This window comes from Colletes gigas, unplaced genomic scaffold (genome assembly GCF_013123115.1).
Source record: "Colletes gigas isolate AHSC1104 unplaced genomic scaffold, ASM1312311v1 Colletes_gigas_Sc00018, whole genome shotgun sequence".
Lineage (NCBI taxonomy): Eukaryota > Metazoa > Arthropoda > Insecta > Hymenoptera > Colletidae > Colletes > Colletes gigas.
In genome coordinates, this window is record NW_025106647.1 from 2,839,721 (window position 1) to 3,042,388 (window position 202,668).

Here is a 202,668-nt window from a genome sequence, read left to right on the forward strand (position 1 = left end):
CGAAGATATACATATAATGTTTCTATATTTGATCCACAACTGAAATTTTACCCAATAGTATGTCCTCGAAAAAAGTTTAATTTTCCACAAACCTTATTCGCGTTAGTACTTTCTCTCATGCAATAAAAAACGAAAATGGAGTTTACATCGATCCCTTTTGTCCCACAGTAACGACCGACCCTCTGCATTGCATCAATTTCTCTCGTGGAATTGCGTCGCGCACACAAACGCGTAGAAACATCGACATAAAGCCCGCATAAAGCAAGAAAGCCCCGTACGGCGTACGCTGTCGACGGTAACAAATATTAAATCGTCAACGTACAAGAAGACTAATTTGGGACGGCGAGGAATCGACGCCGCCGCAAACGGCCACGCGGTTCCCGCCGTACTTCTTGTCCGTAGAAAAGTTTCGGCATAACGAGAGGCGGAATGCGTGTAACTGCTGCCCTTTAACATCCCGTAGGGCCGTGGAGCTTTAACGAACCGGCAGTGTAAAGTTCGCCAGGGGCCCGTGGACACGCTGACAACGCGAAGCCGTACCATGTGGTCAATGCGCTGCCGAACGCACAGAGGTCCCGGACATTTAACGTTCCCCGTGGATATACGGACATTCCACGGTTATTTCGAATACGTCCCGCAGCCCGTTTTTACGTTAGCGTAACTCACGCCGCGGCGACGATTCCGTGGCAACGCGATCATATTTTCCCCCGCGGCGGCAAAACGCAAATGTCGTCGCCCGCCGCGCGTCACCTCGTTTGCTCTTCGCATTTTCTTTAAAATACCCTCTCGTGAGACCTGAAGCCGTTTTTTCAACCCTCACTATTCGTGGAACGTTTAAAACTCTCTTTCTCTGTCTACTGGGGGAGCTTTCGAAATTGATGCCGTTTCTTATTGGTTATTTTATTTGTCGGAGAAACCACTTCATCAGCCATTGCTCTTGGGCTACTTCTATCGGGTCCTCTCGGACGACCAAGCCTTTGTCTCGATATTCTTTTCATATTGATTAAAAGTTTGAACTAATTAAACAACTAACTGATTACTGAAACGCACACTTTATTGACAAGAAAGAATATTCAACGAAAACTTTAACTTTTATATCACAATAAGTTTTTTATAGAAACTTTGTTTTTTTGTGATTAGTCGAAGCGTAACTTCTTACCCCGTCGTGGGGCAAGTTGTTACTAAGAAATATGTGTTATTTTCTAATGAGACATTTCATTCTTTGATGAAATAAAACACAATTTTATTAATAAGGTTTGTTTACTAACTTTGGATTAACACAAATAAATATGTCGGAAAAATAACATCATTGGAAATTATTCGTGAGCGATTTCTTTTAAATCCTTTGTCTTGTAATTCGTTTCATATTATTTAAAATGTTCAATCAATTAACGATTAACTATTAACTCTAATAACCTTTATGAAAAAGAAAGAATAATCAACGAAAACTGATGAGACCTTTGTAGGAATTCTTTTAACTTTTCTCACACACGTTCTTTCCGTCCGGAAACCTTTTTTGTAGTCCTTTTTTCTTTCCGTACATTTCTTTTTTTTAAACATTCCGATAACCAGATAACCAACTCGACTACCTTCAAAGGCCACATCCAAACGTCAACGCCAACCAGTCTCACGTTTGCGTTTTCGATGACATTCTTCACATCGATTAAAATTAGGTATCGATTAGGGCCAATATATTAATTTTATTTATTCAACGTGAAGTAACATGAATTAAGATAATAAAACTTTGTATTGGTTTACGACATATTTATCTATTCATTTAATCCTTGCCTGGTAGGCTTAGAGGATGACTTCCGGTTTGCATGTTTACTTTTTATATCTAGTGACCTATAGTTGTCCTTTCTTAAAATTGTTAAGGTTTGTTAAATGCGTTAAAGAAAGATAGTATTGTTCAGATTTCTGATATATTTTATTTGGGCACCGTAGGTCCTGTAAACACCAACATTTCCAATTTACAATGTTTGCTCTTTTACCATTTACATTTTTCCTTATATTTGGTTTTAAATCACAATACTTTTATACCTACTGCACAGCTGTGTTCTTTTCTCTTATTTTTAAACTTGTGTATAATTTATTTTTAATTTTCCTAATACGTATTAACAAGTTAGTACTGTAAAAGTAGTAATTTTATGGCGGCTTGGTGTTGTATTGTATGAAAAAGTGAGCTAGATAGTCGAGGAATATATGTATATGTCAAAGATCAGTTGAGGAGTGTACATATACGAATAGTCGATCGAGCACTTGTGAGAAAGTGAGTTAAGCGTAGCCTTCTAGTGATGAGTGCAGGAGATGTCGCCACAATTTTAACACTGATTAAAATTGAGCAGAGAATGAAAACTGAAAATGCTAGATCGTTGTTGAGAAATCCCATCATACATAAAGCGTATTAACATTAACTTTTAAGCAAAATATATTTGTAAAATTTAATCCTTAACACAAATAATAAGCTCTGCTTATAAAATTATTTTAACACAAAACTCGAAAAGAAGTTGAAACACATTTGCACAAACTTTGTTTCGTTTCCAAACGCAGAATTCGTTGCCAAAGCGGTTCCCACGTGCCACGGGGAACACCCTGTATATAAAATTTATACTTCATCGACGGTAATCGACGTATTTTAGAAAGTTTATGGAATTCATTATGACGTTAAGTGGAATGCAACGTAATAATTACACGAGATTAACATCTTTTTTCTTCCCTCGAGTTTTAATTTTTATTAAATTGTGTAATAATAAATCGGCAATGCGCAAAACTCGCAATCCATATTGATATCGCCGTTGTGGCGAGTCACGGATCAACGCGAGCGTAAATTCTTATCTGTACGCGAAGAATTCGCGACATCCGTCTTCAATTAAAAATATTCGCAGCGTTATCAAAAAAGGATAAGCACGCACCTCCAAACATCGGCATGCTTCTGATCAGCGCCGCGAAAGAACCTTCGGAGATTGCGATCGAAGTGAAATAAATAACGGGCCGCTTCTCGGCGCATTTGTACTTCTAACGAGCGTGACAATGTCGAGACACCTTGCACGCTTTGATTCGGTGGCAGTCAGCTGCCGGAGGGCCCCGTTGCACCACTTATCAATCCTTCTCGGGGAAATGACAGACCAGCGACCGTAATCTATGCAAGACCGCGTTTCGCCGTTGCCCAAAACACACCTGTGCGAAAAGTTGACACTTTTAACGCGCGAACATTAAACCTCGTTAAGGAAATAATTTCCTAGCGACCCGGTTCGGTTGCAACGCAATACCAGCGTTTTGAGAAAGGTTGGGGAACATTAGTACAGTTACATTGACAGTAGAACCGGTTGCAACTGGAGCGCAAGACGAAGAAGGTGTTAAAGGGAAATTCAGGTTGTCGTCTGAAAAAATCAATTCTTCTTTTTGGCATATTCTTGAAAATATATCTCTAAAATTGTCTCTAAAAATGTCTAGTAACGAGGGTGCAGACTTTATGGAAGTGGTTTGCAGTAGTTTCACGAAAATAGTACTACAGGGTGTCTCACCCAATTTTGACATCTTGATTTTCTCGCTATTGTTACTCGTAATAAAAAATGTTTCAGAAGAGGCTTGAATGGTATCGAGTGGAGCATATTCTAATGTTATTAGTTTTTTCGTGAGTGGACGCGTAAAGGTCATATAAAGGTCAACTTTGTTTTTTTAAATGGAATGAGGTATTTTTTAATACATCAATCGATTTAGCTGGACAATCGTTATAAAAAAGTACTAACTATGTAACGTCGAAAAATTAGTAGTTCAGGAGATATTCCAATTTAAATTATTTAAATTCTTAAGGCATCATTACTACCGCACTAAGACGTTAGCTCTGTTTACCAACGTTAGACTAGCAAAAACAGTACAACAGTAATGGTGTTTATACAATAGCGAGAAAATCAAGATGTCAAAATCAGGTGAGACAACCTGTATAATACAGTGTGTATAGTATGACAAAGTAGGAAAAATTTCATTTTCAAATGAGTACGAATAAATACGAAATCAATAACGAATATAAATTCCTATGTTCATAGGACATAGGACATGAACATAGTCCTATATTCAAAGGAAAATTATTCGTAAATAGGAGATGGAAATGTTCAATTTACGAATCAGGTCTGAGATTCATTTTAAGAATCAACAACGAATTTATATTTTTTACTGATTCTTGAAATGAATCTCAGACGTGATTCGTAAATTGAACATTTCCATCTCCTATTTACGAATAATTTTCCATCGAACATAGGACTATGCGTTTAACAAAATATAATAAAATAAAGTTTGGCAATGTTAGCGATTTTGTTATCTGCAGTAATGATTCTTAAAATGAACCCTGGACGTGATTCGTAAGCTGGAACAGTTACTTCTGTAAGGAACGAAGGATCGAACCTATAATTTCTATCGGTCAGAAAGTTTTCTTTCCGTTCGAACGCACGGAGTAAAGTGTGAAAGGATGAAATTCCGGGCGTCGGGGCTTTCGAACGCCCGCAAGAAAGGAGACGACTCGCGCCAATTCAACGTACGAACGCGACCGAGCTAATAAGACACCAAGTAAGTAGATCCCTCGTACGATAGTCTCGTACGGTGTCGATAAAGTTTTTGCGTCGCGCGAGTCGCGACTTTCGATGGTGACTTATGAGACACTAAATCTTTCCCGGGATACGCGGAATCGGTATCCCAGCGAGCACGAGTGAGAAATACTTCGGATTACTGGTCCGATCGGTTCGATAGCAGGCGTCTTCGGCATCCGATGGCAAAAGCAAGAATTATTGCTCACTCCGGGGCCGGGATCGCGGGGCCTCGCGTACACCCGTACCCGCGGATCTACTAGGAAAACGCCGCACAACCATTGATTGCTTGTGAAATCAATATGGCGGTGACCATCAATCGAGGTAATTGACAAGGTAATTGGCGCGGTTTCATACCTCGGCGTACCGGCGCGCGCAATACGCAGAAAAACCGGCGACCACGAAATAACGCATATAGGGAAAGTTGTCGCGCGACTTCGGGACGCGCAGAAGTGTCCAACGAGAACCTTCCTCCACTTTTTTTTCCTCGTTCCGTCTTTATACACTCCGATATTTCCTTTTTTATATTCACTTGTAATCGGTGCATGAAACCTTTTTATGCTATAAAATTGATAAACCTTATTGCTATTGGTGGAGGAAGCTAGTAGGAGCAAAGTAAAGGTGGAGAGTTTTGTCTTGGGCCTGCGAGTGGGACTTATTGGTATAGGTAAACCTATATTACGCAATAAAATTGGTAAACCTTGTTGCTGTTGGTGAAGGAAGCTAGCAGGAGCAAAGAAAAGGGGAAGCGTTTCATTTTGGGTCTGCTAGTGGGACTCATCGGTATAGGTAATCCTATATTACACAATAAGATTAATAAACTTTATTGCTATTGGTGAAAGAAGCTAGCAGGAGCAAAGAAAAGGTGGGGAGTTTTGTCTTGGGACTGCTAGTGGGACTCTAGCAGTCCCTGCCTTAGACACAATTAAATATTCCTTTTTTGTGTTGTTGCTCACTATGTGGGTGCAGTTTCCTGAGTGACATCCCATAATTTGCATTTAAAATGGACGAATTAGCATTGAGTAATATTGTTTGAGTTGGTTTCTCTTGAGTTAGGCTGGCTATTAGAGAATTTCGATGACTGAGGTTGTTTGTGGCTAGTTTTTGATATGCTTGAGGATAGGTTCGAAGTTGGCTTCCTTATCTAGTGATGCTGTAGTATGGTCTCGTGATTTGTTTAGTATTATTCTAAGATGTTTGTTTGACGAAGAGGTATGTGAGTTTTTGCGGAGGTTTGCACCAGATTTGGATGTAATATAGGATTTGTACAGTTAGATTTTAAAGTTTAAAGACACGTTTAAAATATGTTTTATCATTTTCGTGAACTAAACAAGTATGAGAGAAACAAGAAGTTTGGCCACAGAATGTTCCTATGTAACTATGTTTTCAAGAAAATGTAAAAAATCGATTTCTTGAAAGGCTTACAGTAGATTACCCCCTAAAAAAAATAATATCATTCTATCATCAAAAGAATTCATACATCACGGATAACAAATGTTCCATTCTACCGAACCGACCAAAAATTCGCCAGTAAAAGGTACCAAAGGGAGGCGCAAGATATAGATACCAAAAAAGAAAACATCGTCGACCCTCCCGGTAATTGACAAAGTGCTACCGAAGGGAGCAATTTCATTTACACTCTCCGTTCGTTCGCATTGATGGATCTAGCCAGTCGTCGAAAGGAAGCGAGGATTTTTCCGCCAGGGTTTTTACGAGCCCTGTGCAGCCCTGACTCCGGAAGCACCGGTTTAATATCCGCTTATGACGGCTATGTTTCACGGTCTGAGACACCCACTCGGCCCCATTTCGCCCCATCAACCCCCATAGTGCGTTTAATTTACGTGTTTTCGCGAGTTATTCGTCCCCACCTTGGCCAACCCTCGTCGAAGGGGGTTGGTCTCCATGGCGACGTCGAGCGCTCCGACGCCCAATCGTGGGGCGCCTACGACGTCGGCGTCAGCCCTACGAAGCCGTGGAAGACGATAATAATTGACGATGAGGAGGGACAGGGAAAGACAGAGAGGGTTTTGGAGGACGAAGGGAATCGGTGGTTTTCGTTCTTTCTTCCGTTTCCGTGCGATGGGGTAAGCTAAATCGGCACCCTCGAGATTTCTGTTATTAAGCGGACTGCCCTCGAAGTTGGATTTCATTTAGTCAGGTAATTCCGTAGTTTGGGAAGGCTGGGTCGGCTGCTTTTTGATTATTTGTTTACCCGAGTAAATAACTTAATCGTTCCCCTTTTTTCTCACGTCTGGCGATCGAACACTGGCTCCCGAATTGTATAGAACTCGACTGAAAATAGTTAGCAAGGTATCAAATTGTATTTGGTTTCATTTTATTTGCAATATTTAGGTTATTATTCATCGAAGATAATTCAATGATTAATACTTTAATTACACCAATTCAAAAATAAAATATGTGGAAAGAATGATGTATAATGTCAGGATCAATTTTGTTGCTATTAAACCAATCTTGCTTGGTCAATCAAAGATGATTTCGAGCAATTTCGTTTAAATTTTACTACTAACGAAAGTCACAATGATTTTATATATACTACTAATCATAAAAAATAATATGAAGATAGCAATAATCACAGTTGCCTTTATACCCCATCTAAACTAATGAAAAATTAGTTTCACTGCTAGGAAGTCATTTGGAAGTTCATATTATACCAATATCCATTACATTACTGCAATTTTTTATTGTATGATCTGATGAGGACTCGGAGATTAAATGGAAAAGGGTAATTGCATATTTCACTTCAATGGTCTGTGAGTCATCGAATTACGCGGATTTTTTGCCAATTTTTCGCAATTCCAAAGCTTCTCGAATAGCGCTCAAAATAGATGAGAGACGACTGATGAAATTCTTGAAAAACTTGTAAAGCAACGAGTAATTTAAACTTTTACAAGTATTTCGCACAATTTGCGTCGCATTGTTTTACTCCCGTCGCTATGTGCACTTAAAGTGCACCGTGTGCCGTGCGTGCAAATACGTTCGACGTTCCTTGACTCGTTGCCAATTCGAAGCGTGCGCGAAATGCGCGAATGTGAGTCACTTGTTCGTCGAAATTACAGCCAGGAACTATTAAGCTACCATTGATTAACCATCGTAAATTGATGATTAAACGACGACAAAGTATTTCCATTCCAACGTAGGTGAACAATAATTTATTATTGTAGGAAACTTTTAACCAGAAATATATTCTATCAGTAAATAAAAATAAATTCGACTATTTTAAATTTTCATTCTGATGTAAGCCCTGATGCAACTCCTCAAGAGGGTGGAATTGCTCCCTGAAAGAAACGGTGGTGACATTAGTCGGAAATAACAGTAGAAAATCTGAAAGAAAAACAACAAACTGTAAACTATCAAGTTACCAAATAAAAAAAATTCGATTTTCTTTCATTTTCATCCTGATGTGACCCCTCAAGAAGATGGAATTGCTCCCTAAAACAAGTGTTAGTGACAATAGTTGAAGATAATAGTAGATAGTCTTGAAGAAATTTTACATCAAACTATAAACTACAAAATCAAAAAGTCAGAATAAATACGATTATTTTAAATTTTCAACCTGATGTAATCCCTGAAGAGGTTGGAATTGCTCCCTCAAAAAGAAACGTTAGAGACCATAGTTGGAAAGAATAGTAGGAAATATTGAAGAAATTTAACAATAAATTATGACAAATCAACTATCAAATCAGGTAATAAAATGAAATTCGAGTTTCTTTCATTTTCATCCTGATGTGACCCCTCAAGAAGATGGAATTGCCCCCTAAAACAAGTGTTAGTGACAATAGTTAAAGATAATAGTAGAAAGTCTTGAAGAAATTTTACAATCAAACTGTAAGCCCTCAAGAGGATGGGATTGCTCCCTAAACAGAGTATCAGTGACAATAGTCGGAAATAGTAGTAGAAAATGTAAAAGAAAAACATGAAACTATAAACTATCAAATTTGAAAATAAAAATAATTTCGACTATTTTAAATTTTGACCTTGATGTAAGCCCTCATGTAACTTCTCAAGACGGTGGAATTGCCCCCTAAAACAAGTGTCCGTGACAATAGTCAGAGATAATAATGGAAAATCTTAAAGAAAAATAGCAAACTATAAACTATCAACACATCAAATAAAAAATATTTGATTTTCTTTCATTTTCATCCTGATATAACTCCTGGAAAGGCGATAGTGAGGGGACAATAATGGAAAATCTTGATCGACCACGTGCAAGTTGCGATCGTACGCGCTGCCGTCCGACAATCGTGGCACGAATCTCACTGAGAATTCGAGGCGCAGATGCAAGTTGCCCGCGCTCATACGCCGAGTCAGAGAAGACGGAAAGCGACCCTCCCGCGGATCGCATACCGCGCGGCCGAAGTAGTGCAAACAGAAGCTGAAGTATCAGCACGCCCGGCACGCTACTTGCGCCGCGAATGCAGCCGAGGGAACTGGAACATCGCGCTGGCTCCCGATCCGTGCACGGAGCGACGCGACGCTCGGCGACGCACACGCACACACGAAACGAATCCGATCGCGACGTGCAACAACCGTCTACTACCCGGGGGGACCCCGGGAGAAAGAGACGCGGGGCCCCGGATCGCGAGCTACCCGGGCTATGCAACGCTGAAATTCCGGCGACTTGTGGTGTCATTCGCTTGGATTCCGTTCAGCCTACGAAGACGATCGGCCGATTTCCGTGCCTCCCCTGTCCGCGCCTTCCTTTTTCGATCGCGGATACCTTTAACGAGGACCGCTGATCGATGCGTCGGTACCTCGATCCCGGTGATGCTCGTTGACCGTCGATCGAGATGCAGATACGCTCGAGCGTCGCTAATGTATTCCTTCCTTTTGATCTAGCCCCGAGGAACGCGACGGTTTTTCTATTCTCGGGGGCACCAATCGACGCGGCAATTTGTTTCGATCGCGCTTCGATCGAGGGAAATCCATGTTTCGCAAACGAGATCTCGGTAGTTATCGTTCTTTGCCCGATCGATACATTGATCATATAGCCATCTTTAACACTTTGACACCTAACCTATATTTCGGTGACAGGATTTACCACTTTGGAACTAGAAATATTAATTCTACAGTTGAGATGTCGAGGGAAATAATTTGAATAGGATTTGTGAATTTTAGGTTAGAAAAAGAAGTATGTACTGAAACAAATTGTAGGTTATGTAATTTATAAAAGTCTAAAATGGAATAGGATTTACTACTTTGGAACTAGAAAAATTAATTCTCAAGTTAAGATGTGAAGGAAAATACATTTGAATAGAATTTCAACAATGTTACAAAAATAAAGACTGAAACAAATTTTAGGTTATGTAATTTACAATTGTCTAAAATGGAATAGGATTTACCACTATGAAACTAGAAAAATTAGTTCTCAAGTTGAGATATTCAGGGAAATACATTTGAATAGAATTTTAACAAAGTTACAAAAATAAGTACCGAAATAAATTTTAGATTATTTATAACAAATATTTAAAGAAACATTTTGAAATTTCAAAAATTTTTTAGGATGTACACTTTGTGAAAAACTGCACTTAAACTGCTTTTCGATATTTAATTTGGTTATTTGACACCACCGGATTAAAAAAGCAACAATAAGGTAGTAGATTTCGAACTAAATGGCATAAAAATGCCACTGTCAACGAACTAAACGGGAAACTATGTCCACGCGATTGCCTGGTAGGGGAAGAAGTTGGACCGGTCTCCCACAGCAAGAAGTTTTTCTAAGTTGTCGAGCTATACATGTTCCATGAACGTCACTGTGACGTGATCGACACTCGGGCATCGTGTCCCTTGAGCGCTAAAGAGAATCAACCTTGACACGTTCACTATCACGCTTCGCGTATATGCGTGACAGCGATAATTTTATATTTTGTTTCCGTTTGAACCAACCGAGTACATATGTACTACAAACCAGTGCCGTATTGTATCTGTCGTATCAAGTATTAAAAATATTCGGTTTATTTTTTATATTTTACATATAGAATAAGCTAAATATCTGCCATTTTAATTGTGCTCAGAGAATATATTCCAAATGTTCAATAAAAACAAATAACAAAATCAAAGGCTATTGTAAATAATTTTATACGTGTTTTGTTCGACATAAAATCAAAACAGCAGCTTAATTTCAACTATTTAATTATGTAGTGTCGTTTGGACCTCAATATTCTACATAAAACATGAAAATGATAAAAAAAACATTGGAAATTATGAGATAGTAAAAATTCGTGGTAGAAAATAGCAAAATAAATGAACGATGGCTACTTTCGTATACGTCGTCTATCTCGAAAGGATTCGAATTCTCTCGTAGTTCATGTTTTCGATTCTGAAAGCTTCTGTACGGTTCGCCATTCGGTGTTAGGACAACCAGCAGCCATCGATTCGGTGCGAAGTAGCAGCCGATTCTATCTGGCTTAATCGGTAACTGATCGCATGCAAATCCACAGCGTTTCTCGCACGAGAGCCGGCCGACGAGCTGTAGAGGATTAAAAATAAAAAAGCAAAAAGGGGAAAAGAAACGTTCCCTTGACTCTCGACCAAAGCGAGAGTGGTGATCAGCTGCGCGAGATAAAATCTTTACTTCTTTCCTGCTGTCCCTTGCGCCGGCCCACGATCTCAATACACGTTCGCTCGTTCTTTCAGCCAGGCCGACAGGCCGCTCGGTCACGATCACAGACGAAACGGAGCTTGTAATTGTCTCGTAAATTCCGGGTATCTGTTTAATATAATTTAATAAAAACGGCCAACGAGCCGATGAATTCGAGAAATTTGTTTCTTTTCTCCTGATACGTGGACAAGCACATTTAAAATGAATCTTTCTGGCGAAAATGAGGCCACTTGATGAATAAAGCGATAGAATCAATCTTTAACGCTGCGTGACATCGATGGATATCATGAATTATGATTCTTAAAATGTAATTTGGCAATCTTAGCGATTGGTCACTTCAGATTTTGCTATTTCCAGTTATGATTCTTAAAATGAACTCTAGCCACGAACATATGACTATCTAATAAAAGATAATAAAATGGAATTTGGCAATCTTAGCGATCGGTTACTTCAAATTTTGCTATTCCCAGTTATGATTCTTAAAATGAACCCCAGACGCGAAAATAGTACTATGTAACGAAATATAATAAAAAGGAGTTTGGCAATCTTAACGATCGGTTACCTCAGATTTTGCTATTTCCAGTTATGATTCTTAAAATGAACTCTGGCCACGAACATATGACTATCTAATAAAAGATAATAAAATGGAATTTGGCAATCTTAGCGATCGGTTACTTCAAATTTTGGTATTCCCAGTTATGATTCTTAAAATGAACCCCAGACGCGAAAATAGTACTATGTAACGAAATATAATAAAAAGGAGTTTGACAATCTTAGCGATCGGTTACTTCAAATTTTGCTATTTCCAGATATAATTCGTAAATTGAACGTTTCTATCCCTTCCAACTGGGGGGATCCCCCTTGGAGACAGTGAAGCGCGAAAGACAATTTCACGAGTACAGATCGAATGCAAAATTTCCAAGTTATGTCATTCGTTTGCCCACAGTCGAATGATCCCTGTTGTTTTCTTAATGTTATCTTTGCAAATCATACCTAATATCGAGGACGCTTATCAATGTGCCTTTAATTAGTCACGTCGATTTGCTCAGATGTTTAAGCGATGTTAATCTTGCGTATAAATATTCGCGACTGACAGTGGAACAGGACATTGTAAAATTCGAATTTCGAGAAGTACAATCGTCGGTGAGCATAATGATCATGAACAAAGTAAGTACTAGACTCGTTATAGTGTTCTTTAATACTGCAAACATATTTTATCGAAATCCAAATTGTTAGTTTTAATTATCATATTATGGGGAAGTTTGCATTTTCATTATTATTATGGTTTTATTTTTGAAGTTAGATCCACCGAAATGGATTGTTAGTTACAGTGGTAATTTTTAAAAAGTTTTTATAAGCCTAATCAGTTCATTTTTTTTATGAGTTTAACATTGCATCACCTATTAGGTTATTAATTAAATTTGATTGTTTTTTAGATTGATTACTGACTTCAACTTTGCACATTAATGTAAGAAACAAAAATTTCAATAGTAACTAAAGCAAACTAATATGCAGTTATTGCAAATCAAATAAATTACAAAATACAAAATATTTAAAAACAATTTTATTTATTTGCATCAATGTTTGAAATTTGCAGTCATACTTGTTTATCATTTTAGTTAATTTAATCGATTCTTGTATCACTTGACGTTTTATTACATTGTGTTTATCACTTTCAATTTCTGTAATATTTACATATTACTATTTCAGATGATTCATACAATAAAAATCACTAGTGTCATTGTAATGATACTATTGTATCTTGCACAAGACAAGGATGATTTCGAGTACGAGCCTATCAAAGTTTAAACCATTTCCACCTGCACGAAAACGATTTTCGATAAAATTTTAAACAACATATGGCACTCGAAAAATGGACTCTTGACATATCTGTTGATCATTATCATTATCTACATAGGGCTGTATACACAAATTACATATTTTCAAAAAAACGAAAGTTATAAAAATGTTCTCGAGCCAACGATGATCACGGAACGGAAAATTAAATTAAATCTAATGAGAATAGATCAATTTTATGTGAATGTAATAACCCATTTCGCTAAATGTTAAATAAATTAAACAAAATTATAAAATAATTTTCATTTGGACAATGACAATACTTATATCTGTTTCAGTGTTGCTTTACCCAGAAACCTCGAACAATGTAAATCGTACAGAATCTCACGAAATTTTAAACTTTATTAATCTTATCATTCACTAATTTTTTACAGACCCTATCTTATAATGTCAAACTTCTCTGCTCAAATAGAACATATGTATCTTTAATTATACAACTTTTATTATTCGTTTACAATGATATCAGTATTTCTTACATGAATTTTAGCTACTTGTGTTAATATTTTTTATTCTCTCAAACCCGGTTTATTCCTTCAGATTATCTACGCCTGTTTGGTTAAGCGTGCAAAAGCGTTAAAATGATTCAACCTCGTCGGAGTCTATATTGCACAATGCTGTTACATAGGAACATTTCAACTATTCCATTCTGCTTTCAATTTCTCCAACTATTCTGATATAAGAATGCTTCAGCTCTCATCTGCGTTCCCTTTTATGTGCAACTGCACCAACTATTCTAATTTAGTCAAGCGCATCGACAGGACGACACGAACAAAAATTGCACCAATATATACATAGGTAACATTATAAATAAAAAATTAACGCGTGTCGCGTTAAAAAATACGAATCTGGTAGACTGAGTGAAATTTGTATACATATACTCTTATTAACCTAGAATATAATATAAAAACAATATAGTACAAAAAAGTAACTAGAAGCTTGAGAATTCGCTTTTTTTACTTTATAAAATAATACAACGTTGAAAACAATGTTTTATTAAAAAGTCAGGTTTTATCACTTGGGAACGTATAACACTAAAACGACACTTGTTAGAATTTAATTAAAAGTTCTTATTTACTTTTCAATGTTCCCAAAGCTGTTCCTATTAAATTTTCATACATGACGAATACATATAATGTTTTTCATTATATGGTTATCATTTCCACGCGACCAGTAACTAACAAATCGTTATGAAAGAGGATCTTATAAAATATTCGTTCCTGGAAATGGATGTTAATGTTAATGTCGTCGATAAGAGTAGAGAGATAAGGGTACGTCTCGCGAAGTCACATTTGCTCCCGTTTATTTGCGAAACCGTATATCAACGTCGCAAGGACGAAGGGCGCTGAAATAGCACGACATTGAAGCTTTGCACGCGGATGGACATACGGTATTCGTAACATTGTATGCATATTAGACAGCTGGGCAATGGGCGAAGAAACATACCCTTCATAGTGGCCGACATTGCACTTGTACCACGCAAAGTCTTGTGAGTTTCAGGCTCGCGAGACATCTGGATCCTGCAACCGTTTTCCTACATTCGGTGCACCTTGGGGTTTTAATGGGCTGAGGACTAGAAATGACAGACATTCGTACTATGAATATTTCTTTCGATTTCTGTATTTATCAAACTACTAACCTCCATTTTGGTTCTCTCTGATAACAACGATAACTCCCATACCAGCGGAGGCCCATACGATTTAAAAAAAATATTATTTTCAAAATGGCTATTGAGAAAGAAACCATTAGACTTTTAATTTATTTACCTTGAAAGAATAGTCACAAACTGATAAAAATTGTAGAAATTATGCAATAAAATGTATAAGTACAAACAGATTTATCTTAACTGAGAATTAAGTAATTAACTTAATAGACTACGCGCATTAATTTACATATTTTTCCAGTTTTGGATTTTGTCTAACAATGAGAAGCGCCAAGTTACTTTCACATCTATTCCACCCGTAACTTTGGAGATGAAAAACGCCCCCCAAACAGGGTTATCTATAGCTGAAAAAAATACATGTTCAATATTTTTCAATGCTTCGTCGAAACAAAGAACTTAAATCCTCCCCTCTGCGACAATCAACCCTTTAAACATTCGTTTCGCAACTACGGATGGAAAAATGAAAACTTGTGATTGAAATTGCTCCCCGCCAGTTCCGTCCGTGGAGTCTGAAAATCCATAATCACGAGTCTGCAGCATCGTCATGGATCGCGACACGACGGAATGCTCAAATCATGCTCCCTAATTCACCGATGATTCCGACTTTGTCCCGCGACACACGAGGCATCCCGCGGAGCAGGTAGCTACGGGGAGACTTTCTGTCAGCGTAGCGCATTATCTAGTCGTTTATCTACGCCTATGATGCTCCCCCGGTTGCCGCATATACGGCTGTCGCGCCTATATACACGACGTTTCCTTATGTAACGACACAACAGGTACATAACCACCCTGGGATTCCGCCCACGGCGGGGACGGTTGTCTCTCTATTTCCCTGTTCATAAATTCATCTCGTGGGAGAGCGCTGGCCAACTTGCGTGGGGTCTGCGACAAGATGAAGGTCAACGGATTCTTTGCCCAAACAAGGAACACCGGCGAACTTTATTTATTTATCGTAACGAAATCCTCTGCGGGATTATTGGCACAAAAATTACACGAGTGCTAATACACTTGATGTTTGCAAGAGTTTCCATTTCGTCTATTTGTTTATGGAGCTCTCGGAAGGCAATTTTTCTTTCTTTCAAAGGCTTGATGTCTCATAAAAATGAGCCTGTTTCAAAGCTTCCATCAATTAGACAATTTATTAAAGCTGATCGTGAATGCCTAATGCTCGAATACCGCGACGTAATTTAAATTTTGCTAACGAGCGCTGCTTTCTTTAGAATTCGATATTGACATTCCTACATTTCCGATTCGTAGAGATCATTGATATACAGCCGAGTCCAGGTCATTATTTTTCAGCTTAATTTGTACAACGAGGCACGTGAATAACTTTCGATTGCGTGTTTCTGTTTGTCAATGCCACTAATCGTAAATCTCCTAACGTTATACATACTTGCGATTTTTGCCACGCTTTCACCATTTTATAATCCCTGAAATGTTTCCTGTTACGTTTCGAATAGTTTTTAAGATATAAATTAGGCGGGTTTATTGCATAATATATGTATTCAAAAACTTACAAACAAGACTTATAATTGCCTCATCTTAACTATTTATATCTCAAAAAGTGTCGAGTATCTACAGCTAATATTTTATACATATGCAGCAAAAGGAATTACTCCACTATCATCTTGCAAAAGTACATTAAAACTGAAATCGTTGTAACAGTGATAGATTGCAACCTGCACAATTTCTACTAAAACAGTGATTTATATGTGTATATGTATTGATATATGTTAAACAGAGTTTAAAACTCGCGGTCTTGATGCTGTGCTTCTATTGGTCACGTACAAACCAATCACGCATTCCTTCTTGCGTGACTCGACGCGTCCTTTTAGACTACAAACTAATCTATATTTCCATCTATAAATAAAACGCTCTTAACTATTCGTGAAATCGTGAGGAATGTTTATTTAAAATCGATCTATCTCCCTAACAATATATTTAAATAATCATTATACTGTCACATTCGGTTATTGATGATTGTAATATAAATAACATTTCTAAAAGGTACTTGAAGGTACAACTTTTAAATTCTATTAAAAATGTGTACCAGGTACAAAGTCTTGTAAATACACATAACTTACGCTTTAAATTTATTTAAAATCAACGTAAAGATAACAATTTGGCACATTACATTCAGTCTGTTCGATTCCTTGAAAGACACAACTTGGAAATCGTGCTAATCGAAACAGCGGTGTTATTTGTAAAAAATGTAACGCATCTATACTTAAGATTTATAATATTGATTCCACGCACAAGACATCGGAATTCGGTCCTCATGATTGATGCTGCGATGACAACCGCGACAAGCTTACAAGATGTCATACGTTTAACTTTCTACTTAATTACGAATGCGAAAACGAGTCACGAGGACCCAACGATGGCTTTCGAGCCTCATAAACGTTACGCTTATTTTGTCAGAACTTGATAACAAGAAAACACAACCACCTCTTAATGGGACTTTTTAAAATAATAAACGATTCAGGAATTGGTGAAGCGCTACTGATACTATTCGCGTGATTTAAAGTATCTTCATCTAAACGATTTAATCAAATCGAAGAAACATGACGTATAGTATGACGGGGCAGAATTGATTTCCACACGTTTTGCTTAATCTATTCTTGCATAGAAACAAAATTAGGTACTTAGTTAAAATATTTCTCGAACGTTAATTTATCTTCCAGATTTCCGAAACGAAATTTCTTTAATAAATGGAACTTAGAATGAAAAAAGTTCATTCCTAAAGTTCTGCATTCGATTTCTAAAACGTGAGAAAAAGTCTATTTGTAGTGGGATATTAGAAAGTTCATCCTTGAATAGTGAATTCTTTCGTTACTTAAGTTTAAAATTTAAAAAGAAAAAGAAAACCAGAATACACTCAATGCAGGAATGCAAGCACCTACAAGAAAGGTCTGTGCAACAAATTCTTCGAACGTATTAAACAATCTGCAATACATTTTAAACATTCTAGAAAGTGAAGAATTTTATGAGAAATTCATTTCGAATATTTGTAGCCAGTATTTCTCGGATAAAGAATTAAAATTGTCACGATGTCAATACATGTGATGGGGACCATGGCACTAATCAGAACCGCATTCCTTTCACTAGCCAACTTCTCGCGTAAACACAATACATCAAAATAATTTAGTAAACTTTAAAGCGTCATAACTCTTGAACAGCCAAGTTTAGGGCATAAGTATTTTAACACTATTTCGTAGAGATTAAAACACTGCATCGAATAGCGTGATAAAAATTTTAGAGTTCCATGAGTTAGATGTACCAATGCATAAAAATAAATAAAATTTCGTTTATACGTTGTTTGATACCGTTCAATTTTGCCTTATTATGACATTTTGTGTTTCCCTAATACAATTAATACAAACATAATCCATTTCCTAATTTTCATGTGTCTTCCTTATCGATATGTTCGAAACAATAATAAAAAAATAGAGTAAAGCAAAAGGCACGGACAGTTTTCTATGAGATTAGAAATTAGGAAGATGAGATGGCTCTACTATACAGGGTGTGCGAAATGTACGTATAATAGAAATATAAAACGTTCTGTCATTTCGCGTAGCATCGTGGACGGTTACGCGGCGCGAATTTTCGCGCCTAAGGCAGACGTTCCTGGAACGCCGGTGAATCGCGTATCGTCTTGTTGGGGAACAATGCGGAAATTAAAAACTAAACGCCAGTTCGAGCTAGAGCTAGGCTAGCTAACGCGGATCCCGACGGGGACGGCGATCTCGTTCGAAGCTCGCCTCGTTGTGTTTTCGCTCTGCATAAATGATGAGCTCGGGTATTTTAATGAAGACATTCCACGGACGCTTGCCGGCTTCTTGGCGCACGGCGAGAGAAAGAGGAAAGGCCAACCTCTGCTTGAATAGACACGTTCCTGGCCGCGTTTGCTCCGCCTTATTCTATTGGCGTATTGTCAGGTTTACCTGGGTACCGCCGTCGATCGCGCGATACACAAAATATTCGGACACTGGAGTATACGTAAATTTATTTCTTTATACAGAGAGTGTAAAAAGTATTCGTACACTAGTCAATTTGAACAAAAACTTTACAGAACTTTGTTTATTACAAAAGTATGTTAACAAAAACATACATACATATTCTTAGAAATCTCTGGAACAAATGTCATTAACAACAAATTATTTATTTATATTTATATTCGTACAGTCTTTGATTCGTAACATTCCACATAGAACGATTACAAGATAATCCATCATATGTAAACATACTTAGCATCAGTATGTCTAGAGACGCTGTCGGTATAGGTAGTATCCTGAATTCAAACATTATCGAATTAAGAAAGGAAAATTGTTATAAATTTACATAATAAGTGTAAAACACTGAGTGAACTTTCTAAAATTTTAAATAGACCGTGGTCCACAGTTCAAGGAATCATTGACAGATATGGCGATCGAAAAACTGTAAAAAATAAACCAAGAAACGGACGTAAACGAATAATAAATGAGTATACCGGCCGATGGATAAATAAAGCAAAATCCAAAGATAAGTGCGGTGAAAATTACAGCTGAACTTAAAAATGATCTGGACATTAATGTATGCAGTAGCACAGTGCGTAATTTTTTACGAGATAGAGGATATCACGGCAGAGTAGCTCGTAAGAAATATTTCGTAAATGAAATTAATAAAAAGAAACGATTGCAATTCGCGAAAGAGTACGTTAATGTTCCTATGGAGCACTGGAACCGTATTATATTTACTGATGAGAGTAAATTTAACATATTTGGGTCAGATGGACGATGTACAGTATGGTGGAAAAAAAATACCGAGTACGAAAAAAGAAATTAGAAGCCGACCGTAAAGCATGGAGGAGGATCAGTCACAGTTTGGCAATTAGGCTCTATGAGTGCGAGCGGGGTTGGATCCCTCCATTTTATCGATGGTATCATGGATCACAAAATGTACATCGATATTCTAAAAGAGCATCTTCAAGTTAGTGCAAATAAAATGCAGTTACAGGGCAATTATATATTTTTGCAAGATAATGATCCAAAGCATAATGCTTATAATACACGTGAGTGGATCCTATATAATGTTCCGCAGCAATTAAAAATCACTCCACAGTCTCCAGACGTAAATGTGATAGAGCACTTATGGAGTCATCTTGAGGAAAAAATTCGAGACCATCACATTTCTTCGAAACAAGATTTAAAAAATGCACTTTTAGAGGAATGGAACAAAATTTCTAGTACTATAACCAAAAATTTAGTAAATTCAATGCCGCAAAGGCTTAAAGCGATTATACAATCTAAAGGAAATCCCACTAGATACTAAAATAGCAAATAGATTGATTTTTTTTACGTTTATGTACTAAAATTTCCAGTTTTTGTTGTAAAATTAGAAGTGTACGAATACTTATTACACGTATATTTCACGTCAATTTCTGGAAATTTGTTAATATTTTCATAATAAATATAAATAAATAATTTGTTGTTAATGACATTTGTTCCAGAGATTTCTAAGAATATGTATGTATGTTTTTGTTAACACACTTTTGTAATAAACAAAGTTCTGCAAAGTTTTTGTTCAAATTGACTAGTGTACGAATACTTATTACACTCACTGTAAATTGTTCATGCATCAAATCAATTTACTTTTTTCTGATGAGTCATTAAAGTTATAAAATATATCAATTTTTTAAACATTACATTCTAATTGATAGCAGCTGAAATGATACGTCATTGTTGCGTGACAAAAATATTTCGATTGTACATTTCTGTACAAAAACAAATCTTAAATAAATTAGATGTATTAATATCACTTATATCTATTCCAATTTTACTGTTTTATATATTCTAATAGCTGTATTTGATAATTTTAAAACTGAAACTAGAACATTTTATCATATAGGCGAAATTATATTTTCATCATACAGTGAGTAATGAACATATTCTTACACTAGAGTATACATAGATTTATTTCCTTACAAATTGTTTATGCTCAAAATCAATTTACTCTTTTTCGAGTTATGAAAAATATAAATTTTTTTTAACAATTTTATAGACATTGTATAATATTATTTTTATAAAAAATTAGTTTATGAGCTTGAATAAGCATGTATTTTAAAAATATAAGACAGTAAAATATTCTATAAACTATAAATAATAATACATTTTTAAAATTCTTTAAATCTATTATTCATTCTAAGTATTCAAGACTAATAATAATAATTCGAGAATAAGTAGGAACAAAATTAATATAATCTAAAAAATGTATTTTTATATCAAAATGACTTTAGAATTAGGAAAAATGAAATGAGAATTATTTTTCCTTTTTCCAACACATCTGTCTGTGTAGAATAAACATTAGCTACGATCATGTAAATGATGCTTTACATAATTTGAACGTTTCCTGAATAAACTTCCACAGAGGAAATGTAAGTATTACAATCAAGTAATGAGGAACACCTTGATCTTGAACATCTCTACTCAATTACTAACAGGAAGACTGGTATAATTCCAGTTTAATTTTAATGTCATCCAATTACCAACGGCTGTCATAATTACATTATTTAAAACAAACGAGACGTATCCCTAAAAATACTGAATTAATTTTAATACATTTGCCCTTTTACCCATACTTCCATACTATAATTCTTCTTTATCATTTTTATTTGCTCACAATTTGACATAATTGCAGTACTTTTTTCGTGGTCAATTACACCCATCATATTTGAATAATTATTTATATTTATTGTTATTCGTAACTTGTAAAGATGGGACTCGTGTTTAAAGATAGTCGGAACATCGTGTTTCTTTTAAAGAAAAATTCTGTACGCTATCACGAGGCATCAATACGTTATTGCTTTCACATATCATGTAAAAAAAGGTATTACCATTTTTGGATAATGTTAATTTTATTTTTATTTGAGTTTAATGCAATAAGTATATCAAATGTGTTTTGATCATTATCGTTCCTTTAGTTCGAAGGAATCTGTCCTACTTTCAGGAAGAAATATTAAACGAGCATGAAATTACTGATAGATGCAAATTAAATATGGGGAAAATACTGTCTTCTGTATCCTTTCATGTAATTCAGCTGAATTTAATATTTGTTACATTTAAAAACAAGGGTAGGGGTAATATGCTATTCTAGTCATGCTACGTATTATATTGGCTTACATCCATCATAATTGTCTCTACCAAATGCCTTTCCTTTCAACTATGGGGACAAAATTTTTTATCATATGTTGTCGTGTGTGTTACACGTCGTGTTTTTGAATGAAAATGTTGAACAGAATTTTTCAACAACATTTTTATTCTGGTCCGCTGCAGAAACAAAGTATGTTATTCTATTAATGTGAAATTCTACAGTAAAGAGGAATGTATAAAAATGGAAACACATTTATAGTATAAATGTATGTAATAAAAAAATTTAGCTATGCACATTCTATTTTCTCTGACTCTCGTTGTATGCAATAATTTTGTTGAATTCCCGATTTTATTATGTATATGAATTTTTTATCTGTCACACACACCTACATGAACATATTTACTTGTATATTTCTCTTTACGTCGCATAACATTGTTTTGTTACATTATTTTATTATATCTATTCTTGGAGAGGCGAAAAATAAAATATTAAAAAATTATAAATTAAAAATAACGTTACTATGCACGATATAGAAGTTAATCCACCAGTGGAGTCGTTATTCCAGGCTCTAAATCACCAATCGAAACGATAAACGTCGCGTTCGGATCGTTATCAATTAGGCTGCATCAATGTCTTTAACATTCTTCCGAAAGGGCTCTAAAACGGGCCAGAAAATTAAGATACAACCAAGATTCTGCACGCCGTCGTAAAAACGGCTTCTTTAGAGTCATTTCGAAGCGTGCACCGTGACCGTGATTTTTACGAATCACGATGCACCTGCCCTTATTCGGGTGGCGGATTTTAATGTCTCGGCGCACCCTCGACGATACACATTGAACGACGTAAATGAGACGTGACTTGAAAACTGAGTAGCAGGGGTCCAAGCAGATCGAACACGTGCGCCCGGTGCACCCACTTAATCGTTATTCCGATGCGTTCCGCCTATTCGCAAATAAACAAATTACGGTTGTCGTTCCCTGAAACCCGAACCCATTACTTCTGGGTAACTTGATGACGTTATTTTCAACGGGGAAAAAAATATTTTACTGAAACTAAAACGCGAGTTTAACGCATTTACGCGTCATCGATAAATGGGTAATACGATTTTTCAACGAGAAGTTGACAAAATTAATTTGTTGAGTAATGATTCTTAAAATGAACCCCAGACGCGAACACATAATTATTTAAAGAAATATAATAAGATGGAATTTGGCTAGCTTAGCGATTGGTTACTTCAGATTTTGCTATTTACGGTATCGATTCTTAAAATGAACTCCAGACGTGATTCGTAAATTGAACGTTTCTATCCCCCACAAATTCCTCTAAATACTACAATATTACAACGTCAATAAACTCATACTTGGTGTATATTTTCTTCTAGAAAGAACTAACTTATAATTGTTGTAGTTTAATTATTTATATCTTAAAAAATATCGAGTATCTGCGCCCAATATTTTGCATACACCAAAAGGTACCACTCTACACTAAACGCGAAGCTGAACAGTTCCTCTCTGGTCAGAAATGAAACGTTACTAATTTGTACATAAATTAGTATCAAATGGAAAGCATAAGATACAATATCTCAAGTGGATTTAAACGCTACATCTACTTAGTAGATATTGTCCGTCAATTCCTTTCCATTTAAAAACCGTCTGGTCCCCGGTTCCCCGAAAACGCTCGAGGATCCGGAAGTCGCGGTTGTTTCAAAAGCTTCCCGCCGGCTACCGGTTTTCTGCGACTGCACGCGAACAAAAAGAGGACAGAGGGCCGCGATGAAGATAAAAAAAAGGAAGCAAAGACACGAAGGGGCGGACTACGATATCGGGAAGGTGGACGTCTTGTACCGCGTACCCGGGACATCGTACGTCAAAGGTTCGAGCCCGTGGGAACACAAGGGCAGAGATACCTTCGATGCCGAGGCCACTTCGACCTAAAAGTGTTACTGCAGGTAGACAACGACGGGGAACGTCTACGATGGCTGGTGAAGGAGGAGAACGAATGAAACTGTCCTTCGGGACCAAGCGAAATCGGTGATCGCTGTTACAAACGGAATTACGAAAGTTTTAAACTATTTTGGAAAACACTGAACATTTTAACTGGGACAAAATTTATTCTGGAATTAGAGTTGCTCGTCCGATGGTATAGTGTAATAATTTACTGAATTAATTTTAATTTTTAAAATTGTGATTTTATTAATTTTAGTTTTTAAAATTGTGATTTTATTCATTTTAATTTTTAAAATTGTAATTTTATTCATTTTAATTTTTAAAATTGTAATTTTATTCATTTTGATTTTTAAAATTGTAATTTCATTAATTTTGGTTTTTAAAATTGTAATTTTATTCATTTTAGTTTTAAAATTGTAATTTTATTCATTTTAGTTTTAAAATTGTAATTTTATTCATTTTAGTTTTAAAATTGTAATTTTATTCATTTTAGTTTTAAAATTGTAATTTTATTCACTTCGATTTTAAACATCGCAAGTTTATTAATTTTAATTTAAAAACTTTTGAGATTTCAATTCGTCGAATAGCAAAGAAATATTAATTCAACGAGGAGTGTAATTTACTTACAAGTTATAAAATATGGAAAATTCTGTGTAGATACTGATAAAAATCCTAGATCCTTATGAAGTTTAATAACAAAATCCCAACAAAAAATGAAGCGAAAGGAATTATTCGAACAGGATTTAATTATTGTTTGGGATTTAAACTGATCAAAGATTTAAACTGACCGTAAGAAGTACTCGCGAGAAGAAGAGAAGAAGTGAGATAGGAAGAGTAGGCATCTCTGTCAGGTGACACAGTCGAAATATGCCTCGTCGACATTCCTAGACGTTTTTTCGGTCTTTGTCGAGCACGGCGTCACTATGTCATCGAGACCGCGGCGATACGATTCGATCGAGGTCCACACGAGACTTTCGGATCTCTTCGATCGCTACGATCTTCCTGGAGCCCTATTCATCTGATGATATTCACTGCACGATGGCGTTTGGATGCCGAAGTTATGCGGTTCAGATAAGAGGAGATGTTCTGGCATAAGTTTGTTATTTGTTCGGTCGTGCTTGGAATTGAAACGTTGAAATATTTCGATTACCAGTCGCTTAATTGATGTTTCTAGCGTTCATTATAGGCGTTAAAATTTTACGTTAATCGTAGGAATCTTGCGAGTCGTTTGAGGATCGCTAATCTCTTTAATTATTCATGAAGACTTCCAGAACGATAATAAAAAATCATACACCTTCGCACGATGATTTATGTTCGTACAGTCAATTTTAATTACTAGAAAAGATATTTTGTTTTATTTAAATTTTTAAGTTTTTATTCGACTTTCCTAATACAAAATTTTTTCTTCCAAATTAATTTTAATTTCGTCAATTATTTCTTCGTTACTTTTCTTGATAATTTAATGAACAATCATTTTCACAGACTCGACTTGCCTAGTCGACTGAATTGTTTATAGATCATCTTTAAATTAATTCACTTGTCCGCCATATTTGTTAATTCTTAATTTAATATTATTCTGCACGTCTAAGAATTAAAATTAGAGAAGTTTGTATTACAATTAATTCCACATTGAATAACTAGTCAACTTTACAATAATTTGTTCATAAGTTTCGATCGTAAAAAATATCTTGAAATGACAAGATGAACTTAATTTGTTTCGATATTTATAGAACGCCATACTCGTTTCGAAAGAAATCTTTAAGCAAGAATTCACTATCGTCTGCGAGAACATTAAACAATTTATAACGAAACCGCTTTACACTTGTACGCGGATCACCCCTCGATTCGCGGTAATTAAATACCGAGTACGTCCCCTTTTCACAAGTGGCACCCCTGCAAGGGGGATACTAGTAGGGTCAGGTTATTGATATTGCACCAGGGGAACAAATGATCCGACCGTGAATATGAATATTAATTTTACTTTACTAACCTTGCGTCGTTCCCTTATTTGTCACCATTATAGATGATCCCACCCTCGAAACAATTATATCGAATTAAGTTTTCGTAGACCATAATGATAAATATAATTGATTGCCAAACGACGCAATATATGAGAATATACATAATTTTGTTCCAGTCATAATGAATTTTATAATAATAACAATTTTTTATTCATTTCTTTCTGTTAAGCTACAGTCCCTAAATAAGTAGTTTGCAACTTTTTAAATGCTTTGATATTATTGTCAGGTTTAGAAGAATTCAGTTTGTTGATGCATGATACGTGTTTGTTAGATAAAATAATATATTCACTTACGCAAATACATCCATTTAAAAGTTACTTATGTAAATCAATCTAGTAATTCTAGATACGTTTGTAATTTTCTTTTTCCTTCGAGTGTTCAATATTTTTAAGTTTCTTTCACAATACCAAAGCTTAGAGATGAATTTTCAGAATTGTTGTACCTATTTACCCGAATATTTCTTTCGATAGTAATTAGATACATGTATAAACTTTTTCCCCATTTAGAAATAAGGTTGTTTTATTTCTTTTTTTTAGTAAAAACGGTACATAATGGCGTCTGTTAGGAAACACTGTAATAATGTTAAAAATAAACCTTTAATTAAAGAGCAATCTCAGAAAAAATTGATTGTACACGAGGGTAAACTGCTAATTTAAATTCCTGTACAGACTACATTTTATCTATTTTAGTTTGTATATTTTTCAACCAGAATTCTGTATCAATCACTGGAAATTGTACTCTAATTTTGTTTGATTTCTAATTCTGTTTAATAAATCATCGGCTGGATAACCTGACAAAATTACTTGATGAACCAGTCTCGGAAAATATTCGTTAAAAACGATCCACGACTTCGCACAGACACGTGTACTCCGAGTAATTCTCACTTAACTTGCAAAATTCGATTCGACGAAGAAGAAGGGAGACCACGGTGTTGATGTTCAGCATGAGTTATTTCAGAAGCTATCGAATTGACCCTCGTAGAAACTATTCTTAAAAAAGCGAGTTAGGAAGTCTGTCACCGCGTACCGTTTCACCAAGGCTGCCTCACGTGTCCCTCACGTGGTTTCCTGCTCGTGGTTTTTCCATGTCTAGCCAGCATATGCACGATTGCGTAACAAAACACACAAATCATACTCGCGACAGAAGAAACAGAACAGACTGATTTATGTTCACGGAGCGATGGCCTATCTGCATTCGCCTGACGATATGCAGTTCGGCTAGCAGCAACGAAATATCGCTGCGGACGTGGAATGTCGTCGGTTCAGGCATTCGACGCGATGAACTTCCTACGGGACGTCGTCGTTTCGACAAACGACAACAAGAAAAATACCATATTGTGATGCACAACCATGAGAAAATACAAAAAAGTGCCAAGTGCGCGGGCTGACACGTGTCAAAGGCTCCCAGAATCAGACTTTAAAAGAGTCTTTATTTATCTTTATATCAAAAATTGCTTGTGAAGTTATTTAGTTCCTAATTATTGCAGATTATATAGTATTAAAATGTTTGAGACAAAAATAAAATTTTAAGGAGTACAAGAAATTAAATTTTAAATCTGATGTAGGTTTTTTCCTTTCACAAGTAAATACGTAGGGGATGTACGATGGTTATTTATATTTCTTTTTTAATGGAATCATATACTTGTAATACATCATTCGATGGTACTAGTCATTGTCAATAGTCTTTCTGAGGAATGAGGAATTTGAATTGATTAATGAATTAAAGAACATTATTTTACAATAATAATAATTTAATGATACAGTATAAATATTTATATTTAAATATCTTTTAAACTAATGAGGTTTCGACATAAGCGAATAAATACTTTTCTATAGGAATCTATTAAAAAAAATATTATTGACCTCTACATGAACTCCATTCGACCGTCTATAAACAAATTAAGTGCATCAAATTGTGCTTCCCTCGAAGTCATTTAATTCTTGAAATATGAGAAAATGAGAAAAAGGTGGTCATTTAAATTATATTTCCTATCTAATATCGTCAACAATTTTGAAGATATTTTTTTGATCAGAGTTCGTGAAACACTGTAATTACTAAAGTTATCTAGTGGTAAATATTTTAAGAATTCTGCAGACCAAATAAAATAAGAAAAAGTTGGTCATTTAAATCATATTGTATTTCATATCTAATGTCCTCGACAATTTTATAGATATTTTTGCGGACAGAGTTCGTGAGACATACTGTATTACCAAAGCTAACTATTGGTGAATATTTTAGGAGTTCTGCAGACCAAATAAAATAAGAAAAAGGTGGTCATTTAAGCGATATTGTATTTCATACATCAAATGTAAACAAACATCTTTCGTAATTATCATTTCATTTCGAGTTAAAGTTCCACTGTTCTCGTTGGGGAACCCGTTAGTTGCGAGCATGTGTGCGCTGCTGTCCCCGAGGAGATCGAAGAATTATCGCCCGATGGACGCGCAATCCCGCAGCCTATTAAAGAACAAACCGATCGTATACGAGTATCAGTCGAAATCACTGTTCGCCAGGGAACAAGGCCCCGTCAAACGAGGAACCGCGTTCGAGTTTAACCACGCAGCATTTAATCTCTCCCGTAGCAGGGAGAACGAAGAGGATGAGAGGGGGAGGGGGGGAAAAAAAAAGGGAAAGGAACGAACAACGACAAAACGAACGGGCACAAAGGCCGCGGCGAGCAACGCGACCTCGGTAATTAAAACAAGATGGAACACCTCGGTCAACGCAATAAATCTCACCATTTCCCATCCCCCCCCTCCTCCTATGGGTTTCTATCTCCCTCTCTGCTCCCCTGTTTCGGCCACTCCCCCGATATATCTTCGACTTTCCCCTTATCCCGAGGATCGGTACTAGCCCCTTCTCAACAGTCGACGATTTATTTTATTATTTGGTAGATTTACCGACGGCTACCGTTTATTGGAATCCAACGTCGATCGGAGATTATGAGGCGAAACGACGTATCCCAGACGCACGCTGTCCCTGAGCGTTACGAAACGGGTAATTACCGTCCGCGGAATAAATTATCGCGTCCCGTGGCGTTCCGCGGATCCTGCGACTCCCGTGACAGGATAAGTGGATTTTGTTGTTTCGCTTTATCGACGCATACCGTGCAACTGGATCGACGTATCGAGATCGCGACGACCGGTCCCCGCATTTCGATCGGTCCTGTTCGGAGAGCATCGCTTTCGTGGAAACGATTCATCAGGTTTTAATTGATCGCTCGATAAATCTAGTACCGGGAGACTGGTCAAGCGATTTTTTGACGGTTCTTAAACAATTATACGAAAAAAATATGAGTAGCGATATCTTGTACGATACGTACAGCGAACGATCGGTATATGCACGGATTTATCTACCGCGTGAATGCACGGCGTTCATCCCCACCACTGAGGCGAGATTCCCCTTTGCGCTCTAGACTGCTCGACTTTCTCTTTTAGTCGCTGTCCTTTTCTATGTTCGACGGTCGACTCGTTATAAGTACGGCGACTATACTTTATTTCAAGTGACTGTGGATGTATTTATATCTCCAAAATTTTGTCCCCCTTTTAAAATAATTATCCTACACTCGGGTCAGTGTAAAGTTACTGAGTTTCGATATCAAATGTCATGGTAACATACCTTATATCTTAGTTTAGAAAATTTTAAAAAGAATAAAGCTATGTACAATTATAAAATCTTACTTATAGTATTAAAATCGTTCAAATTAGTTACCATTACTTATTATTTAAAATTTGTCAAAAATTCCAACCTAGTACATTACATGTTTAAATACGATTGCTTGCAAATAATAAATTGTAGAAGTTTGACAATAATTTAACGTAATGTTATCAGTATAAAAAATATCAACCTATACTGACTTCACTCTAAATTATTAACACGTTTCATTAATCTCTGTTTCTTTTAATTCCGTCAAAGTCATTGTACCGAATCGCCATTATTCTTTCACGAAAAGTGGCGGGATCTCGTTAAAATTTCTCCGCCACCTTGGCCTTCGGTCCATTTACATTCGTGGCACGGCCAATCAGTCTACACGTGTCTTACACGTGATAACAACGATCGTACGAATCCTAGGAACGACGTTTTCCCCCTAGGTGACGAAGTTAATTGCTCATTTTCTCATCTCGTTAACGTTGCCCTGACAGGAACAAGTCGGTGACGTAGGAAACAGGAGCACATGTAAAGGAAATCGTTCACCGATCGAGACACATGTCTTCGGACCGTATTTCGAATATTAGATCTATCTTTACACGTGTTTTTCTTGGAAAATACTATCCGAGAGTCCCACAAATTATTGCACACTTCAAAACTTCGATTTGTTAAGCAATCACTGCAGCAAAATACAATTCGGAGCACGATGACCACAATAGTCTTCTGACAAATTTGGATAAATCAGAGTTTTAATTATAGAAAGCACAAAAATTTTGGTTTCACTTAATTCATTAATATGGAAACGCAAAATGTGTAACGTAAACGTTGAAATTTACATAATATAAAACGTAAGTAAGTTAATCTTGAATCTTAAATAAAAGTATGTACGAGAGATAAAAGATTATGATTTTTGTTTTACTATTAAAATTTTTTCCGTTAACAAAGTTATGTACGATAAAAGTATTTTCTCGATTGGAATGAAATCCTGTATCTGAGAATTTCATTTCTTGAAAATGAAACATATTACTGGGCGTATACTCGAAATATTAGTTTGGTATTTAAAAATTGAAATCTCACTTACAAGTCTTACGTTTAATTTTATGCTACTATCATATGTGCATGTTTAGTGGTAAAATTGTATGTTTATTTGAAGCTTCAAACAAGTACATTTTGTAATTATAATTCTTGCAATTAACAAAAAAACAACTTCGATATTGTTAATGTAAAAGGCGCAAACTTTTTCAACTAGAATTATTTTAAGCCAGAAATTTTTTAGACACTGACCAATTAGGACCACAATTTCACAAGCATACACGTATCTCACAAGCATTCAAAATTCCACTTAAAATTAAATTCCGCCAGTCGTATTATGAATGTTCCTTTCGAATGAACAAAATTACACGACACAAAGGAAATATTTAAAACACTGATTCCATTAACTAAATTATTATTACAATTTCGCTATTTCTCGAAAATTGAAAAAAAAAATTACTGCTACCCACTTTACCAATTATAAATGATAAATCGTTCGATATATCACGGCTGACTAGTTTCTATTTTAATACGCTACTAATCCGCTAGTGAATCATACTGATTTCTAGTTTCAAATAATAACAAAGTCGCCCAGGAAAAGTTCCTCGTTCGAACAGGAATTGGTTAAACGGGTTAAGCGCAGTAAATGCGTCTGCGGGTCGAACGAAACCGAAAGTTCCACGTAGAATTCCAGAAGATTAAATTCCCCATTATTTCCTCTTATTACGTGCTCGATTAACTTTCCGGGGCCTCAGTGGGGCCACTAAATTCAACCGTGTGTAATTAACCAGCAGCGGTGTAACGAACCGCAAAAGCATAAAATTCTATTTTCTCAGCCAGATATGCTCCAGTTCTGTTTTCAACTTATCTCTCGAATCTCCATATTATTAATATAATCGCAGATACAGTGGACCGTGATCGCGGGATATTGCGTGTTTCTCATGTTTTTGCTGTAGAAAATGATCGCGGGAAAACAAGTTGCTCGAAAAGACTTGGAAACGTGGCGATGAACACAAATGTAATTACTAGACTGCGGATGTTTATGCATTTATGGGAAATTTTAATCCTCAAAAAACTACAGAATGCATTTAATATGCAAAAATATAAGAAATACTTAAAGTAAGATACGAATTATTATATTTAGGGGTTGAGACAGCCCTCTGCGAAGCTTCCGTTTCATTAATTTTATTAATAAAAATGTGAATTTGCATAAAGATCCGCAGTCTAGTAATTACATTCAATACTTTATTCAAATTCTATTATACAGGATGTTCGGCCAACCCTGGGAAAAATTTTAATGGGAGATTCTAGAGGCCAAAATAAGATGAAGATCAAGAATATCAATTTCTTGACTGAGGCTTCATTAAAAAGTTATTAACAATTAAATTAAAAAATTTCAAATCGTTCTGGAAAAATTATTTTTGGTTGAGGGGGTCAATTACAATCATTTTTGGTGAATAGACATACCCCCGAAATCCTACCCACTTTCTAGAAAAAAATTCGAGAAGGTGGGAAGTTTTACGATGAAAAAAAAAATGTTCGAACACCTTGTATATAAGAGATTTTAACATCATTTTATTCCGAAAATTTCTTATCATAAACCGGGGTTGTCTCTAGCAAAATATTTAGTATTTTTATTAACAAGAGTAGCAATTGAAACTTTTTTTACGATTATTAACCTAGTAAACAAATAGAATGCAATCAATTTCATTTAATATCTAATCTTTATAACATTACTATAAAAAATAATATTTAGCCATATTTATGATGCATGAAATGTGTATAGGTAATAGATAATAATTAATACAAATACGACCAGTGAGCTATAATTTCAAATATGTTGTTTAGCTATTTTAAACTAAATGTATAGAAATTATAAACAACTACTTTTAACACTCGAAACATACGTATATTAATTAGGAAAACTTAGAAATTAAATGGATAAGAACAGGAAGAGAGAAAGATAGGTATCACTGGAATAAATTAAATTTTAAAATACTCTGTTTGTAATATATAAACTCGACTCAACTTTTACAATGCACATTACCTGATATAATTATTTATAGAATTATATATTTTCAGGGAGAAGATCAACATCGAAACAAAAATGTCGAAAGTTAAATATAATTTATTTTCTATATCATTTATTAGAATATAAGAAAATATTACGCATTTTGAAACTTTAATTTATTAACTTATCAGTGAAGCAGAACATATGTTCGATGATCTATGGTCATCTGTCATCGTTCTGAAAGCAATTGCATTCCCCTGCTGCACCATGCTGTGTCTTTGGAAGCAAAACACTACGCACATCCATATTTGATGTCGTCATAATTGTTGAATCATCCTTCGCTGGAAGTGTCTGTTCGAAGAAATATAATTTGAAACTGTAGATTTGTACTTTCGAAAGCACAGAAACTTCGATTTTTTTGTTGGAAGTAATTTTAAAAATAAATAAAGAAATGCAAAATATACAGACAAATAAGTACATTTCGATGTACGGTTTAAAAATAATCAGAAATCAAAATAACCAAAATCTGAACACCTGCGTATTGTTGCTCTTAATACCACAGCTGTGTAAATTCCTTATCTGGATAAAAATTTTGAATAACAAATGACAGATGAACTAGTGATCCGTTATTTGTACATTGAAAGTTGTAATGTAAATTATAACATGAAATTAAATTTTAAATTGAATAAGTAAAAACTTATTTTTCAAAAAATTGCTCAATGGCATATGAATTAAAATTAAATCGCTATACAATGTCTTTTATTTATTATCTGTTAAAGAACAACAAAATTTCTTTTTGATCCACTTGCAAAAGAATTTACAAAATTTGTTATTCAGGTTAAGTTATGTCTGAAGAAGTAAAATTTAAATTTCAAATTGATTATTACTCAATATTTTGTTAACATCGGTTCGAGTAAAACTGTTTTGAAGAAAATGGCGTAAAAATGTTCTTAAATTTTCTAAATGCAATTAAAAAGCGAAACCTCATTAAGGATAAAATAAAAATAAAAACAACGCTTACCTTTTCGCTGGAACTATCGCGTAGGTAGGACAACAAGATCGACGGGTGAAAGTTGTGATCAGAAAACGCAAGGGTGTAATATTAATGCATCATTTATTTAACACCTATGATGACGATAACATGAGATGGATACGATGCGCTTAAGGTAGAGTAATCCGCTAGGCAAAATGACGGGTGTGCGTGCGTGTTAACGACAGATATTTAATTCTATTTAGGGAGGGATGTAAAGAATAATTGTGACGTTTCGAGTAATAACTATTTTAATTTGCTGACTCGGAGAGATTTCAGAATTTCTGCAGCGCCCGGTGTTATGATACAATAATAATAATAATATTAATAATAATAATAATAATAATAATAATAGAATAATAATAGAATAATAGAATAATAATAATAATAGAATAATAATAATAATAATAATAATAATAGTAATACATATATATATATCTTTATTTATTTATAATATATATATATATATATATATATGTATACATGGCAAGATCATTGGTCAATAAATATTTCACTTAAGTCTGCAACTAAATTCGCCAAATAATCAAGTCCCTCGATCGGTTCCTCCGTCCTTCAATAAGTTAGCTATATCACGGTACGTTTAATTAATAAATCCTTGCGATAAAAGAAAATACACTCTGCACGGTCGGTAATATCATTCAAGGAACATGGACCGCCATCTTTGTTTCTATATACCCGGGCTCTGTTGTTACGCGGTCGCCGGAGTGGACGTATCGTTCTGGCACGCGAGGACCGGATCGATCGACTCTACGTCCGCGTTCTCGTAATTATTTGGAAAATTTAGGCGCACCTTCGAGTGGCCTAACACCCCCTAACACTCTATACGAACTAGAGGCTCTCTCTCGTTTCTCTTTCAGCGGCCGGTCGGACGTCAGTCACCATGAAGGTAATAGTGCGCGCAAAGTATACCTCTAATACTATCTGAGTTGTACGCTAATAGTAGATCCTTAAAGTAATTAGGTAACACTATGTACACTTGCTCGACTCGGCGAGAACGATCGCGATGGGGCGACGCGTTCAGTCCGGCCGTTATATAACAAAGTTCCTCCTCGCCGTGTGCTCCGACCCCGTAGCAAACCGATCCCCTAGCACGCTAATATCACGTTACGTCGTCTAAGTACTCTTGTCCCTCTCCTCTCGGTGCCCCTTCGAGCATCGCGTACGCCATTTTGTCGCTTCGTACCACGGTGCTCATCGTACCTCTTCCACGTTCGTCACTCGCGACCTGGCGAGAAGAGCAACGACTTGTCGCGTGTACGGTTTCTCGAGCTCGTGTTCACCGCGGATGCTGCGAATCAGTTCGGCCAACGAGGCTCCGAAACTCGCTTCTAGAACCAGTAGAGGTCCTTCGAATCCTGGACTTGAGACTCGAGACCTGAAACAGCCGGAAATCGGGGCAAATTTTTATTCTGTCGCGCGAGCAAGGCTCTGTTGTAGAAAGAAGTCCTGGAACCAGATAATAACGCAACAACTTTTACTCGTTCAGTTAAATAATTTTGTTATATTTACACAATTTTATTAAACAAGAATTTAAACAGGCGTTTAAGGCAGAGGATTCAAATCGAAAATACAGTGATATGTTTACTTCTAATCGAGGTATTTACGTAATTTATTAAACAGAAATGTGCTCTCCCACTCGATGTTAATGATTTGTAGTAATAAACTCATCGGTAAATAAACCATAAGAATAGATACTTGGTCGAGCACTTGTGAGAGAGCGGCAGGTTAAGCGTAGTCCTCTGGTGGCGAATGCAGAAGTTGTCGTCACGTCGATAGAAATTCTTATACGATCTAATCTGTCGTTAACTCTACTTAGTAGTATTTACAATTAATAAATGTTAGTTGAGAGCCACTTTTGTTATTTAGAATTCGAATTGCTTCCACGTGACACAAATTTGGTAAAAATAAATGGAGAAATGATTGAGAAGAGAAACAACGTTCTTTGCATTTGTACGGGAACACGAGTGGGAATAATTGTGCGGTGGTTGTTTCGCGGTGGTAATCGTTGGACGAAAAAGCAATCATCGATCGGGCACGAACGATTTCACTGACGATACCCGGGACAGGAATCTCACGCACACGACAAGTAATTGGTTATACCAAAAGGGTAGGAATGACTATTTCTTTCCAACGGCCGGGCTCATCGTTCATCGAAATTTATAACGCGGTCTGCCGTGTAATAAAAGAAGAGTCAACGTTTTGACGGATGCGAGGGTGCAGAACTGGTGATGGCACCCGCTGGGCGACACGGACGGACAAACCGAGGACGAACCAAGAAAACGAACGGTCGAACGGACGGACAGACGGACGGGGGACCAACGGAATATGTCACGAGATCGACCAGTTAAGATCTCATGTTCTTTACAACGGTTGCACGCATGCGTCCGAGGCTATCTTCGATCTTGATATCTACGAAGGGTGACCCTGCGGATCATCCTCGCTCAAAGACGTACTCTTCGACGATCCAGCGTCCCTCCAAAATGATTCGTAATTAAGGGACAGTTTATGGGAATACGTCGGATCTCGGATAAAACTGTATTTACGAGCGTCATCTCACACTGCATGAAACGTTAGTTTGAAATTCTGTTCTACGAGGCTCACAAGTTAACCTCATTAAAGACTAATGCTATTCATTAATGCATCATTTCATTTGCAATTCTTTTTCATTGTTAGTTTACATTATCAAAGATTAAATGCAATTCGTAGAATGCATCATTTTATTTGCAATTCTTTTCAGTCGAATCCTATTATTTAACACTTTTAATAATTCTTGTGTTTCACTTTTTACGTAGGTCTAAACAATTTTATGATATTTGAAAAATTTAAAGAATCTCTAGCACTGTAATAAACTATTCTAGTTCTTAATTTGAAAATTGTATTTCCTTCTTGGATGCTTAAAGTTGTGAAAATTCTGTCACTCCAGAATTTTATATGATCAATTTTCTGTTATCGTTTATGTAATTTTGTAAAATATAAATAAATGTGTAAAAATTACACTATTTTTCCGCTTGATTTATGAAGAGTAAATACGATAGCAGCAACGTTAGAAATGAGCGGAAGTGACTAAATATTAAAATAAAATTAATGTCACTTTAGCATCTTGATTTAACTAGAAAAGATTCTTAAAGGGTAATCTAGGAATTAATTTCTTCTCCGAAAAAGTATTAGTAATTCAAAAACTGTTTTTAAAATCTGTTTTCATTCAAAACGATGAATTACGATTTTATTTTCTCATTTTTCTATAACAACTTAATTCCAATAGCTTCTTCGATTGAAAATATATATAATAAAAAATTTTCATCAACTACTTTCCATCCAAAATAAATTCCAAACGTGTTGAATACACACAGGCAAGGCCAATAATAAAACCATAGACTGATATAAACTACGACTATAAATCAGTCTCAGAACTCTGTATGGTTTTCCAATCAATCTTCATTACGAAATAAAATTTTCACACCGACAGACACGCTGCTTCATAAATCCTTTCGTTTTGCACGCTGTTGGGGAATCGTAAAAACCGAGTAATAAATATTCTTTGCCAAATGTCTTGCTTAACTTGGATCGGTCGTGACTCGAACGGTCACGACGACCATTTTACTCCTCTCGAGGAGAGTAACAACGTCGGATATTACACGTCCCGTGTATATTAAACGACCCTCGGCGGCGGTGTAATTTCAAGCAGCAGTCGAGGAAGATCGACGTTTTCAAATACTTAAATTTCACGGCACGTGGTGCACGGCACGGGCAATTGAGTTCGTATCTGTCGGCGTACACGTGTCAGCACGTGGATCTACCTGTTTCAAAGTCAGCAACGTGTGTGCCCCGTACGTTGCCATATTGGTGCATCCACACTGAAAGAAATACAAGTGGATGCACAAAAGATTCGATCTTCATGGCGGAGACGGGAACGCCAAGCATTATTTGATGAAAAGTCATTGAGCTGGAAAATGATGCTAGAACGTAGCGTGAGAAGAAAAGAGGAACGAGTTTCGATATTTTTTGCCAAAAAATTAACTTTTTTATAGTGACATTCCACTAAATTTCCAATATCCTTGAAATTGTCGAAACGAATAAAATTTAATGAAAATTGAAATTGGAATAAACTGTGTAATTGGGATACAAAGACCTTTTGAACGTTTTAAAGGGGACATTTTTAATGAGAAATGCTGCTTCTTTTTTTCGAAATTTTTTATACTGATATTCACTAAATTTCCAACGACCTTAAAATTGTAGAAACGAATAAAATTTAATAAAAATCGTAATTGGAACAAACACATTTTGAACATTTTACATAAGAAAAGTTCTATCGTGTTTAACTTTAATTAAATCTAATCGTGGAACGTGACGTTTTTATGATGTAGACAAAGACGAGTAGAATAATTTCTATTTATTGGCTTGTCACTATTCCAAGTAAGATATTAAAAGTATGCAATCATCCGAGTCTTCCTATTGGATCTTCCGACCAGTCAGATTCTTATGCGACGACGCTGATGTGTCGATACGTTTCAAGCGTGTTCCCTCGTGACAGTAATGACGTTGAAATTGAAAGACTTAACAAGTTACTTACGTAATGGATGGCATCCATTCTTAATGTCATTTCTTCCTAAGTGCAAGCGGATGTCAAATAGGAACTCAATGTTCGACAATGTTTCTTGAGTTAGAGTACCAAGGGGAAACTATTATTACTCCTCGTATCTAAAATTTTGGTTTTCATAAATGTTGTAACACATATAACGTTAATATTCCTATTGATTAACGTTTCTTTACGAAAACTAATTAATACGAACTATATACACATACTTTGAATCTCAAACTTGAATGTTTATGAAGTTATCGAGAAAAAAAGTCTTAATATTACTTTGGCTAATATTTTGAATACTGGAATTATGTTGCAACTTTAAAAGTTACAAATATTAAACTTTGATGTGCATTCGTGTGGTTTTCCTACTATGTATACAGAAAAAATCATGGTAATTATTTACTTTAAAAAAACTAAATTGACTTTCCCAAACTCGGAAAGGTCACAAATAAAACAAAATAATTTACAGAAACCTTGTAGCCGACTTAAATTCGTGTAAATTTCTCCCATTAAAGTTTGTATTTGCTTGGACAATTATGGACGAACGCCCTGTGTAACGAGTAATTCTCGCGGTGACGTCTCCGAGAAATCCTGTGTAATACGTCTGGCTCGAAACGAAAGCGGAGGAGCCCCTTGCCATAATCGACGTCAGGTCCTTCCGCTTAAATACGAGAGGGTGACTCTAGGACCCAGCGAGAACACTGAGCAATATTGTCCGCGCTATCTGACACACCATTTACCAGCAACACGCCCGTCCATTTTGTTCCAGCATATAACGGAAACGTCATATCCCGCGTGTACGCGGCTCGCATAAATCGTCCTGACACTTATGGTGCATTATTCGATGGTGCGGTCCTCCGTATTGAATTAGGACGCTCTCTCACGGAGATTATGATCGGACATTGCAACCATGCGACCACGAAAGTAGATGGACGATTATTAGAATGGCCCGCTTTCTTTTATTGTTGAAAAATTGATAATAACGATAGAAATATTTAATCGATAAAGTATTTTATCGGACTTAATATTTTAATAATTTTGATAAATGGTTATTTTTATATTACGATTCATTTGGTTGAATGACAAAATATACTTTTGCGTTTAAATTCGTTTATAATAGAAAGTTTATTCAACTGTACATAGTCTTTTTTAGGAAAACATATTAATAGTGTTCAACTGTAGTAGCGATTTTGTAAAGTTTAAAGTTTTAATTTCGAAAAAGTACCTTTTTGTATGAGAACCAAGGTCATCGTAGCTTTTTAAATAGCACTACTTATTTTTTACTTCATTGGGTTGTAATTGGTGCTTGAAATGAGTTCAATGCCATTGAGATGACCTTGAATTAAAAAATGTGATATCGACGAACGGAAAAATTATATTATTCGCGTAAAACCAAAATAATATGTATTTACCAATATGTAATTCGAATAATAAAAGTTGCATAAGAAACATAACATTCATTTATACTTCGAGAACTTCTTTTTAATACGAGGCAATTTTGTAGTTCTAAAAGCTAAAAGTGTATTTTCACAGAATAATTCACATTTCAATTGTTTATTTCTTTAATTCTGTTTGTGTTATCATAAAAATCTCAGGCATAGCAAATTTTTTCGAATCAATTTATCAATCTAGCGAAACTTGCTATAAAATGTTTCTTTGTTCTGTGTGTTTACTGGGAATATTAGCTAATTTTCATGCGCGTTGCAAAGATGATTAAGTCCACAATGGATCACAAAGAACAGAATTGTAAAATTCTCGGGCTGAAAACACGTTTGCCTCCGAATTTCCTTCGACTTTGTACGGTGTTTCTTTGTCAGAAGCGCCGAAGGGAATTCCGCGTACCGTCTTCCTGTGCTCTTTGATATCGCGATATTGAATACTGAAACATTCATAACAGGTGCGTTCGTCCGTAACTTTGAATTCACCGACCTGTGCGCGTCTGAGGTTTCAAACGGAAACACGCCGTCGTCTATTCTTCTTACGTAAATGATTATTGTTTGTTAATAATGCATCTATGAATCGCAGTGTTTCCCCATTGTGTTTCAATTTTCCACTCGGTGTATTTCTTGGAATGCTTTAGGTACTAAATAAAAATATTACGCCATGATTTTGTTGCTGGTTGTTTATTCATTTGCTAAACGTTTCAGATTAAAAGTTACGCAAATTTTTAAGTGTGATTAACATTATGTTACTAAAAAAAATTTAGAGAGGTTAATGGTTATGAGATAAACAATTTTAACAGTAAAACTTCAAAAGAATACAATTTTCGTGAGAGCTGAATGAAGTAAAGAAGTGAAGTGAAGAAATGATTAAAATATTAAAATGAACATTGCTTCCAAGAAAAGATACAAAAATTTAAAGAAGTATTTGATCGAATATGTTTTCTTAGTAATTCACAAATTATCAAGTGTGACTTTTTCTAAAAATTAAAAAATAGAAGCAACGAAAGTGGCGTAGTCTTTAGGTTAGGGTTTACAATCTTTTTTGAATCCTCCACCTCAAAAATTTGACAATAGAAAAAATGTCTCCTAGCATAAAAGACAGTGGTGATATTTTAACTACATTTGAAACGAAGTTGAGGAATGCAGAGTAATTTCCAACCGCCCCATAAATACTAAAAGTTGCTCTGCAAATGAACATTTTCTCAACAAAATAGTATCAACGGTAACTAAACACCATTGAATGAAAATATTGAACGGACGATTTTCTTCGAAATGAGTGATGGTTCGATTTTAAAATTCCAACGCCATAATTTTAATTCGAAGAGGAAACTTCTCGCCGTTACCATTTGGGTGGCAAATTTAACGTCAAAAGACGAGAGTCGGGCATCGGGATTAAATTAAATCGAACACCCCCTGCCTTGAAAGACCCCAGCGACCCGTCGACCCTTCCTAGGGATACGAATCGAAAGCATTGAGATGACCCTTATCAATAGGGGTCAAACCCCTCGCTGGCTGAAATCCAATATACTCGTGGTAAAGGAGAGTCCCCACTTTGATTCGACCCCGTCTAGAAACTCGTATGCACCGATGAACGAGTATTAATTGGAAATTAAGCTACCAAATCCATGCGTCTTCGAAGCACTACGATATTACTGCGATCCTTTATATGGTTGCAATGGTTCAAAAATGAAGAAACTGAGGTTGTGTTAACCCTTTCGGTGCTATAGGTTTTTTAAACATGGTTTTTTTCAATATTTTCCTCCTAATAGTAGGCGTTTTTTTTCTGCATCATAGAGAAGCTAAAACATTAGACTGTCCTGCAATTCATTCTACACTACATCTTGAATTTGTAGCTGTCCGTAGAATAGACCTTTTATGTCTGAGTGGCAGAGACTCCTTGGTTCTAACTTTGTACAATTTATCCTAACGTTTCTTAATTTTTACAAATTCCTATTTATCCTTCTGGCTATCTTCCTATTTGAATATCCCACTCCTTTTAGAGGAAGCTCCACTAAATTCTGGCTTAAATGTATGTTAATTTGAGGTTAAGTTCAGGGTAATATGGAACAAATACTATTGCATTTAATCAAGTGCAATCCTCATAATAGTACATCCATTCCTAATAAATCGAAGCCCCATTAGGTCCTGGTTTAAATGCATATCAATTTGAGGTTAAGTTAAGGGTAATATTGGAAACACACTACTGCATTTAATCAAGTGCAATCTTCATAAAAGTACATCCAATCCCAATAAATTGAAACTCCATGAAATCCCGGTTCAAATGTATCAATTTTAATTTAAGGTAAGTTGAGGAGAATGTGGAATAAATACTCTTAATAGATCGAAGCTCCATTAGATCCTGGTTTCAATGTACTGTATTAATTTGAGGTTAAGTTCAGAGTACATAATATGAAACAAACACTATTTCATTTAATCAAGTATAATCTTCATAGCAGTACATCGATTCCTAATAAATCGAAGCCTCATTAGATCCTGGTTTAAATGTATATCAATTTGCGGTTACGTTCAGTATACAACAATACTACTGCGCAGAAACTGCATGTCGTTACTGAAATTGAACGTAAATGACTACCAAATAATGTCTAGGAGTCCTGTAATAGTAAATATGGAATGAGGTGGCCGTCGAATCGACGAGTTCCAGTAATTGCATCGTTAAAGGACGAAGAGGACACCACGCGTTCGCCACGGAGTGTCCCCGGCCGCGAACGAGCCGACTTCGAGAGATCGATATAACCGGCGGCTTTCGACCACTCCCTCCATCCAGTCGGCTGACCAATCGAGGCTCGCTAGCCGTCCCCGGCTACCCTGGTGTCCCTCTTTTCCATTCTCTTCCCTTTTGCTCGCGCCGGTGGAAGCGGTGCACGAGCGTGGATTATGTGACGTCAGCGTGCGACGCCATTTTCGAGGCGCGTGCCAGAAAGCCCCGGCTGCACCGACGCGCGGATCGAGAATATTCTCCGGAGAATGTCCCACGCGGACGAGAATTTATGGCGAAGATTCTCTGAATTAATCCTCCTGGAAATATTAAGAGCGTCGTCCGACCCCTTCCTTTGTTTCGTTCGCGTAAACATGGACGCCGGTAATTGCTTGACCGACGCTCGATGAGGACTATTACGAACGAAACTAGCTCGCAATCGATAACATTATTGACAAATGTTAACAACATTAGCGATCAAAGTCCGCCTACACACGGTCCTCAATTTATTTTTTTAATTAGATGGATCTATAGAATCACTTTTGATTTCTAGTTGACTTCCATTTTTGTAATTCGTAAGATTACATTGTATCTCTTTTTCGAGTTTGATTTCTAAACTGGTAGATACTCGTTTCTCGACTTCTGATTTGTATGATTATTTTTTAAAAACAATCATAACGTGTTCTTAAAACAATTCTCTTCGAGACACTCTCCATCGAATGTTTTAACGAGGTTATAATATTTGTGTTAATTTTTAGGTTATAAACAAGGTTGTAAAAAAGATTTTTAAACAGAGAAAAAGGATACGAATTTAATTGAAACGAAGCAAACACATTATCTGGAGATGAATCTTAACAAATATTAACAAAAAAAGTTTTGAAATTATCGTAAATAAGGCTGTTGCAAAGGAGGAACTAATTGTGGGTCATGGTCGACGTTTTCTATTGAGCTCTCTGGATCATGAAGGATGTTAAAGATCGATGAATTTCTAGAATTTGAAAATCTGAATGTCAGTAACTAGTAAATGATGGAGACTGACAATAATATTGACTGTTCATGGTGATTCAGTGCACTGAATGAGGGATGCACATTATACGGGCCATCGAGCGATTTAATGCGGTCCGTGGTCTAAATTGAATAAAACAGACTCTATAAAATCTGGTGCGAGGTTATCCATCAGAAAGTGGGGCAAAAGTACGTTCGAACAATAAACAACGTGTAACAATTTATTCCGATGATTTTTACTCGATCGAACAATAAAATTTTTCGTATCCAATAATGTAATTCTTGATTCGTTGTGCCAAATTTTTATCTGGATAACAATTTTGCCAGTTTCTAATACAGTCATACCAAAGAAACTATTTACGTACGTTATTATTTTAAAAATTGTTTCTACCATTGTTACAAGCTCTTGAAGTGTGATGCAATTCAATCTTAAGTAATTAAAATGATCGATTTTAGCATTCGAAGCAGTCTTTCAATACATTCGTCCTTTCTTTAACTTTTTGCTCTGTAGTATCGAATCAGACTCATGATCCAATCACGATACACACGAGTTCTCATTCGTGAATCAAATTATGGTCCCAACGCTAGAGAAACTAATTAAATTCTGTATTTAGTGAGTTTTGTATTACTAAATGCAGTTTTGAGTCATTCCTGTTTATAGAAATAAAAACGTCTTTTGAAATTTTGAACAATGAATATTATATAAACAATTTTTCATCGATTACCTACACGTAGAATATGAATCAGAATTTGAATCATTGAATGAAATTAAATTTTACATGTTGTTCGTGCCTCTGTTGCGTTTGAGGAAAAGTTACCATTCTTATCGATGGCGTCGCGTTCCCTTTTATACGGGGTTGATCTTCCTTTCTTCCTACAACACACGATTTGCCATCACCATGAAATTACGCAGCCCATCTACGCAGGCAATCTTTTCTCGACAATGACAGAACGTCCAATTTACTGTCAGAACGTGTAGAATGTGGACTACTGACAATGAAATCAACTTCTCAACTCTGCTGAGTACGTGCAATTATCACTTATGTATTTAAAATGCTGGTGCTGAAATATTTAACCGATCAATTGGTAAGCTATGTGTACACTGACATAACAATCATTACTAAACAATTGCAAAAAGGAACATTTGCAAAGAGGAAGATGAGTATTCTCTATCGAAGAGACACCATTACCATGATCGTAAGGTCAAAGTTCCACTCAATAAACTTTTTCTCTGCTTTTGAATATCGTTTTATGACTCTCTTTTCTTTATTATTTGTACAAATTTTGTTTTGCTCCTCATGGTTGGATTTTTAGACGAATACTTTGTTTATCTTCGTTGCACTTATAATTAAGAAATATACATGAATATTTTATCGTTTTATTAAAAAAATTCCAGTGGAATATAAATGATACTAATTTTAGAAATTCGAGAATTTTAATGTAAAAGAATCAAGAACTAAACTACAAATTAACTCTCGATTTTTTAAACAAATACAAATTGACGAAATAATTATAACGAAATTGAGCGAAAGTCAGTGATTAAAATAATAAATAATCTGGAAATGAATGGGGCCACTCGAGACCCCAGAAATATTCCCAAAATCAATACGTGTCCAACTTTACATTTATAAAAGTAAATATTATTAAATATAGTATACGTGTCCCGTAAAATGTTATTAAATCGAATGATCGAACGCAAACAAGCATTGGGGTTTCTGCGGTACACGGAATAAACGTTAAATTTAGTAAAGCGATTGTGAGTTAGCGGCCGAGTATTTCATTCGTAATCAACGCGATCGTTCGACAAAATACCGTGGACGGAATTCAATTTTGCATTCGCGATGGGTAAGGGGGGGAGGAGGAAATTCGCATTTGATTTAAGCTATCTAGGGTCTGTGCGACGTCATGGCGGCTGCGTGCTCGGAAGCAATAGATTTCGCGATCCCAGTTCGTCGGTCTTTCCGCTACGGATAACGAATCTCGCTCGTAAATTCGTCTCTGTTCCGCGGTCGCTGGGAATTAATGCTCACCGGGGAAAGATAAAAGTGCGCGAACGGCATTAAATTAACATCTCGGATCCAGTTTTACAGCTCTGAATGTTGCTACGCGATTTCTTGGCGTTTCCGCGGCGCGTTCTTTCGCCGACTGTTCAACTTCCTGTACGATGTAGGGTAAAATTATATTTTAGGTCGTCCTTCGTCGCCACAAAAAAACCCAGCAAAGTTTAATTAATGCTTATTCTAATATCATTTGTTTGATTATTCGCAGAAAAATCTCCATTGGAGGTTGGAACTTTGTTAAAATAAAGAAAAAAACATTCATTGATTCTATCCAAACTATTTTATTCGGATGAAATTCTTTGGATATTGCGTTGTATTTTATTAAATTATTAATTGTTCTTTAGTAATGCCAATTATATGTGGACCAGAACGAAACATTGAGTATTTATGTTTGTCGAAGAATGACTTTTTTAAAAATTTGTGAAAATTCTATAATGGGATGTATATTTTTGTGTTATCTTAGAAATACATAAAAGACTTTTTTTTAAAGTTGTAAATACATATATGGCAATTCTATTATGGGGTAATCTAGCCAATTTTTGTGTTATTTTAGAAATGCACAAAAGATTTATTTAAAAATTGTAAATATGTAAAAATCCTATAATAGATAATCTAGTCAATTTTTGTGTTATTTTAGAAATACATAAAAGACGTTTTTAAATATGATAAATAAATGAAAATCCTATAATAGACAGTTTAGTGAATTTAGAAAAATGCTATTAATTAAAAATTTGAATGCTTCATATAAATTCATTTAGAAAAGAATGAGATTGATAGATTGTATTAGACATTGAAAATAACAATTTCACGATAACCCATAATTGTTACTTTTGAAAATACTGCGGGAGAAAATTGTTCGTTCGTTGCAAATAATTAAATCCGTACAAATTGATCGGTTATTTAAAAATGAATTGCTTCGAGCTCCCATCGAGTACTCTTTAATTTTCAATTTTTGAAACGAATACAATTTTCCACATTTGCGGTCTTAAATTTTTGTATACGTTTGGTGAATAAATCAAATAAAAAAATAATTGTCTAAAATGACTGGACGATACCGACAGATTTATAAAATAACTCGATTAATATAGAAATTTCCCATTTCTAGTCAAAGTGATCGGTCAATTCGAAAATTCCTATCGATCATCACCAAAATTAACTGTTCGCTCGATCCTCGTTTCTACCGACAAGTTGCATCCAGGAAATTGCAAGTATTTCTCACAAATTTCTGCATATTCCTCCAGTCACAATCGATTCTCTGAATCCTCTTCCATCGTGGGAATAGAAAAGCCGCGAATTAGTATTGTATTCCCGAGTAACAACGAAGTCAACGTTTATTCGCTGTTAGTCAGAAAAGAATGTGTGTCGGAGGAATGTTAGTTCATCGCTGTCGGAAAAGAATCTTCCACCGACGTACAGAATGTATCCGGTTTTAACAAACGGACTCGAAGAACCTATAAAACTAAAGAAACACTCAAAGTATGAAATAACTTTCGTACTAACAGAATATTCGTAATTTAATATGATTTAATATACGAGAAAGATTAAAATCACATTTACTTTTATTTTTAATAACTTTCACCTTTGGGTCTTTGTGGGTCTGCCTTCTCCCAAATCTTCTAACAAAAGAGTTATCAACAGCATCGTTAACGTTTTCGAATAATATTATTACCTGATTCTTTAGTAAATGAATAATATTGCGTGATATTCTGTTTCATTCAAACATCTATTCTATAATTTCATCTTCTGAAGAGGATCTAGCTGATTCCAATTTGGTAGTCCTATTGTTTAAATCGGTTAAAGTATCATTTAATAATTCAAGATTCGACTTGAGGACCCTTAATATATTCTCAAGTTTGAAAAATTTCAAATTAAATACTATCATTGAAGAACATCATCCATGTTTACCTTGTCAGTCTCTTGCAGTCTATCGATCGAGCAGTATGTAAGGTGTATTGGAGGCCATGAATCGCCAGGATGAGAAATAGTCTCACGAGTAATGCAAGTAACAGGTTTAGCAACATGACAACAGCATCCTTTGCAAATTGATTTCTTTGTATTAGGCAATTTAAGTGATATTTTATTGGAACGTTCGATCAGACTATTATACTCGGGTATTATCGAGGATCACATACACACTAATATGATCACAAAATAAGTGTCACACAAAAATACGAAGAAAAACCGTCCAAAGAAACAGCAAAACTCGTTCAACTTGACAAAAACTGGAAAACCTTATTGAAAATAATCAGATGCAAGAAACGCAAATAAGAAATACGTAGAGTGATAAATTACAAAATTTACGTATGGTTTCGAGTGTTTAATAAAAAGAGAATAATAATAATATATCAAAGGGAGGATTTCTCCAGAAGCTTCCGCCATCGCATAAATTAATCGCGATCGCGTTGAATTCATCGATACGAGCCGAGTGACGGGCAATTAAATTAATGATTTCTCAGAAGTAATAGACAGTCTTGAAAGGTGACGAGGGGAGAGGTTAGGGGAAAGGAGGAGGAGGGGATAAAACCGCCGACAGAAACGTCACGCGTTGCGCCGTGACCATCTACAGTGCACGGCGTCGTCGGACGTCGCACGGTAATTGCGATTTATTTCTCTTAATCGCGCTTAAACGGCAGCCAATTTATGCCAGTCGAGTTAATTTTACGCAATTATATAATTATAGCGGCGCGGCCTAATCGGGGTGCCAAAGCGGCGTTCTAATGGCGGCACTTCAGATTCGAAGACGTCGCGGGGACGCTCCTCACTCTGAAATTACCTTTCCCACCCTGCATCACCGACTGTGTCCTTTCAGGGACTACTTAACCCGTAAATGGAAATTTACTGTGAATTTTCACCTACATCCTGGGTATTATAATATTATCGCAATATTGGAAACAAAGTAGAAAATTGTATTCCATTTAAAACACAAGTTAAGTAAAGTTTAACTAATAAAACGATATACAGTATTGTCTCTATAGAAGCGACGCTCTCGGGGCTCAACGCTCGGCTATATCGTGGACGAGAAACGATTCTTGATACTTTGTTGACGCCTACTGGAGGCGGCGAGTATAGAAAAGAACAGCGAGCATATGACAAAGAGGGACTGAGCGGCCGAGCATCGCCGAATTTGCTATCGCTTCCTTCGCTTCGGGTCGGCTGTAACGAAACACAGGCGATGTTTATGCGAGCCTATACGAAATCGGTGTTCTAATTCTGACTTCTACCTCTCTTGGTCGAGGTCGCAGAATGAAATACTGATTCTGTATAGGCTCGCGTAAACATCGCCTGTGTTTCGATACAGCCGACGTGGAGTCACTTGAGCGATGCATGCCTTTGATTTCTTATTGCGTTAGTAAATAGGACCTAAATTGTATATCGTATTTGGTGTCATTTTAATCAGAAAAGTGTCACGAATATGTTGATGAAGTTTGAAAAAAGGAAGAACAAAAATAAAGATGAATTTCGTTGTTGATTTAATATTGTATATGTACTAGTTAAATCGTGTCATAACTTCAGTACATATATGTATGTATCGATCGTTTACTGCAATAGTGATATAACCCGAAAAGATATACATAACTTGCGAATTTAAACTGTTTAACCAACTTATTTTACTCTGAGTTGTCTCACGATTTCGGCAAATAAATGATAGGTCAATTAAATTACAATTCCTTTTTTCAGATGAGGATACACTTTAAAGAAAGGTCAAATGTATATTATAATTTATGAAAAACAATAATAAAAATTATGTTGTACTTGATCTTATTTAAATCAGAAAACTGTCACAGACATGTTAAAAGTTTCAAAACAAGAAAACGAAAAATAAAAAATTTGTATTATTGCACTAGTGTTGCCTTAGTAATTTGAGCCCGTATCGTATGACAATGTTCGACGACCGACTGTCAAACGCGCCGCTATCTTGGGGAACCGCCCATAGGAAGGCATACTCGCCGATACAGCGAGTGCTTAGTTCTAACGGTACGCAGTGGGGATAAGTAGAGGGGATATGATATTTGCCTATATCGTGGACGAGTTCCGAGCTTATATAGAGAAAATACTGTATCAACATTTTTATAGAGTGAATTCTTCACTCATGGTAGCCATTAAAAGGATTAAATAAAAATTATAGTTTAAATTAAATTTATAGGAAATAAAAATAAAAAATCTTGTGTATTCATTCCTTTTACGTCGATACATTTTGAAATTCTTAACCTGTCGATCCTTTACAGTTTCATTTATTAGGTGCCAGGAAAAAAACAAAATATCTTAGATCAACGAAATTGTTATTTTAATTGGCAAAACAAACGGAGTATCCATGATATTAAGAAGTATGTACCTACTTAAACGCTATATTTATAGCTTCAACAAGTTATTCCAAAATTCCATAAAAAAGGAATAAAATTAACATGGGTGAAGTCCGCTTAGTTTAGTTTCATATTATTTATTATAAAATTGATTTTGGAAACACAGTTGCTCCTCTTCTCTGAAACTTGAATATTGTTAGGCTTAGAAAACTGTTATTTTGTAAAATCGAATTACTATAAAAGACAAAAATGGAATTTACACCAATAAATCAAAATAACATATCTAAAAGTACAAATGAAATTACAAAATGCTGACTAAAGTGAATATTATTGATGTTCAAGAAATAAAGAAGACATAGTTTGCCATTTTAGAAAATCCTGTATTTCTTTTTCCAAAATTAACTACATCTTTAACTTGTAAAATCATTATTATTTTATCGTACAAAGTCAAATTACTAACCAGATCAAGTACCAAAATTCCTATTGGTAGATCGAATGTATCAAATGAAATTTTTTCTATAACTCGATTTGTAAAAAAAAATTGCAATTTAACGGTTTGCAAGGTTTGAAAAGTGAATCGACCGAAAGGCATCGTGTGTCCTGCGAACCGTGGTCGCTAAATCGCTCATTTCCTTTCTCCCGTTTCGCACATAAATTTTCAAGGAACAACCAGCTGCTTTCTGGCCGTCATTATCTGAAAGAAAAACAGTCCCCCAGTGGATCCCAGCGTCAAACCAGCCCCGAAACGCACAAAATTCGCGTACCATCGCGTGCACCCGGAATAAAATTTACAGAAATCTGGATCGCGAAACAACCGGTGGCGTTGTTTTTCAACGAGCCGGCGGCTCCTGTAGTCGCGAAATCGGTATTCGCTCGAACCGAGAAAGCGGCCCCCGAAGTCCGTCCTTTATTTATTCATTAATTTCCAGAATCGATGTTTGACGACGAGGTCGTGGCTACTTGGAACCAGCGAGCGTGCAAGGGGCCCTTACGGTAGCACACGCCAGTTAGAATAGTGAGCGTTGCCAGCATTCCGGCAAGTAAATTCTTGAAAACTCGTTTGGTCGGTCCGATCCGCGAACCAACTCTCAATCTGCGCCATAAAGCGAGGCGCGCGCGTGCGAACGAAAGCGTTTCCTAAATTGGCCCTAAATCTCTGGTCATTCGTTTCTGGGGACCGTTTCCCAACCTCGCTACGCCCCCAAAATTTCCTCCAAAATGCGTCAAACTCAGTTTTTTTCCGGGAATTATTTTTACAATTTGCTACTACCACGTGTTTTTAGTTAAACGATGAAACGTACCGATTTTTGGGAAGATTTATCCTTATTTTTTAAGATTTGCCACTATTTTTTTAGAATGGCGGGATTTGTCAATATTTTTTAGGGAGATTACTACTATTTTAGGATTTGTCACTATTTTTTTAGATGTACCTCTATTTTTCGAGATATGTTTTTATTTTTTTAGATTTACCCCTACTTTTTAGAATTTGTTTCTACTTTTTGAGATTTGTCATTATTTAGTTGCATTTATTCCTCTTTTTTAAAGATTTGTCACTATTTTGGGGGGGTATTTATCCCAATTTTTTTAGGATTTGTCACTATTTTTTGGGACATCCCTATTTTTTAAGATTTGTGACTATTTGGGGGGGGGGGGGGAGGTGGGATTTATCCATATTTTCTTGGGATTTATTTTTCAGCCACTATTTTTGGGGATTTATCTCTATTTTTTGGAATTTGTTTCCCTTTTTGAGATTTGTCACTATTTTTTGGATTCAACCCTATTTTTATAGGATTTGTCACTATTTTGGGGAAGTATTTACCCCTACTTTTTTAACAATTGTCACTAATTTTTTTGATTTGTCACTATTTCTTGGTATTTATACCTAGTTTTGGGGATTTATCACTAGATTTTGTAATTTGTACCCACATTTTTAAATTTATCCCTCTTCTAGAGAGAATTTACCCCTATTTACTTAGGTTTGTCACTACCTTTTTTGGCATTTTTTCCTATTTTTTGGAATCTGTATTCCTGATGAATATTACGCAAAAACCGTGCAAGCTGAAATATTAATTTCACGTGCCACGATCTTTTGCTCGCGTAATACGTCATGACAAATTCTTTCACGCACTTCTTGCGGGAGATTAACGATGTCGTTTGATTCCACGAACCTTGTAATTATACAATAACGATAAACAAATTATTCAGATATTTCTAATGCTTCCAGCAAGTTATAAATCTTACAAGCACTCTTTCCACTTTATATGTATAACGTTATTAGTGCGGCACGATTCTTATGAACGTTCCGCTCAATTGCTTTGCAAATACTAATACATACTTTGCAACTGGACATTATTTTTCTTCGGTATGTGTATAATGTTATGAACCAACGGCTTCGTACGAATTATATGTTACCAATTCTGCAGGGTAAAATACGTTATTTTGGACTTTATTGCAAAATCTATGGCTAGATGCATAATCATTTTATGATAGTTATTCAAAAACAATTTTTCAGTCAATTCATGACTCCAATTGCTTCCATGGAAGTAAGAGGAAGTATGCATTTATACAAAGGCATGTTTTCCATTTATGTATACGTGCATACATATTTATAAAAAAGACGTATACATATTACCAAAATTTATTTCCTTAAATAAAATTACATAATTTTGTAAACATACTAGTCAACTTTTCAGACACTAAAATATCAAATTTTGATACACAATCATGAGCAGACGTTATTTTCAAAATTGAGGAAAAATGTTATATTCATTATCAAAGAAAGCTAAGATATCGACATTTTTTTAAGTTTAAAAACAATTATATGGTTCAGTGGAGCTGAAAAATATTTTTTTACATCTCGATCGTAAAAAGTAAAGAGGTAAACAAAGAATAATGAGAACAAGAAACGAAAGCAGCGCGTAAAAGTCAAGTTTGTTCGATAATTGTAAGATTGAAATGGCCAAAATGGCTACTGGAAGAGGGTCGAAGCTATGGCGTATCGAATCAACGGTAGCGAAAGGGATGAGAATGTTGGAGCGAGGCTCTGGGTATCGATTTTCAACCCTTGAAATTCACCATACATGGAACCACTCCTGGGCATACCAATTTCTCCCTCTGTTTATTTATATTCCCTCGTCGATCCACGTATTTTACACTTTGGAATATGTATGTCCTTAAACGTTCTTTCTATCATTTAAAAAAAGTTTGAAATCTAATAAAGTATAGAAAAATTTGTATACTACAATACGAATAGAATAATCAATCTTTTGATCAATTTTCAGCCATAGCTATAAACTGTTCCAAAGTAACAACTTGAGTATTTACATTGTAGATAGATTTACTATCCCTTTCTCTGACAACACTTTCGAGATGGCCAACAAAGTGGTTACACTTCATCATAAGCAGAATGTATACAATTTACCTGCGTGCAGTGGAGTATTACTATAGGGTAGAAGACACGTAATGAACTCGTAAAAGCAGGAACGCGTGAAGACAGTAGTGCACTTGAGCGTCGAGAGTTGCTCAAGAGCTTAGAAATGAACTCTATACTTTCTGGACACTACGTTTATAGAACACTGAAGGTTTGAAGAATGACGAGAAATACATTTTATGTAACATTTAATTGTATCTTGGGGAAATCTTGGAACCTCTTCTACACCACTGCATAGAGATTCATTTAGCTGAAGAAAATGGCTCTTAAGAGGAATAGCTTATTTGTTTGATTTCTTCTTATTTCGTGCAATGAAAACTTCTCTTAGCAAATAGTCACTTGAAAACATCGAAGAAATAAATATACAGCTGGATTTTTTAATACACAAAGCAATAAATGTTTCTATTTAAGTTACCCAAAAGATGGCAGAAGATCGTGTATTAAAATGGCGCATTGATCAAATAAGTTCTATATAAAATTATATTTGATATTCTCAACCTAATATATAACCTAACTCCTTCGTATTTAGAGGTCATGCGTCGACCATATTGCATTATTTTTCGTTCAGAAGAACAAATTAATATTAATTGATAGAAGACTCTTTATTTTACTCCTAATCGCGGGAACGAAAGTGATTTGTTACAATGTTTGACATTCTTACAAAGAAAGGACTTATTACATAACCTAAAATATTTAGTAGGAAATAAGAGTACATATATGTTATAGTAACCTATAATAAAGTTTGTATTCAAACTATTTAACAGCAGTACGCAGTATTTAACTTTAGAATATTAGTTTATTCAGTGCATAAAGATACATAAATGAAACCCCGTATTATTAACATCGCGACAATTGTATCTTTCGGTATCGTCGTTTAGACCTAACCTATGTATAATGTAACTAAACTGTGCGCATTGACTCATAGATCGTTCTTATATCAATCATCTGTAACTATTATTTAACGATAGATTTGCTAATTTAGTATTAGTCTTTTATTTTATAGACCAAAGGTATTCGATTTTTAAGGATTTTTATTATTACAATCGCATTAATGGCTTTTACTGTTCTGTAGTCCTTCATAACGCGAATATATTATATATATATATATATACATATATATAAATGAATACGTTATGAAGGACTACAGACCAGTAAACCCCATTAATGTGATTGTAATATAATATGAGGAAAGTAATTTAATATTGAGACAATAGATGTCATGCGTATATATTATACATGGATCCTACCTTATCGACATTACATATGTATATACACGACTTACGAATTAACGACTAACGATTAACGATTAACGAGACAACGATAGAAAATCGTTGATAGATGACGTCGCGACGCGGTCGAGCTTCGATGGGAATAGAAATTCTTGGGCTGGGAAATCCAGAGATAAAAATAAATCCGAAGGAAGGACGCGGAAGTTGTTGAACACGGCGGAACGTTGCGTCAAAAGTCACGGACGTGACGCGTGGAAACGCGCGGGACCGTCCCAAGGTAAAACGGAAGGCGTGTTGGTTGCAGCGACGTGCAGACAGATGGGAGTGGTCTCCGCAATCACGATGGGCGTGGTGTTTTCACGGCACGCTGCAGCTGCACCCTACGTTGCAAGTCGCGCGCGTTGCATTTGCGTTCGGACGTGCAGGTGAATCGCCCGACGCGATATTTATTCCACCGCGCGAATCGTCATCCCAATTTTTTTTAAGTTCCAAGAATTTTGTACGCAAATACCGATTATTATCATAAATTCGGATTTCGCCTTGTTGCGTAACATTCTGGCGAAAGGGTGAGTTTTATCGCCGAGAATGCAATCTGATTTTTGGAAAGAATTTTATATGCATCTTTTGCGGGAAATATTTTTTGAAAAGAAAGTCATTTTTCTGAGATGCGTATAAACGAATACATAACATTTTTTTTGTCGATTTATAGTTTAGTCGAGAGTATTTAGTATGTTGTCAATTTTAATATTTATAATATTATTTGTGAACCTTTGAGCAGTGTGGAAAATTTATTTTAACTATTATTAGGCTGGAATGTTGAGAAATTAAAATATGTTTTGTGTATTGTTCTGCGATCAACTACGATTATTTTTCATTTGCAGTGTTAAACTTTGCCACCATTTTGTAGTACTTTAAGAACGTTCTTAACCATTTGCAATCCAAGAATTCATTTTAATAGAAATGTTCACTCAAGTGCAATTTTGTGATATCATTTTAAAGAATATTAAAATTCTCCTTTTTTTATTAAATTTTTCCTATCAGGCTTTCATTTATTCCATTCTATACAACAAAAGCTTTCTGCTACAAGATTTTGAAAATAAGGACTTTCATCTTTTACCAGAGGGTTGGGAAAAGGGAATGCAAAGTGAAAAATAGCTACTTTAGTTAAAACTTTCACGTTCACGTTTATGATTTACATATAAAATTTTATAATTTTGTTTTACAACCACGAGGATCTTTCCATTCAAACGAAACGATATAAATAAAAGGTATCGTACAATTTCTAACATACAAAAAAAGAAACTCAGCGTACACCAAATATTATACTCCCTTCGGAGTTACATATTATCTTTTGGCTAACAGATTCGCCTATCTTCTCGAAAGCCGCGCCTCCGTGCGTTCGAACGACGATCGATGAATCGATAGACGCGCAACCAGCGTATCCCGGGTTTGTAGCGCGGGGTGCGCGTGGTTTTTATCCGTGATTTACATGATAAATCTCGTCAGGAGGATCGACTCGACATCAAAGTTGGAAGGCCGAGGAGGAGCGTTCGGGCGGCGTTTGTATCGGGCGGCGGAACGAGTGGAGGCAGAATGGCGCGCAGGTAGCGCAAGAAAGGTCGGTCGGCCCCTCAGATGCTCGCAATTAATAAGAGCTTAATGGGGGCCGCGGGCCGATATAGCGCTGCCACGTTCGGGACCCCGTTTCTTCGTTGTTCTCCCACCGAAATCATCGATGCCGACGACAAAAAGCCGCGGCTCGGCCGTAAAACATTTCGCTCCGCTCGACGGAGGTGCTCGGGACACGTCTTTGCAAAAAGGGCCGCGCTGCCTCTTTAACCCCCGCAACCTCCACCGCTGAATTATACAGGGTGCTTCAAAAATAAATGAAAGGGAGGAACACCAACTGTTCGATTCCAATTCTAATGTGCTCTTGGGGAATTATATTAAATGATCACTTTTGACGTACATAAAATGTTAGGCGTAGGTACTTAATATTGCTCAATATGTATATAAATGAATAAAGTGGGACAATTCGACGTGGCATCAAAACTCAAGACCTCCATTTTTCTATGAAGCAAACTGTTTTCTAAATTTTGATAATTGCTATCTGTTATACATCGTTTTAACTAATTGGTTAATTCAGCCCTGTTAAATTTTGCTCCAATGTTTCAAAAGACGCACTAGCAAGGTGGGGACACCAACTGATCGACTCCAATTTTAATGTTCTTTTGAAGAATTATATTTGAGCGATCCCTTTTGGTGTATGTAAAATATTAGGCGTAGATACTCACTACTTTTCAAGATATAATGTAATTAAAATGGAACAATTCATAATGGTGTCGAAAATCAAAGGAACTTTCATTTTCCTATGAAGCAAACTGTCTTCTAAATTTTTATTATTGCCATCTATTTTACACTGTTTTAATGTATTGGTTAATTCAGCTCTGCTAAGCCTTGCTCCAACGTTTCGAAAGACACTCTGACAAGGAAGGGACACTAACTGTTCGATTTCAATTTTAACATACTTTTGTAGAATAATAGTAGAGTGACTCCTTTTGGGATATGTAAAATACTAGGCGTAGATGCTTAATACTTCTCAGGGTATAAATATTTAATCATTTAAATATTATATCATAATTTCAATAACATGTCATGCCAACATTTTCACAAGATTAATGGATGTCGTGGGTGATATTAGTTTGCATTTTCATTTATTAGGAACATCTAATATCTTCAGAAGCAAATTATTTTGTTCCCAATAAACGAAAATGCAAACTGATATTCACCGACCATTAATTTTGTGACAATGTTGTCATAACATGTCATTGAAATTATGATATAATATTTAAAATAATTTAAACACTAAGCGTACACATATGTGTCAGTATACTTGAAGAGATTGTGGCAGAATTCGTCGTGGCGTCCTTTATAATATAGTGTGAAGAAGAAGACCTTCATTTCTCTAGGAAGCTATTTTCTAAATTTTTATTATTGTCATTTGTTTTACGTTGTTTTAACTTATTGGTTAATTCAGCCCTGTTAAGCCTTGCTCCAATGTTTCAAAAAACACACTCAAAAGGGACACCAATTGTTCGATTCCAATTTTAACATACTTTCGAAGAATAATAGTAGAGATTCCTTTTGGTATATGTAAAATATTAGGTGTAGATACTCAACAATTTTTAAAATATAAATAATTGAAGCTACATACTATCTTACAGATGGATATGTACTGAATATATTTTTTGTATACGATTGCAAATTATATACTTTTATAATATTTTCTTTTTACGTGATAAGCCACACTAGAAACCTTAAGCAGACAAATATAGGATACTGCAAAATTAGCTATTATAATATATCTTAATACAAGATATTTTTCTTTTTATGAAAAGACTAAATGCATCACATGTAACTTTAATTAGTTATATTTTAAAAACTATTCAATATCTACTCCTAATAATCGACATGTGTCAAAAGAAATGATTCTACGACCATTCTGCAAAAGCTCATTAAAATCGAAGTCGAACAGTTTGTATCTCTTCTTAATTTTGTAATATTGCACATTTGTCTTTTTAACGTTTCTAGTAGCACGTATGATACTTGTCATTTGTCGTTATGTATAAAAAAATATATACTGAAGACTCAAAGTTCACTGATTAAACGTTTATTTTATATATGTAATTTTATGTGTGTAACCTTAATTATTTATACCTTAAAAACTATCGAATATCTACACCTGACATTTCGCATACGTCAAAGAAAGCCTCTGTACCACCATTCTGCAAAAGCACATTTAAATCCAAGTCGAACGCTCTGTGCCCCCCCCCACCTGATAGATGAAATACCAAAAAACGAGTTCAAGAAACGTGATCGATGGATCCGTCGCGTGTATAGATACGAGGGCATTACTTGGAAGGCTTTACACCTGTTTAATTCTCCAGATAAAATTTCGTAGTGAATTATTCCGGAAACTTTATGGTCGCGGTCGCGTGTACAAGGTTTCGGAACGAGATCTACAACGTTTCATTGAAAAAAATGCCGTCCCACGAAAGGTTAAACGTAACCCTCGTTATTCTACTCACCAGAGAGGGGCGCGTATGGGCCGTGCGGGTAAGGGGGTGCGGAGGAAGCGTCGACGAGCGACTGCGACGGCGTCGCTGACGTCCAGTCCTTGTAGGAGGCCGCGGCGTGCGCGTGGTGCGCCGCATGGTGGGACGTATGGTGACCGAGTCCTCGTGCACCACCCAACAACAGACCGCCGTAACTCGTCACGGCCGCCATATTATGGTGGTGATACTCGTGCACAGCCCTGGAACAAACCGTGGAAACCGTTTGCCTCTTAACTTCGATGCTCGATCGCGAGAACCAGGAACAACGAGAAACAAACCAAAACGACCAAGGGGGCTAAGGTGAGGGGGTTACGGGGGGAAAAGAAAAGAAGGAAACAAACAAACGGGGACCGCGTGAAGGAAAAGAAAGGACCGAAAAAGGGTTACGGGGTGGGGGAAATGAGAAGAGAAAAAGGGTGGCGCGTGCGAAAGAGAGAGAGAGAGAGAGAGAGAGAGAGAGAGAGAGAGAGAGAAGGAGGGAAAGAATTCTCGATATCGTGCCTCTTCTCAAGAACGGTGACAGACTGGTAATTTATACGGCGACCGACGCAAGATCAGCGCTAAAGATCTCTCCGGAGCACAGGGGTACCTGCTCCCGACGGTTTTCTGTATTTTTCACGTCTCGTTTTCTCTTCGTCGTTCCCTCTTCTTCCCACCTTTCGTACCACGGTCCTTTAATCCGTCTTTCTCGTTCTAGTGCTCGTGTGGATTCTCTATTTTTCTCCGTTTCACGTGATTTTTCTCTCATTCTTTCCTTCCTTTTTCACAGACGTCTCTTCACCCTCTCTCTCTCTCGTTCCCTCTGTTGCTCGTTTCTCGTCTCGTACGCGCCCCGACATTCATTTCTGACGGTTTATCCCGGCAGGCTATCGCGTAATGACCGTGTCGCGCCTGCCGGAGGTGGATTTTTGGAATGCGTGAAACATTGGCCGCATTATCGTCCGTTAATTGAACGAACGACGCTCGCGACGATTCCGACGATTAATCAAGCCCTGGTCTCGCGCGTCACGCGCGAACCACGGACTACGGAGTCGCGACACTCATTGAATTTTAAATCAGAGCATGACACACGATTTTTCCGAAAGATTCTCCTCGTCGCGAAGTCTAGACATTATGCCAGCGTCCATAAGTCACCGGACATTTCGCTCTTCCGTCTTAAAAAATGCAAATTAACCCCTTGAATTTGACTGGTTGCAAATTTTTGATACCAAGTTTAGCAATGATGAGGCTACACTCGTCGTCAACTCTTATAGATCAACTTAAGATGATCATCTTATGTCTCAAAATAATCATGATTCTTAAGATAAGCATCTTATATCTCAATACAGTCATGATTCTTAAAATGAACATCTCGTATCTCAATACAATCGTGATTCCTAAGAAGAACATCTCATATCTCAATACAGTCGTGCTTCCTAAGACGAGCATCTTATATCCCAAGTCTTAATAATCACGACTGTGATCATTTTAAGAACTATAATTGTATTAAGACGTAAGATGATCATCTTGAGAAACATGGCTATATGAAGATATAAGATGTAATAAGATGTAATATTTCACGACTGTGATTATTATGACTTGAGATATTACATCTTATTACATCTTATGCGTTAATATAGTCATGTTTCTAAAGATGATCATCTTACGTTTTAATATAGTTATGATTCTTAAAATAATCACCTTAAGCCTCAAAACTGATTCAGAACTGTACCTTGAATCGTTCTTCCAGTTAGTATTCTATAGTTAAATTTTGAGAAAGGGTAAGCAGGACATTGTTTGCATTGTGATAGAAAACACATAAACAGAAATTAATTAATAAATAAATTCTACTAGTTTACTTATGAATTTCTTGTGATGCTCTGACAGGTAGAATTGTGACCAATAACAATGTCATGATTCTCAAGATGAGCGTCTTATATCTCAATACAATTGTGATTCTTAAAATGAACATTTTATATCTTAATATAGTCATGTTTCTCAAGATGATCATCTGATGTCTTAATACAGTCAAGATTCTTAAAATGAACATCTCATGTTTTAATACTGCTTAATAGACTTAGAATTTGTGGACTATTACAGAATATATAGAAAGATTGGAATGGTATTAATGAAAAAAATACTAAGAAGTAATGAAAAATAATTGTTGATAGAATTCTACCATTAATTTGAAGTCATGAAAATTTTGAATTGTTTGCTAACATTTTGTTAAAATCCATAACATACCATATGAGTTATCCTTTGTAACGAATAAATAAGTGGTAGTTCCATTTTACAATTTACATCGCTTCACAGTATTAATTCGTTTTTGGTCTACGTTCGTTAAATGACTTATGGACGGGAGTTGAAATTAGAGTTGAGCAAATTTTAAATCTTAAGTTTAAAATTTAAACTTCCATTTATGTTTCATTTGTAAATACATCCATGAATTAGAATCTATAAATGAATGTTTTAAACTGACATTCAGGCGAGTTAGAATCTAGTATTAGAACAACTCTAACAATTTTATTCGTTAATCGTGAATTTACTCAACTCTAGAAAATGACACAGCTCAAAAATTGCAATTTTTTCGTTATTATTCAGAGAATTGTTTGAAGAAAACGGTTAATTTTTCATGAATAGAATCTAACGTTGACTTTGGGACTGAGGATCGTCACGTTTTTAAATAGAATAATTACAAACTGTTAGGTATTGATTTTTCTTAACGTAGAAACATATCTTAAGGACAAGATAAGGAATCTTAGGTGGGCTCACCTGTGGTGATACTGTGGATAATGTGGATGCCATGGATCCGTTGGATACTCGTAGACCTCGCCAGGATGCTGGCTGTTCCAGAAGGATGCGGGGAAGTTCCTCATGGACATGGGAGAGATATTTTCTAGAAAAAAGAAATCGTAATATCCAATTATTTAATACAGTAAAACTGAATTGTGATAAATACTTTTTGCAATCATTTTCAACGAGAGTATAACGAAAAGGATATTATTTACGACTTCGTCTAATTTTGCGTCACGTTCTACTACGTTTTCAAGCTACAAATATATTTACTAAACAGTTATGGGCATTTCTGTGTTTTTAATCGTGTCTTCGCGTACTCAACGTTTGACCCAATTGTTGACTTGAAAACAGAAGCATCTCCAAATATTCAGGATTGTATTTTTGTATTGGAAAAAATATGTAGCAAGTAGGAGTTTATTGATGTTACAATACTGCCATTGCCAGAGTCCAATGACAATAATGAATCTTCTGTTAGTGTCTCGACACTTGCAAGCAATTTGTGTCAAAAACTTCTGAACTGAAATAATATTAAATTTCACGAGACATCCTGTGAACAGATGGGATTATACACAAGTTATAACTGTCCCACATTAATTATTTATATTTCAAAAGCTATTGAATATTTACACCTAATATTTTGTATACGTCAAAAGGGATTACTCTAACATTATATTGCAAAAGCACACTAAAATCAAAGTCGAACAGTTCGCGTCCTTCCCTTTTCGTAATAAAATTTTTCAATCTAGTCTCAGAGCATTGTTTTCATTTCTAGTTCGATTAAACACTGATTTAATTATATAACATTGCTGTACTGCAAGTGTCGTCCCGTTTACGAACGAACAAGCGTAAAGTAACAGTAGATTAAAAGGTTTCAACGAAGAGTACCTACGATCGATTGCCCCAGACCTTTCGTAGATCGACAGACCGATCGATGCAAGTAATTTCCATCGAGAGCTAGACGTTTCGGCGAACGAGGAATGTTTATTAAAATATTTGTATCGTTTCCCACGGGCCAGCACACGATTCTTTCGAGGGCTCACGATAAACGAGTAGCCGGATCCCACGGGATCGAACCGCGCGACAGAAAGGCACCGCTCTGTTGTTTTACAAGCGACCACTCCAAAGCCAGAAGCTTGTCGTGTATCCTCCCGCGAGTCTCCGGAGTCCTTGGTCCAGGGATTCCTTTTTCTCCCTCGAATCTCCTTTGGCCAATCCAAACACATATTCGAAGGTTGAACCAACGAGGTCGAACCAGCCGACGATTTATACTTCTAATTCCTACTCTCGCTCTTCCTCGATTTCATCTCCGACTGGGCTGTTCTTAACTATCCCATGGAAAACGTGTCGTCTACTAATTTATCCCGACTCTGCGGTCTGCTATTATTCAACGTTGCCGGTGTCGTTTCGTTTCATGACGTTTGACGATAATTTTTCTTTCTCCAGTGATCTTGTACCTGCCGCATCGAGGAGGCCTAAGTTATAGCTACTTGATCGCTTTAATGCAAAAATTAAGTAAAAAATTGTAAAAAGTCACCTTTTATCTGTAGAAAGAAAGGAGAATTCTAAAATTCTAAATTTGAAAAAGTTGGATCGTATAACACCTATTTGAGAGAGTCTTTCTTGGTTAGAATGAAATGTTTAGCATTTCAAACGGGTGTCGTGTCGTTTGATGATATTTGATGATAATTTTTCTTTTCCCAGTGTTCTTATATCTGCTGTATCGGGGAGGCTTAAGTTATACCGAGTTAATTTAGGGGTTGTTCAGTCCAAATTAACCACTTTTAATCTATAGTCACTTTTTATCCATAGAAGAAGGGGGAATGTCAATGTTAAGATTTTAAATTTGAAAAAAATTAAGTTTTTAAATCCTTAAGATTTGGTAGGTTAAAAACTGTCCCACCTTTTGCTCAGCTTTTCATGCATGGTGTTATATTATTTAACCCACCACGAAAAGTTTATATATATTTTATATTAAATAACTAAAATGAACGTTTTCCCCCACTTTTTTATATTAAAAAACATTCTGTGCAACTTGGGGGTTTTTTCCTTTAAAATCGCAATACCTGAGAATTATGTTACATAATATGCAAATATTTTATTGATGATACGTGTTAAGTCTTTTTGCACATTACTCGCTACAAGTGACACTTGTGCATACATTTTCCAGATTAAAGATTGAGACCAAAATAGCTGGAATCTAGGTCATCTTTCACGAGCGATTTAACATCTTTTAGAAGTCATCAGACGATACTGGAAATTTTGTCAATATACTGTGTCTTTATTTAAGACATATGTATGTTTTATTAATCATTTCTTTGAATCGACAGCAAGATTTATATTTTTTAACCGTTCACAAGTTATATATTCCACTTTTCTTCGATGCAAATGTCTAATAATACTCTCATTATCTGTTTTGTATTAAAAGAAAAAAAATATAAACAAAATTATATATATTTGGGTACAAAGACAAGGTGTTATCATTATTATTAAAGTAACTTCAAATCAAAACCTCTGTAACTTAAAATATTCTTAATTTCCCTTCAACATCCACTAATCAAGATTTAATTGTATCTCTTCAATTACACTGTATTATTATTGATATACAAAAATTTCTATTCGAAAAATAAGAATTTCTTACATCCATCAATTTTGTCAAAACCGTTCAAAAATATTTCAACGTGAAAACATTGCACGAAGAAATTCCTTATAAAAACGATGGAATTTTTCTAAACAATTAACAGTAACAAACGTTATAATCCGTTACCGTGCGTCCCCGTGTCCCGAACCACCGCCATTATCTCAGATAACGCCTTAATACTCGAACAAGAAACTCTCTCGTCTTATTTCCGCGCGCGCGCGGGAGATCGAAAAATTCGAATCGAGCCGCAATCTTCGAGTCCCCAACGAGCCCCGGGGACGATACTGTAATCCGATTGGGTATCGGGTCGTCCCGGTAACAACTGACCCGCGACACTTTGAGCATAAAGAAGCCATGGGGCTGCATTGTTTCCCACGCGAGGAATGCCGAATGGAAGGAGGAAGGGGTCCTCGTTCCTGACAAACGTGTAAAATATACTTTCCCGTTGATGTTGGGCCGAGCAACTGGCCGTAGATTGGCCGAGCGGCGCGGCATCATCCTCCTACACACGTATCAAGAAAGATTGACTAACTATCGCGTTAAATATTGCGATTTGCTTACGTTGGGTGGGGTTGGTGAGGGATGGAGAGGGAGGGAGATGCGAGATAGCGGCCGGAATCAACCTCCACACACTTTCCTCCATCGTTTCGCGTCCTTCGCCCTTCCTCCAACCCCTGGGCTCGTCTTCCTCTTTCTTGGCTGCCGCCTCCCTTTCCTCTTTCTTCTCTCTATCCCCCTTCTGTCTCCCTGGCCCTGGCTCACTGGCCTCGGCCGACTGTCCTTTATTTATTAACGCAATTAAAGAAACAGAGTGTCGAGCGTCCACGGTCGGCTTTCTACTGTGCCGATGCCGCGGCCCCGCTGGTGGGGCGACCAGGGGGAGAACCGAGGAAAGGTAGGATTCAATTCTACGCGAACGCGGACCTGGACCGCTGATGGAACTCGAAAGGGTTGTTCAGACCGCCAAATTCACGAGAAACGGCACCAACTTTGAATTTTGATCGGCCTTTTATAGCTCAAATATAGTCTTTGATGAGCTATTTAACTGTTTCGTTTATATCGTTACAATATACAGCATTTAGAAAATAACAGTAATTATTCGGAGTGGAGGACTCCTCATCGATTTTGATCATATTTAATCTAAACAAGTTTTAATTATACAGGGTGTTTGGCCACCCCTGGGATAAATTTTAATGGGAGATTCTAGAGGCCAAAATAAGACGAAAATCAAGAATGCCAATTTGTTGATTGAGGCTTGTTTAAAAAATTATTAAAAATTTACAATAAAAAATTTGAAATCATTCTGAAAAAATTATTTTTGGTTGCGGAGGTTAATTACAATCATTTTTGGTGAGTAGACATACCATCGAAATCCTATCCACTTTTTAGAAAAAAATTCAGTAAGTGGACAAACTTTTCGTCGAAATTAAAAAATTTCAAATCGTTCTGAAAAAATTATGTTTAACTGTGAGGGCAAATTACAATCATTTTTTGTGAATAGACATACCATCGAAATCCTACGCATTTTCGAGAAAAAAATTCTTTACCGAAAATATACTGTGTGGCCAGAAATGTTTCCCCGAAATTTTTTATGTCATGAAAGTATGTGTCAATGAAAGACGAGTTTATTCACGTACTATATAATGATCTTCAAGATTTTTTTACGATGTGCCTCCCATAGATACAAATGATTTAAGAATTAAAATATAACATACAACAAGAGCGGCAGCAACTATAAACGTAATCCTTAGAAATGAAATGTGTATTCGAAGACAAGGAAACCATATTGAACGACTTTTTCTCTGTATTAATTTCTTCATATTAATATAGAGTTCTAATAAACACAATATTATGAGGTATTGAAACTTCTTTTATTCTCGATTTTCCAATACCTCGAAGGTGATCATATAGTACATGAATGAATTAGTCTTGACACGTACTTTCATATGGCTTAAAAAACTATAGGGCATTTTATTTAAAAAATTGAAGGTCACCTTCATTTCTCGCGAAATAATATAATTATGAAAAATTGATATACACTGTCCCATTGATCATAAAAAATTATAAAACTTTCTCCTCTCCCATTTTTTTCTAATCATAATAGTTTTCGAAAATATCGCTGGCTAGTAACAGCGTGAACCCTGTATATTTATTTTTTTTTTATTTATTTACGGGTTTGTACACCCTTTGATATAATACAGTTGCATTTTTTTTTATATAATCTAGTGGCATGCTTTTTAAAGGAATACAGAGAACCGCTGAAGAAGACGCTGGCTAAATTGGTTAGCTTGGTCAAAAGTACGATTAATACAATTATTGTATGTATAATGTCGTTTAAATGTTGGAATATGGAATAATTCCATATTTCGAGTAATTCTCGCCGGAGCATTAAATTTAACTAATGGTAAAATTTCTGGACAATTTACATAGTTATTGATGATTTTATTCAGATATAGATCTACGTTGTTCAAGGATAAGAAACCCTAATCCCGACAAAATTCTGCCATAGTGATGACAAGTAACTGGAATGGGACTGCCCAGCTTATAGGAGACGATGCGTAGGAATTTGTGGTGAATGCTTTCAATGCAATCTATATGGGTGTGGTAGTAGGGGTTCCAGATAGGGGAACAATATTCAAGGTTTGGAAGAACTAGAGCGTTAAAGAGAATATTTAATATATTAGGGTTCTTGAAATGTGTTGACATTCTTTTAATGAAGCCAAGAGACCTGGAAGCTAATAATGTAATGTGTTTGATATGATTAGCGAACGAAAAGTCTGAAGTGAATATAACTCAAAGATCTCTTCTGCTAGTGGGATCTTCCAAAAAAATACCATTAATTGAGTAAGGGAATATAACGGGGGTTTTCTTACGATGAAAACGCAGAATTCTACATTTCGGTATATTCAAATGATTGATGAGATTTGTAACATCTTGCTGCAGTCTGATCGCATCATCAGAGGACTTAATATTAAGAAACAGTTGAACATCATTCGCAAAAAGTAGGAAACGACATTATACATGTGTAAAGATGTTCTTAGATCGGTAGTTTTCACCAAGTCACAACGGAAATAAATGTATATGGTAAAGTTGTCTTCAGCAACGTGTGAGCTTATTCATTTTTCCAGTCCAGTCCGCAGAATGATTCATCCCCGTTCCGATCTAGGGACATCGATCGCTCGACCTAGCGCGCGATAGCCTGATACAAATGTAGTCGGTAAATCTTCCGTTGGGACACGGTCGCAGTGTTTCATTTCTAAAGCCGGCGGAAAATAATCGGCTGACACGGGCTGAATGAGTTTCTCGCGACTGTCGTGCTGCTCGGCGTCGACGCGTGGCGTTGGCGCGCCGCCAGAAGGTGCCTCTATAAAGACGTCGCGCGTCGCGGTGCCGCGATTCGTCAAAACGTAACCCAGAGCAGATTGATGTGGCGGTGCGACCGGATGGCTCGTTATTCTGATTGCGAGTCGCACAGAGGCGGTCGTCGCAAAAGAAAACGACGCCCCTAGACAAGGATTGAGATCGTTGCGGGAACTAATGGCGCGTTCCGGTCTATTTTCGATTTGTAAATTCTGACACGTCGATGGTCGCCTATGATTCACAACCGACGAATAGTAAACGGTGTCTTCCTATTGTCAGAAAAATGAGATTTCGCTCAGGATACCGGTTGGGCGTTTGTATAAAATTGACACGTGGTGGACGTTCTAAAACTCTGTATTTCGCGACTAATCACAGCAAGAGTCAATACAATTCTGTACCCTGACCGAAGCCAGGGTTGTGAGGTTACCCTTGGCAGTACGGCCCTTCTTCCACCAAGTGCCCTGACCAATCCACCTTTAAGAAGAGGAAACGCGCCAAGAAGAAACACATGGGCTGCTTCAGGCATTTATATATTTCTAATTTTCTGACACTATCAAAACAGAGGCGTATACGAAAAGTCTCAACAGATTGGTAGTCTCAAAGTGGCTGTTTCGAGTCGAGAATTTCACTGAGAACTAATATTGAGATAGATAGCAATAGGCAATGAACAATAGTCTTGAGACTCTTGATCTTTTGGACACCTCAAGGAAGTACAGTAATACTTGGTACTTTGTTCAATAGTTCAACTATAATGACCACAATTGTTGGTAGCAGACTTAAGGAGACCTGGATCGATTAATATAGCAACGTTAGTATCGTTTCTCACGAGTTCAGTATCGTATTGTGACTCCAAGGTCTCACACATTGCCTGTATCGGTTCCCAGTCTGGGGTCCTCCGAACCATGTGTCACAAGTACGAGTACACGGTCTCACGCAGAGATTACAGTCCCGGCTTGAGATGCCAAGATTACTAAGCATTCCAAAGGGACGCTTAAAGTGATGTAATCTTACAGGGAGTTGATGCACAAACGTACTTGCATCGGTTACTATGTGTCACAAGGAGTCTTTTGTCAAAAGTCAGAGAATATTCTCCACTGGAATCTAAATTTAATTTTTAGAAAACTGTTATGAAATCCATTCGTTATTGCAGATGGTGTTCCACGCTATCAAATTTCTCGTTTTAAACAATTATGTTATCTAGTTTTTCACATTTATATTACTCGATATAAAAAACTAAGACATTTTTCTTTATCACCTATTATAGAATTTTCTTCAATGTATTTAACTTTTTTCTGACAAAACATCAAAGTTGGGGTAATCGTACAATCTGATCAAACGATGTTGTCGAATGTATCGATCACCGAATCGTGGCATTTTGCATTAGGGTGCATTAAGTCGCGTCATGTTCATAGATAAGACGGCCATTTTTATCCGTGCGATTCGTATTTCGCGGTATCGCGTTGAAAAAGCATGATCGCGGGCCGAAGACACGGTATCGCGACTAATCTTGCGGCAGAGCCTTTGAAGGCGCCACGACGTCGTGTAAGGGCCATGTCAAGTAATTGCGTCCCTGTTGCGCCGCGGTGCCTGGCGAACGGGGCGTTAATTTGACGCCACCGACTGGAACGACGCGCTCAATTTCCCGAACTCAACGTTACCGCCGTTCTGACGTCGTATTCTCACCAGAGCGACACGCGAGTACCCCGCCATGATAAGCTCTGTTCCTCGCCATTCAAGATCCGGACGTTCCAAATTAACCCTTTGAACGGAAGTATGCGCGTTGATAAACGCGAGCAATTTTTTAGATCGGGATGGTCGCCACAGTGACTGATCGCGAGTGTTGGCGCGCGTCGCGACAACTTTTTTCTAGATTAGGAAATAACTAAAAAAGGACTTTCATTCTTGGGGAGGGGGAGGGTGGAACATACGAAACACAATCTATTTTTTGGGATTGCTTGAAACTCAAGATTTACTTAAGCGGACTTCTTATTGAGGAATGAAGGTTATCAAACAATCGATATTTTTTTGGATTACTGAAATTGATTTACTGAAATTGAAGATTTACTTAAGAGGATTCCTTATTAGGAGACAATATAATAATAATATATATATAAACCAAATAATCGTTACATACGTTACCAAATAATCCATCTTTTTGGATTTCCTAAATTCAAGATTTACTTTAATGCTTCGTTCGATTCAAATAAATTCTCCATGTAATTTTGTTTGCTGTTATGGAAGTAAATAAAATAGCAGAAGAAAAGAGACGAAGTAGGTATCGTTTGTCTTGCTTCAGACGCTGCGACATTTAATGCCAGTCAAGGAATGTGTACAATATAGGAATAGGTGGCCGGTGAAGTCCTTGCGAGAGAGCTTTAAGCTTAGCCCTCTAATGGTGAGCACAGTAAGTTTCGTCACAATTTGACGATGCCTGTCTTTATCATAGCTTTCAGTTACCGTATTTTAATTTTCTTTAATAATAATAAGAACATATAAATTGTATGAAAAAATAGCATTTGTTTATGTCTAATTGCAAAAAAGTACAGTGTGACCCATTTATATCCCTTTGAATGTTTTCGAAATTGTTAATAATATTGAAAAGTGTTCCAGACAAAATGATTTCATACGAATATCAACCATGTTTTTCTAAAGCTTAATACAGTGCATATTTTTTATCAATATTATAGCATTTATATCAAGCTGTATGTTAGGAATTGTTTTATGAAAAGTACCATACCATGTTCTAATACAATAACTCGAAGTAACTTGTCATTGCCTTCACAAAACTACAGAAGTACCTATGGCTAAACATCATTAGTTAAAAATTAAGTACTACTACTCAGTTCACTTAAGTTTCCAGGAATCCACCGTAATCTTCACATTGAAAACTTAACGAATACAATCATTTCCAAAAATTCGACTTTTTAAAAATGAAAATAAACAAAAATGAAACGAAATACTATTTTAGAAACTTATCGAAAAATATTTTATTTTCGTAGTTACAGACTGTTTCCTATTGTAAATGGATACCGATGCAATTTTTCGCGTGGCGAACCTGGACGAACGCGCGACTCAAATGCAACGGAATTAAAGTCAGGTCTCGCTTAGATCCCGATCATCCGCTGGCGACGTTCGCAAGAAATCAGGATGATCGTGTTGCGCTGCTCGTGCGTTCGTATCGGCGAGCATTCGCTGGCATAACGTTTTATCGTTCGCCCGTATCGTACGGCCGGATCCCGTCCTTTTAACTCACGGCAGCCGCTCCTGGTACCGGTTGGTAGCAAACGACGAGATGCAATTTCTCCCGTTGCAAGAAGTCGTTCCCTAGGGGAAGCAACGCGCCACCAATTTCCACGCGAAATTACATTTTCGTGCGTTACGAAACCCAGACGCAGGACCGTTTAACCCTTCTCGGTTCCATGTCCAGGCTGTCTGGACATCGTACATTATTCCAACTGGTTTCTACGTTTGGACAAACAAGGAAGAAGATAGGGATTCTCAAAAACTTCAATTTTTAATATTACCAGAAATATTTATCTAAATTGTCATAAACTTCTTTCGTAGAGATTGTCTTAATTAATCTCGGGTTCAATTTTAAAAAGGTTACGATTATTGTGGTACTTCAAACACTGGAGTGACAAACGGTTTGTTTATATTTGTTGACTCCTATTGAAGTAATCTGAAATTTTATTTGCATATGTATTATCAATAGATATCAAAGTCCAAGTTAATCCATCAATAAACACTTATTTGAATTCGAGTAACGCGATAAAAAATATTCACCCAATCCACGAGCTTGCAAAGAAAGTTTTTCAAATGTGATGCGAAGGTAGCTGGATTAATCTCTCAGGTTCTCCCCGTCCGCAGAGGGACAGATATTTGTGTCCATCGCCACTTTGTCCTAACACGCGAACCACCGTGGCTTCTTTTAACTCATTAGTCGGTGAAATATATTATCGGCAGCGAGCAGACGAGGCTAATAACGTCTTTAACCAGTTTACACGAGGCTCGGGTAATTGATAACTCCGGAGGAGAGTACCTCGTGATTAAGGGGTTCGCGTATCGTCGATCTAGGTGCTCGGGGAGTTCTTTGATCTACCGTTGAAATTATGTTTAGCGTCCAGTTTCTGTTTGATAAGCGTTCCATTTCGATGATCGTGCAGGGATTCTTTACAGTGCAGTCATACGTCTACTAAGTCCTTTCGGTTGCTCTTGCTGCTCGATTAGATAGCAACTAATTGTTTAAAGCGAATGCTTGGTCGGTAGGGTAAAGTGTTCTCGTTGTTCTTCGTGGCTGGAGACATGCTGTGCACCTGCGTTACAAGGTTATCTTGGAGTTATGGTTATCTGTTCGAAGGTAATTTACTGAGAAAATGGAATCGGTAGAAAATCCAGGTATTTGGTATTTATACGAAGGTAGCAAATAATAATATTCAAGTGTAATATAATAGAGCATTAGTTATAAATAAACTAAATGTCGCTGGGTTGTCAAAATGAATAGTTAAGGATGGTAATTTTTAGCTAAACAATAAGCGATCTTTGAACGACTAACAGAGTTTATGGCGACACTTCTCACACTCGTCATCAGAGGGCTACGCTCAACTTGCCTCCCTCACAAGCACTCGACTTACCATTCAATATCCCAGCAAATCTCTTCCGACAACAGCAAGCTACCACAAGTTTGAACGCTCTATGAAGACACTGTGTAAACAACTTTTATAAGCTTGCAAAATACCCAGAGAGTTAATCAACCAGCGATTTCTTTGAAAGCTATGGAAGAAAGATCCAAGGAAGAGAAAAATGGCTCCCCAACATGAACTTTCTAAGCGACTGGCAACCAGCTCTGTATCTGTTCTTTAATTGCTCGAAGAAGTTTCTTGCAGCGAGAATTGTCACGGGTGATGATAAGTGGATATATTACGATAATTCGAAGTGTGAAAGTAACGAGTGGAAACCGGTCAACCAGGAGTGACACTACCAAAGCGTAACGCGTACATAAGCAACAAGATTCCTTTCGTGTACACTGTGGGACCAAGAACAACTACTTCAGTATGAGCTCTTCTCACGCTGGTCGGTCAGACAGTTGTAGCAGACCTCCACAATGGGAAACAATTAAAAAAAATTAAAAAGAATATTGATGACAAATCCTCTTTTCCATTTAGTGTGTCTTTCAGACATTTAAAATTCAGTTTTCTTTGGGAATAAATGACTGGAAGAAAAAGAAAGAGAGTACCCTATGTCGATTATTGTAAATTTCATTAAGTTTTAGTCTGGCACTTGTTGTCCCTTTCTATACCCTGTTCAACGAGAATTGGCAGGAAGGAAGCTAATTTTTTGAACAAAAAGTACTCATCCTTAATATTAATATGATATTATTAATATTATTACATAATAATGTAAATAAGAATAGAAATGAAAATACACATTAAGATATGGAAAACTATATTCCAACATTTAATTTATCTATTTATTACCATCAACAATTTATGTTGATTCTGTGTTTGACCTGACAGATTTTAAATTAATTATAAATGATTCAATCAATGACAATATAATGGTCCAATTGCCAAGATTTGTGTTCAATACTTTTAACAACATGTTCAATGCAATTTTTATATTTGTTGTAATATAATTTGTAACTTGCCATTAACTGCTAAAAAGCATCTCTGAGGAGCGACTTCAGCAGCCAATCATCTGACGCAGCGTCGATCACGCGACCCTCTCCATTTATATTTCCTGCCAGTTCACGTTGAACCGGGTATAGACAACATTCTGCGCCCTTGTTCGACAAAGTGGACGATTCAATTCCATTAAAAAATTAGAAGAAATGCAGCACTGAGTAATAAATAGTAAAAGAAGATGCCAATAAATAAAAAGTGGTTAAAAATTTGATTCGTCCTCAACGGTTAGCCCACCCCCAATAAAGCGTTTTGGAGCGGTAAAGACGCGACGCGGCTGAGGTTGAAACAATTCCCAACCCCTCTTATCGCTCGTTCTTCGATCCCCGCGGAGGGTGTCTTTGTTCTAGCGGTGAACATGTTCACCCGCAGAGACGTTCACTCCTTGTACGTATGTTAGCCGGCATACCGTGGCTAAAACTGTCTCCGGGCAGTGTCTCTTCGTTTCGTCCCCAGCTCCCCTTTCCTCCACGCCCTCCCTGTCGTTCGTGTTTCTTCTGGTCTCCCTGAGTCAGCGTGCATCTCGTAGCATCCCGAGAGCAGCAGAAGCTCTTAATTTACCTTACCTACGCCCGAGAAAGCTTGGTCCCGCGCGATGAAACGCCCGGCGGGGGGATGAAGAGGACGCCCAGGAGGGCTGGCGGTGGTACGCGAGGGGGGAGGGGAGACGCGCACAGCACATAACAATTAGGTCGTGTTGTCTTGAATTCTAAGCAGGCTAGTGAACTGATCCTGAGCACCGCCGCGAGATAAATGCGGCCTTAAACGATACCGATATAGACGGGCTGCTACGCCGATCGCTTGCCAAACTCGCTCGTGCCTCGACAACCCCCTACCCTCTTCTGCCCTTTCTCGTTAGCGGGCTCTTTCTCTCGGGAACGATTCTCCGAGCGGGCCATCTGCGGGATGATTCCTCCCGACGCCGCCTATCGCCTCCATTCAACTCCTTATCTGGCGGTTATGAATGTTTCTTCTTGTTCAACTCTCGATATCATTGCTTCGTGGTATTCTTTTCGATTCTAATACAGGCATTCGGACGACAGTTTCCTTTTTTGGTACCACTTTCGTCGATAATCCCGGCCCAAACAATGGTCCGCCTCGTTATTTATTCATAGAGGGGTTTCCAATAAAAGTGAGGGAACTTTGAATCGAAATTAAATCTGCCCCTTGTTTTATTTTGAAATAGAATGTATACTTCATCAATATCATGGGAAACGATTGCCTTCATATCAACAATTTGGGTTTGTTGAAATAAAGAGATTTAACATGGCCTCACAAGAAAAGTCTAATGGTGTCGAGTTGCAAAATTTTGATAGTGTTTGTTGTTTTACTTCCATGACGTTATACGTGAAATACAGTATATGTATACTTCATCAATATCATGGAAAACGATTGCTTTCATATCAACAGTTTGGGTTTGTTGAAATAACAAGATTTAACATAACCTCACAAGAAAAGTCTAATGGTTTCGAGTTACAAAATTTTGATAGTGTTTGTTGTTTTACTTCCATGATGTTACACGTGAAATACAGTATATACTTCACCAATGTCATGAAAGACGATTGTTCTGATATCAACAGTTTGTAGCTTGTTGGAATAAATAAGAAATCTAACATGACCTCACACGAACAGTCTAATGGTATCAAGTAGCATGATCTTAGTAGCTAATAAAACTGAGAATTACATTTTCCCAAATAATTTTGTATAACTTTTCACTAAAATTATATAACCTTTGTTTTACATCTCCACACAATACTATAATTTTCATTTTTGCATTGAACAATTTTAAGTGAAAGACACTTGTCCATTAAGTGGTTATTTTTTTGGCGCAGGTGAAAACTGCCTTCAGATCCCTCTTCTTGTTGCTTTTGTTTTTTTTTATTCTGTCAGGATTCGATTTCTTATACTTGAGTTAAAAAAATTAATTCTTGTGTCAGTATTGTATTCGATCAAGACTGTTGTAATTAATACGTAAATTTGACTGGTGCCACGAAGGAACTGAACACATAAGAATTGCAAACACCATGAGCACCTAATGAATAGCCATATTTATTCAACTTCATGCTTCGTCACGTGGGAATGCCGTCTGACGAAACTTTTACGTTTGTTTCACGAATAGGTTTCCGTTGCATTTATGGACTATATTTTCTACAATTTATATCCACAACACGTACTGTGCAATATTTATAGCTTGCATTACATTGTAAAAAAGGCAATGTACGTTATTACGTCAAATATTTTCCAAGTTGTATTAATATCAATGACGGCGCTAATTGAACAGAATGCTGACGAAACTATTAACTCCATAACTTAATCGTGAGAAATCGAATGCTGATATAATTAAGAACAAAATTACACTGGGGAAAAAGTCTCAAACAAGATTATTGCATTTTAAATTATAAATAGGAGATATAGTTGAAATTACTTGTAGTTTAAAGTTCAATATTAAGTATCTCGAGAATTAATCAATGTAATAATTTATCATTCACTTCAATATTTCAAAGTTCATTTGTTTGAAAAAACCATCTACTGCAAAATGAACCTTGAAATTCAAAGATTTTAAATTTCAAAGGACCACATATTTTTGTACACCCTGTAACTATTATAACAGAGAAAAATATATAATTGAGACAGTTGCATAAGTATTATTTCATTCAATGTATCAATCAAGAAACCCATTTTACAGTTATTTTTCTATCACAACTTTGCTCACCCTAAATTGTATGTTTTCTGTAGAGGATTTAAAAAAGAGATCGAGAAGATTACATTTAACGCATTGCTAAAATATACCTGTGGGTCTACAATTAATTTAATTTTTGCTAGTAACAATTTTCCAAGCGATTAATTGTATACTCCAAATTGTATAACCTCTTCCTATACTTTCTGCGCTTAAAATGACGGGGTTTCTTCGTGACTAATTATACGATTGAAAACATTAGAAATAATAATATTAACGATTATTAAGTTGCGTGTCTTCCTCCATACTTTCATCAAGATTTCGCATATCTTTCATGATTTCTATCAACCCAGGTAGTTTGCATCTACGTTTTGCACCCTATGTCGTCCATCTTTGTTCGTTCCTTCAACCCTCGAAGCATTTTGTAGCTGGTTTCCTTAGTTCAAGTTCTTCTTGCTCCTCTTTCGCCTCTCCTTTACCCCATTCAATTTATCCTATATACCCTCGGTCCCATCTCTTATTTTTTTCCACCCAATTCCACTCCCGCCTCTCGTATTCTCGCCCGACTTCCACTCCTTCTTCTTCGTCTCCTTCCACCGGCCGACAGCGAGGGTTTTAGGTCTCCCAAGTACGACGACGGTACAATTGTTACGAGGCTTGTTAGCGTTGTCGCGAGCTAATGGCGCACTTTATTATCGGTCTCCGGCTTGCTCCGCGTTGCATCCACGGTGGATGCGTTTAAATCGCCGCCCTTTGATGCATTAGTCCCTGTACCCGGCTCTGGCTGTCCAATCTTCGACGCGCGTGCTTCGATGACGTCGAAACCATCGAACCAAGATCGTAATTGGAACGACCTCGGAACCGGAATTTTATTTTCGATGATCGAAACGCCCCCGCGCGTACGATTTCATCGTCGAGTGATTATTTGTTTACTGTCGGTGGTTTTTAAAAATTTTTCAAAGAGAAATCCCCCCCCCCAATAAAAAAACCAAAGAATGATACTTGGTTTAAGAAGTTGATAGTTTTTTTTATTTGTTCAAACGTGGTTCGTCAAGGTTTTATGAAGAAGAATAGTTAAGTTTTGCTATTTTTGATTTTTGTTTGAGTTCCTTTAGAATAATTTTTTAAGGTGACTGGTATTTATATTATTTAATTGCACAGTTCAATCTATCCACTTGTTACATGAATATTGTGTCCATATCATCAACTTGTACACTTTTTAAATTTAAATTCCTTCAATGAGATGACAGAAATGTCTTTTCAACAGAGTCGATTGAATTACTATTGTGATCAAATGAAAATTATTTTAAACCATCAATCACGTGTTATATCTAATTATTGTATAATCTAATTAATAGATGGGTTTAAAAAGTGGTAATAATCAAGTTAGTCATTACTACATGTTTTGAAATTTTTAGTTTACTTTCTGGCTCTTCCTGGTTTATTGAGAAAACAACTTATATTCAACATTTTTTACGAATCTAATAACTTTTTAGGGTAATACAAATCCACCATATTGGAGTCACCATTTTAAATTTTATAATTCTTATATCAGATTCCTAAATAACAATTTAACTTTTAGTTTACTTTTTGGCTCTTCTTGGTTCATTAAGAAAACATCTTATATTCAACAGTTTTTACAAATCTAATAAGTTTTTAATAAAATACAAATCCACCATATTGGAGTTGCCAGTTTAAATTTCAGAATTCTCATATCAAATTCCCAATTAACAGTCCTAGAAATTGTTTTTTAACTAATTTTCATGTAATTTTATTAACTCTCCAGCATTGAAATTAACTATATTGGACTCGCCATTTGTAGTTTTTAAATTTTATCTTGAGACACGTAATCAGTGAGCCCCCAAAGATACATATGTACTATTTTCAATGAAAATCTGAAGACTCTTTCTTTTTTTGCTATATTTTTTAGATTTTGCAGTCTTAAAGACAGTCTTAATGTCTTTTTTTCAAAATGTCGTGTATTTCGATTGAATCTAGTAAACTCACCTTTCAGTTTGTCGTGAGCTAACGCCCTCTGAAAGTGTTCCTCCACTTCGGACGCGGCGTCCCCTCGATAATGAGTGAAGACCACACAATTTGCGTTCACGTACTGCGCTCTGCTTTCGCCATCGTCCGAGTCCTCCGCGGCGGTGCCAGTGCCTACGGCTGCGAGAAAATTAGCGAGGAAAAATTTGTCGGGTCCCAGTAATTTTTAAGAAAATAAATAGTTTCTAAACACACACCCTTGTAAATGAAAAAATATTCCACGCTTAAATCGTGAATATTATAAATATTATAAATAATAGATTAAATGTATTATAGCATCTACTATATAATTATAAAAAATAAAATTTCCAAAGTACCGTTGAAAAAGTTTCTTGAAAATAAATCTACCGAACATTGAATCGAAGTAATTAGAAAAGTAAAAGGTCTACGACTTGTAAAAATTGAAATTCTGAAAATTAGACTATAGCCTCGAGGACAAAAGTATTCGTACAGTAATAACATTCCTAATAAATACAATAGACAATATTTAGAGTATCAGTAATAGCTAATCTTTAACAACTTGTCTGCCACATGAAACCATATATAGGTGACGTATGAAATAAATCATAGAATTTTAACATGGTTAGAGAAATAAGTACTGAAACAAATGTTAGGTTATGTAATTTATAATGGTCTAAAATGGAATAGTATTAGGTGTACAAATGAATAATCCAAATTATCTTTGCAGTTATAAAATCAAGTTTAAAGTCAATAGATTTTCTCGCTCTTTTGCGGTCATATAGTGTTGACATATAGCTAGTTAAAACAAAAGATAGTTTAGCGAAAGGCCCAACATAACCTTCAAAAGTATTCAATTCAGTAGAGTCGAAAATGGCAACAGATAAGGTGCATATCCGACACTGCATTCTTTACGAATTCCAACAAGGGAAAAATGCTGCGAGAGCATGCGAATCGATTTGTTCCTTTCTCGGTGAAGGTGTTGTATCGTACGATGTGTGCGCATTTTGATTTAAGCGGTTTAAAAGCGGTGATTTGAGTCTAATCGGCAAACAAAGCCCTGGAGGCCCTCGGAAGTGCGACAACGATGATTTGGAACAACTGCTCGCTGAGAATGCGGCACAAACGCAAAAAGAACCTGCAGAACAGTTAGGAGTAACCCAGCAAACGATTTCCAAACGCCTACGTGAGATGGGAAAGATCCAGAAAGAAGTAAAATGGGTTCCGCATGAACTCATTGCAACTAACAAAAATCAACGAGTGACAGCGCCTCTTTCTCTTCTCAATAAGCAGCGTCGAAAGTCTTTCTTGTGGAAAATCGTTATGGGCGATGAGAAGTGGATACTCTATGTTAATCCGTAACGCAAAAAGTCATGGGTAAATCCCGGCGAAGCATCAACATCGGTAACAAAACCCAATCGTTTCGGAAAGAAGTTTCTTTTCTGCATTTGGTAGGATATCAACGGCGTGGTTTATTACGAGTTGTTGGAACCGGGTGAAACAGTTACTGCGGACTGCTACCAATGTCAATTAATCTGCTTGAGTCAAGCATTGGAACGAAAATGTCCGTATACTGGCAAAGGAGAACGTCCAGTGAAATTGTTGCATGACAACGCCAGACCACATATTACTTCCCATACAAAGGACACCATAATGAGTCTTGGCTGGGACGTCTTGCAGCACCCGGCGTATTCGCCAGACATTGTTCCATCTGATTATCACCTGTTCCGGTCGATGCAACACACCTTATCCGATATGCCCGTCCAATCAGTGGATGAGATCCGAAAATGGCTTGACGACTTTATCGGGTCCAAAAACGTAAAATTTTTCCAAGATGGAATTCATCAGTTGCCTGAAAGATGGCTTAAAGTTAGTAGAAAGTAACGGCGAATACTTTGATGGAACAATTCAATTTACTTTCATTTAAAATAAACAGTAAATGTGGCTGAAAAAATTGGATTATTCATTTGTACACCTAATATTTACCACTATGGAGCCTGAAAAATTAATTCTCAAGTTGAGATGTTTAGAGAAATAAAGTATAGAATTTTAGTACTGAAATAAAACTTACTTGCAGAATATTATACGAATTTGATCTGGCAGTGAATTTGTTAAAGTAATTTATTTGAAAGTAATACTCATATTTACACGTTAAGATTAAATAATTGTATGTTTTTACCAATAAGCTAACATCATAGTTCAAAAGAGCTTGACATTAGAGAAAAGAAATTGGTCTCATTATACAATTAATACTGTACAAAATTCCTTTGTCACTTAACTACCGTTGCAAATTTATTTCTATAAAATATCAGTTCATTTATACAGAATATCAGCATAATATTGAAAATTGTAGACTTTAGGAAATTCTTGTCTCGACTCACCGTCCGTCGATCTGTCGTCGTCCAACGTCCTCGAGGGTTGAGAAGTGGTTGTTGCAAGGGGTGGCCGCGGTTGAGGGGTTGGTCTCGGTGATGCTGGACTCGGCGCTGAACCGACGGAACCCGCACTACTGGGCTGCCCTTGCGGAACACTTCCGCTGGCACCGCAAATTTCAAGACCAGCCGCCTCTAACGATCTTTGGTGAACGTTCAACTGTAAAAAAAGTATTTCTTCCTTCAGTTTTTCATCGAAGAATTAAAATTAATAAACGACTATAAATATAGACGAACGACGTGTACTTTTTCGATAAAGTTTAACAAAACTTTGCGAACATAATGTTGTACGTGCATTCTTTTACTTTATTTGTGTTCATTTTTTTATTTATTTCACGAGTCTGTTTAGTATTTTAAATTCAAAATAAACGTTTATTGTATATTAATTATGTATTTCTGTATGTGTATCTCATGTATAACTGTATTTCTGTAATTATTTTCTTCTATAAATATTTAAAAAAATTTTTAAATTGCGTAGGTTTGATAGTAGTATCATTATGAGAAATATTCAGGTTTTTATATACGCAAATAACAATAAAACAGGGAATTAATTTTTTTTTAATATAATGAATATTATATTAAAATTGTCTTAGCTGTAAAAATATTTAAAAATATGAAAAGGAGGAAAACTCAGTGGCTGTATGGATCGAAACAACGCACTGTTAGTATTTGACACGATAGTGTATCTTATTTCGCAACTAAATTGTCAACAGCAGTATGCAAATTGTACGTTTCAAATGTTTTTCGAACGATTGCCAGATTGCCAGATGTCTCTTAATAAATGGACGGGAGATAAACTTTAGTAATGATTCAGTGTTTACACGCACGGTGATTAAGATAGTCACGGTTTGAGTAGAATGTGAACCATTGCTTTCGCGTATCTTGATAAATTACGCAATGTCCTTTCACTTAGCAATTTTCACACGCTTCTGCGATGGTTTATACATTATGCACAATTATTATCGATCCTTGTAATATTTCCAATTATCAGAGTTCAAACAAGCCATATTTTCAACAGCTTGAGTAAAAACTGTATATGTATTCTATTTAATTGTGAGTGAATAATACTATAATCACACGTTAATTTTTATTAATACATACGAAACAAATAGATATTGTGCCCACACTGACATATCCTGGCTAAAAAAAAAATGGATCTATACCTCCTTCAAAAACTCAATTAATAGGAAACGAACTTGTTTCTATTTATAGTGAATCACCATTATAGTCTACAAATACGAGTGGAAATACGATAAATCGAAATTACAAAATAAATGATAGAAAACAGTTTGTTCGAACGTTGATTAACTACACGTGTCAAGTAACCGGAATAAATTCAAAAGAATTCATACGGAGAACAAGTTTCTTTCAATTTACATACAGGGTGTCCCAGCTAAAGTGTGACAGTCGCGATACTGCAATAACTATTGATGATACGGAAAAATTGTTTATATGAAAATTGCAGGATAAAATAGGATCTTTATTCTGGCGTAAACGGAAATTTTATTTATGTTATTAATTTCAAAGATACGATGATGAAGTTTCGTTTTTTAAATGGAACTATATATTTTTTTTTGGATCATGCGATAGTGTTTTTCAATACGAATTCATTAACCTGCAATTTATTTACCAGTTTTTCATTAGTTTTTAAGATATAACGCTTGGAAATTTACTGATTTTCGGCGAAGACGTCTCGGCTTGAGTGGCAAGTCATAAAAGCGGCCCTATTGTTGCGCTGTTTGACTCCGCCTGTTGAAACCGATAGCAAGGGTCTACGCTCGGAACGGCAGGCCCGAAGAGTCAGAAACATGAAAAGTATTGTCCATCACGATTTAAGTTTGTCGCATCGAGGATGGTGATGTCGATAATAATTTGGATGATTGGAACATTCATTTAAATGTTTTAGCTGAAGGTAGGTATAAAGACATAACTTAATTTTAATATATGAAAATATTTTATTATACAAAAAATTCATTCCACATGTCTCCCGCTGTTTGAAATACATATTTCTATGCGTTTCATAAATTCTTTCTCCACGTTTATTAATACATCCCTTGGAATACTTTCACATGCAGTTTTAATTCTTTCTTTTAAATCTGCGGTGCTTCGTACTGGTGTTTTGTAAATTTGTTGTTTAATATAACTCCACAGAAAAAAATTCCAATGGACATTCTAATAAACGTGGAAAAGAAACTTGTAAAACGAATTGAAACATGTATTTCGAATAGCAGGAGACACGTAGAATAAATTTTTTGTATAATAAAATTCAGCTAAAACATTTAAATAAATGTTCCAATCATCCAAATTATTAACGACATCCCCATCCTCGATGCGACAAACTTAAATCGTGATGGGCAATACTTTTCATGTTTCTGACTCTTCGGGTCTGCCGTTCCGAGCGTAGACCCTTGCTATCGGTTTCAACAGGCGGAGTCAAACAGCGCAACAATAGGGCCGCTTTTATGACTTGCCACTCAAGCCGAGACGTCTTCGCCGAAAATCAGTAAATTTCCAAGCGCTATATCTTGAAAACTAATGAAAATCGGGTAAATAAATTGCAGGTTAATGAATTCGTATTGAAAAACACTATCGCATGATCCAAAAAAAATATATAGTTCCATTTAAAAAACGAAATTTCATCATCGTATCTTTGAAATTAATAACATAAATAAAATTTCCGTTTACGCCAGAATAAAGATCCTATTTTATCCTGCAATTTTCATATAAACAATTTTTCCGTATCATCAATAGTTATTGCAGTATCGCGACTGTCACACTTTAGCTGGGACACCCTGTATAGTGATTCACCATACAGCGTGTTCGGCCACCTTTAGGAAAAATTTTAATGGGAGATTCTAGGCGCCAAAATAAGACGAAACTCAAGAATACCAATTTGTTGATTGAGGCTTCGTTAAAAAGTTATTAACGTTTAAAATTCCGCCTGTAGAACGGCAATCTGCGAACAGCTACGTGAGCGCGACAGGTTGAGGCAGGTCAGTCCTAGTGGTTCTCTATCATGTGCACGCAGCTGTTTGCAGACTGCCGTTCTACAGGCAGAACTTTAAACGTTAATAACTTTTTAACGAAGCCTCAATCAAGAAATTGTTATTCTTGATTTTCGTCTTATTTTGTTGTAAAATCTCCCATTAAAATTTTTCCCAGAGGTGGCCGAACACCCTGTATAGTGTAGAAATACGAGTAACTGTACGTTTCCTTAATTTTTACGCTAATCGAACATCCCTGGATCGAACTCCAAAATATGATAGACCCAATAAGACCGTCGACAATGAAATGCCTATGGACGAAACGCCTGGACGTTCGAATGTGAACGGCGCGGATAATCCGAGGGATTTTACCACCCTCCGGCTCCCACCAACGTCTGCTCGTCCCGTGAATCCGCCGAGCGAACGCCGCTCGTCCGGGTTGACGTTTAGTAGGTAAATCGTACGAGAGACGTCCTTAGAAGAGGGATAAGCCTCCATTGAGCACATACCGACGCCAGGCGTCGGCGTCCATTGTGCACCCTACCCCCGGGGCCGGGCAGACTGCAAATAGCGCGAGAGCTATGCTATGCGCATTGGCATCGTCACGGCTGGTCGCAACGAGACCAAATAGGACGTAATGCTCGCTATTCATTAGATCCTAGGGATGCAAATGCCGCGCTGGGTCATGGCATTCTGCTCGAATTTTTTCGCCCGCTCCGCATCATGCTCGCGAGCAAGCCAACTATTCGGCCACGCCGAATCGAAAGATGGCACCGGGCCTCGGTACGCCGCGCCGTCCCGCCGTCGACTCTCGATCGAGACATTCCTACCGCCAAGTCCGTTTGTTTGCCGTTCCTGTTGGCCAACGTCATTTTTACACTGTAATTTACTCCCCAGAGACTGGACCAACGACTCAAACGTGCGATTATCAGAGATACCACACGGAGGATCACGCGTACGTGAGCTCGTAGAGTTTCGGAGAGCCGACAAAGGCAAACTGACAAATGCCCACTTTTTCGATTCTCCGAAGCTGCTCCAAGTAATTTTGGACCATCTTGTGGGAGTTGAGAGAGAAAGGCTCACATTTGCCTTCTTGTAACGTACATAACAATCATATAAGAAAGTTAAATAAAACTAACAATTTTTCGATCTATTATATTTGGCACGCCATCTACTGTTGTACGGAACGAACTACTTCTCGACAAGCTTGGGCATTCTGGTCGTTGATAGTGGTATAGTCCATCATAAAGTAGCATGTACTTTTGAATTTTTCTACAGGTCTCTGCTGACCACTGGTGACAACTCCTGATACTTCTAACAACGTAAAAAGACTACTACTTGCTATTGCTTGCCTCTGCTTGCCTCTGTATGGCTCTGATGGCCTCTGCTGACTACTGCTGACCACTTCTAATATATCTGGCAACGTATAACGATTACTACTGGCTACTGTTTGTCTCTACTGGCCTCTGCTGACCTCTGCAAGCATGTACAGGTCTCTGCCTGCCTCTGCTGGTCTCTGCTGGCCTCTATTGACTACCGATGACCACTCCTGATACTTCTGACAACGTATAACGATTACTACTTGCTACTGCTTGCCCCTGCTGGTCTCTGCTAGCCTTAGTTTCCCTCCACTGGCCTTTGCTGCCCCTTAGGGGCTCCTGCTGGCTTCTGCTGACCACCGTTGAGGACTATTTCTGACAACATATAACTATTGCTACTGACTACTGCTAACCTCTGTTTGCCTCTACTAGTCTCTGCGTGCTTCAGTTGACCACTGCAGATCACTCCTGATACCTCTGACAACGTATAACGATTGCTATTTGCTACAGCTAGCATCTGCTTGCCTCCCGCTGTTCTGTGCTCGCCTCTGATGGTCTTTGTGTGCATCTGCTGACCACTTCTGATACTTCTGACATGATATACAGGGTGTTCGGCCACTTCCGGGAAAAATTTTAATAGCGGATTCTAGAGGCCAAAATAAGACGAAAATCAAGAATACCAACTTGCTGATGGAGGCTTCGTTAAGAAGTTATTAACGTTTAAAGTTTCGCCCGCTCTGAATTTTTGTCTCGAAAATGCGCAGGATTTTGGGAGTGTGCCTATTCACGAAAAATGATTGTAATTGAGCCCCGCAACCGAAAATAATTTTTCCAGAATGATTTGAAATTTTATAACTTAATTTTTTAATAACTTTTTAATGAAACTTCAATCAAGAAATTAATATTCTTGGTTTTCGTCTTATTTTGGCTTCTAGAATCTCCCATTAAAATTTTTCCCAGGGGTGGCCGAACACCCTGTACATGGGGTTATGAAAGGTAAATGTTATTTTACTGCCAAAGTTTAAATTTAGAAGATTCCTTCTTAGTGTCTCTTTTGTTTCAAATATTATAAATTAAATATTATTTAATATTTGGCTAGCGTTCATCTTTAAAAACGATATAATAGCTGAGTCCAGGCGATCAGAGGTAGTGCCACCTTTCTGCTAACTTCGTCGTCCATATTAAGCTATATAATTTTCGTCATAACCATTGATCCCATCTCCAGAAGTTCGAGGACGCATCTGGTCTCAGTGACGCAGCGGGAAATCTCGACGATCGTCGTTAAAACCCACTGGCATTTACTTGGCAGTATTCCTCCCCATCATCGCGATCACTTGGACCGTGTGAGTAATTTTTTTCATTAGTCTGTGTGTACCCACCGCCGTTCACTTTCGATCGCTCGTCAATTTGTTGACCTTCGACTCCCGCCGCGATGCGACCAGGCCACGATAGCCACCGACCAACAGAAGACGCTAGATAAAATTACGTAGCCGAAAGCATGCCGAGTTCCTCCAATAATAATAAGAATAATTTTTTATTTGATGGATTTATGTTTAAAAAGATAACTTTAAAGACTGGTTAATACAGGGTCAATCTGTTTTGGAAAGGTGACACACGACGAAAATAAATTCAATTGTTCGCAAAATTGTTTTACATGAATTATAGTAGGCAGAATAAGAATAACAATATTGCGATTTCTAAAAGTTGATCTACGTACCACCAGAGATAGAAGAGAAGAAATTTATTCTTATTTGCATCTCTGTATACTGTACATTTCTTGGAATATTTATGTTTAGGTATGTTTGAGTATGTTTATGTTTAGGTAATGCAACACTAGGTAGATCTACATAACCATTACTTGGTTTGTCGAAATCATCTACTTGGAACTGAACATCCCGATCTGTCACACGTCGAGTTTGATGAAAGTTTGCACCAACTACTATCAGTCGAATCCAAACACTATGTCGTATTTCGTGACATTTAAGAACCCATTCCTCACGTTAGAGACACCCATCGAAGAATGTTTCCTGGATGCCCATACATCAGTAGGAAAGAAGTAAACATGGAGGGGGTAAAAATTACATATAAAAATTTGTATGAAAAATACCATCAATAATTTTTAAAAAATTGGTATCCCTGTCTTCATACTGTTTTCAAGAAATTATGTACTCGTGTTCTTCCTGGTTCGACAGGCTACAAGTATAAGGATTTGTAAAATGAGTCGCCAGATAAAATCTCAGTCTCACGGCAGTCTACGAAAGAAATTCCCCGTCGCGGTGCTATTTGAACCTGGCACCTTTCCGAAAATTTCATTTTGTAGCAATCCTTCGAGCAATTTATAACCGAAATATGCGGCCCACTGAAAGATTAAAATACTTGCGGCGCGTTATTGTCGCTTCCTGCATCACTTCGCCGGTTGATTGCCACGACTCCATCTTCGAAATAAGCGAAACCTGTACGAATTAATTCCGTGTTCCTGGCTGTGCGTATATTAGCAACAAGATAAATCGGGGGAGACGAATACGGGACCCGGCCGATATTCATTATACCTAGAATTCTATCTAACGCCACGGGTCGACTACCGCCTGGTACATCGATCCTCGAGATCGCACCGAACACGATCGTAATGATCCAAGAAACGCTGGTGCGCGCGAGGTGCATGCCTGCCCGACGCGATGATAAAGGACAAGCGATTGCAGCCGCGTATACGTTGCCCGGTACCCATTATTGTTGCGCGAACTATCGTAAATAAATCTGCCAGACAGACGGCTGTGCATGAATTACAAGTTGAACCTTGGCAAATCGAGGAACCACCGTGATTGGCCTTCCACAAGGTAACATTCGAACTCTGCCATGATAGTAAACGCTCAGATATAATGCAAGACTTTGTTCATACAGCTCTACAAAAATTTTTTTATTTTCAATTTTGGCAAATTGTTTGGCTCTAAGATTCTTAGTCTGTAACTTCGACGGAATTTATATTAGGCAGAAAAGGTTTGTGTTATGACAATTAAGGTTAAGGAGGTTTTCTCCTTTTTCCCCATAGAATATTAAGTGGTATTATTCTCATCTTGTATAATTCCTTGATTGTCAAACCGAATGAAAGTTTGTGGAGTTAAGTGGCCCCTTTGTGTTGTTGTGCTTTGATTGACTCGCTTCTACCATAATTATCAACTATAATAAGTTAGTTTATCGAACTCTAGTAGGCTCTGCCTCAGAAGCCATGAAACTCAATGGTCCGTCAAGCTGTGTATATGCACAAATAGACGGCCGGTCGAGCACTTGTGAGAGAGATAAGTTGAGCGCAGCCCTCTGGCGGCGGCTGTGGTAGTCACCAGTCATTATTTGTCACATTTCATCATTTTATTAACTTCTTCTCATACGATATCGAATCAGACTACATTAAAAACTGAATAAGAAAGATTTCGACTAGTAGTAAAACCGAGAAACGAATTTCTGAAACCTTGATCTCATCAATGAGCAACTGAAAGATAAATTCAGTGACTGATTACGGTTTCAATTGTAATTCTAAGGGTTAACATTTAACTTTAGCAAAGGTACGCATTGAATGGGTGAGAGCCACAGTCTGCAAAGTGGCGGGGTAAACGTCTGGACACGTCGAGAGCTGTCCCTTGCGTAAACTAGACGGTTTATAGAATGAATTAGAGCTTCAGACTGGCTAATGAACGATCGCAATCGCTCGAGAAGATGTATGCGTGTCCGTGCGACGCGAACGCATACCCAAAGCTCATCATTCGACGGCACGATACACGCAATTGCAGTTGCGTACGTTGTCGTGGTAGCCATTACTGTTGCGCGAGCCCCTGCGAATGAGACCGGTCGGACAGATGGGCGTGCATGAAGTTAAGTATAAGTTTAACCCTGGCAAATCGTCCGAGGGACGTGCATGGTCCATTTATCGGGCACGACACAGTTTGCCAGGAGCCTGATCCTCTTTCATAATCGTAGGAATTGTTGGCCACACGCGCCAACGAGGTATCGCAATTGCAAAATTAATTCGTGACAATGGCTTGTGATTTCTTCATTGTTGCACATTGGTATTTGTTCTTTCTCTCGATGTTTTTGATTGGGTATGAGTTTAGGTATTGTAAAACTAATTTGTGAGAATGGCTGTGTGACATCTTCATTATTGATACTGTTATTTCAAGACTAAAACTTGCTATTAATTACCTTTCGATTCTTGAGTGGTTCCTTTTATTTACCAGATCTGCATTACGAAGTACATTAATTCCACAGTATAAAATTTGATTGAAAATGCCAGTTTCTAGTTTGTAAAAGAAGTTTTCACTTGGGTTTTCTTTCTCCTTGGGCCATTCCAATATTCCACTTCACTTTAATAGATCCTTCTAGAGACATAACACTTGTGTTCCCCTTAACAATAGAAGCAATTTCTGGATAGTTATTGTCTAACTATGTTTGTTTATTGCTGAACAATATGTTGGGAAGACATAAAAATTCTAACCAACAAGATGTCTACCTATAAAGTCTCATTTCCTGCTAATGAAGGATGTCAGAAGTCTATATTGATAGTTTGGAGGGCAAAATGGCAAAAGAATCAATTTTGATTTAGTTAACAACAAGAACATGATATATTTAGACCAGAATATATGTCAATGGAAGACTTGTTCTGTGGGGTACTGTGAAGCAAGGAAAAGAAGAACTCTGTGAAACATGTTTCCATGAGGAATAAAGCATACCTAAGACGCTCTTTAATGTTTATTGAGGACAAAATTTAGAAATTAGCTATTGGAGGCCTGACCTGAAAGAATAAAGGCTGTTCACTATTAGAAACCACTTACACAATTTTTATTTTTACGTTCCAGTCTAGTGTGTGGGCCTGGAAGTCTATGTTGAAAGATAGGGAACGTTCCTAAAAAATTATGTAGATAACATTCAAATTGAGTTTGAAGTTAAGACTAGAGTTATCCCGAATTCTCAACAGTAGCCAAATCAATTGGCAAATCCTAGTAGAGCTATTAGGAAATACTTTCACAATTTTGATTTTTACGTTCTAACCTAGTGTGTAGGCCTGGAAAGAGACTATGTTGAATGATAGTGCACGTTTGAGATCAGAACTAGAGTTATCCCGAATCGTCAACAGTAGCCAAAGCAGTTGGCTAGTCCTGGTAGAGCAGCGTCTGTCGAAACAAATAATATTCGTGCATCCAACAAAGTCAGTATGACGTTCGCGTTTCTCATCCCTCCAATCAGTTTGTCGTCTCGGCGGATCCTCCCCCGTTCGTCGTTGACAAGCAGCCTTTTGGCGTGTATATTGAGCCGACCGCGTACCCCGCCTAACCAATTACGTCCATACATCAGCAGCGTAACGTGCAACGCACGAAAATAAGCTGACGGTGATGTATGCAGTGACTGATGGCGACCGACGGTGGTACGCGTGGGACGAAAGGGAAGCCACTCTCTCGCGAATATACGCGAATGGCTACGCCTTCGAGATGTTATCATTATCTACTATAATAAACCCGGGGCCCGGCATTCCGTGGGGTAGTAGATCACTGGCGTGATCCACAAAGAGCGAGAACCGGGCGTCCGCGGAGCAAACGACGCCGAATGATGACCGCCGGCATTCGGGGAACGTGCAATTGATCATGAACTTGGGTATCGCCGTCAGCAAGAAACTCGCTCCCGGCTCGCCTCGTTTTCAGCGCTACTTCGCCGACAACCGATCGTCGGGACCCTTTTTTGACGCGAACTTCAGGAAACCGATTTCGACGGGAACCCTTAGCCGGAGAGTAGGAGGAGCTTCCACGGAGGCGAGAGCGGATATTTCTGGGGCTCAACGGGGCTCCTCAGGTAAGTAGAATGAGTTGGCGAAGTAGCCGAAGTTCCGAGCGTCTGGAATCTTCGTTAAACATCGACCGAGAATCGGCAAGTATTTTGTTCTGGACGAGGTTACATCGCATTAGCGTCTCGACTCCCATCAGTTCTGGTATATTTATTTGTACCGGAGAAATTGTAACGATGGATAGTTGGAGAAACGTGTAATACAATGGAGACGAATGTGTATTCGTTCTTTTATCGAAAACCGCGGTTTTCCAAAAATTCAAATTTTTTAGAGCTACGATGATCCAGATTAGGCGTTGAAGAAAATGGATCTAGAAATTGTAGCTAGTTTCCAGCTGTCTGAAAACAAAGTATCGTTTTCGTGGACAATTCGAGAGGTTTGATCTGGCAGTCAACGTGTTAAGAGGATCGTTTCTCTGTGATACATATATTTAAGAATACACTGTTAAATTTAGGAAAAAAAATTTCGAATATTGTGCGTGTAATGCTTTCAAGTATACCACTTTAACGGTTTTTCTCGAAACGAAAATGTCTCACTTGGCGTAGATAGAATCTCAAAAACCACGTGGTCAATTGCTCTGTGTGTACAGGTTATTCCACACATTACTAGCTCTCATCAATACCAGAATTATATTTTTACGTCGAACGTATCATACTTTTTTTTATTAAAAAATTTTATTAAAATAGATACAAAATTCACGGAACTTTCAGTTTCAACATTCGTCGTTTCGTGAATTTCCAATATAAATTATTTATTTTGACACCTAACGATAACGATAAACATACTAAATAAGAATTTTTCTAAATGTTTGGTTTTAGTCCACCCGAATTGATATGATTTTTCTAATATCTGTTTATTGCGATCGATATAACAGAAAAAAATAATTACTTAAAATTGTATAAAAAACGTAAATGTATGACTAAAATGTAGTTGAATAAACTACAAAAAAGAATCACAACGTTGGACGTAGCATTCGCTTTAAAAAAATTAATCACTTCGAGTTTGTTCTCTATTCTAGATACGATCGTAACAATTATATATTTTTGTTTCAGTCCCATATTTATGCGATGTGAACGATACAATGCATTGAACGTCGTATCTTGCGAATATGGTTGGCCCCTACTTTCCGCAGGAGGTCGTGTGAAAGATAAATGACATAAGAAAGACATCGCAATAGGAGAAAACTTGAAATTGTGCAAACACTCGCTCGTACCACTAATGAGAATGAAATACGTAAATCAATAGTGTAAATTTCAGATACTATGTAGAAATCAGTGTGGAATAGTATACAAATGTAACTGACACCAGAAAAGAATGCACTACTGGTTTATTAACATCGTATACTCAATTAGCAAATGAATTTAGACTAATTTTATGGAATTGAATTCGAGTTTAACCTCAACTATATGAATTTGGAATTCATGTTCAATTTATTGGTTATCTATTATTCGAATAAAATTTTGTATATTTCTGACCGGCAGTAACATAGTTATCATATTGTCCAAAGGATAATAAAAGAGAAACCTGGGTTAAGTTAGCTTTCATTTAGTACCATTATGTATGTATGTAGTTCTTTCTGGATGTCGCTGTTTCTAGGGAATATCACTAGAAATACGACGAAATTTCGCTTCATACAGTTTCATAGATTACAGACTAATTTGATAGCTTTATTACAGACGAGGTATACGAGTAGACCTTTCATCTTACAAACTTTCGTGGCCCAATCTGACTGCCATACCGATCTGAAAATTCGGAGGTGATTTTAGCGGCCTCTTCTCATAGATGGCGGTCAGTTGACAAACTATTCACTGAATTAGTATTGATGTTTATGGATGTGCGTTCACATATTTATACTATTAGTACGATTGAGTCTAAACAACCGAATGAATTTCAATGTAATTTGAAATTTCTAAAATCTGAAAAAATTTTTAAATACTGTCCCATTTATCCTCTTTGTTTAGCAATTTAAGAAAACGCTGACTCAATAAAATCAATCAAATGGAAATGAATGGAAGTTGACACCGCCCCTGCTGAAAATAAAAGACTGGAAAATTTTCCTTCTTTCAATGAAGGAAACTCTTTTACTGAATCTTTTTCGAAGGCGAAGGCGAAAAAGTCGATTTCGCCACGGCAACAATGGTTGGACGTGACGCATAGACGTTTCCCTGAAATAGGGGATCGGTTTTTGTTTTCCAGAGACGCGAGCGAGGCGATCGAAAACGCGAAAAGCGCTAGTTGGATAACAGAATGAGTCGCGAGGTTTCGTGTGAAATAAAAAGACACAACCCCCAGCAATAGCGTGCGTGTTTTATTTGCACCACATAGCCAACCACAGGCTAAAGCTTGAAATTAAAATCAAAATAAAAATTAAATATACAATATAAAATCTTTTCTATATTGCAGAAGATAGGAATAAATTGTAGTTAACTGTATTATGTAAAATATGTTTCTGTTTCAGATTTATTTCAAACACTTAAAAAATCATCTTCAGTCTTCTACATTCATCATCAAGCCTTTCTTCTTTGAATGTAGATTAACTTGATTTATTTCCAATTAATTTATATTTACAGGCATGTCTCTATAAATTTCAAATTCATTAATCAATTTGAATTTGTGATATTATGTCGGCCAGTTTCGAAAATATGGTTTCGAGAAAAACGCATTAAAAATATCTAGTATGATTATTAACCGCTGGGTACTCTTCCCTCTAAGTGGCTATAACTTTGTTATTATTGCGAATTTTAATAAGCCTACGTTTATTATAATTGCTAGATGAAGAGGACGAGTTGCGAGTCAAAGATCAATTGCGGGGTTTTTAAAAAAAAGGACAGATTGGCATTTTTGTTCTCATTAATGTTTGCGGCGTGTTTGTTTGGGATGTGTCCGATATATACATACATATGTATGTATATAATCAATTCATTTTCCTTCAATAATTCTCCATTGCAAACATTCTAAAGTATTCTTACATTTTTTTATATTTTAAAATTTTCCCATGTTATTAGAAAGTAGGCATACAGAGAAAGCTATACAACTTTATAGTTCCTAGCATGTATAATATGTATCTGTATATAGCGCATGGTCGCTTGGTGTGGAAAGTCAACGAATCTTCAAAAAGTGCCCAGGTCTGGTTTCGAGAAATGTAAGGTCTGTCAGTCACAATGGCTTTTGTCGTTTACTGACAATTCGAACGGGTGGCGATGCCCAGGCCTGCTTTCAGAGATGCCAGACGGAGCCCCGGGTACACTGGGCACACCTCATTCCACTTTCTCACACTATACCAGATCACACGTACGTGAGCTCGTAGAATTTCGGAGAGTCGACAAAGGCAAACTGACACATGCCCTCTCTTTCGATTCTCCGAAGCTGCCCGAAGTACTTTCGGACCATTTCGTGGGAGTCGAAAAAGGAAAGATCACATTTGCCTTCTCGCTCTTGAACAACTGAAATCCAACCTCACGTCAACGGCATACGATTTCGAATCTCGATTGTCCAGGCATTTTTACTATTCGATATATCTAGACTCACATAAGCAAAGTACCATAATGAAAAAAGAAATTTGGTGAACTTCTTTTTACGGCAATACAAGTTTTAAGACCCCCTCATCATATTTCAATTATTGAAAAAAAAAAGTAATTACTTTTTTATTATTCCTATGTATGAGCATACATATGTATATTATTAATACGATTTCTCAAAATCAAAATACTTCAGGATTGAAAATTAATAAATTAAAATGAGAGTCCAGTCTTTGCCAGTATCGTGCACGCTGTAGCATTTTTTAATAAGAAGTGTTCTTCTTTTTATAATATGAACAAAACAGAAGAATCAATTGTTGCAGAAATTAATTAATAATGATTTTCCTGGATATGCTTTGAGATAACTAACTAAGCTTCTGCTGGTCTCTACATGCCTCTACTGGTCTCTACTTGTCTCTGCTGGCCTCCGCTGGCATCTGTTGATCGCTACTGACTACTTCTGACACTTCTGACAACGTATAACGATAACGACTGACTACTGCCAGCCTCTCTCAGCCTCTACTGGCTTCCTCTGACCGCTGCTGACCACTCCTGATACTTCTGACAACGTATAACGATAACGACTGGCTACTGCGAGTCTCTCCCAGCCTCTGCTGGCCTCTGCTGACCGCTGCTGATACTTCTGACAACGTATAACGATTACTACTGGTTATTACCAGCCTCTGCCAACCTCTGCTGGCTTCTGCTTGCCTCTGCTGACCACCGCTTATATTTCTGGCAACGTACAACGATTACTACTGACTACTGTCAGCCTCTGCTGACTCCCGCCAGTATCTCCTGGCCTCAGTTGGCTCTGTCAGCATTTCCTGACGTCAGCTTTCCTCTGCTGACCACCGCTGACCGTTGCTGGCAACTTCTGGCATGATATTATATGTATTAAAGCTTTGTATAATATAAATCTATGACAATAAATGATATAATTTCAAGGAATATTATGTGTTCTCATCATTTTTACCTTTCTTTTCCTCTACAAATCATTCCTTTAGTTATAAGAAACTGTTTTTCCATTTAAAACTGGAATCCCAAAGCGCCCAGAACGTTTTCTGAAATGCCTGTGACTTTGACTCACTTTTGAAATTGGGTCAAGACCATCCCGATTTCCAAAGTGTCCGGAATTTTTCTAAAATTCGAATGGCCTTGACCTTGACCTTGGCCCACATTCGATATTGGGTCCAGGCCATCCGGATTTCCAAAGCGTCCAGAATTTTTCTAAAATGTTGGTGGCCTTGCGAAGGAGTGGCGCGTATCTTATAATTAAGCGAATGATTTGGAGAGGAAAAGAAAGGTAAAAATGATGAGAACACAGAATTTTTAGAAATTGTATCATTTAGTGTTATAGATTTACATTATACAAAGCTTCCATACGTATATATCAAATCAGAAGTTGTTAACAAAGGTCAGCAGTGGTCAGCAGGGTACAGCAGAGGTTGGCAGAAGCAAGAAGAAGCCAGTAGCAATCATTATAAGCTGTCAGTAGTATCGGGAGTGGTCAGCGGAGGCGAGCAGGAACAAGCAATAGCAAGTATTAATCCTTATAGGCTGTCTGAAGTATCAGGAGTGGTCAACAGCGGTCTCCAGAGGCCAGCGGAGGCTGGCAGAAGTCAGTGGTAAACGTTATACGTTGTCAGAAGTATCAGGAGTGGTCACCAGCGGTCAGAGGAGGCCAGCAGAGGCTGAGAGAGGCTGGCAGTAGTCAGTCGTTATCGTTATACGTTGTCAGAAGTATCAGGAGTAGTCAGTAGTGATCAACAGATGCCAGCGGAGGCCAGCAGAGACAAGTAGTGACCAGTAGAGGCATGTAGAGACCAGCAGAAGCTTAGTTAGTTATCTCAAAGCATATCGAGGAAAATCATTATTAATTAATTTCTGCAACAATTGATTCTTCTGTTTTGTTCATATTATAAAAAGAAGAACATTTATTAAAAAATGCTACAGCGTGCACGATACTGGCAAAAAGTGGACTCTCATTTTAGTTTATTAATTTTCAATCCTGAAGTATTTTGGTTTTGAGAAATCGTATTAATAATATACATATGTACGCTCATACATCTGAATAAAAAAAAAGTAATTTCTTTTTTTCAATAATTGAAATATGATCAGGGAGCCTTAAAACGTGCATTTCCGTAAAAAAAATTTCACAAAATCTTTTTCATTATGGTACTTTGCTTATGTGAGCCTAGATAGATCGAAAAGTAAAAATACGGGGCAGTCGAGATTTGAAATCGTATGCCGTTGAGGTGAGGTCGGATTTCAGTTGTTCAAGAGCGAGAAGGCAAATGTAAGTTTTCCTCTTTCGACTTCCACGAGACGGTCCGAAAGTACTTCGGGCAGCTTCGGAGAATCGAAAGGGAGGGCAGATGTCAGTTTGCCTTTGTCGACTCTCCGAAACTCTACGATCTCACGTACGTGTGATCTGGTATACTGTGAGAAAGTGGAATGAGGTGTCCCCAGTGTATCCGGGGCTTCGTCTGATGTCTCTGCCTGCTTTCGGGAAATGTAAGCGACGTCAGCGTTGCAAGAGCGAGAAAGAAAGCGAGTATCAGCCTGTTCTTCTCGACTGTTCCGAAACTCTACGAGCTCATGTACACGCAATTGGGCATAGTGTGTGAAAGCGGAATGAGGAGTTCCTGAGGCCCCCGATGCGCGGTCTGATAACACTGATTTCGAGTGGCAAATACGTTTTTCCCTAGTTATTTTTTAAATAAATGATGTATTACAATTTAAAATAAAAAATAGGGGATTTGTAGTGTTCGTATCAATGAGATACAGCCTTAGGTGTTTTAATAACCTTGAAATCTTTAAATAATCTTAAACGTTTAATTACTCCAATGGAATTAATCGAGTAATGTCCAATGATGGACCATACAGCTTTCATTCCATTAAAAAATAATAAAATTTCTGTAATTTCATTTTCTGTCTCACTTCCTCTTGTGTTCATTTCTAAATCTGTTGGTAATGTTGCGGGTGACACGGAAACGGTAATGGGGCTCTAGAGCCCCAGAAAAATGGGCCGAAATACACATTAGGTGAAAGGTCTACTCGTATACCTCGTCTGTGGCTTTATGTTGGATTAGATTCAAATTAAATTAGACAAATTCTAAATAATACGTAATGAAAACTAATTTGAATTATTTTAATAGTATAAATGACATTTCTTAATTACACATGTAGTTATTTAATAAAATTTTAAAAAGAATGTTTCAAAACATAGTTTTGTCCCTTTTTTAAAAAACTGCCCTATTTTGCATTCAGGCCGAAACAAAATAAAGTTACTACGTCTTGATACCAAATATCAACACACCTTAATATCTGTATTAGAAAATTTTTAAAAGAATTTGTCCTGTAACTTCATTCAGTAACTGAGAGTAAAATAGGACAAAACTGAGTTTCGAAGAGCTAAATAAATCCAAAGTTACCAACAAAACTGTTAGCTACAGTTATTACAGATGGCCATCGTACTTAGAGTCCGGATGCAAAATATCGTTCCAACCATTTTCCAAGGCCCTCTCCGCGTGTACAGAGGCCGCCTAACATCGGTTCAATTAAACCAGACAATAATTCGCACTCGTGTAAGCGAAGGGGATGAAAAGCAAATGGAGAAGCAAAAGTTTCGAGGATTAAACCGCGACGCGGTGAATCTTCCATAGATTACCACGCTGAAGCATCTAGCGTCGACCGGACGACAATGTGATAATTAATCGAAGCAAGCCTGTCCACGACGGCCGTCTCTTCCTCCTTTGCTTTTTCTCTTTCGCTCGAGGCGCGCTGGCTTCCTTCGAAACGGTCCGCGTCCTCGACATCTCGCAGCCAACGAGAGAGAAGCTCTAGCCAAGAGCTGCTCGCGGTCTTTCAAAGCATTCCAAAGCGCGAGCGCCTGTTCCTCCCGTTCCCCCCTCTACCCCCAAACCCCCCCATCCATCCTCCCCCTCCCCTCCCCCACGCAACTACCACCGATGTCGAGTCACTTCGCGAACCTAAAGCTGCGTCTTTATTTGTTTCCCTTTTGTCTTATAGATCTCTGAATCTTTGTATCGCGTCTCTCTGCCATCTTCTCGATACCTCTACCCCTTACCTCAAGTAAAATGCTTAATACCTCGATAATACGCGTCGTTGATTTGGATCTATGTTACCACCAGCACAGAATCCAACGTTTGTTGATGTTTTTGCTACCAAAAGTATCCTCAGATACTTGCAACCGGTGTGTGTGTGGCGGGGCTAAGTTGTTACCATGAAGGAGGAGGGATTAATGGCGCTGATAATTTGGAGGACTTGCACAATCGATCTGGGGAAACAGCAATCCGTTTCTGACGAAGACAACTGTCGATGAACAGTCAAGAAGGTCCGGGTTGAGTTCGTCAATTTGAGTAGCAGAAGTCTACGTTTGGAATATAGTTGCTAGACATTTTATATTAGAAGTCTGTAGATTACCAAGGACACAGTAGCAAAAGAACCTTAACCTAACTCGAATATTCTTAACCGGATCAATTTGTCTTCCGCTCCTTTGTTCCTTTAGTCTGAGGCAACCACTTTCTATATCAAGAGCATTCAAGAATCTTCGCGGGAAGTAAACTCGGATAACTTTCAAATCCCCACGACACGGCTGATCGACAGGCTATTCAACATCGTTCAATCACTTCTGGGAGCCATCAAACTCGGTAAAATTTGTCGATGGCGGCGAGGACACCGCGGCGGCTTCCGAAAACCGTGTAAAACCAGGCAACCCCCATCGATCCAGAACGAAACGAACGACCGGGACGTCCGGAGGTCCGATTCCCACATCAATTTAACCGAACTGGAGAAGGACACCGTCGATCCGCGCGACAAAGGCGGTTGCATCGAAGAGGAGGGAGAACGGAAACAACTGGCAATACGAAAAAGAATGGTCGACGGCCGAAAAAGGGATGAAAAGGAGAGTCGACCATTCGGGAAAAAGGAGAGAAAGGAATATAAGATGAAGGGGGGCGAGAGGCGGAGTCGGTAACAAGCTACCATGGGGTATCTTGCAATTTGTTTGCCGGACACGGCCATTCGTCGACACGATTCTCCTATCTTCCGCGCAGATGAGAGGAGTCCGACTCTCTACTCTCGGTCCACAGATCTCGGCCGCGGCGCTGGATTACGACTATTGATAAGGCGCCGGTGAACGAGTTCCCTTTAGTTAAGTTTAGTTCATTAGCAAACCAGCCAGGTGGACGATGGAGCGATCCCTCGTTCAGCCGACAAATTACAACGAGATCGGCCCCCGCCCCCCCTTCGATTCCCAACCACTTTGGGAACACGAGAAAATGCGCTACACGCCGCGAACGCTCACCAGGATTCGCGAGTCGAGTCTGGGAACTGCACACTAGATTTTACCAATCGATTTTAACTCTTTTACTGACGAACAATCTCATGATTCGTTATCTTATATCTTAATACAGTCATGATTCATAAAATGAACATCTTATGTCTCAATATAGTCATGATTCTTAAGAAGAATATCTTATGTCTCAAAATAGTCATGATTCTCAAGATGAACATTTTGCAACTTAATACAATCATGATTCCTAAGATGAACATCTTATACCTTAATATAGTTATAATTCCTAAGATGAACATCTTACATCTCAATACAGTCATGATTCCTAAGGTGAACATCTTACGTCTCAAAATAGTCATGATTCTCAAGACGAGCATCTTATATCTCAATACAGACGTGACTCTTAAGATGAACATCTTATACGTTAATACAGTCATGATTTTTAAAACGAATACCTTAAGCCTCAAAACTGATTCTCAACCGTACTTCGAGTCTTTCTTACAGTTTTTATTCTATAGTTAATTTTTGACAAAGCAGAACATTATTTATATCGTGATAGACGATATGTACATAGAAAATAATGAATAAATTCTCCTAGTTACAATATTTAGAACCTGCAAAATACTATTTTTACCTACACGAAAGAGCTTAATAATTAAATTGTTAGAACGTAAAAAGAGAGACTGTAATTGATTTCTGAGGATATGAAAAGAGTACAGAATTACACGAATTGCATTAAGTTGAAAATGATAAAACTTGACAGACCAAAAGAAAAGAATATATATTTCAGATAGTTTGTATCTTTATTTAGGGGTTCCTCGTGTTTTTAAATACTGGTTGACAGGACGGTTCATCAATCCTCGAAACGCTCAACGTCTCGCTTCACAAAGACATAGTTCAAGAGCCGCGAGTTCATTCATTGTAACCGATTTCAGCGTCCGCCCTAGTACACCATACAGTAAAACAGCTGTGACACAGTACCTTATGGCACGCGAACGAGTCTCCAAGATCAGGTCATGACAACGTAACAGCTGCTTCAATTTCTGGAAGCAGTTCCTAGCCAATTCGGTCTTGGTCCCCGCTCCGAGAGCCAAGATTCTTGAAAACAGAGAACAACTAGCGAAAGAAGACTTCACAAACGAAAACAAACACTACAGACAAGTTTACACAGAGATAAAAATCACTATACCAATATTCGAACCACGAGTGTGGTTCATTGATCTTCGTCTCTCTCTGCATATATTTCCGAAGTTTGTTAAACTTAGACAAACGTAAATTGCCCAGATCGTACATTTTTCAAGTGTGGGTCACACTTCGTACAATATTTATTCAAATTTCATTTTACTTTGTCAATTGACCAATATTCTTATTGCAATATATTTATTTTCAACTTCTGTTATGTTTCTCAAGACTTTCTTCAACAACTTCAAACACTCTAACACGACACTTTTGTACCATGACTGGCCCAAATCGAATATTAAAATAGTATTATACTAATTTATAATAATAAATATCATACGTTCTTTCTATTCAAATGTAAATGTACATGAAACGTCGAACAGCGCAGTTTGACATTGTTTGGCTGAGTTCTGAAAACAGGGTTAATAGTTTATCGTATCGCAAAATGGCGCCAATCAAACTTCTAACCATCTTACAGGTAATTGATTTCGTTTCTATAAAAGATGACGTAAACAATTATTTTTCATCGAAAACAAACGACACAAACATATTGTCAAACGATTTAAAACCGTCTGTTTGAGTATACTTGCAATATAGTTGATCCCATCGCTAGGCACGTTAGTGGGGAATCTTGATGTGTCGAGCGGTACGACTGTTATCCTGCCGTTTTTCGTCGGAATTAGTATCGTAGCTGAAGCGATAATGGCACCGACAACTAACGTGGCTTTTCTGCGAACACGTGGCGCCCAAGTTGAACGGCGCGATTCCACGCGTCAAGGGAGGATCGTTGGACTTCAACGAAACCATGCGGCATTCCGCGTGCTCGCGCTCTCTTTGCTCTCCAGTCGCGTAAATTGCACGTGTAAACCGGCGCTATGAATTTCGCGGCAACATAATCGTAAAGCCGATAAATAGAGCGAGATTCCAGCGGGCGTCGAGGATCGCAAGTGAGAACTCCGTGACTTTAATAACCGGTCATTTTTATCATATTCTCACCCCGGTCACGCGGGGCGCCTTTAATTAATCGGCGAGGGTTCCGATGGAAACGGAAACGGGCAACCTGTCACGCGAAACGACGTACCCCTTCGAAACTATCGCTCAAACATCAACGAACTTCTTCAAATGATTACAGAAATTTTATTTTTGAACGGTTCTTTTACATAATTCATTCTTTGAAAGTATCGCCAAACATCAACAAACTTCTTCAAACATTTCGTTTGGGATTAGAAAAGTTTTATTTATTTTTGCTTCTAATAACTCTTGAGCCTTCGATAAAAAGATGGTTTATATAATAATTAGGTATATGATGATGTGCGAACGGCTCTATAAAATGTTAGAACGATTTTGGATTTTTCTATAAAAATGTATTAAATTTTTGTTTACCCTAAACTCAACAATTATCGAGATATTTGTGAACAAGAAGCTCACTTTAACATTTTGTGAATGAATAGGTTATTTAAAAAGGAAATTTGTTTCATGTATTAATACCAAGTTTAATTTTAATTTTATCATTTTTATTATGATTTGTATAACAACTCAGTTTAATTTAATTTTTTAAACAATAACTCATTTGGGTTTGAGTAGCTCACAAATATGTACAATGATACGTTGTGACATAATTTGTTCACTAAGGAGATAGAAAAATTAATTCTCAAGATTGTATAGTAAAGAAAATAAATCCAAAAATAAATTTCTTGAATTTTAACGAGGCTGTAAAAATAATTTCCTACGGCAAATTGTCGATATGCCAGTTTCCAATTGTCTAAGAACAGAGTTTCGTTTTCGTAATCAATTTGAGGGGTTTGGCGTGGCAATGAATGTCTTCCAAAGGAATTTAATTCAAAGTTTGGCACGTGTTAATCAATCCAGCTGTCTTAATCGACTGTAAAGAGTTATACGGATGCGTATGAATCATCGTAGTTGGATACTAGAGGCAGAAAATACTTCGCGATCCGTATTAGATTCCGGCGACTTTTGAAGTCTGACTCTGAAGTCTGGATTCCCTTTAATGGCCGCGCTTTCTCGAGCTACATTGTTCGATAGTTTTTCTTTCGGCGACAGGACGATAGCTGTAGATGCACAAATGCCAACAAAAAGATAACACGCCTTACAATTTTGTTTGTGACGCGAAAAAAGTTTTGAAAAACTTGTCACTACGTGATACATTTTCATTATAGATCATGAGCAGAGCTAACTTCTATCTGACGATTATCTCTGTGAATCTTCGAAACATAAATGACAGAGATAATTAATTCGACTCGACGATGAGTTTAATTTATTTAATTTTCAGTGAATTATAAATGAGATGCATACACATACTCTCTATAATATAATATTTTGATAAAAAAAAAGATTCGATAGTGAAAATAATTGGAATTGTAAATTGAAATAGAATAATTGTGTACAATTTGGTACAAAGCTATGAAATATATTGAAAAAATGAAAAGTAACAATAACGATGCTACAATATAAAGAAAGGCCAACTAGTATCAAAATTAAATACAATTCTTAATGTTTGTATAATTGAGAATTGTTAAAAAAATTGTATTAACAATAAAATTTGTGGAAATTGTGGGAAACTCATTATATAAAATATTTAATATATTATTAGTGTACTTGTATTTAGTATAGAATATATTTTTAGGAGTTTTGAATTACAGAAATTTTTAATTTTAGATCCTTGAATTCCAATTCTCCCAAATATTTTCAATCCTTGAATTCATTTATTTCTCGATCCTCAAAATCTCAAAGTTCACTACGTTCATAACTGCACCATGAAATAAAGTTCAGCGAGCAAAATCCTTCTCACGCCAATAAACAACCATTCACCGCCTATTCTATTACTGTCTTGCTAATCTCTCATAAGCTAAACATCTTTATTCTAAATCCTTTCAATTCCACGGATTCTATATTTCTTAACTCCAATATTTATCGAGCCGTTGAACCTAGTAATCTTGACTTCCCGATCCCTGAAACTCGTAGCTTTTCATTCCCCAAGGTCTCTTGATCAATTTCAGAGCCAAGTAGTCTGATTTCTCAAGATTTCGCTTTGAGCAATAGAGAGAAAAGTGTCGAGTCAAAAGTGACTCTGGCATAGTATTTAAAACAGTTTTTTCGAAACATTTATTATAAACAAACCCTAACAATTACAAACATTTAAATAATAAATCGATAAAATTACAAGTACACGCTTATCGAATACTTCTGTTTTTCACACTACGAAGAACAAATGCCAAATACATTTGTAGACGAGAAACACATGTGGTACTCAATGTTTTCAAGTTGTTTCTTAGGAATATTCTAATTTTAACAAATGTCGGAAGTAGTCGAGGTATGGAGAACGCCTATGGAATATTTTGGGTTTGTACGTTTTTGTTTACGAGGTCTCAATTCTCTGCACACGATGCAAAACCTCACGAACAGAGTGCAACGAATAAAGCTTCCGATTCTATAATCGACAAACCACCATTGGCCGATTCTTTCCGCTATCTCCTTCTCGCTCATACTTGACCAACCGTTGCAATCACTGGCGCTTAAAACATAGTCGTCGGACATCGACAAACAAGCGGGCCCCCTCCGATAAGGGTTCCGTTCGCTGAAAAAGAATTGTGCCGGTATCCGTTTAATGTCCCCTCCCCGTAACTATCATACAAGCAGAGATAACCCTGAGTAATATTACCGCATCGCAATATAAATGAAAATGTATCCGGGGACACGAAATCGTTGCAATGGCGTCGCAACGCGAAGATCCTGACTGTCCCGTGAAATTAGGTTCGGATTGAAAAGCCTTTCAGCAATCGAAAGACCACTGTGAGCAGTGAATTTTGTCGAAATTATAAAATGCTTAACTTTCTTGGACTTGGATTTTAATAGTTTTGTAAAATTTTGCAAAAATTTTATTGAACGCTATTTCTAATAAAAGTGATGAGAGACACTATTCAAACTTTTATCTTGGAATTATTTGATAAGCTTAATCACTTTTTTTAATGATTGTTTCCACAGTTATTTACAACCAAATGCAAAGGTGTTAAAACACACTTTTTGGTGGGAATAAATATGCATACAACCAAGATAGAAATAGTTTATAATAATTTCAAAAGTATATTGATTTTAAAATACCATCACCACCTAAAAGGTTGAATCAATTCTTTTAATGTTTAAGGTTCCACTGTAACAGCTTCTTAATGAACTTAAACTTTGTATTCGTTGGAAATAATATTTCCTATCAAGAAAATAATATGAACGTCGATACAGATAGATTTTATTGGCGGTGAAAAGATTGACAAAGATTGTACTATATGTACTCCTACCAATCTAAACGCGTCCGTCCTTGTCACAGAAAAACCTCGTCAAGGTTCGACGTTACAGCATAAGAGAGGAGGCAAGATAGAACGGTTTCAATAGACAGAGAAATGTGTCTGACCGCCCGAAATAGTTAAAAACAACTATAGCTGACAAGGAACACCGCCTAAATTGACCATCCACTCAGATAGAGCACTGAAAAACATTGGACCGAATTTTTCAGGCGGCTGATATTCATATGCAAAAGGCTAGAACTAACCTCAAAGTTGTAGATAAATTGGCTAATTAGTTGTATGTCTGAAGAACTAAGGAAGATGGAAAAAGTTTGATCTGAATACAAATTTTACCAAATCAAATGTGACGCCACTGTAGTCCAGTAGATATTTATAAAATAGAGCTCTGATTGGCTACAGTGGCGCCATCTATGACTTGTATCCAGACGTCATATTTATTTTGTCATATTTAACATTCTTTTCCATTTGTTTTCGACATGTTTAAGTATTCAGAAATGAAAAGTGGAAGTTATCGATTGGATAATATAGGCAACGAATCAGTTGAAATCGTTTACGACGTGTTTATTTAAATGTATCCAACTTTATCCTTGATTTATGGTACATTCATTGCTATTAGGAACAAAATGATACATTTTAAAGAGTAGTCGACAGAAACGTAAAAACTTTGTATCGTTGTAAGAATCTCTTGTTAAATTAATTGAGTAACGCTTCTGTCGCCTCTAGACTTTAGCAAATAAATCAGTGAATATATGTACTAATTCCCAGATAACTAAAATAATTTATACCCACATAACTGGAATGACATCATCTTCACCACTGTTTGCATTTCTTGTATATCTCAATTTCTGAAATAAAAACACGGACTACTTCAGGTTAGTAAAAAATTATAGATTCAATAACGTTTCAGTTATCCGGGTTCTGAAGAGTATGGTTTCGATTTTAATGAGCTTTTGCAGAATGGTAGTAGAGAGGCTTCTGTCGACGTATATAGAATATTAGTAGACGTTCAATAGTTTTTAAAATATAAATAACTAAAGTTACATGACTATAGTGATGTATTTATTCTTTTCACAAAGATACAAAAATTCTGTATATGATTAAGATATGTTATAGTAGTTAATAAATGTGCAATGCCCTACATTTTTCTGTTTAACGTTTCTAATAGCATGTGTGATGCTGGTCATGTAAAAATAAAATATTATACAATCATAAAATTCATCGTCACATAAAAAAAATATATTCTGCTTGAAAAGATTCCATCTGGTAACCATAAGATTTAATGGTTCAACGTTTATTTTATATTGCAGTATCCCGCTGTATTACAGTATGTAGCATTAATTATTTATATTTTAAAAAGTGTTGAGTATCTACGCCAAATATTTTACATATAGGGTCACATATTTTTCTTCTCACTACGGATTCCACGACGAATTGTATTACTTTAATTATTTATATTCCAAAAATTGTTGAGTGTCTACAGTTAATATTTTCCATACGCCAAAAGGGATAACTCTACTATCGTTCTGCAAAAGCTCGTTGAAATTGGAGTCGCACAGTTGGTGTCCCACCTTCGTCGAAAAAGATACATCATTGACAAAATATGCGAAAAAGACCGGAGGTTCCCCATTCCTGGGCTAGCCTATCCAGACCACTGGGAGTTTAAGGGAGTGGGGGAAGTGGTGGGAGGAGGGGAGGGGTGAAATAGGCGCGTTAAAAGCCACGGAACTCCCGAGAAGATACCGACGAGACGAGGCCTTTAGTGTCCTGTTATCAGGCCCGATCCGATACGGTCACCAATAACTTGGGCTACCTACCGCAGCGCCGTACTAAAGGTTATGCTCTTCCCGGGACTCGCAGCCACCGGTCGCCGGACCATTTACCAACTTATTACTATGTACCCGTTCCCCGGCTCATTGAAAGTTCGCGCCAGGCCAATAGTTGTCCAATAAAAAGCCGCTCTTTACATCCGCGGCGTAACGCGCCGCCAACCGTAACCGAGATGCGTAACTTAATGCACTTTATCGGCGGACTTGTTCTTCCGTTCGCCGGTCGGCTGTCCGCCCAGGAGTTTCCATCGTCCATACGATGAAGCTGTGATGCTGTTACGCGCGGATTATGCTAGGATAACGCGAACAGATTTACGGAATTCCGACGTAAGAGCACGATGTGGGAATTGAAACGTGCCTGTGCCCATGCTTGACATCGATACCGACCAGAAACTGGATCCTTGAATAAAATTCTTGCGTCAGATACCGAACTTCAGTTTGGAGGTTATATAACAAATTATAGAGATCCACTTTCCGATCGTAAAGGCAAGTATAATAAGGCTTTTTTTGATGAGAACAATAGGAGTTATCGATTCTCATAACCGCCATATTGGTTATTCGATAGTCGATAGAATTGACCAAACGATTTTTCGTTTGGCGGGAAAATTCGAAGCAGCCATATTGGTTATTCGCTAAGAGAAGTCACGATTCATTTGGTGGAAAGATTTGAAACTACTTGTGTGATTATCGATAAAATTGTTCAACTAATTTATTTATACTATTATAAAATAGAATGATTGTAAAATACCTAACTGCAAGAAATATGTACATATATTCAAACATTGAATAGATTTTCCAGAGAAGTTATTATAACAGAAGTCTATTATATCAAATCGTGGACTTGCTTAGATAATAGGAGCATTGTACTAGGAACAATGACGGACATAATGTCTGCTTTAGCTTAATGTACTTCCGGTGAATGAGAGAGATTCATCGTTGACTTTCTGATAGAAATCATTGATAGCTTTGAGGTTATCTGAACGGAAAGATGGCTCCTTTTCCATATTACTAAATAGTGTGAAATTTATGTGAATATTTTAAAAATTTCAAAGTTAATACGTGTCTAATCTTTTTACACTACAATGTTATAACATAAAATTGACATAAATATTAAACGCAATATATTCAATATCCTTAAGAAATAGTTAATAACCACTTTTCCATATATTGTAGAAGTTACGATATGTTATAGAGAGTTATAGCTAGACGAACGGCATCGAAAAATTAAATAATCGTATAAAATATATTATATGTATCATTTAAAATACATCGTTGTTGAATTAGACTAACGTTACTAGATTATAACATAGATTCAATTGTGAAATATGCAAATGTGTCAATTATAAAATATTAAAATTAGAAACTATTCTTACTTCAGAAGAAAGTAGTTATATGTATATGTTTCGTAATAACAGACATAAATTCTAACAGGTTTATTGTATAACACAGAGAGTTTAGTAATGCTCTTTCCAAAGGTTTTCTAAGTGCTTCTAAATAATAAATTATAATACCTTTTACTTGGTGATATTTATATAAATTCACTCTATTTGAAAATAGTAATGTGTAAACACAAATAAATATTGTAATATATCAATTGCATTGCAGATGGACCTTCGAAATAATTTTTGAAAATACTCATTTTTTCTAACTACTTAAAAATAGGTATTTTAAAATTAACGAAACATCGACTAATGAAGAATAATTTAAGTTTTGCTTCGAATGTTGCAAAGTATCTTTGTATAATTTTGGGGTACCAAATAAAATTTCCGGTTCGACGCGGTAATTTAAACCGGTTTTCGAGGGTCTGACAGCGGAACCATTGCAGTTTCACGCTTAAGAGAAAATCCTGTTAGCTTGACTAATCTCGGCGTCTGGTCAAAAATTTTACATTTTATTTACTTGATAAATACACTAGCAAATCTCCCTTATGCTATGTGTTTCAATGTAAATGTTACCTCTCTTTTCTAATAATATATAAATTTGTTTGTAGGTCCCAAATAAAGATACTTCTGAGGGCATCAGAAAGAAGAGTTAAAACATGAAGTTTTGACAATTTCTCCTATTCGCCTCAATTTAATATTTTTTGCGTGAACATACAAAAATTATAAATTGAAATAAAAGAAATTTCCGATAAGAATAGAGAAGGATTTACAGACAGCCAAGGTTGAAATCAAACAAACGATGAAAAAAAATTTCTGTGACGGCCATCGATATTCCAAACGAACCCATAAAACTTCATCGAATTCGCATCGATCCTAGAATGCATTAAACTCCATTCCAACAACTTAATTCTGCGACAGTGTTGTAAATACCAATGGAATAGTACGGGTTCTGAAATTCGAACAATCCACGATAGACTTTAACAATTTCAATTCGAAACTTCATACATCTGCGAGCACGCGTTTGGCAACTAGCCTAAGTTGTTTCCTTGTAATTGTTTCCTTATTCGTGGATTAAAGGCACGGACGACGATTATACGGTGACACGCGAAATCTTTCGTTTCCTTATGACTGGTGCGCGACATATGTATGAATTCCTGTTTGACGTTTCATTGCGTCGAACGGTGCGCAAACTACTCTAGAAATTCAACGAATGTCCGCAGCCGGACTGATGCGAGTGGCTTTTTAAAACCTGTGTGCTCGCCGTTTTACCTCGACTCCTTTAATTTTCTATCCGTCGTGCACGTTTGTAAAAACGAGCCGTACGCCCTCAAAGCCACGCGGAAGAAGAAATATGCGTCTTTCTTGCTCGTTCTTTTCATTCCAGGGAAGCTTTCTCCATAGTGGCATTGATTCACTTTACACGAGATAGGAGTTTGGGCTTTTATTATTAAAATTATATTTTCTTGGAAAGTTTTCTGACAGAAATGGATATTTGTATTCATACATCCTAGTGCCAAAGTATTAGATACAATAAATTTAAAAACTAACGTTTCTTTACTTTGTTGTTGTGTGTTAAAATTTGATGTGGTTCTAATTGCATTGCTACTTTAGGCAAAATTATACGTTCTTGCTAAACAGAAAGTTCTCTTACAAAAATGAATATATCCATAGATGAATCCTAAAATCTATTGTGTACAATATATTTAATAACTAACACTTGATTATTTTATTGTTGTTTGATGTGGTTCTAATTGAATCCCTACTTCAGAACAAATTATATCTTCTTGCTAAACAGAGAGTTTTGTTACAGAAACGAATATTCCTAGATTCAGAGTATTCTGTGCAATAAATTTAAAAACACTTCTTTATTTTATTCTGTTAGCCTCTCAATTATTTATCAAATTTACAGTCCAAAATATACAAATCTTTCGTCGAATAAAATTCCAATTCCGCGAAGAGTTTGCAAACCAATATTTATCAAACGATTTTTAAAAAAATAGATTAATTAAACATTATAGTCAAATAAAGTGGAAAGGAACTGGAGTCAGCAATTTTTCTTAGAACCGTCCACTTTTTTTCAAATTAAACAGAACGCAATAACAAAATTCTGTCCGCGATAATTTGAAAACTATTAGCTAACGACACCTTCGATCGTACATCGAGGAGATCCTCTTCGCGAGAGATAAAAAGGGTAACCGTCGCCGGAGGCATCGAAGGCATGAAAATAAGGTCGAACGATTATCTCGCGCGTACCAGATAGAAGCAGGCCGATTGATTGCCAACGATCGTGACGCACAGAAAGAAAGATCGTCTCTGTGAACGCGATCCCCTTTCGAAAATAATTCCCCCGACACCGCGCGACACATCTAAAGAGAACGTCAGATGGGATTCTTACCGATTTTAACGATATTTTGATTCACAGAAAATTTTACAGATTTTAGAAACAATTTTTAAAAGCAAGCAACGAATAAACTTAAAATCTACACTTATGATACGAAGTTATTATTTAATGTAACGAGTAATTTTAAATTGTATCCAGAGCAAAGGCTTATGGAAAGAATAGAAAAAATCAATTTTTGCAGGCTTACGTGGAAGGTTTCACCTTAAAATTTTTGTAAAATTATCAAAAAATTGAATTACGTTATTATACTTTGGAAGGAAAATTTACACAAATATACACGAAATCAGAATTAAAGTAAACTGTAAATGGTAAATTGTGGTAAATAATGATATATGAGAAAGATTGAATTAAAAACACAATTTGTTTAGAGTATGTTTGTGAAAAGTCTTTGCATAATTTGATAAAAATTTGGTTAATGTGGAAACGTTTCTTTATATTTAATAAGTACATAGATGGATTTTTAAGGGAGTCGATTTATGCAATATCTCTAGTTTAGACTGAAAATGCATTAAAGTATCTAAATCGGTATTAGCTCTCTAGAGTGATTTCTTCTGACAGATTGGTGGTATTGTATGGTAATGAGGGTGATCAGATATCTTCCCTTCAAATCGCTGAATATCGTGAGTCACATCTTAAATTCGACAATGTTCACCACATTCATTTTTTTCGGTTTCGTTGCGATTATGTAATTCGTACCAATTTCGTCCCACAAACCAAGGTTCCATAATAAACAAATCAATGAGTTTGTTAAACAAAAAATTCTCAAAACGTGATTTTTAAATGTAAAAACAATTGCTTAAAATTGTATGATACAAATATAGCTCAACAAACTACGAAAAAGAATCACAACGTTGGACGTAATATTCGCTTAAAACAAATTGATGAAAATTGCAATATCCTTAATCTCTAAAGTCCTGAGCCTTTGAAGGCTTTAGATCTACGTGGATCGAGCAAATCGAGATCAACGTCGTGTATTCTGTGGCAAAAGCTACACATGCTCGTGACTTCCAATCTCCAGTTCCTTAGACCGTCGAAGCGGTTTTCAGAACTCAATGTAATAAGAGTCGTCGCTGCATTCAGACGAACCAGCGCGTCCTCAATATACTTGCATCGAGGACTAATGCAATACCGCGCAAAAAAGAAAAAATAGAATAGGGATTATCGTGTCGCGTTCGCTAGATAGAGAGGTTCTCGCGACTGTACGGGGAAAACTCGGGTTGTGAAGTCGGTGAACGACGGTCGTTGGTAGGCCCCGTTCAATATTAATCGAATCACGGCCACCGGTGCAAAGGATCGCACGTACACGTGGATAATTTGCTCAAACCACGTAACAAACGACAGGTTATTTAATAAGGAGAATGTCAGATCTGATACTCGTCAATTTTAATGATACTCTGCAGGCTTGTAAATTCGCATCTACAACGATCGTAACAAGAGTTATATGTAGTTGCAGATGATCAGTTATGAAAAAAATAAGTGTAAACTTTGAACAAAACTGCTTAGTTAGATATATTTTAATAATAGATCAACAGAGTTAAAATTAGCTTTGGTATAGTGGATAGAGTAAAAGTTCGAATCTGCATGACATAATGAATTTTTTTATTTTTTCGTTCATTTGTGTGATAAAATTACTTAAACAGTAATACGATCGTATAATACGATTGATAAAAGAGAAAGTTATAGAAAATTGTATAAATCGTGCATCATCCATTACCTAATACATATGACCCATAAATATCTTAAATAAAAAGTTTTAATTCATTTCAAACTATTTTTAAATTAGTAAAAAGTTTTAAAAAATAATACTTATTCTTAGCTCTATTTTTCTTAAAAAAATGCGAATGTTATATAGCGGCTCGGCACCCTAACCTATTTGGCACCCTAAGTATTTGCTCTATTGTCAATGCTTAATTACGACACTGATTATCATCAATGGAAACGTTAGTTAAGAGGTTCGCTACTACTACGCATGTAACGCGCCATTTTTTGTGACCGACTAACATCATATATGTATATTTTATATTCCTATAAACGAATAAATTAAAAAAGTGTCGACCATTTTGTGAAATACTATATTGGTCTATTAAATATATTTTATTTGCAGACAATTGAAAGTATATAGCATAGTCTCCATTTTCTTCATTGTCTCCAAGCTCTTTTGCAAATAAATTCATATTAACCAACTACTGTCAAACACACCGTTGTCACAATCGTTGGGAAACTCTCGTATTGTATAAAGTGTCTGAATTACAAAATGGCAAAGATGATGACTGACGTCGTTGTAAGGTAACCCGATCCGGGCACCAAAGGGTTCACCGAAAAATTAAGAAAGAAAAAAGAGTGAACGGGGGTCGGGGGATATCGAGAAGACGTCTTCTCGATTCGAGGATCAATCTTCGGTATCGGCGCAGAGGAGAGGCACCGGCGATCGGAATGCGATCCTCAGAAAACAGAGGTGGCCGGTGAACGTAGCAGCACGGAGCGTAGCCCCCTTTAGCGCGTGTCGCAAAGAATGGCGTTCCTAGACTAAAAACGGAACAGCGGCAAGGAATGTAACGTTGCAGCACACCTTGCTCGGGGCTGTGACACGAGTTCACACGGAGGACGCAGTGAAACGTGCGCGCACGACGCAATCCGGCCTGGCATGCGTGAGATATGGCAATGCCGTACCGATAATTGTCGCACATCCCAACAATCCCGCGACCATCCGTTCCGCCAGCAAGCTACGATCTATACAGTAGCCGAAACAACAATAGATCCATCTTATCAACATCAAATTTACTTTCATAATATAAAGCTACATTTTATTCAACATTTTTTATTTTATTTATTACAACTGTAACTTTTTCAGACAACTCATAATGTAATATAGTTTAGTTTAACTTATGAACTCCTATTAAGATTAGTAACAAACTTTGTGTTATAAATAAGTTCACTCTATATATTTTCAATAAACAATAAACGAATATTTGAGAAGGTAACGTGACCAGATATCGTCTCTGCAGGTTCTGGCGACACTTCCCGCGTTCGCCGCTAGAGGGCTACGCTCTTAACTCTCTCGCTAGTGCTCAACCGACCACCTATTTGTATACAGGAAGAGGTAAGAACTAACCCCACGATTTTTCAGCCTCTTTCGATGACCTGACAAAAAACTGTTTCTTATCGAAGTTTATCAGTATTTAACCGACAAGAAATTGCAGTTGCTTAAATTTAAAAACAAATTGATTTTCGATCAAAAATTAAGGTCACTGTTATATTTTTAAATGGAACTAGGTATTTTTAACTTCGATAGGAAACATTTTTTTGTCCGACTCCTCGATTAACCTAAGACAAAACCACACTTAGAAAATACTAAGAGAACATAATTAGAGTTCCAATTACAATACAATTATTTGTATTAGAAAATATTATTATTTCCAATACACTTATCAACATATGGTGGTTTCAATAGAAATATTTATTAAAAATATAAACTTGAATTCTTAAGCAGCCTTTATCCGAGATAACCTTCGTGTATCAGATAATCGCCCACGGCTATACCAACGGTAAAAAATAAACCGATTAACGAGCCAATTACAACTACATAAATGCAATATAGAATTCCCATGAAAAGTTGAACGCGAATCGCCTGGCATTTAGACGCCACGATTAAATACAATTATGTTGCACCTCACAAGGCAATCGTTGCCGACTAAACTGCTTCTGATATTAGCCAGCAGAAATTTTCGTCGTAAATCTAGCTCAAAGCTGAGTGGTTGAACGAAAAGGACAGCTGTTTGTGGTACAATTTTGGGTGCAGTTCGCTGTAATCCAACGGGTCATCCGGTGTGATGAATTACCATCAAGGATGGCTCTGTTTCCATATTCCTTCCTCGTGTTTGATGTTAAACGCGATTAACGCTTTCTTCTGATTCTAACCTACCGTTTGATCTTGACACGTAAATCTATGCTGCGTCCACAGTCGCGGTGATATTATCGTTGGCTATTAATGAATCTCAGGTGTCTTCCGAAACGTTTAAAATAAGATTTCGGTACGTTTCGTCTGCACTTGTGATCTTGCAACACTCTTTGCTCTTTGTAATTTGCATTTGTTGTAATGTATTGCTAAGAATTTTATATTATGCTCTTGTAGTTGCTGTTTAAACAATAGTTAATAAGTAAAATTTTTGATAGTTTCGTTTTATAAAAATGTTTGTACGCGTTATAAATTCTGTGATAACTAATGGGCAACTTTGACAAGTTCATTATTCTTGTAAGCCTTCTACGTTGTTTTATTTATTTTAAAATGTTCACATTTCTGTTTTGTGTCCTCTGATATCGGTGAAAGGGTTAATATAGCATTTAGTTTGGTAGCTTCTGTAATTGATATCCCTTGTTTGGAAGTTAATAACAGAAGGGTAGAAAAATGGTACATGAGAATTTATAAATTATTCTTGCAAAGCTTGTGGAACTGCTTTTATTCAAAATCCAATTTAAAGTAGAAAAAGACTTTCATGACCAGACACTGGTATTGTCCATGTATGTAGAATTGTACATACAAAATTATTGTTGATTTTTTTTTCTTCTGGAACATAATTCTATAGAGTATTTGGGTCTCATTCCAAATTTGACTGTCTTTAAGTAAATTTATATACTAAAAGCACTTTATGTATCTTCTAATTCAACAGTACAGGTCATTAGTATATTTGATTTACAAACTCTGTTCCTCAAATTAGGATTAAAATTTGCAAAAGTAATAAATAAAGATCTAGACTAGAGCCTCCACTACTAAGAAAAGTGTCACGATGGAATAAAATGATTATGAAAATTCATAACATCGAAATATTGCACCCACCATTTCACGTCCATTAACGATTAAATTATCAAAGAATTCGCGAAGTACGTTTTAAAGTACGAACCTATCGTTCCCAATTAAACGAACAGACGCAAACAATCGCCATTGAGACCTAACTAGACGGCCACAATGAACGCATAAATTCTGTTTTAACAAATTCGCCCCGGAAAATGGTGAATCTGCCTTGCAGGTTGTCCCGCCTCGTGCCCTGTCTTTCCAGCACGCGAAACAGAACGAGGCAGCTGCTACAATAGTCGCCTGTGGCGATTAATGGCGTCCGGTCGGTGATCGTAAATAACAATAAACCAGTTTACTCGAAGAACCGTCGCGTGGCTTCCGCAGTTCTGGGAACCATCCGACTCGTATGCTCTTCGTCAATGCGGCTGTGACGAGAAGCAATTAATTTCCGCGGACATGAATCGCGATCCGTTCGCTGAGAGATTTTCCAACCAGAAGCAAGATAGGAACGAAACACTGGGCGCTGAAGGAGCTTCCTCGTTTTGCTTCTTCCGATGCCGCGGGAGTAAAGTCTCACCGATGAATGAGTCATCAGGTTCGAGAGTTTAGAATTCTGAACTTCTTCCCGCTTCTGAATTCACGACGAAAGCACAGTATTAGCTACTGCGTAGTTAGGTTGAAGGGACTATGGCTATTAGATGTATTTTTATTCTTTTTACCATTTTAATTTTATCAGACTTTGTTGTCTCAAGACACAGCAATTTGAATAACAAGCTAAGAATTTCAGATGTTTCCAACACTAGGGATTTCATTTAATTCGTCAGAGATTGTAATTCAGTACCTTAATTAGAGATACTGGTACTACGTTATAGGTTTCTTTGAGGCTGCAAAGCAAGCATGCATAGAGACGCGTGGCGCCATCTCCCACACTCGTCAGCAGAGAGCTACGCTCAACTTACTCTCTCATAAGTACTCGACCAATTAGCAGACTCAGGACACGAGATGCCCTTTCTTTTCCTTCTTTTTCATCATACTATCTCATTCGCTTCTTCCTAAAACAACGAACTCTTCACAGACACATGAATTCAACTAACTAAAAAGGGATCTTGATACACCATAGTCCCAACGTCACAGTTATATTGTACTGTATTGATATATTTTGATCTGTATTCGCTGAATGAATAATTATTAATCGTACACAAGTGTACGCATATCGTGTTTTACTTGTATTAAGCTTAACTAATCTTACATTTCAAAATAAAAAATTAGTTAACCAGGTTACACTTAGCCGTACGAGGTTAGAATTCCCTAGTTTGTAACTTAAAAATCTTAATTTGAATTGTGTCATTTTTGTAGCCTTATGGACGATGCAATCGTGCAGTGTCCTCCCATGTCATATGGTAGCTTTGGAGATCCCAACGGTACCAAATCGCTTAGCTACGATATCAAATAGTCGATGGCTGACACTACTGAATAAATAATTGACCGCCTAAGTATACATTTGACTGTATTCACTTGTTTTAAGTGTTACTAACCTTACATTTCAAAATAAAAGATTGGTTAACCAGATTATGGTCAGGCGTAGGAGAATTTGAGGTTAGAATTTGTTATGGACTCGTGTAGCATCCTATATGTTCCATGGTAGGTTTTGAGTACTCGTTCCCTGACAATACTGAATAAATGATTGATCCCCCAAATATACATTTCACTGTATTCACTCGTTTCAAGCGTTACTAACCTTATATTTTAAAGTAGAGGGTGAGGTTAATTTGAGGTTAGAATTTGTTATGGAGTCGTGTATCGTCCATGATAGGTTTTGAATACTGGTTCACAGGTCAGGATCTCGAAAAGTCGACAGTTGACGTAGCTACGTAACGTGCGGAGACGTACAGGGTCGGAAAAAAGGCGAAGTGAGAGGCGTCTCGATGGCGGACGGTGTCCCGGCACGTTGGAAACTGGCCCTCGAGGAAAAGCTTATTCGATTCAATTCTAATGGAGCGGCACGGCGAATGCGAATAGTTGCATTCACGATATCGCCACGGCTGGTATCGTCGATCCGACAAGACTGTCCGTCGGCCGCGACGCGGCTCCCTGGCCTTTCGAATGATGAGAGTATTCTCACCACGTTTCCCCAGCGACAGCGGAGCATTACGGATCTTCAAAGCGCCGCCGTCGGTCTGGCGTATCGTTAATATAAATTACACCCACACGCGTGCGCGGCGAGGCCAGCCGTGCATTGAAAAGCCGCGCGAGCTGCCCCGTCGACGTATTACCAGATTCTTAGGAATGCTTATAATTTTACGAGCCTCCTTAATATGCGCTTAGCTTCTGCCGCGGTAGCTTCGGCCTCTAGCTGCCTACGGCCACACCGTCAACCCCTGCCTCTACCTCGGCCCTCCTCTACCCTTCGCATGCCTACGTACGACATTTTCTACTTAACCTTTGAACCAAGATCGTTCGCGCGTAGCAGGTGCATTCCACCTTACCGGCGCGACGATCGCTCGAAAATCCGCACAGCGCGAGGCGCGGTCGCTTCCTACTCGCGGAACGTCTATATTGGATACGGGTGAGCGAAGAGGGATTCCGTCGAGATTGAAGTTCACCTTCCTCCTCCCTCCCTCCTCCTTTTATTCCCCTTTTCTTTTTCTTGTTTCGCAGAAATATTCTACGCAAAGACGCGATAAGGAAACGCGGAAAGTTCGGATAGAAACACGGGGAATGTTTATAGCCTCGCGTTGTAGAATTATTGAGATTGAAGTTTCGGTTTCTTTACGGATCGAGGCGGAATAATAGTTGCAGCTGGGGATCGGCGATGACTCCTGGAGGTGGGAACGCCAGGAACGTTCGACGATGCAGCGGTGTATAGTTGTTTGGTACGGCTGCATTATCGAGTAACGCGCATCCGGGGACTCGGCGGTCTATCAATTTACGTTTTGATATTTTCAAATCCTCGAGTCTATCTGAAGGAGTTTAGCAATGTGTAATGATGTTTGCACTTATCTGAAATGGTTGGTTGGTTTATTTTTGAGTGACTCCACGATCTATCAATTTACGTTTTGATATTTTCAAACGCTTCAGTTGATTTGAAGGAGTTTAGCAATGTGTGAAAATGTTTGCACTTGTTTGAATAGGTTGGTTGGTTTATTTTTAAATGACTCCACGATCTATCAATTTTCCGGCTATTTGAAGGAGTTTAGCAATGTGTGGAGATGTTTGCATTTGGCTGAATAGGTTGGTTGATTTGTTTTCGGATGACTCAACGATCTTGATGTTTCCAAACGTTTGCTTCCATTTGAAGGAGTCCAGCAATGTGTACAAATGTTTGCACTTGTCTGAATAGGTTGGTTTGTCAAGGTGTAATTATTGGGTTTGCTACAATGAAATTATCAGGATTTATTAAATGTTGGGGAAATTGTATAACGATAATAAAATTATAATAGAGCTTAATAAATCTTTAATTACAAAATAATAATGAAATGCAATTTTATATGGAAAATAAATGAATTTCTGAAAATAAAATAATTAAAGAAGGAATAAAGTGAAAGAAAATCTGAAAAGGTCTGTCAATTTAATCTTCAATATGTTCAAGCTTTTTCATTTGTATAAACAATTTGTCTGCATCTATCTAAGTCTGTAAATTAACATTTGGATATATTCAGACATTTGCGTCTATCTATAGTTGTTTTTAACATATGCTATGAACATTACAATGTTCAAATAAATATTTCCCAAATGGTTTTTGTTTATTTGTTTTTGCACGATTTGCCAGTTTCCAAGAATACTCGACATAAGTACGGAAAGTTCGGAAATGGAATCGCCGGGAATGTTTATAGTCTCGCGATGTAGAATTATTGAGACTGGAGTTTCGGTTTCTTTCTCGGTTAAGGCGGAATAATAGTTGCAGGTGGAAATACATGGTAACTCGGGAGATGGGAACGCGAGGAACATTCCCTGTTGTAGTGGTATATAGCAATGTTGTGCATTATTCGAATAACTTTGTGCAAATCTTGATCTAGATGAAATTATTTTATCCGAACGAATTATTCGGATAATCGTTACTCGTTATTCGTAGTTTTCGCGAAGCATTGCCATTTTTTAAATCGAGTCTTGGCGTACAAAAGTCCCCGGGATGCTCTCATACATATCAAATTAATATTCAATATTTAATAATTTCATTTTTCATACTTCTAGAACATTCATCAATGAATTTATATACATAAAAATAATCAAACGTTATCTGCAAAATGTCAATATCACGAGGATGCTTCAAAATGAAAATGTGCATAGCTCAATAATGTTCTAGCAGCTTCAAGAGGTATGAAAACAAGTTCCTTTTAAAAATATAAAAATTGTACAACGTTTTATACTTGCGATTCTATTAAAACTCGACCAAATTAAAAAAAAAGAAAGGAAAATGGCTTCATAATTATAACTTTTGGAGAGTTTCGACGTCACTGTGGCTTAAGCGAAGGTATGCGAACTACGTGGAGGGGAAGCGCTTCGGGTAAAATTTATAATTCGCCCGAGTTTCCCGATTTCTCGGTGCTCGCTGCATTTTTCAATACCTCAAGGTGCAAAACCAGTATGGTACGCGAAAGTCACTCGGCTCGTTTATGAGGCAGGTGAAGGGCCACGGTTTTTGTTCCCGCGCGACTTCCCGTGTCGCCATTTAAGCGCGCGCGTAATCGTTAATGTATGAACGCGACCAGTTGTAATTACATTAATTTCCGCCCATAATTACGAATCTCCGATCAACAGGCCAAGCGTATCCGCGAAGAAAGTTGCGCCCGCAGTTGTAATTAAAATCTGCGACCGCTTCGAACGTCTAATGCATAATGCAAAATGAACGATCGAAACGTTCGAAGTGAACACAGGAAGTCTAAATAATACACTGCGGTCTAATTCACAAGGAGAATAGAAACTGGTGCACCATTTTACTTGGAAAGAAGTTATTTTCTCTTTCTTAAACTCGACAAACAAGAGGATGTTGAAGTATATTGAAAGTTTGTTTCTAAACCCCTCGATCTTCTTATTTGAGTTTTCTTCGGTAAATAAATTAGTTTTATATTGGGGTTATTTATCAAAGTCGATTTAAATAATAAGTCCAGACGCTAGTTCTTGAAAATTGGACCATTTTTATGGGGGGTTTCTCACTTTACTGAATTAAGAAACAACTTCTACAACATTTCTAGAATTTCTAAGTATTCTTCATCGAAATACGCGTTGTTTGCATTTTGGAATGGAAGTAAATCCTTTAATCCGTTCAGGAGTTATGATTTTTTTTTCGGAGAAATATTTTTGACCAAATACTATATTTTCGGTAAGGAATTTTTGTCTCGAAAATGCGTAGGATTTCGAGGGTATGTCTATTCACCAAAAATGATTGCAATTGACCCCCACAACCAAAAATAATTTTTTTAGAACGATTTGAAAATTTTTGTTTCGCCGAAATTTAGGCACCTACCCCCTATCGATCTTTCTTAAAAATTCATTTTTGATTTTTAATAAATTTCCTTGACGCTGTACGGAAAAGTTGTCTTCTACTTTTTGGTGTGTTCCCACGAGCTCTACTTTATAAATAGATTTCAATGAAATACATTTACTATTGTAGGAGGCCAGTAGAATCAACTACTTCTTCCTCGAGTCCTCGAAGTTTTACGAAGCGTCAGAACTCATATACAAGGTGATTATGTATTAGTGTGTGTAAGTGAGGGAGGGGGTACTTTCCTTTTAGCACCATTCTGATCTTTCGATTGACTTTTTCAATCCCTCCTATAGTCAATTGACATGTATTTACGCACACACTACAGCTGTCTGCCCATCAATACTAATTCAGTGAATAGTTTCTCAACTGACCACTATCCATGAGTAGAGGATGCTAAAGTCAGATTGGGCCACGAAAATACATAAGGTGTAAGGTCTACTCGTATACCTCAACTGGTACGATACTTTACTATTACATACAATAATTATAACATTATTGTTAACATTGCAATATTAAAAATAAAATGAAACTAGGTTTATTTCCTAGAGATAGCGAGCTATAGTTTCCAGTTCTCCAGTTGTTAACATTAACCTCCATTTCCTATAACGTAAAAACATGCCCACGCGCGCCATTTGCCAAAAATAATAACTTACGCGATCGTTTCGTAGATCGAAGGCTTCCTCTGCCGCGACCAGTACAGATAGACATCGAGAATTTCTCACGCTACAGCGAATAAAGGTCCGACCGAACGTTCGATTAGTCGGATTCGAAAGGACGCTACGTTTTCATTAGTCACGAAACGCGTGGGACAGAGAGACAACACCGGTCCGCGGCCAGTGTCTCAAGGGTTGACTGGACAACTGTCGATTCGTCACTGTCAGCTAGTGCAGTGTCACGAGCTGCTCGAGATGAGACGAGCGATTACGAGGATGAAAAATGATCCGCGAAAACCTTTGATATTTCGTCCGCTATTCCCCGGGGAATACACGGAACAAAACGAGTTTCCATTATTCCTGCTAAGAGAAAGGACCCTGTCCTTTTACCTCCACGACCTGCCAGTCGCGAAATTATCGCGTCGAAGAATCACGTGAAAAACAGCGTCGACGATGGCTATCGCCCGGTCTTAAGCAGCAAACAGTGTCGCTACCACATTTCGTTCCGAGGAGAAACATATCGCTCGAAACGATTAGAGCCAACGTGGCAAACCGATTTTTGCCCTAGGGGAAATTTGAACTTGAATGCACGGTTAATTAGCAATAAACAATCTTCGAGTTTGTTTGTTCTTAGAAAGGGTAGGTTTGGGTCGGTTAGAGGCTAGAGGTGTAATACTTGAATTATATGAACGATTAACATTGTGGAGCAAAGAAATATGTCTATAGAAAATGAATCTACTGAAATGGGTGGGGAAAGCTTCGTTTGAACATCTGTATGTATAATCTATGTTTATAATTTTTATTTTTGATTATAAATGGAAAATGTTGGGATATGTATGAAAATTAGAAATAAAACTTGTGGAAGGTCGTAGTACGTTGGATACAACACTGTCTCTTGTCTAGTCACCGACTTTCAGCCGCATGACGCGCGGTCAAATCCAGTACTTTTTGGGATGGGTGACCGCTAGGAGAAAAAAATTACTTCATACTATAGTGAATTATTATTGTTATATAATAATTATACCTCTCATCATTATTATTATGCTTCACATCAATGTTAAAAACACTATTTCATAAATAGAAATAACGCAGTGTAACAATTTACAGGTTATTATAATATAACCTATGGCTTTCAGTGATTGAACAAGAATACGACTTATAGTTTTACCAGATCTTGAAGCTCTAAAATAACTATATGTGTATTTGTCCATCTACCAATCATGGAGTGATTTTTAAACAAGCTTTGGATATAATCGAATAAAAAATATTTGTGTTAGTCACTATAACTTTCTAACGAATAATGCACGAATTACCAAATTCAGCAAAGATTTAATTCTTGAAATTCGTTCTCCAAAATTCAGTCCCTGGTGTTTTCGGAGCAGTTTGCGATATACGTATCGGCATGAACATCTTGGTTCCCTGCATAAGCGAGAGTCCTATCATCGACGTTGCGGTTAAACGACGTGTATTACATCGAAGTTAACACTACCGAAAGAGGAACGGCGACGACAACGCGAGGCTCCCGCCAGCCGTCCCACGAAACATTATCCGTCGTTGTCAGTTAATTAACAGCTTAATTAATCGCGTATCGGCATTCCGGGCCGGATCCTTTCTTATCACCGTTGGGAACGGGGCTGATTTATAAGTGGCATAAGTCTGAAGACAACGCTCACGCTCTCTCGTAGGCGTCGCGAAGTTTCTTTTTTTTTAACCCCCGAGCCCACATATGAAGCCCGATTATCGTTCTGGTTAACGATCGTAATTAAATAACAGCGGGGATGGCTCAATTATCGTTAATGCGCCCGCAATGCGCCGCTTTCCTTGGACCTCGATGAAAAGAAGGAGAGAAGCGAGTTTAATTAATCTGCAGTTCGTTCGTTAAGACCCGGAAATGCGACCCTGTTCCCCGTAGTAATTGTCTTAGTTCGATCGTTTCCTCGGCTAATTGAAATTCTTACTTAAGTACTTGGGTGCCATCGCGAAAGAAACTTGTTGGACTCTATTAACCGATGCTTAATTAACACGTCAGCCATTGTGAGATTTCGTGACTCTCGGGTCAAACTACTTTCGGGTGAAAGTGGCGGGGAACAAACCACTTTCCGTCAACTTTTGCGCCAAAACGTATTTGTTTCCTTCTTTCTTCGTTGTCCTGTGAAAGTCAATTTTTTGTTCCATTGACGCGTTCGCTGCTAGACCGAAGCTTTCATTTTGGACAATAGTAAACTATTTAAAATTTGTCTCAGTACTTGTTAATATCACTAAAATTTATTTCCTCTAACGTTTCAACTTCAAATTGCTTTATTCAATAGTTGCCATCGAGGATGACTCTTCAAAGAAAAATGTTTGAGCTAGTAGCAAGTCAAACAAGTCTTTTTGCAGGTGTTATCGGACAATCGATCGAAACATTCGAATAAGTGGTCTTTGATCATAGACTAGAACTATACTATACTAATAAAAAAAGAAATACGTATTGAAGCAGTTGCAAAACTACTTTTATATTTGTACAGAAAACAGGTATTGTTATTACTATCATTCTCAATTTTTTTGGCGCAAAGAGAAATTAGTTCCTTTGCAAATCATTTAAAAAAATTCAAAATATAAATAAATACGAAGCTGAACGAATAAACTTAAAAAAGAAACGATCTTTGCATTTATTGTATTAAGCTTCTTGACACGAGAGGATAGAATGATTTGCGAAAATAAATTACTTTGATTCACATTAAAACAAAAAATTAAATGTATATAGAATTTACGTAGTACGAAATTTGGTATCGAGTGGTGTAAAAATTGAGAAAAAGAAAAATTCAATTTGGACAGGGGATTCGAACCTGTGTGGGATTAACAACCTACCCAATGGATTTCAATTCCATCCCTTTGACCGCTCGCTCACCGCAGCTACGTGCAGAGGGTTGTTACAGTTCGTAAATACTTATATTTTAAGATCAGTTTTATTACTTTTCATTGATGATCTTATATATGTTGCATTATCCATAATTTAGAAAACACTCTTTTCATATAACAAATATTACTGTTCATTAGACCCTTATTATTTAAGAAAGAAAATTTAAATTTAAATTCTGCCAATAAATCGAACTAGCCTTAGTAAAGTTCATCGGAAGTTGAATTATTTTAAATATTAAAGTCAAATAAGATTAAAAATATGTGTTTAATAAGTATGGATGACAGACGTAATAAAAAAATTTATAATTATTGTACAGAGATGGTTTGAAATTAATTAAAAAATGTTTCTTTGCTATCAGCAGTAGCTAGTAGCAGTAGAGATCTCTGTTTATTGTTTTATCGATAATAAGTACGAACTGTAACAACCCTTAGCACGTAGCTGCGGTGTCCGAGCGGTTAAGGAGATGGACTTGAAATCCATTGGGTAGATCGTTAACCCACACAGGTTCGAATCCTGTCCGCAGCGAATGTTTTTTTCCCCCAATTTTTACACCAATCGATACTAAATTTCGTACTACGTAAATTCCATATAATTTTAATTTTTGCAAATCATTCTATCCTCTCGTACCAAGGAACTTAATGCAATAAATGCAAAGGTCGTTTCTTTTTTAAGTTTATTCGTTGAACTTCGTAAAGTATTTATTTATATTTCGAATTTTTTTAAACGAGAATCAAAGAAAGTAATTTTTCTTTGCAAATCACTTTATTCTACCATTCGGGCCAAGAAGCTTAATATAATGAATGCAAAGATTTTTTATTTTTTAAGTTTATTTGTTAAAATTCGTAGTGCATTTATTTATTTTTTAAAAAATATTCATTTTGCAGTGGCATGTATACAAACGAAGAAAGACAAATTTTCGGTACACGTCTACTCTCGTAAATATACGCTCGACTGAAAGTATGAAATATGTAGATTTTAGCGGCGATTAGGAGGTTGTAATTCGTCATCACACCTACGCAATGACTGTTCCGTTCAGCGGAGATTTTATGATGGTGATAATAATTTGCAAAGGGTACCCAGAACTCGATAAATCCTGCGTTGACGTTGAAGCATTGCGAAAGATACGCCATTTCTAAGCGAGGAACGAAAAATTGTTACAGTGTGTGACGTATGAACTTTGTCGGGGCGCTGAAGTGAATTGAATTCATAACAAAATGGAAGGTTTACTCGAATCTTTGTTAGATAAAGATGGCGATAAAATTACAATACGATCATATTTGTCTTCCACTAATGTTAAATAGAATAAAATATTAAAAATGGATACGAGATCAAAATTCGTATACAACCACGATTTACAGTTTTTAAAACAGGCGATTTTCAACACGAATGTTAGTTGAAATTTGAATCGTGAAGGGTGCTCTTAAATAATTTCAATTTTGTCATTTTTATAAAATAATATTTCCAAAATAAATAATGAACGAAAATGAGCAAAATTAACTGTTTCCACGACTACCAAAATTGGAGCAGTTCTTATTAGTTCCAAAACAATATTTGATACAAATCAACAGTACTGATGAATTTTTCAATTCTATAATGCTTTTAAAAATGAGTGTGATCACTCTCAGTTTTGTTTATTGTCCAAAAGCCTCCATTGATTAAATTATAGAAACCTTGAAAATTATTTACTGTGAATTATTTCAAGATAAATAGCTGTAATTTAACTTTTTCCACAAGTTGGACTCCTGCAGCTGTCGATGGAGAACGACTCTACACAGGAACGACGTTTAATGGAACGTTGGAGTTGACGAAACGTCGGAAAGCAATGATTTTCAAGAGAGATGGCAACGACAGAAGCCATTTCAGAAAAATTCCTGGCCCCATACGTTTCTCCCGCCATCGCTGGGCTAAACCCGCGTAATTGAAGAAACAAAAGGGGACTGCAATTATGTCTGGCAATTACGCCGATGCGAGCGAGTCTGCACGAGGCGGAGAAGCATGGCGGCGTTCCAGCTTTCTTCCACGCTCGGCGCGACTTTTCGATGAAATTATTTCTTCCGAGCGGGTCGTAAAACCGTCAGAAACGAGAGGAGCGACGCCATGCGAATTCGAGCGAAACCGGAAGCACGCTTCGCGGGCAAAATCAAACAATATCACTTTGAGATCGACCGCGACGAGATTCTTTTTTTGCACGAAGTCCTCATTTTTTTACATTTTTTATATTTTTATTTCTATGCATCGTTAGTGTGCAAACTAGGTTACTAATCCGTAAATAAATAAATAAAGTCCAAGACCTCTCTCCCCCATTGCTTTTGAAAATAATTTAAATTACAGTAGAACGCTGGTTATTATTAAATAATAGGAAAACGAAACTCGATAAATGAAAATAGAAAATTTTTAATAGGAGAACGAGGATATTAGCTTATTTATTATTTCAAACTATGCATTCTAAACAAATAATAATGAATTTCTTAGACTGTTCCAATAAGAAAAATAGAAGTTTCAATTACTATAGTCGCCATGTTTGTTATTCGCTAAAAACTGTTCCAGAAATTTAAAGAACTCGTTTTCTTTGTAGTGGATAGTACATAGCAGCAAAATAATAAATATTTTAATTATAATGAGCTTCGAAAAAATTAATAATGGACTCAAATAAAACGTGACTGATTTTTCGAAGTATAAATTTTTAGAGTCAATAAAATAAGTATGCTACAATGAAAAATCTCTAGGTGAACTACACATTTCTACTGAGAAATATGGAATAATATTTTTCTCTCTGAATTAATGTAACATTTGTCAGGTAGATTAAAATAGCGGCATGAAAAATCACATCGTGCGTATCAGGAAATCAAAATGGCGGGGCAATTTTTAACCCTACTTTCCAAAGACCTAACCCTACCTAACCTAAAACTAGATCGTGATTTTACTGTGACTTTAGATTGACATTTTTGTGAAAACACGATTTATAAAAGTAAGCAAACAATACTTTAATTTATTTATAATCGTCCTCTTTTCATAATAATGGTTGTTAAAAACCAGACTTATTTCTTAACGTGTCATTAACCGTCTTCGACCAATTCCGACGAATTTACAGTAATTGACATAAAGACAAAAAATTTCTAGGAATATATGTAAAAGTAGTTGCATTTACTGTTAGAGGTGACTTATAATGGATGGCAGTACTCGATCAGAAAATTATCTTCCACGCGATTTCGCAAGCATTGCACAACTCGAGTCCTGACGCAATCAAAAAGACGAGACCGCAAGACAAATAGCTAATAATTAAGCAAATAAGTAATTAAAGCGTTTGTAACAGATATTTATGAAGAAACCCGTTGTAAAAACTTGATAAAGAGAAATAAGGAAACTTGTTAGACGAGAGGCATAATACCGTCTTACGTGAAATGTATAAATGCAAAGATAATAATTATTTATAATATTAGATAGTAAATATTGCAAGAATCGAGAAACGAGCTGTTGGAAATTATTGCATCATGAGAGAATATTTCATTCGAAGCATTATTAAGTTTCATTATAAGCAACTGTAGATTCTTTAATTTATGTTTTTAGGCATTAACAAAAATGTTGGATAATCATTAAAATTACTGTAATAAAATACGATAAAGAATAATCCATCATTCAGGTCTGAATAAGAATATTAAACAGAACTAATTTCCTCACTGTATAATATTCTTAATTTTACATATAGAGAATTTTTAATTTATTTAACTACTATTTACAAAAAAAAAAAAATAAAAACTAGTCCATCATCGAGGTCTAAATAAAAATATTAAACAGAACTAATTCCCTCACTGTATATTATTCTCAATTTTAGGTATAGGGAATCTTCATAACAAGGAAGATATTTAACTACTATTTACAAACAAACAAAAATGAAAATAAATAAAATAGAATAAAGAACCAGTCGTAGTAAGTTTGACGTCGTAAATAAAATAGAATAAAGAACCATCATCGAAGCCCAAAAGTCTCGAGATTGTACATTAAGGAGGAAACAACGGGGGCAAGTCATGTACTTCGAAGACGAAGTTTATGATAAGGCCGTGAAAACTTGCGGACAGCTAATTTTTAAACAAAGCCCTAATTTCGCAACTTCATAACATCGTCGTGTACCGGTTATTACTCGACCGGGATAATAAATGATTATTACGTCGGGTAAAGTGGAGGGGGTGGGTTCGTAGGCGGGTCGAGGAAGAATCCTTTGATGTCTTCTCACTCGACCTGCTTCAAGCGGAGCGACAAATTCTTCGATATTCAAGCGATGAAAAGCTTCTCCTTGGGGGGTTAAGCTGCCGGCTTAAAGACTGTGGTAAAAACGCTTACGCTTTTCATTCGAGGAAAGAACGCTTCGCGGGGGATCTCGTTATTCTCCAACTAGTTCACCTTTTCTATATACTTCGGTGCACTTTTTTTACATTCTTGCCCATCAATTAACGTGACTTGATTAACAGTCGTGACAAATGGTTTTTAAATTACTATTTTTGTTCTTGGGATGTTTATTAAACAACGGTAAATGGTTAATGGTCGATACTAGTAGAAGCTTCAAAGTTTTCATTTGCAAATTACTACTCGTTATGAGTCATATATGATTGTGTATATTAATGTGATATTAAATTGTTGTACAGTAGAGATTCCTTCTTTGTTGGCTAATATAAGACCGGAATTTAATAAATACATATGCACATAATATGCAAATAATATTAGGTATCTATATTATATAAAGTAATGAATATCAATGAGGAAATAATTTTTATAAAGATATTTCAACAAATACCAATCTTTGTGACTTTTTTTATGTGTAAGTATACGTTATAATGAAAGTATTAATTAATTTGCAATATACCGTTTTAAGATTGAATATAAAAGTAATATGTTGCAAAATTTTATTTTAATCAAATGATAGGTAGCACTAAAGTGACACCACCAAAATAAATAAGGCAGACTGGTTATCAGAATATTTCCCATAATAAGGGATGTTTGCACCCCGAAGAAACGAATTCTAATCTATAATAAAAATAGTAAAAATTTCTTTGGAGATCTCTATATTAGGATACAAAAACTGTGAAAACAATTCTTAATGTGAATTATGTTTTAATTATGTTTTAATTATGTCTTTTGAAATATTTGGTAAAAATAGTGTTAAACAGCTTCTGATATAAGATATAGGTAAATAGAAAAGTACTTGTCTACGTATAAGGAATATTTCAGCCCCGAAGAAACGAATTGTAATCCATAATAAAAATAGTTCAAAACTTCTTTTGACATCTCTGCAAATAACTGTGAAAATAAATCTTCATATGAATTATTTTTTAATGTATTACCTAGAAAAAATAATAAAACTTAGAAAATAATTTCAAATAAAAATTTTAAATGTCTTTGGAAAAATTTGATAGAAATTAGGTTTCCAAAAAACCCTGCACAATTTTAAAGAAATTTAAATAACGCAAAGTGGATTGGGGGTTTAAAAAGTTTGGTAATCTCCACAACGCGGGGTTAATAGATGCTTCGTTCAGGGTTGCAAAGTGTGTTACGTTGCATCCGGAAGTTCCCCCACCACTAATTATTATACCACGGACCTTAATGAAATACGAGTTTTGTAGAGAGTTGTCTCAACTCCTAAATATAATAATTCTTATATTTTTGCATGTTAAGTGAATTCTCTTGTTTTTTGAAAATTCAAATTACCCATAAATACATAAACATCCGCAGTCTGCTAATTATGTTATCACGATTCGAAAAATGGTAATTGAAAAGGACTGTCCGCGTTCCAATCGTCCTAAGGCACAAAAGCTCTTCGCCCGTTCGCGGAAAGAGTCACGAAAGAAGCAAACGAAGACGTCACCGATGAACGAAAGAACGAGGGAGATCGAATCGAAAGGATCGAGATAATTCCATTTCAGTACATCACGGACACGGTGCAACGGTGAATCGGAAACGGAGAATCCGCATCGACGATCGCGATCGTCGGGCGTGCACGGGCCGCAGCTTGCTTATTTCTTCGGAAATATGCAGGGAAGCGTATTCCTCTCTGCTTGATGAGTACGCAAAGAGGATAACGAGGGTCGTAAACCTCTCCAGTGGCTCCGCGTGCGATTTCCGATTCGCTTCCACGATCGACTAAACGACGCGGCGACGTCTTATTTGCGCTTCTTCTCCTTCTTCTTCTTCTTCTTCTGCTTCTGCTTCTTCTTCTTCCACCTCGTCCTTTTCTTCGACCTTTCTCCGACGATTTTTCCCCCCTCTCGACCGACACGGCGCATTTGTCCACGACTGCACAATGGTTACCCGCGATTTCCGCGATAGCTGACAGCTTTACGGTCATCCTACATGAAGGGGAAAAAATTTATGCTAATTTCGATGAGTTTGATTTCTCGCGTGCTCAGGGTTCAGAGTTCGGGCGTCCAAGTGACTCGAGAATATTGGGTTTATCAATGAGAACGATGGAACTTTCCGATTGACGTGGCCGCTATAATTTTTTTATTGACTGTGAAATATAGGTTTTGCTTGATACTAAATGTTTTGAAAATATATGTGATTTGAGTAATTTTTCTGTCGTAAACGTCTTCAGAGTTCTTTCATGTGTTAGAATTATCAGTTTCTAAGCAATTTACAACACTAGCCATGACAATGCCAATTTTTAATTTTCATGTGTCAGTTAAAAATTATGACTTACGAGGGAAGGACACGAACTGTACGACTTCGATTTTAATGTGCTTTTGCATAACTATAGTAAAGCGATCCCTTTTGATGTATGTAAAATATTAGGTGTAGATACTCAATAGTTTTTAAAGTATTGTATATATAATTAATATATCTTAATGCAGATGGACATATACATATATATATAAAGAAAAAAGATTTTTTATATATATGTATATTAGTCATATAAAGAATCTTTTTTCTTATAGTAGTTACTAAATTTGTCGTATTGCATATTTGTCAGTTGAATAGCTGTTTTAGTAGCATCTATTATATTCTGTGACCTACAAGACCACAAAGTGAAATATTAGATGTAGATATTCAACACTTTTCAAGATATAAATAATAATGTAGTGCACCTTGACACGCACGAAGGTGTGTCATGATATAAACCAGTAAACATATTTTCTTTTCTTTCAATAATTAGTACTTGAAGGGCACGAACTATTCGACTTTGATTGTAATGTGCTTTGGCAGAATAGTGAAACATAGACCCCCTTTGATCCATGTAAAATATTAGGTGTAGATACTCAACAATTTTTAAGATATAAATAATTAAAGTTACCACAATAAAAATTCAAGGAGGTCAAAAGGTTCCCTATAAAAACGAGTTCACTTCTTTCCTTGTCATTCAGATAAAACCAGATCAGAGAGCAGTGCAATTTCTAAGTCTACTCATTGTCTAGAGAAGACTAAGAATAAAATGAGATATTTATCCATGTATTTTGATAAATTGCAGCTTCCCAGTTTTTTATAGCCTTCACTCGTGACTAACAAGAAATATGGCTGGGCCCACCGGGGGGCCCCACACGGTCGTTGAGAATCTCTGGTTTAGCCAGTTCATGGGAGTCTTCGTATTATGAAATAAAAGGCAAACACAGTATTTGCTGATAAATACATAAAAGATAGCGGATTGCAGACCCTTGATCGAAACAAACACAGATTGTTGATTACCAAACGACACGAGTCACTCGAAGCCGATAAACTGTAATTAAAAATTTTTGGAAAATCATATATTAAAAACAGTACAAAATTTGTTACTTCCAACGGACCAATTACAGCCAACAATCGATGTTTCAAACAGAAAGGGCTTCAGAAATTACAAATAACTCCGCTATTTTAAAACGTTTTTACTTTTCAAAAATTATAAAATAAAGTTGAAACTTATTATTATATCCATTCAATTATTTCTTACTTATATTAATGTCACTTTTAACGATCCAATTACGGTGAGCAATTGAGCTTCCAACAGAATGTTTATTTTTCAAAAATTATAAAACGAAAGTTGCATCCATTTAATTTGTTGACTGTTAGACTGTGGACGTTTATGCATTTATGAGAAATTTTAATTCTCAAAAAAACTACTGAATGCACTTAACATGTAAAAATATAAAAAATACTTAAAAATGAGAATGATTATATTGAGGGGTTGAGGCAACCCCCTACAAAGCTCTCAGTTCATAAATTCTGTTTATAAAAATATGAATTTGCATGAAGATCCGCAGCCTAGTCATGAATTTATTTACATTTGCTGTTAATTCTATGAATTTAACTTGACCTACTAACTCCTTTTAAAGACGATTCGTTAATTGATTTGATCTTAACAGCTTGAGAATGTTTTTTATACAGATATAATGATCTTATCACCAAAGTAAAGCACACGAATATGCTAGAACTATTATTATAAATATAGGAACACCATAAGTAGACTATTTCCTCGCTAAATGTTATCTCTGTCAGGCTTGATCGTGAGACGAATGTGAAAACCACTGACAGTGAGTAAAATAGAAAAACATGTTCATTGTTTGTTTATACCACAAATTCTAAAATCATACAGAAGTCAAAGTAAATACATTTTTTTACAAAATTGCATGTTTTTCGCATTGTAGCTCAAGTTTAAAATAGAAAATCTCATTTGTTAATAACATTACGCCTTTTAACACATTCTTTCTCATTGTAAACTTCTAGCGATTATCGACGAGTAAAATTCGCAAAGTTTACCCTATTTTTAAAGCCTATGGCGTGCCTCCTCTCGTCCGTTCTCGTCGTCAATGAAATAGCTGGGCCGCGAGAAGCGCGAAATTGATGAAAGTATGCAGGGTTCGCGCATTCCGCGGAAGTTTCGAGTTCTGACCAGCTTTGGCAACCGAAAGTGCATAGCGAACGCATCTGTTTGGCCGGTCGATAACACGACGAAGACGGGAACCGTCGCGTCGCGTTCGCGCTCTTATTAATGAGAGGACATTCCCGACGAGTCTTCGGGATCTTAGTTCGCCCGACGCGATCGCTCCAAACGAACGAAAGACGAAAACGCGAAGAATCCCGTGGATAGCTCGGCCCTCGAATGAAAAACAGATGCTGACACCGACGCTTGGAAATCTCGCTTTTTCGCGCAGGAACCCTTTGATGCCGGATCACGACGACGCGTGCTCCTCGACTTTCTCTCGCTTTGATTTCGGCGCCGGAATCCGTCAAACGACGCCGATGATTTCCAGCTATTTCGCGGAGAAAAGATAATGTGGTGTATCTGAATTGAAATTTTTCTGTAGATACCTGATACTGTCTCTAATATTAAACCCACCGTGATCGATCGAACCACCATTTTATAAATGCAGTTTAAAATTTCTTATGTGGAATGTTATTTCAACACCCATTTAATCTCACGATTTTCCTTATAATATACATACCCCACAATGTTCAATATTCACTTCTCTTCTGAGAAAAATATACATATAGTTTGTCGTGAGTATCACAACCAAGACATTTAACAGAATAAATAATAAATAATAAATAATAAATTTGAAAGAATAAAAGATGAAAGTAGGATCACGAAGGAATAAAAATACTTAAGTATCCCACTGACAGCTTTTGATGCTCGAGACAAAAGATGGCACGTTTTCTGCTAGACTTGCGTCGAACTCGGCGCAACCACTTCACGGGTGACGATCTCTCAATTGGAGGGATGATCACGCACGCGATCCCTTAATTGTGATCTCCCTGAGGCGCAGGTGGCTGCGGAGCACGCGTGTGTTTCCACCGCGGCACGCATAGAGGTGTCTCTATTAACCCCCGTAAACTAGAGAACCGTGCAAAATGTCTGGCTCGAGGGAGGCTGGCTCTCTGTATTACCTCATTTTATGCAGACGCCGCGGCTTCTATCAAATTAAGTTCATACAGGCTTCTCGCCTTCGACGCGATCCCGAATCTTAACTGGCAAGTTCCCTTTTCGATCGATCGACTCATTGGCGTCGCCGTTTAATCAACGCGAACCGTTCTGCCCCCGTAATACACCTCGGTCTATATGCTTTGCACGAGAATCTTCGCTTAATTAAACTTCGATATTACTTTTCACGTTGATTGCTGCTAATAGTGATAGTCGATTTAATCAAAATTTCCCTGGAATTTAGCCTCCTCGACGAGAAGCGTACAATGGGAGAAATTGCGCCCCTTGTACTACAAATATTCATTCCTTTAGTCATTTAAACTTTTGCTTTATGCATATTAAAAATGTTATTTTAAAAATGTTATTTTTAATATGCATATCCGTAGTGAGATTACACTTAACAAGATTTCACTTAAATAGAATTTTATATTGAATATTTTTTTTTTAAAACCTGATTTCTGAATGTTGATTATCTTTCGTGTAGTCTTTTTAATTTTTTAACCGAGAAATATTTCTCGAAATTCTATTATAAATACAAAGACCTCCAATTCTTTCCATTTATTTCTACCAAATGTTGTTTAGTACACTGTATATATTTACGAAGTATGTAATTTTGTGTTATTTCTATTTACGTAGTTTTTTTTGTTTCTTATGAATATTCTTTTCCTTTTATTTTTACAAAATATTGTTCATTATTTATATTTTGTTACTTCTATTTACAAAGTAGTTTTTTTTAATTTTTCTAATATTGATGGGCAAAGTAATTCTCATTTACACAACCGATAGAGAGGTATAATTATTATATAACATTAATAATTGTTATGTATTATAAGAGGTGATTTTTTTCCCTACCGATCACCCACTTATACATATCTCAACGTATGAAAAAATGGACTCATACCAGTTTAAAAAATTTTGTTCATTTATTTTAAATCACCATTATAGCGTACGAATACGAATATGAGTATATATTTAGTAAAATAACCAACTTTATATCGATCAAATTTGTTGATCGAGTGTTTTTCCTTGAAGAGTTCACTGGTCGCTTAAGTGATGACGAAGAAGAGAAAACCCAAAATATGTATGACATCACATGCTTCTAGAATTCACGTGTATGTGAAACAGTCACGCGACTATCATTTTACTGGGACTAGCTCGGATCGTATAGATAATTGGCCAGGTCAGAGGGTATTTTTTATTTATAATCCATATTCCATGGTGGATTGAATTTTTTGCAATTCAAATGCCTCCTGCTATGAGAGATCTAACAGTGCATGGGAAATTTACGTTTTACGAAGAGAGACAAGTTTCAGGAAATGATACGAGCTCAAGTATAAATACAAACGAGCCTCGGTCGAACGTTTCAAAGATTACGACGAAACCCAACAAAAAATATTTTCAAATTTTGTACAAGAAATCTCGAGCACTTTTTTATGATATTTTGTGGTTTACATGTATATGAAATATTGGCTCAGACAATATTCTAACAGGAGTCTTGTATTCTTGTATAACAAGAGTTAATTGTATGAATCAAATCTTCTTTATATCAATCGATCAAAGTAATTTACTTGATATGTCTTAATTGAATTAAATTTTAGCTTCTAAATAGTGTATCCAAATTATTAACATTATATGAGATGTAGATTTAAATATAATTCGAATGTTTGTGACGTTTTATATTCAATCTTTATGTATTAATATCAAATTAGTTGTAATGTAGTATAACATGTACCAGGTATAATGGATCAATTATTTTTTATATTATTATTACAGCAAATGGTATTACAGAAGACAATGACAATAATACTACAATAAGTTTCAATAGAAATTGCTTTGTATTTTCAGTGTCTACATTATTCAACTTATTAGTGAAATGTACTATTTTAATCTTGATCACTCTATACATTCCAGGTAAAATATTCTAGTCGTTAAATATTGATAAACAAAATGAATGAATAATATAAGGGAGCAATTTTCTTAAAGCTGTGTCCTTAGCTGCTAAATCACCCGAAGCCTTTAACATATCCAATCATCTATAACTCAAACTGATTCTAAAGTCACTTTTTCGAGTTTGATTTAATCATTTTGTCAATATGTATCAATTGTGGTTTTAAAGCAATAATGTGTGGTTCAGAAAGAATTAGAATACAACTATTCCAGAATATTTTACACTTAATTTAAATTTTGTGTTTATTAAAATTTACCTTTCAAATTATTTCTCATTGTTAGTATTTATCAATGATCATATGGTATAACTTTTCTACACAAAAAGTAACATAGATTATAAAGGTTTAATCACATTTAATTACATTCGTTTTACGTCATCCAAATGTGCATTTTTAGCTATGAACATTTACAACAAAGATCAATATTATACATTCTATTCCAGTCTATGATACATGTTACTTTTCAATTAATGTATTATTTTGTCACCTACCCATCAATGATAATAATTGTATATAGTATTATGTGTTACGAAAAATTATTTATGATAATTTGATTTAACGAATCAAGAAACATTCTCCCTATTTGGATAATAGAATGTTCAAATAATGCTCGAATAATGAAGATTCCAACGTGCTTTTTACCCCAGATGGATAGATATAGCAGACAAACATTTCGGCTACGATTAGTCACGGAATATTCGACTCGACAGGGAACACCAGAATTTTAACCACATAACGACATCTAGGTGTCTGGCGTAGACGTAGGTGGTCCATGGCGTTCGTTAAGCTACATTGGGTAGATTCGAAGATAAACAGAAGCTACACCTCGAGTAACACGTACGGAATTAACATAGCTGAGCGCGGTTCGACGTTTAAAAGCCGATCGCATTTCCATACTGGTGCCATTCGGTCCCATTTGAGGCCAGTACCTTTCGCTAACACGCTCGTCTATATTTGCCCTCGGACCTCTCGAAGACTCATTTATATCCTGTTATCCGTGAATCTTTACGCGATGGGCTTCCTCTGTGTTCGAAGGTCAATCCTCGTGCACGAGGTCCTCTTCCGTTGTAACCGAACACCGACTTTTTTCTTTCTATTTAATCTTTCTCTCCCCTTCGATATTGTCTCATTTTTTTTTTATCGGTACCGAACCTCCTTTATCATATCATATAAATCATACTATTTAATATAGTATTAATCCAATTAAAATTTATTTTGTATTAAATGCAATATTAATTTTCGTTTTTTTATTTATTAATACAGTAGGACAATTTAATTTCACATTTTTACGATATTCTGTTGAATATTAGTAATAGAATATATTTTTGATTTTAATTTACAATGAATATATTTTATTTGGTTTCGAAAATAGAATATATTTTTGGTTTTAAATTGATTTACAATGAATATATTTTATTTGGTTGAGTAATAGAATATATTTTTGGTTTCAAATTAATTTAAACACACGGTATCCAATAAAAGTAATTCTCTAATAAATCATTGATTTCATGAAAACGTAATGGGAATACAAATTAATAAAGAAAGTATTTCACAATTTCACCTCGCGTTGCAAAACAATTTTAACGGAATGTTATTTATTTCAACCCCCGGTTATTGTAGTGATCAGACAAATTGGTAACACAAGGAAATTTTGCAAATTTCTTTTTTCGCAACATTTGGTTGAAATCTTGTAAAGTAACGGTGGTTGGGGAATCCAATAAAAATAATTGGTTCGGCGAAATGTTGACACCGTCGTTACGCAACGTACAAATCAACACCGTCGTCGCGTGCTTCCTCATTAACTGATGCAAAAGTAAATTGCGAAACGGCCAACTGACGACGATTTATAAGGAATTTCGGGATTCGAGATTAGAGGAGATGCCGTTGCAGTCGATGAATCACTTGAAGTTCGCGGACTGCGATTCCTGGCATTCAAAAGAGGCGTTAAGTGATTAAACGACTAGTTGTCATCGGTGACATTAACATATTGCGTTCTCCGCGGCTAGAGTTAATGACTTGTATCCAAACTACTGGCTGTTATGTAGAAAAGAATTATATATGACGGAGACGACAGTTCACAGGAAGACCGATGAAAGTGATCTCTCTGACTACGAATGAGATAAGAGATATGCTAAATCTCACCTCGCACAATGCAACTTTGACTCTTCCACCGAAGCATTTATCTCTTCTGCGTGGTTCGACGACCCCTCAGTTTAAAAATGGACCTTTTCATCGATTGCAATTACTGGAAACTTCGATTTTAGAGCGATTCAAAATTATACCAACGATTTTATGGCGAGATTTAACCCTAGAATATTATAGTGGGATGTTACTCATGTTTTTCACGATTTATTAAAGTACGTTTATGCTATAATTATCAATAGATTGCAAAGTAGAGATTTTGTAGTGATGAAATTATTTTTTTCAAATGCTAAAATTCTAGTTTTAGTTATTTTTATGGCTCAAATATAGAGTAAGGTTATAGTACAAAATGCACCTTTTAATAATTTTAATTTATTTATAGGACGAATCCAATATTTCCTGGACTTGCTTTGATTTCTTTTATAATTTCGTAATTTTGTAATTCATAATTACATGTATCTACATCTGTGGATTCGTGACAGTAGCTAACAAAGTCAAACAAAATAAATTTTCAATAAGATAATTCTTTTGTCGATGAATGACATAAACAATTTGTTATATTTCTTTAATTTACTCGTGACTTGTGGCAATTACTAAATATTTGTTTTAAAAATTAGTGCCGTGCCAACTTCCCCCCTCAGTGGACAGATTAATACAAAACGCCTAGCTTTGCGAAATAAATTTTTTCTCGATACCATGCCTCTTAAATAAATATAATTTTTAAATGTGTATAACATTAAAAGTAATTCAGAAAGTGAATGAAAAATAAAGAGCCACCAATAGCAACTAAGTTAAAAATTGACGCACGTTCGTGTGACCCCGGTTTAAAGGCGACGTCGCGTAAAGGCTCATCCGAGGAAATCGAACGCGAGGCGAACGTTAGCAAAAAGTAAAAGGTTGGAAGAGATATTACCAGTATTTCCGCGAAAGCTCGACAGCCACAGGGTGGAAACTTTCTCCCGCGGTCGTAGATCCTCCGCGACGTCTAGAAACCGATACACTTCGCGTCGCAAGTGGACGGGTTCTTGCGGCGGATCGAGTGTCCCCGGGTTTCCGCGACCGATCGGTTCGACGTGACTTTCGGGCCGCGCGCACGGGAAACACCGAGAAAAACGAGTAACTCTATAAAAGCTAGTCTCTCATTATGAGCTCGCGTTAGCCGACGGACAGCGTCGCGGACCGCTTGCCGGCACAAAATACAGCTCGGTATCGTAAAGCACTCGGCGCGCGGTTACAACCGCTTACAAATGACTCTCTTAATGTCCGCTGCCCGCTGTATATATTTTACAAGGGAGTTCACTCTCGTCGCTATAACTTATACTTTCTGCGCCGGCTACGCGCATGGGCAAGAAAAATAAGGATCGACGCCGGAGATCCGTTTTCCGTTACCCGCGGCCCCGGTTTCTTCCTAACGAATCCATTCGATCGTACCAAACCGCGAAAAACCTATCGTTCCTTTTATTCATTTTACATCTAACGACTTTATTCGCCGTATTAACCCTAGACAGAATTGCCACTGCGACATCCTTACAGAATCGAAATGGACAGGGTTACTTTCTAATAAATTCCTTGTTAATACGTTGCCAACATCGTGCAAACATACTGAGACAAACTTATCCTGCCTTCTATTTATTTAGTTTACATCTAACGACTTTATTCGCTGTATTAACCCTAGGTAGAATGGCCACTGCAACATCCTTACATTACTATAATTGCTTGTTCTGGAACAGATATCGAGAAGATGGAGAAGGGAAATGAACGCATTTCCTAGTTGGGAGGGATAAAAATGTTCAACCTGCGAATCACATCTGGGGTTCATTTTAAGAATCATCACTACAGATGTTGTGAAACAGATATCAAGAAGAAGGGGCAGATAAATGAACGCGTCCTCCAGTTGAGAGACAGGGAAATGTTGAACTAATGAATCACGTCTGGCGGTTCATCTTGAGAATCATCACTGTAATTGTTTGTTCTGAAACAGATATCCAGAAGATGGAGAATGGAAAAGAACGCATTCTGTAGTTGGGAGGGATAAAAATGTTCAACCTACGCATCACATCTGGGGTTCATTTTAAGAATCATCACTATAGATGTTGTGAAACAGATATCAAGAAGAAGGGGAAGAGAAACGAACGCGTCCTCCAGTTGAGAGCCATAGAAATGTTGAACTTACGAATCACGTTCTGATTTCATTTTGAGAATCATTAAATTTTGCTCTTAATTAGTTACTAGCCTACCTTCCTTCTTTTGGAGCAATGGTTCACTTGATATTATGCACTCAATCGAGACAGAATATGTTTTGTTACGATATCTCGAGTTTTTAAAACCGTCAACTTGTAAAAAATATATAATATATATTTCATTAAATTTCATTAGGCACAATAGTTGTCTATTAGACTATGTGTTTTCAATGCAATATTCGAATCAGTGACTCCCAATGTTTTTAGACGAGATCTCACTAAAAAAATAAACATTGCTACGCTTGAAATAAATAGCATAAGTATGAAATACATAATGTGATTCTCTTCCGACCAAAGAAAACTTTCTTTTCGTCCTTTCCTCCTCCAGCGAACCCGATCGCTTGGTTCTAAGAGAACGCGACTATGGTTCTGCGACGTCCCAAAACGTTGAATCGAAAGTAAAAACGCAAGACAGAAATCGAATTTAATCGTGGCTCGATGGTGAATCAGTCACACAAGAGGGCCAGTGACTTTCTCACACGTAAATATAGAGCGCTCGTCGGCGTCGTGGCCCGAAGAATTCGCAGGCATTGTGCTTTAGCGCCGAGAGCCGAAATCGCCGCGTGCTTTTCTGCGCTTTCGTTTGTTTTTTGTGGCATTCCCAGCTCGAGATGCACCGCGAACTGTGTCTTGTTCGAGCAACGGTGCTAGTTGGAAAAATAATGGCGGCGCTTCGCTCTAAATCTGACGAACAGTCGCACGCTAATTTGGTTCCGTTCGAATTGAGTAACGACAAGGGTAAACGGGCCAAATCAGAGACGCGATGGATAGCAAACGGAAACAGCTTGTACAGGAAACCGGTGACGATCCTTGGGAATTAATGAAATAATAAACAATATTCAATTTTAGAAAATAACGATTACCGCAACTGTACAATATTTCCATTGATATGTTATTTAAAACATTTGTGGTATAGAAATCTTTAATCTGAGTTTAAAAAGAAATGTTTTTTAAATAATTCTGATCACTGAATCTGCATTCCATCAGTAGGTAATTTAAAAAAAATTATTTTTTTTAAATGAAAAAAGAAGTTTTAGATGATACTGTATCGTTTGAATAGAAATTTAACTTGTTTCTGAAGGAGGGAGGCGATGATTATAAGATTGAATTACAAATAATTAATGTCCACATTTCGATAATTAAGACTGCATATATGCATGTAGAACTTTGATAATAACAGCAAACTGGTACTGAAAATTCCTGGGAGTATTGAAAATTTATGCAACAATCGAAGTATCCTCACGCAACAGTGTACCCTCCTCTATGTACGGCTACTGCTACTTGTTACTTCCGCCTTTAACGACATTCGTAACTAGACGACCATACTTTTCACTTGTCAGCACGATACAACGGACAAGGTTCGCATGCAATCATCGAGTTTGGACTTATCGAAGTTCTACTGTATTGCATTTATTGAAAGATTGACGAGGTTAGATTCAGTGACAGCAGCTGCACTTATACAGTTACACACCTATTCGTATACGTACACTATAATGGTGATTTCTTATTATCAAATTCTTTCTATTTATTTTTACCAAATGTTGCCTACCACACTGTATTACTTTTATTTACGTAGTTTTGTTTTTTAATGAATTCCTTTCCATTTATTTGTATTTATTGTTTACTTCTATTTACAATAGTAGTTTCTGAAATTTTAACTAGTAATACCCAATTATAAAATCGATAGAGAGGAATAATTATTAATAAACAATATGCAACAATAATGCCTAAACAATACATAACAGGGTGTTTTTCCCCTGGCGGTCACCCATCCGAAAATACTGAACTTAAATATGCAGCTTAACGTCGCTGTTCAGACCAGAATCAGTACTTCTAATGTACCAATGTTGACCATTGACAAGTTTTGTACTCAATTTATATAAATACAAACCCTTAAATATCTCAATGTATAAAAACTTAATTTATAAGAAACAAGTTTTTATTTATTTATAGTAAATCGCCATTATAGTGTACGAATACAAATTGGTGTAACTGTATATATCATTTGTTTTCTATTCGTTTATGAATTATATATCTGTTCTTTTACGTTTTGTGCAATAATGAATAAAAGAAATTTATTTAAACGTATTTGCATATGTAAAATGTACATTGATAAACTATGCATTTGGGCTTCATAGTGACCTAATATATTTATTATTATTTTGTAATTGTAACAATAGAATATTATAGAAGCTTTTATTTTAACTTCAATAAACTGAAAAGAAAACAAATGATGAAACATCAGAGCGATAAGTGGACTTTCACAACCCGGAAGTCATCCTCGCTCCATTAAAAATCTCCCACGCAACAATTACGTAATAGGGTTTCGAAACGTGAAATCGAGCCATCCGCGCTGAAAATTAACGAACGAGCTGCATTATCGTCGCGAGATTTATGGCGTCGAGATTCGAAGGAGCACCAATGAAAACAATGACGTCGAGCGAAACGTTCCGAGCGATTTTATGAACCCCCGAAAAAGCGGCGTGATTCCTGGCCGCGCGCCAACCGGCCAACGGTTTATTATAGTTTTGTTATGACAGCGGGGCGTTTCGGTAAATTAATGTTGAAACAAATGTATCTCGTCCGAAGAGAGCGGTGGTTGTACCTCTAATTGAATTGGTAAACACCATAAGTTAACCGGTAAGTAGTCATGTCGGCATAAATCACTTTTGGAAGATGAGCTGTCACAGCCGGGACGACCAGCCACTGTTCGTCCGTTTGTACTGGCATCGATGGAACAGACGATTACGAAGAACATTATTCCTGGTGGTTTCGCAGAAAAGTTCGTTCCAAAGACCGATTCGTAACCACTGGGAAATTCATTAATTTATCCTTTCGTTTTTATTCGGTTCACGAAAATTAATTGATCATTATACGCACGATAAACTAGATCGCGTTTGAAAAAGTTTGAAGTGTTTATTCATTTTGTACGCTCTTGTTGACTGATTCTGTTAAATTTATTTATTCTAGAAACCACTGCTTATATTCGGTGTAGTTTAAAATTATTTAAAATGGGACAGGATTCACCACTATGGAACTAGAAAAATTAATTCTCAAGTTGAAATGTTAAAAGAAATTTTGAATAGGATTTACGAATTTTAGTGTGGTTACGGAGTAAGTACTAAACCTAAATTTTAGGTTTCCAATAGTCTAAAATCAAAATTTTAGTTTTGTATATTATACAGTTTTGGTTTGGCAGTAAACGTGTTAAATAACAATATTATAAATATAGCATGTGTGACAAATCTAGGTTAAGTTACCAGTTCTCTCTAGATGTCGTTGCTTCTAGGGAGTAACTCTAAGAATACTTTCGTTTCATACAGTTTCACAGATTGGAAGGACGTTAATTTTAAAAAGATAATCGAGCAGTCTGTCTTGGAAAAACGCCACGAATTGGAAACTGTCATGATTTTACTTCGCTTTCGCTAGTTTGTGGTAATCGTACACCCTCAACTTGAGTGAACCTTCGCCAATTAGGAATGACATCTAAGTAATAACACTGTTGGTCGATTGTCATTGTTTATTACGTTGGTACTGCATTGGATACATTCTTGGATTAGAGTTCGGAAGGAAATTTTCTCAAATGCAATGTGTTTTAATATAAATTAATACGATAAGGCTAGAATTTTTAAATTTCATCATTCACAAAACAAGTTTACAATTTATAATTAAATTGTAAGTCTAAATATCAATGTTCTATGTGTATTTCTATATCATAATATTGTTTGTTTCTATACACTGTCCCCTACCTCGTCTGTAAAATATAATAATTTTTTTTCACAATAATGGGTTTTTACCCCTATAATAAATAAATCTGGATGGTAATATGTGGCGATCCACCTTATACAGAAACCACCGACAAAAAATCGACAGTACTTAACAAGTATATTTCAAGTAAAAAAATCTGTTGGGGCACGCGTGTTGCAATTTCAAAAACTACCATACATCTTTCAAATTTGACGAGTACCCATCCGCCGTCTAATAGAATTAATTTCCGCAAGAAAATATTTAAAAATGCACCCAGAGAAATTTCGCGTTTAGGGGTTAAACTTTCCGGCGGAGCGCGACTAATCGTCAGTTTGGGAGTCGGTCGACCAACCGGTGTGGCTTTTACCCCCTCGATGCGTCGGGTGATCGCGAAAGCCGCCCCTGGTTACGCCATTGGCTCTTCCCTGGACGGGTGCATCGGCATGCACACGCGCGCAACCACGGCTGGTTGCAGCATGTAGGCTGTCCGGCAGGTATGATTTGTCGCATCGCCGACCAGCTGCTGCCCTCGTGTTCTCCCGGACTTTCCGAAGAAACCCATTTAGCCCGGCAAAAATATTTCTATCGGCCTCTCCTCGGCGGCTCGCGCGCCTCGTGTGCGACGCGCAATGAGCAACGTGCACCGCGGCCGAGCACGTTCCGTCCCACCGACGAAAAAATGATCGGCATTTTATGCGCGTCCACCTTTTTCCCCGCCCGGTGATGTATGCGCGTATTTAATGGGTCGATAGAGAACCCATCGGACCCCGAGCTCACAGCTGGGACAAAAATTAATTATATTTACTTTTGATACAGCCAAACTGGGACCCCTAGGCGTTGGATTCTAATTATAGACACGGCCCGAGTCGACTGTCGAACGTAGAAGAGGACGGCGAGTGAAAGGGGAATCTTTCCTTGGTGGTGGGGATGAACACTGGTCGTTTATGTGGTAGATAAGTCCGGGCTTATATCGAACGTTCACTGTACAACGTTTGATACTTGCAAGATATTGGTAAAATAAATCTGTCCTCGGAAGAATTATATTTATGAATAGATTAAAATAAAATTGAATGCTACATATACATTTGAAAAATTAATTGCGATTAAATCATACAGGGTGTTCGGCCAACTCTGGCAAAAATTTTAATGGGAGATTTTGAAAGACTAAAATAAGACGAAAATCAAGAATATCAATATCTTGATTAAGACTTCGTTAAAAAGTTATTAAAAAATTGAATTAAAAAATTTGAAATCATTGTGGAAAAATTATTTTTGTTTATGGGAGTCAATTACAATTATTTTTGGTGAATAGACATATCCCCGAAATTCTACGCACTTTCGAGAAAAAAATTCTTTACTGAAAATATAATTTCTAGCCAGAAATGCTTCCTCGAAATTTCATGCAAATGTTTAAAATATCATAACTTCTGCGTGGATTGGAGGATTTTAATGTTTCAAAATGCAAACAATGCGTATTTTGGTGAACAATATCTAGAAATTACAAAAATGTTTAAAAACTTGTTTCTTAACCCCGTAAAGTTAGAAAAACCCCATAAAAATGGTTCAATTTTCAGACGGCCATAACTCCTACAACAGTGAATATATTTCAATGAAATTTTTTTCTGACGTAGAGCTTATGGGCACCTATAAAAAGTATTAGACAACTTTTTTATATGGCGACAACCAAAATTACTAAAAATCAAGAACAAATTTTTAAGCAAAATCGACGGGGGGCAGGTGCCTAAATTTTTTGACGAAACAAAAATTTTCAAATCGTTCTAAAAAAATTATTTTTTGTTGTGGGTGTCAATTACTATCATTTCTGGTGAATAGATATCACCTCGAAATCCTACACATTTTTGAGAAAAAAATTCAAGTGGGTGGACAAATTTTTCGACAAAATTAAAGAATTTTTAAATCGGTCTTGAAAAATTATTTTATTGTTATCAGTCAAGTTTCCTCGATGGTGGGGATGAACTCTATACTGTAGGTCAGTACGTGCTTATATCGAATGTTCAGTGTACAACGTTTGATACTTGCAAGATATTCGTAAAATAAATCTGTTCTTTGTTGTGAGAATTACATGCATGAATAAGTTAAAATAAAATTTAATGCTATATACACATTTGAAAAATTAATCGCAATTAAATCGTATGTTAAATTTGGCATTCTATTTTACTTCTATAATTGCACTGTCTTAAATATTATTGAATGTAATATAAGTATTACTATCAAAGTTTATCAACCCAGTGATTCGTAAGTTGAACGTTTCTATCCAGTCCATGAGAGATCTCGATTGGAGTCAGTGAAACGTGAAAGACGACGTATATGCTGGTGTCGAATTTCACCTCCGCTGTACGGAAAGATGAACAGATCAACTCTGAAGTTCATGTTAAGAATCATTATTCTACTCAATGAACAAACTCATTCAGTTCTAGCAAACCAAATGAAAAATTAGTGCAATGCAATACCTACCACATCCATGTCCTAGCAATGTAGATACAGTAATGATTCTTAAAATGAACTGTGATTCGTAAATTGAACATTTTCTTCTCTTCTAACTGTGGGGATCCCCCTTGGAGCCAGTGGAAGCGTGAAAGACGACTGCTGATGTAAAATTTCACTTCCTTGCTACAAAAGATGAACAGGACCTGGAGCGATGTTCATTTTAAGAATCATTACTGCACTCAATCAACAAAGTACTCGTTTAGTTCCAGCAAACCAAATGAAAAATTAATGCAATGATCTACACATATCCATGCTCTAGCAATGTAGATACAGTGATGGTTCTTAAAATGAACTGTGATTCGTAAGTTGAACATTTCTATTTCTTCCAACTGGAGGGATCCCGCTTAAAGTCAGTGGAAGAGGATACGTGATAAAAAACAATGCTTTTTTTCTTTTATATTACTTGCTATTCTTTTCTTTGGTTGTCCTTTGACTGCTCTTTGGTTCGGTGGAGACTTAACAATATCGCCGCGTACAAACATCCGCCGAGACAAAGATGACGTCCATTTAAAGAATCATCACTGTACCGAGCAAACGAAGTTGTCCGTCTTTTCGGCTAGGAATGCAGTAATTCGAGAAAAATGGTATTCAATTTCTCGGGTTACCATCCCTCGCAAGGCATTCCACGGAAGTGGGAACCACGAGGAAGATAAAGGGACTCCGGTCGCGAATCGGGAAAAGAAGGAGGGGCGGAGGGGAGGCCAAACTCATGGGTAAGTATTTTTACGCGAAAATACCGGCGAATTCCTCGGGTCCAGGCCGCCGTGGCCGACGTAGCCAAGAATAAATCATGGGAAAAAGGCACCGGGTAAAAGAAAGCCCGCGGTCGCGCGGTTGCCTCGCGGACGCGCCGCCGCAATCTAGTAGCTCCGTAGATACCGAAGGGTTAATAACTTTCCCGACTTTTCCGCGGGCCATTAATTAATCGGATGCCAGGTAGCCTTAACGCTCTACCGCGGGGGGACGCTGCATGCGCCCGCTTACAAGAGAAACGGATAAACCTCGCGATAGGAGGACACCGGGTGCGAGCGAGGACGAGGAGGATAACGAGGAACCGAGGGGGGGCGTAGAGGGACCACGGATGGAATTGCAGGGACCGCGAGTTCCGCGGGGTTAAACACTCGGTATTCCAGTAATGGAGGCTTATCGTGTGCTACCGCAGAAGTCCGAGTGCTAGCCCGAGTTCGAGGCCTACAGACGGTTCGCCGCGAGGCCGACGGCGTTTATTAATTCGCCACTTACCGCGCATACCCAGGACTCCGTTCTTTCGATATCGATGAAGAATTAGGCGCGTTTAGCCGGCTGGACGGCAGCACGAGCGCAAAACCGCGGTCGCGCGAGCTGGAAAACGGCCATGGAGACCGAGCTATTTAGTCGTAAATAACGCACGCGGCCCTGAGGTGCGTCTCACGCTGCAATTAACCGGCTTCCTCCCCCTCCCGTACCCTCCCCGTGTCTCGTTATTCCCCGTTCCGCGGGAAGATTGTTCCGACGTCCTCGTTATACGCGTCGCGGCGGTTTTTCGTACGCTCTGTCGCCGGGAATTAGGGTAGGCGAGCAACGAACGCTGCTCCAAGAAGGCGAAACGCATTTTTATCGAAGTTTCTTTGGAAATTTTTTGCGACGGCTGCTGCAACACCTTCGGAATCAAATTTACGGGATTTATGTATTCCTGTTTAAATTACTTTATAGAATTTTTTGAGATGAAAATGGTTAAAATTGAAGGCACTGGACCCTCTCAAACATAGTCAAACATAGTCCCCTTTAAGAAAGATTATTACACGACTAAAATTGGTGACACTTGATCCTCTCAAACATAATCAAATATAATTGAACATAGTCCTTTTTAAAAAATATTATTACACAGGGTACATAATTGCAGTCATTTTGTTTATTCGAAATGGGAACACGTGTAAGATTCCTATTTATAATAGAATGAAATTGACTGAAATGAATATTTACTATGAGAAGTAGTAGAACATAAGGGACAAGACTGCCATAATAACACCTTTAGAATCAAATTTACAAGGTTTATGTATTTATTCTTCAATAACATATTAAAATTTTTTGGGTTAAAAATAATCAAAATTGCGGTCACTGGATCCTGTCAAACATAGTCAAACATAGTCCCTTTTAAAAGTGATTATTACACGATGTACATGATCACGAGCATTTTGTTTGTTTGAAATGAAAAACATATAAGTTAATTAATATGTTTATCGTTATCAACCATGCAAAAAATAATTTATATTGAAACTTGACAAAGTGGCGAACGCTGAAAGTGAACATTTTTTTATAAAAAGATTATAATATACTGAACATAAAAATATAATTTTAGTACCAGAAAATGACACGCGCTACATAAGAGAATATTTGGACTGGTAGGCAAAGGCTCTCGCCCAGCAAAACTGGTCCTGCGTGACAGTTGACGTATCAAAGAGATTCCGACTCAATGTCGATCGCTCTTATATGTATACAGAACAGATTGAAAGATATCTCCGAAACAATTTATAATTAATTACGATGCATCGAGAAGGCAACGCGAACACCAATCTATGACTTGGTATCAGTAGTCATCTACAAAATTAATCTGCTCGCTGGTTAGCTGCTTTATGCTGTAAAAATGAATAGACTACGAGTATATTCGTCGAACATAAAGTATATCCAGCTGCAGTAAAAATTGAATCAAATTACAACGAAATGGCATTTGTTTTCATTGACATCATTTGCCAAATTAAATATTTACAATTTATAAAAAAAAAGGAAAAAAATCAAATACAAAAAAAAAATGATAAAGTATAATAAAGTCGAGAAATAAAATCTTAATTATTTTTTAAACACTGCATACATTTTCATGTAAAACTAGTTTTTAATAATATACTTAGTATATAGTTTAAAGAATGTTTTCTGATGAGAAGTGTTTTTGAATTTATATTTTGAATTGAATATGATTCTTTTCATATAACAAAAAGGAATTTAAACAAACAATGTCTGAAAGATGAAGAATTTTTCAAAGCAAGTTACTAAATCCCAAAATATTCTAAAATGTCTAACATTTACGAATATGCCTTAGTTTTCACTAAAATTTTAATTTAAATAATAAATGGTAATCATTTAATTAAACTATACCATTAATTTAACTCGTTGTTGTATACCCATTCTATCGATCATTGAATGTCTCGTGCAATCTTAATCCCTGTAAACTTTAAAATGTAAACTCGTATTTTCCGGGGACTAATCTGTGCAGCCATCTTGGTTCCATACTAGAGTCACGTGACACTTCCGTAACGCGCTCGAGACGTTTCAATTATCGTGGCTCCCATTGTCTCTTGTAACTGCAAACTGTAGTATCCACAAGCATTTGTTACCACAAAATACTAAACGATAGGGATACTATAATCAGCAATAAGATAAAAATATTTTTACGGGTTTTTTAAAATGATTTCTGTGTCACTGAAAAATTTAAATGCCTATCAGTATAATATTGAATATTTGTACTGTAAATGATAAATTTAAAGCGAATTATGCTGAAAGATATTTGTCGATAATAATAAAACAAAAAATACCAAATCAATATGGTCGACAGTTTCAGAGATAAAAAATCCTATACCCTTGACCAAAAATTCTAAAAGTCTACAAAATTTTAGTTTTCCATCGCGTTCCTTTCGCGAGGTGCGAGCGTTTTGAGATTTGAAACACATTCTAAGACCGACGTGTCTTAAAGAAGATCGTGTAATAAAAGGACCGAAATGCAATTCATCGTCTTTCGGATTCTCGAAATGCCCCCGACGCCCACGTGGTTCGAAACACTTCTGAACGTTGAAGCGAAACCAAAACGAAGTTGCTTCTCAATTACACGAAATTCTTTTGTGTATGCGACCGCATAACAAAGATTTTTCACCGACACGATCGTTGACAGCCAGAACGTCGTTATTCCGCCAACGATTTTCTGGCCGATATTGCATCGTCAGTAAATTGCGAACGAACGGCAGCGGAAACACGAGAAGAATTTGGCTAGCGAGCGTCGAACAGTGCCGAGCCAAAAATTTGTCGCCCCGTTGTTTTCGCGAATTAATCAAGAATTGTCAGCGGTTTGGCTTTTCGTGTTTCGATCGTATGAAAAATAACGACGGGACTATGCGATTGGAAACACCGTTGCGAGGTCGCCGGACATTCGAAACGAGACTTGGATTATTAATCCTCCGGTAAAATAAATAATCAACGCGTATCAATTCATTAGCGACGTTTATACGATCGAACGTTTATGAATTTTTATTTGTTTTTGAAATACTTCGTTATAATAATTCAACATTTAATTTATGGTGTGACGATCGTTTTTATTACTGATATTTAATTTAAACTAAATAATATAATTTTATTTGTGAGAAATCAGTTTTATTCGAATGTAAAAATTAAGTTAATTATTGAACAGAACACAATAATCATTTATTTTTGCGTTTTAATAAAAGAAAAAAATAAAGAAAGTTATTTATGTCATGACAAGGATATTTGAAAGCAGTGGTCGCGGATAAAATTAATAATATTATGTTACCCTTTAATGTCCACTTTGCTGGGGCATATCCGATTATCCAGACAGCAATCCTATTTAATGAGATCTGATGACCACCTGTTCATCGTTTATTCGTTACTCGAAATTATTGTGTGGGTCAAATTTTACTGAATCATGTTTCAAAAATCATTTCTGCTGAATAAAATAAATTGAAAAGAAAGTCCTGATTTCCTTACGAAAATTTATTTTATTTAACATTTGTGTTTACTTTTACTGAAGGTATGCATTACTATATACATATGTATTATAAAATACTTTTACATATGAACATTCTTCTCATTGTTACAATTTGACGATCTATTGATCGTAAATATACTAAATATAATTTATGACTTGAAGAATATTTGTTCACTTTCTAATTGCGATGTAGTTTATTGTTCGAGTGGGTTTCCTGCGTGTTTACGATTAAATAAACGCATCTGAAATCCGAGATTACCACCCGTCGCTATCTAACGTCCTCAGGGATTGTGAATGGAGACTTTAACTGAATTGAATCGACGGATATTCAACGCCTGTTTCCTTATTCTTGATAAACTAACTGGATACTTCTTTATTTTCGACTGATAATCACAGTCGAAGCTGACAGAAAATTCCCTGATCCTAATCCTACCAACATGTCACATAACAAGTGATAGTAACTGTAATTACATATAATGTAATTATTATACATATTTTATCTACAATTATTCCCACTTGTATTTGTATAGTACAATGGTGATCACTATAAATTCAAAAACATTTATTTTTCTTGTGAATTCTTTCCCCCATTTATTTTTACCTTGTTTAATTTGTGTGTTATTTCTATTCACGAAGCAGTTTTTTTTTTAATTATTAAACAAGCAAGTAATTTCCAATTATAAAACTGTTAGAAAAGTACTAATATAAACAATATAATACAATAATGCAACTACACTTCGGTGATCGGATGAATACCTACCAGTGTTTTCAACGTGCCATGATCGCTGACAAGTTTTATTTCAATTTAAACCCTTAAATAACTCGATGTATGAAAAAATGGATTCATACCAGTTTTAAAAACTCAATTCATAAGAAACAAGCTTTTTTTCATTCATAGTGAATTATAATTACAGTGTACGAATACGAGTGGAAGTAACTGTAAGCGATGATATTCCGTTTTAAGTCTGTATAAACAAACGAAGTAAGAACTATAAAGTAGTTTCACATTATGATATGTTATTAAGAATGTTTCGCGTGGCCTATTTAACATATATTTGTTGTACATAAATGAAGATGTCAATAAAGAGACTAATTACCTAATAGTAAACAGTCCTTTGTATTCTAGAATATTCCAGCAATACATAGAATCACATATTCTAAAACTTTTTCAATCAGAACAGTGTAGACCATTGTAATGAACATGTTAACGAGATTGAAGTCGATTTATTTCCACTAAAAATCCAAGAATATTTTTTTTGTAAAGTATGTAACACGTTAAAAGAATTGCATGAGTAGTAGACGGACATTGCAGTTACGCGATCTTGGAATGTGATTGAAAATTTCGGTAGGATTAAGGTTTGAAGAAAAGTGTACACTGTTTGCACGCTGCTGGGAATAAAATACTACATTTTACGATTATCGATGTTACTTTTACATTGAGTTTTTCCATTCGAGGCCGGCGCTTAGCGATTGTCGGTGCTCGGCATTGGAATCTAGCATTGATCTAGCATTGATCGCGCTAGATCGTGCCCCCAGGCTGCGAAGGCTGTTTCCCCAGCTTCCTGAAATCCGTTGGATATACATTTTTTTTTACGAATATTCTCGACGTCGAACGATTCTCCTTTGTCCACTGCTGGCGACAGGTTATTCGCTGTCGATTCGATCTTGCCATACTTCCGGGAGCCTTTCTTCGATTATAGTTACAGGCATCCATCCTTCATTTCAAATAACTGTTCTTCAGATTTATTTATTTCTCCAGTTTCGTCCTTTTTTTAAAATAATTGTTCTATTTTACACTCAGATCCAAACAGAATGAAGTTACTAGATCTCGATATCAAATGTCATGATAATACACCTTAATGTCTGTATTAGTTTTAATCTGTTTAATTTATTTTAAATTTAATCCAAAGTTATCGAATTAAATAGTTTTATCTATGAAACTGTATGAAACGAAATTGCATCATATTTCTAAAGTCATTCCCTAGGGACAGCGACATCTAGAGAGAACTAGTGATATTAAACGAAAGTTAACATAACCTAGATTTGTGATGAAAACAATATTCTTTTTAAAATAAAAGTTTATCCGTAGAAAAATTAAATACCCATCATTAGGGGTTAAAATTTTTCAAATCGAGCATTTTTAAACTCTTTATCAAATGAATCTGTATTACAAAATAAATGCAATATTTAAATAAATGAATGTATCGATAAATTTTGATTTAAAAAAAACAAAGCAATACCTTGAAATAATAAAAACAGATAAAACGACAAGAAATTGTCTATTTTAGTGAAAATAATAATTTAAGTAACAAAACGATACACTAAAATTTATCTCTAGTGAATTTTTATTCACGATACCAGTAAGGGCCCTATGCTAATAATGAAGATAACAAAAATTCAATAATAATCAAACGTTTCCACTCTATACCATTTAGATCAATATGGTTAATATAAATCGTGTAATTATAAACGTTGACATACATCGTGAAGGTATCTTTTCGTCACATATAATCGCGTCGATCGATTCGTGACTACCAATTATTAGAAGTACTATACATTGAAGGGTTTTTTCTGTGCAGGATAAATTTATTATTATTGTAACCCTAATAGAAATCCCGACGCCAGTCTCGGATCGGCGGCGCTCCGAAGCGGAAGGTGGTCAGAAAAAATTTTATTTCAAGTAATAAATGGTAATCATTTATTTAAACTATATGTACCATTAATATAACTCATCGTTGTATACTCATTCTATCGATCACTGCGTGTCGTGTTCAATCTTAATCCCTGTAAACTTTAAAATGTAAACTTATACTTTCCGTGGACTAATCTGTGCAGCCATCTTGATTCCATACTAGAGTCATGTGACACTTCCGTAACGCGCTCGAGACGTTTCAATTATCGTGGCTCCCATTGTCTCTTGTAACTGCAAACTGTAGTATCCAAAAGCATTTGTTACCACAAAATACTAAACGATAAGGATAATCAGCAATAAGATAAAAATATTTTTATGGGTTTTTTAAAATGATTTCTGTGTCACTGAAAAATCTATATGTCTATCAGTAAAATGTTGAATATTTGTACTGTAAATGATAAATTTAAAACGAATTATTCTGAAAGATATTTGTCTATAAAAATAAAAAAAAAAAATACCAAATCAATATGGTCGACAGTTTCAGAGATAAAAAATCCTATATGCTTGACCAAAAATTTTAAAAATTTCTCACATTGTCTACTGTACAAAATTTTAGTTAAAATAATAATTTAAGTAACAAAACGATACATCAAAATTTCTCTCTAGTGAATTTTTATCCAAGGTACCAGTAAGGGTCCTATACTAATAATGAAGATAACAATAATAAAACGTTTCCAGTCTATGCGATCTAGATCAATATGGTTAATATAAATCGTGTAATTGTAAACGTTAATATGTACACATCGTGGAAGGTATCTTTTCATCTATAATGTAATCGTGTCTACCAATTACTAGAAATACTATACATTGAAGGATTTTTTCTTTGCAGGATAAATTTATTATTATTGTAACTCTAATCGAAATCCCGACGCGATTCTCGGATCGGCGGCGCTCAGAAGCGGAAGGTGGTCTAAAAAAATTATGCGATATCGGTAGAATGGCTCGCTCGGAATTGCAAATCGCCCGGCCAGATGGACGAGCGTTTGTCGAAGGGTGAAATTCCGCAGGCAGCCATCCAGTCGGTCGGCCAATGGAATAATATTTGGGTTACGCAAGCAACGCCGCGTAAGAGGAGAGGGAAGGACGGAAGGAAGAAGGAAGAACGAGGCGAAAACGAGGAGCCCAGAAGGAGGAAGTGACGGGCGGCGAAGCGGCTGCAGAGGACTCTTTATACACCGTCTAACTGTCCTTCGTGACAAACCACGGACGCGTTCCTTCTGCGGCAGTCATTGAATTGTAGATTCGTATGGACAGATGGACACGTCCGTCGACAAACTTGCAGTACTTACGGCGCGGCAAAAAGCCACCGGAGACCCTGGAAATCTTGCGATCGTTTGTATCGTCAACAGATCCCGGGAGACTTCCGTTTCGATTTCTGACTCGTTCCCTAATCGATTCGGTCGCGTTCGATTCGATTCGCGCGCGGCCACTCGAGCGCGTTTGTCGCGACTACCTCGCTGGAACGGAGAATCGATCGGACGAATAGTTCGCGGAATGGACAACGTCGAAATGTCTCCATTTTTGCTACGCGTCTCAAAGAAAAAACGTTTCTACGTAACCGTGCGTTACGAGGAATCAGGAAAGAATTATTGTTTCGTTGAAATCTGATGTGGGGAAGTTGTAACGAGCATGAGTAAACATTGGGTTTGATAGTAATCACAACTCACCTAATTATTGTACCTAACAGAAAAAAGTGAAACCAAATGATACTATTATTATTTATGTCACAGTTTTCTTGACATTTTCGATTTTTAATGGTCATTTTTTAACATTTTCTTTCTCACTACTGATACAGAACATTTTGAATCATGATACCTTGATCAAACTTGTTCAAACTTATTGTTTGGGTTTTCTCATACTTACGGTAAGTATTCAAATTATTATAATCAGTCTGAAATTATATTAAGTAGGAACAAAATGAAAATTGAGATTACACTTAAAATAAAACCTTTTAAGTTGCAAAAAGTACTGCTCTAGTTTTAATAATACATGACAAGGATTTTTAAACTTTTATAAAATCTATCTATTTGTTACGAACAGAAGAAGATATATATATTTTGCTATATCTATAAAATATCTAATTTTGTTATCGGATCATAATAATGTAATTACTCATTAAATATTAAAAATATATTCGTTTTAAACGATCCATTTCTATATCCATATTGCATATAAAGTTAAGAATTTAATTTTTTAATTAATTATCGAACAACAATTTCAAATTTGACAAAAGCCTATATACATATATACGAATGGTTTACTATAATTAAAATTTATTAAACAGTTGGTTAATTGATTAACGACTATAAATAAATTCCAGATTTGAAAGAACTAGTAGATTTTTAAAAACTTGATACTGTAAAGCAATCATTTGACTACAATTAAAATTGATCAAATAATTGATGCGGCGAGTACATAACTATATAAATGTTGCACTAGAAATTACATAAAATAAAGTGAATGTATTTTCATAATTTTTTGAAGTTAATATTTTTTTAACATTTTTGAAAATACTATAAATTTAATTATAATTTGATGTAATTTATCGTACTAAATACACATTTTTTTCGAATATAAAATAAATTAGTTTCTCAATTTAATACACAACGATGTAGGATCGTTTAAAATAAGTAATGTTTATTCGTGTAAAATATAAATCGATATTTATTACGGCCAAGTTTAATCAACTTTAATGAAGACTAATATCTACATATTGTACATATGAACGTGTTAAAACGATGAATTACGGTACAAAATGACGGAGACCAGGCTTTCAAACAAACCATTTGCAATACATATGAAACTTAACAATCGTTTGTTAACCTGTTAAATATTATGAAAGCAAATTTCCCAAATTAATAAACGTTTTATCGATCATTGAAACACTTAATAATAAAGATCATTAGAGATTCTCTAATACATCAAATAAATAGTAATGAGCAATATTAATTATTTTATACCGAAGAAATAAAACAGTCTAATCTGTAAGAAATTCCACCACACGATTGCTTAAGTACAAACGACATAAGAAAGAGAAAGCGACAGGAAATGATAATTTTAAATCTTAAACAAGCAGTGGATAACCTTTTCAGCTAATTATTTAACCCTCTTCGGTACATCTACAAAACGAATAAACGATAAAGAAATCAAGACTAGATTTCTGAATATATTTCTTTTATAGAAGCTAATATCCTAAATTGTTATTTAGAAAATGATATAATCTGTAAAACAGCGACATTAAGAATCAATTTGCCGCTTTATCCTGAAACAAACCACGCCATACCTTCTTTCACAAACATTTATCATCGAAGACACTTCTCGAGGAGCACATCTATATCGAGGCTCATTGTAATTCCAGTGGCAGTCGATTTCTATCGATTATCGTTAAAATCTTTTCGAGATAGTCGATGGAATCGTATCTATGATTTACTGTTTACAAGAATCCATTAACTTTTACCAAGTATCTTTGCTCGGATCGAAACGGTTCTCAGTAACAGAGGCCGTTAATCTTTCTTGATAGAAGCTCGCGATTTGGGCGGATAGAGACAGCTCGCGGCTCGTAATTGTGTTTAAATATACCACAGCGTCGGGATAAGGAAGAATTCAAATCCGAGCGAGGACGCACAAGGTTAATTGTGATTTGTGGCTTTAAATTGTTGCAAATAGACGCGTAGACAGTTTCTTGGACATGGCGAACGAATAAAGATGCCTCGCGCCGTTTTGCGCACGACACGCTAAGAGAAATCATTCCTACGTATTGTTTATTATTTCACTAATTCAGTTGCCACTTAACTATAACACGTTCGTGAAAATTAGAAAACAATTTGTTAAGATAAAGTTCCCGAATGGCAATTATTTTTAGTATTTTTAAATAATTACATTTCATTCTACATTTGTTTATGATATATCTAGAATTTTATATACTAGCGAACTAGTATGTATACTAGCGAAAGAAGAAGAATTTTATTGTAAAGATAAGAATTTTTATTTAAATAAGAATTAAATTATTTCTTTAAATTGTTATTATTTTTTTTCAGTCTTTCTCCTAAATATGATATTATTGTTCCCTTCTCTGACAGGATTAGACTTGTTTAATTTTTTTTGTTACTTATCCATATTTGAATTGAACAATACACTCTCTCAACTGTATTATTGTATATAAAAATCTGCAGTCTTAAGGGCTGCTTTATCAATACTAGCTTTTCTTATTATTTTATTTATCTAATTATTTAATTCTACGAATTATAAAAGTTATTCATTCTTATTTAGAATACAATTTATTTCCGTAATAGGCAACCTAAAATCTATAATATATGATTAAAAAATTGCTCTTAAGTGAACAGTATAAAATAGTGACGAATAAATAATCCCCTCGTGTTCAAATCTTATGTACGATATCAGAAATAATTGTATCGTGTTAAAATTACGATAATGACTCGCAAGAACGATACATTGATTCATGAGTCTCATGATTATTCATGCACGCTGCTTTTTACTGCGTTCGTAAAAAGTGCCATATATCATTTATATTGCAAAATAATGCGCAAAGCTAGTGGCGACGTTTATTGCATTTACATGTCGTAGTTAATTCAACTTGACATATACCCGCTGAATGAAAAGTCTGTTGGATGTTCGTTCTGCGAGTTACTCGCGTTCGAATAAATATGAAGCAAACAGAAGTCAAAAACACTTCACCCTTTAATTAAAGTCATTTAATGAGAGATACATATCCAAGACGATCGGTAGACCAGTCAGAAAAAGGAACAGGTGATCACCCTACCGCCGCACGCGATATTGCAACGGGATAGTCCACTTAATTAACTGAATTTTTGCCTAGTTAAAAAGTACAAGAATCAACGTGACGCGTTCACCGTGTTCGTTTATTCTTTCTATCGTTCGGGGCGCAAGAAACTTCGCGAATTAAAACACACCGCAGCAAGTGTGAGGGTGAATTAATAGAGAATATTCAAAGAAACAGCGGAATCTTATCAACAACTTTCATATGTTTTTATTATTTAGATTATAATCGATGCACTAATTCAAAATGGAACTGTTCTGATAAACCGAAAATAAAATTAATCATTTTCAGCTACGATGACAAGTAATTAAAAACTTCACCTAACGTACTAGTTGAAATTTTTTAAATAAAATTAAATAAAAATAAATAGAAGTAAACAAAAACAGTTTCAATAATTTTAATTGAAATTAGAAGTCAAGTAAAATAAAGTTAATTAATTTCTCTAATCACCAAAAATGATTGAATATCGTATTTGTAAAGGAAACAGAATAGTAATTATAAAATGTTTCTGAAACGACAGAAGAGTAGAAAAGAAGTTCCATATAAATAGTCTCCCCATATTAAAAATGTAGGGACGATTGTAGAGGGATAATTATTTCTCATGGTAAAATTACAATGACAAGTTATATAATAAACATAAATCAATTGAAACGAAGAAACATAATTATCATATGATAAGAAGAAGCGTACCAAGTCCCTGGCAATGCCCGTATGATCCGGGGCGAAAAAGACCCGTATCGAACCATGTGATAACATGACACAAGAAATAATTAAAATACAAATTATCTTTCATCATTTTAAAATTAGTCTCAAGCTTCAGAAATGTCAAAAATACTAAGTGGGTAACGAAATTCGGTGGTTTGATGCGGTTTGGTGCACTTAATCGATCAGAATTACATAATAGTTTATATACATTTAACATTATATCGAATCACGTGACAACATGACACAAGAAATAATTAAAATACAAATTATCTTCCATCATTTTGAATGCTCAAGCTTCAGAAATGTCAAAAATGCCAAGTGGGTAGCGAAATTCGGTGGTTTGACACGGCTTGGTGCACTCAATCGATCAGAGTTACATAATAGTTTATATACATTTAACATTTTATGGTAAACTTCAATACGTAAGATACCAAGAGCTAATGAATTTTCTGATAAATCTGCCAGACTCTGCAACTTTGATACGAGGGATTCCAATAAAGGGACCTTGCAACAACTCACAATCAGTCTAGAACAAACAAAGACCAACGAAAACGACAAACTTTGCGTTCAAACAAATGAAAACCACGAACGATTAAAAGAACACAGCGAATGTTCGTGGGTCACGTTGTCACATTTCTTGACTATTGTTCTGTCCAAGTAGCTACGTTTTGTTGAGGCTTGCGTCGGACTTCGATTCTGACACTATCGGGGCTGTCGTTCGATCCGGAGGAGCGTGTTGCCTGCTCGAAATGATCGTTGCGGCCTTTGGGGATTCGGATCAGGTTTTACCACGGCCGTCCGATAGGTTTTTACGCGATGAGGAACGGATTGTTCACCGGTGTCTTTGCCTGGCACCCGATGCACGGATGCCACTATATGCTCGCCACACAACCGTTGATCACGGCCGGGTCACGTATGAATTTTTTCGCGGAAACCGGTAAGGCGGGTTCACCTCGTTTTCGCGACGTTTCGGTGAAAGTCTCGTTGGTGACTTTTTCACGGCCGTTGTTTGGTCGTTAACGAGACGACACCGGGATTTCTTCGGTTTCGCAATCATCTTGCGATTCGAGGGTTGGGACTCGGTTCGAGATAGGAATTATCAAACGTATCTAACAAATACGGTGGATGGTTATATTATTAGTTACAAGTATTAAAATGATATTTTACAATTGATAAAAAAGACGTTTTTTGTGGAATTCAAATCTCCCGCCTTGGTTAAGCGTCACGAACGCCTCCATATGGTCAAATATATAATTATTTTTCAAAACTTTAGTTCTTTCTATTAATATAATATATTACATAGAAAATAATTATATAATCGTCTAAATAATCAACAATTTTCAATGAAGTTAAAATTATCCTGGCTATGAATGATATTAATACTTTGTTAGGGGTGAGTTCAAGCAAATAACCAAAACAAGAAAATTGTGGTTACCAGCCCCTACAGTATGGATCAGCCAGGATTAATTAGGTTTTCATTAAATAATGAAATAATTCCACATTACTTAATATTCTGTAAATGTAAAATCGTAATTCGAGTTAATATAAGTGCAGACAGTATATATTGTACAAAAAGGAAAGTTTCTATCAATAACCTTGCTTTTTATTAGTGATTTTAGATATTTACAATAAGAAAATACATAAGTCAATGGGTATAATTGGAAATAGCTAAATTTCGCATGGACCTATTGGAACAAAATATGAAAACTATTCCGGACCACAAAGGGTTAAGAAGAAGCATGTGTCTATGAAACAAGATGGCGACCAAAAAATTGCTTAACCTCAAGCGTCTTGAAAATGGCGCTAGTGTTTCGTGTTACGTTCCTCCCAGGACTTTTCTTCCAACAACCTTACAAACTAATTCATTTTGGTATTATCATTCTTCACTGTTGTAAAAATTTAAACATAAATGTAAACATTTAATTAAATCCTACCATGAAAGTACGTCTGAGTTATCTATTCTAGACTCTGTTGACATCGCTTATGAAGATGTGCAAAGCAAACTAGTGGACATCAGGATTGTGGGTCACATTTAAATTTACGATCTTATATAATTTCTCTTGTTAACAGCAGATAACGAATTTCGTTGACAAAATGACCCTCCCGCAATTCCCATTAAAGCCCCAGGCCAATGTACTGTGCTCGGCGCGAATCAAAAGTAAACATTCTGGATTTCGTTTTAGGAGTCCTTAATTCCGAATCCTTTTCAATAACATTTACCTTCCCGTAGCTGCGTTAAACGCTGATATAGTATCGAAGATGTCGTCGTTTCACCGAGGAACTTCGATCTTTAATTACGATTCCCTTGCTCCCGCATCGATGAGTGCCAGATAAAAAATAATTGAAACTGCTAAGTTGGGGTGAGGGTCCAGTTACATCGACACGCCCCGGGAGATCGAGGACCAACCTGATCGGTGGTGCAATAGCACTTGTTCCCGAGGAAGGCTTATTACACAATATTTTGCAAGCTGATAATATTTATTTACGTATTTATTCGTTATAAAGATAGAAACTGCTTTGCACATAAAAACTGTAGATAAAGAGAAGAGAAAACGCAGATATACGGGGTGATCCAATAATCTCTAATACAACTAGGAATACTGAATGATTCTTCGTGCAAAAATGATTCGAAAATGTAGAATAAAATTTTTTTGTAACGTTTACTGTCATCGAGAAAAAGGCAATTCAGGCAATATTTTGGACAAGGTGATAAAAATATACTTGGAAAGTGTCGTAATTTAAGGAATCAATCTAATAAATAAAAGTTAATTCTACTCAAAAAATTTACCAAAATGGTGTAACATATAACATCGTCCCATATAGAACTGAAGATTTGCAATTGGCCACGTGTACTGCATCGCACAGATTTACAAAATTATTTTTCTCAATAACGAAAGGACATACAAACAAAATTTTGATTTAACGTAAAAAAGCGTGGATAACTTAAACGATTATAAAAATAAAATATAATGTCAAAATCAATGTACGATTTAATCACGAATAATTTTTCAAACGTACATGGTATTCAATTTTGTTTGTTCACACATCCATCGTCTCCATAAACGCTTGACGTCTCAATTTTTTGGCATTTTAAACTTATTAGAACAAGTCAGATTCGCCATTGTATGGCACGAAGTTAACAGTGTCAATAAACCTGAGTCTCTTGCTGATAATTTTAATGCATGAATGCTATTATTTCTATAATAGAAATTTATATCAATACGTTTGTTTTTCTTTTCTGAATTAATTTCTGTTTACATGTTTATATAATTTTCAGTGTATAGTAAAACAGAGGACTTTGAATTTTGAGGGGGACAACGGTACTATTTGTCAGTTTTTTGGAGAAGAAGCTCGCGAGCGTTAGAACGTCGGAAGCTGAATCAACACCGCTTTATCGGCTGCAGCAAAAACAGGAGGGACTTCCTATGGTTGGCTGGCTCGGAAAAATGCTGTTGATCGCGTGGTCAAGGGGTTAAGTAAAGACGTAGCATCGTTGCGTGCCTATGGGAACTCCCGATACGAGGCAATGTTTAAATGTGCTGCTTCATTTGCCGCGGTATCGCTCGCCGCGTTTTATGGCTGAGGACGCGGACACATTGGCGTAGAACACACGCTGCACGAACGCGATTAGCAAATATTTGTCGCTACTTTTTTTACCCGTTCTATTTGCAAACTGAGATTTTACCTTTGCTTTTGCATTTTTTATCGTCGAATAAATAAATTTCAAGCTGGGTTTCTTTTTAATATACTGTCACTTCCACTCGTGTTCGTTTTTCCCCGTGACAAAGTTTTGCAACAGACGCGCAATGTAGAAAGGCTACTTACAAATTTTAATGGTTCATTAACTGTGAGTGCATTGTCCACAAATGCATTAACAAGTCTATAGAAAGAAAATGCAGTTCCGTTTGCGCGTTATCGCGTCACGGGAAAGCGGTCGAAGTAATTGCGATGAAAGATATTCTTACGAGACGAGGAGCTGTGGGAAACAACAACCATAAATCTACGTAACATATCTCGCGTACGGTTGCTTTTACAGCAAAAGTGAAGAGGACGAAAATGATTGCAAAGTGAATTTGGGGACGGGTTCTTGGTATAGAAATTTTTATTAAAATAAATATTAATCGAGATATCGACCTGGTTCCAGTTTATGTTACGGGACGATCAAATCACTCTGAACTGGAATGGAATCTGAACTGGGTTGTATAATTTGTGTGTGTAATATAATAAATTTTGTAAAAATATTTGAAACATACACACGTTGCTGTCTAAAAAACATTCTGAATAAAATTTGAATTTAGAGGTCCACGCGAAATTAAATGTAAGTTTCACAACAATGACTGAAGTGGTAAGTACTTTAAATAGAACTGATTTTGAAATTAGTTAACTATAGAAATAAATTGTTTATCAGTAAGTAATGAAAGAAATATATTAACATGTGTTTATGTAAAAAGGAAAGAAGCTAATTCATAACATAGTAATTTTCTCAAAAAGATAACATTTACCATAACAGTGATATCAATTATAAAATTTTAACTATATGTACATAAAATATCGTTTTATTAAAGGATGCGTCTCTCGAGTACGTTTCTGGTAGGTCGACTGCGGATGTTCATACATATAATAAGATATGCAAAAAACATATAACAATTGTGCACGTAAAATGTACAATTATGCACATGCAATATGTATATATGCATGAAAGGTACGCACAAATGTAGAAATCGTTGGCAAGTAATATGTAGGTACTATATAACATGCACCGTGTAAAATAGTAACCGAATTATTGTAGCATTTTATTAAATTTTTAAAAATATTCTTTTCAATTTTGCACAATTTACATTTAATAATATTTTTATAATATCTTATTTATATTTGATAAATGTTTAGTATATTTCATTCAATAAGAATGTGTTACACTTATTCAATTTAAATATCCAAAAGTTGATTATACATACATATTTGAACATATATGATTGTTTGTAATGAAAAATGGTTTTCATAAAATAATTTGCTTCCACAAATTTTAACTTTTATATACATTTAAACCACTTTTTGAAGGATAAAAGTATAACAACAGCATTTCAAGAATTTTTATATCCTATAAATGATAATTTCGTTCAATCTAAAATATTTAAATTAATTAATCGTTGGGGAAACTGTATATAAATGATTAGTTCGATTAAACATGCCATGTTTAAAAAATACCAAGTGCGGTTAAAATCTCGTTTGTAAAAACCTAGTTCTATAATTTCAAGGTTTGGGCCATTACCGACACACAACTTGGACTTTTATTTTATTTAATTTACTGTACTCGTTTTCACCACTGGACAATGCATCCAATGTTTCATAATCATGGTGTAAGGATCAGCCGTTCCCATTGTATTTCTATTTCCGTTACAGTGTTACAGCTCTACTCTCAATTACCACCATTCATTAATGAGTCAATTATACACCCAGCGAAGTAAACAATTTTAATACACCCATAATTAACGCGCAGTGATTCCGAGCTCCAGAAGTCCACGCCACGAGAGCCGCTGCCCCTCCAACCAGTATAACAAATTCCACGCGGAAATTACAGAAATCGCAGAAACGCTACTCTTGTTAAATCGCGATTAAAACCAGTACGCTTAAAGCGCAGCGGAGCCGTTAGCGGCGTCGACCTGTTCGCTAAAGTCGAAATCGTAATCCACGCTCGAACGACTCGAGAGCTCGCCAAGGCTCGATAGGTGGTCCAACGGAGAAAATTCTGGCTCTCACGATTTCAGTTTCCAATCGCTGTTCCTCCGCCACGCGCATCCAAGGAAACCGCTTTTCGTTAAGGGAAGCAGAGAGAAAAATAGAGGAAACCTGTTCCGCGGATTCGATCGCAGTTTTCTACAGCGAGTTCCCAATCGATTGCGCAACCGAGCTCATGTTGTTCCTTAAACTGCGTTTACATACAGTGGGTCAACAAACGTATCTGCATTGGATCGCTAAGAATATTTTAAAACGTTTAAAACAATAATTTAAAATGCTTTTCTCTTTATCGAATTAAATATTTAATATTGTTCATATACAACACTCCAAAATTAATTATCTCGAACACCAGACGAGAAAAAAATTTCGAATTTGAACAATATATATATCTCAATTCGTATTATTTTTTTAAAACTAGACAACCTTAAGTCTTTGGGTCTCTAGGAACCAACAGAATCAAATTTAACAATGGAACTACAATTATGGTGTATCTATTTGTACTAAAGAAATTAAAACGATACTTGAAGCAATATATGTAGTGCAATGGAAATAAATTCATTCCCTCATAAAAAACTACGGTTTTTCAAAAATCCAGTCGAGTAAATTTTTTTACGAATTTTGACCACTTCGGTAGTTCTAGTGTTAAAAAACGATGCTAGAAAATATGTTTACAGTTTTAAAACAAGCGCGTTTTAACGTGTTAAGGGAATTAAGGGGAAGTAGAGGGCGAATAAGAGGAAGAGGGGGGAGCGTAGAAAATAGAAGAAACCTGTTCCGCGGATTCGATCGCGATTTTCTCGATCGATTGCGCAACAGAGTCCGCGGTGGTGCGGCCATATAGGAAACGCAGCGGCGAGCTTCGAGAAACTAGTCCGTAGAAATTTATTCCGGCGAAGCGAGAACAACAAATTACAGTCCGTAATCGATCTTTGCTAATACGACGCGTCAGGAATGCCTCGAAGTCTCGGGGCTCTCGACACCCGCTCGATACAACGTTGAGACATCGGTGACGTATTGATTTACGCGAAAAATAAATCATTTTGTTTCACGTGTCGTCCTACTTTCCAACGGAAAACAAGGAAAGAACTACTCCCGATTATAAAACGATCGCTTTCGATTAAACCCGTTGGGGTAATTAACGTTTCAAGACTCTGGAGGGTTCAGTATGCACGAGAATTCTCGCCATTTTTTAATGAATTACTGTTCCCCTTTCTTTGAGGAAAAGAATTTTCAGATATCTGGGAATTTCAGATTCAACAAGAACTTTGTTCGTAATTTCAAGAACTTTAGAAAACGTGAGACGATACAAAAAGTTGTTTTCTTTGACACAATGTATTATTGTTAACACCGCGAGAAGTATTCAAAATGGCCTCCTTGCATCTGAACGTAAGTTGGAAGACGTTTTACCATTGACTACTCGAAAACATGGCGAAATAGGACGTTTCTTTATTGAAAGTTTTTTTATTCTTTTTTGTAGGCAGTTCCCATGTATTACTCGTGAGAAAAATTCTATGCATTTCGTTTCTGAATCTGTCAACAATGTACAGTATATTGTATAATGAGAATTAACGTTAAAAATAAATATTTATGACGCAACAAGCAAGATAATTCTAAATTTAGAAATGTTACAAAATTCACGTTAACGAAAAGCAAAAGGCATTTTTTCGTTTTTGGAATATTTCAAAAAGCTATGTAAAATTTGTTAAAAAGTTATTTCGGTACAACGAGTAATATTGACATTGAAAACCAATCTATTTAAGGGGAGAAATACAAAATAAATTATTTCTTACTTAAATATATTATATTTGTAACTAAACAATTGTTGGTATTCTGTTGAATTTATTTTCTTATACCTAATTTTTCATTTCAAAACCTGGGCTGTTAATACGTGACCTTACAGGTATTCTAAATATTTATATAGTTATTAAAAAAACAAAAATATATTATAAATAATCTATAGGTCTCCTAATTTTCCATCAATGAAAGATGTTCCTTTATAATGTAAATTTCATTAAGGGAGGAAAATATTCGAAATTTTCGAAAGTTAATAAATTAATAAAGAATCTCAGAAAAATACACAATCATAATATAGGCCAAGTATATACACTAACTTTATTCGCTTCGCGATAACCGGTTGACTAATTGCAAGCAAAGACCGGCGTTTTACAATCGCGGGATTTTCCTATTAAACGACAACGCTTCGAAATCTTTCTCGTTCAGAGTCAATTAGTCGTGCTCGTTGCGAAATTCCAGCCAAACGTTAAGATTGGATGATCATTCTGATGCCGAGCAAACAGAGAACTGCATGATGCGTTTAATACCGATGAAAACACTAACCTAACTAATGGATTTAACAATTTCCTTTTTTATTTCGACTTTTCTTTTTCAATTAATTGTTTGCATCAATCACTCGAATGCGTTATTACAATCGACGATGTGTTTATTATTAAAAATTTAGTTAATCTATTAGTTAGTTAATTATTAGTTCTCATACAAGGTGTTCCATATTTTTCCATACACACTTCAATAGTAAGTATAACTAAGACTAAAATGTTATATAACAAAAAATCCATGAACATACCCCCGAAATCCCACGTATTTTCGAGTAGGTGCTGAAATTTTTCGGCGAAATTAAAAATTTTCAAATCGTTCTAAAAAAATTATTTTTGGTTACAGGGGTCAATTACAATCATTCATGGTGAATAGACACCCGAAATCTTACGCACTTTCGAGAAAAAAATTCAGAAAGGTGGACAAATTTTTCGACAAAATTAAAAAATTTCAAATCGTTCTGGAAAAATTATTTTTGATTGCGGATGTCAATTACAATCATTTTTAGTGAATATACATACCTCCGAAATCCTACGTACTTTCGAGAAAAAAATTCTTTACCGAAAATATACTGTGTAGCCGGAAATGTTTCTATAACTTGTTAAGGAAGCCTCAATTAACAAACTAATATCCTTGATTTTCGTCTTATTTTGGCCTCTAGAATCTCCCATCAAAATTTTTCCCAAGAGTGGCCGAACATCCTGTATATGTATCTTTTATGTATATTCTTCAACAATATTTTTTTTTATATATTTTGTTTTATATCACATGCCCCATATTTTGAAGTATTAACAATTACATTTGTGTAGTTCATTTGTACTGTATAGAATATGTAATATACATATAGTGAAATACCTATACAAGACTTACATTGAATCATTGAATCGGTATGGTTACACAAAGTTCACGATTCCTATATCTTTTAAGAATTGTAATATTTTTTATGCGCGATTCGTTATAAAAGTGAAAGAAACATATCATATAAAAAAACAACTATAAATATCAACAAATCGGACAACCCATTCCCAGTGCTAACCCGCCGCCGAACGCTTCACTTCGACGAACGAACGATAAGTTACACAGCGATCACAGCCGCATCCTCGTATAGCTTCTGCGCGCATCGATCCTAAACGCAAGTTCCTAAACACCTAGGAAACCTGCGTTACAACTGCCATCCGTAAGATTGTCAAACGTTAACGTCGCGAATCGACTACTAAAATCTCGACGCATAAAAGGAAGAAACACGGAAAGCTATCCCCGACAGGATCTCACGCTCGCGCAATAATCGTCGGTTCTCCGCTTGCACCATTGCCCTGCCTTCGAACGATTTCACGAACGGGCACGTCGTGCAGCGCCGGCAACTATGAAATTTCAGCGTGGCCGTTACCGCGAATTCATTAACGAACTTTTCTCTCCTCGGGCACCGGGCAATACCTGCATATTATGCGTAATTACGCTCTCTGTCCGCTTTGTGCCCAGAGCCGCGCACACACGCTGAAACCGGGCGTAATATCGACGAGCCGGCGCGCGCATGCGCGCAATATTTTTACGCGCAGCGCCCTCTCGCTCGCTCCGCCAACCGCAAACGGAGACAGGAGGTCTTTAAAAGCCCTCCTCCGTCGCGAGGGAGCAACGCTTCTCCGCGTTTAATTTATGTAGGAAGCTAGGAAAGCCGACGGAAAAAAGGCTGAACATGTGACGCCGCAAAAACGCTGCCCGCCGTTATAATTTATACGCTAAACGCGAACCCGTGTATACGTGCGGGCACTTTCTAGCCACGGGTTTTCGCCGTTTCGTGTGTTCTCTCGGTGGCTCACGGGTTAGGTCTGGCCCCCCTGCGTCACGTGGTACGGTGCCGCGCCAGCGTCGTGTGTCCCTTTCCGTTTGCGGACGACCGCCCCATATCGCCGCGGAACTCGCGCGATTCTTTTCTCGATTTCGTTTTTCCCGGCGTTCGACACGTCGGAACGCACGGAATGCCGTGGACCACAGGCCGAATGGTAAAAGTTACCCGATACGTGTTACTTAACGATGCTAGGAACGAGTCTGAATGAAACGAGAGTCTCAAATTGACACCGATCGCTCCGCTGAATGGCACAGCTATAAGAAGAGACCCGAGGAAACCTGTCGTTTCGGACGTTCCTCGATTCGTTTTACGTACGTGGATGTTATTTTAACCATATTATATCTACAATTCTATAGAAATTTTCGAAAACTTTTAACAATTTTAACAATAAATTTTTATCGAAGTATGTTCGAAACGGTGGGAGACGTGGACAAATATTTTACTCGTTTTTTACTTGGTTTTCTCTTGAAGAAATAATAATTTGTGCAAAATCGACTGTAACAATCTGTACGGATAATAATAGTTGTTAGGTATGCGAGTGTACTCGACTCTAGTAATATCAGATTTCACTTTCGACATCAAGTGAAGCCTCTGGAAGTGTCTTATAACGCAAGATTACTCATATTCCCATAACTTTCACACATACAATAAATTTGTAAAAATACGTATTTTTGTAATTTCATTTTTTCTCTGTATTTTTGGCACTTTTGGGTTGGTTTAATAATACTATATGTAAAAATCGTATTTTCCACATTTTTGATTATTCATCTGTCGAAAATGACTGATTTGATAAAATTTTGCAATTGTATAGACATTTTTCCAAACTTAGTCGTGTCTGTTTATTTATTACTGTGCAATGGGAAAATGGTTAGAGTAGTATTATGTAGCTTAAAATATAAGCTACGTAACGTCGCGAAATTCCTGTGGAGGACGGGGGTGGTTTAGAAAATAGCAATCCACGCGAGTAAAGCAGACAAAAGCTAGTGTCTAATAATTTCTATCTAGTACTATTATTATTGATGACTGCTACCGTGCAGCCTAACCCACATTCCAGGAGCGCTGGACTTGATTTAAGGCTCGTGACTAATCCAACGACGGCGAATAAAAATAAATTATTTTAAAATAAAAATTTGAATCTTTTTCATACGACAATGAATATTGTAAATATTTAGGTGATATTTCAAAGGTATTCTCAATTTTATGACCGACGAAATCGATCGTTTAATAACTCGGAGATCAAATTAACAAATTAATTCTCTTCTTAAAATTCGATAGTTTGCTAATTTTCGTAACGTTTGAGACTTCTGGTTTCGTTAAAAAGCGAACCGAGGAAAAAGTCGGCAAAGGTTTCTCTTCTTGCGGAGCCGCGCGACCTCAGCCGCGCCACGTGATCGTCCCTCGGGTTCTTCTGATAAAAAAAGAGGGAAGGAAAGAGAAGAAGGGACGGGAACGCCACGAGAAATGGCAAAAGAAACGGTGTTATAAATAAAACTGAAACTCAGCGGTACATTAAAGTACGTGTTTTCTCCGCTGCGTATCCACCCGTTCAACGCAGCGATTTATCCGACAATCAAGAAGCCAGAAGGTGGAATAAAAGAGGAGCGTCGGCGTGGAAGTCGCGTTACAAAGAAAATGAAAAGCAAACCGCGGCGAAGAAACTCCGTTTCCTTTGTGAATTTTCACCGCGTACCGATCTAACGATCGAGGGGATAGACGCGAGTCGTAAGAACTTCGGGCTCTAGCTACTGTTAAATTAGTATAATAAAACGATTACTTTTCTGTGCGAATCGAAACAAGAATTAAGTGCTTCAACGATCACGGAACTGCCTCTTCCTGTTTCTTAAGACAAATTAAGTGAAATATTGAAGTTCAAGGCATTCTTGCCAGACGTATGATTTCCGAAAGAAAATTGCATTGTTTTAATTCAAATGACCTGGTCTCTAGAACCGTAGAAACGATACATTATCTCTCTAACAATTCTCAGGTAACGTTGTACGGTCGTTTGAAATGTTGGTTCTTTCATTAAATGCGTAGTAAGTAAATTACGTTGTTGCGTCAGACGTGAATGCATAATATATGTCTCCAGCGTTGCGTAAGAATGCTATTTAAACTTTTAATGCAGTAGTTTAGAATTCTGAATATTTAGAATGTCCCATCTTCCACTTCTGAAGCGACGATTGCCGTCCATTAAGTTAATTACTAATTCTTTTTTATCCTTAGAAAATAGTTCTATTGTTACTCTATCCCTATTTCCACAAAAAAAGATCGATCTTACAACGTTAAAGTAATTATTTTTATAACGGTGTATCATGCTAAAGTCTAATCGATCGAAAGAACGACTAAGTATAACAATCGCTAATTAGGAGATTTGTAAATCGAAGCTTGAACTAGAAATTAAAGTTTGAGCTGGTATTGTGACTCAGAGTGGATGACAGATGACTTATGTAACAATAGATAGGAATCTGGCATCTAACAATACTTCGTGGCCGACTATAATGTGCATGTATATAGTTGGCAGTCACCAAGTAATTCGAGTCCAATTGGTCAAAATTACGACCCCTCTCTCGCGGCCTACTTGAACCAAGCAGAACCTATAAAAAGTGTCATTTATTGGCTAGTATTCAAGAAACAAATATTTATACTGTTGGTGGCCTAACCACCATTTTAACTTGATATCATCACGTGAAATAATAATCCATCCACTAGACTTGTGTCGCCTTTAAAGGATCAATGGCTTCAACATTTTATCTCGAAAATGTTAACAATTTTATTAACCTTCGGATACATTACAAGCATTGTTAATTTTCATTTTCAATTCTGGGTTACTTTAACACATCTCTTGACTATTATAGTCGTCAAAATCGACGCTAATATACTTTGGAACGATGCTTTCCATAGACAGCAATAACATCGAAACATTAGAAGTGTTTAAATTGCCAGAAACTATCTAACAGCAATAAAAAATTACAGAAAATAATGTAAACTGCAAACATTCAATTTTTTTATGTTAAAGAATATTTAGAACACTAGAATCGAAGTTTTGAAATCTTGTTTCCAGAACGAGTACATCGAAACATTTATTACGAGTCAAAATGGCGATCCTTCGCTATTTGAGGGTCAACTAGTTTCTATTTATTTAAGGACGAGTTAAAAGCAATATCGAAATATAATTTAGAGATTTTTTAATTCCCTTTTAACACGTTGTCAGAACTGTAAAATTTCCCATGAGCCCAAAACTTTGATTTCAGACAAACTACATAACCTAAAATTTGCCCCAGTACTTCTCTTCATAACTAAAATTCACTGATTCAAACTTATTTTCTCCGACATTTAAGAATTAATTATTCCAAAGTGAATCTCGTCGCCCATATATGGATCACGTCAAAGTGGATAAACTTGATGAAATGATCGAATTGGTCCAAGGGGCCATCGATGCACCACCGAACGTCAGAGTCAACGGATCAATCCTTTCGATCGATCGACTGTCAAGTGAATCCATCATCGCGAGCCTCGTCCATATCTCCAAAGATCTCGTTTGAGCTCATCGAGAGCCCAAAAAATTCATCGAATCGTGCATCTCTCGCGAGGACGTCGAAGCTCTCGAAGCGGGATGAAATTGGCAAACGAGGTCGTCGCCTAGCGAAACGGGCTTCTCTTTCCCACAGAACTTGGCTCGTTCCTCCGGGGAGAGGAAGGATCGACGAGAAGACAACGGGAGCAACAAGACCCGGGGCGGAAGGAAAAAGAAATAAGAAAAAGGACCGTAGCAAGAGCCTGCTTTAGCCTGACCAGATCCCGCCCGTACGATAACGGGAGGACACATCGCCACCTCGACGCGACGATCGTAAAACTTGGTCAGGTAAAGGCGCGGTTCGTTTGAGACCTGCTGCTAGAAGGACGGACGGGAGCTGGTTATAGTTTAGGTATTATAGTCCGAACGATTGCTCCTCTCGTCGGTCTATCGCGAGGGGTGCACGTGCCGTACGCGTTCCCTTCGGGGTGGTCCTCGCGACGACATCGGTTCATTAATCGGCCAGATACCCGAGAAAAATGCGCTTTTACGGGGACCCCGCTTCTTCGGTGGGTTCGTCCAACCTCCACGCTCTGACGTCGATCCACCAGTTCTGCTAGTAGTCTCTGTGTCCTTTATTATCAGCGGAACGATTGCTGGCTGATACAGACCGATTACGCTCGCACGTCCATTTAAACGGATCAAATCCATTGAAAGTGAATGGAGATCACCTGTTACTACCAGGACGTTCGCTTTCAGATTCTATCGACGAGAAGAATGGTTCTTTTACCCCCATTCTAGGAGCTTAGATTCTCTTTAACGGATTGATTGCTAGACCAAACCCTTCAAATTGACTATGAAAACGATAATTCTATTTAATAACTATATTTGAGTTTGAATAATATTCTAAAATAGTTTAATAAAAACATAACATTCTCAAACATAGTTGAACATGGTCAAACCTAGTACCCTTTAAAAAGGAGTATTATACGGTTAAAATTAGTGACACTGGATCCTTTCAAACATAGTCAAACATGGTCAAATATAGTTCCTTTTAAAAATGAGTATTTCATAATGTACATGATTGCAGCCATTTTGTTTAATCGAAATGGGACCACGTGTGCCAAGATTCTTAGTTAATATGAAATTAGTTATGACAAGTAGTAGAACATAAGGGACAAATGAATAATTAAACAAAATGGCGACATTTTATCTTTATAATGTGTTTTTATATCCTTATCAAATGCACTTTTTCCAAGTTTCTTTTGGAATTTTTTGCAAAGACTACCATAACACCTTTGGAATCAAATTTACAAGGTTTATGTATTCATGTTTAAACAACATTCTAAAATCTTTTGGGCTAAAAATAGTCAAAATTAGTGTCACTGGATCCTCTCGAACATAGTCAAAGATAGTCCCTTTTAAAAAAGATTATTTCACAGTGTACATGATAACAACCATTTTGTGTATTCGAAATGGAAAAACTTGTATGATTCCCTAAAATTTAGGCAATAATTTCTAGTACTCGCAAATTTGAATAGCACAATTTTAATTTTATCATTTTATTTACCCATTCACATACACAAATTAGTACTTTCATCGATCATTTGTACATGGTTATTACTAAATAACAACCGTTAATTTGTTAATTAATTAACAACAATGTGTTTGCTAAACAAAAAGAATGAAATCCCAATTTTTATTAATCGTTGAGTTCCCTGTTTGAATCATCGAGCAAACAGATCTCCCGGGGAGATCTTTACAGTTCTTCTCTTCGATAAATTCTAATCAGCTACCATCTTGCTGCGAGCCTATACTAGCAGTTCTGCCAGGAATTAACTGTCGTCCATTAATTATTACAGGCACAGACCAGGCTATATATATACATGTAATCCTCGTCAGTTTCAGGCTACCCAATTATGTAGGAAATAATATTCTATCGATTTTTCTTTCAATTGCATGCGAGAGTTTTCCTAAAAATACATTGTTAGTCCTTTACGGGCTTCGAATGATTAATGAACGATGGTACCGGAAGTAATGCCGTGGCCTCTCGAACGTCGAAGCTTTTAAGTGATTTCGTATGTGTTTTTAGGATGACTGAGATTAATGTCTTTTGTTTTCGTTCCCACACATATTAGTATGAACGAGAACATTAACGATACAACTGTCCTATTTTTAGAAAGGAAAATAAGCCTCAGTGTTCTGTATCTACTTCGTGAAGAGTATAAACTGCTAGCAAAAATATGCCATTCCTAATTATCAAGATACGTTGGGATCGATCTAAAGTGACGAAAGAATTTTTAACGAATTTTTATTTCAACATCGTAATCATTTATAGATTTCTAACCTCAATTTTATTTCTGCCTGTTTGAAATAAAAAAAAACAGGAGGAAATTTTATAATCCGCAAATCTATCGTTAAGCATACGAATTTTCTTTATTTTTATTTTCCATTTATTTTTTTCTATTGGCTCAAAGTTGAATATTTTTAATTTTAATAAATTTTTAATAGATTTCTCTTTTGCCAGCTGAAGCAACTCCACACGATTGGCAACTTTCACACAAACCGAAACTTGATATTAAAATTCAGTAGACTCATAGTCTACTGCATGTACTTTTAAACAACAAATAAATATTTCATAAAATTCCACACCTTCAAAGACACGTACGTCCAAAGTCTCACTCTTCAAGAAATGTTCTCTAACACTTTAATCACCATTGCACATTCTCCTTTTCATAGTGTTCAAATATCCTCGCGGGTGCTCGAAGAAACGTTAAAAATCTCCAAAAATTTATGGACTCTCGTTTCAGCCTAAATTCCTCGCCAATTACACTGTTCCAATTACGAGTCCGTCATCAACGAACGTAACGCAGTGCTGGCTGTAACGTTCAAAGCGGACCGCGACGAACAACGACCAACTCAAACCGCAGAAATGGCAGTTCCTCACCGATACGGCTTTGTACTTGAAGAAACGGAGTCCCCGTAACGAGAGTGCTAATGAAGGATAGCTAAGTTCTTGCCAGGGCCCAAGGGAAGCGGCCTGCACCTGTCTTCTCCCTTTGTACACAAGGTCTCGCGTCGCGAAGAGAACCGGGGGCCCTAACCGAACCGCCTTCACGATTTCTTCTTGACTAATTTCTTGCCAGCCCTTCCGCGCCCTGGAATTTATATGCGAAACGCCCACGTCAACCGCCAATAAACGCCCAACTCACGAGCCAATCGTTTCGACTTGTGGCCAACAAACTTGTTCGAATCTCTTCTTTATGACTTTATTCGGCGAAACAGACATTTAATGTGGACCTCGTTGGGAACTAGAATCGACTTGATATCAACAATCAATTTTTAAAATTAGTATATTGGCTGGGGAATTAAATTTCTGCACTGTGACTTTGTAACTCTGTTTTTTAAATTTTCTTAATGTCAGATCTGATACTCACTGATTCTAATGATATTTTGCAGGCTTGTAGATTCACGTGTAAAATAATCGTAACCGGGGTTATAGCCGCAGATGGCCAGTCATTTATGAGAAAAATAAATGTGAAATTTGAAAAAATCGCTTAACCAAATATATTAATAGTAATAGATTATTCGATTCCAGAATAGCCATAGTGTAGGGGTTAATGTAAAAGAGTAATATAGTTTTGTCACGTGTTCGAATCCTCATGACCTCTAGAGTTCTTTTTTTTCTTTTTTCTGTTATCAATCGTATTATATTGTGTCGTAAAATATCATTAAAATCGATGAAACCGGTAGACCAAACTAGCAAGTATTATTTGATACTTTTGTAAAACAAGTAAAACTATATCTATGGATCTTATTTAATTTGTTGTGACATTCGCAAACGTTTGGAATAGATTTCGCGTAGAGTGGAAACTGACGCAAGACTTCGAAGAGTCGTAGAAAGAGATCTGCAACAAGTGTGTCAATGCCAATTCCTACGTTCTTCGTCCTTGCAATTGCGAGGGAAGTATCAGACTGTCGGTAGTAATGATTATTATTTATATATTAAATGAGGTCTGTAATTTTGAATTCTAATTGAAACTGTTGTAGATGTTTATATCTCATAAATAAAGCATTATTACCAAGTTGATCGACAAATCGACTTCATGAAACTTTCCTTGGACATTGATCTAGATTTTTTCATAGGTTACACTTTTATCGCGACATATTTACGCCAAACAACCAGACAAAACACCCGTTTGGTTTACTATATAGCGTTATTTATAAATTTTACGCATGTCATAAGTATGAAGTAATATTTTATGAAATAATATCTTATGGAATAGTGGACTAGTAGTTTTATTATATGAACTAATATTTTAAGACGAATTGTACTTTACAGAACTCTGAAGTTGATTATTTGTTTGTAGACAATGTATACAAACTATTTGTTAGTTAATTATAAAGTAGTCATTCTAATAAATTTATGCAAACATTACAAATTTAATTCTTTGTAAAATGAATTATAAATAAGTTAGAAGCTGCATAAAAATTTGTACTTTCCTTAAAAATGATTGAAACATTAAGCAAGTTAACTATTTACTTATAAAAAAAGATGTTGACAAAATAGATAATGATCGATATCTGTAAAAAGACATTCATTGAATGTTATGTGAAAACAATGTATTAGTAGAAATAATATGCACTTTTCTTGAAACTTTCCATTAGAAATTTCAAGCTGACGGTCAAATACAACAAACTTAAAAGTTCAATAGCCGAAACTGTTACCAGTAATTTCGTATAATTGTTGCCCGTATAACTGAAATTCGTTTTATGTAAGACTGTGTCGATAAAATAGGAGTGAACTGTAACATCGACAAGGAAATTCTATAAGGTTGTATCCCTTAGACGTTACAGATGACAATAAATAGTTCTTGAAATTAAATACAATAAATGTAAAAGCTCAATACCCAAAACTATTACCAGTAATTTCTTATACTTCTTACCCGTACAACTGAAACCTTTCGTTTTTTGCAAGACTGTGTCGATAAAATAGAAGTGAACTGTAATATCGACAAAGAGATTCAATAAGGTTGTATCCCTCGGACGTTACAGATGACGATAAATAGTTCTTGAAATTAAATTACGAGTTTCGTTCGGCCAATTGACCCGCGTCGAAACAGTGTGCGTCGACCAGAAACGCGTAAATCAAATGCATCCGTGTCGTCATCGTCGTTGCGAATCCGAGCGCGCCGCGCGGACACGAAAAATTAACGATCCGTCCTGGTAAATATTACGAATCGGTTGTTTTACATGCGAATCACGGTTGTTCAGCGTCGCGGGCGAACCGCAAGGAGCCCCGCTGCTATCGGCATTTAGCGTTCTCGTCGCTGGCGATGGTAAGATAACAAACGGCGAAGCGTTAAACGGGCAACCACCTGAGTGGCGAAGACCCCGGTGGCCGTGGACGAGCGCGGGAGTCCCGTAACGCGATAAAAATGATTAAGATCGAATAACGCCGGGTCCGCGGTGCCATTACGACGATGATCTATCGACGGGCTTCCGTCCCTCGTATTTCTCCCGCGGCGATTTAAACGACGCGCCGGACAGACGTGAAAAATCACATGCCCGTAAATGGATTTTAATCGCGTGTCGCTACTGATTCACTCCGCCGCAAGATTGCCAGTTAATAAACGTCGATTAACGACACCCTCGCGATAAGATTATCACCTGGTCGAAGTACCGCGCAAGTGAATATTTTACAATGCAAAACCTATGGGTGAACGATTATTTTTAAACCCTGAACACTGATAAATATCGTCGATTTATTTTGGAAAATCGACTGTACCAGCGACCGATTGACACGAAATTTGTAGGAGAGGAGAGGCTGGAAGCACAAATTCTAAATAAAAAATTTTGGCTTCGGGTTTTTATTAGTTTTCGAGAGTTTGCTTTAGATTTTTGGATTACTTGAATAGCTATTATATGTAAAATTAAGAACTTTTCAATTACTCTACGTTTTTAATTTTCTATTGAAAAAAAAATTCACAGCTGTACTTCCAAAAGGCACCAACGATCGATTGACACCAAATTTGTAAGTAAAGAGGGGCAAGGAGCACTAATCCCTAATAACATCGTGTACCTTTCAAATACCTTACGTTTGCAATATTCTATTTAGATGAATGTACTTCCAAGGGCACCAGGGACCGATTGAGACGAAAGTAGGATAGTAGAGGCTGGAAGCACAAATCCTAAATACAAAATTTTGGCTTCGGGTTTTTATTAGTTTTCGAGATTTTGCTTTGTATTTTTGGATTACTCGAACAGCTATTACATGTAAACTTATGAATTTTTCAAATACTCTACATTTTTAATATTTTATTGAAAATAATACATATTTCTAAGTACCGTAAAAATGAATATTTAACAATGCAAAACCTATAGGAGAACGATTTTTTAAAACCCTGAACACTGATAAATATCGTCGGTTTATTTCGAAATATCGACGGTGCTTCCGAAAAGTACCAGCAACCGATTGACACAAAATTTATAAAAAAAGAGGGCAAGAAAAATGAATCCTCAATATATGTATATCAATCTCAGTTTCGGGTTTTTATTATTATAGTTTTCATGATTTTCTGTATTGAAGTTCTCGACGAGGAGACATCGCAAGGTATCTATTCTTTTATCACCGCGCAGAACCATTCGCGAATGAAGGATCAACCGCGTCCAAGGTTTTATTATCAAAAATCAAACATCCTCAGCAGAGATCCTAAGCGGAAGCATCGTTACAGGCCAAGAGTCTCACGAAGAATATTTGTTTCTATTGCTCAGCCTAATATGTATAACATCGTACCTTTGTAGATAGAAGTTATATTGTCTTATCTTCTGCTTATATTTAAATTACCCAAAAAATGGCGGAAGATCGTGGAAGAAAATAGCAGTTCTAGTGAAGTTCTCGACGTGGAGACATCGCAAGGTATCGATTCTTTTATCACCGCACAGAACCATTCGAGAACGAAGGATCAACCGCGTTCAAGGGTTCGTTATCAAAAATCAAACATCCTGAGCAGAGATCCTGGGCGGAAGCGCCGTTACGGACCAAGAGAGGAGCCGAAAAACGCGTCTCCTTTTCTACCCTGTCGTTGTCGCATTCTCGACGATCGTCAGATAACGGTGGAGAGCGTTAAAGCTCGCAATCGCGGGCGCGGCAAGGTCGATCTCGATGCCACGGGGACAGGTTTCGCGAGGGAGTTCGAGAGCCATGCGATCTTCACCTCTCCCGTGGCAACTTTTCTTCGCCTCAAAAGGCCCCACCCTCCTCTCCCGGGAAGCTCAGAAAGCGGCTACGTAGCCCCACGGCGACACGAGTTTACTTTTATTTAAACGTTCCTTCCTTCCTTTTATTTAGGACCTGACCCAAGGGCGCTCATTTTGTTCCTTTGCCGGCGCTGACCGGTGTCCACTGGCTCTGAATTAATAGCCTCGCGTTTTTCGCCTTGCTGGCTAATATACGCTCGCGCGATTTCGTCTTCCTCTATCCCTCGTTCTCTCGTCGTTCACCTCCATCGTTTTTCTTTATCCTTCCTCCCGTGGCCACCATCCCTCGTCCGTATGCACCGGTCTCTATACGCACCGACGGTTACACCGTCGCGTTAATAATGCCCCGGCTGTTTTCTCACGCCGCCACACCGAAACTGCGTGTGCTTTATTGCTCCCGACCCGAGACACGTCCAGCTTTTCTCTCGCTGCCACTTCTGGAACTCGCTTTTACCGATTTTCCTTCGTCTCTCTACTGTATACTACTTTCCGTCTGCCAGGATGTACTCTAACTAGGGCTGGGCCCTGATTTAATTATTTAAAATTAAAACAAAGTACCTGCGACCAATTAACACGAAATTTTGTAGGAGAGGAAGGTCAAGTATCTCGAATTCTGAACATAAAATTATAGCTTCGGACTTTTATTAATTTTCGAGATTTTGCTTTAGAATTTTTTTATTACCAAGATTTTTAGTAACATCATGAATAGACTGCGAATGTTTATGCATTTATGGAAAATTTCGATACTCAAAATATTTACTACAGAATGTACTTGATATGCATAAATATAAGAAATACTTAAAGTAAGATACGAATTATTATATTTAAGGGTTGAGACAACAACCCTCTACAAAGCTCCCATTTAAAAATATGAATTTGCACAAAGATCCGCAGTCTAATCATAAACCTTGCAAATCCCTTCGTGTTCAATGTTCTATTAAAAGAAAAATTCACGACTATACTTTCAAAATGCACCAGGGACCGATTGACACAAAATTTATAGGAGAAGAGGGGCAAGAAACATGGATCCCGAATATATCTATTTTAGTTTCTGACTTTTATTAGTTTCCGAGTACTTCCAAACGTAAGAGGGGGAGATCTGAATTGTGAAAATTAACCATTTTCAAAACCACATACATTATATTCAACGACCATTCAAGTCCTGAGTTATTGGTAAATATCGTTAGTTAAATAATATTTAACGGTGGGACAAAAATTATTGCGGCAAAAATACTCCCACCATTGTACTCCTCAGACCTTCTCTCATTTGATTTCTATTTCTTTTGTACAATGAAAAATACCATCAGTGAAAAGTCGTTCAAAAACACTGAAAAAACAAGAACGTATTTGAATTTTTTCCATCAAGAAAATGATGAATTTTGCAGAAGATCGTGGAACAAAATGGCAGATCAAGTTTTAAATAAAATTGGTAGTATTTAACATTCTCACAAAGAATATTTACTTTTATTGCACAAGCTAATATATAACCTTATTTCTTTACATTTAAAGGTTAGGTTGCCTTACTTTCTGTTTCTTTGGATAACAATCCTAAAACTTGCTAAATGCACCGTGTAAACTTTCAGAATGCATTCAGAGGAACAAATAAATATTAAATAATAGGAAACTCTTTGTTTTATGTCCAATCCAATATGGCTCGACTGAGGGACGCCATTTTCAAGGCGTTAAATAGGAAAGGATGTTTTCCCGCATGGATTTTTATTGCACAACCTCATTTCTTTACATTTAGAGGTTAGGTTGCCTTACTTTCTGTTTTCTGGACAATAATTCTAAAACTTGCTAGATGCACCGTGTAAACTTTCAAAGTACATTCAGAGGAACAAATGAATATTAAATAAAAGAAGACTCTTTGTTCTACGCCCAATTCTATTTTGCGCAAGGCAGGGACGCCATTTTCGAGGGGTTAAATATGCAAGGGTGTTTTCTCACGCGCGCGATCGCACGCGGCACCGAAAGTGATTTGTGCCCTCGGTCGTCGGGACGCTGTACGCCTTCTTTCTGGAGGACGTCCAACTACTGTCGGGGCCCGGCGGCGGCGGCGTTCAGAAATTTCTCTTCACTAGTCCTCACCGTATCAGTGATCTACGTCGTTTAGATGCAGTTAGATCTCTCGACTTCTCATTAGCATATTCTCGGCTCGTATAATTTACCGCATGATAAACAGTTTAAGTAGGTAAGCAGCGTGATACCTCATCGTCGTTCCGACATTCCTCTCAATGTCGGACTAAGTAATGCCGGCTATTGTTTATTATTTATCGCTGCACCGACGTATAGAGAGTTTGGACGATACCTCGCGGCTCGATAAGACGCCGTCGCGAATTGCCAAACGATGGCGTCTTGGTTACTTGCACCGATTCTAACCGAGAGCTTACGAGAAACGAGAGGTTGCTGCTTGAGATAGAGTTGCGCGAAATTACTGTTGAATTACTCCGGAGAATTGTAATTATTAAATGATTCGATAGTTTATAATTCTCATCTTTCGTTCAATTGAATTGCAATGCAATTTGTAATTGCATTTCGAGTATAAATACAAAACGAATGAATTAGACTAATTATAAATCGCTATGTAATTTAATTACGATTACGAGTTAATAAAAAGGAAGTTGAAATGAAAAATAATTATTGTGAACCACGGATATTATTCAGAAATTCATGATATTATAATAGAAATGAAGTCTGCATTGTATTACCCCTATATTCAAATATGAAAAATGAACAACATACGTCAATAGTTTATTACAAAATAATTATTACTTGATGTAAGTCATTCAACAAAATTAATATATAACTCGAAAGGAAGATATTGAAGAATATTTATAACTCGTCTCTATTCAGTAATAAAGTTATATAAATCAATGATAAGCTCATATCATCAATTGTTAACCTAAAATTCGTTTTTATGAATACATAAAAAATATAAACATAAATCCCCGACTACAGAGGGAAAAAACAAATTAATAAATAAATTAATCTCAATCCTTCGATGTTGTGTGAGCTATAATTCAATTGCATTATATTTTAATTAGACTGTATTTCAATTAAATTGCATATTAATTATGCTGATAATTAAAATAATGATGAATCGAATTAACTGAGTAGTTCTACTTGAAAAATATGTATTTAAATAAAAAATAATTCGTCTTGAAAACTGTACTCGTGGCTCAAGAATGTATTCTTGGAGCAAGATTTTTATTCAAATAAATTTTTAACGGAATTAATCAATGTGCGCTTAGCCGAATGGTGATTCAGCGACTCGACGTTATTATCGCTGTGCAATTACAGGATATATGTCCCTGCCTGATCTCGAGCGATGAACATATAGAGATTTACTGTATCATATAAAAGCTGCTCTTTGTCGGCAAGCTCTACGATGTATCTGTTTAAAAATATTTGTAAAAAGAATTTGCCAGATACATCACGACCTCCAGAGGGTTAACGTGCTCGCTATCGCCACGGAACACGGTACATTAACATTTATGGCAATTTTATTTGATGTACAGTATGCTTTTAACTATAGAATCGGTTTATGAAATATTCGTAAAACATTAAGTTTGAAATGAAACTTTCTATATTTTATTAAGAAAAAGGAAAACGTATACAGCTTATTCTTATATGCTTTCAGAAAAGATTTTGTGTATATAAAATTTCACTACTTTTAATATTTGTAAAAATATTAATTAGAATTTACAAATTAGTGAAAAAAGAATTAATAAACTAGAAAAAGAAACTAAATGTTCGACGTTTTAATAACTTATGGGCCTTTTTATTTTGCAATGGCTTTGACCCTTCTTGCAGACCTAACCAAAGTATTTATAACATTTACTGAATGATTCGTTTCGATTTGTTTCGAAATCTATTAATCTTTAGACTTTTAATAAAATTGGTAACTCGTGAGTCTTGTATTCTCTTTATTATACAAATATTCCAGCAGTCACGATGTCAAAATTGCAATAGAATCTCACTACTGTACAGAAATCTCTACAAAATGTAGAATACTAATTGTTGACATCTTTCGATTTGCATGCAATACATCATCTGTCAGAGAAGGCCCTCGACTTTCACGAACATATAATGAATGATTCGTTTCATTGACTTTCATCGTATATCTGATACTATAATGGTGAATATTAATAATCGACATCTTTTGATCTCCGAACAGTAGATTGTTTGGGACTTTTACGAATTACAGAAACAGTTAATAAATCAAATGTAATAGAACCTATCAAAAATACTTTCTACACTTTTTGAACAATACTCATCCTGTTAAAACTACAATAGCGTCTCGAAACTTTACAGAAATCTCTAAAAAGCATATATAATATTAATCGTTGACATCTTTCGATCTTAGTGTAACAGATTGTTTGGGATTTCTACGAATCGCAGAAACTGTTAATAAATCAAATGTAATAGAACCTAACAAAAATACTTTCAATTCTTTTTGAACAATACTCATCCTGTTAAAATTACAATAGCAGCTCGAAGCTTTACAGAAATCTCTAAAAAAAGTATATGATATTAATCGTCGACATCTTTCGATCTGAGTGCAGTAGATTGTTTGGAACTTTCACGAATTGCAGAACTAAACGCGGAAACGAAAATTCGCAGGCGTAAGAGTGAAACTGAATATTCACCTGGGGTACAAGTAACGAGAAAAACGGTATTCGACACCCCGTGGTGTACGGATGAGTTCATGGGAGGGCATGAAGCACGGCTGACCTGCCAGCAGACATATTAAAATGATACAGAGAGGATCCCCGAGGTGAAACTCGCAGAAACTCTCGTTTGGTCCCTTGTCTGCCAAACTATTTCAGGACGCTCGGCTAAAAGTGGGAATTCGTGGACTCTGCGTAAAGTAAAACACCTAGGAGGCTCCCTTGGATTGTTTGTAAACATGTTATTGTAATGGAGACCGCTTTTGACGACAAACAGATGTTTCACAGTCGGTTTTCTTCGCGGAAAATGCAAGGCTGTGGACGTTTAGTGATTTAACTTCTGTTTAGAAATGCTTCGAATCTCATTCCGTAACTTCCCTTGAAAATAGTTTACTAAAATACATTGTTCGAATCTATTACATTTCTGGATCATATAGCACATGAGATCAAATTATTATGATACCTTAAAAATTAGCTATTGAAGTTTGATTAAAAATTGGATTATAGCAAAATTTGTTGCTCAATTTTTAGATGGATAAATATTATCTAAATTTTTCTATTTCCATTAATAGTTCTCTAACTCGATTTATCCCTGTTCTTCGACAGATTTAATTGCAAGCATACGAAATATAAATTACAAGAAAATTGCGAGATAGATTGGAAATATTTAAGAACAGTTGCTTGATCTTCGCATTCAATTATTTAAACGACTATCGAATTTGTCAGACGTCCAGTACGCAAGTTCGATTACTCTGAACGCTCATATAGTTACTAAATTTATTACATTGTTTCATAGCAACAATTAATCGTAAGTATGTCGTGGCATCACATAGATCACTCTACGGACCGCGTCACAATGGTATTTCTATTAAAACATCACGCAGTGGCGAATGTAAGGTACACGGAAAATAATTCGAGACTTACTGAAAATAATCACGGGTTTAGAAACGCTTGCCAAACGTTAATTTCAATTTCCTGGCTTCTAAACAAATCACCGAACAATCGCTGTTATTCGTTTCTTTCATTTCATTTTGGCGAATTTCTTAAAGATTAACAACATTTTTAAAGCTATTTCGTGACATGAAAAAGTAAATGATAATATAAATGAAAAGGAGCTTGTTTCTTATGAATTGAATTTTTTCATACATTGAGATATTTAAGGGTTTAAATTAAAAAGAAAACTTGTCAACGGTCATTGCACTACTACTTCGTAAATAATGCATCCTACTACTTCGTAAACAGAAGTAAAAACACAACACTTGGTGTTAAAAATAAATAAAAATAATTCATTAAAAAAGAAAACTACGTAAACAGAAGTAAACAAGAAATAAAAGCAACACTTGGTGTTAAAAATGAACGAGAAAGAATTCATAAAAAAACGAAAGTACATAAATAGAAGTAACACACAATGTAATAAACAAATTTGGTAAAAGCGAATGGAAAGGATTCATAAGAAAAACAAGTTTCTTTTCATTCATAGTGAATATACGAATAATACGAATACAAGTGGGTGTATCTAGTATATTGCAAAAATAAACTAACCTAATAGTTTTGAGCTGGAGTCGAATGTTGAAGAGCAATCGAATCGAACGATGAAAACTGAATGAGTCGATGAAAAAATCAACGCGTTCCACGCAATAGAGAGTTCCGAAATAAATGTCCGCGACGAAGTAACGATCGTTAAGGGACCAAGACCTAATTTTCGATCGCCTTAACATTAACATCGTTCCAGTGAAACTTTTTCAAATGAAAGTTTCGCATCACCTGACCGCCCCGTGGGTTACCTGTCCGTTCGAGCTGCTCGAACGGGACAAACTAGTTCCTCCAGTTTCGAAACAAACTCCGCTAATTCGAATCCAGTACTCTCGATTTATGTATAGCGCTTAGGGCGGTTAAAATATTGGAACAAATACTCGCGGGGTGTCATAATCCCGTAGCTTGTTCGACAAAATTTCAAACGCTCGCGATACCCACGATCGCCCGTGATATCGACGCGAAAATGATCGTACGAGTTAACGTGGAAATTATCGCGATCTACCAACGAGGGAATTCGATTTACGCGACGTAAAATGTGTGGCACCAAAATGCAGAAATGTTGCAATTTTTATTCTTGCGTTTTCCTTTGTCGCAATCGACTCGAGAGTCTTTTATTTATACACGAATTAACGGTTGCTAATTTATTTACTATGCACGATACACGTGGGTATTCTATGTCTTGAAACTGAAGAAAAACTCGGAATAAACGTGGACAGCGAATCGTTTATTTCTGAGATAGAATCTGTTCTACTTCGTAACGTTGCTTCGTGCAACAGAACTGTCCTTCAGGTTGTCACACAGAGAAACTACGTTCAATATTGTTAACTATATTTCACTCCAAAGATTATCTTACGTTTGTCCCCAATGTTTACAAACGTAACAGCAATTTAACTTTACCTGCCTTCTTATTAATTATTGTACCTTCGCACATTTGGTTGAATTGAAGTTTATTTTAGTTCTTTCATTTCAAGATTGCAGTTTATTGGAGCTTCTTTGTGTTATTACAGTTTTCTAATTATTTTCAAAGCTAATTTACGATTAAAATTGAACATTGTGGATTTCAAAAATTACTTCGTATTACAGTCGATTCACAATACATTTAGAAGACAATGCAACAGAAATAATAAATAAGAAGAGCAAATCTATAAACATCGAATATCGAGCAAATTGAAGAACGACAAAGAAAAATTGTAATGTAAGTTGAATTTTTGCTGGAATATATTGTATAAGGTATATTCATATTGAATTAAAGACTTCTTCGTACGTTCCTGACCATAGTTTCACACCCTAGTCTTCTCATATATTTGTCAATTCGTTTGTTTCGGCAGCCCAAACATGTTTACATTAACACCTAGCTGGTTTTACTTTCTTACTATATCGAGAATCGTGCATCGTGTATTAAGTACTGAGTATCGTGCATCGAATATCGAGTATCGAATAACGAATGACGAGAGACGAGTATCAAATATCGAGTATAGAGTATTGAATTACGAATGACGAGTATCGAATGACGAATAACGAATGACGAGTATCGAATATCGAGTATAGAGTATTGAATTACGAATGACGAGTGTCGAATGACGAATTACGGGTATCGAGTATCGAATTACGAATGACGAGTGACGAGTATCGAATTACGAATGACGAGTATCGAGTATCGAATTACGAGAGACGAATATCAAATATCGAGTATAGAGTATTGAATGACGAATGACGAATGACGAGTATCGAGTATCGAATGACAAATGACGAGTATCGAGTGTCGAATTACGGGTATCGAGTATCGAATTACGAATGACGAGTGACGAGTATCGAGCATCGAATGAGGAATGACGAGTATCGATTATCGAATGACGAATAACGAGTATCGAGTAACGAATGACGAGTATCGAATATCGAGTATAGAGTATTGAATTACGAATGACGAGTGTCGAATGACGAATGACGAGTATCGAGTATCGAGTATCGAATGATAAATGACGAGTATCGAGTGTCGAATTACGGGTATCGAGTATCGAATTACGAATGACGAGTGACGAGTATCGAGTATCGAATTACGAATGACGAGTATCGAGTAACGAGTGACGAGAATCGAGTATCGCGTCACTCGGGTACATCGATAACAATGATGGTATACAATAATCTACGAAAGGAGCGGAATTTCAAATCCTACACGAGGTTTACGGCTCGTCAGTCAGCACAGTGACTGTGGTGGTCCTTTTTAGAGGCGGGCGGCGCTCAAACGCGACCGGCTTGTAATCTCGAGAGGAGACAAGCCGCGCGATACACGTCCCCATATGACAGCACGTAAGGTTATGAATAATGTGTCGAGAACGGGGGCCTGACGAGCCGCTGACGTCTAAATTTCCGACGATCGCGGACGTCGGCTCTCGTCGTTCAACCGCTTTGAAACGCCAGTGCCGAACGTGTCGTCCGCGTAATCGTTCCTCTGTCCTCACACCCTTTCCCTGAATGGCGACTGTTTCTCCTCCTCCATCGAGTTTTTTTCGATCGGGGAACTTCGATCGCGGAAGACAATGGATCCCCCGAGATCATGCTAACGATTACCCGAAGAACGATTCTTTTGTCGTCCAAGTCTCGCGAGCCAATGACGATGCTCTTAAAGGAAGGTCGTAATATGCATCTCGGAGGACATTCGACGCGATTACTACGAGTTACCACGTGGAAGCATCATAGACATCATTGAGTATCTTTTCATCAATCGTTTTAAGCGACAAAGGATTTGTGTCCCCTCTATTATTTACATTATATAATAATTATATTATTATTATTATAAACTATCAGGCGTCGATTTCTATGAAACATTACACAAACGTTCCGTTCATTCAACCTAAGAATTATGTCAATTTTTATAACAATCTTAAAAATAAGAAGTTTTTTATTTTGAAGTGGAAGCTACCCCCTATGACAGAGCCGTTCATTGTATTTCTGCTTATATGACTCGTGAGGTGTAAAAGATATTAAAAAACTGTGTCGACCCAAACTTGTACTAAATTTTTTTTTTTCTTAAATTGAATATAAATCTTTATAGACTTTGAAGAAAGTACTACCTGCTTTTGTTTTAGACATTTTTTTTGTAATTTAAGGGTTGTATAGACGCAAATGAAATGTGATCGTAAGTTCAATTACGGTTGCCAATGTATTCAAATTTTTTAAAAATTTTGAAAATATTCAGGTATCTCTTAATCTGGTATTCCAAGAATATATTGCAATGATAAAATTAGTGAAATTGTTTGTTGCTTTTCTATGTAAACAAATCTATCAATGAACATTTGTGCAAAGTTTCAACAGAATTTTTGTCTGACAGTTTTTTAATTAATTTATAAATATTTCTGTCACTAAATTTGAATTTCCACTATGATAGAATATATGTGTTACGAATGTTTTGGTAATCTCGATGGTGTAAATATGGACATTTTGCTATTTTCGAGTTAAAAAAATTTCCATTCGTTTCAAATTTGGCTGCAAGACGTACACGTTGTTCTGATAGGTGTGATTAGAGGCAATACTTTGAGTATAGAAAGTAAATGTGTCATAAATCCAGGTTTCAAAAAACCACTTTAAAACAAATAATAAATTTCAATTGCGTGAAATTAGCGTCATCTTACAAATAACACTGAAATATTTTTCTCTTGAAAAATTTTCAGAAATGATTCTGAACGAAGTAAAAAATTGATAGACAATTTTAAATATCATTCGTTGTATAATATTATCACTTATAAATAACACTAAATAAATTAGTGAATTCGACAATTACACTAGTTTTAAATATCATGCTTCATATTTCCTAGTCAATGTTTGATTGAAATTAGTCGCTATAATAAAAGTTTCTTGCAACGCATCGAGAGGAATACCGTCGCAACACTTCTACAATCACTATAGAATTCACATAACTTCACCGACGAAGAAACACAGTCAGACATGTATTGCAATAAGTTACGTACAATACAAATAAATTTTATTGCAATCCAACTTTTAAAATTTTATCAAAAACCTAAAATTCTAGTTTTCATCGAAAGTCAAACGAAGGTAATAAATTAATCTAAGAGTGTTTATTCGACAAGTATCTTTAATACACCGATTGGAAAGACTTTTCACTAGATGTTCATAATAAAAGTCATTTTTTCGTGTATCTTTCCATGCATTTCTTGATTCTTAAAGACTGTTGTCAAAATTCTGAACACGTCTTGTACGGGTTACGCTTAATATAATTCTTGGAGGAGCTCTAAAAGCATCGAAATTTTTCGATTCCACCACGAGATCAACGAAAAACCGCTGTTGGTCCCACTTTATACTCGAGGAGCGTTTATAAACACTTTGTTCGCTCATACCATCCGATCGGACTGGCTGGTAGAGAATTAAGTAAGAAATGGTCGGTCCCGGTTAGATCCCCAAAGATTCTTATCAACATAGAACTGCTCAGGTGCCAGTGATTCTCAAACATTCGAGTATCCAGTTAATTCATTTCACGATTCTATTAAAACGACAATTTTCTCGAATTACAATGTATTGTGTAGGTAAAAACCAACCCCATTTTGTATAGATAGTTTTACTGTTTCCAGTGTCAACAAATTTTTCGAAATTTACATATCGTCCAGAGATAATAAAGCGAATTAATTTAGGGAACATTTTGGAAATACATAAAATTCTGACAAAATCTAGAATGAACCAAAATGGTCAAAATTAGTAACAATTTTATTACTATTCTTTTATCACTGATGGATGTAAATTATCTGCTTATGGGAATAATCAAAATTCTGACAAAATCCAGAGTGAATCAAAATGATAGGAATTAGTAAAAATTCTACTACTCTTTTACCACTAATGAATGTAGATTATCTAATTTCGAAAATGTCAGTGACAATTTTACCTTGTTTGTTTATAATTAAATTTTAATGTAAAATAGAAAAGAACATTTAATTCATTGAAATGCATCTAACCAAACTTATCTAACAAATTATTGGGATTCTGTGTACCAAATCTGAAATTTACTGTCATCCTATTGTTAAATTAATCTTGTTGCGTTCTTGTACCAACTTTTGGATTTAAACTACTCTCGTATCGTCTTTAGGGTTAACCTATGATATATAAATGCTTTTTTTTAAGTCTAAGGAATAAGTAAATTTCTGTCAACCTGAGACTAAGATGTTTTCGTACCAATACCTATGTCTGAAGTAATTTGGTAGCAGATATTCTTGCGTCACTTCTAGATTTAATCTACATTTTCCTATTTGTCCTAATGTACATTGTAGCATCAATGTTTGAGAAATAAATTCTGTTTGAGGATGGATTAATGAACTATTAATATCCTTGAATAAACTGTGTCATAAACTGTCGAAATCCAGATGCAAATTTCACAAAACTACGCATCACTAGTCGACGAAAACTAAGTCAACTTTTGTCAACCTAAGATTACGATATTTTCGTGGTGTTTCCATACTAACCCCTATGTTTCAGGTAGTTTGGTAACAGATATTCTTATATCATTTCTGGATTTAATCTACGATACTTTATTTCTTCTCAAGTAGGCTCGTGATATATGTTACATTGTCAGAGAAATAAATACAGTTAGAAGTGGGTTAAGGAGCTATGAATACTCTCAAATAAACCATGCCACGAACCATCAGAAGTTTGAATTTCATTCTATTCAGAAGAGCTACTATACTAAGTCAACTCCAGTCAACTTAAGATTAAGATATTCTCCAGGTCTATTCATACTGACTCCTATGTTTGAAATAGTTTAGTTTCAGGTATCCTTACATCATCTTTAGATTCAATCGACAACATTCTATTTCTTCTCAAGTTGAGTTGCGATATATGTTACGTTGTAGCATCAATGCCAAAGGAATAAATATAGTTTTAAGTGGGTTAATGAGTTATGAACACCCTCGAATAAACTCTCCCACAAACTATCAGAATCCCAGATCCAAACTCCATAAAACCACACAACACTAACCACTCAAAAATAAGTCAGCTCCAGTCGCCCTAAACTTAAGGTAGTCCCCAGGTGTTTCCATACTAACCACTATGTTTCAACTATTTTGGTACCTGAGAGAACACTATTTCTCCTAATGTTACATTATATCATCAACGTCAAAGAAATAAATACAGTCTGAAGCGAGTTAATGAGTCATGAATACCCTGACACAAACTATCGGAATCCTAGATCCAAACTCCATAAAACAACGCAGTACTAGTCGACCAAAGTCAACTCCAGTCACCTTAAGATTAAGGTACTACCCAGGTGTTTCTGTCCCATCCCCCAAGTTTAAACTACTCCGATATCGAATCTCCTCACACCGCGAATCTTAATCCGTGACACTCTCTAGCAACTCCTAGAATTAAACTTTGGTATCCTCGTTTTCTGACGTATTCCTCTCGATGCGTGGACAAGGAACGTAACTGGTCAGTGGGTAAATAATAATTTCACTCACCCTGTCGTACTGATGCGTCGCCGTGGCCGCTGAGAATGATTGGAAAGGCCTGGCCGGGCTGTGGTGGGCAGCATGTGGATTCGCGTGGGGATGGGTGTGCGGGGCCGCATGAGGGTGAGTTGGATGCGGCGGCGGCGGTGGCCTCTGATAGAGGTAAGGATAATATTGATACATCACCTCGGAACAGCTCATCACCCCGCCCGGGCCCGGCACCCCAGAGCCGGCCTGCCGACTTGCGTACCCGAACGTCGCACCACCCGTTCGTACACTATTTTTCGTTTCCACTCTGTCCACTCGCCTCTGTCCACTTTCCCGGTCTCTCCTCGACCCACTGTTCCCGTCGATGGATGGTTCAACCGATCGCTGGATCCGTTGAACTTCCAACAAGCTGCGTCAGGCCGAACCGAGCATCGTCAAAGCCACGTTCGTTTCGCGTCAGTCTTCGACGACGTTAGGCTACCTTTCGTCGCATCCTCGACGTCCCACGTCCTTCGCGGAATCTAAACGAATCTCCACTCCGACGAACACTGACCGTTTTGATACACTTGTCCGTTGACGGTGCTCGTTGGGTTCACTAAGGATCACGTTTAACACTAACTAGCAACAACGAAGATGACAACGCGATGGATACTTCGAAGACCAACGATAAAGTATTTTGCAACCAGTTCTTCGAAGGTGTTGGGCTCGAACCTCCTCGAAACTCAACGATCTACCGACACACGATCCAAGCAATCCAAGGATCACAAAAACGGGGTTAAACGGTGCGTCACTGTTCCACTCTGAACCTGAAACACCTCTCGTAAAATCACCGAAATCTTGGTTCTCCGTTATCCCCTGAGAAGCATTTCTCGTTTGGGCTTCGCTGCGTATCGGATCCCCCAGCCCCGGGGACACTGTCAAGTTCAAGGACTCGACGCGTCCAGAGAAGCTGATCGGTGTTACCCGTGGAACACCTGGTTTGCAGGGAGGCTACCCTCGCGGCGAGAGACGCAACCGGACCGTATCGTGGCTGGTGATGTGTCTCTGATGGGCGAACACAGACTGAACCCCCCGGCGTCGTGTCACCCTCGCCGCAGACCGGTCCGCCGTCTTTTTCCAACTGGTCGCGTAGCGGCGCTCCGTCTTTTTCGCTTGCCGCGTGTTCTCTCCTTCCTGGCGAGGGTCAGGGCCTGGCCTCCCCCTTTCGTTCACCCCGACCAGAGGGGCTAGCACGAAAGGAACCGCCTCCTGGCAGTTCCGTTACCGGCCAATCACCGCGCGGGAACGCCGCGTCCAATGAGGCGACGTTTGCCACTCCTACGCCCACGTCGTCTCTGTATTGATCCCACAATGAACCCGACTACCGTCGCGGTATTAAGAAGTTCCTACTCGGGTTAAAACATCCCCCTTCCTCTGACACCTCCTCCTCCTCCTACTCTTGCACGTCCCAGACCACGTCCCGCCGGTGGCTTCGCTTCTGACTCGACCAGCTACTACGTTCCCATCTCGCGGCTTCTTCTTCGCCTACCGTCTCTCTCTCGCGCTAGGCAGCTCGGTTCGCCACCCTTTCGACGCTTCCAACCCCAAACCCGGACGGTCGGGAACTAGCCCGCGCGCATAATGAGTCTTAATTAACAGTTTCGCGGTGTTTTGGGAAGCTTAATTTGCCACGCCTCGAGAGAGCTTAGAAAGAGAGACGGACGGCCGACCTCCCGCGGGGAATTTTCTTGCGTCGGACGGGAAAATCTGGCTCGAGCAGCCGCCTTTCGCGAACAATCGAGCCCCGTGACTGATCTCGACCGGTCCCGGAACGAAGAATCAAAGTTATATACGTCGAACGGTTCCGTGGTTTTGGGACCACTATGCTTTGGGGGTAAACAAGGAGCGAAAATGGCGGAAATGGTTGTTCAAACTGATAGGCAAATTCGTTTCTGTAATATGTAATGAAACAATTTTGAATGATGTAAGGCTACTCTAGGAAAGAACACGTGGTAAACGTAACAGTTGAGTGCCTTGTTTCTTATAAAATGAATGTTTGAAAGGCAGCCATTTCTGCATTGTCTGATTTGAATAAGCGCTTTCTTTTAATTCTAATAGTTTCTAAGGATGTTATTTATGCATTTATTGAAAATTTAAAAATATAAGAAATACCTTCATGTAAGATACGAATAATTATATTTAGGGATCGAGACGGCCATCTACAAAGCTCCCATTTAGTTAATTCTATTGATAAAAATATGAATTTGCATAAAGATACGCAGTCTAGGTATTACTTTGCAAACTCTAATCTTTTAAAAACTGGAGAAAATGTTTACTATCTTCTCGACTTCTTTATTTATCTAGTATTGTGTCTACCCACCTTTAGGGTAGAATGAAAAAATGAACATAAAATCCAAAATACAGTTTCTCCATATTTTTCTTTCAAGTCAGAGTAACTTTACAAAGACAAAATTTAAACATTCTCTTTGAAGCGTGAAGCTTCGAGAAGCATAAATTGTTCTATTTAAGTAATAGCGTTCTGTTATGTTCAATATATGTATATTAAAACTAATTTATTAACTCATCTAATGCAAAAAAAAATGAGAGTTTCTTTCATGAATTTGTAGCGGCCATTGTATAGCCACTACGCCCTTGCCAGAGTATGAATGGGAATGGAATGTAAGGATAGTTTTAAGCTTTCTATTTTTCCATTTTCCCAGGGTCTCGTGCGAGCCTGGTCGTCCTGTTAAATACTTGGCGACCAGAGCCGTGCGAGGCGTCTGTTTTCCCTCAAGGTTTCGCCTGGGCCTCGGACCACCCTGATCCGGGCCCGGCGAGCCTCTTGACTTTTATGACTCGCTTTCGCTAAACTTTTCCTATACTGAGTATTTTCCAGTTTCGTTTTTCCGTCTTTCTGTCCTGTCTCTTTTTCTCTACCTTTGCTATTAGGGTAAGAAATTGTATATATTCAGGGGACGTGAGAAGAAAGACCCCCAGTCTATTTTAGACCTCAGTCTGGCTAAGACGTCGCGCGTTTGCGAAGCCAGTTATAGTGTCGATTTTACCTACGTGTGGCTACACCCCCGACACCCGCGGAAATAAACTCTTTAATAATTGTTGGGGTAGATTGAGGTTTGTCACTGGAACCTCCAGCCCCCTCAATTAATTGGTGACCCCGACGTGATCAACGTTGTAAAAACAATTGTAGTGTACGCGGGTGACGCGCAAATAGACGCTTGTTTAGTGATTAAGTGTAGTGTAGCCATAGGTTAAGTTTTTTGTGAACTATAGACATTTTTTAATTTATTGGACACGATTAGTGACAATGTCTCGCGACACCGGTAGTGCATCGGTGTGTGTTCCGTCGGCCGTCGGCACGGGTAGTGTAACCTCCGCCATGGAGGCTATCATAGATTCTATGATGGCCCAGTATGCCTTGTCGATCAGACAAGAGCTCGCCGCGATGCGGCAAGGGTTAAGGAGCGAGGGACGATACTCGGGTCACGAGAGGAACCGTCCGCCACCCCCGGAGCATCAACAGCCGCACCAACGCCCCAGTTCTCGGCGTCGTACCGAGGTAAGACAGGGGATGTGCTTTTACCACTGGCGGTGGGGGAATAAGGCCCATCGTTGCATCCCGCCTTGCACCTGGAATGGCGCGCCGGGAAACGACTTGGGCAGTCGTTAATGACGGCGAATGACGCCTGCCCGACGCTACGCCGTCTGTTCGTGACGGACTTTGTGTCGAAAACGCAATTTTTGGTCGACACAGGAGCCGACCTTTGTGTTTTCCCGCGGTCAATGTCTCGCGGTGCCCGGCAGAAATCGTCGTACGTGTTGTTCGCGGCGAACGGGAGTGAGATCTCGACGTACGGGGCCGTCACGCTGACGTTAGATTTAGGTTTACGTCGGGCGTTCACCTGGAGATTTGTTGTGGCCGAGGTTTCCAAACCGATAATCGGCGTGGACTTTTTATATTATTATGGACTTCTTGTAGATATTAGGAACCGTAGATTAATAGACAATGTGACGTCGCTGTCGGTGCCGGGACAGCCGGCAGGTGAAAGTGCGTCGAACATTCCGCGCGTAAAGACAATAACCGGTAGTTCGGTGTACGTGGAGTTGCTGCAGAAATTCCCGGAAATCACCAAACCGATGGGGATTCCGGCTGCAGCGAAGCACTCTACGGTGCATTATATCAAAACAACGGCAGGTCAACCGGTCACCTGCAGGCCACGCCGTTTGGCGCCGGATCGGCTGAAGGCAGCGAGAAGGGAGTTCGACGCGATGCTACAGCTCGGGGTTGCCCGTCCGTCGGAAAGTAGCTGGTCATCCCCGCTGCACGTGGTGCCGAAGAAGGAACCGGGTGAGTGGCGACCGTGTGGTGATTACCGGGCCCTGAACGCGAGGACATTGCCGGACAGGTACCCGGTAAAAAACATTCAGGACTTTGCGCAGTCGCTGCATGGTAAGCGTGTATTCACTACCATAGATTTAGTGCGCGCGTATAATCAAATACCGGTAGCCACCGAAGATGTGCACAAAACGGCCGTGACTACCCCGTTCGGGATGTTCGAGTTTCCGGCCATGCCCTTCGGATTGCGTAACGCGGCACAGACGTTTCAAAGGTTCATCGACGAGGTGCTTCGCGGTTTAGATTTCGCGTACGCGTACATCGATGATATTCTCGTGGCGTCGCAATCCGAGGAGGAGCACGTTGAACATTTAAAAACATTATTTAATAGGCTTAAGGACTACGGCATCGTAGTGAATTCCGGGAAGTGCGCGTTCGGTAAACCGCAGGTACATTTTCTCGGTTACGAAGTGTCGGAAAAGGGTTCGCGACCGCTAGACTATAAGGTGCGCGCGATAGCGGAATATCCGCAACCCGTGACGGTAAAACAATTGCGGCAGTTCCTAGGTATGGTGAACTTTTACCGACGGTTCATACCTAGGGCTGCGCAGGTACAAGCGCCGTTAAATGACCTGCTAAAGGACAATGTAAAGGGTCGAGCGCCTGTTACTTGGACGCCGGTGTCGATAGCCGCGTTCGAGGCCTCGAAACGGGCTTTAGCGGAGGCCGCGTTATTGGCGCACCCGCGTAGCGATGCCCCCCTCGCGCTCACCTGCGACGCGTCCGATTTCTCCGTCGGCGCGGTACTCCAACAGCGTACGGACAGCGGCTGGGAGCCATTGGCGTTCTTCTCCAAGAAGCTGACCGACGCCGAAGGGAAGTATGGAGCATACGACCGGGAACTGCTGGCGATCTACCTGGGCATCAAACACTTCAGGCACATGGTTGAGGGTCGGGTGTTTGCTATTTACACCGACCATAAGCCGATCACGTTTGCGTTTCGGCAAAAGCCTGAGAAGTGTACGCCCAGGCAGTTCCGGTATCTGGACTTCATTGGGCAGTTTTCCACCGACATCCAACATCTGGCCGGTAAGGACAACGTTGTGGCGGACGCCCTGTCCAGGATTGAGGAGGTCAACGGACTCCTCGACTACGATGACCTCGGAAGGGCCCAGGAATCCGACGAGGAGCTTCAACGGTACCTGCGTGGAGAAATCGGGAGCGCGTTACGGTTGAAGCGAGTGGGGGTTCCGGGTACGCACCGTTTGGTGTATTGCGACGTGTCGACCGGGTCGGTAAGACCGTTTTTGACAAAGTCGTTCCGTCGGGCGGCTTTCGACACGTTACATAGACTTGCCCATCCGGGGATTAAAGCGTCGGTTAGAATAGTGACCGAACGTTTTGTGTGGCCGTCGGTCAAGGCCGATTGTAAAAAGTGGGCGCGCGAGTGCGTCGAGTGTCAGCGGTCGAAGGTGACGCGACACGTGCATTCGCCGCTCGGAACGTTTGCGCCCTCGGGACGATTTGAGCACATTCACATTGATATTGTGGTGTTGCCCGTTTCCGAGGGATACAGATATTGCCTGACCTGCGTCGACCGATTTACGCGGTGGCCGGAAGCGTTCCCGTTGAGGGATCAGGAGGCACCGACGGTAGCGCGGGCGTTTTACGAGGGATGGATTACCCGGTTCGGGACCCCTCTTCGCGTTACGACGGACCAGGGCAGGCAATTCGAGTCGCACCTGTTCAGACACTTAGGTGAGCTGACTGGGACATCGCATCTCAGGACGACGGCGTACCATCCGGCGGCCAATGGCATGGTGGAGCGTCTGCACCGCCAGATGAAGGCAGCCATCCGCTGTCATCAGGAGGTGCAGTGGACAAAGGTGCTTCCCACCATACTGCTGGGCATCCGCGCAGCCTGGAGGGAAGACGTAAAGGCGACGGCAGCGGAGCTTGTTTACGGCGAAACGCTGCGTTTGCCTGGAGAATTTTTATCGCCGCGACCAGCCGCGACAGATCCGGACGTGGCTGATTTCGCGAAGGAGCTGCGCGTGCAGTTTCGCGAGTTAGCGCCAGCTCCGGTTACTCGCCATGGGGCGAGAAAAACATTTGTGTTCAAGGACTTGGGGGTGGCTGAGCAGGTATTCGTACGGAACGATAAGGTCCGGAGCCTGTTGCAGCCACCTTACGATGGACCATATACGGTGGTTAGCCGTGGTCCAAAGACATTCGTCGTTAATATTAAAAATAAGCCGGTGACTATCACCGTTGATAGGTTAAAGCCGGCGTATACATGTCTGATGCGACGGAAGGGGACACGACCCCATCTCCGCAGACGACCCAAGCGGCCAGTCCGGCGCCGCAGCAAAATCCGCGAGTTACGCGTTCCGGGAGACGAGTTCGGTTCCCGGATCGATTGCAGTTATGCAAAATCAAATATTTTTAATGATGTTAAGAAAGGTATTTTGTAAATATGTGCCGCACGTAGGGTAACGCGTAGATATAGGGTAATTATTAGCGGAATGGATGGATGAGTGATTTTTTATTGTATTGTATGAGTATGGATATGTATGGACAAATGTGTTATATAGTATGGGTGCAAATTATTTATGTGTACTGTATATATTGTGTTTTTTGTCTGTATGTTTGGTTGACTGTATGGGATATTTGTTTCGTGATTGGTCAATCACTGGCAGGGGGGTGATGTAGCGGCCATTGTATAGCCACTACGCCCTTGCCAGAGTATGAATGGGAATGGAATGTAAGGATAGTTTTAAGCTTTCTATTTTTCCATTTTCCCAGGGTCTCGTGCGAGCCTGGTCGTCCTGTTAAATACTTGGCGACCAGAGCCGTGCGAGGCGTCTGTTTTCCCTCAAGGTTTCGCCTGGGCCTCGGACCACCCTGATCCGGGCCCGGCGAGCCTCTTGACTTTTATGACTCGCTTTCGCTAAACTTTTCCTATACTGAGTATTTTCCAGTTTCGTTTTTCCGTCTTTCTGTCCTGTCTCTTTTTCTCTACCTTTGCTATTAGGGTAAGAAATTGTATATATTCAGGGGACGTGAGAAGAAAGACCCCCAGTCTATTTTAGACCTCAGTCTGGCTAAGACGTCGCGCGTTTGCGAAGCCAGTTATAGTGTCGATTTTATCTACGTGTGGCTACACCCCCGACACCCGCGGAAATAAACTCTGTAATAATTGTTGGGGTAGATTGAGGTTTGTCACTGGAACCTCCAGCCCCCTCAAATTTAATGTAAATGTTGAAAATAAGTTACATTAATCACCTGGTAAGTAACATTACGACATTCTAAATCATTGATCTTTTCTCCTGAATCACCTTGTATACCAGTTAGTCTACACTAGGGTTGCCAGACACCAAACATACCTCAGTTTGGAGCACAATACTCCCTTTATTGAATAATTTCTAGGTACTACATCCCCTTCTCTTTGACCAACTCGCATATGCAAAATACTCTAATTTGCAATATGTGCAAAAATGAATAAATCCAATATGTGAATATTAGTGATAACTTTATCAGAATATGACTTTGGGTCACAAGTTTAAGTAACTACAAAGTCTCTAAACAAATTTATATAATGACATCTTGTGTATATTATAAATTAATAATAAATGAGTTTTATAACTTAACAGTCCATAAAATGTTATTAGTAAATAAATATAATTAGAATCCCTTTAGATACATGCTTAAACTTATTATGCGACCTAAAGTCATTTCACAACTTTGTGTATGTGAAAACATTATAGTGATAGAACAACACGATTAAAAAAAAGATTGCTTTTTTAAATGTATTCATAATGTCTTTCAAGCATAAAAGTTTAAAATTGAAAAATCCTCGTGTTGCAAACAAAAATTTTATTTTAATAAAATGTATAAAATTATTTCATGTAGTTGTTAAACAATACGCTTTTCTCCCTGACTAATTCAACATTTGCCAGGGAATTTCCTAGCTAAATAAACCGAATGCAATATAACATAAATTACTTATTTTATTAAATTTTATAAGCGATAATGTTTTCTCCTGTAGTTTTTCTTTACATATTACTTCTTTTTCTACTAAAGGATATTGCCAGCTAATAAACTAGTAATAATAATAATAAATCTTTGTATTTCTATGCATTTTAATTTTTCATAGGTTAAGAAATATTCCACTATGCATATCACGAAATTTAAAAAATGAGACATTTTTTCCCTAAGTTGAGAGTTCAGACTTAAACGAAATACAGTGCAGATCTACTATATTCAAACACAAATTTTGTAATGTCTAAAAATGCTTATTTTTGTCGATATTTACATGTTACATCCGATAGTCTACAATTTTAGTACACCATTACTGAAAGGTAAACATAAACGACACTTAGCAGAACAGACCTAAATGTATGCAAACGTAGTATCAGAATGTTTAAATCCCTTATTTTCCTTAATTTATGATTTTACAATCTGTGATGGGTTAACAAAGTTAATTAGTTATAATGTCCTGGAAACTCCGTGTAACAAATCAAAAAAATGCCTACTCGAATTAAATGTTATTTCCTATCTCGGTATAAATAAATGGAAATACATCTTAATCGTAAAGAATATACTACTGAACAATTAACAGTCGATCAAGGATGACTAAAATTTTTTTCAGAAAGGGGCAAAAGTGCTTGACTATAATTTAATTACTTATTTTTTAATGCACTTATTATATTTCCTAAATTATGTTCTCCCACGTTTCCATTCACGTTCATTTACTAATAAAATTTTATAACTTATTTGTAACCAATCTTTCTGTTCAAATCAAAGCAATATAGCTAAATGAATATAATATACAATAATCAACATAGTATTCTATACATATAAAATTGTATACTTTTAGAATCTTCCAGTACAAATAAAACAAAATAAATAAATAAATATAATGAATAATAATCGACATGGTATTCCAATTCTGCTTCTTCCACTCTATTTTCAAAGAAACCTGAATGTAAAAAAGCTGCGAGGCAGGGACAAGTGCCACATTTGCTTCCACCCTACGTCTCTGCATTCGACACCTGCGCAAAAAATTTCTCATTCGACCAGACAACGTAAAAATTCCCCACGCAGAGTTTCGAGATCTGCGAACGCAACATAATCGAGCCAAAGCATTATTCCAAATTCAACCCCTTCAAGATTCAAAATTACCCCGGGTTATTGCAACGCTCGTCGCACACCTACAATCCCGGGTTCTCCTTTCGATGAACCTTTCAAAGGGCTAACCTGAAAACCCGTGTAACCCTACGTTAAAGATTCACCGTCCACTTTTCCGTCTCTTCCACCCCCTTCGATCATTGTCTGCCATTCGTCCGGGTGCACGCGCGTCCCTTGCGAGGAAGCATATTTCAGACGTCCCATTCAGGTTCCACAGATAGGGGGATGACGACCCCGTTCAGCAATATCACCGACAAATTTAATGCTCGACTATTAGCAGCGGGGTGCAGCCAACCTCCTGCATTGTTCGAGTGGCCACGTGCAGGATGACTGTTTCTCCGTGGAGGAGAAACGTTTGATCGCCGAGCCGGGACGATCTGGCTCTTGCCTGCTCGAAGATCGTTCGCGTCGCCCCATTGTGTCAGGGGTGGACGCGATCAGTGGAAAAAAGCACGTTCGCGTCACACTTGTCGAGGGTTATTGGATTTGCAACGACGCCACGGGGCGTCCTTCACGGACCT

General features: G+C 36.9%; 1 protein-coding gene and 1 non-coding gene across 3 annotated transcripts; one reads left to right on the forward strand and one right to left on the reverse strand.

Moving 5' to 3' along the window:
* Window positions 1-34,059: 34,059 nt before the first annotated feature.
* LOC122400469 (protein vestigial-like) lies at window positions 34,060-193,324 on the reverse strand. 2 transcript variants are annotated; one of them, XM_043401958.1, is made up of 6 exons: window positions 192,646-193,324; window positions 79,947-80,157; window positions 77,569-77,721; window positions 61,185-61,308; window positions 58,407-58,633; window positions 34,060-34,928 (listed from the first exon to the last, which is right to left on the reverse strand). In XM_043401958.1, exons 1-6 carry the CDS (start codon window positions 192,835-192,837, stop codon window positions 34,882-34,884), a joined length of 954 nt encoding a protein of 317 aa, XP_043257893.1. In that variant the 5' UTR covers window positions 192,838-193,324; the 3' UTR covers window positions 34,060-34,881. The 2 variants fall into 2 exon arrangements, with proteins under 2 accessions (XP_043257893.1, XP_043257892.1); XM_043401957.1 differs by having other exon boundaries at window positions 77,569-77,727.
* On the forward strand, window positions 124,336-124,423 carry Trnas-uga. Its single transcript has one exon. It is a non-coding gene; the product is annotated as a tRNA-Ser (tRNA).
* Window positions 193,325-202,668: the final 9,344 nt, after the last annotated feature.

Bases quoted from the DNA above. Each gene is read 5' to 3' on its own strand.
- LOC122400469 (XM_043401957.1), bottom strand. From the start codon at position 192,837: ATGAGCTGTTCCGAGGTGATGTATCAATATTATCCTTACCTCTATCAG. The intron at 80,158-192,645 runs GTGAGTGAAATT...CTTTTTTTACAG, and splicing joins CGACGCATCAGTACGACAGG to TTGAACGTTCACCAAAGATC. The intron at 61,309-77,568 runs GTGAGTTTACTA...TCTTTTTTCTAG, and splicing joins AGCTCACGACAAACTGAAAG to AAAATATCTCTCCCATGTCC.